This window comes from Symphalangus syndactylus, chromosome 1, assembly GCF_028878055.3.
Source record: "Symphalangus syndactylus isolate Jambi chromosome 1, NHGRI_mSymSyn1-v2.1_pri, whole genome shotgun sequence".
In the NCBI taxonomy this organism is placed as follows: Eukaryota; Metazoa; Chordata; class Mammalia; order Primates; family Hylobatidae; genus Symphalangus; species Symphalangus syndactylus.
Genome location: NC_072423.2, coordinates 116,794,043 through 117,082,400, shown reverse-complemented (window position 1 = coordinate 117,082,400; position 288,358 = coordinate 116,794,043). Strand labels below are relative to the sequence as shown.

Sequence of the window (288,358 nt, the reverse complement as noted above, 5' to 3'; positions counted from 1 at the left end):
TGAAGCCACCTGAATGAAAATTTTGTCTTAGGCTTTCATTTACCCATTGGCCCGTTGTTGTAGGCGTTGGGCAATGTGTGGAGAAGAGATCAGAGAAATGAGCTGGGTCAGAAGCTATCTTGAATTTGGATGGATGGTCTCTAAATACTTCCTCACCAACACTCTGCCCAGAGGGAATGGATTTGCTTCAAGTTAGCCAGAAGTCCTCCCGTCTCAGGTTGAAGGTCCATACATTTCTTGCAATGATCAACAGTTCTTACCTTTGCTTGATTGGTATCATCAAATTCAGGGCTGCTTTTACTTTTCATCCCCTACCCTATCACACTAAGAGCCCGCTTTTTGCAGAAGTAGTGTGTGTGAGTTAACACCTCATGGAGCAATGTCTGACTAATGGAAACAGAAGCTGATGGATAAATGCTACCCTCTTCCATTCCTCAGGCACACCAGTTCCAAAGCACATTCTATATGGCTCCTAGGAAAGTCTGAACAGGCCCCAGTTGCCCACAACAATGACCACTTCAGGAATATGTCTTCGTACTAGTTTCCCTTCCTATCCATTCTTCCTCCCCTGTTTCCTATGCCTGTCCTCTGGAGTAACTTCCCAAATTAAGCCACCTGAATACAAACTTTTCTCTTAGGTTTCTTTCTTTCTTTCTTTTTTTTTTTTTTTTCCAGACAGCAGCTCTTCTTTAAGAGTGTGGTTTGAGGTTTTGGCTGGTTTTTGTTTTCTTTCATCAAAAATGTCATTTTTTTTTTCTGTCCTCATTTTCCCTGTTGTTTGTATTTGGTTTAAGAAGGAGAAGCAGACATGCTGATGCCTCCATGTTTTAATTATTATTGTTTTAAAAATCTTGGCCAACTTGTACCTCTCTGAATTCTCTATCTGTAAGGAAGCAAATCAAGTCCTGTGCTTTCTAGAGTGCCATGCCTTAAACCAGCCTGCAATGTTTTCTTCCTCTTCTGTGGTGTCTTTATGAAGTCCCTGAGCATAAAAAGGCAACATTCCTAAGCAATTCAAGTCATTGCTAAATCACTACATTTGGGAGTCATGTATTCCTTTCTCTGTATCTGTCTTTCTCATACACAAATGAAAATAGAATGCACATTAGCACACTAACGGCAAATGGAAACGCAGTCAGCCATTTTCGTTTGTAGCCTTCCCTTGAGTATCATCCAAGGTCAAAGACATAGCTGTCTTGAAGGTGTTTTTTTTGTTTGTTTTTTTGTTGTTGTTTGTTTGTTTTTAATTAAATCAGGCTTTGACCTTTCAAAACATTTGAATTATTTTCACCTAGGCATTTGCATTGGGAGGCATAAATGGCTTTTTTATAGGCCAGAGCAGACTTCGCCCTAGTCATGCTCTGACCTGTCTCTGGGAAGCATATTTTCTGGCCAGCTGCACCTTACTCTGGTACCTACCCTCACCATAGCATTTGTGAACCAACTCCTGGCCTAGGTTTCAGCCCTTCTAAGGGTAGAAAGCAAGGACTGGGACTCTTGTGAACATCCACTACCATGGGATGAAGGGAAAAGTCTTTGCCTCAGTGAGTAGGAAATGGCTTAGTTTGGGACTTCTTAGGTGAGGAGTGATCATGAGCTCTTCAGCTACCCAGTTTGGAAACCAGTGAACCCATGTGTCTGGGGTATACTGAGATCCCAGGACATAAAGAGACAACTGTCTGAGTCTTTTGTTTTATGTTTTAATAAGTGGGGAAGACTAAGGAGGCCTGCCGTCTTGGGCAGTGGTTGCTCTTGTCATGCAGTGCACAGAAAACTCTTAGAAGAGATGATTCTCCACCTACATCTCATCAGCTTTGTGCCTGTCCTTGCCTCTTCTGTACCTCATGGAAAGCAGGGTGGATAAGAAGCTACAGCTGGGACCTTTTCTGCAGCCCTGTCAGCCCCTTCCTGCATGTAGATTGAGGCCTGTGTCAATACTTAGTTTTTGCCCTGTGTGGGAATATATTCCTTAGGTCTCCAGCACACCTGAGATTCTCTACAAGGGTCAGGGATATGTATTTGGGTGTCACTGCCTCTATGGAGGTGAAATCCACACTCAACCTCCTTGGGGCTGGTGGGCATGGTGATTAGGGGTGGGAGTCTGGGTTAAACTGCCTGGGTTAGAATCTTGGCTCCACCACTTGCTTCCTGTGCAATGTGTAAATTACTTCCTCCTATGTCTGTTTCCTTTTCAGTAAGGTGAGAATAACATTAATAATGCCACCTCATAGGATTGCTGTAAGTTAAATGAGATAATCTACGCATAAAGCACAATGACTGGCATGTAGTAAGTGTTCCATAAATTTTAGTTGTTTTTATTATTGTTGTCAATCATCATGATTATCTGAGTGCAGAGTAATTGTGTGTGTGTGAGAGAGCGAGAGAGAGAGAGAGAGAGAGAAACTGATTATTGTTTAAACTCAACATGGGGGCTAAGGCAGCATTTCAAGGTACCTTGTTGAGGCAGGATAGAAGCCAACGGAGACTTTTGTAGAGAAATGAGGCTTGAGATGTTAGGAAATGTTGGAGAAGCAGAGAGCTGCACACTCAGACCAATATGTTGCCAAAAACTTCAACATTCCCCCGTTTGTATGATTTATAAGGAAAATGAAGTCTTTGTTTTCACTGCTATCTCCCCTACATGCTCTACACACCTGCCTTTGCAGTCTGAGAGCTGTGTGTGTGCATGCATGTGTGTGCACACCCTTGAGGAGTGGGACTGGAAGCAGTGAATGGATGGTTGTGAACAACCCTATCAAATCTCCAATAGAGACTCTCCCCAAAGCTGATGGACAGAGAACAAAAGGACAACAATAATGGGGGGTGGGGTGGAGCCAAGTTGTACTTGGACTTTGGTTTTGTGACCAATTGTAAACTGGAAACATCATAGACTTCATTCATTCCACCTCCCCAGCAGGAACAGATTGAGGGTATTGGTCTCAGCCCGTTGCAGATGTCTCCTCAGCATCTCAAATGGCAGTGGGCTCAAATTACCTGTGTAATTTTCTTTTCTTTTCTTTTCTTTTTTTTCCTTTCTTTCTTTCTTCCTTCTTTTCTTTCTTTCTTCTTTCTTTTTCTTTTCTTTTCTTTTCTTTTTTTTCTTTTCTCTTCTTTTCTCTTCTTTTCTTTTCTTTTCTTTTCTTTCTTTTTGGCAGGGTCTTGCTCTGTTGTGATCATGACTTACTGCAGCCTCAACCTCCCAGGCCCAAGCAATCCTCCCACCTCAGCCTACCAAGTAGCTGAGATTACAGGTGTGCACCACTACACCTGGCTAATTTGGTTAATTTTTTGTAGAGATAAGGGTCTCACTGTGTTGTCCAGGCTGGTCTTGAACTCCTGGGCTCAAGCAATCCTCTGGTCTCAGCTTCCCAAAGTGCTGGGATTACAGGCATGAGTCACCATGTTTGGCCTTACTTTCAAGCAGGAAACTTTTCCTGAGGAAAGCAGTAAAAAGGTGGAGAAAGGGATTGTGCCATTATGGAGGAAGGTGGGCTGGTATTGAGTCTGAATTATCCAATATTGGTCTCCACCTTGATCATCTTCACTTCCCTTCTCCAGGGCACTTGTCCCTGCCACTGTCCTCTATGTAAGGTGCTGCCTTGCTGGGTTTTGGGGGACAAATTTCTACCCTCACTGTGACTACTGGGTGTTAGGTGTCCTCAATAGATTGCCACAGAGGTGTGGCTGCCCCCACCTGACTAACGTCCAACACTGAGGCCCATGGACTTCTCCTTGGATTATTATCCACCTCCCACATTTTCTCTTAATCAATTCCCATTCACTTATTGGGTCCCAGCCAAATAACCTTTGTAATTAAAGCCTCCCTGCCCCCCAGACTAGTGAAGGCCTCTTTGGTCTCCTATCACTCTGCATTCTCTTTCATGGCATTTATCACAATAGTAATTAGTCAATTATTTGTGTCATGCATAGTCTGATTACTCCATAAGGCCATAAGTGTCATGAGGGTAGGGACTCTGTTGATCCCTGAGGTGTCCTGAAGACCTAAACACAGTGCCTGGTTCATAACACCTGTTCAATGAATACATGTTCACTAAATAACTGAAAGAACCCTTTTGGGATTATCCTCCAAAGCAGGGTTTTGATATGAGATATGAAGGTCTCACTATGTTGCCCAGGTTGGTCTTGAACTCCTTGGCTCAAGCAATCCTCCTGTCTCGTCCAGGAGTTGCAGTTTTAGAAACACATGTGCACTGTTTTCATCTGCCTGTAAGACAAGCATGGAGGGGTGGTTTTAACTACTGAAATCACCAATTGGTATTAATTAAATCAAATTAAATATCAGACTGATAGTCCATATCAGCAATATACCCATCAACCAGCTCACCCATTATGCTTTAAAATTCTGCCTAAAACTTCCTAGGAATGACGGTTACATGAAGTCACAATGATGCACAATGGAACCATGAAAACACACGGTTTTTTATTAGCCACAACGGGGAGCATACAGATGAAAAATACTCCTGAGGCTGGAATTTAGTGTTTTCCAGGCTTTGTCAGCCATCCTGCAAATGCCAGAAACACAGAAAAAGATGTATGTACCGTAGCCTCCCAGTTGGTGTTTCTGTCTTCATTCTCTTCCTCAATCGTACTCATAGTCTTTCCTCATTAATTCCCCGGTTGTATTAATGGAGGGGTGGTTTCCTACTGCTGCTGTAACAACTTACCACAAACCTGATGGCTCAAAACAACAGAAATTTATTCTCTCATAGCTCTAAAAACCAAAAAGTTCAAAATCAGTTTCACTGGGCCAAAATCAAGATATCAGAAAGGCCGTGCTCCTTCCAGAGGCTCTAGGAGAGAATCTGTTTTCTTGCCTTTTCGTTTCTAGATGTGCTCACATTCTTTGACTCATGGTGCCCCTCTATTTTCAAAGCCAGCAATGGTCAATCAAATCTTTCTCATGCCACATCACTATGACTTTGGCTCTTCTGCCTCCCTCTTCCACATTTAAAAGAAACTTGTGATTACATTGGGACTAGCCAGTTAACCAAAGGTAATTTCCTTATTTTAAGGTAAATTAATTGGCAATCTTAATTCCATTTGCAACTCCAATTCCCCTTTGCCATATAACATAATATATCCATAGGTTTCAGGGATCAGCACGTGGACATCTTTGGGTGACTATTATTTTGCCTACCACACCAACTTAAGCCTCACTTATTCTGAAAATAAAAAATAAAATTACTAAACTTAAAATTTTAAAAAAATCCATGGATGTGTTAAATGAAATATTAAACACAGTTGAAGCTAGAGTAAGTTAATTTGAAAACATATTTGAAGAAATTATATCTGTAAATTCTGGATAAAGAAGTAAAAAATCATATACATCACATGAGGGTCAAGAAAAAGTAATGAATATCTAATAAGGGTTCCAGAAGGAGGTAATAGAGTGAACTGAAGAGAGGTAATGTTCCTTGAGAGAATAGTTGAGACTAACCCTCAAATTCAGGAAATCCAATGAATCCCAAGCATAAATCAGAAGAATGCATCATCTAGACATATCAAAGTGTAGATAATCTGCTTTCTCTCTTTTAAGATATTTTTCTTTTTCTTTTTTTGATGTTCTACAAAATTAAGGAACAACAATTAGACTGACACCTAACTTCTCAGCAGCAATAATGGAAGCCAGAAGAAAGTGGAAAGCTCTGTGTATTCAGAAAGAAAATAACTGTCAACCTAGAACTATATGCTCAGAAAAAAACTGCCTTTCAATAATGAGAGATAAATAGGCATTTATATATAAGAGAATATATTCTATCTCTCATTGAAAGAAGTTTGAAGAGATATTCTTAAGGAAGATGAGAATTGATTCCAGAAGGTAGGTCTGAGGTACAAGACAGAATGATGAGTAAATAAATTGATAAATGTGTAGGTAAATATAAGTAATCATTGGTGTATGCAATAATAATAATATCTAATTTATTGAGTTAAAAAACAAAACAAGAGAACTGAGGTGGGAAGAAGAGGTCATCTATGGATGATAGTTAAATTATTTTTAAATTGCTTGAAAGATGAGGCAGCTCAAACCTGAAATTTCAGGTTCTCAGCTGCACCTGCTACTGCCTCTAGGTGGCACAGAAGCCCAACTCCTCCATTTCCCAGGTTGCCCTCACTCCTCACCTGGTCTCCTCAGCAACAAATGCTACTGACTTAGTTTCATGACCTCATGCCTTGATATTTTCTCCTCTGGGTCTGCTTAAAAATACCATTCCCAAGGACAGAAAGCTGTTGGTTCTCTTTGCTTGGTAACTATGAGGATAGAATTCTTATACCCTAGGGGAAACTGTGGATGTCAAACTTCAAGGCAGGTCAGGAACGAACTTTGCATGGCCAGAAAGAGTATACCAAGGAGGTTCCAGAGAATAGGCCACTTCTTTTCCTATGTTTGTAAAACCAATAGCACCTGGTTTGTGAAGTAGCCAGTGAGCTCACACTCACTTTCAAACACTCACTGGCTTGATTGCTGGGCCCTATCCCTGCTCCTCTTCCCACCAAAGAGGCCTCTTCTGGACTCAAAAGACCATTTTCCTGGCCATGGTGCTGCTGTCACTACATTCTCCTTCTCATGATCTGCTCCCTCTGTGCACATCCACTGTCCTGACTGCTGCTGGAAGGAGTCTCTTGGCTGCTACCCAGTGTGAGACTCCTTGAGGGATAGATAGTCATTCTTCAAGCCACAGTTGCCTTTGCCCAACATTCCCATTGTCACACTCCCCAGGGGGACACATTTTACTTCCAGGTGGGCTCTCTGTTCTTGCGGGGAGTAAAGGGGCTTGGTCCCTCCAAGCAGGCCAGACACTTTGTCCCACTTCTTGTCTCTGTGGTAAGCTAGGATGGCCATCATTTTCTTTCTATTTTTCCTTTTCTCTGTGGGCATCAATGTCAGTAGGTTGGGTTGGATCTGCTCCTTGCAGCCAGCCATTACAGATTTGATGAGGAGGAGGCAGGAGGTTTCTTTAAGCCCTGTGGCTAAACTCAATTTTACCAGGGAGCCCTGTGCTGATGAAGCCAGCAGCAGATTCTGGCCCTTATTAAAGTGATGCTACTTCCAATTTGTGTGTCAGATCCAGGATCCTAGAGGGAGAGGAGCAGAGGATGGCAGCATGGGGAGTAAATGCTACCAAACCCGTTCAGAGTTCAGGCTTTGAAGTCAGAAATCCTGGCCCCTTCCCTGTGAGGTGTACAGCTATGAGCAAGATATTTAACTTCTCTACGTGTCAGTTTCTCCTGACTTTGAAAGCAAACACTAGTGTTGTTGTAAGGGTTAAATGAGTATGTAAAATGCTCAGTACTTTGTATGACTCATTATTAGGATTCCCAAAATCAGATTTTGTAAAGTTTTAGCCAATATTTACAGCAATCAGTCTTCTATGAATCAGTCTACATGGGCTTATCTTTTCCTCCCACTATGACTGAGAAAATTTAAGTTCTGAATCCAGATACACTGATGATAAGTAAAACAGGAGTTCAGAAAGTAATGGGGTGAGACTTTTACTAGACTCGGATACACTAGCAGAATTTCAAGGAGTAGGAAGAAGAAGAGGGGGCATTCCAGGCAGCAGAAACATTGTGTGCAAAGGTGTGGAGGCAGGAACGGCTGCTCAGAGCCATGAACAGACCTCTCTGGCTCAGGAGAAGGGCTAAGGGAGTGACAGGATTGAATGGCAAGCATGGGGCTGGCTTATGCAGAGGTCTGAAAACCAGGCAGCAGAGTGCAAGCCCTCTGCAAGGGCTACACAACAAGCAATAGCAGGTTCCTTAGTGAGGAAAAGATGAAGAGTAGATGCTGCTGGTGCCTTGTCCATGTCTCCTTGTCCTACTGGACTTCAAAGTTCTCTGGTTGCAGGAGTGTGCCGGCCCACAGATGTTCCAGAGAGCTAATACCCACACATGATTCTCAACTAGCAAGGATGGGGTTTGGTGATAAATACCCCAGCTTCCTCACTCCATTGGAGGGACCATTTTGAGGCATGTCTCAGAGTCTCTCTGGGGTCCCCAACAGAATGGGGCCCTCGTTGCCTACAGTTGTTACCTACTGTTTACCACTCCTTTGATTGGCTTCTCTCCCTTCCCCATCTCACTTCCCCACTTCTTTACTCACTTCCTGGAATCATCTCTCAAATGAACAGCTTGCATCCAAATGCTTGTCTTGAGTCTGCTTTGGGGGAACCCAAATTAAGACAATGAATGTGCATTTGGAAACAATTTGCCTGATGGTGTTTATAGGAGGGGCGGGAAGACCTGCTTGTATAGAATGGTTTGGATTTGTCCCAACAGATGGTCTCCTGTTGACTGTCCTCTTTGTATCAAGAAAACCATGAAAAGTAAACTCCAAGTATTTATTTTATGAGGAAGTACAATAAGACAACAACAGAGTGGGTTCCAGTTCCAAACCAAGAAATATGTGTGAGGTGTTGCTGGGAAGGCCCCAGAATCTCTCTCTCTCTGCCTCCCTTTCCTGTTCAGAGAAAATTAGTCCATCTGGTATTTATGCCATGCCATGAGCCCTGCACTGGGGCTCAGTGTATAAATCCTTGTCTCTAAGGGTTCATGATCCCACAGTCTAGACTGATGCCAGCAACTTACTCATGGCAAAAGCTCTGCCAGGCCAGAAGTCGTTGTAGACTCTTGAGGCCTTCGGCGTTCTGAGGTGAAAAGTCAGTGGCACAGGCTTCTCAGGGCATCCCATTGTGGAGGGAGGAAAATGCAAATACAACAGAATTTACTTCATTTCTCTTTGGTGGGATTGGCCTCCTGCCCCACTGCATCAGAGGCTCTTTCTGGTACCCAGAGAGCCACTTGCTGAAGTGTTGGGGATGAGAGATGGCCCACAACATGCTGGCCACATGGGTTTCTGAGCAGCTCAGCCAGAAGGTAGCAAGAAGGAGGCAGCCAGTGGAAATTTTCAGGAGGAGCAGAGGGAGTGGGGAAAGGGAAAGACAAGGCTTCCAAAGAAATTTGTACTTTGTATATCAAACTCCTCTTCTTGCATCCAGGAGGTATGAATCTCCCCTTGGCAGTCTCAGATGAGCACCTGGTTTCACCTGTGAGAATGAGAATCTGTGGTGCACACATGATAACTGCACTTATCACATGGGTTCCAGGTAGGAGGAAAAGTGTGCACTTCTCATGTCACTGCAAATGGAGGCTGCTTCTTCCTAAGTCTTCTAACCCCCTCTTCTCATTTCTCAGTCCGTCCCAGGCCAGGGCAAGTGCTCTCCTTGTGTGGCCAGAGCACATTGCATGTCCTTCCATTCCAGCTTTTTGTCACTCTATAACTGCCTGTCCATGCTCCCCACTCATCCAAGTCCCTTTGAAAGCAGAAACTGCACCAGTCAGCTATTGCTGCAATAATGCTGCATAACAAATCACCCCCCTGAAGTTCAGTGCTTAAAACAATCATTTTTTTTTTGTCTCAGTTTTGCAGGGCAGCTAGGCTTGGCTTCAAACTGTAAGTCAAATCCAGGTCTGTTCCACATGTCTCCCATCCTCCTCAGACCAGTGGCTACCTGGAGCATGGTCTTCTCACAGTGAATAGCAGGAGCTAAAGAGGAGCCCACCCATGCAGGCACTCCTGAAGCCTCTGCTCACATCACATCCACTCACATCCTGTTGACCAAGCAGGTCTCATGGCCGTGCCCCAAGTCAGGGAGTCAATGAAGTACCTTATACTCAAGATAGAAGGGAGGGGAGTGAGGATGAGCTAAACAAAATCCAACCCCTCACAGGGGCCATGGAGTGTGTATTTTGGAAGCCCCAGTATTTCACATGAGACCTGCCACATGGTAGGTATTTAGTAAATAATGAATGAATGAGTGAATGAATGAAGACAAGCAAGAGTTGTGTTTTTTTTGCCACAGGTAATAAAGATGTGGTAGCTCACAGAATCCTCTCACAGAGAGATAGTATTAAATGAAAATAAGAGCTTAGTCTAAAGAGTGGATTCCCGCTCCTCCTATAGTGACTATGGCTTTGCCAAGCTATTTGAGCTTCAATGGGAACAATACTTGCTTTATCAGGTTATTGTGAAAATTAAGTGAGACTTCTATGTAAAACACTTAGCTCCATGTCTGCAATTTCATAAGCACTTGTAAATATTAGCTATTATTATTATTACTGCTACTATCTTGTGTTCTGCCAGTCAAGGGAAAAAATAAACTAAGATACTGTCAATTAAATGGAGGAGCTCCTGGTCTGGGCATTAACAGTTCCAACCTAACTCAGGTTTTACAAGAGTCTTAATTGGCTCTTTAACAATCTAGACCTGGGAATTGTGGTAGGGGAAGAAGAATATGCATAATAATGGATGATGTGCAAGGGCCTAGATTCTCTCTCTCCCATTTCTGGATATGGAGGGGTGGGCAGCCAGGGAACAGTTTGCCTAAGGACATCATGGGCATACCCTCTGCCCCAATGCCTGGTGCTAAACTGCAGGGGGCAACAGCGTGAGTCTCTTGGGGCAGCTTGGTTAGAGACTATCCATCTCTGGAGTAGATGTGAAGATAGGGTGATGGTCCTCATCATGCGCCAGGTGCAAGTGGGCAGGATGACATTTCTGAGCCCCTGGCTGGGCTCCACCCGTGTTTTCAAGTGGTGGGGACACCCTGTGCCTGTGGCAAATCCTGCTGGAAAGGTGTCATCCAGAAGAAGGTAAGGAACAAAGACCAGGGATAAGCTCCCTTCCTAGTATGGTAGAATTAGGTGGATCCTGGATGGCAGCTAGGCAGGGCAGACTGGGCTGCTGCTGTATCCATAGAAGACCCTGCTCCTCAACCAGGTTGGTGTGGCATGTGTGGATAGAGGGTAAAGCCAGGTGAACTGGGGTGGAGGTGATAAGCAGGTGGCTTCCTTCTGCCACACCCCCAGGGATGCAGGGTAATGCAGGCAATGAACATGATTCTGCCTCTGCCCCTTATGAGCTATATGAAGGGGCAATATTTTTTTCCTTTCCCTGGGTCCAGTGCCCTCATCTGTTAGCAGGGGAGCTTGGGCCCCATTCTTTTACTCAACAACTATTACCTGAATACCCATGATGAGCCAGTTGCTGTTGTAACACCCTGGAGATACACCTGTGAAGAGAACAAAGGTTATCAATAAATATTAGATTTGACTCAATATAACAGAAACCCCAAGGAACAGTGTCTTAAACAAGGTAGCGATTTATTTATTTTTGTCACATACAGCAAGCCCGGAGACCTGCAGATCAGAGCTGGTGTGGTGACTCCACAGCCACCAGGGACCCAGGCATATTTTATTTCTCTAGTATGATATTCTTTTTTAAAAAATATAATTTCAACTTTTATTTTAGATTCTGGGGGTATATGTGCAGGTTTGTTATATGGGTATATGGTATGATGCGAAAGTTTGGAGTACAATTGAACCTGTCACCCAGGAAGCGAGCATAGTACCCAACAGTTAGTTTTTGAATCCTTGGCCCCATTTTCCTTCCCCAGTCTAGTATTCCCCAGTGTCTATTGTTGCCCTCTTTATGTCCATGAGTACCCAATGTTTAGCTCCCTTATAAATGAAAACATCTGGTATTTGGTTTTTCATTCCTGCATTAATTCACTCAGGATAATGGCCTCCAGCTGCATCCATGCTGCTGCAAAGGACATGATTTCATTTTTTTTATGGCTACATAGCGTTCCATGTTGTATATGCACCATATTTTCTTTATCTAATGCATCTTTGATGGGCACTTAGTTAATTCCATGTCTTTGCCATTGTGAATAGTGCTGTGATGAATGTATAAGTGCATGTGCCTTTTTGGAAGAACGATTTATTTTCTTTTGGAGATATACCCAGTAATGGGATTGCTGATTCAAATGGTAGTTCTGAGTTCTTTGAAACATCTCCAAACTGCTTTCTACCGTGGCTGCACTGATTTACATTTCTACCAACAGTATATAAACATTCTCATTTCTCCACAGGCTGGCCAATGTCTGTTGTTTTTTGACTTTCAAATAATAGCCATTCTGACTGGTGTGGGGTGGTAACTCATCATGGTTTTGATTTGCATTTCTCTGATGATTAGTGATGTTGGGCATTTTTCATATGTTTGTTGGCCACTTCTGTCTTCTTTCGATAAGTTCATGTCCTTTGCCCACTTTTTAATGGAGTTATTTGTTCTTTGCTTGTTGAATTGTTTAAGTTCCTTATAGATTCTGAATATTAGACCTTTGTCAGATGCATAGCTTGTGAATATTTTCTCCCTTTCTGTAGGTTGTCTGTTTACTCTGTTGATAGTTTATTTTGCTGTGCAGAAGCTATTCAGTTTAATTAGGTCCCATTTGTCAATTATTGTTTTTGTTGCAATTGCATTTGAGGACTTAGTCATTTAAATTCTTTCCCAAGGCCAATGTCCAGAATGGTGCTTTTTAGGTTTTCTTCTAGGATTTTTATAGTTTGAGGTTTTACAGTTAAATCTTTAATCCATTTTGGGTTAAACTTTTTTTTAAATTCTTACTTTTATTTTTTATAGTTCAGCTGGTTTCACATCAATTGAGTTAAATTTTATATATGGTGAATGGTAGGGCTCCAGTTTCATTCTTCTGCATATGGCCAGTCAGTTATCCCAGCACCATTAATTGAATATAGAGTCTTTTCTCCATTGCTTATTTTTGTCAGCTTTGTCAAAGATCAGATAGCTGTAGGTGTGTGGCTTTATTTCTGGGTTCTCCATTCTGTTCCATTGGTATATGTGTCTGTTTTTGTACCAGTACCATGAGCATGATGACAGCATCAAGTTCACACATAACAATACTAACCTTAAATGTAAATGGACTAAATTCCTAAATTAAAAGACACAGACTGGCAAATTGGATAAGCAGACAAGACCCATCCATGTGCTGTATTCAGGAGACCTATCTTATGTGGAAAGCAAAAAAAAGCAGAGGTTGCAATCCTAGTCTCTGACAAAACAGACTTTAAACCAACAAAGACCAAAAAAGGAAAAGAAGGGCATTACATAATGGTAAAGGGAAGAATTCAACAAGAAGAGCTAACTATTCTAAATATATATGCACCCAATACAGGAGCACCCAGATTCATAAAACAAGTTCTTAGAGACCTACAAAAAGACTTAGACTCCCACACAATAATAGAGGGAGACTTTAACACCCCACTGTCAGTATTAGACAGATCAACAAGACAGAAAATTAACAAAGATATTCAGGACTTGAACTCTGCTCTGGATCAAGCATACTTAGTAGACATATACAGAACTCTCTACCCCAAATCAACAGAATATACATTCTTCTCAGTGCCACATGGCACTTATTCTAAAGTCAACCATGTAATTGGAAGTAAAACACTCCTCAGCAAATGCAAAAGAACTGAAACCATAACAAACAGTCTCTCTGACCAGAGTGCAATCAAATAAAAACTCAGAGTTAAGAAACTCACTCAAAACCATACAATTTCATGGAAATTGAACAATCTGCTCCTGAATGACTACTGGGTAAATAATAAAATTAAGATGGAAATCGAGAAGTTCTTTGAAACCAATAAGAACAAAGAGAATGTCCCAGAATCTCCAGGACACAGCTAAAGCAGTGTTAAAAGGGAAATTTATAGCACTAATTTCTCACATCAGAAAGCTAGAAAATCTCATATTGACACCCTAACATCACAATTAAAAGAGCTAGAGAGGCAAGAGCAAACTAATCCAAAAGCTAGCAGAAGACAATAACTAAGATCAGAGAAGAATTGAAGGAGAGAGAGACATGAAAAACCTTCCAAAAAATCAGTGAATCCAGGAGCTGTTTTTTTGAAAAAATTAACAAAATAGATAGACTGCTAGCTAGACTAATGAAGAAAAGAGAGAAGAATCAAATCAAATAGACACAATAAAAAAGGGATATCAGCATGGACCTCACAGAAATACAAACCACCATCAGAGAATACTATAAGCACCTCTATGCAAATACACTAGAAAATTTAGAAGAAATGGATAAATTCCTGGATGCATACACCCTACCAAGACTAAACCAGGAAGAAGTTGAATCCCTGAATAGACCAATAATAACAAGCTCTAAAACTGAGACAGTAATTAGTAGCCTACCAAACAAAAAAAGCCCAGGACCGGAGAGATTCACAGCTGAATTCTACCAGAAATACAAACAGGAGCTGGTACCATTCCTTCTGAAACTATTCCAAACAATTGAAAAGAAGGGACTCCTCCCTAACTCATTTTATGAAGCCAGCATCATCCTGAAACTAAAACCAGGAAGAAACACAAGAAAAAAAGAAAACTTCAGGCCAATATCCCTGATGAACATTGATGTGAAAATCCTAAATAAAATACTGGCAAACCAAATCCAGCAGCACATCAAAAAACTTATCCATCACAATTAAGCTAGCTTCATCCCTGGGATGCAAAGCTGGTTCAACATATGCAAATCAATAAATATAACCCATCACATAAACAGAACCAAAGACAAAAACCACATGATTATCTCAATAGATGCAGAGAGGGCCTTTGATAAAATTCAACATCCCTTCGTGTTAAAAACTCTCAATAAACTAGGTATTGATGGAACATATCTCAAAATAATAAGAGCTATTTATGACAAACCCACAGCCAATATCATATTGAATGGGCAAAAGCTAGAATAATTCCCTTTGAAAACCAGTACAAGACAAGGATGCCCTCTCTCACCACTCCTATTCAACGTAGTATTGGAAGTTCTGGCCAGGGCAAACAGGCAAGAGAAAGAAATAAAGAGTATTCAAATAGGAAGCGAGGATGTCAAGTTCTCTGTTTGCAGACGACATGATTTTATATTTAGAAAACCCCATCATGTCAGGCCCAAAACTTCTTGAACTGATAAGTAACTTCAGCAAAGTCTCAGGATACAAAATCAACATGCAAAAGTCACAAGCATTCCTTTACACCAACGATAGACAAGCAGAGAGCCAAATCATGAATGAACTACCACTCACAATTGCTTTAAAGAAAATAAAATACCTAGGAATACTGCTAACAAGGGATGTGAAGGACCTCTTCAAGGAGAACTACAAACCACTGCTCAAGGAAATAAGAGAGGACACAAACAAATGGAAAAACATTCCATGCTCATGGATAGGAAGGATTAATATTGTGAAAATGGCCATACTGCCCAAAGTAATTTATAGATTCAATGTTATTCCCATCAAACTCCAATTAACATTCTTCACAGAATTAGAAAAAACTGTTTTAAATTTCATATGGAATCAAAGAAGACCTCGTATAGCCAGCACAATCCTAAGCAAAAAGAACAAAGCTGGTGGCATCACGCTACCTGACTTGAAACTATACTGCGAGGCTACAGTAACCAAAACAGCATGGTACTGGTACCAAAACAGCCATATAGACCAATGGAGCAGAACATAGACCTCAGAAGTAACACCACACATCTACAGCCATCTGATCTTTGACAAACCCAACAAAAACAAGCAATGGGGAAAGACTCTCCTATTCAGTAAATGGTGTTGGGAAAACTGGCTAGCCATATGCAAAAAAACTGAAACTAGACCTCTTCTTTACACCTTATACAAAAGTTAACTCAAGATGGATTAAAGACTTACGTGTAAAACCCAAAACCATAGAAACTCTAGAAGAAAACCTAGGCAATACTATTCAGGACACAGACATGGGCAAAGACTTCATGACAAAAATGCCAAAAGCAACTGCAACAAAAGCTAAAATTGACAAATGGGATCTAATTAAACTAAAAAGCTTCTGCACAGCAAAAGAAACTGTCATCAGAGTGAACAGGCAACTTACAGAAGGGGAGAAAAATTTTGCAATCTGCCCATCTGACAAAGGTCTAATATCCAGAATTTACAAGGAACTTAAACATATTTACAAGAAAAAAACTAACAACTCCATCAAAAAGTGGGCAAAGGATATGAACAGACACTTCTCAAAAGAAAACATTTACATGGCCAACAAACATGAAAAAAAGCTCAACATCATCAATCATCAGAGAAATGCAAATCAAAACCACAATGAGATACCATCTCACACCAGTCAGAATGGTGATTATTAAAAAGTCAGGAAACAATAGATACTGATGAGGTTGTGAAGAAATAGAAATGCTTTTACACCATTGGTGGAAACGTAAATTAGTTTTGTGGAAGACAGTATGGCGATTCCTCAAGGATCCAGAACGAGAAATACATTTGACCCAGCAATCCCGTTACTGAGTACATACCCAAAGGGATATAAATCATTCTGCTATAAAGACACATGCACATGTATATTTATTGCAGCACTATTTACAATAGCAAAGACATGGAACCAACCCAAATGCCCATCAATGATAGACTGGATAAAGAAAATGTGGTACATATACACCATGGAATACTATGCAGCCATAAAAAGGAATGAGATCATGTCCTCTGCAGGGACATGGATGAAACTGGAAGCCATCATCCTCAGCAAACTAACACCGAAACAAAAAACCAAACGCCGCATGTTCTCACTCATAAGTGGGAGTTGAACATTGTGAACACATGGACACAGTGAAGGGAACAACATACACAAGGGCCTGTTGTGGGGTTGGGTGTAAGGAGAGGGACTTAGAGGATGGGTTTACAGGTGCAGCAAACCACCATGGCACACATATACTTATGTAACAAACCTGCACGTTCTACACCTGTATCCATATTTTTTTTAAGAAGAAATAAAGAAAAAAAAAGAAAGAGGGCTGCAGTCATCCTAGCCATCATTCCATTATGACATTTAGATGGAGAAGAAAGACAATCTCTTCCTGTGTGACTGCTGATCTTGCTTCAAGTTCACTGGTCCTTTCTTCTGCTATCTCAAATCTGTTATTGAGCCTTTCTAGTGAAATTTTCGTTTCTAATTTATCTTGTCATTTTTTGTTCTTTGACCAGTGGGCAATTTAGAATTGTGTTTTTTAATTTCCACATACTTGGGGATTTCCCAGATATCTTTCTGTTGTTAATTTTCAGTTTAATTCAAACTGGTCAGAAAAATTTATCTGTATTAAGTAAATCCTTTTATATTCATTGAGATTTTTAATAGTCCAAAATACAGCCTATCTTGGAGAATGTTCTATGTGTACTTGAAAGGCATATTCTACTGTTGTAGGATGGCATGGTCTGCCAATATCAATTAAGTCATGTTGTTTGGTAGTATGTTTCAAGTCTTCCCTGGCCTCACGGATTCTGAGAAAAGAGTGTTTCCCAACATAGTTGTGGGACTCTGAAGCAAAGTCTCCCAACATAATTGTGAATTTGTCTGTTTCTCTTCTTACTTCTGTCTTTTCTTGATTTACATATTTTGAAACTCTGTTATTAGACGGATATATATGTAGGATTTTCATTATTTCTTGATGATTCATCATGATTTCTTGATTTGAACCTTTTATAATTTCAAATTTTCCCAGTTTATCTCTGGTATTACTTTAATTGTTAGTACTGAATCCTACTCTGTCTGATATTAACATGGTTATCTAGCTTTCTTATCATTATTAGGGTTTGTATGATATCACATTTCCATCCTTTAACTTTTAACCCATCTGTGTATGTGTTTTTAAATTCTTATAGATAGCACATAGATAAGCTTTGCTTTTTAAATTCTGGTCTAACAATTTCTACCTTTTAACTGGAGCGCTTAGCCAATTTACATTCAATGTAATTATCCATATAGTTAGATTTAAGCTACCATCCTGCTGTTAGTTTTCTATTTGTCCCATCTGTTCTTCATTCTATTTTTTCTCTTTTTCTGACTTCTTATGGACTGAGTATTTTTTTAATGTTCTATTATACTGCCACTATTGGCTTATTAGTTATACCTATTGGTTTTTGTGTTTTTAAAAAATTTGTTTGAGTTCACAAAATATACTTTTAATTTATTCCAGTGTATACTGAAATCCTATTAAATCACTCTATGCATAGTGTGGAAGAACCTTACCACTGCATACCTCCTTTTTCCCCATGTATCTTTTGTGATATTATTGTCATACATCTTGTTTACACCTATGCTATAAACCATACAATATATTATTAGCATTTTACTCTATACAGTCAATAAAAATGAGAAAAAAACTACTCATATTTATCCATGTATTTACTATTTCTAACATTCTTTATTCCTTTGGGTAGAGGGATGATATGAGTTTCCATCTCATATCATTTATTTCTGCCTGAAGAGCTACCCCAACATACTTTTGTAATGCAAGTTTGCTGGTGACAAATTAACTTCTTTGTTCTCTAAGAAAAAATGCTTTATTTTCCTTTATTTTTGAAAGATTGGGGCATGGGCTATAGAATTCAAGGTTGATGGAGTTTTTTTCCTTTTCAGTATTTTAACCATATTACTCTATTTTCTTTTGGTTTGCATAGCTTCAAAACAGAAGTCTGTGAAGTTCATAGCTCTGTTCCTCTCAACATAATGTGTTTTTCTATTCTGGTTGTTTTAAGATTTTCTTTCAATCATGGGTTTTCAGAAACTTGGTTGTAATGTGTCTTGGCGTGGTTTTATTTGTGTTTATCCTCCTTGGCATTCATTCAATTTCTTGGATCTATGGGTTTACAATTTTCATTAAATATGGAAAATTTGGCTATATCTTCAATTTTCTTCTGTCTATGCAATCTCCTTCTGGGATTACTGTATACATATGTTAGATTGCTTGATATTGTCCCATAAGTTGCAATTTTATACTCTATTTATTTATTTTGGCTCTTTCTCCTTCTGTGCTTCATTTTGAATATTTTATATCACTGTGTCTTCAAGATCAGTAAACATTTTTTCTTCAGTCTAATCTGCCACTAATCTCTTCCAGTGAATTTTTTATTTCAGATATTTTATTGTTTATCTCTAGAAGTTTTATTTGATTTTTTTGTATCTTTCATTTCAATCCTTATTGTGTTTCTGCTTTCTTTTGAATCCTTGAAAATCTTATTAAAGATCTTGTCTGCTAATCCCGCAAACTCTATCTCCTCATGCCTGTTTCCACTGTCTGAATTTTCTCCTGGTTTTGGGCAACATTGCTATGTTTCTTCATATATCTAATAAGTTTTGACTGGATGATGTATATTGTGAATTTTACATTATTGAGTGCTGGATTTTCTTGTGTACCTTTAAGAGGTGTTGAACTTTTTATGGCATGCAGTTATTTGCAGATTAGCTTGATCCTTCTGAGGTTTGTTTTTAATCTTTTAAACTTTCTTAGGGTGGGTCATGAATAGCTTTAATTCTAAGTTTGTTTAGCCCATTGCTAAGATATTATTCACCTGAGGTCTCCACTGAAGGCCTGAGTCTGAGAGCTCTTTTACTCTAGCTAGTAAGAATTTGGTTGTCTCTCAGCCACGTGTGAGCTCTGCAAACTGTTCAGCTTACAGCTCCCTGCTTGCTCTTTTCTCAGCTCTGTGGATCTTCACTCTATGCTTATATGATTTAGTGTTCAGTAACAGATTCAGGGGATCTTGTGCAATTTTCTGGAGCTATTTCTTTAAGCAGCTTCTTCCTTTCCAGTACTCTGTCTTGCAAATTCTAGCCCCTTCAGCATTTCTGAACTGCAATTTCATTTCTTCAACTCCGAAAGAGTTTGCTCTACTTGAGATCACCTTTCCCGCAGAGAGTGCCTCCAGACAGAACGTCAGGGTGGTAACAAGCTCATTTTGTTCTGTCTTTTTCGGTGTTGCCCAATGTCTGAAAACTCTTGCCTTATATATTTGGTTTGTTTTTTTTAGTTAACAGTGAGAAGTCTAGTCCCAGTTACTCCATCATGGCTAGAAATAAAATCACCTAATAATCTTTCAATATCCATATCACTTAGCATAATTCTACTTATACAGTTCAAATATTTTTGAATAAAATATTAAACACTTCTTTGCTGAATTATTACTCATAAAATATTCATGCATTTGTGTTTTCATGACATTGTACTAAGCACCGTGGAAGTTTGCATTTTATGGAACAATCTCTTCCTAAAAATTTCATCTGATTAAAATGTAAGATAGATTAAAATGTATTCACAAGTAGCATAAAATAAAATTAACTGTGCATACAAGTGTGGTTTTAAATGCACTTAAAACAAGTCACACTTTCACAGCCATTTAAATCAGCATGATGGGGTCTCACAGGAGGTGAGGGTAGGGAATAGAAGCCAGCCATGTCGCTGGCAGACGCGAAATGGAGTCAAGAATTGTTATTCATTTCCATAGATGGTCACTTAGTGGATCTGGAAAACAAAAACAAAAACTGCTCCAGAAGAATCAATCTACTGTATTAAGTATTTCTTCACAGATTCTGTGAGGGAATAACTTTGTTCTGAGGGAACTACTGTAAATACAGCATCACACCATTCAAAAGGAAATTTGCTTACATATTCTTGGAACATTTGGAAGGTTTTTCCTTTTTGCTTTGTAAGAGTAAACAGACACTATGTGAATTTTTAAAAAAACCTTTTCAAAACCTAGCTGGGTGTGGTGGCACATGCCTGCGGTCCCAGATAGGAGGGTGAGGTGGAGAACTGCTTGAGCCTAGGAGTTTGAGGAGGCAGTGAGCTATGATCGTGCCACTGCACTCCAGTCTGGGGGACAGAGTGAGACCCTGTCTCTAAAAGATGAAAGAAAACCTTTTCAAAAACTCTTTTCTATTGAAGGCAATCAGGTGTAAATTTTTCTTTCTCTGAAACTCTAAACAACTCCTTAATGTCACCTGGGCCTAACCATATCTCCACCCTCAACTCTCCTCACTCTCCCTCTCACCCCTCACTTGCCTCAGGGCTTTTGCACATGCTTGGGAAGCTCTACCTCTCCCATCCTCCCCTCCCTTTCTTACTTGGATAGCTCCTTCTAATTTTTTATGTTTCAACTTAACTGCCTCAAAGAGGCAATTTAATAATACCCAATTTAATAATACTGTTCCTTTCATTCTCCCCTCAAAGACTATTCTATTCCTTCAGATAATGAATACTGGTTCTTCCTAGCCTGTTTGTTCTCAGATCTATGGCCTCACCCCTTCCCTGGCCAGCTCTGTATCTCTGGTGAGTGACCCCCTGTGATCAGACTTGCTTTCCCAGACTACCTTGCTTTCTGACTTCTGCAGCGGCTAAACCTTTGGGAAGTACTGATGGACATAAAAAAGGCAGGAGGAAGAGAGAAGGTCAAGTTTTTCTTCCTTCTCTTATAGTTTGGATTTTACCTGCCCAAAGGCTGAAGATCCCCTTGTGTCTTCCACTCACATCAGGCACCCCCTTTTCCATGGTCCCAGTCTCCCTTGGCAGCTCCTGTCTTGGTTCCGGTTCCCCTCAGATGGTACCGGGACCTGCACTCCGATAACATCACCTCTTCTCTTTGTACCTTTGTTGAAGGACTTCCTGCTGTGAACCTCTGGGTTCCTCCACTATCCCAGACTTTCTTGGCACTTTCGTCACCCAGATAAGTAACAAATTCCCTGCATTCAATTCCCCCTGCTCTACATATTCAGTTTCTCCCTTTCTAGTTGAATCCTGACTGATACAGTATGAAATTGTAGATCATCAGCCAGTGTTACTTTCAATCTAATGTCTGAATACCCACCCCTGCCCACACACACATTCCATGAGAACAAGAACAATATCTATTTTCTTCACTACAGAATCTCTAACACCCAGCACAGTGCTTGGCTTTGGGTTGTTGCCCAATTAATATTTATAGAATAAATGCTTGAAAGGGAAGGTGGAAGGGATGAAGTCAAATTTACCATCAGTCCCAGGTGACCTGAGTATGCTCCCCCCTGCAGCTTCTGTCCTGTGGATGGGGTTAGTGGATCATAGAGAGCAGTCCTTCATGGTTATGCAAAGAAGTTTTCCTGTGAGGAGACCAGAATGCTCAGCTTTGCTGCTATTATTATTTTCTCTTTTCTTTTTCTTTTTTTCAAATTCAACTTTAGTGGAAAGAAAACTTTCTCATTTCCCATTTCAGCTCACTGAATTATTCATCAAAAACGTTCTGCTGGTATTTCCTCCTCTGTCAGAGTTCTGCCGTTCCAGAAACACTGCCCTGGAGTTGCAATCAGAGCAATTAGCAGCCCATTACGGGATGCGCCTGTCCATGCCCTCAGGTTCCCGACCTGGGGCTGTGCTGATGGAGAGCCAGCACTACCATGGAGTCTGATGCATGCAGGCTGGCCTGAGCTCCTAGCGCCATTAATTGATGGGGAGCCCAGCAGGATCCTCATCTTCCTTTGCCAGGATCAGCTAATCAAGTAACCATCACGCTAACAGCTCAGGACTTTAGCTAACACCACCCTTTTATCTGACAAGCTGATTCCATTGGGCCTCAGTTTCCTTAGCTCTAGAAAGGGAAGGACAGCCCTTGACTGCCTGCCTCACAGCACCATTGTGGCTGTATGGGCCCACCTTGACTCTCAGCTCTGTCCACTGCTGGGGTTCCAAAAAGCTATGCAAATTGGTCAAATGTGCCTCTAGAAATCGATTTGCCTCTAAGGATGATTTCTCTCTAGAGGGTGTTTCAGTTTTGTTACAAGCTTGTCCCTGTTACACAACTTCCATCCCTAGAAGGGAGGATCGATTTCTGTGTTCCTCCTGGCGTCACTCATCTGCATCTGTCCTCAAACCCATCCTCAAGGACCCATGTCTGTGTCCTACTTGGAGCACTGAAAGATGAAAGAGCTTCACAGTAGCTCTTTGGGTAAAATAAGAGAGAGCATCCTCCCTACTATCATAGGTCTCTCTGGCTTTGTCACCTTGGGGCTCTGGGGTGCCACCTCAGCGTCTGGAGCGCTGGTCTTAAGCTATATCTCTGGGCTGTAACTCAGCCCTTCTTCTCTGGGTTCTGCCATGCGGGGCAGGACTCTGCAAACCAGGGCTCTCCTTTGCCAGTGGCTCCCTGACAGGCTCTGCCATTAGGGGGTGCTGGAGAGAATGGAAGCTGGAGGAGGAAGCAGGGACCGGCTCCACCCTGTCTGCTTTTTGCTTCTGTGAGCAGCACCCAGCAAGACTTCTTCTCCCTGGCAGCAGCAGCTCTTTCCAAAAGCAGCTGGTGAATCCACATTGCAGTTTTTCCATTTTTCATGTTGCAGAATGAGATGCATCACCCACTCCCTGGCCAGAGACATCGCACAAGCTGCCCAGCATCCCCTCCTCAGAGCTCTGGGTCTCATGAGCTGGGAAACATGAACACCAGCTGACTGCCTTTCCAACCTCACCCCCAGTTATCTTCCAGGTCCTTCCTTAAAACTTCCAAATCTTTTAACAATTCTAACCTCTTCCTTTGGTGTCTCCAGCCCCAGAGATGGTGGCTGCTGCCTACAGCTGCTGCCTTTGTTCTAACTTAAAGTACACTTTTAAATCTTTCCGATTCCACAGCTAACAATTCTTTGCATTAAATTCTGTCTGTTCAAATAACTAGAAGTTTCTGACTCCTCCCAGGTTCCCAATTGATTGAGAAATAAGAGCTTGGAGCAGAGGCAGGGATGGAAGATAGCAGGAAGTGATGGTGGCTGGCAGAGCCTGGGGGCACAGAGGATGCAGGACTGAGTGCGAGAAGAGGAGCATACTGTAGACCTATGGGTTTCGATGGCCAGCTGTGCTGTGTGTGAGCCACAACTGAGACGCCTTCCAGGGACTGCCAGAAGCACCTGCAGGGAGGGTGAATCAGGCTCTTGAAAGCACAGCATGAGCTTGGGAGCTCTGAGCTCTGAGCTCAGAGGGCTGGGAATACTTGGCTAAAGAGGCTTAGTAGCCAGGAAGCCCTTCACACTGCAGCCTGTGTCTGAGAAAGTGAGGGGGCAACTGAATGAGTGTGCCCATCACTCTAGATGGTAAATGGAGAGAGGAAGGGATGCTTTCTCTAAGGGGGTCCTGGCTGGACTCATCTCCCCCACAACCCTCAACACAGACACTCTCCTGCCTGCCTCCTATCCTAGGGTTTGGCAGGACAGACAGTCTAGGCGATCCCCTGTGACCAACCCCAAGCCCATGCTTCCTTCAAGGTCAAGTTTAGATGCTGCTGCATCCATGAGACTTCTAGGATAACCCTCTCCCCACAACCATCTCTCCTCGCACCACATTGATAGTAGTGACTGCCAGTACCACTCACTGGGCCAGAGGAACAGTTCTCAGAGAGATAGACACTTTTCCTACCCTCAGTGAGGTGTCAGTGGGAAAGAAAGATAAAAAACTCAGCAGTGACTATCTATCTATCTATCATTTATCTATCTAAACTAATGGTACCTAGTAGGTGTTTGATAGGTAATTATTAAGTAAATAATGGATGAATGAATAGGTGGATAGTAATGAATGGATGGATGAATAGATGAATGGATGGATGGATAGACAGACACGCACCTCCCCTAAGATGGAGAGGCAGGTAGTCTGGGGCAGAGCCATCTGTCACTGAGTCTTCCTCGAGTTCTTGATACCAGCATACTGTCTGACATGTCTATCCTTGTCAGGATATCCTGATTGCAGTAGGATAATGAGCAAAGGTGTAGAGGAAGGAAAAGCTAGAACATATAAATGATCTGGAGCCAATGAACTCTCCCGCCTCCTGCTGCCTGCTCCTGGTATCTGAAACTCACCCTGCAGGTATTTCCCTTGGTTCAACACTGCACATTTGGCCAGTCCTCTTCTGGCCCAGCTTCACCAGGAGCTCTAACATCCAAGCAGATCCTGGACCAAGCAGCTGGTCCAGAGCTTTCTTTCCTAATGGGAGGAAGCTTGAACCACAGAAGTCCTGGGGCTGTGAGGCAGGCCCAGAGGAAGAAGTAAGGTGGAAGAGGAAGAGAGTCCACTGGGACAGATCTCCCTAATCTCCCAAAACCACTTTGTATAAAAACCACTCTGTAGCAACAGAAGTAAAAAAAGCTGTACAGTACCGGTGGCTTTGCTTTGAAGCTCCACTCAGACAGGGGCCATGAGTCAGGAGGAGCAGACAGAGGCCAGAGTTAGCCCACGGAACTTTTACTAGGGCAGGCATGCTCTTGTGATCAATACCTGTGGAGAGGAGAAGAAGGAAGCAGGGCCAGGTAGAGGAAGGAGGTTTCCGGGGCTGGGGGGTTTCTGAAGCTGGGTGGGCTTGCATAATGTTCTAACTTGGGGGGTCTGCAGGACTTGTGTGTCCCGGTGTTGATTAGTCATTGGATGCAACTGTTCCTGAGGGGCGGTGTGGCCTTGGATGAGGCTGTGTTCTTCACCTGAGGTGTCTCCAGGAGGGCTGGTGTCTCAGGGCAGCTCCAGGCAGCACTCCCAGCAGGACAGCTGGGGGAATAAGCCTTCATCTCTACAGGGATTCTGGGGGCACCTTGAAGAAATGCTCATTGTCGTATCCTGGAGGATGCAGCCCGTGCTCCTTCCTCTTATTATCCAGCCTCAGTGGTCCTCCTCTGGCCTCTCTGCTCCTCTCCTCCCCCACTCGCCCCCCTGCTGCCTCCGCAGCCCCATGCCCTATAGCCCCGCATTGCATTATCGGTTGGCTGCTGCTGTCAGAGTCTCCGGGAAGATAATCTATCCGGAAAAGTGCGTGCGAATTACTAAATCAATAAACACTGCTAACCTCTTGATTCACTGCTTCTCTGCAGAGAGCCCCTCAGCCCTGCAGCATTTCGCTTTAATAGGAGGAAAGCGAATGTGCTTAGTGGGCACAACCCACAGGCTGAGAAGGGAGGGGCAGCCACACTCGCCTAGGTGCCCACGATTAGGAGGCACCCCTCCTCCACCTCTGTCTTTAAGTTTCAGTCTTCACAGAGGTAAGCAGCAAGAAAGCACGGGTCCTGCTGTGTGCTTGGACTCACCTTCTAACCCTCAGCCCTATGTAGACGTCACCTTAAAAGACCCACCCCAGGTTCCATCAGTGTAACATCTTGCCCTCACCAAGTCAGGGCAAAGGGTGTAAACTCTAATTTGCTTAAGGTAGGAAGTATTGTCTGCTCATCCAAAGCAATTTTAAAGAAGAAGAAAACTTTACAACATGCAAATTCAAATCGTAAAAGGCTGTTTTAATGATTACTTAATAGCCACAGCTAAAACCTGCACAGTGCTCATTGCTTATTCCATGCAGAACATCATTTTAGGCTCTCTGCATAGATTAACTCACTTAATACAACCACTCTGGTTATTATTATTACTGTTATCCCCATTTTACAAATGACATTTTATTCTCTGTTTTAGAGACCCCAGAGAGGTTAAACAACCAGCTCAATATCACACAGCTAGAACATGGAAGAGTCAGAATTTGAACCAGGGCCCATGCTCGAATAGGTCAGTTCCATTCAACACACATTTGTGGCAGAATAACTTAGCAGTATTAATTTTTTCCTCCCTCCTCTCTTAAAGAAGGTAACAGAGTACTTTATATTTCCTCCCCTGAGAGATTTCCAGGGCAGTAAGGAGTAATTGCTCCAAGATAACCATTTCTTCTGCTTTTTGTGCAAGGCTGCACTATTCTGGAGATATGAAACCCATGCTTCCTTACGGCCTACCTTGGCGAATGCTAAAACTTGGAAACAAAAGCTGGAGGTGGGGGTGTCGTTAAGTGTGGAGATTGCAGTGAGTTCTGCCCTGCAGCCAGCACTTGGTCTCTTTACCAGGGGGCTGCCCTTGGAGCCCCGTGTTGCCAGTGCATACCAATAGCTAGAAGTGTCCCCTGAGCAACATTTGATCGAGGACTGATGGAAGAGTCCCTTGTCTCTGATGGGGACATGCTAAGGTGTGGCCTACACACCAGCCCTCCATGCCCTCACACCCTCACCTGACCTGCTTTTCCATGCACCTCCTGGATTTTCCAGGGAACACTTGCAAATAAGGCATATTCACACAAATCCTCATCTCTCGGTCTCTCCTGGAGAACCCTGCGTAAGACACCATACTCAGGGCTAATGGGCTAGAGAGGAAACAGTGTCATCAGGGTCCAGTGGTAGCTTCGTCTTGGCGGAGAGGCAGTCACTGTCCAGGCCGCAGCCCAGGGCAGGGAGGGAGAAGGGAGGAAGTACTCCAACCACCCTTCTGTGCACTGGTCTTCTGCCTGTGCCTCCGGTTGGCTGGGTCCTCAGCTCAGAACTGGCATTAGTTCACTTCTGCCACATTCCACTGGCCCAAGAAAGTCACAGGCCTGTTCAGACTCAAGGGGTAGGAACATAAACACCAGGGAGTGGTGCCAACTTAGGGCCATTTTTATAGTCTGCCACACTATCCATGCCAGCGTAACCCTTGGAAGAGTTTTCTGCTCTCCAGTTTCAAAACTGCTGGGTTACCTAGCATCAGTGAACCAAGGGCACCCAGCTACTAAGTGGAATCTCGGGAAATAGAGCCCAGGCAGTCAGATTCCACAGCCAGGGTTCTGAACCCATCACTCGCTGCTGTCTTCCTGCATGAGCACAAGGCCTAGGGCATGTAGGGTACAGTCAGTGTACAGTGGTTTTAAATTAGCCACCACAGATATGGAAGAAACATCTTATTTATTCTCTAAGAAATAAATGAAACTGGACTCTGAGCGCTTATGGAGTTGAAGGAGAATTCTATTCCCTTCTCCCCGAAAGCATGCCATGGTCCTGGTGTCTGGTGAGAACACAGCATTCTTTGAGGAGCTTTCTATCATCGGCTCACTCTGTGATGCCTAGCAAACAAGTCTGCTGAGGCCACTGGAACCTGACCTGGTGGTGGGGCCTCTGGACCTTATAGACTGGACCTTGGGGGCTATAATGGTACCTCACAGTCCTTCCCCTCTGAGGCTGTGCAGTTTCCTTGGGGCAATGCTGGAGACCTGAGAAGTCCCCCATCCTTATGTGTCCACCATCCTCTGCTCCCTTTGCAGACTGTGGGCTTTCTCTCTTCCTTTGCAAAAGTTTTTCAAAATAGGAAATAAAAATCAGTGGAATTTGCCCATCTAGTTTTAGATACTCTCAACTGTCATGGTGTATTGGTTGTAATATTCTTCCTGATGTGGAAGCATTCATTAGGATATCATGGGGGAGGGCAGATGTTAATATTGGGAGGGACAAGAGCATATGCCCCTCAATGCCATGCTAGTGGCCTTTCATATCCTTTCCCAATGACCTGGAGGAAGGGGCGGGGGGTAAGAAGAAACACGTCACCTGACTTGTAGGTCCGTCTTGCTTCCTGCTGTTCACTGGAGAATTGTCTGGCAGATACATGCCCTTTGTTTATGAGCTGACTCTCTTTTATAAACTACCTCAAGTTCCACCAATCACAAGGGCGTTAACCCTTCTAAAGTCTTCCATTCCTACCCAGAAAGTTAGCCAAATACCATAAAGTCAGGGAGTGTCTCCATAAGTTCCCTCACTGTGCCAACATTGATGGGCTGGACCAAGTAGATGCAGGTGTTCGGGAAGAGTTGCAGTGGAATTGCTTCATGGTGTCCATTGGACAGGGGAGAAGAAAAGGTCACGAGGATATCTCATTCTGACCTCAGCATCCCCTTTCCCTAGTGTTCTGAAAACAATGCAGCCTCTAGCAGAGGTCTGCATCTTGACCCAATGGCTGCCAACCAGGCTGAGTCTCCATTGCCTCCTGGGCCCTGTGACAAAGAAGTGATGGCAGCCCCACTGGCTCACCCTTCAGTAACTTCTGGGAACACAGTAAGAGGAAAGGGAATAAACTGAGAAGCTCAGATGGCCATGAACATGCCTTGCATTTTTCCAGGGAACCCATTTCTCCATGGTCCCCAATGCCACCAACTGCTGGCTCATTAAAGGGAGGCGTCATCTCTTTCTGGAGTAGGTCATTCTCAACTTGCCCCCAGACGCATTCCTTGCCCTTCATGGCCCTGTTCTTTGTCCTAGAGGCTGACTCCAAGCTCTCTTGCTGGACTTCTAGCTGGGTTTGACCCATGGGAGATGCAGGCAGGAGACTGGGGTAGTGAGGAGTGGTGAGGGTGGTCATTCCCCCTGCCTGCCTCCTGCCTGCTCTGCTCCACCGCAGCCCCTCCTCTCATCAGGCTCAGATCACCCTCTTTCCTCCCCTTTGTCCTTTCAGCCCCAGGGATGGCAACAGCTTCCTGATGGTGCTGGTCTTTGGGTGCTTCAACATCCCCATCTGTCCCCTTAACCCTGCCCACCCTTCTGGAAGTATCCTCTTCATTAAATCCTTTATTTAAACCATCCAGGGTGAATTCTGCTCCCTGTCCAGCCTGACTGGTACAATATGAGGTGCCTCTCTCCTCTGAAGAGGAAGCAGGCAACATCTGTGAGGGCCTGGGCTGCTGGTAACAGGTGCACAAGGAGGGAGAGGGTCCACTTCTCTCCACAAGATCCACGATTACCCTGGGCCTCTCCTGAGCTCCGGTAGAGCCACCACTTTTTCCTCACCTGCAGTGATCCAGGGCTTAATCTGGGCTTAATACAAAGGGCTGCAGGCTGGGCATGGTAGCTCACACCTGTAATCCCAGCACTTTGGCAGGCCGAGGAGAAGGGAGGATCATTTGAGTCCAGGAGTTCAAGATCAGCCTAGGCAATCTTGGTTAAAGGTGTCCTGGGGTCAAGAGTTCTGCTTCTCTGTCCTGCTGGCTGTGTGGCTTGGGGCCAGTTCCACCACCCCCATGAGCCTGTTTTCTTCCAAGACTCTCCCAAGGATGCAGCAGGCAGGAGATATGACCTGGTGGGCTCAAAGGAGACAGGTCCAGGTGCCAAAGAGGAGGACTGCAGGCCTACAGAGGGGTGGGGAAAAACTGATAGGCAGAGCTGGAGGCCGGCAACTTATTCACAGCAGCCAGCCAGCACAATGGAGCACCTGGTGGGTGCTGGGCATGTTGGCAGGGGTGAAGGGTCCTGAGGGCTCATAGTTCAGTCACAGGGAGTAGTGCCCTACCCTACCTCCCAAACAAGTAAGAGTCATGGTGCCTGATCCATGTGCTCAGTGCCCAGTGCAGATGCAAAATGGTTGGGTGTCTCAACGGAAGTGCCACAAAGGGGTTATATTCAAGATGGGTTTTTCACCGGGGTGAGAAGTTGGTGAGGACATTTCAGGCAGAGGGAACTGCATTTGCAAAGCCCGGCTGGGATGAAGCAGCACAGTAGAGTAGACAAAGGCTGGCCATTCAGAGCTTCTGAAATGTTGGCGCCAGACAGTCTGGTGGGGGTCGGGGTAGAGAGGAGAAGCAATGTGGCCATTGCAGGGTCTCTCAGGTCAGGTTCCCCAGAAGTGAGCCTGAGACAGGGATTCTTGTGCAGGTGCCTGGTTGAGGGAGTGCTCACTGGAGAAGGCAGCGAGGGAGGAGGCTGGGGTGGGGGAAGGAACAGAACTAAGATGTTCTCTTGGGCGGGGTCTATCTGCAGTCCCATTCCCACTGCAGGACCTCTGGAGCAGGCATTAATCTGGGCTTAAGACAAAGGGCTGCAGGCTGGGCATGGTAGCTCACACCTATAATCCCAGTACTTTGGGAGGCTGAGGAGGAGGGAAGATCACTTGAGTCCAGGAGTTCAAGATCAGCATTGGCAACATGGTGAGACCCTGTCTCTACAAAAATAAAATTAAAAATCTAGCTGAGCATGGTGGTGCATGTCTGTAGTCCCATCTACTCGGGAGGCTGAGGCGAGAGGATTGATTGAGCCCCAGAGGTCGAGGCTGCAGTAAGCCATGATCGAGCCACTGCACTCCAGCTTGGGTGAGAGAGTGAGACCCTATCTAAAAAATAAAAATAAAAGAAGTGTGTGTGGTGGGGGTCAGGGTTGGGGCCTGTGGCTGCAGGGACTGGGGTCAGCAAGACTCCTGGGTTAGATGGTTCCTGTATCCACGCAGCTGTGGCAGCAGCCACACTCACTGCGGCTAGGGTGCAGGGGCCTGCAAACAAAGGGGATCTGGGCTAAACTTGGGAAGCCTTCACCATCTGCCTTCACATCCAGGCTCCTCCTGTGGACCTCTTGCTCTGGATCCCTCAGGAGACAACAAAGCTGGCCTGATCTGCCAGTCAGCAGGGGGCTCAGCTCCTGAGGCCTGTCAGCATTCCAGATGAACAGAGAGACGCTATTCCCAGATTGGGGCAGTTGGAAGTGGTGAGCGCGGCCCCACAGGGAGAGAAGTCAGGGGAGGTGTCTGACCTCCTGAGAGCAGTGAGGTCTGATGGAGGCTGGAAGAACATGCCCATCAGAGGCATTTCTGGGTGACTTGGGGCCCCTGCCTGCCCTGGTAGGATGGAGGACTGCCTGGCCTCATGCTGCTCCATTCCATAATGGCTGGAAGGGCACATGGGGGCCTCAGAGGGCATTACCCCGCACCTCTGCCGTGTGGCCTCTGGCTCAAGGTTACCTTGTAATTGCAGATGCTTGGGCCTGAAGTCAGCATACTCCACCTGCAAAAGAATCAGCAAGATCTTCCCACTCTGCTTCCTGCCACGTCCACTCCCTCAGTCCCCATATCAGCCTCTCTCACCAGATTCTGCCAGAGCATCAGGCTGATCAGGGAGATGATGCAGCCTAGAGGAAAGAGCTGGGATTTTGGAGTTGGAAGGGCTGGGACTCCAATGTTGATTGTGCCCTTGGACACGGTGCTTTCCTCATTTACAGACTGAGTCTAAAGGACAGAGTGACCCTTTTTTGAGTTCTTGTCGTGGCCCAAGCCCTTTACATGAATCCTCATGGAATCCACATGCACTACATTACAGGTGAGGAGACTTGGCCCAGAGAAGGCATGGCATGAAATAGGGGCCTGGTTTCTTGTCTCTCCCGCTCAATGCCCCCTGGGCACCTTAGATCATTCTCTTTCTACAAAACCTGCAACTATGACTACATAAAATTAGCACCCATGGATGCCAGCTCCTACCTATCTGTCCAGCATGATCTCTTGACATCCCTGCCCTCACTTTCTATTCTCTGGACCCAGAGGTGGTCTCTCCGACCTCTAGTCTTTTGCTTCCCCTTGGAATGCCCCAATCCCTGCTTAACTAACTCCCACTTGACGTTTAACTTCAGTTCCACTGAACCTTCACCACCCAGCCCATCCCAGCCTGTGGCTCTGGGGAGGTCCCTCAGCATCCTGGGCTCACCTCTGCCACCTCCACAGTACACTAGCCAGTCACAGTCCACTTGTCCAGCTTTCCTGAAGCTTCCTGAAGCCATGGCTGTCCTTCATCACTCTCTAGGTGCCATCCTTGGAACCCATACAGGGCCTATCACTAGGGAGTGAGCAACACAGCAAGTCCCCACAAGCAACCCTGAAATGGAGAGAATGCTCCATTCTGGGATGGCCAGTTCTGTGGGCCACACCACTGACCCAGACTCCACCTGACTCCGAGTCCTCCTTGCTCTCTGAATATCTTAGGTTAAATTTTGAAAACACCAACTCCTTTAATTATACCTTCCCAAAGTTTTCGTTGTTGACATCTGAGCTTTGCAAAAGTGCTTTTTAAATAGTTGTGGTGTTTTTCCTTTCTTCTTCTTCTTCTTCTTTTATTTTTTTGCTGCTGCTGTTATTATTTTAGGTAATTTTTGCCCCAGTCAGTGCACCTAGAGAGCTTTTGACAAGACTCTGCAAGAATAAAATTGTTTTGCAAAGAAAAAGGTGGGAGAGGAGGAGGAGGAAGAGGAAAGAGAGGGAAGAGAGAAGGGAGAGAAGGAGGGAGAGAAGGAGGGAGAGAGGGAAGAGTCATGAGCTGCTGCATCTTTAAGGCTCTCAGAAATTGTCAGTCCAGTTTCCTTATTTGGCGAATGAGGAAACCGAGGCCCCCAAACCGGAAAAAAACAGCCAGTTTTTCTTGCCATCAGCTAATGACAGACCCAGTGCCCAACCCAGCCATGATGCACAGGGCACTGCAGCAGCTGACAGATGCACAGAGTGAGTTGATAGAGTGAGCTGGAGTCACTCGGCCCTTGAGTCCACCCCTCCCTCTGAAGCTTGCTGCTGGGGAGGATGGGAGGTGAGGTCACCATGTTCCCCCATAAACAGGTCAGGGTCTGCAGTCCCCCCATCTGCATGCAGCAGGAAGCTGACTCCTCTCCCTCTGTCCAGCCTTCCAGCACATGTACCCCATCGCCAAGAAGGGCTCGCCCTGTGGCACAAAGCCGAAGTATACCTGCTGTCAGAGGAAATAAATAAGTAAGGTTAAGAACAAAGACCTCTCAAGTTTCAGCCAAGGTGTGGGCTATAATGGGGGCTGTCTTATGCCAGGAGGTAATGGCTGTAAATCAGACCGCACTGGATGGAAATTCTGCTGTTTTGAAGTCCATTTGGTCTTATTGCTTGTTCAGCTTCTTAATGCATTAATGATAAAACATCAGAGTGAATATGTATTCCAAAAAAATTGCAATTAATCAATACTGCACTTACTCCATTTGGCTGCAACTAAGTGGTAAACAGGACTTAGGCCGGCTCCCTGAGCACAGGCTCTTCTCTGTCTCAAGGCCTTTCCCGGCAGAGTGAGGATCTGAGGGGGTGTCAACTCCTAAGAAGGAAGCAGCTGGCCCAGGGGTCCTGTGGCCAGGTATCCAGGTACATGCACATGCCTTCTAGGGAGAACCAGCATTGTGGGCTGGTGCTACGAAAAACCAGGCAGTGCCTCGTCCACACAGCTGCTTACTCTCTCTGGTCTTAGGTTAATGCCTGCAATTTTCCCTCGTGTCTGTGAAAATATGACATTAGCCCCACACCTTAGTGGAGCTGAGAACAATGGGTGCCATTGTAAGAATGCAGCAGGTTAACAAGTGTTCCATGCTCATGCGGATGCTGGTCATGCATTAGTTATTATCATTTCCATTCACTCTCACCTCTTAGCCTCTTGGGATCCCAAAAGCATTGTCTTCAGCAAGTACTGCCTGCCTGGTTTCAAGAAAAGCTCAGAGCAAGGCTTCAAGTCTGAGTCTTAGACCATGATTTTGCAGATAAGGAAATTGAAGCCCACAGAGGTCAAGACCCAAAGTCACACAGCTGGCTAGAGGCAGAGCTTAGTCTTCCCATCCCTGAACTCTGACTTCTGACCATGCCTGACCTAAGTGATCTGCAATGGCGAAGAGTGAGGTCCCCATGCATAGGATATTCTGCAAATATTTGTTCAAGGTGGATTTAAGGGTGAGGCTGAGCTCTGTGGTGGGAATGAAGAAGAAGATCATTAACAGCACTGGCGTTCACCTCTTACTCAGCTAAACCAAAGCCCTCACTTAGGGGGACCTACACCCTGGGAGGCAGTTTAGAGAACCTCTGGTGTTTCCCAAGCATTTCTTCAGCAAATTCTTACTGAGTGACCACCTGAGTCAGCCACTAGGCAGTAGAGCATGTCCCTGGGGAACATAGCTTTCCTCCCCACAGGCAATGTATCAGAAGATTCATTTCAAAAACATGCTGCTTGGCATCTTTGCTTCCTAAAAATTCTGGTAAATATAATTTGCTCCATTCTATTCCATCTCAAGCACCTCTTATTGCCTGGCTCCCATGATCTGCCACTTTTCTGGCCTTAACCCCTGGACGACAGCTCTCCATCACATAAACAAGGGCATATTATACAACAGCACATTCACTGGTCCAACTTTTCTCAGCTCAGAGGTGTTCTGGAAAATACAGTGAGGTCAGCAGCCCAGGGGCATGCCAGTGAAAGGGGGAGACACTGGATAGGTGCTCAATAAAGCCTTCTTGCTCAGTGTCCTTCGAATGGCTTAAGACTGGACTCATGTCCCCTTTGAGCCAGGCCCTCTCCATTCCTTATTCTTTATGTGATGTGCTATATTAGCTTAGTTCTGTCTTCACCATTATTCCCAATGGATCTCTCTCCAACCAAGAGGCTTTCATCTCCATTTCCACTGCTGTCCACAATGGGCGGGCGGGCAGGGGCAGTGAGGGTGTCACAGAATCAAATTCCCTAGTGCCACCAGCTGCGGAGAAGGGAGGGTGGGGGGGGTGACTGGTTAGACTGGTGGGTGTTTCATACCAAGCCCTGCTGTGCCCACTGAGTTGGCTACAGCCCCATGTGTTTGCCATGGCCCAGCTCCTCATCTGGCTGAAGAGATGAACTCTTCCCATCGGCCTGATGAGAAGACTCAGGGCTCAGTGTCTGGGTGCTGGCCTCAGGCCTCAGCAGCATTTTCTTCTCCCAGATGTGGCCATCTTCCTACCAGGGTGAGCCACACAGCTCAGTAGCAGGGCTAAGTCTCACCGTGCTGTGGGGCCCAGCTCACAGAGCCAAATCCATTTGCAAAGGACGGGCTGTCAGAGCTGCTGTTTGTCTTCTCAAGGCTGTGCAGCATCCTGCATTAGAGTCTCGGCAGCCTTCCAGGGGAGTTTTGCTTTTAACTGTATTATAGTGGTTGGGCAACTTGGGAAATCTGAATTCCATTGACACATTTACAATCCTCTTGCCTCTCAGATCATGAAGAAAATCCATCTCATAGACACAAAGTCTTTCTGAGCTCTGGGCCTCTTAAAGGATAAAAACACTCTCTTATTGGATGGGAAAGTAGAGAATTTCTGGGCAAAATGGCACCCAACAGTGAAGATTTGGGTTCCTTTTCCTCTTGGCTTTTCACTGAGAGAGCAACTCTCTGGAGTAGACAGTCTCTTGCAACTGCTCTTTGTTTACTTCAGTCACCACCATCAGAGTGATTTTCTCCACAGAGCCCATGAGCTTTATAAGGGCTACAAAAATGTCCCAAGGGCCAGGGAAAAACATGTTGGCAAAACAATGCTAAAATAAAACTTTATTTGAAATTAATATATTGATAATTAAACAGCTACAAAATTTAACATTTTGTTAGCTAGTCAACTGCAATTCAACTCATGTCCTATTTTCACATGTAAATTCTGTTTGCATAAAGGATGGGCATGTTGTATATCATGTGAGATGAGTCCCTGAAAAGTCAGGAGGCTGTATTAGTCAATGTCCATTGAGGAAAACAGAATGGTCCAGGCCAAGTATTTGAGATGAGGGGATTTAATATGGGAAGGGCAAAGGGTCAGAAGAGTTAGCTGCAAAGGAAACAGGAGAAGGTGTGGCAACCGAGAGTTTAGCTACAACTGGAAGCCACCACAACCCCTCGGGCTGGAAGGGTCAAAGGAGAAGGGGATACTCCCAAACTTGGGTTCTAGGAGCCACCAGATAGGACTTGGAAGGGCAGGACACAGTGGGAGGCCTGTTGACGGAAGGAGCTGGACCCATGGAGAACATTCAGCCATTGCCAGAAACACCACATGGAGCAGGGGTAGTGGGGAGAAGTACCCTGGCTTCTCCCTCTCTCTCCTCTCCCAATCTCTCCCCAGAGCCTTTCGATAGCCACACCTATCTGCAAGCCAGTGAGCAAGAGCTCTAGGATACTCATTCGCAGGGCTCACCCCTCTATGATGCAGAGAAGAATTGGAAAAAGGATACGGCAGGGATATGAGAGCAAACCAGCAAGTGGCCCTGCCCATAGCTTAGGAGGGACATTGACAAGCAGAAGTGTGCTTGTAAGAGAGTGACAAAGGTTGTGAGGGACTCAGGTGCCAATCTTATAAAGAAGAGGCGGGAATCATGAATTGTTGGCTGAACACAGACTTTCTAAGTTCAACCTAGGGAAGACTTCCTTTCAGAGTGTCCTGAGAAGAAGATGGTTGCCTTAGGAGGCAGGGAGGGATGAAGGCTAGGAAGGGGAGCCGGGTCAGATGATCTCACAGACCCATTCATTCCCTGAGATTGTGATCCTGCACTCCACCACCATGATGCTGAGAGCTGGTCCATGTGGCACTGGCTAGACTAAAATGCTGACACATATATTGATGAGAGGTTTGCTGCAAAAATGACCCATAGCAAACAGCACTGATAACTCAGTAGCTTATAGCAACCACTGATTTTGTACCCATCATGTGCTGGTTGGCTGTGGTTTGGCTGGTCTTGGCTGGACTCAGCCAAGTTTGGATGAGAGGGGCTCACTCAGGGCATCAGGTTGTGACCAAGACTGTCCCACAGGTAGAGTGAGCTGTCCCAGCTTTCTGCTGGGGCTCAAGCTGGCTTCAGGAATGTGCTTTTCTTGTGGCAGAGAGTGAAAATGCCAAGAGGACTGGCAGGAACGTGCTATGCTGCCTAGGGCCTCAGCTCAGAATGACACACTCTAACTTCCATCCTCTTTCCATTAGCCAAAGCAAGCCATATGGCCAAAGCCAAAGTTAAGGGCAGAGGATCTGCCCACGGGAAAGTCATATCAAGGGATAGGAGGGTAGCAACGATTTCAGACAAGTAATACAATCTACCATGGATACAAAGAATATTTTAATAGTAATGTGGCAGTATAGCAGAGTCGTTAAAGGGTTTGAGCAAACTGGCAAGGGTTTGAGCTCCAGCTCTGCTACTTCTAGACACAATGGCCTCGGGCAAACTCTCTGGGCCTCGTTTTCCTCATCCAGAAAATGGGAAGCCTAGTATGCAGACCCTCCAGTGTGGCTGTGAGGGAGCGCTGGGCTGACAGATATGAAATGCTGAGCTGGGTGTCTGGCATCTAGGAACAGCCTAATAGATGCTGGCTGGTACATTGTTAGGAAGAATCTATTGAAAATTGTGCCTTCTGGAGACAAGGCATGCAGCAAAGGTGAGGGGAGAAACATTTCAGGGAAATAATTTGAAAATCTCTGCATGGTAGGCTTATGAAAAAAGGAAATACCTCAGTAACTGAGTCATCCCCTGAGCTCTGGGAACAGAAAGCCTGCAGGCTGGCACTGTTCTCCACTGCAGAGTTGACAGCTTGTTGGAGGAGGAGTGGCACAAGGTGGGGAGGGGGGCAGATTTCCTCTCCCGACAACTTGCTCTGGTTCACCCACAGCCCCATGCACATAAAGGTCCAGTTTCTGGAAGCAGCCTTAGAAATACTGTGGAATTTCTGGGTCCCAGGATCTGCCACTTTGCAATTTGAGAATTTAAATATATGTAGATGCTTAGTCTTTTCTTTTACAGAAAGATACAAATTCCTCCAAAAATACATCGTCCTCAATCATTTTTTATTCTTGTGCCTACCCAAATCAAGCCCTAAGCTGTTGAAAGAGAGAAAGTAAATAATAGGGAAAGAGACAAGCAAAAACCAGACTGAAGTCCCAAAAACCAGGTGAAAATCCCACCAGTTATGAGATAGACTTGACTGGGGGCCAGGAGGGCAGGCGTGGGTTTCCCGGGTCTCTATGTGACACGGTGGTTAGAACATGTCTTTTGGAGTCAGATTGCCTCAGTTCAAACCCCATCTCTGCTGGCCCCCAGATATGTGACTGGGTAAACAAGCCCTTATGGATCGGAATCCTCATCAGTTAAAATCAGATGATGTTAGCTTCTTTCTCACAGGTAATTGCAAAGTTTGCAGGAGATACTAGTAGCTCTTGAAGCACTTGCTATGTGATGGCCACATGCATTGCTTTTCTTTGTGAATGATCAACACAGTTGATAAGCACTCCATTAGCCAAGGTCAAGAATTTTATTTCCACATGGCAAACAGAGTGTTTGCTTTGAGAAGAGATCAGGAGGGATGAGGGAGGCATGCTGAACAAAATACAACTGCTGGCCAAATTCAGCCCGTGGAACCAGTCTGCTTGTCCTCAGCTTTGGAGGCTCAGCAATTAGACTTGTTAATATAACTGTCTTAGTTTGAATTCCCCAAAGCTAACCCTGAGATGAGGATTCATCTGGAAGCAATTCATTTGAAAAAGATTTATTAGCAATTGTTCCCTGGAAAAACTGGTAGGCAAGTGGGAAAGTAGGACCAAGAAGCAGGAGTGTGACATCCCGCCTGGAGGGTAACTTTGGCTGTTTCCCCCAGGTGAGCTCTGGAGATAGGGCAGGTGACACCTCAGAGTGTCTGGGGGTGGGAGAAGCTGGGGATTGATCAATCATTGGTCACAGGTGGCCCCAGGAAGAGGCGCATCCCAGGCATTTCCAGCTCTCCATGCACACAGGCCATCAGCAGCCTGAGAGCTGTCCTCAGTTGCTGGCTGTTAAGGAGAAAGCACAAGAGGTGTCTATGGGCACGAAAATGGTGAAGGGGATCCAAGGAGCTTGGGCAGAGCAAAGCAGCAACTGGTACAACACCCAAAGGTGATAGGTGCCGGGACTGACTTGCAGGAAGCAAACTACCAACAGATGCCCACGTTTCCAGGGAGAGACAGAACTAGCCAGCACTTCTGGTTCTCATATCCAAGGATCCTCAGCCCATGTTCTCCAGGGAAGAAAACCTCTGTTATAAACGGGGATCACAGGGTAACGAGGCACCCACCGCCAGAAGCTTGGTTGGATTTCATAATGGCTGAGTCGTGGAGCTTCAGTGGTGATAAGAGGACAGGACTGTTTGTGGGTCAGGACTCCACGTTGCCCTGCCAGAGCTGGAAGCAACAGCATCACGGGCAGCCTTCTGGTACAATAAGAGACATGCTGCCCTTGGAAGTCAGGTGGAGCCACATTCCAACCCTGTCTCTTTCATGTTTGAGCTGCGTAAACTTGGGCCTCTCTAAGCCTCATCATCTAAGATCTGCCTGGAATGCCTGTCATCCCAGCCCTTGTAGGGTCGATTCAGAATCAGTGTCTTATGCCTCCTCCTTAAAGAGCCACAGGATTCCTGCTCTATGTGAGGGAGATGTTACTCAGAAAAGAGTACATGACAATTATTATTGCTCGTGTCTTCCCCTTGGCTGGCCTCCCTGTATTTCGTCGCTCCTCTTTCCCTTTCTTTTTGAGAAAAGGGAGTTTGTTTCAAACTCCCTGAAGCCCGCCCCCGTTTCTCCCCACCTGGGTTGCTGCCCCCTCTTTTTGTCCTTCCCTCTCATGTAGCCACCACCCTCTGTCTTCATTCCCCTAAGCACTGCTAACAGGATGCTGTTGTGTGTCATGGAATCTGATTGAGGCTGGGGAGTAATGAAGGGGGGTATGACAGAGCCCAGAACAGGAAGCAGCTTTCTCTGCAGTCCTGGAGATGACTGTACTGGAAGGCTGCCGGGCTCTCCCCACCCCTGGGGAACATCTACTCATCCTTCTTCTCCCCAGGCCTCCCCTCCCTCAATGCTGCTGGACCCCTCTTGCATGACGGCCCTCTCTCGAGCACACCCTCCCCAAACCTCCCCCAGTGCTGGCTGCCCAAAGACAGGTCTCAGTGCCTGTGGCCCCATCAGGTGGCCAGCACAGCTCTTCATGGTCTTGACCCCCTTTTCCTCTGGTCTAGGCACAGGAACCTCATTTTTCTCAACCATAAATAAACAAGAGGAAAGAAAAACAGAAGGCTTCCCCATTTTTTTTTTTTTTTAACAAAAATGCAGCCAAGCCTAAGAGGCTAAGAGGGACTTTGTATTTTTCCAAGACGTCTGGATCAAACGGCAGCTTGGTTTTCACAAGAGCATCCCTTCCAGACGCTTATTGTTGCTCCCAACCCCACAAGCCTCTGGTTCCTTCTTCTCTTGTTCCCCCTGCGTTCCCCGCCCCCAACACACACTGCCTCTAGCTCTTGAATTCCTCCAATCACAGCAAGTCTTGGCTGCAGCCCTCCTGCCTCTTTAAGGTGACTTGGCATTTCTCTGTGTGGATCCATTTTTGCATGCTTTATGGTTTAACTGGCAGAGGGATGTCTTATTTCCTGATCTCTGAGCTGTCTCAGGCAGTCTCTGCCCACACCCCATAGCACACCATGGGTGCCCTCAGACCTCGTCCACAGCAATCAGCACCTATGCCCTCTCCCACTGCCTGGCTGCTTTCAGATGTTACCCTTAGGTTTTACCCCATCCCATCACCTGCAAGGCTCTGGAATTCTTTGAAATATTTTAAAACATTTTTATTACAATGAGAATGCATGTTTATTGCAGAAGAAAAATTGAAAACGTGGGTAAGCAAACACAAATGGCAGTCTTAATCTACCGTGTAGAAATAGTATCTTTCAAGATTTTGATAAACATTCTCCCAGATTTTATTTTCTATGAGTATGCATGCATTATCAGTCAAGACTCTCTTGGTTACAGGTGACAGAAAAAACTCCGATGCCTCAGTACAGGCTGAATTGTCCCTTCCCACCTCCCCTCCAATTCATACGTTGAAATCCTAACTCCCAGTGCCTCAGAATGTGACTGTATCTGGAGATGGGGGTCAGTAAAGAGGCAATTAAATTAAAATGAGGTCATCTGGGTGGGCCCTAATCCAGTGCGACTGGTGTCCTTATAAGAAGAGACTAGGACATAGATTTAGACAAAGGGAAGATTATGCAAAGAAAGAAGGAAAAGGCGGCTGTCTCCAAGACAAAGAGAGAGGCCTCACGGGACACCAACCCTGCTGACACCTTGAGCTTGGATTTCCAGCCTCCAGAACTGTGAGACAGTAAATTTCTGTTGTTTAAGCCCCCCAGTCTGTAGTACTTTGTCATGGCAGACCTAGCATGCGAATATACCCCTCAAATGAGCCACAGCCCAAAGGGGAATTTGTTTGATGGATCATACACTGCAGGAACAACTGAGGTGCAGCTGGGCCACGTGGAACAACTGGAATCAGGGATTTGAAAGCCACTAGGAGCTCACCCCTATCTTCCATCTGTGCTTCTCTGACTTTGTCCTCCCAGAACCAGCTTCCTGTACATGGCAGGGAATGGCTCCCCCATTTGCAACTTACAGCTTCATCACCTAGGAGGGACTGGCCTTTTGTCCCACTGCTAGTTTACAAAATCCTAAAGAGGGATTTTGATTGGCTGGCCTAAGTCATTGCCCAGCCCAAGACCAATAATAGACACAGCAGCTAATTTGTTTAGCAACTACTCTGTGCTAAGCACTCCATTCATTCTACTAAATAATTTGCTAAACATGTGGGGTTATTATTATTATGATTACCCCTTTACAGATGAGGAAGCTGAGTCATGAAGTAGTCAGGGAACTTGTCCCAGGGCACACAGGGTGTGAGCAATATCCCTGAGTCCAATGTGGGGTGGCCAATGAGCACAGCTAGCAGGTCCTGCTTTTTTTGTTTTTGTTTTTGTTTGAGACAGGGTCTCCTTCTGTCTCATCCAGGCTGGAGAGCAGTGGTGCAATCATGGTTCAACCTCCCAGGCTCAAGCCATCCTCCCACCTCAGTGTCCTGAGTAGCTGGGACTACAGGCGCATGCCACCACACCTGCTAATTTTTTGTAGTTTTAGTAGAGATGGAGTTCACCACATTGCCCAGACTGGTCTTGAATCTCTGGGCTCAAGCGATCCTCCCACCTTGGCCTGCCCAGCGTAGCAAGTCCTTTCTAAACCAATGAATCAGTGCCAGTCTCCTATAGTCCCTGTAAATCTTGCCACACCCTTCAAGTATCATCCACTATGCAGCCACCTTGCTGGACAAAGGGTGCCCTCTGAGATCCTGAGAAAAGGCCACAATGACTTCTGGCTGGCAACTCCATCATGCCTTTTATTCGAAGGCTGCAGTGGCCAACACGAAGTGAGGCCAGCAGGGTAGTAAACAAACCCTAAATTGGGAGCCTGGGAACTCAGAGAGCCTGATCAGCATCCTGCCCTAAGCAGGCCTGCCCTGTGCTCCAACCTAATGGGATCTCTGTGTTCTCCTTGGGCTTTCCAGGCAGGAGAGGAACTTGGCAGGCAGTCTGTAGGGTGAGTGATTCTTTTGTTTTCTACCTCTGCTTTCTCCTCTCCTTCTTTCTCCTATAACTTGTGGACTGAGACACATGCTTGAAGGCAGGTGTCCACTCTCATCCAGTCCAAGAGGTAGGCACTCCCAGGGCCCCTCAGCCCACCCTACCAGGGATGGCACTTCGTCTTAGGCCACCCAGGCTTTCTCCTTGGGCTGGCTGGAGCAGGGAGCATGGCTAGAACCTTGGGAAACTGCACAGTGACCCAGCATCTCAGGGATTCACTGGGCCTTTTCATGGAGATCACTCCACCCAGGATACCACCTGTGTGAAGACTTGCCATATTCATATATTTTTTTTTTTACAACACTTAGTTTTAGAAGAAGAAACAAGACCCAATGAAGTTTAAGAGCTATTCAAGTTTGTACAGAATGGTAGGGCCATCTTTCCAGCATGTCCATGCTGCTTTCTGGTCCTGCTAGTTGAACTCTATCCCCATGGACACCATTCAGATCTTGTTGCTTGAGGAGCCAGGTGGGGACTGTGCTGGGGCAAGAGAGGCATCACCTGGAGTGAAAAATGGAAGTGGACACCAAGAAACTCAGTAGTCAAGATAAATAACATTTTCGTGCAATAGTTTTAAAAAAGCATATTGGCCAACTGTGGCCCACGGGCGGGCTGTCTGTTTCTATAAATGCAGTTTTATCAGGGCACCGTGGGCTCATCCATCCTGCAGCACTTTGCTGCTATAACAATAGAGTCTGCCAAAGACAGAGTGAGTTTCCCTGAGGCATCTCTTACTTTGGTGCTGAATTAGTCAGGGTTCTCCAGAGAAACAGAACCAACAGGATGTGTATATATATATAGAGAGAGAGAGATTTATTTTAAGGAATTGGCTCGTGTGATAGTGGAGGATTGGCAAGTCCAAAATCTGCAGGGTAGGCCAGCAGGCTGGAGACCCAGGGAAGAGCTACAGTTCAAGTCCAAAGGTGGTCTGCTGGCAGAATTCCCCTTCTGATGGGAGGCCAGTCTTTTTCTATTAAGGTCTTCAACTGATTGGATGAGGCCCACTCACATTATGGAGGGTAACCTGCTTCATTCAAAGTCTACTGATTTAAATGTTAAACTCATCTAAAAAAAAAAATACCTTCACAGAACATATCGAATAACGAATATAGTTTAACAAAATATCTGGGTACTGTGGTCTTACCAAATAGGCACCTTCTATTATTATTGAATTTCGGATTGCCATCTTATTTTCTATATGTATACATTATTTTTCTTTACAGCAAGAGAAGAAAGCCCTGCATTCGGAAAGAAGAGACTGTATTTTACATGTCTTCCCATGCGCCTGCGTTTTCTAGCATAGTACTTAGCACAAAACAGACACTAAATGTTTGTTGTTTGATGGGAAACTATTAATTTGGCTACTTTTTTGGCTTCTGATTTATTTATTTATTCGATCAGAAACTCACAGAAACTTGTGAGGAAACTTTGGTTACTTTTCAAAATCCAAGTACAAAATAGTTGAGGTACGAATATCAGAAAAACAGTCCTTTCAAGAATACCTTCTCTTGTTCTTCCAACTTGTGCCTTAAAAATCAGCCTCCAGTACTTGACCTTTGAGAGAGCTCTGTGTGAGAGGAATCAAAGCCCTGTCAGTCCTTCTCTGTGGAATGCAGGAACTATTCCTTTTGCAGTTTCTTCCCTCTAAAACTTAATCCGAATAATAATGAAAGTGATTTATCAGATTAAGACACAACTTAATCCTGTCGGAACAATTTGATGTTATCATGTTTAATTTCAAATTTAATTATTTTGGTATTTAATTACAAAACAGTTAATTACTTTATTGTAATTATGTATCGTTTTAAAGTAGAAAGAGGCCAAAAAATCCCTGATAATGGGCTACCCTGAGGCATAGCCATTTTTCGTTTATCTCCGACATGTATCAGCCCTGTTTCTTGATTTTCCTGTAGCTTAAGCTTCTCTTTGACGTACTCTTTAGTTTCTCACTTCCTATTTGTTTTTGGTCTCTTCTTTACTCTCCTAGAACCAATATCCAAAGCACATTTTCGCTGCTTACACTGATTTCCACTACTAGGCCCCTCAAAGCCTTTTTGGTTGAAAATGTCACCTTAAACAGCATCACTCTACCTGCTTCCACCTTCTGAGAGCGAGGAACTTGTGTGTGGTACTTTAAGTCGGGAGTTGCAAACTTCAGTGTTTTGAGTGTCATCCTGTCAGTAGGCATCCTATGCCAGCATGGGCCAGGACGGCAGTCAGCACGGGTGCCGGTCACAGCTCTGCACCACAGCCACTGGGTTTGCTAACTTTACCCCTTTGGGAATGAAGGTCCTGGGGACGGTGCCAGTCTGGCTGATGGATGGGTTCTCCCAGAGCTCAGGGAGCTGGCTGTTTACTCACAGGCATGGGACTATTTTGACATCTCCACCACTGGTAGAACTTTACCAGAACACACTGGTTCAGCCCCATCCCTGCCCACAGGAACCAGGCAGGTTAGGAAAATGGGTGAAGCAGGTGAGTGTTCCATGGGGGGGTGGGGATGACAGGGAAAGGAGAATGTGCCCCACACCAAAAAAGTATCCTGGTGATGATCAGAGCAGGAAGTTTTTCCAAGAGAAAGCAAAAATCCAGATTTTTTAAAGGAGAAAATTTCAGATTTTAAAATGTTTGAAGCCAACTCAAGTTTTTGTTCAAACACCTGTGGCTCAACTGGAATACAGCCAGGGCTGGAGCTGGCCCTTGGGAGTCGCCTCCGCCAACTTTAAGCCAATGACTCTCCCTTCACCACTGCGGCTCTGTCCTCCTACCTTCTGTTTAGTGAGGATGGGCTCTGGCTTCTGTTTAGGATGTAGAAGGCTGGGGAAACATCACTTCCACCCTTACGATAAGAAAAAACTGACCATTGTGCAAATTCACAACTTTTCTTGAACCTGTGGGAGAGCTGAGGCCACAGGGTAAACAACTCAAAATCTAAAGAAAGACAAGTACCTGTAAGGAAAGAGGGGACATCAGCACTTGCTTACCTAGAACAGATGTCACCAGATGCCACACTAGTCAGTGAGAAGAGTTCACCTAAAATTTTTAATGACTTGCTAAAGGCTAAGTGGGGTTAGTGTGAAAATATGGCGCCCCTGGGTGCCACAGACACAGGTGCTGTGTTGAAATTCTAACCCCGGCCGGGTGCGGTGGCTCACACCTGTAATCCCAGCACTTTGGGAGGCCAAGGAGGGCGGATCACGAGGTCATGAGATCGAGACCATCCTGGCTAACACGGTGAAACCCCGTCTCTACTAAAAATACAAAAAAAAAATTAGCCAGATGTGGTGGTGGGCACCTGTAGTCCCAGCTACTGGGGAGGCTGAGGCAAGAGAATGGCATGACCCGGGAGGCAGAGCTTGGGGTGAGCAGAGATCACGCCACTGCACTCCAGCATGGGTGACAGAGTGAGACTCCATTTCAAAAAAAAAAAAAAAAGAAAGAAACTCTAACCCCTAAGGTGATGGTATTTGGAGGCGGGGCTTTGGGGAAGTGCTTAGGTCATGAGGGCAGAGCCTCCATAAATGTGACTAGTGCCTTTATTAAAGAAACCCCAGAGAGAGCTGGCTTCCTCTTCTGCCACATAAGAACACAGTGAGAAGGCAGCCGTCTCTGAGGAAAGCCAGCCTTCACCAGACAATGAATCTGCCAGCACTTTGATCTTGGACTTCCCAGCCTTCAGAACTGTGAGAAATAAATTTCTGTTGTTTATAAGTCGTGCAGTTTATGGTATTTTGTTATAGCAACCCAAAGAGACTGAGACACAAGAGAATTTGCACATACTAGCAGGCTTTTCTTCCCTGATCTCACCAAGCACTCATAAGAAAGATTTGGAGCACAGCAAGAGTCCTGAGAAAGCGTCTCTCATGGTGCAGCCCTTGGGCAGGGGAACAGGAGCAGCCACTGCAGGAACAGTAAGAGGTCCTTCCTCCCTGTGGAATGATGATAAGCTGCTAAGAGAAGGGCAGCAGACTCCACTGCCTTTAGAGCACCCATTGCAGCTGGAGGAAAAGAACAGAAAAAAATCTCCACCCCTGAGAAAGAGGCAGAAATACATCCTGGGCCCAAACTAGTAAAGGTCTCCTACAGCTGGGGGCAGTGCAGAGTCATTTAGAAGGCCTCATTCCTGAGACACCGGCATGTTGCCTGCCTGACAGGTTGAATCAGAACAAAGAACGCTCCTTCTCTCACCCATATACTGTGAGTGGGTCAACAAGTGTCAGGTAACAAGGGACACCATCTATTGCTAGGACAGGGGCAGGAGCATTGCTGGGAGAGACAGCCTCTCAGAGGTGCAGGTGCAATAATACCTGAAGCTAAGATTAAAGCAGACACTGAGAAAAACCCTCTGGAAACAATTTGCATGTCTTACAACTGAGGAATAGATTAAGAAACTGTGGTCCATTGTACAACGGAATACAAAACAGCAAGATGACGGACTGAACTACTGATACACTCAATGACACAGATGAATCGTACATGTGTTGTGTTAATTCCTACATACTGTAGGAGTCCACATACATGACATTTGTGCAAAGGCAGAACTATAAGGACAGAAAACAGATCACTGGTTGCCAGAAGCTGGGAGTGGGGCAAAGATTAAACACCAAAGGAGAAAAGAGAAATTGTGGGGTGAAAGAATTGTTCTTTATGTTGACTGTGATTATGGTTCCAAGACTATGCTTTTCTCAAGACTTGCAGAACCATACACTAAAAAGGGAGAATTTTACTCTGGGTAAATTATACCCTAACAAAATAATTGGGAAAAAATGAGGGTCATTAAATTATCAGGTCAACCATCAGTCCATATCTCTTGACCATTTTTTATTTTAAGTTGGTTTAGTTGTCCTAAGAGAAGTAAAAATCAACAGCAAAGGATGAGCACATGAATCGGTCAGGCTCCTTTTAACTGTAAACTACAGTAACTCAACTCTATCTACCTTAGGACCAAGAGTAATTTGATGAGAGGACTGTCTGTATCTCTCACAGACTGGCAGCCTAGGCACCTGGAACAGCGGGAAGCAGGAATCCACTTCTGGTCCTGTGTACATCACTCTCACTGCACACTGGTTTCTTCTAAATGGAGGTGAACATGGCTCTCAGCAGCCCCCCTGCCTCACATTTCACAGCTTCACCAATAAGGAGGAACTATGTCTTGTACTCTAACTCCAGTTCAAAAGATCCCAGGGAACACTCTGACTGGCCCAACTGAAGCCAATCAACAGTGGCCAAAAGGAAGTGATCCTGTGATTAACTTCCATTCCACATGGTTGGAGGGCTAAATAGACAAAATATTAATTGTCTATTGCAGCTCAGCATAATTTTAATGCAAGAAATGTTTTTTTCTTCTCCAAAAGATGCTGAAGTTCTCCTTCTGGCTTTAGGTCATTTTAGTTTTGTTTAACAAGCAACTATTGTGAATCTGCTCTGGAGTGAGAGGTGGAGGAACCAAGAAGAGTGCGACAAAGTCCTTCCTTTCAAAAACCCACATTACAGTCAAATAGGGGAGACAGATACATAAGTAGCTCATTGCAAAGTCCTGTGATAAGTGCTCTGAAAGCATAGCTGGAGAGGAACCACCTAACCAAGTCTGGGTCACAGACAAGGTCTCCTGTAAGAACTGATTTGGGACAGTCTTGAAAGTTGAGTTAGAAGGGGAAGGGCCTTCCAAACAGAAGTGTAAAGTCCAAATGAGGACAGGGGCATTGCTCTCACAATTAATCAATTGACTGCAAATCCCTCCATGGGAGAGGTCACGTCTTTATGATAAAGATACAAATACTTTACTTTTTTTTTTCAGCACTTTATCATTTTCAGAACACTTATCTAACAGAAACAGTACCACAAATAGGGAAATAAGAACAAAACAAACTTCTGAGAAAAAGATGAGTAGATTTTCTTCAACAGTGCTCAGCCCACGCACGCCCCACTGCAGTCCCAGGAATAGGACTGGCCTGCAGGTAGGTTAATTGCTCCAAGATTGGGGCTTTGCAGGCGGGTGTGGTGGAATCTGAAAATGACCAGGAACTTCCAAGTTGCTAAGCAATGCCTCACGGGGCCTAGACTGGGCAGGGAAGGTCGGTGCAGACCTGTGAGAAAAGCGAGCATCAAGGAATTTGAGTTCTAATGAGGTTAAAGAACCAAACATGGGAATGAGGGCACAAGGAGTTGGAGGGAAAGAGGGTGAAGTCTGAGATGGAAAGATTTCTGAGATTGTGTAGTTCTAGCAGGTGGCATGCTCCACAGGATGTGGCCGTGCCAGTGGTTTGCTGAAGAGGTCGTGGGGAAGATAGTTATTGGAGGTGAAGAGGTCAAGGACCTTTGAGACAAGATGTTGGATGTCATTGAGGTCATCAAGGTTTATAGATAAGCCTAGAGTGGAGAGCAAAGCCAAGAGGCAGGTGCCAAAGCCTTCAGGGAAGAAAGGAAATGACCAGGAGGCTATGAAAGGTGGCCATCGGGAGGGGAGAAGGAGGTAGAGATGGATGACAAGAGCTTCAAGAAGAAGGCCTTTGCATGGGCATGGAAGAGCTAGGTCTGTGAGCAACTGCAGAGTCGGTGGGAGATGGCCATCGCTCCACTGGCAAGATGCTCCTAAGCAAGACAGAAGAGCTGGAGATAAATGAGCAGCCCACACTCAGGAAGTAAGTGACACAGCATCGGCCAGCATTGAAGGTGCCAGCATAGCAAATATTTACCGAACACCAGATTCTGCCTGAATGTAAAGATCAGCTCAGTGTTCACCAAAGTGTAGCACTGCATCACTTTTCATGAGTGAGATGGTCATTTTCTCAGTTTAAGACTAACAGTCTAAGACTAACATCTTCTTCTACTGTGTATTAGAAAAAATATATGCCACTTTGGGAGGCCAAGGCGAGTGGATCACCTGAGGTCAGGAGTTCGAGACCAGCCTGGCTGGCTAACATGGTGAAACCCCGTTTCTACTAAAAATACAAAAATTAGTCAGGCATGGTGGCAGGTGCCTGTAATCCCAGCTACTCGGGAGGCTGAGGCAGGAGAATCACTTGAATCTAGGAGGCAGAGGTTGCAGTGAGCCGAGATCACACCATTGCACTCCAGCCTGGGCAACAGAGTGAGACTCCCGCTCAAAAAAAAAAAAAAAGAAAAAAGAAAAAAGAAAAAAATATATATATATATGCAATCTTCATGTTTACCCGGAGAATTCATAGATATTATCGCTTAGAATGAGGCTAAGGTTTAAAATAGGGCCAATTTAAGGAAAAATATCAACTAAATAATAAGACAGATGGTACACAGGTAAGGAGGAAAGTGTGAAGGTGGTATGCAAATACCCAAAACGTGAGAAACACTGGCTCATCCCATTTACTTTTCACAACAACTTGGTGAGTTAGATATAGCTGTCATTCCCATCTGTGTATCAGGGCTTCAAGGCTTGGGGCGTGGAGTAACCTTCTTAACTACCAGGAAATAGTGCAGCTAAGGAAGCTGCAGCTCTGCCTTACAGCCCCGAGTCTAATCACCACGATATGCTGCAGCTCCAATTCACACGAAGGAAGTCCCAGGTTCTCTGTGCTGCTCAGGCCTCCACCAGTCTTGGTCCTGGGTATTCTGAAGACACACGGTCACCCACTGTATTTTTTACTGAAGTATTTTAGATGTCGGTTCAGCCCAGTTTCTTCTAGAAAATTTAAAAAAACAACAAAACATCCCCACAGCATCTGACCCTTCATGTGCAACCTCAGGCTCTTTCCACAGTCTCCCCCATGCCCAGCCTCTGCCGTGATGGGCTCTGGGAAGCACAGCCCCTTTGGAAAGTTCTGGCTGCTTTCCCAGCTCCCAGACTCAGATGATGAGCCATGCCGCCGGACACGGGATCTGGCTTCCCAGAAGACAGGCGATGCAGCCCAGAAACACAGGAGAGTTGACTCCCTCACCCCTGACCAGTGGGGAACAAGAGGTAGGAGAGATCCAGGGATAAATCCCCACTCCATTCCTCCATGATGGGCTGTTTCGAGGCATGGCATTTCTGTAAATCTGTTCAGAGACATCCCCCATGGCAGAATGACCAGCTGAGCCTCTTCCTGAAGCAGGGCTGGCTCAGCAAGACAGCACCTTGCATTCCCCTCACCCTTTCCCTGTGTTCCTTCCTTCACTCTCACTCTTGCTGCCCTAGGATCGTACCTTCCCCTTACATGGCGCCTCGTGCTCTCTATTCAAGGGAGCCTGGGCTATGTGAAACCAAGCAGGGATTTCCAACCTCTCCCGCCACCCCCAATCTCAACCATAGTGATTTTAAAAGCCAACTGCAAAAGTGCAGTGGGCTACTCTTTCACTTCACAGGACTTCCAGAGGAGTAAAGTGACCTGCAGGCAGGGGCTGGGAGGTGGAGCCTGCTTGCGTAGAGGGTGCCGTAGCAGCCACTGTGCCTCTGTAGGCCCCTCAGCATTCGGGTGGGGCCTCCGGCGAGGCAGACCACATCATCAAACGTGCAGAGACGGCAGGTGGACACGAGTGAATAGGGTGAGAACAGCAGCCATGAGGCTGTGCAGCCTCACCCCCGCCGGGTGCTGGCTCTCCCTGCCCCTGCTTGATGGGCTGTGGGCTGGCAGCAAGTCCCTGGGATATTCCCCTTAGGTGGAGGAGGGGAAGCACCTTGTGGAGAGAGACCTTTGAACTGGACAGTGATCGAATTCCTGGATTAGACTAACATTTTTATTGGATTAGACTGGGCTTTGCTGGAGTGGACTGAATTTAGTGTTCCTGCTGCCAAGTGGGAATGAGAGCTCATTAAAGAAAGTACATGCAATTATTATTATTTTTTAAGTGCAGTTGGACTCTCCCAGGCCCCACTTTAATTTGGCCAGGAGCCCTGTCCTTGAGTGTGAACCCTGAAGAGAGCCAACCAGACTCTGGCACTTGGACAAATAGGGTTTGTTTTCTGTGGCTGGAATCACAAGGCTTCGGGTGAACCAGGATGTAGTCCAGCGGTCTAGGGCAGAACCTGTCTACACAAGAGGCCCACCTGTGCACCCCCGACCACAGAGATAATGGAAATAAAACATCAGCACTTCAAGTACACTTTTAAGATTCGATTTACTATTTGTATTCATTGTGAACATAGCTCCAGTATCAGTTTGCTGGTTTTTGTATGAGCTGGATGTATGTGTGTGTGTAATGGTTAAGAGCTCAAGCTCTCTGATCAGATAGACCTGATTTGAGAACCAGCTCTGTCACCAGTAATGTAAGCTTGAGCAAGTTCTCAACCTTTCTAAGGCTCAGCTTATCATCTGAAAAGTGAGCTAATCCATACCAACCTCATTGGACCATCGTAAGAAGCCAGACCCAGCTTCACTCACCATCTCCAGCATTCCTGCCATGCTCACAGCCCACTTCCTGCTGGCTACTCTGCGCTCCCACCCTGCCCCAACCTGGATCCAGTCTCTGCCCAGATCTGTACTCTTGGGGAGGTGGACACTGTGGACTTCACTGGGCTCCTAGCCCACTGGTCTCCGGTTGGGTTTGGCCCATGGCAGGTGCCGGCAGGGCTGAGGCAGCGGGAGGAGGGAGATGGGAGAATCTCTCCCTGCTCCCCCCTTGCTCTGGTGCCCTGACTGTGTCCATGGCTGTGCCCCTTTTGTGGCTCTGGCTGTCAGTGGACTCTGATTCCCTCCTTTGACTCTTCAGGCCTAAGGTGGCCCAGCATCACTCTGAGGTCACTCTCTGGGGACCTCAGCATTCCTTAGGGCCCCCATTTGCCCTGTCCCAGAGATCTGCAAATGATCCCTTCATAAGTATGGTCCATGGGGACCTTCAGGGAGAATTATTTCTCCTACCTAACCTGGGGTGATGCGCTCCTGGATTAGTATTTAACTGGTAACTTTCTTAAACAAACTCTCATTTTAAGAATCTAAACTATTTGTTTGACAGGAATTTCATCTCTGCATGTAATTATGGACTTATCCTGGTTTTAATCTTTCCTAATACACATTAAAATAAACAAATACTTTTTAAAGTAAAAGTGTTCACCACATTCCACCTAAAATCATCACTGGTATCCCCATGGCTGGTGACACCCCAGGAAAGGACTGAGTCACTGTATGTGAAGCTCTCAGCTCAGGGACACACGCTTTTTTGTCTGAGTACTGTCCTTAAAATAAGGACCCAAGTTGTCACATGGCGGCAATCCAGACATATGGCAAACCCACACCACGGAGAAACGCGTTTCTTCTTAAACTACCTATACTTTTCACATAAAACACAACATATTCTCCTGTTGATAATAAAAGATGAGTGCCTCCTACTTCACCAGCACCTTCTTCTCCCCACTGCAGAAAGGTCAAGAAATGATCTACAATGGCCCAAAGCCCCGCCCCATGCAAACATCAAGTCTTTCTGAAGTCCATCTTCAAATTACAAGCATTTTAAAAATAAACTTGGTGGATTCTTGCTGAGATTTTCAGACCAAGAGGCTGAATAGCTAAGACAGAACATACCACTCTTTGTTAAAAAAGAATATACCCGGAAAGCTGGGTTCAACTTCTTAACTAGGTTGAGCTGCGTTCTCCTTCCTCCTGCCCCAGCCCCACCCGCCCCACACGCATGCACACTCCCACTCACACCCACATCCTCACACCCCACACACATTCATACCCACACACAGCCCCTGCCTGCTCCCCGGTCACAGGGGCAGGGTGGCAGGTCCATTTCTGTGCCCTCTAGCACCAGGGAACTTGCTGCTTTCTGCACAAATTGCCTCTGGAACAAAGCAAGCTGGCCTGTGAGAGGATTTTGCCACATCTGCTGGAGCAGTGTTGCTTAGGATCAAGCAAGACTGATGACAAAACTTATTTTTAAAAATTCTTCTTGCTATTTAAGTCACAGCAGACGATGAGCTGCACTGAGCTGTGCAGAGGGGTGCCCCATCGGGTGGGGAGCAACTTTGGCTTCATTCTAGGAATGGGGGAGGGAAAATGACTTTAAGAAAAGAAACACACTTTGGTCATCCAGAATCTTTTTTTTTTTTTTTTTTTTTTAGTTTGAGGCAAGCCTGTCTTCTGTACAAATACCAAATACCAGAACCTGCTAATCCCTGATGGGGTGAAGACAGCTATGTGGGTGTGATAAGCCAGGAAAACCTGGGCAACTCCTACAACCCTGAGATCAGCTAGGCCTCTCTGGCCCTACCAGATCCAGCTAAGGGGACTGCAGACCCGTAAGGCTACAGTGAAGTTCAAGTTCCATGCCCTCTGCAGATTTCTGCAAATTCCCAGCCCTTAGCCTCCTCCTAGTCCTCTCTGCCCTGGGAATCCAGGGTGCTGCCCCCTTTACCCCCTCAGCAGCCCAGATGTAAACTATCAACGCTTTCACTGATTTCCACAAAAAAATCCACTCTACCCAGGCACAGCTCTTCCCTGACATAGCATTCTCAATTTACCTCTCACAGAAAGGGCAGAAGGCAAAGGGGTGTTTTGCAAAAAAGGCCTCTGCCATTTATTTCAGTTGGGAACATTTAATCCATTCCAGTACTCCAAAAGACAGTCCAATTTTTCACATAAATAAAATCCTTATAAGAAAAATCTCTAGTTATATATGAGGTGAAAAGTACAGATTTCTTATTTTAAACACCAGTCAGTTATTTCAGTAACCGAAGCAGCACCAAAAACATTCTGAATCAAAGTTTCTCATGCACTGTGAGTTTCTCCAGCAAAGTCCAGCATTCAAGCACCTTCTCTTTAAAGGCAAAACACAGCAAAGGAACAAAAACAAAAAAAAACCACCACCAAAGATGCTATTATGGGGCCTCTCCTGAGTGTAGAAGTGAAAGACGAAGTTACAAGGAATCACAATGGCCAACTTTTGTAACTTGCCTGTCAGGGTTTGCTGAGAAAAACCAAGAGGGCAAGATATAGGAATGGGAAGAACAGCTTCCCCACAACGGCTGGCACTTACCTGGGCCAGGCATGGTGCTCAGCCTTGTTTTAAAATTTAATTCTATTTCTATCAAATTTAATACATACACATGTTTTAAAAAGTCAAATACTACTATAAGGCTAGTAAAGAAACGTAGTGTTCCCCTCCCCATACCTTCCCCACCCCAAGTCCCAACTCAGCAAATACTTTTCATATTTACCTCCACTTTTCTGAGTAAAAGACATACTATTGAATCTTGACTTTTCCATTTTAGACATAATATCCTGTCTTCCTGCTATGGTTGCTGAGGGTTTTAGAAAGGACACCTTTACCTCATCTACTTTCCCTTCTACATCCTCCCCATGTAATCATGTCACAGGTTTTGTTAAATCATTATTCAATGAACATGTTATTCTCATTAAGTAAACATTAGTCAAGCTGCTCCAGAAAAGTGTTGCATTTTCTTTTGCATGTGACTTTTTGTTTTCCCTGGAATTATTGACTTTGCTTCCACTTGCATAATTTATGTAGCCATCACTAATTCTCCCTACAAACTCTACAGAAGAGATGTAAAATTCCCCTGGGTATACTGAAATATATCCATCCCATCTGTACCTTGGAGATGTCCTTCCAGAAGCTGTCCTTCCTCCTGTTCCAATCTGAGCTGGTGACCTGTCATCCTCGTTACCCAGTGGTCATCCAGGGGCTTCACTTACCAAACCCTGAATTCCCTTTGCCTCTTTTCTGTGTTGAATCCCTTTTCTGGATCCTATGGCATCCTCTTTCTTTGTTAATTCCTTTATTTTGGGGTATCTATACTAGCTTCCAGAGATCACCCTTGGTTGCTTAGCTGGATATAGAGTTCTAGGCTGGAAATGTTTTCCTCAGCATTTGAAAGTCTTGTTCCTTTATTTTCTATATTCTGACGCTAAGATGATTAATGCCACTCTGAAATTTCTCAAAAGAAGACATGCAAATGGCAAACAGGTATATGAAAAGGTGTTCAATACCATTGATTATTGGAGAAATGCAAATCAAAACTACAATGAGATATTATCTCATACCAGCTAAAATAGCTTTTATCCAAAAGTTAGGCAATAACAAATGCTAGCGAGGATGTGGAGAAAAGGAAGCCCTCATACATTGCTAGCAAGAATGTAAATTAGTACAACCACTACGGAGAAGAGTTTGGAGGTTCCTCAAAAAACTAAAAATAGAGTTACCATATGATCCAGCAATCTCACTCCTAGGTATATACCCAAAAGAAAGGAGATCAGTATATCAAAGAGCTATCCGTCTCATGTTTATTGCAGTACTATTCACAATAGTCAATATTTGGAAGCAAACCAAGTGTCCATCAACAGATGAATGGATAAAGAAAATGTGGTACATATACACAGTGGAGTGCTATTCAGCCATAAAAAAAAAAAGAATGAGATCCTGTCATTTACAACAACATGGATGAAACTGGAGGTCATTATGTTAAGTGCAATAAACCAGGCACAGAAAGACAAACGTCTCATGTTCTTACTTATTTGTGGGAGCTAAAAATTAAAATAATTGAACTCGTGGAGATAGAGAGTAGAAGGATGGTTACCAGAGACTGGGAAAGGTATGGGAGGGAGAGTGGGGATGGTTAAGGGGTATAAAAAATAATTGGAAAGAATGAATAAGACCTAGTATTTGACAGCACAACAAGATGACTATAGTCAAACATAATTTAATTGTACATTTTAAAATAACTAAGAGTATGAGTGGATTATTTGTAACACAAAGGAAAAATGCTTGAGGTGATGGATCCCCCATTCTCCATGATGTGATTATTATGCATTGCATGCCTGTATCAAAATATCTCATGTGACCCATAAATATATACACCTACCTTGTACCCACTAAAATAAAAATAAAATAAAAAATAAAGATACAGGAAAAGGGCCGGGCACGGTGGCTCACGCTTGTAATCCCAGCACTTTGGAAGGCCGAGGCGGGCGGATCACGAGGTCAGGAGATTGAGACCACAGTGAAACCCCGTCTCTACTAAAAATACAAAAAATTAGCCGCGCGTGGTGGCGGGCGCCTGTAGTCCCAGCTACTTGGAGAGGCTGAGGCAGGAGAATGGCGTGAACCTGGGAGGCGGAGCTTGCAGTGAGCCGAGACTGCGCCACTGCACTCCAGCCTGGGCGACAGAGCGAGACTCCGTCTCAAAAAAAAAAAAAAAGATACAGGGAAAGAAGAACATTCATTATGCTGAGCACTTTTTGGGCCTGTTCAGCCTGGTAAATCATATCCTTTTGTGCTGAAATATTTCAGAATATTGTTCTCTTTGATAATTTTCTCTCCTCCATTTTCTTTAGTTTCTCTGGAGTATTGGGCCTCTAATATGAATCTAATGTTTTTTATCACACTTTTTGAGACTTTACCCACTTTAGCCCCATCCTTTTTATTGCATTTTATTTCTGTTTTTATGTTCCTTTCATTTTCAACATCTGTACTGTCCCCTAAATAGCCTTGTCTTATGGATGCAGGGCCTTCGCTCCCTTCAAGGGTGGGGCAACATGATCTCTGTTTACTCTAATTTCCTTTTCTCCTCTTGTCTTGATATTTGCTTTCCATGGTGAAGATTTTCCTTGTAATCATTGCCTTTTCATTTATATTAGGAAGGTGGCATCCAAGGTTGGTTGGAAGCTCATTAAGTAGAATGATCTTGCCAATAGGGTCTTTGCTGAGGATGATCAGGCAGGAGACCTGCTGCTGTTCCTTTGGAAGATTCTGCCAAAATTCAGTATTTCTGCTCTTTCCTCTGGTTTCTGGCCTGGGGAATGTAATGCATTCTGGGAGCCTACTGGGGAAATAGGACTGAGGTGGGGGTAAAGTTGCAAAATTTCGTTTAACCTTGTTTCTGTCCAGGGCCTCACCTCCACCCCAGCTGTGCCTGGCAGCTCTGGGTTGGAAGCCAGCCTGGATCAGTTTCTTCGGAGGGCAAAACTTCAGGCTTCTGCTGGGGCAAGGAAGGCCTTGAGCTCAGGTTGTGTCGGGCAGGGATTTAACGACTCTTCACACAGATGTATCAAACCTTCTTCCTTCAGCTCCTCCAATTACCCCAACTTTCAGAGGTTCCTGGTCCTTGAATTCTTGAGTGTTTCTAAGTGTCTGCAGCATGAATGAACTTGTTTCTTGTTGCCATTCCCATCTGCAGGCTTCCAACAGTGAAGAAAGATGAGTGTTAATTAGGTTTTATTCCTTCTCTTAGTCCTCATGGTGCATACCTTCTTATTACTTGAACACAAGTCCTGGTAAGTAGGTTCCCTGCATTCTGTTGGACCTGTTCTCACAACCCTAGGATGTAGGTACTATTATTAACCCCAAGTAGAGGGGAGGAAATGGAGTCTGAAAGTGGTAGGTAATCTATGTTAGGGCACACTGCTGTGGTTTGAACCCAGGGAGCTTGACCACCCTTTCCCTGACCACCATGTTAGGCAGTCTCATAGGGGGTGCAAAACCAGAAGATGGGGGTCAAGGTGCTAGAGAAGAGTGATCCTGGAAGCTCCTCTGATTGTCTGCTATTGGCTTAAATCCTCTGTTGGCTTAAATCCTCTCATGGTGAAAATTTGTTACACAGACGTTTTTGAGAATGCGGAGCACTGCTATTGTAGGTGAGCTGTGATTCCCAAGCAGCACAGACTTTGTGGCTAGGCCAGGCACCTCACAAGGTGTCTGAGCTTAGACATGACCTGAAGAAGAAAGCGTTCTGAAATCAGGGGTTTTCAAACGTACCACATATTAGAATCACCTGGGGAGCCTTTCACAATCCAGATGTTTGGGAGCCCTGCCTCCCCAAATCAATTAAATTAGAATCCTTAGGAACGGGACTTTGGAATCTATATTTTGTAAAGCTTCCCAAGTGATTCCAACGTGCAGCCAAGTTTAGAACCGGGGCTGTAGACCAGCAGTTTGCAAACTGTAACACGCACCTGAATTACCTGAGAATCTTGTTGCAATGCAGATTCTGATTCACTAGGTACTATGGTCTGAATGTTTGTGTCCTCCCAAAAGTCACATATCGGAACTTAGTCTCCAGTGTGATGGTCTTGAGAGGTGGGGCCTTCGGGAGGTGATTTGGTCAAGAGGATAGGGCCCTCATGAATGGGATTAGTGCCCTTATAAAAGAGGCTTGAGGGAGCCCTTTGCCTCTTCTACCACATGAGGACAAAGCAAGAAGGTACCGTCCATGAGGAATGGGCCCTCACTAAACCAGACACTGAATTTGCCAGCACCTTGATCTTGCACTTCCCGGCCTCCAGGACTGTCAGCAATAAGTTTCTGTTGTTTATAAATTACCTAGTGTAAGGTATTTTGTTATAGCAGCCTGAACAGACTAAGTCACTAGGTCTATCCGGCTCCCAGGTGATGCTGCAGGTCCAGGACCACACTGCAGATAAAACTGCAGGAAGTTATTTCCTAGGAGGCAGCATCTAAGGTTGGCATTGAGGTGTGAATTTCAAGCTAACGGTTAACTTTTTTTTTCATAATTACTATAAAAATTCATGTATTGCAAGAAGGGATATAAATTCTATAACAGAGTTCTTCTAAAAAATGTAAGGAGAATATTCATTAGCAAAGGCTTTTATGCTTTTAAAAAGTAGATGTTACTGAAGATTTCATAAGGGAGGTGATGCTGGTTTCCACCTCACATTAAGTTTATAACCTAAACAACCAGCTGAGCACCCCAGGCATCCCTGACCTCAGGACATCCAGAGGCCACTGCACCTCTCTGTGGCTTTATGTCCACTCAGCTCTTCCAGCCACTTTTTCCTGCTGAGTCCCCTTCAAGAGCAACACAAAATCCCTCCCCTTGAATAAAAAAAGAATAACCTACTCTCTCCCTTAGAAGCACCACCTTGATGTTCCAAACACAGATCAATGCCTGTTCTCAAACAAAAGCAGTACTGTTTCTTAAAGGAACTGTGATAATTTAAATATTCCTACTTCATTAGACCATGAGAAGAAATCCAGGTTTACAAAAATAATTATGTTTTTGTGCATTTCTATATGATGGCTAAAGAATTCTAGATGCACCCCAAAGGGTCCAAACATCAGGGAATTTCTAAGGCTATAAAATAACCTTTATTTATTTATCTCACTTTTCTTCCATCCGCGCCTGACTTCTCATACTCTCTTTGCTTTTCTCCACCAGCAGACACGGGCATCACATATCAGAGAGAAAGAACAGTTCCAGAGGAAATCTGTATTGTCCTTATTTCATAAATTGGGTTTAATAATTCATCTGAAAGAGAATTTTTAGCAACATGGTTTGCATAGAAAAAGAGAGCATGCCTTCCCTAAATAGACATCTGTTACTCTTGCTGCAACGCTGAGTGGGGAGAAAAAAGGCCAGTCGGGTCCAAGTGCACCTTCCAGATTCACTAAGGACATCATGGTCTCCAGTCCCTTAGGCAAAAGTGATTTTAGAGCACGCCGTGCAAGGAAAGGAATTTAAACCACACCCGAAAAGTCTCCTCTTTGTCACTGCAGAAATTCACCTAGAGGTCATTGTGACAAACATGCCTATTCCTAAAACATCTGCGGATTATATGTCCATTCATTTCCTGGTCATAAAATGCCACTTGCCTAGACCCCCACTGTTGCCTCAAATACCAAACCAATGTTGTCTTGTGGGGCAGACGGTGGCAGATTTGGGGTCTGCAGGTCTCCACATGCACATACAAAGCTGTTCAGAATGTCAAGAAAATCAGTCATTCACACAGCTGCGCTGCTCATGCGTGACAGGCTGACTTTAAATATATGTCATTCCAACTTGCTGACATAGGGGGAGGGGAAGCTGGTAGAATGAAAGGGGAAAAAAATTAACAGAAACCCTGATTGTCCAGGTTTGCTGCCTTGAATATTTCTGCAGTAGCTCTGCGGCAAGCAGCACCATCAACGTTTTCAGACCTGACAATGGGAAAGTTGCCAGGGAGTCAAAGACCCAGCCAAAGAGGCAATTAATACCTCCTTTTTTATTTTAGAGACAGCATCTATCTCTCTGCCTTGAAAAAAAAAAAAAAAAATGGCTTGAGAATTCTTTCCTAGTTCCTTTTTCCAAAGTGCCCTTATTTTACCACGTCCTTTGCTGAGTCTTGTGCAGTCCTGGGAGATCTGAATAAACTGAATTTCCCAAATGTTTCAAGTATCTGCAATCATATAAAGTCTTTCTCTTGAAACTTGGCATAGTCTAATGAAATAACTGAGGTATTCTTTTTCCTTGAAGGCTGTATTTTGTTTATTAAGAAAGATTGCCTGGAGCAATAACACCCAGAATTGAAAAAGAAAACGGGCACACTTATTCTACTTGGAGGTGAGTGGACTGAGCCCACCTTTCTAGATAATAGTTTGACCCCTTTAAAAGTGTGATGATCTTTGACCGGGCAATCCCATTTGTCCCAAGGAAATAGTGTGTATAAAAAATTGCTGCATTCTGGTGTCCATCATCTATAATAGCAAAAGTTGGGGAGCAACCTAAATGTCAAAAAATAAGGCTAGTGACAAGGTAAGTCATGGCAAATTTGTATAATGAAATATGGTGTAGTCATTAAAAACATTTGTAGTAGAATATTTGATATGGGGAAATGTTCGTGATGCATTATTAAATATAAAAATTATAAAACACCATGTACATTATGATACTGTTTTAAATTTCTTTTAATCAATTTTATGATAGCATATGCTTAGAAAAAAAATCACTAGATTTTCAACAACGTACAGTATTGCGGGGTGGAAAGCTGAGATTATGGGGAACTTGTAGTTTCTTCTTTGTTTTTTCCTGTATTTTCCTAATATAATGCATCACTTAAAGTCAGGGAAAAAAAATCAGAAGTGTTATCAAAGTTTATGTTTTGTCACATTTAAAAGATGCTACGAATCAGTTTAACATGCCGGTGCCCTTTATTTGATAAAGTACCATGTGTGAGATCCCACTTTGCCACGCCAAAGTCAATGACTCTGATGTTTTCCGTGCCGCTGAGTCACACGGTGGGCTACCTCTGGGTTTTCGATGAACTGAATTGTTATTTTAGAAGGAGAGAGGCGGAAAGGATTCATTATTCAATGCGTTTCAAACCGGAGTCGGGGGGAGGGGGGGCGAGCCTGCGTTTAAAAAATAACGCGTAATGGGGTTAAGAAGCGGATTCTGGAGCCAGACTGTCTGAGTTCAAAGGCTCCTAATAGCTGGGCGCCTTAACCTCTCTGTGCCTCACTTCCTCGTCCGGAAATTGAAGCTAATAAGAGCACCGACTTCCCCGGGCGGCGGTTGAGGGCTACCTATGTGGATCTCAGCACAGCGAAGAGCGGAGCCTTAACAGGGGGAGCATGCTGGGTGCGCGCTCTGCAGAGCAGCCCAGCATCTCCTGCCGACCTCGCTGCCCGCTCCGCCCCGGCGCAGGGCGCCCAAGCCCACAGGCAACGCCAGCGCGCTCCCAACCGCTGGAGACAGAAACAATGCGCGCGCACACGGCCCACGTGCACGCGCGCACGCCCACGCGGCACACAGGCGCGCACGTGCACACGCGCGCCTGCACAGCTCTGCTGCTCTGCTCGGGCCCCTCAGGCCCATCTTAAAGTGTTTCGTGCTCTAACTTGCCAAACACCTGGCAGCCGGCAGAATGGAAAGGAAAATAAATGAACTGCGACGAAATAAAGCAGGCCTTTCCGCAGTCGGCCACCTCCAACAGCCACTTGGTTCCCAGCGCTTTCTCGTTACCCGGCTTGGGCAAAGCCAGGGAAGAAGGGGATAGGATATAGGGATGGGTTAGCAAAGCGGGAGCAACAGACCAAAGTAACCTCGTATTGCCCCCCACCCCTCACCCCCTGGGGACACCGGCCTGGCTTCCGTGGGACCAGCGTCGCCATCCTTGTCCCCTGTACGAGACCCTCCGCTGGGCCGAAGGCCGGGCTTGTGTTTGGGAAGATGGGTGCCAGGGCCCGTGCTCAGCGACCTTCCAGAGCAACTCATCAAATGATGCTGGCTTTCTTCCCAGCCAGTCCCCAGTCACACCCACAGGGGACAGCAGTGGTAGCCCGGGACTCTATTTCCTGCCTACCCCTGGACAGCAAAGCCACCCGCAGGCGCCTTCACCTTGTTCCAGGTCTCACCCGGATGATTCAAGAAGGCTCTTTGGGAAAAAAAATTGAATTCACCATTGAGAACACACATAAGAAACCAATGATCATTTTTGGTTTTTATGATGGAAACAGGCACAAAAATCACAATTTTATATAGGTTCAAGACTGCTTCAGCAACCCAGAGCTCTTTAAAGTAAAAATAAAAATAATCTTTAAGGTTTTTTTCTTGTGTATCTTATGGAATGTATATTAGAGTCCTGAATGCTAAAACTCCATTGAAATTTTATTTGGTTGGTGCAAAAGTAATTGCGGTTTTTGCCTTTTTTTTTTTTTAAATTAAATTACTTTTGCACCAACCTAAGTAGTCTTCATTATCAAGTGAATTTCACCAATTGAACAGACTTTGAAAGAAATAGACGCAAAAGGAAAATCAGCAAACACGAATATTAAAAGTCTACTATTTAGTAGCTACCGATCCTGTTTGAAATCAATTCCTCTCTTTTTCTTCATACTGTCTCCTGGCCTCCCATATACTAGAGTATTATAGATAAGGTGGTCTCCCTCTAGAGCTGATTTGACCCCACTCCTCTTTTGGCAAAACTTTTATTTGCATTTCCCTTGTTCTCCCAACAGGTCTGTATATTAACAACATGCCTCGTTTTTGGCACAACAGCCTCATTAATTATGTCAGCAGAGAGCTGGCACTAGGGCTCCTCAGTGCCTGGTAATTCCCATTTCCTCACTGCTGGCTTTGCTGCCTCTGAACCACCAACCATCAGCAGCCCTCATTTTCCCTCTGCCTTCCCAGCCCCCCTCCTCACCTCCATGCTCCACGCCCCACCTCCTTGCCCACTTCCCAATACTGCAAAGAACAGAACATGAGGTCCCAGAAGAATGACACAGCAGAACTCTACTGGTTTTATTAATATGATTATTACTTGGCCTGAAAGTGGTAGATTTCCTGGATCCATATCCCAAGTCCTTCTGGCCCTCTTTGATAAGCTTTTAATGTTGATGATGATAACAATGGTTATCATTTATTGAGTCTTTACTATGCACCAGCCCCTGTGCTTAAAAAAAAAAAAAAAAAAAGATTACCTCATGTAATCTCTAAAACAACTCTAGAGGCAGCTATCATCATTAATACCATTTGACAGATTAGAAAATTGAGGCTCAGAGACTTAAGGTCACAGGACCAGAACTGGAAGAGCTAAGGTTGGACTTAAATGTGTCTACTGTCACCACTGCACGTCAGGACATTAGGTGGTCTCTTCTCTCACAACATGAAGCAATGCTAGCAAAAAGTGGCTAGGCGCTCAAGAGGTGTGAAACTTGGAAGTTACTTTAAAATGTTAAATGGCAGATAGTGCAGTGGCCTTACAAAAAATCAGAAAAGCCATCTTTACGAGTGTCAATTTGTCAAAACAAATTATTGTCAAAACAAGCACAACAAAGAAAAACTGATTATGTTTTGTTTTGCTTTGTTTTCAGTTTCTCAAGCTTGCAGTAAAATGCTGAGATTCTGACCAGTAATTTCCCCTTCAGACCTAGCCTGCCTTGCCCAATGACTAGGTAAGTAGGGCACAAACAGTTGTATTCTCATATATTACACCTAATTTTACACCATTGGCCAGACTACCACTTAACCTTCCCAACTGTGTTTGGTATCTGGGTCGACATCCCAGGGAAAGCCTTTTAAAGAACTCAGGGATCACCTCCCACCCCGGAAGACCTGCAGTGGCTGCCATATGGAGACAACTCCGTGGTCATTAGCAGTCCCTTGACTAATATGAGTTCTCAGCCATTTTTCAAAACATTTTGAAGTGTCGATTTTATACCAGGCACTGGACCCAGGCACTGTGGATAAATAAGTGTGGTCTCTATTCTAATTTTACTTAAAAATTAATGTTTTTAAATAAATTTGAACAGCTGACTCATGGGACAGAGAGAAACCAGGGATGCAGGACAATTCATATCACATTTAAGAAAGCTAACAGCAGAAAGGATCCAAATGCATTCTGAAAAAAGAAGAGACATTAAGGACCGGATTTTTTCATTGTTTACCAAAGATGAAGAGATCTTCTCAGGAATGCATAGGACAGGTTTCTTGTCCATGCCACAGGGCAAGGCAAATGGTTTATCATAGCAGCTAAATTACATCATTTTCTAAAGTTACCAAAAGAGTACATGCTTGATATGAAAAATTCAAGCCCTATAGAAATATTAAAAGGTAGTAGCCCTTTCACAGTATTAAAAGCAATAGACCTTTCACAGTCTCCCCAGCTACAACTTCACTCTAGGGATAACTACTGTGAACAGTTTAGTGTTGAATCAAAGGAGTCTAGGCTTCTTTCCTGAACACGACAGAAAAAAAATATCCTAAGGAACATGACCCAGAGGAAAACTGAGTTCACAGAACTTATGGAGTCTCACCTACTAGGTTTCAAGACCCTTCCTAGTGGGGTAGCTTATTCATGCCTGATCCTTGACCTCTGCTATCTGCAATGTAAAAAAAAAAAAAAAAAAAAAGCCTAAGATGGATAACATTTGCATGTGATTATCCAGGACTCAATGACAGTCAACAGGCAAACTACCATTCCATCCTCTGGGTAAGGCATTCCAGGTTCTGGTTAGAGGCCAAATGTGCTCATCTGGCTGCCGCCACAGTCAAGCCTTAGCCAACGTTATTGTCTTTATGTTAAATTAACTCATCACATTAGTGATGTACAGAATCTTGGGTAATGGAACAGGTACAATTTAAGGCAAGAGGAAGAAAGTCAGGCTGATGAATCAATACCTCAGGTGAGGCACTGGAATAGGGGCTCTGGGCAGCTGGGGCTCTGGGCGGCTGGTGTTCTGGAGGGAGTCTAAAAAGGAAAAAATGGGAACATGGCTCAAGAGATGGGCTAGGTTTAGACCATAACTTCCCTCACTTTTCACTTTTCCTTGGAGCACATCAGTATAATATGAAGCTAGATTTGGGTTAGTTTCCATCAGTTTACATCAGCACAGATTTAACAAAGGACTTCACACATTCTGCTCCAGAAAGTTGACCTTGAAGGCTAGAGGGAGGAGGAATAGCCACAGCTGCCACCAGCCCCACTGATAGCCATTCTGCCCTGCATGGTCCATCATAGAAGGAGACTACATGCCCCAGCCTCCCTTGTCCAGTGTGGCCACCTAACCCTATTCTGCTGCAAGGTAATTCGTGCAAGGGATGTGTGCAGCATCCCTGGAATGTCCTTTATTTTAGGCTGGCTTCCCCAGAAAGAGATACTAACACAAAAACTTGAGTACAAGTTGTTTGTCTAGGAGGTGATTCCAGGAAGTATTAGTAGGAGAGTGGGGGAAATGTGTTAGCGTGAGTCTTCTGAGAAGTAGTTGCCAAGATGGGATTACACATGAAAGGATTGTATTAGGGTAACTGTCAATGTGAGGGAGAATGGAGAGGGAGCCACATGAGGCTGAGAGAGCTGTCATACCTCCAGCCAAGTCTGACCCTGAGTGAAAGAGGTGGGGAAAGAATGTCTTAGACTGCCAGGCTGTCTATGGAAGGGTCAGCAAAGCCATCATGGAACCCTGGAGCCAAAGCCAGTGTTAGAGAAGCCCCACATCTCCTAGGAACGGCCTGCATTCGAGTGTCCCTGCTGTGCTCAGTCACTGACTGGGAGCAGCCCTTGGGAAGCATGTCCTTGGGCTTCCTAGTGCAGCAATTGCCAGGCCATTGGTTACCAATACTCCCTCTAATTGGAGGCAGGACTGCTAAGCACATTCTCATGGGCACTACAGGAAATGAGGTAGGAGAGGGAAGCAGGCATCAGAGTGCACTGCTGAGCAGGTGACCACTGCGGGCAGCTGAGGTGCAGTCCTCGTTGACCTCTAGGAGACTAGCATCTTCCCCACTTGAAGGGCACAGAAGGTGAGAAATAAACTCCCAATCTCTGGAAACCACTGATTTGTTGGCCTTCCCTATTGCCGCTAGAGTCTTAATTAGCACAGGGGTTCAATACCAAGCGTGAATGTGTTAGAGACACCTTTTTTTTTTTTTTTTTTTGAGACAGAGTTTTGCTCCTTGTTGCCCAGGCTAGAGTGCAGTGGCACAATCTTGGCTCACTGCAACCTCTGTCTCCCGGGTTCAAATGATTCTTCTGCCTCAGCCTCCTCAGTAGCTGGGATTGCAGGCGAGCGCCACCACGCCCTGCTAATTTTTGTGTTTTTAGTAGAAACAGGGTTTCACCATGTTGGCCAGGCTGGTCTTGAACTCCTGACCTCAGGTGATCCACCTGCCTCGGCCTCCCAAAGTGCTGGGATTACAGGGCTGAGCCACCATGCCCGGCCTAGAGATACCTTTTAAACTTCATTTTGATAAGGCATTTCCACTTGCTCTTCCCAGGAACATTTTCGCCAAAGCTGCTAACAAACTAAATGTATAACTGATCTAAATTATGTTTCTCCACACTCCTCTCCCACCTCCTGCTTCCTTACCTGCTACAGAATCAGAAATGTGTGTTAGCCCCCAAAGTGAGGAACACAGAGCAAGGGATTCTGTGTAAAACCATGCGGAAGAATCCATCCCCTCTCCTCTCCCCCTTCCCATAAGGACATACCACCAAGTCTCTGATTATAACCATTTCTCTTCTTTACAACTCTACATAAAAACTTATGCCCCTCCCCTCAAAAAAAAAAAAAAAAGACTAGATGGAAATACACCAAAGCAATAACTGGCTTTAATAAGGTGGTTGAATTACAAATATTTTTCTTTTATTTCTTTTAATGATTTTCCATAATGAAATGTGATTTTTACCTTTTAAATTTAAATGTTTATATTAAACTATTTTTTTCTACTTTATGCTTAAAATTTTTCATAATAAAAATTATGTTTTAAAATTTCAGAGCAATTCTACCTCTTATCCTTCTGTATTATTTCAGCTCAGACTGCTTTAACAAAATGCCATAGATCAGACAGCTTTTAAACCACAGAAATTTCTTTCTTTTTTTTTTTTTTTTTTGAGACAGAGTCTCACTCTGTTGCCCAGGCTGGAGTGCAGTGGCGCAATCTCGGCTCGCTGCAAGCTCTGCCTCCCGGGTTCACGCCATTCTCCTGCCTCAGCCTCCCGGGTAGCTGGGATTACAGGCGCCCGCCACAATGCCTGGCTAATTTTTTGTGTTTTTAGTAGAGACAGGGTTTCACTGTACAGCCAGGATGGTCTCAATCTCCTGACCTGGTGATCCACCTGCCTTGGCCTCCCAAAGTGCTGGGATTACAGGCGTGAGCCACTGCACCTGGCCCAGAAATTTATTTCTCACAGCTCTGGAAGCTGGGAAGTCCAAGATCAAGGTGCCAGCAGACTTGGTGTCTGGTGAGGGCCTGCTTCCTGGTCCCCAGGTGGCCATCTTCTAGCTGTAACCTCATATGGCAACAGGGGTGAGGGAGTTCTCTGAAGTATCTTTTATAAGGGCACTAATCTCATTTATGAAGGCCTCATCCTCAAGATCTAATCACCTAACAAAGGCCCCACCTCCTAATACCATCATATTGGGTGTTAGGATTTCAACATATGAATTTGAGGAAGACACAAGCATTCAGTCTATAACACCTTCCCACCTTTGCTACCTTAATATCCTCTGCTCTCTGGCCTTCCCTTCACCCCCTCATTCTTCCTGATGCCAAAACACAAACATACCATCTTCTCTAAATCCTTGGTGGTTGTTAGTTCACTTGTGATCTTGGGGCAGATGGCAAACCTTGTTTTTTCCTGGCTGAGCGGTTCATTGAATCTAAGGGATGATGATGGAAGGGTCTCTCCTAAGGGTATGCTGGCAAATGAAATCTGGTCTGAGTTTACATTCCTCTAATTATGTCACTTTCTGTAGCAGAAACTAACTAGCTGGTCATCAAAACGATCCTCTTTTCCCTGGGAATACCACAGGACCACATTCCCCCAGGTTCCCTTGCAGTTCACCATGTCCATGTGACAACTACCACCAACAGAATGTGAGTGGAAGTGTCTGTGCCACTTTCAGAGTCCAAGATGGAAGGAGCAGGAGCATGGATCCCCAGTCGCCATTTGGAGGGAAGCTGCCCACCCAGTAGGAATACCTAGTCTGGACTTTACTTAGCAGAGAAATGACCTTCAACTGTATTAAGCCACAAAAATGCTGGGGCTTGTTTGTTACAGCAGTGAGCCTACACTAACCAATACACTGTTAATCTTTCATGTCTGCTAGACGTGCTTCGTAATGGTGCTCTGAATTCATGTAATTAGAAGTAAATTTTGACTGCAGAGACCAAGGAAGCTTCCCTTTTGGAGGACTTGCAACCTGAGCAATTTTGTAATCATACTACAATAGGGAGGTATTGCCCTTGATGTTTCCCATGAAATCTCATAGCATTTTCCAGATAACTGAATCTTTCCTCAATGGAAGCAGTTTTAGACAGGGAGCCTAGATTCTCTGCCCCTAATTATCAGCAGAATGATGCATGAATCACCCAACCCCTACAAGCCTCAGAAAGTATACAATCATTTTAGAGATGGACAATAACAACGGTTGTAACAACTAACTGTGGCTGAGTTACAGGTAGGGTTAATCCATTAATAGACTAACTCATTTAATCTGCACAGGCACCAGTGATGTGGGTAATATTATCATCATTTTGAAAATAAGAGAAACTGAGGCACGGGGAGATTAAAACATTGCCCAAGGCCACAGCTAGTAAATATCATAATGAAATGTAATGGGCAATGTAACTCTAGGGTCAGAAAGTAAATTCTCTGGATTCTAAAATGCTGAGATTTGCACCAGGATGATTTTTTTCTGTGATCGTGATGTGCTTGGTGCTGGTTTTGTGACATATCTGAACTTGGCCATTTTCTCATGCCATGACTGTGTTCCTATGCTGCTGTTGACATCCAACCTTCTCCCATTGATGGCTCTTGCTCTGGAAATATACAGCCTTGCAAGGGAAAAGATGATCTCCCTCTTCCTTGATCTACTTAATCTGATTAGACACAAATTGTAATATGCCTTGATTCAGAGAACTTCCTTTTGCCAAATGAAGTCCCCTGAGATCTCTCACACACAAAACTGGATTTATGAACAGAAGATTCTTTCAGTCCTCTGTGATTTTCTTTATTGAAACCATGCAATGCCAACTCTCAAGCAAAAGACAGCCAGTGGTGAAATCTTGGTTTCCTACAAATTCAGGGAATTCAGAGAACATCAAAGGTCATATGTTTCAAATACAGAGTAAATCACTTTGACTTTACTCACCGGAATAACAATTAGAAAATGACAACCGGATGAGCCCTGGGCTTTAATAGGACACCTGGCTTAGAATTGAAATACTAATCAAATTATTTGTTATGACTATTTTCAGTAATTTAGCATTTCACTTATAAAATGTCTCATCCACTCTGAATTTCTCCAATTGTAGTACATGGTGCATCATCCTGGACCATGACCATGATGAAGATAAAAATATCTACCACTTATTAAGCACTCAATATGTTCCCAACACTGTGCCAAACAAAGAAACTCTAATTACCTTTTCATCCCCATTCTGTAGATAAGGAAACTGATGTTTAGAGAGGTTAAGTTACCTATCCAAGGTGTGGTAGGCAAAATAATGGCTCCCCAATGATGTCCATGTCCTAATCCCCAGAACCTGTGAATGTTACCCTGCAAAGCAAAAGGGGCATGGCAAATGTGATTAAGTTAAGAATCTTGAGATGGGAAGATTATCTGGATTATCTAGTGGAACCAATGTTATCACAAGGGTCTTTTTAAGAGAAAGAAGGAGGCAGGAGAGGCCTAGAAGATGTGACAATGATAAGAGTGGTACAGTGCCGCAAGTCAGGGAATATGGGCAGCTTTTCTGAAACTGGAGAAGGAAAGGAAATGGGTTCTACCCTAGAGCCTCCAGAAGGAACACAGCCCTGTCAAACCACTTTAGATGATGACTTCCGGAACTGTAAGATGTTAAATTTGTGTTTTTAAAGCTATGAAATTTGTCATAATTTGTTACAGAAGCCATAGGAAACTGCTCCAAAAGGTCCCATGGATGTTGAGTGGTAAAGGCAGGATGTCAACTCTGCTCCCTGTGATGTAAATACCATACTCTTTATTTCTAGGTTAAATGGCCTTGGAGTTTAAATATTTGACTTAAAAACTATGATTTATACATTATAGAAAACATATTATGAAGCAAAATATGAAACTTGAAATATGCTTAAAAGATATGAGATGTCAAAAAAATGAGATATCAGAAAAAACAACAACAACAACAATAACAAAGGGACGGAATAGAGGGCAGAGAACCAGGCTCTTCTCTACATGGTAAATTGGTATAATGATGAGGTATAATGATGAAGGTGGTACCACCAAAGCCATGGGGAAAGGATGGATTGCTTAGTTGATGGTGGTGGGAAATTGGATCACACTATGTGTAAGAAAGTAAAACTGGAGCCCTGCCTTACCCCCCCTCTGCAGGGAAACTCAGGGTTGATTAAAGTCCTAGTTGTGAAAGGGAATACAATAGAAGAAAATATATGAGAATATCTTTGCAACCAGGAGATGGGCAGAAAAAGATAAAATCAAAAAGTTTAGTGGATTCAACTACATTAAGTGAAAGGTTTTCTGTTCAACAGGCAGATATGATAAACAGGTATCAGCCTGGGGAAAAATAGTTGGAATTATTTAAAAAGATAAAGAAGCCATTTTTATACTTTACAAAGAACTCTTGCAAATTAACAAGAAAAAGACAGAAATCCCAAATAGAAACTAGGCAAAAGATATGCATAGTCAATTCACAAATGAGATTCTCAAACCCACTAATAACCAGATAAATACAATAAAAACAATGGACATAACATAGCTCACCCATAAGAAGAGAGGAAAAATCGAAAGATAATGAGTAATAAGGTTTGATAAGGTTGTGGGGAGGTAGGTTTGCACACTACTGGTGGGGGGGAATGTGGGATGGTCATTCAGGAAACCTATCTGGTATATGCCCTGGGACCAATGACCCCCCGCCTCCTAGATAAATATCCTAAAGACCTGCTCACTCAGGTCTGTAAGGGGCATGTATAAAGGTGTTCACCTGTGTGTCGTTTGGGTGGTAGAGCATTAGAGGCCATCCAGGGGCCCATCCCTGGGGCAGTGAATCAGTGTGGATGGACCCACAGCATGCTCTGCAGCAGTCAGGGCCACACTGGCTGCACAGTGATGTGGACACATCTTAAACAGGATGTTGAGTGAAAAAAGAAAGAAACTGAGCAAGGTCCCTTACCCAATGCCATATGCGCAAGTTAAAACACAAAATGGCACTACATAGTCCACAAGGAAACACACATTTAAGGACTTTTATCGAACCCATTGAAGTGGGTGTCTGTGGGAAGAGAATAAAAGGGATCAGGAATAAAAATGAAAATAAATAAAGTGAACCAGAGTGATGACTCCTACAGAGCAATGATGCTAATATGATATATAACCTAAGCTCTTTCTGCACCTGAAATAATCGTTTAAAAAAGGGAGGACCCATTTTTGCAAGAAGCCACACCAAACTACAGGAGCAGGTTCCCAAGGGTAGCTACTTTTCATTGTCGTGTTGGGTAGAAAATATGAAATGTGAATGTCATTTGATTCTCTAAAATACTTTGAGAGTGAGGAAGAATAAAACAGGGTGACTTGTGCCTGGAGAAGACCTCTTAAAGTAAATCCACTTAAAATGAGGACCAAATGTCATTTCAAGTAGTAAAAAAAAAAAAAAGAATGGAGTATTCTTAAGCTTGAAAAGTGAAACTAAAAACTATGAAGGTGGGTTTTATCTCATATTTTACAAAATTATATTTTCAGTGTAACTCTGGTCTGCTGTATTTCTAGTGCTCAGAGCCAACAATTGTGCAGTAAATATTTGTTAAGTGAATGAATGAACAATGATGGCCAGTTCTTAGAACCAAGAATGAATCAAGGGTTACTTTTGTCCCCATAACTTCCTATCCTATTTTTTTCGACTTTTAACTGGTTTAACTCCAGTTAATGCCACCATCCTCAGCTTAGTGACAAAAGGAGAAGGTGAGGTTAACAGAGCCTGGAGACCGCTGTCACCTGGGAATGCTGAAACCACAGCAAGCCTGACCAATAGGACCTGAAGCCACAGAGGAGATGCATGGGCTGCTGAAGGCTCAGCTGAAGAATTTTAGTTTTTTTTAACTTTGCATGTAATTTTTGCAATTCTCCAACTTCACAATTATTATCTTTATGAAATCCTGCCTCTTTGCAGATATTGTGATTTCTCTTTACAAGAGGCACAGACAAGGGCATTTCAAAGGGACCCAATTTTGTACATGATCATTCAGAGGTGACTATTTCATTATGTTTACTTCTGCTCACCATGGTCACCCTAATTCTCTGAGGACTCTGAAAATACTCAGATTGCAAAAATGCTCTTGACTACCCTCACTCTGCAGACAAGAAAACTGAGGCTCACAGATGTTACATGGCTTGCCCAAAGTCCCATTGCTTGAAAGTGCCAAACTACAGAAAGCACAATGGGAGGAAGATCAGGAGAGACAGGCCATATTCAAAGCCCTGCAAACGGTATGAAGGGATGGGTAAAGCTGGCAAGCAAGTGCTTTCTGTGTGCTCACTCTATTATTAATAAGTTTGTGATAATATAATAATAGTTAAGGCAAGTAAAATGTAGCTTCTTAGTCATATGCTGAGCCATCCTTTCTCTTGGTCCCTTTATCCTGTAAGTAGCAAAGAAACCTAACCGTGTCAATAGGTGATATTTCAGTCCCTCTGAATCTAAGCAGCCTCCTTTGAGTTTCCACTGCTCCTCCCTTCTCCGCTCCAAGAGGGCTGCTGGATGCACGAGGAGTTTACTGTGTGCAGGTGGCAGAGGGGGAGGGAGAGGGGGACTGGCCTCTGTAGACCTGGCATCCCCTGTCCACCTGGCCACTGCCTGTCCTGCTGGTATCAGCCAAGGCTGTGGCTGCTGAGGCTTGGGATCTACACTCTCTTGGTTTATTCCAAGGGCCTGGTGGTTCTCCTGCTGCTTTGCCAGGGCTGCAGCCCTGGGGCTCAGTTCCCAGCCCCAGTGTCCAGACTTCTAGCTCCCATGGCAGTGATCCCTTCTAGCCAAACCTCAGCCCTCTAGGGCATGTAATACCACAAGGGCTCTGAGAAGCTAGGAGTTCTCTGAAAAGACCACATGGCACTACTGCCTTCCTCAGTGGTATGTCCCACATGGGTGCTGGGTAAGAAACATTCTCCTAGATTCCTGCTGGAGTCAATATTCAACCAGAAAACAGAAACTCCTTGGTGATCTAAAACAGAGGGGTTCTAGTACTAGTCAGTGGTGACACAGATGACGGAAGAGCCAAGAGGCCAAGCAGGGTGGGGTAAGACACCCAGGATTAGCAGTGGCTGCCACCACCCTCAGGCTAGAGTGACAAAAGGAGAAAATGAGGTTAGCAGAGCCTGGCGACTGGTGTCACCTGGGAATGCTGAAACCACAGCAGACCTGACCAATAGGACCTGAAGCCACGGAGGAGATGCATTGGCTGCTGAAGGCCCAGCTGAAGCAGAGAGGCAAGGGGAAAACCCCGGCCTGTCCCTTCCTCTGGCAGCCAGCCTTCCCCGCAGGGCCTCCCATGAGCAGAACATAGCTGACAGGGGAGACTGGGAAACAGAGCTGGCAGCAGATGCCCAGATCCAGAGCTGGGCAGGGCAGGGGAGGGATGGGTCTGAGGGCAATGGGCCCAGGGCCAGCACAGCCCCCAGAGGGAAACACAAGCCCCTCCTCTCATTCTGCCTGCATAACACACCATCTTCCCACCAAGGCTTTTGCCTAGAGAAAAGAGAATAAGAGCTCTGTACTTCCCCATCTGCTCCCCGCTCTGCCTCCTGCTTCCTGTAATCCACAGGCAGCTTCCCACTCCTCTGTGTCATACTCTGTGCCTAATACAACCTTAGGGGACTTATCTCCCAAGTCGTACTCTTGAGTGGCCTAAAAGGAGTTAAAAGGTATTTTTTCTCCCTAATGCCCAGGTTTTCAGACAATTGTCTTAATATGAACAAGCTGGCTTTGAGTCTCAAGTTGATCAATGACATATTTTTCTCCTTCCTTGGGGTAATAAACCTCTTGGTTCACTTCAGCCTTAGCAATGGAAGGCTCCAAAGGACATGATAAAGGAGGAAGTGAAAATACATCAGCTAATAGCCCCAGAAATAGTAAACCCATTACACTCCCACTTATGAAACGGTTCCTGTGTGACAGCAACTGTGCCAGGAGCCAGGATTGCTCTCACTCAAGCAACTCTATCATGGGGTTTCTAGCTTTGGTTCCATTTTATAGATTTGGTGCCATTGAGGCTCTGAAGGATGAGTTGCCCCTCCAGAATCTTAAGAAATAGAATGAGATCTGAATCCAGATCAATTTTGAATCTTCATTTCCAGCTGCTGCTTCTTCTCCCTCCTCCGCTGGTTTCCCAGTTCTTAATTCTTGTTCACAATCTCATTCGTACCCTCTTTCCTCTACCATTCCCTCTTTAGGCTTTTGGAAACTTTGATTCAAGAAATAGAGCAGTTGGTAATCATCTCTGATGATCAGTCCCAGCTTGGCATTTTCATTTGTAAGTATAAACATTATTATTACAAAGTCTTTATTAAGCATCAGTCTGCACATGTGTCTTCACCTGGGTCCTCCCCACCCCAAAAGCAGACCCTGAGAGGGGGACTTGGGTGCAGATGGGTTTCCCTGGGAGCCATAGTGAGGAAGAGTGAGACAGGGAGGGAGGGAAAGCCACTGGAAAATTGCCATATTGAGGTCATCACTAACAGCAGCTTGGGATAGACCTCTTGGGAGCATAGAGGATGCTCCCAAGGCCAGAAGCTTCTCCCATAGCCAGAAGCATTCATCCACCAGCTCCTACCCCCCATGAATTGAAACTCTCCTACACCTCCAGGCTGAGCATGTATGGTGGGTGCCGTAGATAACCCCAGACTCCCCCGCAGAGATGAAGGCTTATTTCCACAGCTGCCCTTCCAGGAGTGCTGCCTGAGAATGCCCCGAGATGCCAGCCCTCCCAGAGATGCCTCTGTGATGAACACTGCCTCATCCAAGGCCACGCTTCCTTCCAGGGGGAAGCCCACATGCTGCTCAACACTGGCAATATAGAAGCCTGGCCTGTCGCTCTAAGTTGGGCAACTGCAGGGCCTCCCCAGCTCCAGAGCTCCTAAGGGGCCAGCTCAGGCCTTTATGGGACTGCATCACAGCTCAATTTCTTCCTCTTCCCACACCTGCCTCCATAACTGCCCTTCCTCAGGGTTGACACCCAGAGCACTTCCTAATAAGCACCCTGCATGCTACTCTGCTTCCCAGAGAACCACACCAGCCACAGGTGTGGAGGCCACATACCTACCCTCAAGGTAGGGGAAGCCCTGGAGAAGGAAGCAGAGAACATGTGGCTGGCAGAGAGAGGCCAGGAGCACCAAGTGGCGTGAGGACTCAAGGCTCACCCAGGACTGTCCACCATGCCTGTGTCTGCACTCAGGGCTGGGAGGGTGTAAGGAAGTGGCCAAGAGGCAAATGATACAGCTTGAATCAGAGCTGATTCCAAAACCACTAAACAAATCTAGATCTAACCCTATTGAAGCTGAATAGTAATAATTATACACTGTCATTATTTTTTAGCACCTCAATGTGCCCAGGTGAAATGAGGTTAATGGGAAGGAAAAGGAAAATTATGATTTCAAGAACAGTCATGATGAGAACAGACATACGCCAGTGAACAAAAGCCTGTGCCTTTTGTGAGCCTGACAGCCGCCTTCAGTCCTGCTGGTCTGACCCCTGTAGTGACATCAGGAAGAGTCCAGAAAGCATCAGCATTCCACTCCCACTTTCCCAGTGCAGCCAGGAAAAGGCCTAGTCACCAAGGAGGGCCTGCTTCCAGTTCTTTTTTTTCCCAAGTCACTCACTGAGAGGAGCCGAGGCCCATAATCAGAGGAAGCAAAAATGCTTCTCCCCTTATTGTGAAGGGAATCCTGCCAGGGGATGCAGAGTGGCTCCAGGAGGAAAATTATGCTGAGCTGAGGCTTAGCCATGGAGGAAGGCCCAAGGGCATCATCTGTGAACGTGTACGGAGTCACCTAGGCTTTTATATGTGTACGATGCTTGGTGTTTTGTTGTTGTTAGGGGGTTTTATAATTACCCAGATTACCTTGTTTCAGCCTATTTAGCAATTCATTTAAAGGAGCTCTCCTAATACGTGAAAGGCCAGAAAAGACAGCAGATTAGAAATTCCAATAGGGGGCCCGGTATGGTGGCTCACACCTGTAATCCCAGCATATTGGGAGGCCAAGGATGAAGGATCACTAGAGGTCTGGAGTTCAAGATCTGCCTGGCCAACATGGTGAAACCCTGTCTCTACTAAAAATACAAAAACATTAGCTGGGCGTGGTGGTGCACGCCTGTAGGCCCAGCTACTTGGGAGGCTGAGGTGGGAGAATTGCTTGAACCCGGAAGGCAGAGGCTGTAGTGAGCTGAGATGGCACCACTGCACTCCAGCCTGGGTGACAGAGCAAGACTCCATCTCAAAAAAGAAAAGAAAAATCTAATAGGGGACACAGGAATTTTCTTTTATTTGCCTAAGAACAAAAGACAAGGAAACATTATAATAATCAAAATAATCCCAGCAAAGGTAGTGGAAAAATGGACTGGACCAAGATGATATTGAAGGACCTTCCCAATAACTGAACTGCATTCAAGGTACTTAGTCTCTTGAATGTGAGCCAGTGGCCCCTCCATGGTAAATGTAAAGTCTGGGGGTCTGTGAATCCAGAGATGCTCCAGATTACATGTGGGGAAAGAGAGAGTCGCTTAATAAGGCAACAAAGGTGAATAATTGTACAAAATATCTAGTGGCATCTTCAGTCATGGTCGTTTGGCATGGAGCCAAGCAGAGTGGGATTTTCAATCCTTTCTTCTCTTCTAAATGGAAATTAAGCTAACAGTATTCAAGGGAAGAAATGTTCACAGACTCTGAGGACCTAACGTGGCAAAAGTTAGACTCAGAATTTCCCACAGCCAAGTTTGTGGTAGTGGAAGCTTCTGGTAAAGTAGGCCTTGGGTTTTACAAAGTCAGGTACCCCTTACTAGAGGAAAGCAACATTGGGAATTATCCAGATCATCCAGAAGACAAAGGCAAAACTATGTGGTTGTCACATCACTGCTGATGACCTTTAATGGATTCTCCAATTTACCTATCTGGGAGAGGCTGTGCATGGATTAGTCAAGCCACACAATCACTACCTAACCCTCCTTCATGGAAGGAACTGAGCCTCCCTTTAAATGATTGTGAATTTCTGAAGGGCAAGGCCTGGGTCACTTGCCTTCAGCACACAGGCCATGCTCAGAATCTGTTAGCTGAAAGGATAAAGGGAAGTGGAGGCTGCTGGGAATACTCAACCTCCCCCACTCTTCCTCTTGCCACCTTGCTTTCATCTTGCTCCCTACTCACAGACGTCTCCGGGGCCTTGTTCCTCAAAACCATATTACCTACCATTGGGATTTGGTTTGTGTCACAATTTTTCAGATAATCATATCCAAGAGATCTCCAAAGTAAAAGGTTAGTGGCAAACAAAGATGTGGAATAAATTGCACCCATATTCCAAAAGAAGAAATCCAAATCCTAAGCAATTTGAATACAAATTCAGGAGGCTAAGCAGGGGACTGTGGAGCAGAGGGGGATCCATAATGCTGGTTTTGTAAAATTTAATAAAACGTATAATTGACCTTCATTAGATTTATTCACATTACAAAAAGAAAGCATTTGCTAATGAGAAAAAGCTTTATTCCCCAAATTTCAGATCACGAATTCATTTTCCCTCTTCCTTGCTGGTTTGGCACATTTTTAAATGGCTTGGTTAAAACAATTATTAATCCTAAATTAAACATCCATGACGATTAATCTCCTAAGAGCCAAGAAAAGTTGCTCCTGCTTTCTACCTCATTTTCTCCCTGACCAAAGAGTTATTTTCTCTCCCCGATGCTGCTTGTGAGCTGTATTAAAGCAGAAGAAATATACTCTAGGTTAAAGGGACAAAAATAAATAAAAATAAAATGGAGACAGTGAAAACATTTGTTAACTGGGCCACAGGCATTTTTAGGTTTCCTCCTGTGGACTTCCCATTAAGGATTATATTTAAATATGAAGAAACAAGTTTTATTATTAGCTGTGTAACTCATCTGTAAAATATGAAAAATAATTATAGCTCATAAATTGTTTTGAGGTTTAAATTAGTTAACCTATGTAAAGTGTATATGATAGTGCAGAGCTCCAAAGCCTGGTTCCCCGTCAGCTGTTATCATTAATTCTCCCCACTAAGTTCTCACGAGGCACTTAAGCTACTATTTTGGCACTCCTTCAAATAACACTTTAAAAAAATATCTATTCAACATTCAGTTTGTAGAGGCTCTGATAAACTAATTTTCTATTAATAAACACCATATTTTTCTATGTTTAAAATTAAAGTAACTATTCACATTGGTTATATGCAATTTTCTGGACCAGAAAAATTGGGCAGCATTGGGCATGGTTTAAATATTTAGATAATAAACCATTCCTGCCAGTATACATTTTTCTGTTTCAAAATCTCAGTAACAATAGCTGCTAAATTCACCCAGAGCAGCTGGCTAGACTTGTAGTCAGTGGTCCTGCTGCTAACATTCCACCTCTCACAAATAAATGACAAAAATGCACAACAGAGTGCAGCCAGTCTTGGCAGTGTATTTCTTCTCAAGGTCCTGCCTTCCTTGGCAGGAATGGGGCCAACTACTTTTTGTCAATTGTAACAAACCTCAATAGAGTTGAGGGAGGGAGGGTACTTTATTTCGGCTTGAGAACAATCTTCCTCCCCAACTCCCCAACTCCCACCCCAAAGTAAGCCCAGTTTACATTTTACCAGTCACACCAGATGTCATGTTTGGAAACCTGGGTTAAGGGGCAGCATGTTTTCTGAGATATGTTTAAGTGTTCCTTCCTCACTGGACATCTAAGCAGTTGCCCTGGTGGCCCACTCTTTAACTTAGCTTTATGTGACCCCCAAACCAACTCCAACCTGATTAACACTCTTTTCAAATTCTCCATTTGATTGAGCCTTATTCTTTTTGCAGAACCTTCACGTTATTTCACACAGGGCCAAAGCCACCAGTAGAAAGCAAAGAGAGGAAGGCAGAGGCTGATAGGGCCAGAGTGCAGGAGCGCAGGATTTCTGGATGCAGATTTCACTCTGAGCTAGAAATGATTTGCCCTTTGGGTTCCAGTAAAATCTGTGCCATTTATCCGCCAGCCTCTCAGAGGTTGCAAACTAGAGCATCTCCCTGCGGGTAGTCACCTTGACCGTGAAATGGGCAATTTCTATCCTTGTCTCATTTCGTCCTCATAGCAGCTTTGTTTCAGTTGCACCCTCCACTGAAAGAAACCCAAGTAGAGTGATTTAACCAAAATAAAGGTTTTCTTTTCCTCACGTGATGAAAAATTCTAGACATGTAGCAGCCCAGGGCTGGTACAGCTGCTTAGGAATCATCAAGAACCCAAGACTGTGCACCACCATCCCTGAGCAGGTGGCTCCCAACCTCCTTGTTGAAAGATGAATGCCCTCCCCCAAAACAGCATTTGTGTTCCAGGCGAGAAGAAAGAGAAGGGCAGAGAGTAAAATGCCTGCACCAGTTGGGTCTGTCTCTATTTATAAGAAGCCACACCAGCAAGCTTCTGGTCAGATCCCATTGGCAGGGGCTGATCATGCGATCACCGCTGGCAACAAAGGAGCCTGGGGAGTGGAGCATCTTAACTGGAACCACTGCCTTTCCAAACAAGGTCGGGGGCTTGTGGATAAGAATGAAGGGAGAATGGATGTAGAGGGGGAGCAGTGTCTACTATGGTACTATTATTCCTTTTTTACTGATGAGGAAACAGATTTGAAAGAGTTTCAAGACTTCTTCCAGGCATGCAGCTGGTCAGTGGCAGAGCCAGACTTCCCATTCAGGAGCTCTGTCCATACACAGTGTAGTATGGGGTGATGCAGTGAATAGGAGAAAAAAAAAAAAAAAACCTTGGTGTTTCTCCTTCACCATGATATAGACACAGCCTAAAAGTGAATGAGAGGAAAGACAGACCTTGCATGGCCCTGAGAAACCTCTTACAGTTACTTGCCAGTGAAGTGGATATATTTCTGCTTTCAGCTGTTTTACCAATGGAAAAAATTTCAAGTGACTTACTCCAGCTATTAGTCAGTGGTGGCCCCAGAAGCAGCACCAGACTTTTGATGAGTTGAAGAGAGACAGGCACTTCTTGGAGACATGACCCTGCTCCATGAAAGATACTGATACTTTTTGACTCTGTGTTCCCACCCAAATCTCATGCCAAATTGTAATTCCCAGTGTTCGGGGAGGGACCTGGTGGGAGGTGATTGGCTCATGGGGGTAGATTTCCTGCTTGCTATTCTCGTGATAGTGAGTGAGTTCTCACATATCTGGTTGTTTAAAAGTGTGTAGCACTTTCCCCTTCACTCTCTCTGTCTCTTGCCACCATGTGAAGATGTGCTTGCTTCCCCTTCGCCTCTCAGCCATGACTGCAAGTTTCCTGAGGCGTTCCCAGCCATGCCTCCTGTACAGCCCGCAGAACTGTGCATCAATTAAACCACTTTTCTTCCATAAATTACCCAGTCTCAGGTAGTTCTTTCTAGCAGTGTGAGAAGGGACTAATACAGATACCCTAGAAAAAACAAAGAAGAAGAAAGCCTCTGGAGTCAATAAATATCTCCATTATTTTTCTTAAATAAGATTGACACAAGAATTGAAAATTACTTCCAGGGGCTGCTGGACTTAGGTCTATGACCTTCAAAGAGGTAGGAGGTGCCCTGGCAGAATAGGCTAGAGAGCTATTTGGTTCCTCCTTCAGCAGCTCTAGGATGCCACAAATATCTGTTTGCTTTCACAGCCACATGAGCTGCACAGTGACTAAATCAGCCCCAGCACAAACCTCAGCCCTGAATTTTCTTCTTTTTTTTTTTTTTTTTCTTTTTGAGAAAGGGTCTCACTCCATCGCCCAGGCTGGAGTACAATGCTGCAATCACGGCTCACTGCAACCTCAAACTCCTGGGTTCAAGTGATCCTCGAGCCTTAGCATCCCAAGTAGCTGGAACTTCAGGCGTGCAACACCACACCCAGCAATTTTTTTTTTTTTTTTAAGTAGTAGATTCAGAGTCTCACTATATTTCCCAAGCTGATCTCAAACTCCTGGCCTCAAGTGATCCTCCTGCCTTGGCCTCCCAAAGTGCTGTAATTACAGGCCTGAGCCATCACACCCAGCCAGCCCTGAATTTCTAATTTGGTTCTGTCTTCTGATCCAGCTTTACTCTCCTTCTTGGCCATCTAGGCTCACCAGTTCATTGCAAAGTCTCCCGTTAGTCTTGTACTGTATATTTGGCTAGCCCAGTTCTGGTCAGCAGAGTCCCACATTCCAAACACAGCTCTACAGAGGTTATCACCTCATAAAGGTAGATCCATGGCCAAAACTACTGCACTCCTCTGATGTAGCTACTCCCATTCCATAGCTCTTGTCCATGAGTGTCCCAGCTACCTTCAAGCCCTTGCCTAGGTGAGGCCCTCTGCTAAACCTGACCTTTCTTCCTACCACAGTCTCCACCAGATGAATCCCTTCTCATCCTTCAGTCTCCACTTAGCTACCTCTGGCTCTCTAGAAGGGGGTTGGGATCCCCTCCAAAGGACTCTTATAGTGCCCAGTTCTGTCCAAACTCAGAACCAGCCACACTGTGATTAGCGGATTTCTAGTGCAATCATGTCATTTTTCATCCAAACTAGAACACTTGAGAAAGAAATGTGCTATTTTTCATTCAAACTGGAACACATGGACAATGAGTGTAAACAAAAACGTGCTCAACCCCAGTGTTATCAGAGATGTTAAAATATGAAGAAGAAAGGGTGTATCTTAGAATCAGTAAAATATGGCATTTAACTTTTCAATATTCTGTTTGGACAAGTGAAACCATGCTTTTACATGGCCTTTGCGAGTATCCTGTTGTTATTGTTTGTTTATTTTGTTTTTTCTTAAATTACAGGACCTAGAATCAGTGAGATTTGGAGAAGCAACCACTTTGGTGCACTGCCTTGTAGGAGTAGAAATTGGTTCAGTGCATCTGGATGATATTGGACACTGTGCATCAAAAGCCTTAAAGTCATTCATGTCCTTTGACTCAACAATTCTCTCTGGACTATCTGAAACAATAAAAGTCCTGCAAAAATAATTGTCCATGTTCATCATAGCATTAGTAAAAAACCAGGAAGTACTTAAAATATTCAACCTATGAAGCTGGTTACATTACTCTCTCTCTTTTTTTTTTTTTTTTTCCAGACAGAGTCTTGCTCTGTTGCCCAGGCTGGAGTGCAGTCGTGCAATCTTGGCTTAATGCAACCGCTCAAATTTAAGTGATTCTCAAGCCTCAGCCTCCTGCTAGCTGGGACTACAGGCATGCACCAGCATGCCTGGCTAATTTTTGTATTTTTAGTAGAGATGGGGTATTGCCATGTTGGCCAGGCTGCTCTCGAACTCCTGACCTCAACTGATCCTCCCACCTCAGCCTCCCAAAGTGCTGACATTACAAGCATAAGCCACTGTGCTCAGCCCAGTACAACTCTTTTGATACAAGGAGCTATTCAAAAATTGTGTCATGAAAGTTGGTTTAATGGCATGTTGTCAAGTAGGAAAAGATTTTAAAAATAATTTATACATAATTCACTTTAATTTTTAAACTGTAAAAGTAAAACTATAGATTTTTTTCTGTATATGTCAGAAAAGACTAGAGGGATATATACACCAAAATGTTTATAATAATTTTTTCCTTTATGCTTTTCAACATTTCCCAGTGGTAAACATAAATAACTTAAAATGACAAAACAACTCTAATATGTACTTTTAAGTAAAAAAAAAACAAAAAACATTTTGGATGGTGTTTCTGTGTTTCTATAATTCATCTGACTCTCAGAAAAGAGAGGTATTTTTGAAACAGTCCCTCATAGGCTGGGCACTGATTTGGGGTAACAAAGCCTATAGTGTCTTGTCTTGCCAAACATTCTCTTTCTGTCATACAAAGAGCCAATGTTTTATATAAGATCATATTTTTATAGTTTTCTAAAGAAATTTTTAAGAGAAAGAATATGTTTTCATTTTGTCTTTTTTTAATGGAGCTGTACAAAATTGGCTTCAGAGCCACCTTTCATAAACATGTACTGTTATGGGCTGAATATTTGTGTCTCCCCAAACTTCGTGTGTTGAAATCCTAACCCCAAAGTTGATGGTATTAGGAGACAGGGTCTTTGGGAGGTAATTAGTCATAGGGGTGGAGCCCTCTTGAATGGGATTAGTGCCCTTATGAAAAAGACCCAGAAGAGCTCTCACACTTCTTTCCACCATGTGAAGATACAAGAAGTCGCAGTCTGCAACCCAGAAAAAAGCCTTCACCAGAACCGGCTATGCTGGCATCCTGATCTCAGATTCCAGCCTCCAGAACTGTGAGAAATAAATTCCTGTTGTTTATAAACCACTCAGCTTTAGTATTCTATTATAGCAGCCCAATTGACTAAGGCCCACAGAAAACTTGTATGTGTCTTCTAGCAGAAAAGCTGAGTCCCTCCAGGTCTTAGGGCCTAAGATTCCAGCTGCCCTGTAGGATGATGCTGTCATACCACGGTTAGTTGCAGCAATGAGAAGAACTTTTCCAGTGCAGATCCCAATGCCTTAGCATCAAGCTTCCTGAACATCAGAGGATCTGTGCTAAGCAACAGATCAAAATTTAGGATGGGTGTTTCCCTGTGCAGGTTATTTCTGTTGCCTTTCACCCGCACCCTTCTATATGCTGTTCTGTAAGTTCAGGGCTGGAAGACCATAAACTATATTCCCAGAATCCCTGCTGGCAGGCTCTCTGTTAGGCTCGGCCAATGGAGACATTGGCTGAAGATCAATGGGAGGAGAAGAGAAGCCATCTGCTTCTGGCTCCCATATTGTGACAGTAGCTGGTGGTGCTATGGTGGCAGTAGGATTCCAGATTCAGCAGTGGAGTCAAGGCAGCCCTTTTCCAAAGTTACAGGCTTGGTCTAAGAATAATCTTCTGCGTCAGCATCTTCCCAGCACAGCAGCAGGTGTGGGCTCATGGGCAGAGCCCATACTGATCTTTGGATAGCACTCCTTCTCCTTATTGCTCTTCCAGCCCTTCCAGGGCCTTTGTATTCAATTTTCTGTACTAAATTCTCTCTGCTTAATATACCTAGATGGTTTTCTATTTTCCTGATTGGGCCATGAGTGATACACCATTAATAGCTTGGATGACCAAATTCAAGGTATTTATATTTTAACATTCTGGAAATTGATACTTTACCTCCAATACCCTTCCAAGAAATTGGAAACCCCAGTTGGAGAATCTTTAACCTCCTCCATGTTTCAAATGCTCGTTGCCTTTGGGATGGGAGCAAAGTAATGCCATGGCAACTGCTGGGTGCATAAGGGCCTGGGGGCCATAAAGGGTCTGAGTGGCTGTGTCCAGGTTGTGGCCATCCATAGTGAGGATTCCCCCTCCCCATACCTGAAACCCGGAAAAAGGACTGGACAGAAGAAACACCATTGATAACCAATAGAAATATGCCTTAGCGATAGCTAGCGGCTGCCACTGGAACTTTCTTTGTATTGGGCTTGGGAGAATGGCATATCCTGGAGGAGGGGGAGAGGAAGTGCTTACAGAGAAAAACATAGAAGCTGAGAGGATTTGACTAGCTCAGGGGAACAGCTACATGGAATACTCTGAAAGCCTGGTCCCCCTAACAAGGAAAGTTAGCTAAACAAATCCTCTGTGTCTGTATAATTTGGGGTCTCAGAGTGGAATTCTTTCTAAAGGCATTGTTTAAAATACCATCAAAGTCCATTTTGTATCTATGATACAGAAAACTAGCAAAGCAGTATTTAAATGGGATAAATACCCATTTCTCTCTCTCTCTCTCTCTCACACACACACAGACACACACACACACACACACTCCACTGGCTTCTGCTGGACTCTATCCTCCCTTCTCTCAGATTAACAGAAGAAACCCCAAGCTGGAGAGACTGGCCCATTCCCTTCATTTTTCCTCCTGCCCAGAAGACAGTGTGGGGCTCCCCCAGTATGTGGGGCAGAAAAGAAGAGACTGGGAAAAGAGTTATGATCCAATATTGGGATAACTGAGGGCCAGTTTCAGGTCCCAGTCATTTCTATAACCCAGCAGAATAGCATGTAGTCAGCACCCAATAAATGTTTATTGAATCAAATTCAGTCTGCGCTTCTGTGCATCTTCTCTGCAAGTCTACCAACTGGAAAGCACTTTGCAATTTTGTTTCTGAGCCAATATACACACCATCATTTCTTTTAGCAACCTTCTGGGACTTGGATTAGCTTTGAAAAATCCACTAGCATTAGGGAGTCCTATGAAAGGGTGTGAGGATAAAGAAAGACAGTGATCGATATATTTTTGCTGACTGATGTGCAGCTCGAATGTTGATGAACAGTACCAAGTGGGCAGGTCTCATCAGACATACAACGGCAACGAAGTGGCTCACTTCTTGGGTGAGACTAACTTGAAATTGCTCTAGAAGAAAGAGGGTAGGAGATGAGCTTCCCCTTCCGAGAAGTAAATTGGCAGGGCTGACTAATTAAAGTTAAAAGCAAATGTCTGAGTCACACTTCCTGGCTTTCTGGCTCCCTCCTTTTGGTCTCCCACTTATTTCTGAAACATGTGCTACTCCACTGGAAAACACTGCGGATAACACATTTGACACTAATGTAGACACTAATGATTTTAAGTTTCTCCAACCAAATCGGAGGATTTGTCTGTGATACAAATAAATATGTGCTTTGGGCTGTGATTTTGGAGTTCCACACATTTGTTTTCTCCTTTTTTCTCTAAAGCACAAAGGTTTTCATAAATGCAGGGTGTGTGTATTAGGAGAGAGGACAATGTGGGAACTTACTGAGCCCTGAGTTATTAACATCCTGTGGGAATATGAATGTCACTGTCACTTTCCTCACAGGTAAATGGAATGGAAACTTTCAATTCTTGGTCTCACAGCACACATTTCAGAAGGAGCCTCCTTATGGTTTTGTAATTGATTTTCAAATTGTTTTTTAAGTAAAATAATGCTTCAAGTCTGGCAGTAAAAATCATCGTTTTCTTCCCTCCGCATTCCCAACCCCCATGTCCACTCCCCAGAGACAACCACTTAGTTCAGTGTTTATCCTGAGTACTCACCCTGTTATTTCTAACTAACATGCTTATGCTTCAATTTCTTGGTTTATAAGTGTTAGAAATGATCTATTAACTTTCTATTAGGTTATATGAGAATTTAGCCCTCTTACTGATCACTGTCCCCCTCCGCCCCGCCACCACCTTGCCATTTTACCTGTTCTTCTAATATGCTATTTCAGAAATTAAATAAGTAGCCAGTGGTTATATTATTTATGACTATGTAAATATCAATCACTGCCGACGCAGGGAGGTACTTTCATCTTTTCATTGCTTGTATAAATTTTTATTTTTCCTGGTGTTAATCATTGCCTTGGTCTTTTCCATTTACTTCGTTTTTTATGTACTTTTTTTTTCTCTATATATTTCAGTGGATCTGTAAAGCCTATGAACAACATTTTCTAAATGGCTAAGCATGTCAGATGCACTATCAATACTGGTGACTTCCTAGCAACCTCTCTTCTATAGCTCTCCATCCTTCTCCTTTATTCTGGACTGGGTATGGACTACATTCCTGATTTCCCACTATAATTCTTTTGGACTATTTCTCTGGCTTGGAGAAATAGTATCTTCTTTTTTTCCCCTGTTTTCTCTCCTCTTTTGCTTAAGCACATCCTCCAGTAGCTTCCCAATAATCACTTGCTTGAGAAGCAAATTTTTTCAGCTTGTACCCATCTAAAAATATTTGCTTTCAAATTTGATTGATAGGTTAGAAATAGTAGTTCCTTGATTCAAAATTATTTCTCCTCATTCTTTAAAATGCATTGTTCCATTGTCATAGGCTCCCATTGTGCTCTTGAGAAGTTTAATGGCATTATGCATCCCAATCCTTCATGTGGAACCATTTTTTGTCCCTCCCTGGAGGCTTTTAGAATCTTTTTTAAAATCCCTGATGTGCCTTGATGTGGATCTTTTTCCCATTTCCTGAATTGGATGATTATTGTGCCTAAAGTCTGGAAATTTTTAATGTAATATTTCTTTAATAGTTCCTTTCCTGCTCTTGTCTCTCATTTCCCTTTATGGAATTCTGGATTGATTATCTCATTTTCTTATCTCCTCTGCCTTTTAATCCCTATTTTTGACTTTTTGTTCTATTCTCTAGGAGAGTTCTTACACTTTATCTTCTAATTCTGCTATGTAATTTTTGAAAATTTTAGTTACATTTTTAATTTTCAAGGCTGCTTTTCTATTTTCTGTTGCTCCTTTTCGGTGACATACTGTCCTCGTGTTTTTTGGCTGAAATACATCTTCTTTTCTCTCTGAGGCGATTAACTTAATGCATATGAACATTTGTGCGGTGGGGGGCTGGGTCTAGGGGTATCTCTCTCCACTCTGAGTATGCGGAGAGCTTGGGAACTAGTCAGCCTCAGCAGGGGTGATCGGACTGCATGCAAGCCGAGTCTCCAGCCCAGTGCCAGGATCAGAAGACTTTCTTCTGAGGTTATGCAGGTTCTTCAGAGGAACCGTCCCATTTCCTAGCTTTCTGCCTGGAGTAGAGGTGCCCAGATCCCCATACTTAGGAACAAAATAAGGAAACAACAGAGGGCGCTGCTCAGGGCGCAGACTTTCTTGTCACCTGCCTGCTGTGCACTCCACACCTCTAATCAGAAATGTCTGAAGGGGAAAGAAATCTCTCATTTCCTGTGGATGGTGGGTGGGACCTAGGGTTCATCCACTGTCTATATAAATGAAGCTAATGTTTTACCCTTTGTTTTCCCTACAACTTCTGCAGTTTTGGTGTTTTAAGGCCCTAGACTTTTCCAGAATTCTTTAGGGTGAGCTGTCTCATTCTTTCTGGACACTTGAGCTGAGACTGTCCCTATGTGCAAAATCAGAGACCACACCCCCAAATGCTATTTCCAAAGATTTTTAGAAATCTCTCATCTGTGTCTTTTTGCTTCTTGTCCTTGATGTTAGAATGAATCTAATTTTATTATTTTGCTGTCATTTTAGGAGAGTTTCAGGAGGGAGCAAAGATAAAGATTTATTTAAACTATTTGCAAAACATATCCAATAAAAGTCTAGTATCCAGAATACATAAAAGCTCTTACAGCTCAACAGTACAAAGACAACCCAATTAAGAAGTTGGCAAAGGATCTGAATAGGTATTTATTCAGAGAAGATATACAAATGGTCTATAAACACATAAGAAGATGCACTATTATCATTAGTCACCAGGGAAATGCAAATCAAAGCCACAATGGGATACTACTTCACACCCATTAGGATGGAAATAAGTATATGTATATACATACACACACACACACACACACACATTTGAATAACAACTGTTAACAAGGATGTAGAAAAATTGGAACCCTCATATATCACTGGTGGAAATGTAAAATGGTGCAGCATTTCCCCCAGCAGAAAAAAAGAATCTAGGCTATTAACCACCCATCCATCTACTCAGTCATGCCTTCACTTTTCAAAAGGTGTTTATTGAGCACCTACTATTTGCCTTACTACTACAAGGGATTCAGTTAGAAACAAAAACAGACCCAGTCCCTGTCCTCATATAGTTTTCGGCTAAGATGGGGAGATGAACACTAATCAAATAGGTGCACAAATATAGGATTATAGCCATGATAAGTGCTGCAAAGGAAAAGCTCTGGACTTCTGCAGGAAAGTGTAATAGCAGGGCTCGATTGGGCTTTGTGGGAACTGGGAAGGCTTCCCTGAGAAAATGACCTTTGAACTGAATTGTGAAATGCAAGTAGGAGCTCATAGAGGTGATGAGAGAGTGGGAGGCAGAGGAGAATGTTCTAGACAGGAACAAAGACCTCAAGAAAAGAGTGCACGTATCAGCCTGGGCAACATGGCGAAACCCTGTCTCTACAAAAAACACAAAAAACTAGCTGGGCGTGGTGGCACAGGCTTGTAGTCCCAGCTACCTGGGAGGCTAAAGTGGGAGGATTGTCTGAGTTTGAGAAGTTGAGGCTGCAGTGAGCTGTGATTGTGCCAGTGCACTCCAGCCTGGGCGACAGAAGGAGATCCTATCTTAAAAAAAAAGAAAAAAAAAAAGAGAGAGAGAGAAAGAAAAGAGTGCATGTGGCGTGTTTGAGGAACTCACAGCAGACATGGTAGCTGGCACAGCTCAGGAAAGAGTGAGCTGAGGCTGAACCAGTGACCCAGGGACAGAAGGGTCCTTGAGGCCACAGCCGCGAGTTTGGTCTTTTTCTGGAAGGTAATGACAGGTCATGGAATTGTTTTAAGCAAAGGAGAAAGAGGATCCAATTTTTTGTTTAGAAAACTACTTGGGCTTCTGAATGCAGGAAAGATTGTAGAGAGAAACCATCAATGAGAAGCAACTGTTAGAGTGGCCCACGTGAGCAAAGCCAGGGCTGGGCAGAAGCCTGGGTGGAGTTGCAGAGAAGTGATATTTAGGACGTAAGTGTTAATAGGTTTTGGCAGTGGCTCCGACGTGAGCGGGGAGGGCGAGGGAGGTGTCCAGAGTAAGTGTTGGTGCCATTTGGGCAATCTGTGGAGGGAGGTTTGTGGAGGAGGGTGGGGAGAGCATGCCAACAGTTGGCATTTGCTTCCTGTGCAGCTGTCACATGTCTTAACAAGGGCCAGGTAATGCTGGCTTAAACAAGAAATTAAAAGACAGGCAGAGACCTCAACCAAAATCTACTCTCCACAAATGAAGTCAGTAAACAGGCTGACAGCTCACCGCGTGCCAGGCTCCATGCTGGAGGCTGAGAGGGAGTTAAGGAGTGGGGCTGGACACTCCAGCTGAACCAACAAGAGGAAACCCGAATAAGAACAGGAGAGCAGACCGCCATGAGCTGCCATAAATCAGCACAGGAGACTCCCCAGAGAGGAGTAGGAAGCACCAGCCTCCCGGGTTTCTGACTGGCTGTGGAAATGAGAATATCTCAGCAGGCGTGCACCTTCCTGCCTCATCCAGAGCCCTGTGGGCACACTTCCATCACTGCCCCTCGACTGTACAAAGCAGCCAAGGCCAGTCTTTCTCTTATCCCCACACCCCACAGACAGCCGGCCCCTACCCCTCCTGTGGGCCTCTCTCCCTTCCTCCCTTCCCCTTTCATTCTCTCTTTCCTCATCATCAGCCATCTAGAAGCAGAGGACTTCATTCCTGTGTCCAAGGGGGGGCAAGGACTCAGCAAATGTGAAACTCAAAGCACATCTGAAGAGCAACTATTCCAGCGGCTGTTTACAGAGGAGAAGAGCCCCAGGGTGGGTAAAGAAGCCCTCCCTCAGCATGCCCAGACAACCCAACCCTCCGCATCCACCCCGGGGCCTTCGCTCTAAGGTCACCAAAGACCTCATGACCACCTCACAGTTCCCGCTGGCTTCCTGACGTCCTAACTCCCTGTCTACTCCTCTGTTACATGAAAGACAAACCCTCAGGCCAATACCCAACTTCTGCTGGCCTTGGCCCCTTCTCTCTTCCCTCATGCACTTTCCTTGGGCAATGTGCTACAAAGAGCAGAGCTCAACCCTTCTAGTCCAGTGACCCTCTCCTCAGGCATAGTCTCCATTCCTTACCTGAGCTCATTGGGTTGGACTGAGGATTAAATAAGATAGCATGTGTTAAAGCACATGGCAAGTACTCAAAAAAGTGATGACAATTTTAACATCTCTTAAACTAAACTAGTTATCTTTTCTCCACCTCCAGATATAAATGGAACTAACAAACTTCAGTGATTTCAGACTTCGTTTCCCTTGGAAATAACTCCCAAAGTTATGCCTCTATCTGTTCCGAATGCTTTCAGACTATGTAATAGAAAACCCAATTTACAGGGCATTTATTAGATACTGAGCTGTTTTTACTCACAGCACTTCTGACACCAAATGTGTGGGGTTTTCCCTATACCAAACAATTCTCCAGCTCTCTGGGCATCAGCTGGGTGTTCCTACAATTCAACTCTGACTCTACCCGGAGTTAGCATCTGACTCTGCAGGTTTAAGTGCTCAGTCCCACAAGGCTACCCTCATTTCAGATACCATTCACAAGTATTGGGTCCTCAGGGTATCCACACTCTCTCCAACGTGGCTACAAGCTGAGGATTAGCGAACCACCCCCTCAGGTTTGATAATTTGTTAGAATGACTCACAAAATTCAGGCAAACAACTTGTTTACCATTACTGGTTTATTATGAAGGCTACAACCCAAGAACAGCCAAATGGAAGCGATGCATGGGCAAGGTGTGGGAGGAACACAGAGCTTCCATGCTCTCTCTGGGAGTGCCACCCTCCTAGCACCCCAATGTGTTCACCAACCTGGAAGCTTCCCAAACCCCACTGTTTGGGTTTTTTTAATGGAAGTTTCATTACATAGTCATGATTGATTAAATCATTGACCATTAGTGATTAATTCAATCTCCAGCCCTCCCTGGATGTGGCAGTTGGGGAATGGAAGGAGCAGAAAGTCCCAACCCTCTAATGATGTCTTGGTCTTTCTGGTGACCAGCTTCATCCTGAAGTTATCTAACAGCCCCCAGCCACCAGTTCTCTCATTAGCATACTAAAGACTTATCACTGCAGAGAGTCCAGTGGTTTCAGGAGCTATGCGCCAGGAAGCAGGGCAAAGACAAAATATGTTTATTAAGATGCCACAAATACAATTAATTTTTTTCCAGTATAACAAGATCTGAGAGAAGTGATTGTAATAATCAGTTCAGTTACTTAACAAGGTCATAGTTCAATTACTTAACAAGGGCCCAGGTTCTGTCCTTCTGTTCTGCTATTCTTAGCAGATTGGCCTTTCTCCCTTGGTTGGAAAATGGTTCCCCTCATGGGCACAACATGGCTGCCACAGCTCCAGGACTCATATCTGTATCCAAAGAAAGGTAAACAAAGGAAAGGATAGTGCAAATGGCATCTGTCCTTTCAGGAGAAAAATCAATATCCTCCCCCAATACCTTCCTATGTCTCTATAATACACAGAAAGGGTCAGGCGATCATACCTATAAGTAAGCAATAGATCATTCAATCAATTGATAGGTAGATGTACACATATCATGTATACAAAAAATATATGTATTTATCTTTACATGAATATGTATGTATATACACACACTCAAGGTCAGATGAGTTGACACTTCCACTTCATTTTTTAAGAAAAAATAAAATTTTATTTTAAGAAAAAAGAAACAAATACTTTTATTTAAAAAAATAATATTTTTCCATTTTGCTGAGAGCCTGTCTGTTCTAAGATTTTATGAGCATTACCTTGAATCCTGACAAACTACCAATATAAACTTTATTGTCCCATTTCAGAGCTAGGGACTAAACCCACCATTGATTGGTTGTCTTGGTAGAGCAGGGCTGGGCCATACATCTTGCTGATTTCAAAGGCAGAGGAATGCAGACCGAGGACAAGGATTCCCCAGAGCAGAATATGTAACCCTGGGAAAGCCCCTGAAACTCCACCGAGAACTCACGCCACCCAGGGGTAGGAAAATGCAAATTGTAGGGCTGCTGATGGGGACCCAGAGCAAGAATCTTCCTTCCCAGTGTTTCTGGGTTGGCCTCTCTAAGGCTTCTCCAGAGTCAGCCAAAACTCTTGGAGTTTTTAAAGTTCTCCATCATAGAGTATGTCTCATCTCAGGCACATCAGAAGCCTTTTTCTCTGGCAGGAGCTAACTGCTCCCCTGCCAACCAGAACCATTAAGCTAAGACCTGAGTCCACTCTAAGTACCACATAACCCATGTACTGAGAGAGAGGCTCTAAGCTTGACATCAGAGTGCCAGGTGTGATGCCGAGTTGGATCCTGGACTGGGGAAAATAAATGTTGCTGTAAAGGATAATATTGAGGCAATTAGCAAAATCTCAATATGGGCTATATGTGAAATAAGAGAGTTGGAGAAACGTTAAATTTCCTAAATTTTATCCTTGAATTGTGGTTAAGAGAATATCCTTTTTCCTAGGAGATACACATAAAGTATTAGAGACTTGAGATCTTGGTCTCTACAATTTACTCTCAAATGTTCAGCAAAAATAAAAATAGGAATAAGTATGAATAATAATGATAAATATAAAAAAATTAATAAGTATGCATAGTAAAAATATATCAATATGAAACATAAAAATGAGAATAATAATGTTCATATTTTATATGGCTCAACTTTATATTACTGAAAGACAGACAGAAAGAGCATGCATGCATGCGTGCACACATGCGAGCACCCCCCGCCACACACACACACACACACAGCAAAATGTAAGCAATAGGTGGCTCCATGTGAAAGATATGTTGGAGTCCAGTGAAATATTCTTGCAACTTTTCAGTAGGTCTAAGCTTTTTTGTCTAAATACAGCAAAAGAGTTAATTTATTTTAAAAGGCCATAGGTAGAATGTACGTGCTGTTTTGATGTAGTAGGCGTACTGAAATATGCAGTACAAATAGGATAAAGTGGTAGCAATACTTTTCAAGCTCTGCACTAGTGTTGCCTCCCCTTCTCCACAAAGCATATCTCCAAACAGATGCTTGGATCTTGCCCAGATAATTTCAAAATCACTCACAAACTTCCTAAAACCTGCAAGTCTCAGTAGTATTGCTAATGGGCTCATCTGCTAGAAGCTACATTTCTAGGTTCTTGACATTTAACTTATGACTTTGCCTCTTTCTCGGTTTGCTTTGAAAGACTCTAAATGGTTTTCCAAATTTGACAGAGTCCAATTGGCCTTTCAAGGAAGATTCTAACGTAAAGCTCCATGGGCTTGCACTTTGCATCTGCAAGTTCCATTATGTTTGCCCAAACTTCATTCCTAAGGGTTGCTCCACCTACTACTACCATTAATATTAAATGGATTGGCAAAGGACCTCGGAGTAAGTGCTTCTAGAAATTGGCACATCAGGTAGGTCCTCCTCAAGAGTGCATCCTCCTGAGCCTGCTGAACCCATGACACCCAGAAGGGGTTACTTCTGAAAGACATACCGGAGTCCAGTGAAATATTCTTGCAACTTTTCAGTAGTTCTGAGTCTTTTTTCTAAATACAGCAAAAGAGTTAATTTTTGAAAGGCCCTAAGGTGGAGTGTGCATGCTGTTTTGATGTAGTAGGTAAACTGAAATATGCAGTACAAATAAGATAAAGTGGTAGCAATAATTTTAGAGCTCTAAGACCCATCAGCCCACTTGAAACAGAAGCCACGGTTCCCAGGAGCTGTGGCCACCTCTCTGCATGGAACGGCCCAGGGCGGGTGAGGTCACCAGAACCCAAAAAGAAAGAGTCATTTAGAGCAAGCTGCTTTGAGAGAAGTTGTGACCTTCTGGAAGGGTCTAAGCCAGCCAGGGGCACCCTCACTGAGAGATGGCCAGGGAATAAAAACCCTGACCTCACACACCTGCCGCTCTCTCATCTCCAGCAAAGTCTCTTCTGCCCAACCCAACTAGAAGCCAGAGGGTCTAGAACTCATGGGGGAAATGATACACTGGCCAGCCCCCAATAGCAGAGTATGTGGGCAAGGCTGGAGTGTGAGTCTGGAAGAGCAACTGGAACATATTGGGCATATTCCATTTCCTTATCTGTAAAACAGAAATAATAAAAATAATACCTACCTCACAGGGTTGTTAGGATTAAATGAGACAAACTTAAGTGGGCTGGCCTAATTCAGTGACTGTTGTTTTTATTATATTCCAGGAAGGAAGCCTTTAGGGGAGGGCTCTGCCAGGAGGGATCTCAGTGCCTTTGCTTGGCTTCTCCAGTAAGGAGAGAGTGAAGAGCCCACTCATGTTGCCAGTTGGAAGACTCCTAGTTCTTCATTTCAAAACTTTCTACAAAGCTACAGTAATCAAGACAGTGTAGTATTGGCAGAAGGACAGACACAGCTCAGTGAAATAGAATTAAGAGTTGAGAAATAAACCCTTACATTTTGGTGGATTGATTTTAGACAAAGATGTCAAGATAATTCAAAGGGGAAAAGAATTGTCTTTCAACAAATGGTGCTGGGACAACTTGACGTCCACATGTAAATCATGTTTGGGCTCTTATGTCATAGACAAAAGTTAATCCCAAATGAATCTAAGAGCTAAAATTATAAACTCTAAGCAGAAAACATGAGTGTAAATCTTCTTGACCTTGGATTAGGCAAAGATTTATTAGATATAACACCAAAACAAAAATTAACTCGAGAAAAAATAGACTAATTTGACTCTATCGAAATTAAAAGCTTTTGTGCTTCAAAGAACACCATCAAGAACCTGAGAAGACAACTCCAGAATGAGAGGATGTTTTGGAAAATTATATATCAAATAGGAGACGTGTATCCAGAATTTACAAATAACTATTATAACTCAACAATCAAACGACAAATAATCCACTTTAAAAGTGGGCAAAAGATTTGAACAGATGTTTCTCCAAAGAAGATATACACATAGCCAATTTTAAAAGCACATGAAAATATGCTCAACATCTTTCAGTTATCAAGGAAATGCAAATCAAAACCACAATGAGATACCACTTCATGTCTTATAGGATGGCTATAACAAAAAAGATGGACAATGTCAAGTGTTGGCAATGATGTAGAGAAATTGGAACCCCCATATACTGCTGGAGGGCATGTAAAATGGTGCAACCTCTGTGGAAAACAGTTTGACAATTCCTCGCAAAGTTTAATAAAGAGTTGACCCATCAATTCCACTCCTGGATATATACCCAAGAGAACTGAAAACATATGTTCACACAAAGACTTGTACACAAATGTTCATGGCGTCATTATTCATAATAGCCAAAAAGTATAAACAACCCAAATGTCCATCAACTGACAAGTTAATAAACAAAATGTGGTCTGTTCATACAGTGGAATATTATTTGGCCATAAAAAGGAACAAAGTATTAACACATGGTACAACATGGATGAATCCTGAAAACATTACGCTAAGTGAAAGAGGTCAGATACAAAAGGCCACATATCGTATTATTTCCTTTATATGAAATGTCAAGAAAAGGGAAATTTACAGAAATGGAAAGTAGACTAATGGTTGCCACAGGATGGAGGAGGAGCAAATGGGGAGTGACTGCTAATGGGTACAGGGTTTCTTTTTGGGGGTGATGAAAATGTTCTACAATTAACCAACATTTTGGTGAATTTTATGATATGCAAATTATATCTCGATGAAAATATATTTCAAAAACTCAATGGACAAGTTGATCTAGGGGAAGAAATAATTAATAGATAGAAAGATAAAGCTGACATAATCACCCAGAAATTGCACAGAGAGATAAAGAGATGAAAAATATGAAAGAAAATTAAGAGAGATGAACAAAAGAGTGAGAAGAACCAATATATTTTCCAGAAGGAGAATGCAAGAGAGACTAGGGAAGAATTATATTCAAAGAGGTAAGAAATTAGAGGGCCAGGTGCCGTGGCTCACCCCTGTAATCTCAGCACTTTGGGAGGCCGAGGCGGGCAGATCACAAGGTCAGGAGATCGAGACCATCCTGGCTAACACGGTGAAACCCTGTCTCTACCAAAAATACAAAAAAATCAGGGTATGGCGGCGTGCACCTGTAGTCCCAGCTACTCGGGAGGCTGAGGCAGGAGAATGGCGTGAACCTGGGAAGCGGAGCTTGCAGTGAGCCGAGATCGCGCCACTGCACTCCAGCCTGGGCGACAGAGCGAGACTCCGTCTCAAAAAAAAAGAAAAAGAAATTAGAGAACATGAGTTCTTAGATTGAAGGAGAATTTTAAATCTCAAATAGATTAAATGAAAACAAATGCACATCTTGTTACAATGTGATGAAACAGAGCACATTAAATACAAATAGAGTATCTTAAAAGCTACCGGAGATAAAAGGAAGATTATATCAACATGATGGCTATTCTTTTGGAAGTAGGCTTCTTAGGAGCAACTACAGATGCCCAAAGACACAGAAATACTTTCCAAATGCTGACGGAAAATAACTCTCCAACTACAATTCTATCCCAGCTAAACTATTACTCAAGTGCCAGAAAAACCACAGATGCATGCTGACAGGACAATGAAAGCATATACTTTCAGCAGGAAAAAAAAAAAAGAATCTGAAATAGTGGAATAGAAGAACAATTGAGGAGCAAAGAAATTGACTAAATGTTGGTAAATGTAGACAAGTGTTTCTAAACTTGACCTGTTTGTGATCGCTTTGGAGTAATGGGCTGCTCCACTCAACTCACACTTGCAATAGAAATTTGGGTGTCATTTTCATTGTTTTTATTTGAGGCCCATATCTGTTATGACATCTAAATTTTTCCAAAGGACATTAGTTTCTTTCTTCCTCATTTCTGGGCAGAGCGTCTCCTCAGCAGACCCTACATCCCATGGAGGTGGAAATTGTGACACCTTACTCACCTCTGCATCCTCTATCCCAGGACCTGGAACTTGGTACCTGCTCCATACATTTTTGTTGAATGAACAAATGAACTCGATCAATATGTAAAATCCTGAGTTTATTTGTTTGTTTTTTAAATCAACTGTTGTCTTCTTCACGTTTCTTGTTCTGCCGTCGAATGCACACTGTCCTCACTTTAGATGGGCTCTGACATCTCACACCAGGCTGCCCTTCTGGGGGAATGCCTTTCTCACTTTGCCCAAGCACTGACTCCCCAAGCCTGGCTGCCCCTCTCTGTGGGCATCATCCCAACCCAGGTCTCCCAACCTGCCTGGGGTTTGATGCTTCTCTTTGGACTGTCATGGCCTCCCCTGGAATGAATGTCTACCTTGCTCTGCCTCAGCTAATGGTTTAGGACTGAACTGTTTAGGAAGGGAAGGAAAAAATAGGAAAAGAAGGGAATAAATGGGGAAAGTAAAAGAAGAAGAGGACAGGCTGGGTTTTCTTTTTCTAGTCAATCTTGTTTCCTTCACGAGAACTTTTTCTTTTTTGCTTGAATCACAATGTATTGTATTCATGCAGTTCCCTCTATTTGGAATCGCCCCTGCCTTTGTTTTTTGAAATTCTACTCATTCTTCAACACAGAGGACAAGTGTCTCTCTGTGGAGCCTTCTCTGATCTCTCTCTCACACACACACACACACACACACACACACTCACATATACATTCATGCACATACATGCACTCATATACACATGCACCCAAACGGAAAACCATTCACTAGTTCTCCTGGGTTCCTACATCACTATGGACAAGTTTCTCTTACAACACTTAAGAAATTGCATTATGGGGCCGGGCACAGTGGCTCACCCCTGTAATCCCAGCACTTTGGGAGGCCGAGGCGGGCGGATCACGAGGTCAGGAGATCGAAACCATCCTGGCTATCACGGTGAAACCCCGTCTCTGCTAAAAAATACAAAAAATTAGCCAGGCGTGGTGGCGGGCGCCTGTAGTCCCAGCTACTCAGGAGGCTGAGGCAGGAGAATGGCGTGAACTCGGGAGGCGGAGCTTGCAGTGAGCCGAGATAGCGCCACTGCATTCCAGCCTGGGCAACAGTGCGAGACTCTGTCTCAAAAAAAAAAAAAAGTTGCATTATGGTTGATTATTTATAGTCTGCCGGCCCTCATTAGACTGTGAGTTTTTAAAGGCTGGAGTCTTCCTTTGCTAACACCTAGCACAAAGACAGCATATCGTGAACACTCAAAAAATGTGTGCCAAATAAACTACCCAGTTGATTTGGCATTTATGGTCAATCTTAGTGTTGGAGAGTTGATGGGGTTTTCTGTACTCCTTGGGGGTAGTATTCTGTGTCTTACAACTTAAACTTATCTGAGTGGTTTATTTCTGGACTTGTTCTATAGGACAGTGGGGGGCTGATTTAGCCCCATCTCATGGCAACTACTGACACCACCAGAAACTCACCCACAGCATTCTCAGTGTGAACTCCAGCACTCAGCAGCAAGCTAATTACTGTGCTTATCAGTTAAAAAAAAAAACAAAACAACAACAACAATAACAAAAAAAAAACACTGCATTTTCGGCCTGTTAGCTTATAAATAAATTAACATGACAAGATTTTCAATTCAGAAAACAATGCCAAAATATAAAGAAAAGCGTTTTTAAAAAAACAACTCAAGTGTAATTAAAGAGGAAGAATCCAATACATCCTACGGGAATCTTTCTAACCCTGAATTCCCATGGTAGCAAAGATCCCCCCAGTATTCAACACTGGAGCTAATTTAAACCTCTATCCTGTAATTTTAAATTCAGAAACTTGGGTTGCCCTGGCATTCATCATTTACCAGGCACAGTGAACTTGGTGTCTACCAACACGTGTATTTAGTTTCACAGTTAAATGTACACACCAGAAGCAACCCCCCACCCCTTGCATTCCTGTTTCTCTCTCCTTTCTTTTCCTTTCCCTCTCCCTTTCTCAGACTGTGCTGAGCTGGGTGGATCTGGCTCCGTTCCAAGTTCCACTGAACATCTGGAACAATTTTTCTATTGTTCTTGATCTGAGTTTGAAAAACCACAAATAACTTTGCTAAGCACTATTTCTCCTTCATTTTCAATACCTAGATTTTAGGCCGGGCATAGTGGCTCATGTCTGTGATCCCAGCACTTTGGGAAGCCGAGGCTGGTGGATCACTTGAGGTCAGGAGTTTGAGACCAGCCTGGCCAACATGGTGAAACCCCATCTCTACTAAAAATACAAAAATTACCCAGGCATGGTAGCACATGCCTGTAATCCCAGCTACTCAGGAGGCTGCGGCCCAAGAATGGCTTGAACTCGGAAGGGGGAGGCTGCAGTGAGCCGAGATTGTGCCGCTGCACTCCAGCCTGGGTGAGAGCAGGACTCCGCCTCAAAAAAAAAAAAAAAAAAAAAAAAAAAAACAAAAAAACACCGACTTAGATTTCAGATGTATTTATTTCTCATGCTTCTGACTCATCTATAACTTGCTCATCAAAGTTGGTTTTCTTTTTCTTTTTCAATTTTTTAATGAGCCATTTGCTACCTGAAATTACTAGGCAATCTTTGCAGTCATTGTCAGCATCTTCCAATCTTTTTTTCTTCCAGGAAGGCAGATCATGGACAGAATAAAGGACTAGGCATTAGGAACCAACAGCACCCCCACCTCCCCAAAATGTGCACCCAAGAAAAGTTGACTGTCAGTTCAAAATTCATAAGCCACCTGGTCACTAAACCTTCGGCTTAGCAGAGTGGCCCTCCTGGACATGAAGCAGAGGACTATTAATGTTTTGTAGCAATGTATGCAGAGAAACTAGCGTGATTAAAGAAAAGGATTTTTGTAAATGAAATGAAAGGGTACATCACAAACATTCTCACAGAATCACTTTTTTAAAAAATGTTTTTTGTTGTGGGAAATATTCATAAAACAAAACTTCCATTTTAAACATTTTCAAGTGTACAACTTGATTTGTTAGGGTATAAATTAATGCCTCACATTGCTGTGCAGCCATCACCACCATCCATCTCTCCAGAACCTTTTCATCGTTCCAAACTGGAACTCTATACCCATTAAGCAATAACTCCCTATTACCTCCTCCTGACCCATGGTAACCACCATACTACTTTGTCTCTCTGTGAATTTGACTGTTCTAAGTACTTCATAAGAGTGGAATCATACCATATTTGTCTTTTTGTGTCTGGCTTATTTCACTTAGCAAAATACTTTCAAGATTCGTCCATGTTTTAGATCAGAACTTTATTCCTTTTTAAGGCTGAATAATATTCCATTGTATATAGGTATCACTTTATTATTATTATTATACTTTAAGTTCTGGGGTACATGTGTAGAACATGCAGGTTTGTTACATAGGTATACACATGCCATGGTGGTTTGCTGCACCCATCAACCAGTCATCTACATTAGATATTTCTCCTAGTGCTGTCCCTCTCCTAGCCCCTCACCTTGCAACAGGCCCCAGTGTATGACTTTCCCCTCCCTGTGTCCATGTGTTCTCACTGTTCAGCTCCCACTTATGAGTGAGAACATGCGGTGTTTGGTTTTCTGTTCCTGTGTTAGTTTGCTAAGAATGATGGTTTCCAGGTTCATCTATGTCCCTGCAAAGGACATGAACTCATCCTTTTTATAGCTACATAGTATTCCATGGTGTATATGTGCCACATTTTCTTTATCCAGTCTACCATTGATGGACATTTAAGTTGGTTCCAAGTCTTTGCTATTGCGAATAGTGCTGCAATAAATATATGTGTGCATGAGTCTTTATAGTAGAATGATTTATAATCCTTTGGGTATATACCCAGTAATGGAATTGCTGGGTCAAATGGTATTTCTAGTTCTAGTCCTTGAGGAATTGCCACACTGTCTTCCACAATGGTTGAACTAATTTACACCCCCACCAACAGTGTAAAAGCATTCCTATTTCTCCATATCCTCTCCAGCATCTGTTGTTTCCTGACTTTTTAATAATTGCCATTCTAACTGGCGTGAGATGGTATCTCATTGTGGTTTTGATTTGCATTTCTCTAATGACCAGTGATTATGAGCTTTTTTTCATATGTTTATTGGCCACATAAATGTCTTCTTTTGAGAAGCGTCTGTTCATATCCTTTGCCCACTTTTTGATGCGGTTGTTTGTTTTTTTCTTGTAAATTTGTTTAAGTTCTTTGTAGATTCTGGATATTAGTCCTTGGTCAGATGGATAGATTGCAAAAAATTTACTCCCATTCTGTAGGTTGCCTGTTCACTCTGATGATAGTTTCTTTTGCTGTGCAGAAGCTCTTTAGTTTAATTAGATCCCATTTGTCAATTTTGGCTTTTGTTGCAATTGCTTTTGGTGTTTTAGTCATGAAGTCTTTGCCAAGCCTATGTCCTGAATAGTACTGCCTAAGTTTTACTCTAGGGATGTTATGGTTTTAGGTCTTACATTTAAGTCTTTAATCCATCTTGAGTTAATTTTTGTATAAGGTGTAAGGAAAGGATCCAGTTTCAGTTTTCTGCATATGGCTAGCCAGTTTTCCCAACACCATTTATTAAATAGGGAATCCTTTCCCCATTTCTTGTTTTTGTCAGGTTTGTCAAAGATCAGATGGTTGTAGATGTGTGGCATTATTTCTGAGGCCTCTGTTCTGTTCCATTGGTCTATATATCTGTTTTGGTACCAGTATCATGCTATTTTGGTTACTGTAGCCTTGTAGTATAGTTTGAAGTCAGGTAGTGTGATGCCTCCAGCTTTGTTCTTTTTGCTTAGGATTGTCTGGCTATATGGGCTCTTTTTTGGTTCCATATGAAATTTATAGTTCTTTCTTTTTTTTTTTGAGACGGAGTCTCGCTGTGTCGCCCAGGCTGGAGTGCAGTGGCGCAGTCTCGGCTCACTGCAAGCTCCGCCTCCCAGGTTCACGCCATTCTCCTGCCTCAGCCTGTCCGAGTAGCTGGGACTACAGGCACCTGCCACCACGCCCAGCTAATTTTTTTGTATTTTTGGTAGAGACGGGGTTTCGCCATGGTCTCGATCTCCTGACCTCGTGATCCACGCGCCTTGGCCTCCCAAAGTGCTGGGATTACAAGTGTGAGCCACCGCGCCTGGCCAGTTTTTTCTAATTCTGTGAAGAAAGTCAGTGGTAGCTTGATGGGGATGGCATTGAATCTATAAATTACTTTGAGCAGTATGGCCATTTTCACAATATTGATTCTTCCTATCCATGAACATGGAATGTTTTTCCATTTGTTTGTGTCCTCTCTCATTTCCTTGGGCAGTGGTTTGTAGTTCTCCTTGAGGAGGTCCTTCACATCCCTTGTAAGTTGTATTCCTAGGTATTTTATTCTCTTTGTAGCAATTGTGAATGGGAGTTCACTCATGATTTGGCTCTCTGTATGTCTATTACTGGTGTATAGGAATGCTTGTGAATTTTGCACATTGATTTTATATCCTGAGACTTTGCTGAAGTTGCTTATCAGCTTAAGGAGATTTGGGGCTGAGATGATGGGATTTTCTACATATACAATCATGTCATCTGCAAACAGAGACAATCTGACTTTCTCTCTTCCTATTTGAATATGCTTTATTTCTTTCTCTTGCCTGATTGCCCTGGCTAGAACTTCCAATACTATGTTGAATAGGAGCGGTGAGAGAGGGTATCCTTGTCTTGTGCCAGTTTTCAAAGGGAATGCTTCCAGCTTTTGGCCATTCAGTACGATACTAGCTTTGGGTTTGTCATAAATAGCTCTTATTATTTTGAGATATGTTCCATCAATACCTAGTTTATTGAGAGTTTTTAGCATTAAGGGGTGTTGAATTTTGTCGAAGGCCTTTTCTGCATCTATTGAGATAATCATGCAGTTTTTGTCATTGGTTCTGTTTATGTGATGTATTACATTTATTGATTTGCATATGTTGAACCAGCCCTGCATCCCAGGGATGAAGCCGACTTAATCGTGGTGGATAAGCTTTTTGATGTGCTGCTGGATTTGGTTTGCCAGTATTTTCTTGAGGATTTTTGCATCGATGTTCATCAGGGATATTGGCCTGAAATTTTATTTTTTTCTTGTGTCTCTGCCAGGTTTTGGTATCAGGATGATGCTGGCCTCATAAAATGCGTTAGGGAGGAGTCCCTCTTTTTCTATTGTTTTGAATAGTTTCAGAAGGAAAGGTACCAGCTCCTTTTTGTACCTCTGGTAGAATTCGGCTGTGAATTAGTCTGGCCCTGGGCTTTTTTTGGTTGTTAGGGTATAAATTACTGCCTCAATTTCAGAACTTGTTACTGTTCTATTCAGGGATTCTTCTTCTTCCTGGTTTAGTCTTGGCGGGCGGGGCAGAAGGGTGTATATGTTCAGGAATTTATCCATTTATTCTAGATTTTCTAGTTTATTTGCATAAAGGTGTTTATAGTATTATTTGATGGTAGTTTGTACTTTTTTGGGATCAGTGGTGATATCCCTTTTACCATTTTTGTTGTGTCTATTTGATTCTTCTCTCTTTTCTTCATTAGTCTGGCTAGAGGTCTACCTATTTTGTTAATCTTTTCAAAAAACCAGCTCCTGGATTCCTTGATTTTTTAAAGGGCTTTTCATGTCTCTATCTCCTTCAGTTCTGCTCTGATCTTAGTTGTTTCTTGTCTTCTGCTAGCTTTTGAATTTGCTTGCTCTTGCTTCTCTAGCTCTTTTAATTGTGATGTTAGGGTGTCAATTTCAGATCTTTCCCACTTTCTCCTGTGGGCATTTAGTATTATAAATTTCCCTCTAAACACTGCTTTAGCTGTGTCCCAGAGATTCTGGTATGTTGTGTCTTTATTCTCATTGGTTTCAAAGAACTTATTTATTTCTGCCTTAATTTCATTATTTACCCAGTAGTCATTCAGGAGCAGGTTGTTCAGTTTCCACGTAGTTGTGCGGTTTTGAGTGAGTTTCTTAATCCTGAGTTCTAATTTGATTGCACTGTGGTCTGAGAGACTATTTTTTATTATTTCCATTCTTTTCCATTTGCTGAGGAGTGTTTTACTTCCAATTACATGGGCAATTTTAGAATAAGAGCAATGTGGTGCTGAGAACAATGTATATTCCGTTGATCTGGGGTGGAGAGTTCTGTAGATGTCTATTAGGTCTGCTTGGTCCAGAGCTGAGTTCAAGTCCTGGATATCCTTGTTAATTTTCTGTCTTGTTGATCTAATATTGACAGTGGGGTGTTAAAGTCTCCCACTATTATTGTGTGGGAGTCTAAGTCTCTTTGTAGGTCTCTAAGAACTTGCTTTGTGAATCTCGGTGCTCCTGTATTGGGTGCATATATATTTAGGATGGTTAGCTCTTCTTGTTGCATTGATCCCTTTACCATTATGTAATGCCCTTCTTTGTCTTTTTTGATTTTTGTTGATTTAAAGTCTTTTATCAGAAACTAAGATTGCAATCTCTGCTTTTTTATTTTTTCTTCCCATTTGCTTGGCAAATATTCCTGCATCCCTTTATTTTGAGTCTATGTGTGTCTTTGCACATGAGATGGGTATCCTGAATACAGCACACCGATGGGTCTTGATGCTTTATCCAATTTGCCAATCTGTGTCTTTTAATTGGGGCATTTAGCCCGTTTACATTTAAGGTTAATATTATTATGTGTGAATTTGATCCTGTCATTATGATGCTAGCTGGTTATTGTGCCTGTTAGTTGATGCAGTTTCTTCATAATGTCGATGGTCTTTATGATTTGGTATGTTTTTGCAGTGGCTGGTACTGGTTGTTCCTTTCCATGTTTAGTGCTTCCTTCAGGAGCTCCTGTAAGGCAGACCTAGTTGTGACAAAAATCTCTCAGCATTTGCTTGTCTATAAAGGATTTTATTTCTCCTTTGCTTATGATGCTTAGTTTGGCTGGATATGAAATTCTGGGTTGAAAATTCTTTTCTTTAAGAATGTTGAATATTGGCCCCCACTCTCTTCTGGCTTATAGGGTTTCTGCCGAGAGATCAACTGTTAGTCTGGTGGGCTTCCCTTTGTGGGTAACTCAGCCTTTTTCTCTGGCTGCCCTTAACATTTTTCCTTCATTTCAACCTTGGTGAATCTGACAATTATGTTTCTTGGGGCTGCTCTTCTCAAGGAGTATCTTTGTGGTGTTCTCTGCATTTCCTGAATTTGAATGTTAGCCTGTCTTGCTAGGTTGGGGAATTTCTCCTGGATAATATCCTGAAGAGTGTTTTCCAACTTGGTTCCATTTCCCTGTCACTTTCAGGTACACCAGTCAAACATAGGTTGGTCTTTTCACATAGTCCTATATTTCTTGGAGGCTTTATTCATTTCTTTTCATTCTTTTTTCTCTAATCTTGTCTTCATGCTTTATTTCATTAAGTTGATCTTCAATCTCTGATATTCTTTCTTCTGCTTGATCAATTTGGCTATTGATACTTGTGTATGCTTCACAAAGTTCTCGTGCTGTCTTTTTCAGCTCCATCAGGTCATTTATGTTCTTCTCTAAACTGATCATTCTAGTTAGCAATTCCTCTAACCTTTTTTCAAGGTTTTTAGCTTCCTTGCATTGGGTTAGAACATGCCCCTTTAGCTCAGAGGAGTTTGTTATTAACGCACCTTCTGAAGCCTACTTCTGTCAATTCATCAAACTCATTCTGTGTCCAGTTTTGTTCCCTTGCTGGTGAGAAGTTGTGATCCTTTGGAGGAGAAGAGGCGTTCTGGTTCGTGGAATTTTCAGCCTTTTTGCACTGGTTTTTCCTCATCTTCATGGATTTACCTACCTTTCTTCTTTGACGTTGGTGTCCTTTGGATGGGGTTTTTGTGTGGACAGCCTTTTTGTTGATGTTGATGCTATTCCTTTCAGTTTGTTAGTTTTCCTTCTAACAATCAAGACTCTCTGCTGCAAGTCTGCTGGAGTTTGCTGGAGGTCCACTCCAGACCCTGTTTGCCTGGGTATCACCAGTGTAGGCTGCGGAACAGCAAAAATTGCTGCCTATTCCTTCCTCTGAATGCTTCATCCAAGAGGGGCACCCACCAGATGCCAGCTGGAGCTCTCCTGCATGAGGTGTCTATCAACCCCTGCTGGGAGATGTCTCTCAGTCAGGAGGCACGGGGGTCAGGGACCCACTTGAGGAGGCAGTTTGTCCCTTAGCAGAGCTCGAGCGTTGTGCTGGGAGATCCACTGCTCCCTTCAGAGCTGGCAGGTGGGAATGTTTAAATCTGCTGAGGCTGCACCCACAGCTGCCCCTTCCCCCAGGTGCTCTGTCCCAGGGAGATGGGAGTTTTATCTATAAGCTCCTGACTGGGGCTGCTGCCCTTCTTTCAGAGATGCCCTGCCCAAAAAGGAGCAATCTAGACAGGCAGTCTGGCTACAGCGGCTTTGTGGAGCTGAACATCCCGGTGGCTTTGTTTACACTCTGAGAGGAAAACTGCCTACACAAGCCACAGTAATGACAGGCACCCCTCCCCCTGCCAAGCTCAAGCATCCCAGGTCAACTTCAGACTGCTGTGCTGTCAGTGAGAATTTCAAGCCAGTGGATCTTAGCTTGCTGGGCTGTGTGGAGGTGGGTCTGCTGAACTAGACCACTTGGATCCCTGGCTTCAGCCACTTTTCCAGGGGAGTGAATGGTTCTATCTTGCGGCGTTCCAGGTGCCACTGGGGTATGAAAAAAAAAACTGCAGCTAGCTCAGTATCTGCCCAAACGGCTGCCCAGTTTTGTGCTTGAAACCCAGGCCCCTGGTGGTGTAGGCACCTGAGGGAATCTCCTGGTCTGCAGGTTGCCAAGACCATGGGAAAAGCGTAGCATCTGGGCCAGAGTGCACTGTTCCTCATGGCACAGTCCCTCATGGCTTCCATTGGCTAGGGGAGGGAATTCCCTAACCTCTAGTGCTTCCCAGGTGAGGTGACACCCCACCCTGCTTCTGCTCGCCCTCCATGGGCTGCACCCACTGTCTAACCAGTCTCAGTGAGATGAGGCGGGTACCTCAGTTGGAAATGGAGAAATTTCCCACCTTCCAGGTTGATCTCTCTGGGAGCTGTGGACCGGAGCTGTTCCTATTCGGCCACCTTGCCAGCCACCTCTATGTATCACGTTTTGTTAATCATTCATCTGTGGACATTTGATTTGTTTCTACCTTTTGAATATTATCAATAATGCTGCTATGAAAATTAGTGTACAAATATCTGATCAAGTCCCTGCTTTCAATTATTTGGGGTATATATACCTGGGAGTGGAATTGTTGGGTCATATGATAATTCTATGCTTAACTTTTTGAGAAACCACAAAAGTGTTTCCCACTTTTTGAGGAACCACAAAATTGATGGTGTAATCACGAAGGAGTTGGTTCCTGGAGTCTGTGTCTGAGAGGTCTTGGAGGTGAAGGTGTGAGAAGGTATCGGGGTGGTGAGAGAGAGACCCAAAGGGCTGGACACAGGATGACCTTGTAAAGTGCAGCCTTTGTGTGGCTTTATTTATAATTTACAATTTAATATTTACACTTTTACTCCTTTCTGATTTCCACAAAACGCAGCTGTACCATTTTACATTCCCACTAGCCATGCTGACTGATATTTTTTTAATAGTCTAGATTATTAACACAATTGTAATACACCCAACAGGAATCTAAGAGGATGATCTATTTGGACAGGAGAAGAGACCAGGGCCAGGTAGCTACTGCATCTCCTTTGTATGCAGAACATCCATCAATCAATAAAGAAACAGCCCTAGAAGTGAATTTAGGATTTGATGTTTCAGAAAACTTTAGAAAAACTAAGGAACTCATTATATTCTCAGCAAGTATGAATTCATGGGGATCCAGAACCCTCTTTCTAATGTAGTCTCTTGTTAGACAGTCACTCGTGGCCAAACACACAGATGTTCCAGCCAAACTATGTTGTATTTTTAATATACTTACATATTCAGTAATCATGTCCCAGCTAAAGACCCCGGTTAGTGCACTCTGCTCCCAGTGACCTAAGTCACCTGGTGGTTTTTTGTATTGAGTTAGGAAGCATCTCATTATTCAAACTGCAAGTAGCCCTTGGCCTCACTTAGAGGCTCAACTCCAAGTTTCCACATTACTCCTCACTGTGGAAGGGGCAATATTAAGGCTGCGTCCTCCAGGAGTCTGGGCAAGGCCCACATGATCTCTGATCTCTGACAGGGACCCTCCTCTGTGAGACCAGTTGACAAGTGGGAGGAGCTTAATGAACTTCCTGGTAAAGCTTCACTTGGGTTTGCTAGGCAACCTTCACACAAAGGCTGTGCTTTACAAGGTCGTCCTGTGTCCAGCCCTTTAGGTCTCTCCCGCAACACCACTGATACCTTCTCACACCTTCACCTCCAAGATCCCCTAGACACAGACCCCAGGAACTAACCGCTTTCTGATTAGGGGCAGAAAGTGTCTAGGAAGTGTCCTGTGACACAGACAGCCCCGGGAGGGATCCCGCACAGCCAAACAGTATATGAATCTGGAATAAGCTCCAGCCACCACACATGGTGTCAGGTGTCCCTTATTTGTATACCCTTTGGCTGTGCTGGTCACCCTTACAGGGCCTGCCAAAAAAATGATCGATACCCCTCCTCAGGAATGCTCTAGTTTTGAATCATTTTTATTGTGGGAGAGGTGGGCAGGTTGTATAACTGCAGACAGATGAGCCTTCCAAGGGTGGCCCATTTCGAAGGCATTGAGTGGAGGGCCAAGAAAACAAAGAGGCAATTTCCTATAGCCACATCAGAGAAATGTTGGGCAGGTTGCATCTAAACAGTTGCAAAGAGCTTGGGAAACACCAGGCCACAGAGAAACCACAGCCATGAATAATTACACCCCGCAGTCTCAGTGTAAGGAGGGTTCCCACCATCTCAGGACAGAGCTCCTAGCTCAGCGTGTGGTCTCCAAGCCAGGCCAGAATGTTGGGAAAGGGAGGGTGACTGGAAGCTAGATAGAACCCTGGGGAAGGGGCACTGTCTAGTCGGGAACAGAAGAGCATCACAAGTACCAGGAGGCACTGGCAACAAGACAACGGGAAGAAATGCCCAAGAGATGCTGCAGGGCACACGTGGTATATTGGAAAGGGCATCGTTTGGGGGTTGGCCAAACATGGGTTCAAATTCCAGCTCCACTACTGCCTTATTTTGAGATTCCCCCAGACACAGACTGAGACAAGGAGTTGGATGCCGACTTGGGAGATGACCCCAAGAAACATCAGTCAGGAGTGGAAAGTGAGGGGAGGCTTAAGTTAGAGTGAATTATGAAGCAGTTACCACTCCAGGAAGTGAGGCTCAGAGATGTTCCCACTCCCAGCCAGAGGCAAGAACTGGGATATGTGTCCTCCAACACCCTTCCATCATCGGTTGAGGACATTCACTCTCTGGCACTTCAACTTGTCCTATGTCCCTTGGAAAGGCAGGGGAACCCTAAGGCAGAAAGTTCGGGGGATTTCCCTTAGCATTTTTCAATGTGGAAAGGTGAATGGTGAGGGAATACCCATGGGCCCTGACAGAATCTGCCATACCCACTTACTAGCCCCGTGACCTTGGGCAGCCCAATATCATGCCTGTAAGCCCTGCTCTCCTGATGGGTGAAGTACAGATAAAAACCTACATCCTTCTGAGGAAAGTGGGTCCTGTTCAATGGAGGGCCCTCGGTTCTGCCAACAACCTATAGGCTTGGTGTGGCTCCTTGGCTCTAAAGGCAGCAGCTCTGTAGGGTGAAGGAGAATTGAGAGCTTCTGGAGCAATCCAGAGGGATGGGGTGTAGAAACAGAGACAATGGGAAGAGAAGAGAGGGGAGGGGAGGCCAGAGAGACCGCAAGGACATGTGATTCCCAGAACCCGGAGGTCTGCAAAACTTGAGATGTTGGTGGGAGTGGCTCTCTTTGGACATCTGTGAAAGGGCTGTGTTCTCAGACCAGGCTGATTCAAGTACAAATAAGAACAGTAGGTCTGGATAGATGAGCCAAGAACAGAGAAACCTAAAGGTCCCTAGGAATTAGTGGAGATTCTGAGGAGGACTTTGGACCTCTCTAGTCTGCAGAGTTCATGGAAGTCCAATTACCCCAAAAGCAGCCTCTGAAATGAGAACTTGGGTGCACGTGTGTTTTTTGCGGAAGGGAATCCCGGGAAGGGAGTGTGTTAGTGCGTGGATCTCCACGGTGGGCAACTAGGGCTCCACCCTTCGAGGGATCCTCTTAGGAACTGTGCAGAATGCACCTCAGAACTGTCCCACAGGGACAGAAGGCCGGATGTCTATCTGCAGAGCCCCTGGTTGACAGCTGTCCCTGGAGGTGCAAACACTCAGGCTGAGCAAACTCCTGTGGTGCAAGACAAAGCCTCCTGTAAAGAGAAAGAGGATGCAGGCACTGGAGGAGGCAGCTGTCAGCATGTAGGGACTGTCCCTGGGCAGCGTGGGACACCAAGATGGGCCTGGGGAACTGCAGCATCAGCTCCACCCACCTAGAGCACTGGGACAAGATTGTCTCAGCAGCACATGGGGCACAAAAATAATGATTCCTCCAAATAGCAAAGGTGCTTGGGGGCTGGTGGCTTTCGTGACAGTGGAGCTACAGCCCCAGGTGAAGCCCAAGGAGTTCAAATATTTTAGAAGGCAGGCTGGCCAGGACTGCATGGAAGCTCATCTGTGCATGGGAAGGGGCTGCAGCTGCCATTCCCCAGCCACCACCCCCCGCCCCCCACCAAAGAGGGGCAGGGGAGGCCAGCAAGGATTTCTAGTCCTTTCCTCCAGTTATTTCAAAAGAAAACAAACAGCCGGCTGCAGTGGCTCATGCCTGTAATCCCAGCACTTTGGGAGGCCGAGGCGGGTGGAACACGAGGTCAGGAGATCGAGACCATCCTGGCCAACATGGTGAAACCCCATCTCCACTAAATATACAAAAAATTAGCCAGGCATGGTAGCGGGCGCCTGTAGTCCCAGCTACTCGGGAGGCTGAGGCAGGAGAATGGCGTAAACCCAGGAGGCGGAGCTTGCAGTGAGCCGAGATCGCACCACTGTACTCCAGCCTGGGCGACAGAGCGAGACTCCATCTCAAAAAAAAAGAAAAGAAAAGAAACATTGAATTCAGGGGAAAATATTAGAACTGCGAAGGACTATATCCTTTAGGATTAAGTTAGTCTGTTAGTAACAAAAGACTCAAAGCCTCGTGGCTTAGACAAGATAAAAGATTATTCTTCTCTCTCTCTAGTAAAAGGCTGGAGCTTCTAGTTGGGGGCTAAGGAACAAAATCTTCAGGGACCCAGGCTCCTTCTGGCTCCCTGCAGTGCCACCAGGTGTGGTCTTCCCCTCGAGGTCCAAGCTGGTGACTCTCACACCCCATCCTAGCCATAAGACCAAGGAAGGGATCAAGAGGAAGGAGGGGCGAAGCGCAGCACCCACTGTTTTATAGGACGATTTCCAGAAGTCCCCATTCTGTAATTCCAGTTACACCCCATTAGCCCGATCTGAATGCATGGCCACACCCATCTTCAGAAGTGGTTGGGAAGTATAGTCTGTTTCCTGTGTGACCGTGTGCCCACCTAGAAATTCTGTTACTGAGAGAGAAGGGGAAAATGGATGTCAGGTTCTATCAGCCACCTCTGCAGCAGCAACCTTGCTAATCACCTTACAGGTAAGGATGCTGAGCCAAAGGCCATCAAGTTTATATTGGGAACATAGATTGTATCCTACATACTGCATGTTCTAAGCAATACAATACAATTCAGCCCTCTCCAGTGTCCCCCACCCCACACAATGGGCTAACCCTTGCAGCAGACACTATGCCCCACCCCATATCCCCTCAGCCACCTGAGTTCATCTGCAGCTGTGGGGGACAGTTCCTGCATGATGGCTGCCATCTTCTCTACCTGAAACTTTCTCCAGCGCCATGAGAGCTTGCTGTGCCACAAGCAGGCACAACTGAAGTTTGGAGGCATTGATATGCCTGGAGCAACCCTCAAAAGGGTATGCTGAGAGTCCATGGGTGTATGTTCCAGCCACCCCAGCCTGCACTGGGACAATTCTAAGTGTGTTCAGCATGGTTTCTCAGACAGGCCCCAGCAGAACTGAGCCCCAGTTCTCCAGTTACCACATCCATTCTTGTATTTTCTCCTTCCCTGTCCCACTCACCCTACTCCCTTACCCCTCCCAATAAACTCCCTGAACACAGGTGCTTATTTCAGGGTCTGCCTTGAGAAAAAACCCAAACAAAGATACCTTTGGATGCCTTCCCTATAATCATCCACATAGTTAGTGGCTAAATTAGAGTTGGAACTTAGATCCCTAGACTTTTAGACCAGATGTTCTTTCCATAGTTCTGGAACAAGAATGCGGGGGAATTTTTAAGAACCAGTACCTTGTCAACAAATTACAGTCCTGAAATTGTTGCTCTGGTTTCTGAATCAAATCATTGGCCCACAAAGAATGAATGGCGCGGATTAAAACGCAATAAAGATTCAGTCCACGTATTAAAGATAATAGCCAGGACTGGTTTTGTTAATGAATGGAGCCTGCGCCTCCTCCTGCCCCAGCAATTCTGGGAATGGTTGTTTGATTTGGTTTATTGGTTTCTTTCTTTATGAGAATGCTGTGCACAGTGGTAGGAGCTGCTACATTCAGAGGGCAAAAGCTCCACCCATAAACACAAAAGACTATGCTCTCTGACAAAAGGCCAGGGGAGTGAGAAACCCTTTAGGGAGCTGTCAAAGTCATCTATAACCTAAAGGTCATCTGTTGACCCTGTGGCATAGGAGGGGACCCCACAGCCTTCCACAGTAAAACCCTGCCATCCATTTCCTGTCAAATACGTGTGCAAGTAAACTGAGGCAAATGACTGAGAGGTTGCCAGGAATCCAGGGATGGGATTCCTGCCTGGGAAAGGAGCAGAAGGGGGTAACACTCAAGCTGGGCCAGATGGAAAGCCTGGTAGAGTATGGCCTTGAGATCTGGCCCCGCCCCATCCCAAGCCACTGCCCCTGAGCCCCTGTAGCCCTGGTTCTAGGTTGCTGCCTGTGAGCACAGGCTCACACACTGTCCGCATTCAGAATTGGTGTCTCCAGCATTAATAATAGTAGTAATAGTTTTATTATAAGCACAATAATAACAGCAGTATCAACTGTTTCTGTTCTTTTTGGCTCAGTGTGTACATAAGAACAGCTTTCCAGTTAATATTCCCTTTAAGCCTGATAACAATCCTTATTTTACAGATGTAAAAACTGAGCGTCAGCAAGGCCAAGTGACTTGGCCAAAGCCATGTAGCTAATCGAACCAGCCCATCTGCACCCCATGCCATGCTGTCTCCTGGTTGGCTTTATGTGGCCACCAGCTATTATAGTGTCCAGGCCCCAACACAATCTTCATTTTGACTCTTGCCAATGAAGACCTGGTTCCTGATTCCCTGCCTACCGCCTCACCACCACTCCTCTCCAGCAATGTTAGATACTCTGAGAGATGGTTCAGAACGGTCTTGCCTGTCACAAGACCGAGCTGTACAGGTGAAACAAGGCAAGGCCCTTCATTCCTTGGAATGCAGAGGTTCTGAAGATGTAGCATACCTGGGCTGAGGCAGGGGGGTGAGATGGGAACTGGAGTCCTCTCATTCTTTGCCTCTTCCAGGAAAGCCTGCTTGCTGCTCCAAAAGTACATTGGGCAAAACAGTGGGAAACCAGGTCCAGGATTGCAAAGTGGCTTTGAAGGACCCAAGACCCTTCAAGCAAGCAGCTGTCCACGCTCATCAAATGGGCAGGGAGGGCTTCTACACTGGGTGGTTCTAGCTGTCCTTTTTCAGGGGCACACTGAGCAATACTTTAACCCTGCATAAAGATTTCTCAGAACACCCAAAGGAAGACTCGTCGGTAAAATTAGGGCTGATGAATGAGAAGAAAGAAAGAACAAAAATGGGGGAGGAACGATTCTAAAATGATCTGGGATTCATTTCTTGGAGACAGCAGACTCCTTAAATTTTTATACATGGCAATGTGGTGATTAAGTGCTGCTGCCACCAGTAGCTTACAGGAATGAGCAGAGAGACAGAGCTGGGGACAGCGGGTGGTGCATCTGACCGGGTGTGAGTGATGGAGGCCGTACCTGGTGAGCGGCCTTGCACCACGATGGGACCGACTTCCACTGGTCTGAACTCGAAGGACATCTCCGTGCTCCTTTGTGCTCTCTCCTGCATTCCAAATCATGGGTCATAAATCTTCTGGCTCCTGCCTATTTTCTATTTAAAGTGTGTGTGGTGGTGGGAGGGTGGATAGTGTACTGCATCTTGGCTGTTTCTTAATAAAATGGGCAGGTTGGTGAATGTTCATGCATATGAAGGACCAGAGGAGTGACTGGAGCCAGGGTTTTCCTAATGCTATTAAAAGCCCAGTGAACAGAGGGCTGTCTGCCAGCAGTGTCCAGAAAACGGACACAGTAGCTAATGAGCCAGTGATGGATGGGGGCTGACTCTGGCAGCTGAGTGCAGTCCCAGAGGGGCCAGTGGCCGGAAGACGTGACTTTCCTGCAAAAGCAACAGGTATGGGCTTCCCAGATCACAATGCAGAACATGCAGAAGTAAAGGTTTCTTGGTTTCTTTGTAGCAGAACTAAGCGTGGCCCTACACAGGGATGACATTCAGATTTTATGTACCAGTAACAAGAGGCCAAGCTCCAATGCACAAGCACTTTGCAAGTCCTGCTTGTGGAACATTTGCTGATGACTCATTGGTCAGTGTCATGTGGTCAAGCCCATATTCCAGGGGTGGAGAAATAAATGCCACTTCTTTATGGACGAGAAGTGGTAAAGTCACATTGCAAAGGGGCACAGTACAGTGTAGAATTGTTTTTAGCCATATTTGCAAACAATCTACCACATAGCAGGTCTTGCCTCCAAGATTTTGAAGCATTCTCAGATTATTTTTGTCTCACTGCAGTTCATCACTCACTTTGGTTCAGATTTATGTTTTGAAAGGTCACTCTAAGTGAAATTAATGGCAGCAATGTTACAAGGGAGGGGAGTGAGGACTTGCAAAAACTCTGTGGTAAGGCACCTGCACTACCTGTGAAGCGGTATAGTGTTATCTGAATGTGGACTTTGATTAGTTGTAAGTACATATTGTAAACTCTGGGGCAAACAATAAGAACTTAAAAAAATAAGTATAATTGATATGCTAAGAGAAGAGATAAAATAGAATCACATAAAATGCTCAGTTAACATCAGAGAAGGCAGAAAAAGAGGGGTAGATTTTTTTAAAGCACCAAAGAACAAGAACAACACATAGAAAACAGTTACAAATGCAATAGTTATTAATCCAGTTATGTCAGCAATTGAAGGTCAGACTGACAAAGTGGATTAAAAAAACAAGACACAACTATACGGTGTTTATAAGAAATCCACTATAAGTGTTTTGGAAGATCACTCTAGAGCCTTCACTCCTGTGCTCAACAGCCTTTGATGTCTTCCATAACCCCACAGGTCCAAGCTTGCTAGCATGACACTTAGTGTATCTCACAACCTGGCCTTCACCTGCATTCTCAGCTCCACTCACCTATACCCCAGAACCCTAACTAATCACCACATATGTCTTCATGCCTCCACGCATTTTCATCTTCTCTTTCCACCTGGAAATCCTTGCCTTTTCTTTGTTTGGTAAGTATCCATGGACTCATGACATGTAAGAATTTAATTGACAAAAAATGTCTTGCTGAAAGAGAGAGAAAAAGAGAAAATTTTAGGCACTGTCAGTGATACTAAGCTGAATGGGATTCTAGTATCAAAAGTGTACTTTCTGTCATATGTAAGTTTTCACCTTTTGTGCCAGCTTTGGACCCTCCCTCTTCCAGTTATGCATCATTCTGTTGTGCCACTCATCCTTCAAGCCCAGCAGACACATGCCTCCCGCCCCCTGAAGACTTTCTGTATGTCCAGGCTGAGTTTGTTCTTCTGTCCTCTCTGTTCTTATGACAATTTGTGTCTCTAGCTGTTCTAGCACTGCCCCATCCAATGGTAATCATCTTTTTCAAGTAGACTGAGAGATCTCTGGAAAGAGAAAGGATATATTTTCAGCTCGGGATTCCCTTGATTTCCCTACCCCTCTCCATGTCCAGTAGCTGGAACCTAGCAGGGGGTCATGGCAGGATGGAGGGATGGATGGAGGGATCTTATTCAGATAACCCAAAAGCAGACCCAACGTAAGGACTTGGGTGCAGGTAGTTTCTCTAAGAGGTGATTTCAGGAAGCAGAAATGAGTGGGGAAAGTAAGAGAACGAAGGGAGAAAAGTGAATAAAGAGTATATTAATAAATGGGTTGTCATGGGAGAAAACAGAGGAGCTCAGGCCCACTGGGGACTCCCTGAGGATGGACCATATTGAATGGTCTCAGAGAGGTCTCTGAGCAGAATAAGGAGCTGGGACATTTCTGTACCTCTTCCCATCTCTCATTGGTTGGTGTAACTGCCCTGCTATCATTCACTTCAGGTTTCTCCTGCTTGCAGCCAAGACACTTCATGTGGCATGGAAGCCCTCAGGCAGGGAATCAACAGCATCTGCTGCAGATGTAAATGTACCAGAAGAGTGGGCCATCGGTAATACTGAACTGTAGAGTGAAAAGATTTTCCCAAGTTCTTTCCAACCCAGACATATTGCTTTCATTGCAGATGGTCAGCACTTATTTACTTACTTGCGATCTGAAGTTCCATACTCTGCCCATGTCATAGTTAGTATAGACATCAAGTCAACAGAATGACGTGTACAACACAGAATCACGTTCTCAAGCACCATCATACAGATGCAAAAGAGCTCAAACATGGGTGTCCAGGAAGGAAGTGCCATTTTGTTGCAACAAAGCTGTATGGTTTTGCTGATTTTCCTCTTAGATTCAGTGGTCTTTCCAGCTGTGTGGAAGATATATAAGAGGGAGAGAAAGAACAATTTGGGGTGGCGGGGGAAGAGTGGAGAAAGAGCTGACTGAGAGCTGATAATAGAATTGCTGGGTTGAGGCATTTTCTATTGTTTTGTTTTTCTTTTGCATTTTAGGATACAAGAGAATGGGGATTGAAGTGTTACTTGGAATGGATTCTTTTAGCTCAGAAAGAAATTCAGAGTCACTTTGACTTGATATTGTTCTTTTTAGTAACTGGAAACCTCTACTCATCTGGGGGCCCCTAGACAGGGAAAATTTGCCTATTGTGGGTTCAAAGGCACCAATCCCAGAGAATACCACCAGTTTGCTAAGTCACAAACACTTTTCAGGTCACTGGAACATAATATTAAGATACTGGACAGGACTTCAGCAGAGCACATCTGAACCACATATGACTTCCTTCAGAAGAGAGTTGTTCTCACCTAAACAGCACTTGGAAGAAAGCAGAGCCTGAGATGGGGATTCTCAGTTGGGGATGCCCTCAGAGAAGAATGAAGGAGCAGGGGAAGGAGCTCAACAAGGGTGTGGTCTTAGCTGGAGACCAGTCTCAGCCTGTTCCCAAGGGAGCTCTGAAGCGTGAATTGTACCCCAGAGTTGTCCCACCCTGAGGCAAAGGAGTTGACTTCTGTAATTCTGTGCCAGTCACTGGTCAGTTTTGTGGATGTTACGGTGACTTGTAACCTGGGGCAGGGAGGTGGCTCCTGTTCCCTGGGCTGAGGCCAGGGCTGGGGAGCAGCAGCTATGAGCTGTAAAGGAATCTGAGTAGGGTACCAACAGTGTCCACTGCTGAAGGAAATACCAAAGTTCAGGCTGTCTTCATCCACGTTAATAGCTGACATCAATAAACACGTTTAAAAGCAATGTGAATTAAGATTTCTTGGGTGATTCTTTAACATGACCAATCCCCAGCTTGTTGTGAAAGAGGGGCTCCTTAACTGGCTTATCTCAATTTCCTGTGAGTAAATATAAGCTCCTCTAGATATTTGCCATCCATTAGATTCTGATATTTTAATTATTTTAATCAATAACTAAACTATTTGGTTCCGGTGAGCTTTGCCATGTTGAACCGTGTATGTTTCTGAGCTAATGCTTTTGTGTGCCTGGGTCTCAACTCAACTGAGAGCCAAACCCAGAAAAAAAATGTTAGTTTGCCAAATTCAAATGGAACCAAATCCATATTCTTTCAACTGGAATGTGAATCAAAAGCCTAAACCAGAAGCAAATGTATACACTTTCTGAAACTACTGAAACAAAGAAAAGCCTGAATGTCAAAATACTCTCAAAACTGAAAGTGATGTTTTTGGTGCAATTTCATTTGGTTTGAGTCACTTGTGGACATTTGTCCCTGATCAGCAGCTGAATCAGTTCTGTCACCATGTTCTCATCTCAGTTCTATTCATTCTGCATTCACTCAAAAATCTCATCATTTACCTTTTCAATGCGCCCCTTAAAGGTGAAGGAGGGAGAGCGGGGAGGGGCTAGTTTTAGAACTGGTGGAACATATAGAGAGGAAAAGAGTTGATGAGAAGAAATTACTCTTGTTTAGCTGGAAACTTGCCTGGTTGCTTTTCCTGCATATTAAAGAACAAAATTAACTCCTCAGCTGATGATTCCCTTTCCTGCCTCTCTTATCATCATCCTTTGTTCCTGTAAGAAAATCACGCTGAAGTACATTTTGGCATTGCCCTAGACAAGTTAAATTCCAGGCATCATTCTAGAAGACTGCGGCGGAACAGAGCACAGTTATCTTCTGCAACTTGGGTTGACAGTAGTTTCAGGGCCCCACTGATCATTTCCAGGCAGGTGAGATGGGAACTGAAACTGGCTTCATTTTCCTGAGAACACCCAGGCTGCCCGGAGGCTGCAACTGGCAATGAGTGTCTCCCTGGGCTACAAAGGGACATGGGGCCTGCTGTTCATTTTGGGGTCTGGCAGGATCACATTGATTATTTTCTAATGCCATTTAAAGATGAGCTTCCCCCTCTTTTCTTTGAAATATTTGCTTACATACATTTTCTCACTTTTCTTTCCGTCTTCCCACCCTTCCCACGTACACACACAGAAATAGCTCACTTCTCCAGAGTGGGAGGCTGGGGCTCCAAGCTCTCCCCGTGTGGGGCTGCAGAAGCCTGTGGTCTCTGGCAAGCAGCCGGGCTGGGAGAGGGGGTTCTGGCCTCGAACCAAGGACGTAATTATCGACATGCTTAGCATCCAGGGACTCTTCTCCTGCGAGGGCTCTGCTAATAACATAATCCGCCACACAGGTCTTTTGCTGAATTCATTTTGCAGAGAGAGAGAGAGAGCACTAGAGAGAGATAATAGGGTCCAAAGATAGCCCTTCTCAGATAGTCTTTGAGAAAGTTGCTGAAAATGTAAGCCCTTGGACCCAGTGTAAAGTTTGTAAGGAGCAAGTTGATTTCTGAATCCAGACTTAAGGACCTGCACACACAGCATCCATTTATGCCACAAAAAATCTCACCTTGCCAAAGCAGATAAAATATTTAACTCTATAATTAAGCAAACTCAGTTAATTCTAAAGCCCTGGCCAGAGACTTATGCTCAGAGATGAAGGATGTGCTAAATGGCATCTGAAGTCCAGTAACTCCATGGAAGACATTTGGGGATGGCAAGTGTGTTTATGACATTACTGTGAGCATCACCAGTGCAGGTGCACATGTTCACAAATCCAGTTAAAAAGTTCACAAAGTCCATGATAAAGTGAATGACATGGGTGAGGGGTGCAGGGCATGGTGAATGCAGAATGGTGCTAGGTAAAGGAAGCGCCTGCTGTGCCATGCAGGTAAGTTTAGCTACAGGTAGAAACAAGCTGGGGTTGCCAAAAGCTGGCACTTTTTTTCCCAGAAAAACCCAAAATCCAAAATTTTACATGAAATCTCTGATTTTTAAACACTGTGTCCAAATACTTTTTGAGTGTCGTATAGGCCAAATAATGTACCAGTTGTGAGCCAGATCTGACCCAAAGCCTTTTGACAATTTCCACAGGTGAATGAAAGCTTCCTAGAGAAATTTCTGCTGTTTATGAACTTTGCAGACCTTCGTAGTTATTGTCCACATCACTCCAGGGAGAGCTGGGGAATGCATTTACATTGTCTGCCATTAGAATTCTCCAACAATACTGCTGGATTCAAAGAAACTGAGGGAAGCAAGACCTGCAATGGGAGGCTGTTTCTCCAGCAGCCCAGCATGATGCAGAAGCCTGCTTTGGCTGAGCTAAGGATACTGCAAGCTGACTCGCTCAGGCAACTGCTCTACCTCGTGGGATGGGCTCAGGGGACAGGCCTCCACCCACACCCACTCACCACCGACAGCTGCTCAGGGAGCCCCAGCTGTGTAAACCTTTTGCCAAAGGATTCTGAGGAGAACCCCAATATCAAGCAGATTAACACCACGCTGCTTTGGTTAAAGCACGAGTGGAGGATCCAGGCCAGCCCCAGAGAGCCCCTCCCTCTGCCCTGTAGACACGTTCCCTGAGCCTCAGAACCTCACCCAACAGGCAGAGAGCTGAGCAAACTTGGCCCAGCTGCCCAATCCTTTTGAAAGCCCACAGTCTTCCCCTGAGGTCTCTATGAATTCCTGAAGCCCACTTTCTCAGTACCCCTCAGGGCTGCCTCTGTTTTGCTCCACCCCTACTCATCGCTGTGTGTTTTAGTAAACTCCACTGAAGACAGGAGGGTGGTCACATAGCATAGAACACACCTTCCTCTGCCTTCCAGATGTCCTCCTTATTCCTCTGCTATCAGGAGCAAAGCTAATCCATTCCCAGGTGGCACATAGCAGCACAGAAGCCATCTGCTGCTTGCATCCACCCTGGGGGCCTCATCTGCTCACCACGGCTACTTTTCCAAGGACTACTCTCAGGGTCAACTTACGGGCCCGGTCCAGTTGCTCAGGACCTCTTGCTTTGAAGACTCCTGCACTTGGTTAATGCTCTGCTGTCAGCATCTGGGAATTCATAACAACTTTTGAATAAGGGACTCCTTATTTTCCTTACATTGGGCCCTGCCAATTATGTAGTCAATCCTGGCTGTACTTACTTAAACCACACAGTGCCCTAAGAGGAATTTTAGTGCATAGCAAATATCTACATCTCTCTGGACCTAAATTTCTTCACCTATAAAATGGCAATATCAATTTCAAAAGATAGTTGTGAGGTTCAGCTATGACCACAAGTGGAAGAATGTTGGCAAGAGGCCAGGTAGACAGCAGGAGCTTGTAATCTCTAGTTCCTTGTAGCACGGGGGCAGGGGAGAAAGGAGCTATGAAGGAGAAGGACATATGCATGCACAGGCCACATGCAGGTGGCCTACTCTACAGTGGGAAGGGCTCTGAGCTACAGAACCCTTGATGAGATTCCCTATTAATAATAACACCATTTATTGAAAACATATCATGTTCCAGGCACTTTTCATTCCCTACAGTTCATCCTCAGAGCATCCTGAAAAACTGCAACATGTCCTCATTTTATAGGTGGGAAACTGAGTCATGGGGGGTTTCTTACTTGGCCAGAGAGCTGGTGGCAGAAGAGGAATCCAGACCCTGTTCGGCCTGGCTGCAAACCCCCTGCTCTTTCTGCTCTGCCATGCATCGGGAATGAAAGTCTTCTCTCCGAGCCGGAGAAACCATGCCGCTGACCCTGTCATGAATAAGCTCAGAGCCTTGTCCCAGGAGGTTCACAGCAAATATTTGACCAATTAATAGCAGGAAGCATCAAAGGGAGAGTAGCGAGGTGACCACACAATTTAACATCTAAATCGAGACACTTCTGAGATTGGACATGATCAGGCAACAGGGACTATACCGGCTACACCAGGGCATCTGCTCACCCTAAAGACAACTGCATGAACTGACATTCTCATTGCTCTCAGTATTTATTTCTATACTGCTTAAGCTCCTAAAAAGACATTCAATATGCCATTTTTGTTCAATTTTTTTTTAGGTTCTTCTCTGGGCTGGTCTCTTTTCTGGTCAATTCCTGTGTTCTGCACGTACTGCAGAGGATTTTCTGCCCACTGGGAAGGCTCTGTGTCTATGTTGGCCTTCATTCAGCCCATTCATGAAGCTCCCCATGACAAACACGAGAGCCCATACTGCGCTCTGTGGCTTGGCATCGGAATGTGTCAGTATTGGACGGTGCCCCTTGTGTCCCTAAGCTGCATACAAGCTGGTGTGTTGCTCTAGTGTAAAGCACACAGTTGGTCCTCCTTAGAAGCCAAATAATCCACTTGTCTGGTATTCACCACTCCCCAGGAAAAGAAATGGGTGAAAGAGGCACCTGGTCAGGTCCATTGCAGGGAGGCAGGAAGGCACAGAACTCATCACCTGCCCTAGGCCAGAGACGGGGATTCTCAGAGAAGTCCCAGTTTCTTTTCTGTTTCTCTCCCACAAATTTTATTTTAAAAATTTTCAAATATAGAGAAAAGTTGCAATACTAGGACAATGAACACCCATATGCTCTTCATTCAGAATCGCTAATTTTTAACATTTAGAACATTTGGTCCCTTTCATTCACTCTCTCCATGTATATATGAACTGTGTGTGTGTGTGTGTGTGTGTATGTGTGTGTGTGTGTAGGCAGAGTTAAAAAGAGTATGGGAGGTTTATTGGGAGGTAGCACCTTTGATATCAATACAAGACAGAAGCAGCAGGATTGAGCAGGGAGAGCCTCAGCTTGTCGTGCAAGGGTGCCAGAGTTTTGGCCAATGCAGAGAGGAGTTCCACAGTGGATTGTCCATTGAAGAGATCTGTGTTGGGCAAAATGGTCTGGCCCTGCTACCCTCACCATGCCCAGTCAACAGCTGGGAGTGGCCTGGAAAGCCCATGGCTTTAACTGAGGCAGAGACTTAAGGCATTCATAGCTGGGAGTCATTGCCCACCATGCTCCTTCCAGCTGACTGGCAAGTCCTTTCCTGAAGAGACACCCAATCTCTATAATCTCTTGGTTGCCACAAAAGGTACCTTTTCCGTTTTTCCCTTTGTAATTAAAAGCTTCCAGTTTCTTAAGGTACTTGATTGAGGGAGAGCTGCAGTCTTCTCATTGCCACAACTGTCACCTGAAGATGTAACAAGAAAAAAAGATGCCTTTCCTTCTTCTGCCTTTTGAGGATGGAAGGAAAGGGAAGGGGGCTCTGCGGGTTATAGTGGCCCCATTAAAGGCTTGGGGGACACATGGGCTGCTTTTCTTCCTTTGTGCTGATTGTCACAGAACCAAACACAACTATACCAGAATCTTGGTGACATCTGCAGCTTTCCCTCTTTGCATGTAGCCCCGAATGTCCCTGATGCATGCAGCAGATGTGACCAGTGCCCATCCATGCAACATGGGGCTCACATGGACATGACAGGTCCCTACTCACTGAAGAGTCACAATGCTGGCTGGTCACATCCTTTTGGTCATGGCAGCATGCTCCATGCATGTGCACAGAAAGCTAGAAGTGTTGGAGAGTTAATGGCCCTGGAAGCAGCCTTCCACTAAACACAGATGGGGAGGTGGTGGATACATGTCCAGCTTCCTTGTCAGCTCGGGTGGGAAAGCTCTGAGGTTTGTTCTGCACAGATTCCCATAGGTCCCAGTCAGACTGAGCCCCAGTAGCGCTCAGTGGTGAACTGCTGATAAAAGCCTCCTGCAGCCAGGTACAGTGCCTCATACTTGTAATCCCAGCACTTTGGGAGGCTGAGGTGGGAGGATCGCTTGAGCCCAGAGTTTGACACCAGCCTGGGCAACGTAGGGGGACCCTATCTCTACAAAAAATAAAATGTTAAAAAATAGGCTGGGTGTGGTGGTGCCCCCTGGTAGTCCCAGCTTCTTGGGAAGCTGAGGTGGGAGGGCACTTGAGTTCAGGAGTTCAAGGATGCAGTGCGCTATGATAGCACCACCGCACTCCAGCCAACCCAGAGAGTAGTTGGGTTCTTTGAGTTCCTTCTCTTCCCTGAATAACTTCTCCAACCACTAGAGTAGCTTCCTAGGGTCTCCTCCCAAATTAGCCACTTGCACTTGAATTCTTTTCTCAGAATCAGCCTCTGAGAGAATGCAACTTAAAACAACATGTACACATTGGCCTTTTTGCTGCCCTGCAAAAGTGAATTGTTGTATTGTATGTTAAGCAGGAGCTAAAAGCTAGTATGTGAGACTAGCAGGCCATGTGGCTCCTCATCTCTCCAAGGCCTTCTCACCACTATTTAATGGTTTGAAGGAGACACTTAGCATTTGTAAGTTTTACTCTATTACATCCTATGGGAGCTTTGCCACAGTGGGATATGCAAATTTAGGGAATCTCAAAGGTTTGGGGTCATCTCTTTCTGGAATATCATCTCTTTCATGATTGCCACCATCATTTTCCTCCATGCCATTCATTCAAAAAATCATTTAGTGAGCACCTACTAATACCAGGCACTGCCTTGAGAACTGCAAACATAATAATGAGCAAGATCCAAGTGATGCCCTCAGGGAGTTCCTCAGTCTAGGTCTACTTGCAGCCTGCTTGTAAACAATATCAATATTTACTTACTTTTTCTTCTTTTGAAGATGGGGGTTCAGTGATTAGGATTTTAGATTGATGCTGCAAGAGAAGAAGACACTGCCTGACTTGATTGGCACACTGCTTTATACAATCAGATCAGCAAAACTTGCTTCAGCCCCATGGGTCCAGACAATGTCCAGAGCAGCGGTGGAAAATCTGAGAGACTGATCTTCATGCCAGGCTTATTTCAGGAGAGAAAAGATCATGGGGGGGTGACAGAGCTCTTTTTTTTTTTTTTTTTTTTTGGTTGTTGTTGTTGTTGTTGTTGAGACAGAGTTTCACTCTTTTTGCCCAGGCTGGAGTGCAATGGCGTGATCTCGGCTCACCGCAACCTCCGTCTCCTGGGTTCAAGTGATTCTCCTGCCTCAGCTTCCTGAGTAGCTGGGATTATAGTCATGTGCCATCACGCCCAGCTAATTTTGTATTTTTAGTAGAGATGGGGTTTCTCCATGTTGGTCAGGCTGGTCTCGAACTCTTGACCTCAGGTGATCCACCTGCCTTGGTCTGGACCGACACAGCTCTTTAGACAGTGCTAAGACCAGTGGATGACCACAGGGATATTGTTAGGTATACCCAGTTCTGTTTAATGTAGGTCTGAAAGGTTCAGCAGCTGGAGACACAGTTATTTAGGGGAAAGTGTCTTTGTCTTGGTTGGGTTCCCCTTCTATGTGGGCTCAGGGTTCTGCCAGAGAGAAAGGGGTCCCCAGGCCCTTGACCACCCCCATCCCCATCAATTTCATGTCATACATCTGCCTAACAGGGATGTGGTACAGTTTGCACACATAGTCTCTCCAAATCTGTCTCTAAATGACTGTGCTTTGGGGAGCACACACACAGGAAATTGATCTGTGAGCAGCAGAACCGCACAGTCACTGAGAGCATAGGCTCTGGAGTTGGGCAGATGCTGACTGGAATCCTTGTTACTTACCAATGGGGTGACCTCAGACAAGTTACTTAGCATCTCTGGGTCTCACTTCCTTCAGTTCTAAAAGAGTAATAATTATCACTGTTGCCATCATCATACTATGTCATGGAGGAGGAGTAGATGGATTAAACATCACAAAGGTAGAACCAATAGAATTTGCTGGCATGTTGGATGTAGAGTGAAAGAGAAAAGGAGGACAAAAGGATGATAACAAAGATGAGCTGAGCTATTTCTACTGATGTGCCAGGCATTGTTACAAGCCCTTTTGCATGCATTACCACGTTTAATCTTCACATCATCACTAGGAGGTAAATACTCAGATTATTCTTATGGCAGGCTCCATCAGAGCCCAACCATGTCCCTGTAGCCCATCGGAAGGCCACCTGCAGACAGTCCTCCAACATGTAGACCAATGCCTGAGGACTTCTGGTCCCGGGCCAGGCCCAAGCACAAGACAAGTCAGAGTGACCCTAAACCAAGAAAGGCAAGGAGAGTGTAGAATGTAGCTGAGATTCATCCTACTCATGGGCCAGTCATAGTAATAAATCCTGGGGTAATTATCCCCATCCTCTCTCACAGAGTCCCCAGTGGAATTTACCACTGTTGACAATCAGGATCTATTTTGAGCTGTTTCTCTGTTTTACTCTCCCTACTCTCTCCTCCTGAGATCACCTCCCAAATAAAATATTTTTGCCCAAATCTTTGTCTCCAGGTTTGTTATAGGGGGAACCCAAACTACGACCTCCCCATTTTTAAGATGCGGGCACAGAGGCACTGAAGAACCTCAAGATTGCACAGCTATGATTGTAGCCCAGATAGTTTGGCTGTAGAGCCTGAGCTCTTAATGTCTAGTACAGAGGTTCTCAAACTTCATTGTGGACTAGATTCACTAACAGGCATGTTAAAACCCAGATGGCTGGACCCCACCCCCAGAGTTTCTATAATAATTCAGCAGGGCGAGATGAGGCACTAGAATTTGCATTTCTACTGGTTTCCAGTAATGCTGCTGCTGGTCCAAGCACCACACTTTGAGAACCACTATTCTAGTGCTGTTGAAGATGTTTGTTAGAATGGATCCATCTCATCAGAAGGATAGTGCCTGTTCCCATTCAGGTCTCCTATCCCAGGGGAACTGGGCCTTCGTGTGGCTACTATACTTTGTAATATGTTGACATATACTATCTATGCACTCCAACCTGTATTTTCTGAGTATCCACTATTTCCAGCATTGTGCAAGATGCTGTAGGGACACATAAATGCATGAGAAGAAATGTCTGCCTTGGAAAATGTGGGTTCAGTCTAGGGTGGAGCTTTCAAGTTCAGGCCCAAACTATGACACCAGGCAGATGACTTTAAAAAGAGTAGAGCATTTGATGCTTGAATTAGTCTCAGAATGGAGAGGCCAAGACCGAAAAACTCACTAAATCAATCATCAGAGGAAGTGGGAAGTCAAGCCTTGGCAAGGTGACCACAGGGCAGAGGTGAGCTGAGGATGTGTCTTTTGATTATGTGATCCCTATTTTATCTGCAGTTAATTAATACAGCTCTTGGGGCTGCATCGGAATGAGACTGCCATCAGAAAGCCTGAACCTACTGCAGTTTTGATTCCTGACATTGGAACTTGTTACTCTACAGTCTTTATTGTGCTGGCAAAAGGAGATTAATTCACAGGATGAAAAGAAACCATATTAATGAAAGGGACAATATAAATTTGTATTCAGCAAGGCAAATCAGCAGTGCTCTGTAACTACATGAGCAGGAGGCAAAGAATGGCATGTTAAATTACTCCTGTCTTGGGCTGTCAATTTAAAACACCTTTTGTGCATTCTTTTCTTTGACCAAATACATGTGCATTTCACACACAGTGTGAAGGCAATACATGCTAACCTGCAGCACCAGCCCCTCCCCCAATATAAAGAGTTCAGTAGCAAAGGCTTGTAAGTTTAACTAGAGAAATTGCTTTTATTGGAAGCATTTTTCATGTATAAATGTAAGGTAGCTATTAATGTATGTGTTGTGCGTGTGTGTGTTTATGTGCACGACTTAGTTGCAATTAAAAAAATAAAGACTGCAGTGGTTTGAATCATAATGATTTGCAACTAAAAATCCATTAGCCCTGTCTATGGATGATGCTAAATATACCAAATGTCAGGATGTGGCAGGCTGGAAGGGCAGCCTTAAAATAGTCTCTTTGAAAATGGCCCCTCCGGGTGGCTTTTCTCCACAGATCTATCTCCTTGACACACATTCCTTGGGAGGTAAATCTAAGAAGCAGGGTGCAGGGCAGATTCCATGGAGGGAGAAACAAACCTGATTGTTTCACAGTGTAAATAAAATGTCAGGGGTGCCAGGCCAGGGGTCCCCACACCCCATTTGGGGTTGCTTTCCAATCTCTCAGGCTTTGGATGCTGGTCTGGCCAACACTGACACCCTCAATCCCTGGAACTATTTGAAATGGTTAGAGGTGGGGGTAGGACTTCTAGTTCCCATAGACACAGTTTTCTGGGGGGTCTAGCTCTTGCTGCCACTTTGCTGCCTGTGCAGCAGACCCTGAGTGCCAGGGTAATCACTCCACCTAGGAGCAACTCATATCCAAAGAGCTGTTGCATGAATACCCTGGCTCCCTCGCCCTCGGGCAGGACAGATCTAAGGTGTGTATTTCACACTTATTCTTAGTATTGCTCAATGGGATTAAGTTCCAGGTACTCACAGAAGTAACCTGCTTTATTCCACATTCTTTACTGACTGCCTCCTCTTCCCTGTCTCACTTCACTACTCCACTCCTGGTGTTTCCTGGGATCATCTCCCAAATAAACTATTTGTACTCAATTCCTTATCTCAGGGTTGGCTTCTGAGGGAACCCAGTAAGACAAATGTATTACTTCCATTATGCTTATGCAGAGTCCTTATTTTTCCAGAATACAGATAAAAACCATAAGGGAGAGTGCCAGATATTTGCGTTTCTTTTTTTTTTTTTTTTTTTTTTTTTGAGACGGAGTCTCGCTCTGTCACCCAGGCTGGAGTGCAGTGGCGCGATCTCGGCTCACTGCAAGCTCCGCCTCCCAGGTTCACGCCATTCTCCTGCCTCAGCCTCTCCCAGTAGCTGGGACTACGGGCGCCCGCCACCACGCCCAGCTAATTTTTTGTATTTTTAGTAGAGACGGGGTTTCACCGTGGTCTCGATCTCCTGACCTCGTGATCTGCCCGCCTCGGCCTGCCAAAGTGCTGGGATTACAAGCGTGAGCCACCGCGCCCGGCCTTGCGTTTCTGATATGCTAGAATTATGTATCATGACCTCAAGGTAGAAGCTGGGAACTAAATCGATGGAGAGAAAAAAGATTGAGTGGATACAGGAGAACAACAGTGCAGGCCTCTAAATAGCACTTCTATGTTTTCTTTAGGTTACAAAGAGTCAGCTTGGAACTTCTGCATCTCGGGAACTCTAGTATGTCAAACTAGACCACCAGGAAGTTTTTTTGTTTTTATTTTTGTTTTGAGACAGAGTCTCACTCTTTTGTCCAGGCTGGAGTGCAGTCGTATGATCTCGGCTCACTGCAACCTCTGCCTCCTGGGTTCAAGCGATTCTCCTGCCTCAGCCTCCTGAGTAGCTGAGATTACAGGTGCCCACCACCGTGCCTCGCTAATTTTTGTATTTTTAGCAGAGACAGGGTTTCACCTTGTTGACCAGGCTGGTCTCTAACTCCTGACCTCAAGTGATCTGCCTGCCATGGCCTTCCAAAGTGCTGGGATTACAGGCGTGAGCCATGGAGCCCAGCCTTCATGAAGTATTTTATATGGTCTTTTGTGTGGAGTTGAGGAGAATGAAGACTTTGGGACTGTGGATCAAGATGAAGATGCAGGCTTGGGAAGAACAGAGGCTGCCCAGCTCAGCCTCCCTGTCGTGCAGAGCCCTTGTGTCAGGGCCTGGGCTTTATCTCCCTGTTAAAATTCTGCCTCAAAACACGAGACTATATGACTAGCAACCCTTTGCCACCCCGAACACATTCCTACTCTCTCTACTCAAAGTGCGATCTGTGATTCGGCAGATCTGAGAGGGCGGCATCAGTGTCACCTGGGAGCTTGTCAGAAATGCAGATTCTTAGCACAGTCTGCAGACCTACTACTCAGGATTTGCATCTCAATCGGTCCCCAGGTGCTTCACCTGCACACCTGGCGTTTAGAAGTGTTTGCCTCTGAAAAGAGGATTAAAGTGGGAACTCAATGATTGAAGGACTGGGCTATTGCTTTTAATCAGGTGGGCATATGGCTTTGATAAAAATGTAAACACCACTATAGGGAAAGGAATAGATAGTTTAGAATATGGTTGAAAGCTATAAAGTGTAAAGATAGAACTAAAAATTTAAAAAGATATGATTTGTGTAAAGGCAGGGTGAGGGCATCGTTCATGTAGAGGAGCCAAAATATATTAAGTCAAGAAATAGAGGTATAAGCATGTTATTTAGAAAAATGTAGAAAACCGCCAGAAAAAAAATAGAAGCAGAATCATTTTAAAGCTATTGGCTCCAGGGAGCAGCTCTAGTGGAGAGGTGGTGGGCAGGAAAGAAAGCTTTTATTTTTTATTTTAGGCTTCCTGTACTGTTTGAATTTTTATTGGCATGTACATGCATTAATTCCCCTGTTATTTATAAAATTAAGTTTTAAAAAAGAAAGAAGAGAACTAGATTAAAGCCAAACAAGGTTACAAGGGCAAGAAAGGTTTTTGTTTTTGTTTTTAAGAATGTAAGAGTTTGGACATATTTATAGGCAGAGGATAGTAAAAAAGGATAGAAAAATATTAGATAGAAGAAAAGAAATGGCAAATAGACATTGATTCTTGGCTTGCATCTGTGCCTCTGCCTGACCTTGACTGGAACCTACATTTTCTGAATCCTAGAACATCACTACATAATTTCTCTGTTAAAATATATTATTATATTTTTAAATTACAAAAGCTACTCCCGTTCTGCTCCCCTCCTCAGAGGTAAGCTAGATTATCAGCTGAGTGTGTTCCATTTCTCTATGAGTCAGCTAATGCCACAGAACAAAGCTTCACTGGCACACAGCAAGGGGTATTGATTGCTTACATGTCTAGTGTGGTCTGTACTCATTTTGACTGGGTTTGCCCACAAATCTGAGGGTCACCTGACTAATCTAGGGTGACAATCTAGGGTAGACTCAGCTGGGACAGCTGGGGAGACTGGACTCTCCTCTATCTCTCTCCCCCTCCAGCAGGCTGGGCTGGCATGTTCTCAGAGTAACAGCAAAGGCACAACAGCAAGCAAACCCCATTGCATCAGTGTCTTTCAAGCCTCTACTTGCATCAGCCTCACCAAATCGAATCTCTCATCCTATTGATTCAAAGCAAATTGCTTAGCTAAGCCCAGAGTCCGAAGAAGAGGGCAAAAGAAAGGTACATAGCAGAGTATGAATACAGGAAGGAGTGAAGAATTGGGGCCATCGCTGCAATCAATGACACTTCTAGATCAGGGAGTTGGCAAGTTACGGATCACAGGCAGAATCTGGCCCATCGCCTGATTTTGAAAATCAAGTTTTATTGGAACACATCCATGTTCATTCATTTATTTGTTGCCTGTGGGTGCTTTTACACTATAATGTCAGAGTTAAGTAGTTGCAACAGAGGTGATATGGCCTGCAGGGCCTTAAATGTTTACTATCTTGTGCTTTACAGAAAAATGCGCTTTTTGTTCTAGATCTTTTCCCAAGCCTTTATATACATGTATATTTATACACATATCTTGCTAACTGTTGGCTTTTTAAATTTTTACATAAAGAATAATATGTTTTACATTTTATTCTATAATTTCATTTTCTACTTTAAAATATACCTTGAGGAGATCTTTCTGTCTCAGTACAAATAGATCTAACTCATTCTTTTTTGTAACTTGATCCCAAGCACAAGCCCACGGGTGGGGGGGACCAAAACAGACCAAAATGAGACAACAACCCCATATAAAAAGATGAATGGGCGGCTTCACACACACACGGATGAAATTTTAGACAGGCAAATTTCACGTGGTCATTTCTGTTTCTTTTTAAATACAGGTTTGTGGGGTGGCATTTTGTTTTTTCCAGCTATAAAAAAAAAGGCCCAAAAGTGCATGTGTGAGGGGGAAAGGCAGAAATTAAGCAATAAAGTAGTTTTCCCTGGAGGGACATGAGCAGGAGAAAACAGGAGGCAGTGCTGGGAGAATGTACTTTGCTCACCACTAGGCTTCTTATTATTCTTATTATTGGTCCACAAAAGTTATATTCACATTCTAGCTTTGATGCATCTTTCCTGGGATCATATGGGCTGAAAGACCTCTGTGAACTGTAGGGTAGACCAGGGGCTCAGCGCAGCACAGCACAACCCAGCCCTCAGGGCTCTGTGCTCTTCTAGCCGTGGATGGTTCTAGTAAGGAATGGATGCCCAGCAGCCCCTGGGTCCCTCAGCACCAGTGTACCTTCCCTCCTCTCTCTGGGATTGTGTAAGAAAACGGGCCCTATTTTTAGGACAGGAAGAGTAGAGGGAGGGCCTGCAGCAAGATTCCATGACTGGCTTCCCTTGTCTGGGAAGGAGAATTAAGCTGAGTGACAACAGGCTGCTTCTTGCTACTCCTCCCCGCAACTCACCACTCTCCCAAACTCAGGTCCTCTAAGGGGATGTGTCCCTGACCTTTGGTCCCCAAATCCACATTGTGCTTTGAGATCAAGAGGAAACAGAATGCACCAGTGCCACCCAAGACTCCCAAGAGATTCTCTGCCTCACCCAGTCCCTAAATCACCCAGTATAAGATATTCCACTTGACTCCACCTAGGCTGGGGCCAGAAAGGGAAAGGGATGGGCTAGGCAGGGTGTCCTCACCCACAGTCTTTTCCTCCACCTCTGATTTGGGGCAAATATCCTCAAATCATTTAACAAGCAGTTGACAAAACACCCATGATGACTGATTGTTGAACAGGCCAACACCTTCAAGTCCTGCCCCTCACCTGTGGGTACAAGTGTGCAAAGGGACAAGAGGCCAATGGTGGGGCCTGGTTGGGCTCAGGGTGAAGATGGGATGGGGATTCCTAGGGGGTGGCAAGAAATCAAGTGAGGCCAGGGTGTCACAGCCACCCATGAGCAGAGAGCAGGAACTGGATATAGCACCATCTTTCCCTCCCCATCCCAGAGGCTGTGCTTCCAGTTTTGCAGCCCTGGGACCTTCTTTCTTGCTTCAAGGGAGCTTTATGTAAGTGAGGGGGAGGTCTAGGGGAAGATCCCCCGGAGTGAGACACCCACAGTGTGGGTGACACAGGATCCTTCTGGCACCCTATTCTGCAGCCCCAGACACAGAGATGGGGAAAAATGCCTGGAGTGACAGAGCCTTCCCCCAACCCTTAGCCCCAGCAGGCTGCAGACCCAGCAGCAGCCTCCACCAACTCCACACCAACCTCTTACCTTCCACCCTGCACTCTGCAAAGGGCAGATTGGTGGGCTTCCTCCACTCAGAGATGGGGGAAGGAGGAACTTCATTCCGAAGAAAACCTAAGGAACTTCTCTCCCCCAGGAGCCCTCCCCTCTCACTGTGGGTTCTGAGGAAACTCTCAGGGGAAGAGTTTAAAACATACGATTTAAAATATCATTTCAAGTTGTTTGTTGCTGGTGCACAAAAACATAATTCATTTTGGTATATTAACTTTGTATTCTGTAGCTTTACTAAATTCACTTCTTAGTTCAATAGTTACTTTATAGATTCCATAAATTTTCTGCCTAAAAATCATGTTATGTGTAAATATAAACATTTTTACTTCTTTCTTTGCAATATTTACACTTTTATTTCTTTTTTTGCTTCATGGCAATGGCTAGCATCACCAGTACAAGACTGAATGGAAGTGATAAAGGTGGGCATCCTTGCCTTATTCCCAATCTTAGAAGGAAAAGGTTCACAATGTTATCATTAAGCAGGATGTTAGCTATTAGTTGTTGACAGATTCATCTTACCAGATTGAGAAATATCTTTATATTCATAGGTTGCTGTGAGTTGTTATTATTAATAGATGTTGGCTGGGCACGGTGGCTCACGCCTGTAATCCCAGCACTTTAGGAGGCCAAGGCAGGCGGATCACAAGATCAGGAGATCGAGACCATCCTGGCTAACATGGTGAAACCCTGTCTCTACTAAAAATACAAAAAATTAGCCAGGCGTGGTGGCAGGCGCCTGTAGTCCCAGTTGCTCTGGAGGCTGAGGCAGGAGAATGGCATGAACCTAGGAGGCAGAGCTTGCAGTGAGCCAAGATCACGCCACTGCACTCCAGCCTGGGTGACAGAGCAAGACTCTGTCTCAAAAAAAAAAATAGATGTTAACTATTTTCAAATGCTTTATCTGTATCTACTCAGATGATTATATGGGCTTTCCCATTTATTTCCTTAATGTGGTAAATTATATTGATTGATTTTTTTAATGTTAAACCAACCTTGCATTCCTCAGATAAACAATACGTGGTCATGATATATTATTATTTTAATACAATGTTGGACCTAATTTGCTAATATTTTATTTAGGATGTTTGAATCTATATTTACAAGGGATATTGATCTATAATTTTTTGTAGTGTCTATGTCAGATTTTGGTATTAGTGTTGTATTAGCCTCATAAAATAAGTTGGACAGTATCACCTTCTTCCTTATTTTGTGAAAGAGTTTGTATAAAATTGGTATTATTTCTTACATGTTTAATAGAATTTACCAATAAAACCAGCTGAGCACAGAATTTTATGTGTCAGAGTTTTTTTATGATAAATTCAATTTCTCCATAGTTATAGGACTATTCAGATTTTCTGTTTCATTTTGTGTTTATTTTGATAACTAGTATTTGTCAAATAATTTGAAGGAATTTATCTGTTTTATTTAATTTATCAAATATGTTGGCATAAAATCATTTATATTATAATATTCTTTTGTTGTACTTTCAATGTCTATAGGATCTGTAGCAATAGCCTTTCTTTCATTCCTGATATTGGTAATTTGTGTTTCTCTCTTTCTCTTTTATAGTTATAGATCTCTCTAGCTGGTTGATCTTTGTAAATAATAAACTTTTGGCCTAGTTAATTTATGCCATTCTTTGTCAATTTCTACTTCAGTGATTTCTGCTCTTTTAAATTTTAAAACATACTACTTAATAGATTTCAGGAAGAAAAAGCTACTAGTATTCACTACCAACAACATGTACAAGAGTACACAATTCTACCTTACCCTCTTCAATTGATGATATTTGTCAACATGTAACACTTAAAAATGATTGAACGGTTTAAGACTGATATCTCAAGGTTTTAATTTTCATTTTTCTAATTTCTGTTGAGATTACTGACATGTTTACTGGCCATGTCTTTTCTGTAGACTATTCACATTATTTTTCATTTTTAATTGGGCTGCGTTGAGGGGGGCTGGAGTCTTAATTAGATATTCTCAATATCAATTATTTGTTATATATGTTGCAAGTTGTTTCAGGTCAATAGCATGTGATTTAGTTTTCTTTCTCACCTCCCTTTATCATGCTGTAGTTTTTTAAGGTAGATTTTTTTTTAGTATTTTGTATTTTGTGTCTTGCTTACTCTTGCCTAATTAACTCTTAAAGCTATAAACATTCTAATTCATAGCTCCTTACTTGTCTAACAATTGCTCCTTAATTACCTAGAATATTTTATTTATGAACAAAACTTTATTTCTCTCCAAATGGATAGCAAATTATCTTAACCATGTTTACTAAGTAGTCCATACCTTTGTCACTAAATTAAACGTATCATCTTTTTCTTATACAAAATTCTAATTCATACGAATTTGTATCTGAACTCCCTTTTCTGATTTGATTACTTTGTTTATTCCTGGGCTAATACCACACTTTTAATTACAAAAGCTTTACGGTATGTTTTGGCATTTGGGATGCTTCATTTTTTTTCTTCTTCAAAGATATCTCCTGACTCTTCTTACTTATTTTCCGTTCCAGATTAATTTTCAAATCAGCTTGTCAATTTCCAAGGCAAATCCTGTTGGGGTTTTGTTTGAATTTATATGAAGCTTATAGACTAATTCATTGAAAATAAACATCTCTATTACACTAGATCTTCCTATCCAATAACATAGTATGTCACTTTATTAATTCACATCTTTTAAATATTTCAGTGAAGTTTTATAAACTACATATAGATTTTATACAACATTTTTTGGATTTATTTCAAATAATTTTATTGCTTATATTGTTATTTTAAGTGAGATTTTTCAAAATTTCACTCTTTACTATTGCTGGTGTAAAGGAATACTACTGATATTTTTGCTGTTATTCTATGTGACAAATTTGCTGGACGCTCTTATTAACTTGAATAAATTTGAAAGAAGACAGTGTAAGCAAAATAACTGAAAAAATAACTTCCAATACCCATAAATATGATCTTAACAGAAAGTAGTTTCTTGAGATGGAAACTACTCCTGCTGAAGATGCTGTGAATATTGTTGAAATGACAACAAAGGATTTAGAATATTACATAAAATTAGTTGATAAAGCAGCAAGAGGGTTTGAGAGGACTGACTCCAAGTTTGAAAGAAATTCTGCAGTATCACATGCTACAGAGAAATCTTTTGTGAGAGGAAGAGTGAATTGATGTGGCAAACTTCATTGTTGTCTTATTTGAAGAAATTGCCACAGCCACCCCAACCTTCAGCAACCACCATGATCAGTCAGCAGCCATCAACGCTGAGGCAAGACCTTCCACCAGCAAAAAGATGATGACTCACTGAAGGCTCAGATGGCTGTTAGCATTTTTTTTTTTTTAGCAATAGTGTTTTTAAATTAACGTATGCACATTGTTTTTTAGATATAATACTATTGCACACTTAATAATCTACATATAATGTAAGCATAACTTTCATATGCACTGGGAAACCAAAAAATTTGTGTGACCCACTTTATTGCAATAGTTGCTTTATTGTGGTGGTCTGGAACAAACCCACAATATCTCCAACGTATGCCTGTATTAGTTTTTCTCTGCTGTGTAATAAATTATCACAAACTTAGTGGTTTAAAACCACACAAATGTAACATCATCTCACAATTTCTGTGGGTTAGGAGTCCAAGCATTGTTCTACTGGTTCCTTTGCTCAAGGTGTACAATCAAGGTGCCGGCCAGGGCTGAAGTCCCTCTGGAGCTTGGTGTCCTCTTTCAGTATCATTCAGCTCGTTAGGCAGAACTCAGTTCCTTGCAGCAGCAGAACTCATAGTGGCTTCTATCTTTGAGGTCAGAAGGAAAGCGTCTGCTTCAGCTTGAGTCAAGGAGACCTCTGCCTCTGACCTCTAGACCTAGATATGATTAGTTCAAGCTCACCCAAGAGAATCTCCTTTTTGATAAACTCAGAGTCAACTGATTAGGGACCTTAATTACATCTTTGCTATACAGTGGAACCTATAGGATTGTGGGAGTTTTATTCCATCATGTTTATAAGTCCTACTCACACTCAAGGGGAGAGAATTATATGGTGTATTATACCAGGGGGTGGAAATAATATTTGCTGTCCCTATTCTGTCTCCTCATGTCCTCATTCTGGCTCCCTCTCCTGCCGCTTCCAAAGTTTCTCTGCCAAAGGTCACTTGAACTCCTAATAACCACACATCAGCATTCCTTTGACCAGGAGGGAAATACAGCTTTTGTCCCTATTCCTTCAAGGGTAGGTTTGTTTTTTGTTTGTTTTTATTTAGAATTTCACTCTTTTTCTGCTCCCCCCACACCCCCCCGCCTTTTTTTTAGACAGAGTCTCACTTTGTCACCCAGACTGAAGTACAGTGGTGTGATCTCAGCTCACTACAACCTCCACCTCCCTGGTTCAAACGATTCTTGTCTCAGACTCCCAAGTAGCTGGGATTACAGGTGTGCATCACCTCACCCAGCTAATTTTCGTATTTTTAGTAGAGAACGGGTTTCAACATGTTGGCCAAGCTGGTCTGGAACTCCTGGGTTCAAGTGATCTGCCTGCCTCAGCCTCCTAAGGTGGTGGGATTACAGTCATGAGCTACAGTGTGTGGCCTGCCCCACCTTTTTCTGCAAGCTTTGGATTGCTAATCTTATTCTAACTCTTTATTGTCAGCTTTCCCAAGTCATTTTGTTTTAGGTATATCTATTATAAACAATACATATCTAGTTTTGATTTTTTAAGCCAATTAATTTTGAAATGAGTGACTTTCAGGTGAATTTAAGCCATTCACAATTGTTTTGATTACTGATATGTTTGGAGTTCATCTTGTTTTCTCTTTACCATACATTTTTATTCTTTCTGTTTTCCTATTCTTTTATTGACTTGATTGCATTTTCTTTGTTCCATCTTTTCTCCTGTAATAATATGGAAGAAAAAAACCCTGTTTTTTTAGTGAGTGTTCTTAAATCATAATACACAATTAAATTTGTATTTGTCTACTAATTGTTAGAAAGATTCACTGTCTATATCCTCACTCTAAGAAGACAATAATGTTGCCATGGTTTCACTTTCTGACCCTCATTCTCATCCTCTGGTTTACCTCCTCTATTGATACCACCCAGGAGACTAGCACTAGCTAATTTTTTTATTTTATTTTTTTTTTTTGAGATGGAGTCTTGCTGTGTCACCCAGGCTGGAGAGCAGTGGCGCGATCCCGGCTCACTGCAATCTCTGCCTTGTGGGTTCAAGTTATTCTCCTGCCTCAGCCTCCCGAGTAGCTGGGATTACAAGCACCCACCACGACGCCCGGCATTTTTAGTAGAGACGGGATTTCATCATGTTGGCCAGGCTGGTCTCCAACTCCTGACATCAGAAAATCCACCCGCTTTGGCCTCCCAAAGTGTTGGGATTACAGGTGTGAGTCACCATGCCCAGCCGCCCCAGATAATTATTAGTGTCTTTCTCTCCCTGGCTTTTTTTTTCAACCAGTTGTTATTTATACCCAGCAATAAATTTTACTAGGGAATTTTAGTCACCACTGCTTTTTGGATCCTATTTCTTTTTCTTTGATTTTATTTTCTTCATGTAAGAAAACAGCTTTCAGGACTTTTTTCACAGAGCACCTGAGGCTGGTAAACTGCATCTCCAAAAATGTCATCATTTCAATCACACACTTACTTGAGAGTTTGGCAATCTATGTTTAGAATCTTCCAAACCACACCACCTCACCCTGCTGACTAAAATTCTGTGAGTTTAATTGATGTTACTCTTCACAGTGTGTTTCCTGAAAAGTGCTCCCATTCTCACATCAGTGTTGATCCCTTCAAAGGCTCTCAGAAAACACTTTTCATTTGAGTAGGAAATGGATTTTGAACATATGCAAAGAATGCTGACATCCTCCCACCCTTTCTACTGCTACTTCCACCTGCACATCTTCAGGACTGAAAAGGAAAAGGAGGAGACATTTTTCAGTCTAAATGGGCTCTCATTTTTACAGCCACATAACTCTACGTGCTTAAGGCCAAGTTTTCACATCAAGCAAATTAGGGGTAATTTTTTGCTTTATAAAAGTTATTCTTTGTTTGCAAAAGGATTCAATGCAATTTTCTTTTTAATATGCAAGTTCTCTAGTACATTTCAAATACGATTCCATTTCCAACAATTCCTTTGGCTTTTTTTAAAAAAAGGAATACATCATTGTATAAAACCTGTAAAACAGGTATGCCTAAAATTTCCTCTTTATAGGTTTTTATGTCTTTGAAGCTCAAGGATGAAATCCTATAAATTCATACAAGATATTAGAGGACCTGCTTATGGTTTCTGGACAGGGAATCTCCCACTGAGTTGTTCAGATGAAAGAAAGCAAAATAGAGGAAAATCAGAAGCTACCCGGAGACTTTATAATCTATATTCATTCTCTATTTTTGATAATGTCATTTTTGGGGACAGATATTGTCGTCATTACAGTTTTGCAAAACAATAGCTATGACAGATAATTTAACTTGAACTTCTGGAGCCATCTTCCTTCCTAAAGGTTTTCAGGTGAGTAATCCTTTTGTGCCCACTTGACAACCCAGGAAATCAAGGTCTCAAAGGCTGAGGAGCCGCCCAGGGTGACAGATTTATCTAAGTGACCACTGTGGAACACATAGCCAAGGGCCTGACATCTCTTTGGTGCTCAATAAATAATTGCTAACCAAAGAAGCTGAGTCTTTTTTCCAGCCAGTTTTGTAGACTTTTCACTTGTTGTGCTGCCTCCCAGCTCATCAGGAAGTACTCATTAGCACAAACTACTAGTGAGGGACTAACTGCAATGGCAGGTCGGAAGGTTGGCCTCCTGTTGATGTTATTTGTGCATAAAAATGCAACCCACACACACAACTTCTCGATGTGCCCAGGCTGGTCAGTTAACTTAAATGTCTTTCCCGGGAGTGGTATGGGGGTGACTTTTCACATATGACCAGACAGCGCTGGCTTCATGACAGCATGCAACCTGTTTTGTTGTGCTCAGAGGGGCTTCGTGCTTGGTTTGATGCTCTGCTTTCTCTGCTTTAAAATTCTTAATAAGTTTTAAACAAAGGGCTCTGCCTTTTGGTTTTGCCCTGGACCCCATACATGATGTAGCCAACCCTGTGGACAGAGACCAATCTTGGAAAAAAGAAATTAAGCCATTTTATATGAGTGATACTTACATGGGTAAGATTTTCAAATGTCATATGAAGAAAACATTTATTACAAAATATGGAATATTCTCTGTAGTAAGAGAAGAGGGTGAATATTTGTCACAAGGCAACATTCCAGAACCTTTTATCGTCCCACTTTGAATGTGAAAGATCTTTTGGAGTTCTCTAGTCCACCTGCTCTGATTACGGACAGCAGACCTCCAGAAGTGGCCCAACAAGTCCATGCCCATGCAACCTGGCTAGGGGCGAATCCCAGGGCTCCTGTGTTCTCATGCTGCCCATATTGCATCACGGTCTCAGTATCAGAAAGCAGTAGGTCAAAGAATACAGTTTCTGTCCTTTTGATGGGATAGGCATAGAGATTTTAAAAAATGATTTTAATAATTGTACTTTATCTTTGCAATAGTACAGCAATATTAGTGAAAGCTAAAACTATCCAAACAGCCAAAGAAATTTGAAGAAAAAAAAAAAGAAGTCAGTTTTCATTTGGCCCACATATTTGTGTTTGAGAATGCAAGTCAATGAGACTGGCAAGGCCCACACAATCTCGCTAAGGGCAGATCCCAGGGCTCCTGGGTCTTAATGCTGCCCCTATTGTATCATGGTCTCAGTAACAGAGAGCAGCAGGTCAAAGCATATATCAGAATTTCATTGCTTTTTAAGACTGAATAATATTCAATTTATGTACATACTACATTTTGTTTATGCACTTTTCTGTTGATGGACATTTGAGTTGTGAAAAATGCTGCTATGAGCACCCATGTACAAGTATGTGATTGTTTGAGTCCTTGCTTTCAATTCTTTTGAATATATGCTTAAAGGTGGAATTGCTGCTATTCACTGAGGGCAATCTTCAGTGACCACAAGTGGGCAGATGAAGAGACGACACTTCCTGAGCAAAGCGTTGATATTCCTTGGCTATTTTTGTTCCTATCATCATATGGTGGCAAAAAAATATACCTTCTAATTGATGCAGCAGGAAACCTGAGTGAAATAGATTCAAGTTGCCCAAAGTAAACAAAAATAAAATTGGGATCGGGTAGGGATGAAGAAGGAACTCTTGACAGTGAGCCATCATAAGCTGCATGGAAACAAACAGTTTAGTCATACAGGATAAATACTTCTAAAAAATCAAACCATAAGCTTTTTTTTTGCATAACTTTTATTGTGATAAAGTATACATAACTTTTTTTTTCTTTTTACCATTTTAACCATTGTTAAGTTTACAGTTCAGTGGCATCACAACATTCACAGTGTTGTACAGCTATCACCACTAACCATTTCTGGAACTATTTTTTATCATTCCAAACTGAAACTCTGTACACATTAAAAAATAACCTCTCTCCAGTTAGTGGGCATTTGTCTATTCTAGGTATTTTACGTAAGTGGAATCATACAATATTTGTCCTTTTGTGTCTGGCTTAATTCACTTAGCATACTGTTTTTAAGGTTCATCCATGTTGTAGCATATGTTAGAATTTCATTGCTTTTTAAAAACTGAATAATGTTCAATTTATATACATACTACATTTTGCTTATCCATTCTTCTGTTGATGGACATTTGAGTTGTGAATAATCCTGCTATGAACACAGAAATACAAGTATCTAATTGTTTGAGTCTTTGCTTTCAATTATTTTGAGCATATGCCTAGACGTGGAATTGCTGCATCATCTGGTAGTTCTCTGTTTAATTTTTTTGAGGAACCACCACAGAGTATTGTTTTCCACGGCAGCTGCACCATTTTACATTTCCACCAGCGATGCACAAGGGTTCCAGTTTCTCTACATCCTTGCCACCACTTATTATTTTTCTGTCTTTGGTTGTTATTGTTGTTTTTGATAATAGCCATTTTAATGGGTGTGAAGTGGTATCTCATTGTGATTTTGATTTGTATTTCCCTAATGACTAGTGCTGTTGAGCACCTTTTTGTTTGTTTATTGGCCATGTGTATAACTTCTTTAGTAAAATGTCTATCCAAGTCCTTTGCCAATTTTTAATCGTATATATTTATGGAGTATGAAATGTTGTTATGATATAGGTACACAATGTGGAATGATTAAATCAAGCAAATTAACATGTCTATCACCTCAAATACTTAATTTTTTTGTGGTACGAACATTTGAAATTTACTGTTGGCAACTTTGAAATATACATCATTATTAGCTATAGTCACCATGTTATGCAATGGATCTCAAAAAACTTATTCCCCCTGTCAACTGAAACTTTGTAACCCTTTGAGCAACATCTCCCAATTCCCCTCACCCTTCACCCTCTGGTAACCTCCATTCTACTCTCTGCTTCTATGAGTCTGATTAATTTAGATTCCACATATAAGTGAGAAAATGTGGTTTTGTCCTTCTGTGCCTGGCTTATTTCACTTAGCATAATGCCTTTCAGGTTCATCCGTGTTGTCATAAATGACAGAATTTTCTTTTCTTTAAAGGGTGAATATTATTCCATTGTGAATATACATCACATTTTCTTTATCCGTTCATCCATTGATAGATACTTAGATTTATTCCATATCTTAGCTATTGTGAATATTGTGGCTGAAATGAACATGAGAGTGCAGCTATCTCTTTGACATACTAATTTCAAATCCTTTGGATACATACCCAGAAGTACGACTGCTGGATCATATGGTAATTCTATTTTTAGATTTTCAAGAAAACTCCATAGAGTTTTTCATAACAGCTGTACTAATTTACATTCCCACCAACAGTGTACAAGTGTACCTTTTCTCCACCTTCTCAACACTTCTCTTCAGTTTTTTTTATAATAACTGTTCTGACAGTTTTGCGATGATATCTCATTGTGGTTTTAATTTGCATTATCCTAATGACTGGTGATATTAAACATTTTTTCATATATATGATGGTCATTTGTATATCTTCTTTTGAGAAACGTCTATTCAGATCCTTTGCCTATTTTTAAAATCAAGTTATTTGTTTTCTTGCTATTGAATTGAGTTCCTGATTTATTTTGAATATTAACCTCTTAATAGACATATGGCTTGCAAATATTTTCTCCCAATCCATAGGTGTCTCCTCATACAGTTGTTTCTGTTGCTACGCAGAAGCTTTTTGGTTTGATGTAATCCTAGTTGTTTATTTTTGCTTGTGTTGCCTGTTCTACGTCAAACCTAAAAAATCATTGCCCAGACTAATGTTGTGTAGCTTTCCCACTATGTACTCTTGAAGTAATTTTATAGTTTCAGATCTTAAGTTTTTAAACAATTTTGAGTTAACTTGTGTCTATAGTATGAGAGAGGAGTCCTGCTTTATTCTTTTGCATGTGGATATACAGTTTCCTCAACACCATTATTGAAGAGACATCCTTGTCCCATTGTGTATTCTTGGCACCTTTGTTGAAAACCAGTTGACCATATTGACTATAGTCACTCTGTTGTGCTATCAAATAGTAGTCTTACTGATGCTTTCTATTTGTTTGTACCCATTAACCATACCCACCTCCCCTCCAGCGCCCTCACTACCATTCCTAGCCTCTGGTAACCAACCTTCCACTCTCTATGTCCATGAGTTCAACTGTTTTGATTTTTAGATCCCACAAACAAGTAAGAACATGTGATGTTTGTCTTTCTCTGCCTGGTTTATTTCATTTAATATAATGATCTCTAGTTTCATCCATGCTGTTGCAAATGACTGGATCTCATTCTTTTTATGGCTGAATAGTACTCTATTGTGTATATGTACCACATTTTCTTTATCCATTCATCTGTTGATGGACACTTAGGTTGCTTCCAAACCTTAGCTATTGTAAACAGTGCTGCAACAAACATAGGAGTGTAGATATCTCTTAGATATACTGATTTCCTTTGTTTTGGGTATATACTCAGCAGTGGGGTTCTGTAATCATATGGTAGCTCTACCATACATGCATGAGTTCATTTCTGACTTTCTATTTTATTCCATTGGTCAGTGTGTCTATTTTTATGCCAGTATCTTTTTATTTTAATTACTATAGCTTTGTAATACAGTTTGAAAACAGGCAGTACGATGCCTCCAGTTTCATTCTTTTTGTTCAAGATTGTTTTGGCTATTCAGGGATTTTTTCATATGGTTCTATATTAATTTTAGGATTTTTTTCCTATTCTTGTGAAAAAATGACATTGGAATTTTGATATAGATGGCCTTGAATCTGTAGATTGCTTTGGGTAGTATGGACATTTTAACAATATTAATTCTCCCAATCCACGAACATGGAATTTATTTCCATTTATCTGTGTCTTATTCCATTTATTTCATCAGAGTTTAATAGTTTTCAGTGTACAGATCTTTCACCTTCTTGGTTAGAATTCTCCCTAAGTATTTTTTGCAGCTATTATAAATGAATTAGTTTCTTAATTTCTTTTTCAGATAATTCATTGTTAATATGTAGAAGCACTACTGATTTTGTGTATTGATTTTGTATCCTGTGACTTTATTCATTTATTAGTTCTAACAGTTGTTTAGTTGAGTCTTTGGAGGTTTCTATATATAAGATAATGTTGTCAGTAAACAGAGACAGTTTGACTTCATCCTTTCCTATTTGGATACCTTTTATTTCTTTTTCTTTCCTTTTTTTTAATTTTTATTTTTATTTTAAGTTCCAGGATACATGTGCAGGATGTCCAGGTTTGTTATAATTGTAAATATGTTCCATAGTGGTTTGTTGCACCTATCAACCCATCACCTAGGTATTAAGCCCAGCAAGCATTGGCTATTTTTCCTGATGCTCTCACACTTCCCACTTCACCCTCTGACAGGCCCCAGTGTGTGTTGTTCCCCTCCCTGTGTCAATGTGTTTTCATTGTTCAACTCCCACTTACAAGTGAGAACATGCTGTGTTTGGTTTTCTGTTCCTGTGTTAGTTTGCTGAGGATAATGACTTCCAGTTCCATCCATGTCCCTGCAAAGGACATGATCTCATTCCTTTTTATGGCTGCATAGTATTCCATGGTGGTATCTGTACCACATTTTCTTTAACCAGCCTATCACTGATGGGCATTTGGGGTAATTCCATGTCTTTGCTATTGTGAATAGTACTGCAATGAACATACACATGCATGTATCTTTGTAATAGAATGATTTATATTCCTTTGGGTATATACCCAGTAATGAGATCGCTGGGTCAAAGGGTACTTCTGGTTCTAGATCTTTGAGAAATTGCCACACCATCTTCCACAATGGTTAAACTAATTTACATTCTCACCAACAGTGTAAAAGTGTTCCTTTTTCTCCGCAACCTTGCCAGCATCTGTTGTTTCTTGACTTTTTAATAATTACCGTTCTGACTGGCACTAGATGGTATCTCATTGTGGTTTTCATTTGCATTTTTCTAATGATCAGTGATGTTGAGATTTTTTTCATATGTTTGTTGGCTGCATGAATGTCTTCTTTTGAGAAGTGTCTGTTCATGTCCTTTGCCCACTTTTTGATGGAGTTGTTTTTTTCTTATAAATTTGTTTAAGTTCCTTGTAGATTCTGGATATTAGACCTTTGTCAGGTGGATAGATTGCAAAAATTTTCCCCCACTCTATAGGTTGCCTGTCTGCTCTGATGATAGTTTCTTTTGCTGTGCAGAAGCTCTTTGGTTTAATGAGATCCCATTTGTCAACTTTTGCTTTTGCTGCAATTGCTTTTGGCAATTTTGTCATGAAATCTTTGCCTGTGCCTATGTCCTGAATGGTACTGCCTAGATTTTCTTCTAGGGTTTTTATAGTTTTGGGTTTTACATTTAAGTCTTTGATCCATCTTGAGTTATTTTTCATATAAGGTGTAAGAAAGGAGTCCAGTCTCAATTTTCTGCATATTGAATACCTTTTCTTTCTCTTGCCTAATTTCTCTGCCTAGGACTTCCAGTACTATTTTGAATAGAAGTGCTGAAAGTGGGTGCTACAGTTTGGATATGGTTTGTCCCTGCCAAAACTCATGTTGAATTCTGATCCCCAATATTGCAGTGTTAGGAGGTAGGGCCTAGTGGGAGGTGTTTGAGTCATGAGAATGAATCCCTCATGAATTGATTAATGCCCTCCTGTAGGGGTAAATGAATTCTCACTCTCTTGGGAATTGGCTAGTTTTCCATGACAGCAAGTTGTTAAAAAAGAGTCTGGTATCCTTGATTTTTCTCTCTTGCTTTCTTCCTCGCCATGTGATATCTTTGCACATGTCTGCTTGCCTTCCACTTTCTGTCATGAATGGAAGCAGCATATGGCCCTTATCAGAAGCTGAGCAGATGCTGGCACCATGCTTCTTGTACTTTCCAGCCTGCAGAACCATGAGCTAAATAAACCTGTTTTCTTTATAAATTACCCAGCCTCAGGTATTTTGTTATAGCGATACAAAACAGACTAAGCCAGTGGGAATGCTTGTGTTGTTCCTGATCTTAAAGGAAAAGCTCAACTTTTTATCATTGAGTATAATGTTAGCTGTTGGCTTGTCATATATGGACTTTATTGTGTTAAGGCACATTCCTTTTATAATCTGTTGAGTTTTTATCATAAAAGGATATTGAAACTTTTTAAGTTGTTTTTCTGTATCTAATAAGATGATCACATGATTATTGTCCTTCATTCTGTTAATGTGATGTATTGCATTTATTGATTTCCATATGTCAAATCATCCTTGCATCCCAGGGAAATCTTCCACTTGATCATGGTGAATGATCCTTCCATTGAGCTGTTGAATTCAGTTTGTTTGTTTTGTTTTGGATTTTTTGTTGTAGTTGTTGTTGTTTTTGAGACAGAGTCTCACTCTGTCTCCAGGCTGGAATGCAGTGGCATGATCTCAGCTCACTGCAACCTCCGACTCCCTGGTTCAAGCGATTCTCCTGCCTCAGCCTCCCGAGTAGCTGGGATTACAGGCACGTGCCACCACCCCCAGCTATATTTTGTATTTTTAGTAGAGATGGGGTTTTACCATGTTGGCCAGGTTGGTCTCCATCTCCTGACCTCGTGATCCTCCCACTTCAGCCTCCCAAAGTGCTGGGATTATAGGCATGAGCCATTGTGCCCAGCTGCTAGTACTTTTTTAATGATGTTTGTATCTATGTTCATCAGGGATAGTGGCCTATAATTTTCTTTTCTTGCAATGCCTTTGTCCTGATTTGTAATTAGAATCATGCTGACCTCATAAAACGAGTTTGGAGAGTTTGGAAGTGCTCCCTCTCCTTCAATCTTTTGGGAAGAGTTTGAGAAGGATTGGCATTAGTTCTTCTTTAAATATTTGTTAGAATTCATCTGTAAAGCCATCAGGTCCAGGGCCTTTCTTTGATGGAGGATGTTTTATTAATGATTAAATCTCCCTACTTTTATTGGTCTGTTCAGATTTTAAATTTCTTCATAATTCAGTCTTGGTATCAGTTATAATGTCTCCTCTTTCCTTTCTGATTTCGAGTCTTCTCTCTCTTTTTTTAAGTTGGTGTAATAAAGGGTTTGTTGACTTTTTAAATCTTTTCAAAAAATCAGTTCTCAGTTTTGTTGATTTTTTTCTGTTGTTTTTCTAGACCTTTTATTTATTTCTGCTCTGATCTTTATTATTTACTTCCTTCTGCTAACTTTGGGCATAGTTTTTTATTTTTTCTATAGTTCTTTAAGGTGTAATATTAGGTTATTTTAGATCTTTCCTCTTTTCTGATATAGTTGTGTATTGCTATGAATTTCCCTCTTGGGATTGATTTGCTGCAACCCTTAAGTTTAGGTATATTGTGTTGTCATTTTTGTTTGTCTCAAGATTTTTTTGATTTCTCCTTTGATTTCTTCTATCACCTATTGGTTGCTGAGGAGCATGTGTTTATGTGAAAATTCACATATTTGTGAATTTTCCAAGATCTCTCCTATTATTGATTTCTAGTTTAATACCAATGTGATCAGAAAAGATACCTGATATGATTTCAATACTTTCAAATTGTCTCTGACTTGCTTTGTGGGCTAATATAGGGTCTATCCTGAAGAATGTTCCATGCCTGCTTGTGAAGAATGTGTATTCTGTTGCTTTTGGATTGAATGTTCTATATATGTCTGCTAGATACATTGGGTTTTAAATGTAGTTCAACTCCAGTGTTTTCTTATAATTTTCTGTCTGGATTATCTGCTCATTATTGAAAGTGGGGTATTAAAGTTCTCTATTATTATTGCATTACAATCTATCTCTCCCTTCAGATCCTTTAAGATTTGCTGTATGTCTTCGGATGTTGGATGCATATACACACAATTGTTATATCGTCTTGGTGAATCGACCCTTTTAGCATTATATAATGCCATTTTTGCCTCTTTTTGAAGTTTTTGACTTAACATCTATTTTGAATGATAAAAGTATAGCTACTCCTGCTGTCTTTTCGTTTGCGTTTGTGTGGAATATCATTTTCCATCCCTTCACTTTCAGTCTGTGGGTGTCTTAAAAGTGCAGGGAGTCTCTTGTAGGCAGCATATAGTTGACTCTTATTTGTTTATTCATTAAGTCATGAATTCAGTCTTTTGTTGGGAGACTTTAATCCTTTTGCATTCAAAGTAATTATTCATAGGTAAGGATGTACCACTACCACTTTGCAATTTTTTTTCTGGTTGCTTTGTAGATACTTTCATTCTTCCTTTCTTGCAGTGGTTTGATTGCTTCTGTGGTGGTATGCTTTGAATCCTTTTTATGTTTTGTGCATGTACTACAGATTTTTACTTTGGTTTCCATGGAGCTTTCAAAAAAACATCTTTAACAGGCAATTTTTCAAGCTGATAGCAATTTAATGTTGATTTCAACAACTCTACACTTTTATTCACCCGCCCATTTTGTGCTTGTTTGTTTTTTACTTTTATTTTAGGTTCAGGGGTTCATGCATAGGTTTGTTATACAGGTAAATTTGTATCATGGGGGTTTGATATACAGATTATTTCATCACCCAGTTACTAAACCAGTATCCAATAGTTATTTTTTCTGCTCCTCTCCCTCCTCTCACCTTCCACCCTCTTCCACTAGTAAGCCCCAGCGTCTGTTGTTTCCCTCTTTGTGTCCATGTGTTCTCATCATTTAGCTCCCACTTATAATTGAGAACACGCAGTGTTTGGTTTTATGTTCCTCATTTTATGTTTCTGATGTCAAAATTTACATCATTTTATAATCTGTGTCCCTTAAAAATTTATTTTAGCTATAGTTGTTTTTAATGGTTTTGTCTTTTGAGACAAAACCTTCATACTGAAAATAAAATTGCTCTATATACCATCATTGCAATATTAGAGTATTCTGAATATAGCTGAATATTAGAGTATTCTGAATATGACTGTGTACTACTTATGTCATTGAGTTTTGCGGTTTCATATGCTTTATATTATTAATTAGCAGCCTTTCCTATCAGATTAAAAAACTCCCTTCAGCAGTTCCTATAAGACAGGTCTGGTGATGATAAACTCTCATAGCCTTTGTTTGTCTGGGGAAGTTTTTATTTCTCCCTGGTTTTTGAAGGACAGATTTGCTAGGCACAGTATTATTGGTTGATAGGTTGTTCTGTTTTCCCTGCAACACTTTGTATGTATCATCCCACTTTCTCCTACCCTGCAAGATTTCTGCTGAGAAGCCCATTGTATTGTTACTCACTTGTATGTAATAAGTTTTTAAAAATCTTTTGCTTCTCTTAGAATTTTTTCTTTGTCTTTGATTTTTGACAGTTTGATTATTATGTGTCTTGATGAATTCTTCTTTAGCTGAATTTGATTGGTGACCTCTGCACTTCTGGTACCTGGAGGCTGTCATGTTTCCCCAGATTTGGTAAGTTTTCAGGCATTATTCTTTAAATATGCTTTCTGGCCCTTTTCCTCTCTCATTTCATTCTTTATTCCTATTATGTAAATGTTATTTCTCTGGATGGTGTCTCAGAATTTCCATAGGCTTTCTTTATTCCCTTTCATTTTTTTCCTTTTTCTCCTTTGATGTATAATTTCAAATGTTCTCTCTCCAAGCTCACCAGTTCTTTCTTCTGCTTGATTGAGTCTGCTGCCAAAACTTTCTACTTATTTCTTTGGTTCAGTCACTGTATTCTTCATCCCTAGGATTTCTATTTGTTTAATGTTTCTGTTTCTTTGTCAAAGTTCTCAATTTGTTCACATATTGCTGTCAAAATTGCATGTAATTTCCTATCTATATATTCTTACAGTTTGCTGAACTTCCTTAAAAATGATTATTCTGAATTCTTTGTCAGTCATTTCATAGATCTTCATTAGTTCAGGATCCATTATTGGAACTTTATTAATTTCTTTTGACAGTGGCATGATTCTCTGATTCTTTGTAATTCTGTGTCCTTGCACTGGTATATGTGCATTTGAGGAAACAGCCACCTCTTTTGGCCTTTATAGGTGTTCCCTGGCAAGGATAGACTTTTGTTACTTAGTCTAGCCTGGAATTCTGGAAGGGCTAGCTGATAACAACCCAGGCAGGCAGAATTTGCTGCCAAGTTCTCTAGTTGGCTGGGCTACTACGTTTGCTCTGAGGTGGAGTGGAGCTGGTGGCTGGGCTCTGCTGCCCAGCAAGGCCACTGCCTTGGCCCTGTAAGCAGGCTGAGTTGCTTGCTGAGCTCTGTGATCACTTCTGATTGGGCACAGTCACAGGGTGTATTTCCTGGCTGGGTGGTGCCACTGTTGGAGTTCCATATTTAGACAAGGGTATAGGCTGAGCTCAAAGATTAGGTGAAGTCACAGCTCCAGAGAGATGGGTCCAGAGGCTATGCTCCAAAGATATGGATAGTGGCAGGTGTCTCCCTGCCTGGGAAGTACGTTGGGGTGAGGCTGAGCAGAGCTGCTGTTTGTACTAGCAGGTTGAGCAGAACTAGCCCTTTTGCTCTGCAGAAATCCACTGTGGGTGGCATCTTTCTGCCTGGACCAGGCTTTGGGGTGTCTGCCTATTTTAAATTATATTGTTTTGTTGCTGTTGTTATTGTTGAATTTTAAGAGCTATTTTTATAGTCTGGCTATTAATTCCTTATCTCATATATGATTGACAAACGTATTCTCCTATTCTTTGGATTGTCTTTTTATTCTCTTAATAGCGTCCCATGATGCAAAACAGTTTTTAATTTCAATACAGTCCAATTCTTTTGTTACTTATACTTTCAGTATTATAGTCAATAAATCAGTGCCAAATCCAACATCATGGAACCATAAACTTTTTATTGAACAAAATGAATTTTGGAATTTCATCAATTACCAGCAAAAAAAACCTTAAAATATTCATGAATGTCCAAGTTCTACATTATAGGTAGACTGAAATTGAAGGGATGGGAAAAGACATACCATTCAAATATTAATTTTAAAAAGCAGAAGTGCTTTTTAAAGTACTTTTTAAAGCTAATGCTAGATAAAAGACTTCAGAGCAAAAAAATTTATTAGAGACAAGGATGGGCATTATAAATGGTAAAAAGATCAACCTACTAAAAAGATGTAACAATCTGAAATGTTTAAGCACCAAACCACAGAGCCTCCAAATATACAAAGGAAAACCTGTAGAACTGAAAGAAGAAATAGACAAATCTACAATTATAGTTGGAAATTTCAATACTCCCCTCTTAGCAACTAATAGAACTACTACACAGAAAATTGTTAAGGACATAGACAAACTCAACAAAATCATTAACCAACAGGAGCTAATTGACATAGGTGGGACACTCCACCCAACAATAGCAGAATATACATATTTCTCAAGAGCCCATGGAACAGACCATATCTTGGGTCATTAAAAAAAACTCAGCAAACTTAACTGAATCATACAGAGTATATTCTCTCACCATAATAGAATAAAACTAGAAATCAACAGAAGAAAGATAACAGAAAAATCTCCAAACATTTGGAATGTAAACAACACACTTCTAAATAAATCAAGGGTTCAAGAGAAAGCCTCTGAAAAAATTTTAAATATAATAAAACTGAATGAAAGTTAAAACACATGTCAAAATTTGTGAGACACAGTTAAAGCAGTGCCAAGAGGGAAATTTATAGCACTAGATGCTTACATTAGAAAAGAAGAAAAGTCTCAAACCAGTAATGTAAATTCTTATTTCAAGAAGCTAGAAGTGTGCAGCAAAATAAACACAAAGCAACAAGAGGAAGAAAAAAAATAAAGAGAGCAAAAATCAATTAAATTGAAAATAAGACTATAATAGAGAAAAATCAATGAAACCAAAAGATGGTTCTTCAACAAAATCAATAAAATGGATAAATCCCTAGCAAGACTGACAAAAGTAAGGTCAGGTGTGGTGGCTCGTGCCTATAATCTCAGCACTTTGGGAGGCAGAGGCAGGAGGATCACTTGAGCCCAGGAGTTGAAGACCAGTCTGGGCAAAACAGGGAGACCCTGTCTCTATGAAAATTAGCAAGGCATGGTGGTGCATTCCTGTAGTCCCAGCTACTTGGGAGCTGAAGTGAGCCCAGGAAGTCAAGGCTGCAATGTGCTAAGATTATGCCACTGCATTCCAGCCTGGGCAACAGAGGGAGACCCTGTCTCAAAAAACAAAAAACAAAAACAACAACAACAAAAAAAACCTGATGAAAATAAGGCACAAATCACCAGTATCAGGAATGAAACTGGTGTATCACCAAAGGTCCTGCAGTCATTATAAGGGAAATCTACAAACAGCTTCATGTTCAACCCATTAGAAGAAATACAAAAACTTACAAAATTGAACCAATTTCTTGAAAACCATAAATTGCCAAAACTCAACCAAGATGTAATAGATAATCTGAACAGTCCAGTAACTATTACAGAAATTAAATTTGTAATTTATAACCTCATTAAAAAATGTCCAAGGTCAAATGATTTTATTAAAGGATTCTACCAAACATTTAAATAATTGATAGCAATTTTACACAATCTCTTCCATAACATATAAGAGGAGGGAACACTTCCCAATTCATTTTATAAGGCTCTGATACTGAAACCAAACATAGTAAAAAAGAAACAAGTAAAGTTCATGTCAATTATCTCTTATGAACTTAAATGCAAAAATCCTTAACAAAATTGAGTCCAAGTATGTATAAGAAGAATTCTATATCATAACCAAGTGGGATTTATTCCAGGTGGGCAAGGCTGGCTCAACATTTGAAAATCAGTGATATCAATTCACCATATCATAGGATCATGCCATTCGATGCAGAAAAAGCATTTGACAAAATCTTACACACATTTATTATAAAAACTCAAAGCAAGTTAGGAATAGATGAAATTACCTCAATTAGATTTTTAAAAAATCTATTAAAACCCTGCAGCTAATATATTTAACGGTGAAAGACTGATTGCTTTTCCCCTAAGATCAGGAATAAGGCAAATATATCTGCTCTCACTACTCATCCAACATGGTATTGAAAGTTCTAGCCACTTTGAAATAAGACAAGAAAAAAAAAATGAAAGACATACAGATTGGAAAGGAAGAAATAAAACTGCCACGATTTGCAGATAACATGATTGTTTACCCAGAAAATTCCTAGAAGCGATAAGCAAATTCAGCATGGTTGAAGTATACCAAATCAACACGAAAATAGACCCACACAAATATGCCTGCTGATATTTTAAAAAATAAATCTGCAAAAGCAATTCAATGGATGAAAAATAACCTTTCCAACCAATAATGCTATAACAATTGGGTATCCACAGGCAAAAACTGTACCTCAACCTAAACTTCACATCTCAGAGACAAATTAACTGAAAATGGATCACAGATACAACGTAAAATGTAAAACTAAACCTACTTTTAAAATTAAAGAAAATCTTCCAGATTTAGGGCTGGGCGAAAGTTCTTACACTTGACACCAAAAGCAAGATACATAAAATGAAAGATTGGTAAATTGAGTCTCCTCAAAATTGGAAAGTTTTCCTCTGCAAAAGCCCATGAGAAGAGAATGAAAAGACAAACTAGAGACTGGAACAAAATATTTGCAAACCATATATCTCACAAAGGACTTTTCCTAGGATATATAAAGAACTCTTCAAAATGCCACAGTAAAAAATAAAAACAAACCTCTAATTAGAATATGGGCAAAACATGGGAACAGACATTCCACGAGAAAAGAAATAAAGAAAAACAAAAGGGTATACAGATGGCAAATCAGCACATAAAAATATGCTATCATTACCTTAGCCACCAGGAAAATGCAATTTAAAACCACAATGAGATATTACTTACCTATCTGAATGACTAAAATAAAAAAATAGTGACACCACCAAATGCTGCCAAGTATGAAGAAAAAAACTGATCACACCTACATTGCTGCTGGGATTGTAAAATGGCACAGGCAATCTGGAAAAGAGTATGGCAGTTCTTACAAAACTAAATATGTGCTTACCATATAACCCAGCAATTGCCCTCTTGGGCGTTTATCCCAGAGAAAACTTATGTTCCCACAAAAACCTATACATGAATGTTCATAGCAGCTTTATTTGCAACGGCCAAAATCTGGAAACAACCCTGCAATAAGTCCTTCAATGAGAGAACGGTTAAATAATCTACTGTTGTGGTACCTCCATCCCATGAATACTACCCACTGATAAAAAAGAATCATCTATCGATAATACATAATAATTGGATACATTTCAGGGGAATTATGCTGAGTCAATAAAGACAATCCAAAAATACTACATTATTGTATAATTTCATCTATACAACATTCTTGAAACGACAAAATTGGAAAAAATTGAAAGTAGATTAGTAGTAGTCAGGGACTGCCACTGACCCTCCAGGTAGGTGTGGTTATAGAAGGCAAAAAGAGGGATCCTGTGATAAGTTCGGTTCCGCATCTTGATTGTGGTGGTAGTTGAATTTACACGTGTGATAAAATTGTATAGAATTAATTACACACACACAGAGGTTGGAGGAGAGAGAAATGAGTACAAGTAAAACGGGAAATCTCAGTAAGATGGGTGGGGTTATATCAATGCTAGTATCCTGGTTGTGATATTGCACCATAGTTTTGGGAATTTTTACCACTGGGGGAAACTGGGTAAAGGGTGGGTGCACAGGATCTCTGTGTATTATTATTATTTTTTTACAACTGCACGTGAATCTATGATTATCTCAAAACACTTAAATATATATTTTTTAATGTGTGAATACTACTGGGCTATATATTTAAAAAAATAAAGTACAATCCTCTTAAGAACGCAAAGGCCAAGGGGCAGAAGGCTATTTCTTAAATTTTAAGAAACCACCTAGTTCACAGGTGCCACCTCCTCACTTTGCTGTCAGCGACGTGATGTGCTCTGCAGTGCTGGAATTGAGAGTTCAAGAGAGAGATACCGGTCCTGGCCTCTCGGTGTTCAGGTGTGTGTATAGGTGGGCGTTGGTGTGAGAACAAGCGAGAGAAAGCGGGAGCAACAGCGAGAGCTATGCCTCCCTTGGTGTCAGGGAGGGTGGCCGGCTGATGAAAGTGCTGTGCAGAAAGCCAGGGAAGAGCTTAAAGAGGGTGCTGGCGCCTCGGGAACGCCCTCCCGCTGCACCCTACAGGAGGTCGTGGGCGGTGGCTTAACAGCCCCGGTGCAGAGCTTGAACCCCACCGTCCAGAAGGAAAGGTGAGTGGGGGACCCGGGCGGGAGGTGAGGCCTGCCAGCAGCGGCCCTCAGGCGTGCTGGGCAGCACAGCTAGCAGAGGCGGCGCCTGGTCTTGGATGCTGCAGCGGAGACGCCAAGGAGACTGAATGCAGGGAGCGAGGCGTAGCGGCCGCGGAGGGTGGGGCCGCCCGGAAATCCAGGCGGCGCCAGCCTTGTAGCATCTGCAGGCCGGGGGCGCGCACACGAGGGGCACGTGGGTGTGGAGGAACCGGCGCGGCGGGGCCTCTTTCCTGCAGCGCCGCGGCGGTCGAGTGCCGGCGCTGGAGGAACGGCGAGTGGGGTGCCTGCCCCGCGCAGGCGGTACCCGCCGCCCCAGCTCCGCACACAGCAGGCACAGCCAGGGACCGGGACCGTGGCCCAGCGCCTGGAGGCGCTCTCCACGCGCATCTTTCCTGATGCCGGGGCGGGAAGCCGAGTGGCTTTGTCCGGAGATGCCAGGGGATGTGGGCAGGGGACGAAGAGGTTTCCCAACTGGGCAAACCCTGGCTTGGGGGAAAGACTGAGGTGGTCATTGAGCCGTGGGAGCGCCCTGGGGCTTCGAGGGAACGGCAGCCAGCCCGGGAGACTGTTGTTGGGCACCCGCGGGGGCCGGCCGCTTCCACGTGGGTGGACTCCGAGCTGAGGGCAGCGGTAGGGTCGCGGATCGCTGACCTGTGCGCTCCCCTACTCCCCGCACAAGGACACCTGCACAGGGACCGAGGCTTCCACCCGCTCCTGGCTGGGTTGGCGCCGGGAGCGCGCAGGGGAGGGAAGGCGGCGGAGTGCTGGGTTTGCCGGGTGAGGTGGGTGAGGTGTGGCCGCGGGGGAGGGGGCGAAGGCACTAGAAGGCTGCGGTCGCGCTGTCGCTGCTGTTCCCACCGTCGGCGCGGGGCGCGGAGGGGCGGAGAGGTGTCTGCCAGTCGCTCTGCGGTCTAGGGGTGAAAGGAAAAGGGTCCATGTAAAGGAGAAAGGGCAGGCAGAGACTCTTGCTGGTTCCAGCAGGCGCGGAAGGATGTGGCCGCGGGGACCTGGAGTTTAGAGGGCAACGCCGGGTGTCATAATGCCGGAGATGACCACGGGCGCAGCGGCGATTCCAGTTGGGTAGAGCTGCAGAGAACGTGGCCCGAGAAAGGGAGCTTCCTTAAACTGGACTTATCCTGTGTTGTCCTAAACCTAGCATTTACCCTCTCCCATCCCGCTCCCACAACCTCCAGGGTCCTAGCGGAGTCATTTAAGCGCTCAGTACTACCATCTTCATTTTAGGTAAAAATCAAGACTAATTCTGCACTTTATTAACCTCCTCGTACCCAAGTCACCACGGGGCAGCTTTTCACAGCCCTAAGGCGTGGTCACTCCAAGCCCACAGCGAGTTGCTTGTGTCCTCGGCTTCTGCTCCGCAAATCTCGGACGATGCCACCGGAGGACGCTGAAGGCAAAGGCTGGTGGGGCCAGGCGCCGGCGAGACAGCCGCGCTAGCACAGCTTCCGCGGGAGCCGAGTGCTGCCGGGCCTCGCGACCCCCTCACGAGGGCAAACGGCTCGGCCCTCCGGGGACACTTGGTTAGTGTCACTCTCTCCCTACCGGGTGTCGCGCATTTTCTCAACAGAACGTGACCCCGTAGACGGATGAACTCGGAATCGGGAAAACCCGCCTGCCCTTGTCTAGTCTCTCTGCCCCCCACACCTCTGCCCTTCACTGCGGACTGCGCCGTGTGCGCTCCGGGACCGCCCCGGCACCTTCGCCCACAGCTCCTCATTCCCAAGGCAGCCGGATGAGGACCTTTCCGAGTTACCTGTCTCACGTCAGCAGCCACACCGAGGCGGTCCCCCTCGCACCGCTCCCCAAGGGTAGAGCCCCTGAAAGTCCGAGGCTCCTGTGCCACGCACCCTCCCCCCTGCGGGGCGACCCCGCGTGTGCGTGTGTGTGTCACGCGTTTAATCGCACAGAGTAATTCCCAGACGTGCAAGACAAAGCATTTCAGGCAAAGATGGTCCAGAGTTCAAGTTGGAAAGCACATCTCGAGGCGCTGAATCTGTTCTCGCCGTCTGCCTTGGTCTCTGGGGCGTCGCATCCAGGAGAAGGGTTTTAACTCCCTGCCAGATCCGCTCGGAATTAGCTCTTCTGGCAGTGCAGCAACAAGTGGTCCCGCCGCCTCCCTTGTGCACTCAGAGGGACTACACCCTCCTCCTTTCCCAGCCCCTAGTCCTAGCGGGAGTAGGTAATGGCGGGGAAAGGGGGAGGGGACAAGAGCGGGGAGAAGGAAGTACTTATTTTTTAATTGTGAAATTGTCTGTCTGCGTGCTGTGCTCTGAGATTCTCGTCTCAATCAACTTCAATTTTAACGTGGCCGTAACGTTAAGACCTAGAAATGAAAACGTACCCACCTTTCTTATTACAAAGGTCGTTTGTTGTTGTTGTTGTTTGTTTTTTAAAAACACCAAGTATCCCCCCCACGGACTTATACTTTATGAGATTTCTCCAACCTTGGTGGTTTGGAGAAATGAGGTGGGGGGGGGGAGGACCAAGGACAGCAAGACGTCCACTACGAAAATAAGATACTTACTAATTTAATAGAGCCGTTCCTTTCTACATAGGATGCTCCCCCACCCCCCACCAATTTACAATAGGTAAACTTTGAGCTTCCTCAAAGTTTCTCTATCTAGCGTTTATGCCCGAAGCTTTACGAATAAACTCCCTTTCCAGGTAAACCTGTTCAACCCTTGTCCTATGCCCAGCGAAGCCCAGGTACGATGGTCAAGGACCCCCGGCTTCCACATTGTCTGAGTCACGTTCCAGTTGGAAAGGCCATCTTGGGCGAGGGACGTGTTGCCCGACTGGTCTAAATAAGGAAATAAAGTGGAGTACCAAAGAATCAAGGGCCTCTGTTCCTCCCCATCCCGCCGCCACCACCACCGGTCCCCGGGCTCTGCTGAGCGCTGCGGCGGTCTTGGCTGGAAACTGCGTCCCCGCCCAAATCGAGCGCAAAACTCCCTTGGACAGAAGTTTGAAAGAATCCAGTGTAGAAACAGACTTCTCCGTCCAATTTGGTTTTAATCAGTAATCATATAAGTATACCCACATAACCACCTAAGTGGAGAGCAGACGCCGAGATTCACGGTCCCCACGTGTTGCTGGAGTTGGCGCAGACGCGTGTGCGGGCATAGCGGCGGACGTGACACCGCATTTTCTCCGAATTCCTTCCATCTAGGGTGGTGCCGCCCCGAGAGGGGGCCGTGGGGAGGTGGGGTAATAGGCTGCGGAATCCACTTGCTCTGGGGGACCTTAGGGTTCAGAGCAGAGCGCAACTCCGGGGGGCTCTCGCACAGCCCCATTCTCCCACACCAGAAAAGCAATGATCGTTATGGATGATTAATAGCCGGGCTTCTCCTGACCATGCGGCGCGTCCCTGCCGGCACCACTTGGTTGTTTTAATTTGACCTTTATTAGCAACGTGCTCCCAGAGGCTGCGAATTGGATTCGCACCACGATAACTGCCCTCTCCCATTCCACCGGGCCGGCTTCCTGGGAAGGATCGGAGGCTGCAGCTCTCGCGACGCCTCCTCCTTCTGCGCAGGGAGCAGGCCTGAGTTCCTCCACGTAATGACCTGGGAGCCCTCAGGCATCCCGGGGCCTGGTCGGAGGGTCTTCGGGCCCTGGAGCTGGGCGGTGTCTGCAGTGCACCGCCGTGAGTTTCTCTCGGGTACAATGTGCTGGTGTGCAGAGAGGAGGAAAGGAAAAAAAAAAAACCAACACCACTCTTAAGTGGCACTGGCATCTATGAAGTGGTGGTGGTCTACACTGAGCGTGCCCTTGCCTGGAGGTGTAGGGGGCGGTTACTGCAGCGGAGGGGAGGGTACTGCGGCCAAGGGCAGGGCGGGAGGACAGTCAAGGCCGGCTGGCCGCGTGGGAGCCTTTCCTCTCCGGGTTCAGCGGCCGGAATCACCAGCACTGCGGCTAAAGGGGCTGGAAGGCTCTCCTGCACCCCGCGTGCTCCTCCGCCTTCTCTGTGTCCCCCGGCTTTTCCAGGAGGAAGATGGGGTGCCCATCGCGAATGGGGCGCGCCGGGCCGCCTGGCCGGGCGGTCACGTGTCCCCCCTCCCCCGCCACTGCGGCGGGAGTTCCAATCAGAGCGCGCCAGGGGGCTCCTCCCGGGCAGGAACCACCCGGCTCGGCGGCGGAGGGTGGGCCGCCGTCACCTGACCGCCCGCCCCCGCCCCCCGCGAGTAAGGGGCGGTGGTAGCGTCTGCTCGGTTACAAATGGCCCCTCCCGCCCGGCTCGCCCGCTCGCTCGGGCTCAGCGCGGACCCGCCTGGGCGTGCTCCTCCCGCCGGCTCCAGGCGTCCCACCGCCCTGCCCGGCGCCAGCCCGCGGTCCCAGCCACTCCTGAGGGCGCGCCGGGCACCTAGCGCGTAGGCTTGCCCACGGAGGTCGCCACGAAGTCTGGACCGCCGAGGCGTGTGGCTCGTCTACCGGCAGGTGAGCGTGCACCGCGGGCGTGGGATGCTGTGGGGACAGTGCGGGGGACGTGTGGGGTCCTCGGATGCGAACGCGAATCCGTGCGATGCGCAGGTCAAGTTTGCAGAGAGAGTCCGAGGTGTCTGTCTCCTTGGCCTCCTCTTGATGCTCCCGCGGGTTGGGGGCTCGGACCAAAGCTTCGATTTGGGGGAAGGGCTTCAGTACATTCTTGCCTTGAGATACTTGACAAAGGTTGAAAAGACACATCAGGTGGGAGCTTGTAGCTGCTGCTGATGGGGTGAGACAGGTGCAGTCGAGTGTGCATGGATATCTGTTTGGCTCCTGGGTAAGGGTCAGCTCGAGATGGGGAGAAGCCTCTGCGATGGGTCATTCTGTCCCCAAGAGCCACTTAGATTCCGGAGAGTGAAATTGAGTGGCTCTGAGGGTGTCACCAGATGTTATGGCAGCAAACCAGTGACCCCCAGTATTTCTGATATGACCCTGTAGTAGCAGGAGTGTAGATGGTTCAGTACAGAGTGTGTGAGGTTTTAAGGCACCCAGAAAAGATTCCTTTTACCTTATAACTTCTTGACAGAAATTAGTATTAAAAGTGCTGAATCATGCAAAAAGATTAGAAAAATAATTTACTTAATGTTTTGGTAAAGTTTTCCAAAGCTAATAATATCTGCATTTTTGGACCAATGCCTTAAATTTAAGATGTAGGCACTAGGTATTTAAAATCATATTTTAAGACTGTGCCCTTGGCTTTATGACTATCGGTTGCTTTTCTTTCTTTATGATTAGTTGTATCCATTCATTACTTCTTACCACTTTCACTACCCTCAAAACAAAACCCCAGAAAAAAACCCAAGACATGGAATTTTTATTTTTATTTTATTTATTTATTTATTTTTAGTGTGTTCATGATTGTAAAGGGAGTGGGGGTATCAGTCCTGGGAAATAAAAAAATCCTCCTCTGATGAATGCAGTGATGGCCAATTTGATCAATTTGATTTGTCATATGCCACTGAAGGGAATGTCAAGCTGATAACATGCAGACTGGAGAGAAAATGAAACAGGAGTTGCCCATTGAGGAAGACATAAGCCCTAATCTGATTGCACTCAGTGAAGGGGCTGGAGGGTAGTCCTTCCACATTGGAACCTGAGTCCTTGGTGGAGGTGCAGTTTTTGATGCAAGTTCTGAGGTCAGACACCATGTAACATAAAGATGAATTTTTAAAAAAATCAGAGTCAGGATTAGTAAAATGGGTGTGTCCAGCGACAGCCTTTGCCCATTTACTCTTGGCTGCACTGTCTGAAATGCTCAGTGGCCTGCTGACTCATAAGGGAACAAGCATGGCTTAGCAAGATTGGATTTTACTTGTAGACTCTAAAGAACTGTACTTGTTAAAAAAAAAAAAAAAAAAAGATTTTTGAAAAAGCATCATCAGAGACATCCATAATAGAGAAGCTAGTCTCTCTTTCTCACATCTCTTCTTCCAGGAGGTTTCTCCCTGATTCCTTGACTTGTCACCTTTATTTCAATACCTGTCATCCATGCTTGTGCAAAGCACATTTGGTTTGACACAAAGGTTTTAATCTGAATCTTAACATGAGAAACAGTGGGACTTTTAGCAACATGATTATTTCAAAGGTATTTTTGAAGGATACTGAAAAACTGGAATATGAACGATTAATTGAGTTTTCTTTACAGCACAGACTCCCTTAACATTGCATGCAAGACCAGGGAGCCCCACCCTGTTTCTGAGCATCTGCGTGAAAGACCAGGAAAGGAATTCGACAATTGCAGTGGTGCAGGGAGAGGCAGCTTCTAGGCTTGTGCATTACCTTTATTTAAATAATTACTAACAATTTTGGAGGGTAGGCTTTAATCCATAGGCAGGTCTTGAAAAGCACAGTGTTATTTCTTTTCACCTGTCAGCTTGTTAAAATGTCCATTTAACTTTGAGAGGTTGATTTTGATAGAAAAGGGATACAGATCGAGAGCTTCCAAATTTTAAGATCCTAGGGCTAAAAGGCATGATTGATTGGAAGGACACATATTAAAGCATACAGTGAAGCCAAAAAGAGTTATTTTTGCTTTGATATTCTTAATAAATTTTTTTAATAAAACTAAGTTTTTTAGAAAGAGGAGGGCTCCTTTTTAGGCAGTGCATGGAATAAATCAGCTTGTCCGGTAGACCAGCACCTGACATCTCAGTTTGTAACAGAGATGCATAATTGGAGCAAGAAACAGATGAATGAGCTTACCTTTTAGTGCTTGGTCCTTCAAACAGAACCCAGTCATTTCACATCAGATTAGAGGAAGGCCATTTCTGCAACAAGACAAGGAGATTTCAAATCTTGTTTCGAATCTATGGGAAAGAAAATGTTTTGAGCTGCTCTGAAGCAAGAGGCATTATAAATTTACAGTTCATTATTATAGTTACGCTTATCCGCATCGTCTACTGCAGATAGCGGGTCTGACCAAGAAGAAAAGAGATACAAAGACTTTTTTTCTTTCCTTTTTTTAAGACAAAATTTTCAAAAGGATCCCTACTTGGTTACCTTCCATTTTTTAAGGTAAATATATCATTTACGGAAGAGAAAATGATACGTTTTCCCTTGATGGCTAGAGTGAAGTAATGCATTTTCAGACCTGAATGTCGTGACCAGTTAGCAGTATCTCAACAGTTCTTCCAGTCTAATGTGATACTCTAGGTGAAAATCGCAGGTTCTGTTCTGAACTCATAATCTTAAGCTGCTGAAACTACCTTCTGCTTTTTTCCTGTTTTTTTTTTTTTTTTTTTTTTCTTATATTATCTTTCCCCTCTTTTAAATCCACAAACTACACCTACAAATCCTAGCACCTAGAAGGCTTTAAGAGTCACCAGGAGCACACAATCAGGTAAATTGTCTGTGATTGCGGGTCATTCTAAAATCAAAATAGATTTCAGCAGCGGCTTCAAGAATCAAATTGGTCGGACGTCTCTGGTGCTTTGCTCAGATGCCGGCACCCTAGCAGCCTGCTTTCAAAGAGGGTCTTTTCCTGATATGCAGTGATTATTCTGTGGAAATTAGCTCTACCCACTTGCACAGTTAATTGCAATATGAGAAGGTTCCAGAACAGTACCTCCTTGAGTTCCACAGTAAATATGCATACATCATTGTGTGACGAGCATTCCAGAACACCCACCTCCCAGCGAAGTAAATGTGCTGGCTGAATAAACACCTGGGCTGCTTTAGCCCACAAATGGCAACAAGTCTCATGTTTTACCACAAATGTACACTAAGCCTTTTTGGGACACTGCAGAGCCTTGTAGCATGGAAAGGGGCAACTGATGTCTGATTTCTTGTAGAGTTGGCCTCCAATAATCTCTCTTTTTCCATTTGAGGATGTCAGGTTATGAGTTGCGAGGAATTTGAAGAAAATTGTTTGCTCATCCGCTTATTACAGGGAATTGTAGAGTTAGTAATATCTTTGGCGTTAAGTATTTAAAAATTAATGATATTTTTGGGTGTGTGAGTGTTGGATTGAGGCAATAGAGAGTATCCTTTAGAAAAACCATTTGGAAATTGCTGCTCCTTTAAAATTATGTGACATTAAACACTTGTACATGCATCTCTGCAAAATTCAAGAAATGTGCTTTGGTGTGCGCATTGTGCCACATACACATGCATCCTACACAAACTGGAATTGCTATTTAAAACTGTTAAACTCTTCATTTTGAGGAGACTTAACTTGGGTAGTGGGGAGGGTTTTTATTTGTTTCTTTCTTGGTAGAAGTGGGCTCTGAATCTGTCGTGCTTAGGTATCTTAGTAGGTAGGACCATCAAGAAAAGACAGTGAATGAATAGTTCTTCTAAGTAGATAAAGTACATTTTTTTTTTCAGTGTGTCATCGTTTAGGTTGCTAATTTAAAAGTATTTCAGCTCTGGATTTTAGAACTAAAAATATCATGAGAAATAGTTTTCGTTCAGATGTAGCTCAAGATGCATCTCTCCCTTGTTCAAATTACTATGTATCCTCTTTGCTTCTCATGGAATTTGGAAACTATCCCAACTGCTAATGATCTAAACATTTTGGTCTTACAGGTGTTCTTTTGATCACAATGGATAGTGACTCTTCTGCCTGAGAGTGGTTCAAAATGTAAGTTCAGTAAACTAAATAATTAAATATTAGTAATTCTGAACATCTGTGCAGAGCAGTTCCTCCTATTTTTCATTCCTCCTGCCTAAGGACTCTAGCTTCATAAATAAGAATCTAGAAGGAAGTGCTACACCCTTGAGTAGGGGGTGGGGGTAGCCTAACCTAGATGAACGTTTATTCACTACCCAGCAGTGTAACTTTATATGACTGCAATCACAGCCATTGATTCCTGCGCACCCCTACTGCCCCCATGTTATTTTCATGGTAATAGAATACGAACCTTTGGTGCTTGGGTAATGCTGAATTGACACTTCCCCAGATGTCATACGTTTCTGTGTGGCCCTGCCTGTTCTAATCTTCTCTTGGTTCAAGCAGATGGCTTCTGATATGTAGAAACATCCAGGCCCAGAAACAGAGGTTTTTGTTTTGTTTTATTTTGTTTTGTTTTTGGGGTGGGAGGTGGCCAGATGAAATCCTGTGGCTACTGTCAAGCTACCTTTCTTACCTAATGTACATTAATCAAAATGCTATAACCCAGCTGATGACGTTTATGCTGTTAGGATCTGGTACACATAAATTATAAAATGGAAAGTGTTAAAGTGTACGGGAAGCCATTGCTGTTTCACACAGAGTTTTAATGGTGAGAGATTTTACAGATTTCCCAGGGCTGGATCCACCTTTTCCATTTCAAGGATATCAAGTACTTCCAAGTATGGCTGTTTAAAGAGTGAACTCTCAGTCTCTGAAAGGAACCTAGTGCTGATTTGGACCCCTCCCTACCTCTTTAGAAATCTCAACATGTGATTTAGGATATTTTTGAGAACTTCTTAGGCATTCAATAGATTTCATCAGTGGTCAGGCTATAGAAAGCTGATTTTTATTAGGAAAAATATCTCCTACCTTCTCTTATCCCTTGTTTTTCTGCCTTCCTGTCTGTGCTCCCTTTCCCAAAACATAGATTTTCATGTAATTCAGTTCACTAAATATCACTTCCATTTTTGCTCCTCTGCAGAGTTTATTGCTAGAGCTGCTGATAGACTTTCAGCGCAAATAGTATATTGATCACTTGAAATCTCATTTGAGCTTGACTGAATATACATAATGGGGTGTCAATCGGGGAAAAATTCATAATAAATGGCAGGTGACTTATATTCATGAGAAAAAAAGTCTTGGGCAGCACACAAAATACCATGTTTACTGTAGCATGACAGACTGATTTTGCTCGTCTCCATCATATTCATTTGGTAGGTGTTTAATAGCAAAGGCAAGGTTAGAATACCAAGATCCTGGAAACATTTTTTGTTTATTTGGGAAGCATTTTTGTACACTCTATACAGTATAAGCATCTTCTAGAACTGCAGCCAGCAAGTAAGATCTTTTCTACCTGAGAAATTCAGAAATTGCAAACAAATCTGTTTAAGTTGGTGTGTATTTAAAATCAGCTACTGATTTATGCAGTCCATATTTTTTAAATTTTTACCATGTGTGTATCAGTGCATACACTCACTGTATGCAAATATCATTTTCAGTGTGTATATGGGAGAGCACAGTATATTTAGAGAAAAGTCTGCTTTACATAAATTATTTTTAAGAACAACTGAGCAGAGGAGTAGCCATGCGTTAGGAAAGCCAAATCTTTTTTCTTTTTTTAAGTTTCCCATTGAATGATAAGGAATTTCTCTTTTAAAGTTTTATATGTAATTCTTTAAAATCAATTTTCCTGATAGAGCAGTCATTATGATGGTAGATATGTCTGGGAAAGTGATATTTTGGGTTACTTTATACAGCTGACTTGATAGCTGACTTCGTTGTGGCTGATTGTTTGGAAACATGGGGGTATCTATCATATTAGCTATAACCCTGCTTCATGCCAGTACAGTGTGGGGTACATCATGTTTTTCCAGTCTGCTAGGTGGGGTGCAACTCACCTTTCATCAGGAATTCATCTCCTGTAAATGAATGAAATCAACTGGCTCTTTGCTAACAGGGTTCTAATTTTCTTTTTCTTATAGTCAAAAAAATTAATAATAATCGTACCCTGGACAAACGCCTCCTTCAGTCCTTGTGCAATATCTCAAGATTTTAAAAAGTGTTTTATGTTAGAGTTTTCACTTTTTTAGCCTCAGGTCAAATATGATAGCCAGAGGAATCTGCTTACCACAGAGAGTATGCAAAATAGGACAAATGACATTATTAAGATATAAAAGACATGACATCAAGCCCTGATCATACATACTGTTTTTCCATAGCAAGATTTTTTGCCGTTTTCATCTATTTTACTAAAATGCTTCCAATTTGCTTTTTAAGGTTTTTGATTAGCAGTAAGAGAGAATGTAAATATGCTGAGAAATGGGATTATCTGAGAACTAACCAGTTGCAGAGGTTTAACAATATGTAATTACACGAGTGCTACGTATTTTAGTAATATCTTCTAGAAGTAAAATCTTATATCCATATATTTCCTTATATATGTACCAATAGTTCTGTACCAATTAGAAACTATTTGTAGAATGTGGCTTTTTGCACGAAGAGGCAATCAAATTATTTGATAGCTTAAGCTTGGGAAATTATGCTTTTGAGATTTAAGCAGAAGCTAGGTGATACAAGAACTTTAAACTCAGGAATTAGCTGTTTGAATATGCTTCATTAATTTTAACCTACAGAGAAATGTATGTCTGCAAATGTTAAAACTGGGACTTACTGGATGTCACCAATAAATGGGAAAGATTAAATCCCAGGGAAAAGAAAATTGGAAAGAAAAAAAATTTCCAGAGAAATTTGATTCTGAAAACTGCATTTATAGGCCTTGCTGTTGTCTTAAATTTTGAATAGTTTTACTAATTTATTTTGATTAACTGAAAGGAGAAAAAATAATACGAACTAAGAAGTTACATGAACTATTTTCTGTTGAAAAGATATTAACATCTTTTGGAAATACCATATCCAGCTTGGTAATATAAATACTCAGTTTTAATAGATTGCCTTCTCACCAGTCCTTAACATCTTACGGTGAGAATTTTTTTTTTTTTTTCCTGGAGACAGAGTCTCGTTCTGTCGCCCTGGCTGGAGTTCAGCGGTGTGATCTTGGCTCACTGCAACCTCCGCCTCCTGGGTTCAAGCAATTCTCCTGCCTCAGCCTCCTGAGTAGCTGGGACTACAGGCATGTGCCACCAGGCCAGCTAATTTTTATATTTTTAGTAGAGATGGGGTTTTGCCATGTTGATCAGGCTGGGCTCGAACTTCTGGCCTTGAACTCCTGGCCTAAGGCGATCCACTCACCTTGGCTGGGATTACAGGCATGAGCCACTATATCCAGCCCTTACAGTGAGAATATTTAAAGACAAATAGAACAAGTTAAAGTACATATCTTTTATATATATCTTATCAGTAGAATTAAAAACAACATCCATATACTCGCCAGGTTCTTGGTAAGACTTTTAAATCACTTAAAAAATACTAAGCATAAATTTGGAAAATAGAGTTGAATTTTATAGCTATTTCACAGAAATGGACATTACATTAAATAATTCCTAGGGTTTGATTTTTATATATGCCAAAGCAAGACTAGGAAATGACTGAAACTCCTGTATTTTTGGGTTTTTTGCAACTGCTGTCATTTTCAGAAACCAAAGAGTCAGAGCTCTCTTCCACTAGATGCGGCGTATTTAAAGTTATGTTCATTTAATACAAGCACAGCAGTGGAACTACTTTTTCTTCCAACAGTGATTTAAATAAGAACTAGGCGATGCCATGGATTAAGGATAATAGGCTTTTAAAAAATTGTGTTGTTTTTCACTTTAATGAAAAACATCTGGGTAAAGAAAAATTGCAATGAACTAATTCAGTTATTTGCAAAGTAGTAATTTGGCATATATTACTTTTAATAGTTTAGATTTATATTTAATATAAAGTTTATATTCAGGTTTAATTGCTTGCTAAGACAAAATCAACAAGATGATTTGCTTACGCCCTGTTATATTAAGTTAGTTTCACTAAGGGAAATATTATAACTCAGAAAAAACCTTTAGTGCACCTCCATGTGCCTTTTAAGAATGTATATCCTCTAAAAGAGGAGAATAACTTAGGGGTCATGGCCAGCCAGGTAACTTATTAGATTATGTTTATTGATTATATTAATATGCATATTACACATATACTTATATAAGTATAACATACTTATTCCAAGTATATTGTAATGTTATATTTAATTGTACTTAAATGTATATGCCATTTCAAATGAGCCTAAACCATTCTTGTTTCACTAGAAAACCAATACTTAGATGTGATCTCATGCCCTATGACATTAAAGAAGACAGGCTTGACTATTTCCCCTGCTTAGTTTTTGTTTGACATACATGCTGTGGCAAAAGTTATTTTCTTAATGATAGGCAGATCCGCCATGATTGTGTAGGAATTTGGTGGAAAAGTAATGGGTGGTAGTTTTTTGTTGGTTTTGGTTTTGGGGTGTGCATGTGAGTACATTTGAAGGAGTGAAATTCTAATTTTTAAAAATCAGAAAATCCAGTGGAAACAGTTGATCCTACTTTCCAGTTCAATTTCTTTCTCCACCTTGCTGTGGTCCTGGCCCCCTTCAGATTGTGCTTTGGTCACACTGACATGTGACAACTGGACATGCAAACCCAGTGTCTGATGGACCTGATTTTGTTTCATCCAAGCAGAGGGAGTGCCCATTCTATGAATTCTGTCCCTGAGGATTTGAATAGCCAGTGTTATTTTCCATTAAGGTAGCTACACTCTCTTCATAATTACTGTTTTGTTGATATGCTCTTGTTATACCACTGCAGACACTTGTGCTTTTTCACAAGTTCTTCAAAATCATTTCTCTCTTATTAAAAACAAAAGATTGCAGAATTCAAAATAAGCCTTAAAAATATGAAACCTACTACAGAGCCACATTGTCAGACTCTCTCACTCTAATATAACCCCTGGAAATAATTTTTGGGAGCATGAAGTTTAAGCTCAGCAGAAGCTCTAGCTACATCATGAAGGCTCTAGCCTTCATTAAACCCCTTAGGGAGATGTTCCTTAGCCCAGTATTTATAGAGCTGGGATGTTGGGCTGCTGTTTCTTTTTCTTTGGAGATATTAGTAAATGCAGGAAAATCTGTTATATTAAAGCAGCTCCTTTCTTTTTTCTTTCTTTCTTTTTTCTTTCTTTTTCTTTCTTTTCTTCTTTCTTTCTGTCTGTTTTTTTTTTTGTCTTTTTCTTCTTCCTCTTCCTCCTCTTCCTCCTCTTTCTTCCTCTTCCTCCTCCTCCTTCTTCACTTCTTTTCTTTTCTTTTTTTTTTTTTGGTAATAGCCCAGGGATGCCACTAATGGTGGCCACAATTACTAAATATTCTTAATTTTTCTAGATCTAAACATGAGGCTGACAAGGTTCCTTATAGAGCCTGTATCTTGAACAGCATTGTCCAATGGAGTTTTTTGCACAATGGAATTTTCTTCACCTTCTGCAGTGAAGAAAACATTCTATATCTCTTCTCTCCAATGAGTGCCACTAGCCACTTTTAGCTGCTGAGCACTTGAAATGTGGCCAGTGTGACTGAGAAACTGAATTTCTTTATCTTATTTAATTTTAATTAAAATTTAAACTTAAAAAGTCATACATATCCAGTGGCTCTACTGTGTTGGATAGGGTAGCCTTAGAAAATCATGAAAATGAGTCACTTTGCTGTGAAGTCCTCTTTGTGGACTGTGTATAAGCCATGGCAGCACATACTCCAGAAACTGGAGACTGGTCAGTGCTGACCATGGTGTGCTCTCAACCTGGTGGGCACTGCACAGCTGCCCTGCAAATCATGGTGGTTCTTGTTGGATTTTTGCATTTACATTTTTTTTTTTTTTTTTTTTTGAGACGGAATCTTGCCCTGTCACCCAGGCTGGAGTGCAATGGCACGATCTCAGCTCGCTGCAACCTCCACCTCCTGGGTTCAAGCGATTCTCTTGCCTCAGCCTCCTGAGTAGCTGGGACTACAGGTGCACGCCGCCACACTCGGCTAATTTTTGTATTTTTAGTAGAGACGGGGTTTTACCATGTTGGCCAGGATGGTCTCGATCTCTTGACCTCGTGATCCACCCGCCTCGGCCTCCCACAGCGCTGGGATTACAGGCATGAGCCACCATGCCCAGCCACATTTTAAAATAGAATTGAATCCTCCTAGTCTGGACACAGTGCAATTGTGCAAGCACAATTGTTGCTGCTCTCAGACTCAGTCCCCAGTTGGACAGTCTCAGTTGTCCCAGAGCCTCTCCAGGTCTTGACTAGTTTGTCTGGCTTTGAGGGCACATCCAAAGTGCTTGTAGAGTTCTGGCTTTGGGAGAAGGGGTTTAGAGACAAAAGTCTGGATTCGCCCTTCCAGAGAAGTACCCACTACTGTTTTATCTTCTCTTTGTCACCACGTACCTTGGTGTCGCACACAGTAAAACTTTGCCATCTGACTTGCATTTTGACCCCTGTGTTTGAAAGAAATTTACCTTGAGTGTGTTTAAAAAGCAAGTACTACTAACCTCAGTCGAGCAAGACCAGTTAAGAAGTTGTGACAATTCATTTACCCACAGACATAGATCTCTCACTCAAACTAGGTAAATCTTTCCTCATAAATTATAGTGAGTCTTCCAACTTCAAGTTGACCAGGAAGCTTTCAGAGCCCGTTGAGGAACACATGAGTCCCCAGGTGAGTGGACTTACTCATAGGGGAGCATTTTTTCTGCTCACACCATTGTAGGACCTTAAAAATGGGTGTGTGGGGAGGAGAAGACAGTGAAGGATGCTTTGCAGCTGTGACCATTCCCTTTTCCTGCCCAGGGTGACCCCATGCTACTTGACGCACACAGGAGCCTGAGACCTGTGTGGGGAGAGACAGACACTGAACTAGGAGACTGAGGGGGGTAAGGCAGGTCACTGTCCTCCAGAGGCCCACAGCTTACGCCCCACCATTTTCCCCCTAGAACCAGGATCCTCCAAACTAGTCATGCCTCAGAATCACCCAGGAGATACTTTAGGAAAAAAAGTATTATTAAACAAATTCCTGTCCCTACCTCCATTTGTAGAATTAAAACATTAACATTTCTCTCAGTCCTCTGAAATCTGTCTTTATGGTTATGATGATCTTTGGGCTTTTCCAGCATGCTGATGTCAGGGTACCACCCCAGACTGACTCAGTCTCAGGGAAGGACCTAAACACTGGTGGATGTTGAAGTCCCCTAGATATCATTTTGTCCCCTAGATATTTTTTTTGTTTCTTGTTTTTTGAGACAGGGTCTCGCCCTGTCACCTGGGCTGCAATATAGTTGTGTGATCACAGATCACTGCAGCCTTGACCTCCCAGGCTCAGGCGACCCTCCCCTCACCCTCCCAAGTAGCTGGGACTACAGGCATGTGTCAACATGCCTGGCTGATTTTTTAATATTTTGTAGAAATGGGGACCCACTATGTTGCCCAGGCTGGTCTCGAACTTCTGGGCTCAAGTGATCCTCCCTCCTTGGCCTCCCAAAGTGTTGGGATTACAGGTATGAGCCACCATGCCCCGCCCCCCCAGGTACTTCTGATGCAGCCTGCATCTGGCTGTATCGACAGAGGGGTTTTAGGGTATGCAATGAGCGTTAGGCTGGGATGTCCACTGCCCCACCCTCCTCACTTGTACGCATTTGCTGTGTAACTGCTATGCATCAGGCCCTCCTGGCATGGTGCTGTGTTTCAGTCCCTAGCTGGTCCTATGCTTCTTCCTTGCCTCCTTTGCAGCCTCACCACTTCTGCTCTGCCCCCTGGGCAAATGACCCTGAGGCCTGTGTCCAGCAGTGACCCCTCCAGATCCAGCTCTGCAGTTCCCACTGGGCATTTCCGTCAGCACGGGTGAACCTGAGTCATTCCGCCTGCCATGCTTCTCCCTGCTAGTTGGGGTACAAATCTCAGTGTTCCTCTGCTGTTCTTCCTCCCACAGTCCAGTTTGGTCCTGAGTCCTGCCACCTCCACCCCCGTGGTCCCCTGCAATGCCTGGCTTCTCTGGTCACTCTGATGCTGGCCTCATTCAGGCCTGCACCGTCTCATACATGGGCTGTTTCACAATGCTCTCAGTTGGCTTCTGCCTCCTCAGATTGTGTCTTTGTCCGGTCATCCTTCCCCAGCTGCTGAAGCATAGGTTGGCTCACAGAATGTGTGCCACTGAAAACGTGGGAGGGCTTCTTCGCGAAGACAGGGCAGTGCACATCTCCCCCACCTGCCCACACCTGCCTTCCCAGCCTCCACGTCGTCCTGCCACACTGGGCCTGCTCGCTGGCCCCTCTGCGCCCTGTATCCTGGGCTTCACCGTGTGGTCTGGCTGCCCGTCTGCCTTCCTCCTGTGGTTTGCTGATCTGTCTCTCCCTTCAGTTCTGGTTTATAGGTCACCCTACAAGCTTCCTCTAATGGCTTTGGCCAAACCTCTCATTCCCCAGGCGTCCCCACCTTCTGCACCTCTAGTCTTTGGCCCTCTTTTCTCATCTTTCCTGGCTCATGTGCGCGTGCTCACAGGGACAGCTCCCACTCCAATTCCCCTGCAGGCCGGAATCACAGTCGGCCCCTCCCCTGTGCAGGCCTTTGCACAGGCTCTCTGGGCACCACATGCTCTCGCAGAGGCCGCCTGTGGCATGTTTTTTGGGTGCTCCTGACGAGATGCACTGGACAGTGCCAGAGGCCTTTGGATTTTCTGAGTGTGAGTGGGTGGAGCCTTCCTCTCGGGCCCCCAGCCTACTTCTGCTGCTCCTCTCACTGGCCCTGCCCAATACCCACACACGTGCACATGCACACACATGCACACATGCATCGTCCTCCCCGGTGAGCTCTGTCCTTCCTGCTGTCACCTCTTCCCTTCCTCACCCACACCTGCATTCTCAGAGCAGCCTCCCAGTGCTTTGGTGATACTTTTGGAAAACAATTTCCTCCTCCACCTCCTTCTTCTATGGGGGAATGATAACTTTGAGACACGGCTGGTAAGTATCTGTACTGGAGGGGGAAAGGATGCCAGTAACTATCGCCCATCGTCTCCCCATCTCTGCCGTCTCCAGCGCAGCCAACCTGCCTGGACGCCTCATGAAGCGCAATCCAGCTAGTCTAGTGTCTCCAGTTTCAGCCGTCCTGGCTGTACCTTGTGAGCCCCATTCTTGGGCTGCTGCTTTGAGGGTGGCCTCTAACAGCTAAACCACACCCTCAAGCCATCCCCCACTTCCCAGGAGATCCCTCAGGGAATATGGGAGGACCAGGCCCCTGCTCTAGACAAGTATGGGGAGACAGAGGCCATGGCCTTTGCTCTCCTGTTTCCTTGGGGAGAAAGGGTGGGCGCCAGTTGGCAGAGGAGCCTTTGAGGAAGTTGACCCAGAGTGCTGAGGGCCAGGATGGAGCAGCTTCCAAAGCTCGATCTTGGTGACGGAGGAGGAGGAAGGCATTAGAGGCTGAGAGACCCCTATGTGGATGTGTGCAGAGGTCCGAGGGAGGGTGCGAAGGCAGGGCTTATTCAAGGAACTGCAAGAATGTCAAGCATTTTAGTGTGGGGTAGAAATGGAGAGAAGGCAGGCAGAGACCAGAGTGCCAGTGCTTGGGCCTGCCTTGCCCTGCACAGACTCTTCAACTCTATCCTCAGCGCTGCAGTCCCCAGCTGGGCTGCCTTCAGCTGCCATCCTCATTCTGCCTCTGTCTGGGAACTTTCTTTGCTTGGTGCCCCTACACACACACTCCAGGCTGGCTGGGCTGGGGCATGGCTCCTCCATGGCTTTCATTGGCAGCCTGTGTTGCAGGTCCTGAAGTCAGGTGTGGGGACTGCTGAGGCTCATCCCTGCAGGGCTGGCACACCGACAGGCTTTCCCATCATCCGTCAGCCTCCAGTGAGAAGGGAGAACTAATCCCATAGGGAAACAACAGCAAAGCCCCAATGGACTGTGACCATGAGGATGAGCAATAGCTTGTCCAAACTTGTCCGTCGGCCAAGAGACCCTTTGGCAGCTTTGGGAGGAAGAGCATGGCCGGTCTCCCTTCCCCAGGGGCTGCCGCAGCCCCTTGCAGTGCCAGGAGCACACCGGGTCCTGGACTGAACAAACCGCCTTCCCAGGCCCTGTTTCTTGGCAGCCCCGCGGGCCCCAAAGCCTGACAGGAGGTGGGTGACTCTTGGTGGCCCCCCTGTGAGCACCTCCTCACAAACATGGCCGGCACCTCCCGGAAGAACAACTCTTCTCCGCTTTGCTCTCAGTTTCTAGGCTGACAATTAGGCTACTGAAAAAGGACAATTCACAACAGGCCCACACAGAGAAGGCCTTTCATGTGCAAGAATGGCCCCGTCGTCCACATTAGCACCATTATGTCTTTATTTATAGGAGGTACTGTACTTGAGAATGGTCAGGCAGCATTGCTTTAAGAAGGGTGTTTGGTCATTCGATTTGAAGCACACTGAGTGGATTCATTGTCCCCAGGCCGCACAGGGCCTGGCCCAGCAGCCTGGGGTTCGGTCCAAGTGTGCTGAGTGGGTGGTGGAGCTGACAGGGCCTGCAGGGTTGCTCTGGCTGGCAGAGCCTCTGTGGTTGAGTCCGTGGGTGGCAGGGTCGGGGGAGGCGAGGAAGCTGTCTCATGGTGGTAGTCCGGCCCAGCCCAGCCTGAGATCCCTTTACAGAATGACACAGCAGTCCATGCGGGCGGTGGGGAGCCATTCTCACCGACTCACGCAAATCCAAGAGAAGCCTGGGTTCATTAATGATTTAAGGTTTTACAGTATTGGAAATGGCAGCCCCACACGGGAAGGACCCTGGGTTTTTGTAACCCTGGCTGTTGGCATGAATGCTGCATCAACCTGGGAGGACTTCCCACAAACAGTCTCTGAACTTCTCACACAGACACCTTGGCCTGAAGAAATTGTCTTCAGAGAGACCTGGTGTGGTTTTGGAGAGAGTGCAACCTGCAGCAGGAGCCTTCGTTCATGTGGTCCCATCTACCCCTCAACCCTGCCCTGCTCCACCACCTCAGGTCACTTCTTCCAGACTCCTTGGTCTGCAGTCCCTGCTGTGTTCCAAGGCACCAGAAGGCATGCAGAGGATGGTCAGAGTCTGGGGTCCCCTTCAGTTGAGGATCACACCGTGCAGCTGGCTCAGGCTCTAGGGATATCATTTGGATTGGGAATGCCTGGGTGTGGGCTCTCCATTCCTCCTACTGGCTGATGGAGCACTCAAGCCTACATTCAGGGTTACAGAAAACCATCGTCCTTCCCATGTGGGGCTCTTGTTTCTAATACTGTAACCTTAAATCATTAATGAACCCAAGCTTTTCTTGGAATGTGTGAAGTTGGTGAGAACAGCTTCCCACTGCCCAGATGGGCTGCTGTGTCATTCTGCAAAGGGTTCTCAGTCTAGGATGGGGCTGGTCTCTAAGCATCATGATCTAGGACATAAAGAGGATTGTTGGCCTCTCCACCCCTACTATTTGTTATTACTGCTGCTATTAACTATCACTTTGTTGCATTTCCTGAGCTCAGCACTTGACTTGGATGTTTTCATTTTATCTTCATAACCACCTATGCATTAGGTACTGTTACCACCATTTTGTAGATTAAGAAACTGGCTCAGAGAGGGCAAGCCAATTGCTCAAGGTCATACATCTAGAAAGAGGTAGAGCCAGGCCATGTTGCCTCGGAGGCCCAGACTCCAAGCTGCCTCAGCCCAGGCTTCTGGGTCCTTCTCACTGCCTCTTTCAGGTGTTTCTGAGTCATGAGCCATGGAAGAAGAAAAAGAAGGAACAAATCACAGGCTCGGGTATGCTCCAGGGGCCTCATTTTCTAGCTGCCTCCTCCCAGCTGGGCCTCCAGGCTTCCGTAATTCTGTAATATGGCTCCCTAGGGCCCACTTTCCTTTGCCTCCCTACATATCAGTAAGTCATTTCCTCAACTTTTTTTTTCCTTAGGGTTTTTAACCCTATTAGAAGAAAAAGTTTCCTTCACAGTGATTTATGTCTGCCTCTGCAGATCATTTTTAAAAGTGTTTCAGAGACTCAGAATTATTTTTGTTTGAGTATTAGATTTCTGTCTCTGCAAAATGTATAACCGTATGCTGTCAACCCTGGATATTGGCTTTGGTAGAGTAGCCACCCTGAATTTTTTAACCTAGATATTAATCAAGCATGCTGTCTCAGGACAACACAAACCTTAACTGGAGAAATGCTGAGAGAATAGGGAACAGGTTGAGGCTCAGGGATACACAATATCTGTCATCCCAGTTACCTCCATAAACCCACATTAGTAAGGAGTGAAACCGAGGCAGATGGACACAGGCTTCAGGGGAGGAGGAGAAGGGAGGCAGGACAAGTGGCTGAAACCTTCAACACAGGGCTGAGCCCTCAGGCCTCTTTATGAGAGTGGTGGAGCGCAGGATTGGATGCAGATGGCCTGGGTTCACATCCTGGCTGTGCCACTTGCTCACTGCTGTGTACCTTTGAGCAAGTAAGTTGACCTCTCTGTGCATCAGTTTTTGAGTCTGTAAAGTAACAGTACCGTCTTACAGGCTAGTTTCGAGGACTGAATGAGTGGATGTATACAGTACCCTGAGAAAAGTGCCTGGCACATGTTAGGTGCTCAGTGTTGCTGGAGACAAGAGACTGGTTTCAGAACAAATGGCTGGGGCTGTTTTTCATTCAGTGAATAACAGTAGTAATCCCTCTGTTTTATATAAGCAGAGAGGGTTGACAGGTCTGGTGAGGTGCCCACCTAAAATCAGAAAAGGTCCTTTCCAGCCACATCACAGGATTCAGGGAGATTATGTGATTTATTGTTTATTTAATTTATTTATGCCACGCTGAGTTCCACGCAGGGTCTGAGCTGTCTTCCGTCTGCTTTCTCTCCGTGTTCTGTTGCTTCTTGCTGAATGAGATTAGGGCAGGAATTGGCCCCAGTTCTGGAAGCTGGACTAGTCCTATCAGAGCAATCCCATTCTTTGTGTGTTTGCCTGTACTTGATGCATTGCTGTTGCCTTTGATTCCCTCTGCCTGGCGGGGGTGAGGGGTGGGGAGAGGGATTTGTCCACCTGCCATTGTGTATATCTGTGTCTTTTTGAAAGGCACCTGCTAACATGACTCTTTTTTTCTTTTAAGAAAGCCTCTCTTGTGCTGAAAAACTAAGGCCTTATCCAGTGGCAAAGTCCTCTGTAGGCCAGCCCGGTAGTGACAGCCGAGTCAGGCTATTACAGGCATTTCTGCCACATCTAAATTCCACAAAGAAGACATCAGATGGTGGCCCGAGGGTGCGTGTCATTATATACAACAGGGGATGTGGTTTAAGGACCTCATCCACCCCTCCCTGCCCCAGCTGCTCCCTTGTGGGACATTCTTACCCTCACGGTGGCCAGGATGTGGGTACATTTCAGGGGTCTGAAAATCTCTCCTGTAGTTGCCAGGCACCAGGAACTCCAGGCAGCCAGTGTGTAAGCCCAACCCTGCTGTCATCCCTGGCTCCTTCATCTCCCTCCCGCCCACATCCACTCTTTCTTCAGAGTCACCATCCAAGCACAAGATGATCCCATGCTGGTCATTCAGTGCTCCAAACTCCTGAGGGAGAACACTCTGAAATCGGTAGACATCATGTTTGATTGGGACAGTAACTTGCTGGGTCACCTCTTTCCTGTCACTTTGCCTCTTCTGCAAAATAGAACTGCCACCCACCATCCTCACTATAGTGCCACAAATGTCAAGTTTATGTAAATGCAAACTGCATTCAGGTCTATTCTGTTTTCCTTTCAAACACAGACACTTTAATGGCTTAAACCACTCTGACCCTGTAACTCTACAGGGTAGCGTTAGTTTTTTATAATTATCATCTTGTGACTGCTCATGAGAGACTCACAAAGCACTTGTGGTCCAACTGGACTGCCTCCATAACATGAGGATCACACACAGTCGATAACGATTAGTGCCAAGCCAAGAAAATGAGCATCCAATGACATCTGGACCAGGAGGAAAGCACAGGGCACTGGGCTGGAAGATGAGCTGTCCCAAGTGGCCCACTCCACCCGAGTGATGCCCTCCAGTTGACAGTCCCAGGCCTCCCCCCAGATAGTTGATTGCTCTTGCTCTCCATCCCAAAATCCCTGCCCAAGTTCATCATAAAGTGAATGGACCGACTCCTCTGCCGGGTGGAGTGATTCTGTCTTAGTCTCTTTGTTTTAAGATTGTGGATCAATGCTCCAGGAACTTTATATCTTGTACTGTTGGGTGAAAAATAAAGAGGGAAACTCTAGCTCAGGGGCCATTAGCCAGTACCGAGAAGGAAAATGGAGCTTGTCCTGCAGTCAGGTGAACAAGACAGTGATTTTGGTCTGAGTAGAACCACATGCAGTTGAGACGAAAAGCTCAAAATGTTTAAACAGCTGTAAATCCTATGAGCAGTGAAAATGTCCCCAACATCCTAGGAGGTTTGTTTTTGTTGTTGTTTAAACTGTAATCACTACAATAAACATTTTTCTATAGAGGATGAAAAATCTAAATTTGAACACTGTTGTCTGTATTCTATGTAATGGCTATGAGAATGGTGAGATTTTTGTTTTCTCTTAGGAATGGGAAATTCATCTATATTCCCCTTAAATTTTAAAAAATATATTAAAGAGGAAATTGTGTTCTCCCAATGAATAGTAACCTAGTAGAAATTATTTTTCCTATTAAAAATTATTGACATAAGATGTGGTAAAGTGTTTTCTTTTTTTCCTCCCACTGAGATGAACTTTTCCATATTTAAAATGGCATCTCAAGACAGCTGGGGAGTGATTTTTATACTAGAAATAAGGGATGACTGCGTAGTCCTACCTGGTTCAATTTATACCGTCTTCAAAATTCTGTTATTTCTTCTGCTAATATTTTGTTCTGTGGAACGCTTGCTGTGCTCCTATAGTGCCTAATAGGAAGCTTGATATACACTTTTAGCAAACCCACATTAGTTACTTTCTAAATGAATTTGAGCCCCTTCCCTTGAATGTAGACACTTCAATATGGATGCAAATGTTTCATGATAGAAATTTGATGATTATATTACAAATTCCAGTCGTACTTGAAGGGAAGCAGTTTGGTTGGATGTTGAACACAGGAATAAAATTCCACAGCTTCCCAAGGTCTAAGTTAGAACGTTAGTTGCCCCCAAAAGAGGGATTTATTTTTAAAGGGAAAATTTGTTTTTAAAAATCAGCAAGCTAATCAACCACGGCAGATTTTGAATCCCAGTCCTGACCGGGAAGCAGGAAAAAGAATTCTCAAATGTACTATTAAGAGGTGGCTGTGTATGTGGAGAATACAAATTGATTTTAACATTAGAATAAACACAGCATAATTTGAAATGCCAACCGAAAATACATATATTGTTTCCCCCCACCTATTATATATTTGTTGAGTGAACCTTGTCATTGCGCCTTTCGAAGGCAGTGGTGGCGCGTGTGCCTCGTCCACACATTCACAACAGATCCTCGCTGGCTGCCATGTTCGTTTGTGAAAAATAAAGGAATCTGAAGGTGATTCGTCCCATCGTGGGCCTGATAAATTAAAAATTTGCATATGTCTGACAGTAGTTTTGCAGTTCTAGGAAAGCAAATAAGAAAGTGGAAAGCATTTAAATTAAGTGTTGCCTCTAACAAAGCTTTTAGAAATGGACAAATATAAATGATATTGATTGATTTCAATTGATTTTTTAAAAATGTTTTATTCTGTGGAGTTTGGGAAGTGACCCAAAGCTTTGGGGAAGCTTGTGAGCGGCCAGAGTGCTGGTGGCTTTCTGTTTTTATAAAACCTCTAGCAAATAAGAACGTAAATGCTTCCTGAACATTCTCTGTTTTCAGGAGACCCGCATGAGAAAACAGCACCCGTAAGTGGGGACAATGAAGCAATCTGCTTTGTCTGCTTATAGGGACTTTAAATGGACGCTCCAGCTATAAAATACCAACAATCTCAGCAGGCCTCCTCTCCTCACTTCACAAAATTAATTTTTAGGACAGTGTCTTCTAGGGACTCAATCTTTGTGTGTTGTCTGCACCACAGATCTGCTCTTGCCTAATTTTCTTAAGCTGACCGATACTTTCCTGGAAACGATTGAGGAAAATGGTGTGGTCCTGGGTATTCATGGTACTGCCCACAAGGGCTCACTGGCCTGTAGGCTCCATGCCAGCCACCAGCCCATCATTTCTCAGTGAAAAGAACCTTTCAGCTCGGTTACCTCCTGGAGAGAGCTGATTTTCCAGCAGTCAGGCTTGATCTGGGTAAATAATTAGAGAGCTGGAGAGCGAAGACATCACCCTGGTGCTGTCTGTGATTCTGCTAATGTAGCCAGACCCTGTGATTCCGTCGCTGCTGCAATCTTAAGGCAGCCTTTCTCTAAAGCGCGGAGGGAGGGCGGGAGAGAGAGAGAGAAACAGCAACAAAGCCAGTTGCTTGCATTTGTCTTGAAAGAACTAATGACATTTTTCATTCTTTTGGTAAAACCAAGAAAACAGCTGCAGCTCTTTATCTGCATATAAGAAGGTGAATTGCAATATGCCTTCCTCTACCACCACCCTCACCTACCAAGACATGCATGCCCCAATGCAATTACTTTGGCCTATTGATTTATTTTTAAAACTGTATTGCCTCTAGTTTACTGGAATTTGCAGAGCTCTGGATTGTACAGGCAGATCACATTTCTCATAAAGCAGACCCTGAAGTGGTTGGTTAATAGCTTGTTCTTGAACTTTTGCAGCTGCTCATTAAAAGCCAATTAAAAAAGAAAAAGCATACTGGCTGTTGTAAAGTATATGTGTCTCTCTATAAATATCCATTATTCTAAAACTTTATCACATTTTATCCCATCCTTCTGCATGGTGCCCACGGACAAAGAAGAGCAAGAGTAAAGTATTGGGCAAACTATTCTGAGGTTCTAGTGAGATTCCCAATTTTTCTCTCATTTGTGTTCTCAGTTGTAACATCAATAGATAATATGCCATTAATTCTTACTGATTGAGAATCATGGTAAGAAGTCCCATCTGATTTATTGAAAGATAGCATTGTACAAATGGCGTTTCATTACTTTTGAAAAGCATATATAATTTTGAATGAATAAGAAGAAATAGAAAAAGGTAATTAAAATAATTAAGATTCACAACAGGTATGTTTAGCATGATTATATATTAACTACAAAGTTCCCTTAACAAATAATTGCTGGACCTAGAACTGGAAGACATATTGAAGAAACAAAGGCCATTAGCTTAGGGGGCCTTCCCAGACAAGTGTGGAAGACCCTGATTATCAGGAAAGCTGGAAGTCAACTCTTCCCCCACCTAGGCTGGCCTACACAGATTTATTCATCACAGACTCAAAATCAGTGAGTTCTTAATATAGAGTTGAATGAATACACACTTTTCCAGCAAATATTAGTTGAATCTTCCATAGATGTGTGATGTGGGATGCTTCAGTCACCAACATATCAGGACTTGCTGGATGTCAGTGTAGGACAAACCTAGATGGTCTCGGCCCATCTAGGGTTAAATGACCCTTGAGCCAAGGAGTACGGCACAGTCACACTTTGTATTTCTCCCGCTAAGAGTGTATTCAGACTATATGTCCAAACTCTATTTTTTTTAATTTTTTTACCCATTTCATAAAACAGTTTGTCTTCAAACTAAAAGCAGTGATAGTTGATTGATGTTAAACATAAGACCTCTGAATGGACTGAAGGGAGTCCTTTTCTCCCTCTCTTCCTTCCCTCCCTCCCTCTCTCCTTCCCTCCTTCCTTCCCCCCTTCCTTCCTTCTCCCTCCCTTCTCCCTCCTTCCCTCCCTATACCCAAGGGGCTTTTAAAGGCTCTTCTGTGGCTGGGCTGAGGAAGATGTTTGGGGACTAGCCGCCAGGAGAGTGCATGCGTCAAGAAAGATCATGGGGTGTCGGGTATTGGGGGGCCCAGGAGACTGCCAGGCACATTCTGGTCTGGCATAGGAGGATTGGGAATTTTTTTTTGGAGAATCATGGGGCATGACTGTCCCCCTATCATGGGACAATGTCAGGACTGTGGTATTTTAGGTGTCATAAAAGGAACCTTTGGAGAAAAACAACATGTAGGAACCCTTTCTCGTAATGCCACTTGCAGGTTACAGCTTTCAAAGCAAAGCTAGACTCCGGCCCTGCCCGGGGTAGGAAGTCTTTGTCTGCCTGCGCGCCCGAGCGCTCCCGGCTTGGGATTGATTTTTGGCCCCCGCTGCAGCAAGTTGGGGGCTGGTGAGGAGTGTAGCGGTGACTGGGGGCGGAGTGCGGACTCGCATCCGCTGTACCAGGAGCCCACTGCCACCTCGGGATTTTTTTTTTTAACTTGGAATTTTCATATGACAAAAAAGAAAGAGGTTTCTCCTCAATCTAACGGAGCCATTAACATCTATTAATAACGCCGACAGGGTAAGTAACGGAGTCGCGCTCCTCGGGGTGATCACCGGGCTGCGTGGTCCTCGGCCGGCCTCCGGCATCCGCTGCCCCTGTGCGCTCCGGGCCGGATGCGCACGGGCGGCGCGAGGACCAAGCCCGGCTGCCGGCCGCCTGCTCCTCCCCTTCCCTAAGGTAAGGGGTCGTTTTTACACTCACCAGAGCTCCTGCGGGCTGAGCTCGCCCCCTCCCCCGACTTCTTTGCGGGGCATTTTCTCTTGCGGGTGTATTACGTGTCATTTCTCACGGGGCATTGCCTGCCGCTTTCCTGCAACTGTCCTTTCGGATTTGGTGATCTGGTCCCGCACAGAGGCTCTCCTAGGAGGTGGTGCCCATGCATATTCATTCTGTGTAGTAACCGGCTGGCCGTCTTGCCATTGCAGGCTGATTTATTGATTTATGTAGGAAGTGTGTTTTATTTTAGTAATTAGGGAACCCTGAATTCATGGGAACCGTCTGCACTTCGCAGGCATGTTCATTGCTGGGCATGAAAGACAAAGGTTGTCGTGCACCCCGCTACATTTTCTAGCTAGTGACCATTGACTTTGTTGTTTTGTGGAAGGCTAATTAGGAATGGAATATTTTTTTTTCCCAGAGGAATCGCTGAAATAAATATTTGTGTTTATAAAGCACATAGCTTTTTTTTTTTTTAAATAACATTTGACAGGTAAATACTACTGAGGTGTATTGTAAAGATTGGACAGTGAGGTGTGTTGTTTCAGTTTAGGGATGATTCTGGGATTGATGTTATGTCTGTGGGATAGTCACTGGTATGCTCCCATCAAGGTACATGAAAATAAATGCTGTCTTTTCATTACAAAGAATACCACAGTGAACAGGGAGACATCCCTTCAACTGTGTTTTCTATATCGTTATTTTATTCTTCAACTTTGGTTTTCTTCTTCCATATCCCTCTATCCATCCATACCCAACCCCATCATTAAAAAAAAAAAATCATCTCCACAGACTCTGTTATTTTTCAGGAACTCTATTATGCCTGTAAACTTGACCTGGATTGTGTTACTAATTTGGTAGGTTATTTTGTCATACAGGAAATCACAGCCTATGGGTCGATATGTGCATATGAACCCCTCAGCTAAATTATCTAAATTGTTTTTAAAAGATATTTTTAGGCCAGTGAACACTTAGCAAAAATATCTTTACAGATCTCGATAAACCTATTTTTAGTGTCAGTACTTTAAAAGCTTGCTCAACCCAACCGGTTCTAATCGATGTAAAATGTGCTTCTAACAAAAGATATTTATATTGTTGTTGATGAAATTATTCTAAATTTCCTTTATGGAAATAACTGATCTAACAACAATAGAAATTTTACTGTGTGAAATACTACTCTGATTTTTAACTCTAGAAAATGTATGCATTTATTATATTTTTAGAGGAAGGAGCTATGTAAGAATGGATAACTAAAGTACAGTAACATTTGTTCTGGGTTCCTGTTTTCTGTAAACTTGCATATTCTACTTGATATACTTCTATCACTTTTAACAAAGCCACTTAATTTTTCATATACTTTGAATTTATATTATATATTAAATAGATGAATATAATATGCATATATACACATATGATTTAATCTATGGATAGAAATGACAGCCATTAGGATGAGAATAATGAAGCATCTGCCTCTATGAGAAAGAGCGCAAGAGAGAAACCACCCCAGATCGATAACTTGTAAGTAACCGGCATGAAAAAGGGCCAAAAAGCTTTTCTTTTCCTTCAGTTCTTAAATACGCTTTTCCTGGTGGTATCATATTCATGTTGGAGTGATTAAGTAAAAACAAGAAGACAGAACATTTAGTTGTTTTTATTTTGTACATTTACTATAAAAAATTTTGAAATGCCTTTATCGTCTGCTGAAAAGTAATCGTAGAATTGACATTATTGCAGATGGTGTGAGAATAGATTTTTAAGAGTAATGATAGTAGATATGAGTTGGAATGTAATTGTTAAGCTTAAGGAAAAAAATCTAGCATGTAGATACGGAGTGTGTTTGGTGTCTTTGTGCCTGTTTTATAGAAGGCACGTTACCTTTGTCTTCGAACTACAGCACTGATGTATCACATGTGGAAGGAATGTGTAACGACTTAACACAGCAATAATACATTTAGCCTAGTAAGCAGTACATAGATCTTTCTGAGGTCTTGAGGATAGTAGAAACTTACCACAGAGAATATAAGGAATGAAAGAATTAAAGTGATGCTGGGCTGACTGCATCCTGAGCAAAGAGATATTGTGCCTTGAAATGTGAATTTTTGAGTGAGCAGACAGTACGCACTCCCCTGCCCCACCTTTAGTGGCACTGTGTCTACATGGCCTTTTGTTTACTGTAGGTAAGAGTTGGCACTAAATCCCTGGGGATGATTATGGTGTGTATATATACAGTCTTTTACTGATGGTCTGAATTCTTTCGTGGTCCTACAAAATACATTCATGTAAACACATTCGTTAAATAGTAACCCAGGAGAGCATGTGTTCGTGAAGTCCATTTTAAATTCATGTAAAAGACTATAATGGAATTTTGAAAACACCACTACAAACCATTACCCTTCAGATCACTAGCTGAGACTTTTTTAACCTAGAAAGTGACCTTTTGTCTACCAGAAACTCTTGACCATTAAAAAGCATTTTTGTTTGTTTGTTTAGGCTTCTGTTCTGAGGAAAAATAGCAAAGTGGACTATCTCTCAGTATCAGAAACATTTGAGACAAACCTCCTATTTGAGGTTTGACTTTGAGGTCAAACTGTTGGTTCAAGGATTCTCTAACAAAAATACTTTCCTCATTTTGATGAATAATTAAAAGGTAGCTGTTTAATAGAAAAGCCTATACCCAAGCAATGGTATTGTTTCATGGTCTGTTGTGGTTGAATCAAGAAGCAGGGGAAAGTCCCTTCTACTTTGTAGATGCTGGTGATCATTCCTTGTTTATCAAGGGTGAGGTTGGGAATGAAATTACTGTGGAGTGTTAGAAATTATATGTGTAGGTATTTACTGATACACAAATCTATGCATTGTATTTTTAAATGTGGCCAAAAGTAAGATGGAATTCTTCTAGTGGCTGTGTGTGGGCCTGGAGCATTCTTGTTACCCCACTAGGATGTCTTGAATTTCCCTGAGAAATTAGATGGAATGAAAAGACCTGCCCACGCTGGTAGAGTGGACCTCCATTTGTAGCCAGTATTTGACATCTAGCCACCTTTTAGTCAAAACTGTCTGTGGTCTCACTTTAACATTATTATTTGGGGATCAGGATGATTCTCTCCCCAAAAGAACTATGTCTTCTATGTACTTGAAAAGGGCCTGATTTGGGTAGTGTTTCGCAAAACTCTGTTCCAGAGAGACCGTAAAATACCTTAGTGGTTTCTTCTTTATGTAATTTACATATTTTAAGCACTTTATTTCAGGTCAGTGGCCTATTTTGCTACTCTAGATGATTGACCAATGTTAACAAACCCGACATATCTTGGAAAGAATAAATTAAGAACTGCTCCAGGAAGCCCCAAAGGCCCTCAGTAACTAGTTTCTAACAGATTCAAGGAAAAATCCTCTTACCCTTTCTTCAAATTTTATCCCAAATACAGTGCCCTACTGGTTGATAATCAATAATGACTCATGAGGGACTTGACTTGCAATGAGGTTTCATTGTCTCTCCCCTACACAGGATTTCTCCCTGACAGTCTCCAGGCGACCGAGGAGTAAAACAAATGCTTTTCCTCTGTGCTTCAAGGATTACAACATGAAAATCAAAGTGTACAATAGCATCAAGGTATTATTTAATTATTAGACAGCTTATGGTTTTTGAAATTAAGTGGTAATAGTAGCATCGTGGAATATCTAAATATGCATGGCAAACACTGGATGCTAGATGTGGTTACGCAGCCCAAAGATAAACTTTTGTGATATATTCTCATGCATATATTATAGCATAACCTTCACACCATTGCAGAACTGTCATATGCACCTAAGTAAAATGTGGATGGGTAGGAAAATAAGAATGTGTGCCAATCTGGTCTGAGTGCTAAATTAGGCTTGGAAATTGACCAGTCTGCCTTTTACTTAACTCCAAAATCCTTAAGACAGGGACCTGATGGGGAAGCTAGTTATATGGAACAGATACACTAGTTACACACTGTAGTCACCTCTTTTGCAGATCCCCTTCTCCTGTCCTGAAGAATTTCCCTTCTTCCAAGCAAGCTAGAGGTAGTAGGAGAAACAAGAGCAAGGGAGGCAAGCAGTGTTGTTGAGGTCCTTCCTCCACTGTATCGCGTCTGAGCATGTAACCTGGTGTTGCCAGGGATGTAGAAGGGGAGTTCGCTGTGTGTTGGCACAGCATGAGTAACCCAGCAGCCAGGAAAGTGGTGGAAGGGAAGCAGTAACTGAGAAATCATTTCCTCTGGGCTGTGGGAGTTAAAGGGCCATGTGAGACCCCTCCTGTTATGCCTCCACCACCAGCTACCTGGAGGGTTGGATTTCTCTTCCTAGTTCAGCAGACATGCTCCCTGACTCCTTCCTGGAAGATACCATTGTGGTTGCAGGCCCAACATTCTTAGGATGTTGCTCTTGGTCACAATGACAGTCCAGTAGAACTGGAATCAGGTTGAGCTGTATGAAATTGCCAGTGAATTCGGCCATTTCTGACCTATAAAAATGAGAGTTATTCATCTCCCTATTTCTTATCTTGCTCTACTTCTTTGCAGAGCAACCAGATCATGTAATTCCCCTGCCTAAAAATTCCCACTGGCTTCTCAGGGCACTCAGAATAAAATCCAGGCTCTTTACCTTGGCTTCCTCAGAGGTCCTCCAGGAGCTGGCCCCTGCCTGCCCTTCTCCATCTCCCTGCTCTCCTTCAGGACACTGTTCCTCCCAGGCTGTTTTCCCAGTTATTCCTAGAACTCACCAGCTGTTTTGTGCCTCAAGATCTTTGCATTTGCCCCTTGCACTCCACAGCTGGCTCATTCTCACAATTTAAGCCTCAATTCAAACTTGATCTGCTCAGAGAGGTTGTTCCTGGTCCTTATATCTAAAGGAAGCCTTCCACATAACCCCATTAGCCCATTTTATTTTCTTCCAAGTACCTTATTCCTAACTAAGATACTCTGTTTTTGTTTTATAAAGACGAGGTCTCGCTGTGTCGCTCAGGCTGGCCTGTCTTGAACTCCTGGCCTCAAGCAATCCTCCCTCCTCACCTTCCCCAGTAGCTGGGATTACGGATGCAAGCCACTGTGCCCAGTTGAAATTCCCTTTTTTATTGGCTTACTTCTTAATGGTTGTTCCCTTTGTGACAGTGGAGGAAGGAGCCAGCACGTTGCCTGTCTTGTTCTCTGCTGTGTCCCCGCCGACCTGGAGCACAGTAGGTGCTTAGTAAGCATTTGTCGAGTGAACATATTGGACACCTTTGTGCACCACTGCAGCCTCTCAGCTTGTAGTCATTGCAGAACCTAGTTATAAGCAGCTTCCGGAAGCTTCTGGCAGCTTCCCTCAGGCACAACCAGGGGTGCCCTCCCAGGAGGAATTATTCCTGCCTCTCACTTCCTGCCCTGTGCTAGCCATCACCCTGGAGTAGGACCCTCTCCAGTGAGGGCTGGCAGAGATCTACTTTCCCCATTCATCTTCTACTGATAGTTCTGAAACCCATTTGTTTAGGTTCCCCAGATTGTCCTTGTAAGATCCAGTCCAGTCACCCAGAGTGGCAGCCAACCCAGTCTTGCCTTCTGTACTTCCGTGACCTCCTCCCCCATCCCATTCTCCTGTCCCCAGTCCTGCTAAACTGCCTGCCTGCCAGCCACTGTTGTAGGCAGTGCTCTTGGGGGAACCCAGACTAACAAATGGGATGAGCACCATTGCAGAGGCAAAGAAGGTACAATAGGTTTCATGATCTTTTTCTTAAAATATCTTATTCAATAAATTGCTATACTATCCAGTCTATCTGGTAACAGCTAAAAGTTAATAAGAACTTACAGTTTTAAGTCAAAACATTTAATCCTCATGGCAACCCCATGAGGTATCGTTCCCATTGAACAGATGAGGAAACCGAGGCACAGTGACACTGAGTAACTGGCTCAAGGTCCCACAGCAGTCAGGGCAGAGCTAAGTGCAGGCAAGCTAAGTGCAGGCGAGCCATGACCACTGACTCTCTTAACCTCCTTATATGACCACACTCTCCTGGCTTTTGTTACCCACAGCCTCAGTCCCTCCTTCTGATCCCTCTATCTCTGCTGTTTTTCTTTGCCTGAATCCTTAAGTGTCTCAAAGTGGCATGCATATCCAAAACACTGGGAGACCATGATCTAGCGTAATAATTCATTTTTCCCCATTGACTACAAGAGTTAACTTGTGACAGGACAAGCAGGAGCCTACACAAAGCCGACCCCAGCATTCTGACCAGCTGTGTGGTCCCTCTTTCACCCTAAGGATTCCAGTTCTGTAGTTCAGCACAGTAGTGAGGGCTTTGGTGATGGAGTATCTGCACTGCCCTGTCCAGCCTTGGGAGCTGGGACGAGCCCCTTCACCATTCCTTCAGCCCCATTTCCTCTTCTCTCCTCACAGTACCCACCTCACAGCATTCTAGGGATTGAACATGACAAGGTTTGTGAAGTCCTGAAGACACTCAGCTGCTGGCAAGCACTCAGTAGACGGTGGCCAAGATTGCTCTTTTTGTGGTAGTTATGGGGTGAAGACAGGACTTGAGGTGGGCTGCCTCCAGGGGAGGGGCCCATCTTCTCTATTGTACCTTTGAAAACACTATCTGGTTTCTCCCTGCCTCTAAGCCAGAGAAGATGGAAGTGCTAGATGGCAAGGAGACACCATTATTTTTCCTTTCCTCCCCTCCCTAAACTCCCTGCTACTCTGTCTAGACCTGCCATGGGTTCTGCCTTTTGTTCTAGGCATCTGGAACCCTAGGCATGATCCCCTGTCTTCTCACGGCCTATGTCATGTCTGCGAGACAGGTGGTCTTGCAGGGGGAAGCATAGGTGCAGTCTGTCTGTGAGGTCCTGGTGCCTGCTTGGGCAGCCCCCATGGGACTGGCCCCTGTGAGGAGGCTGGTTGAGGTCTGCGCATCATCCCACACTATTGGAGGCAGAGTCTCCAGAGGCACTTCCAGAGCAGATGCCAGGCTATCAGGCCAAAGGCAGAGGGAAGCTGGGGCCTGACTGGTACTCTCCAGGCCATCTGATTCCTCTGTAGGGACCCTGTTACCCACTGTGGGTAGGCTTCCCAGCCAGAGTCAGGCTCATCTCCCCCATCTGTGAAGGGGTGAAATCAGCACAAACTGGTGACAAATGCACTTAAACGTTTCCTTCCCAGTCCACGCACATGCAGGTAGATGTGCTTTCTGCACACTTTCTGATTAGAGGTGATGTAGTGTACTACATGTACATACTACATACATACTACATAGTATACTATACTACATGTAGTATTGTAGTTTTTGATTGTTTTTTATATTGAGGGTGTTGCCCACCCAGGGACATGGGAACTGGAGGGTGTGCATTAGCTTCGAGCAGAACTGAAGTGGCTTCTTCTGCCACTTGGCCCCCTGAGTAGCAGGTGAGCCACCTGGAGGCCAGTGGTTATGATAGATTGGCACACATCACACTTCCTTTCAGCGTTCATTTATGAGGACTACCAATCTCCTTCAATGCATGGGACTCTTCACTTGACAGATATTCACTGTCCAGACACAGGGCGCTGATGCATTAGAGAAGGAGTATTTCAGGGTAGCTTTAAATGATATCCTGTTGCTGCTGTTTATAAAACCAAGGAATAATACATCAGGCAAAATTGATATTGAAAATAAAATATCTTTTCTTGCCAGTCCCTTCCTATGGAAAAGGTAGAACCTTTGAATAGGCAATGGATAGATTGTTTTGGTATCTCTTATTACTTTGGATTTCTAATGTAAAACCAAGTCATGCTTTGAGAAACTAATTTTCCAACTTTGTGCTCAACTCTAATGGAAGGTAGCAGGGTCGTTATTGAGCAAAAGTGACCAGAACAACCATTTTTCTTCTTCTATGTCTTCTATTATCATGCCCAGAAAAGAACACTTTAAAATAACATTGTTTTTCCATTTGAGTCTCTTTAAATCCTATTGATTCAAATAGCCCATTACCCATTATTGTAGAGGACTCTGTTGACTACCTTCTCAGGGCGTTTTCTTTAATATCATCTTTAAATCTTGCTTATGATTTTGTTGTTCTCTTACTCATCAGCATGTCAAGTCAGGTGTCCCCAAAGCAAGGCTTTTATCTTTCTCCTTTGGCGGCGGCATGTCCATCATTGTACAGGGCTGTATGTGTTTCTGCTGACAGCTAGAGGACAAAGCCAGCAACATCTTTTGAGTAAAAATCTGCATGTAGTCTAAAGATCTTTTGTAGATCCGCCTTTATAGTTCCTTTTCTAGGCTTCATAGTTCCAGTTTATTTGTAACTCCATCTTCGTCTTACTTGAGGAAATGTCACTGTGTTTTCAAGCCCACAGGAGAACTAGGTCAAGGTTTTTAGATCTTTTGCTTTGTTTGTTTTTTCTTTTAATCATATTTTCTTGTTTCTAAAAACTTAAAAGTGAAAAGGAGAAGCAAGAATATGGAAAAGTAAAACCGTTAATTGGTCCTCAGATTAGAAGTGCAAAATTACCAATAACATAACATATCTGTGTAAATATACAGAACTGGGACTGCCATACATAATTTATTCAAATGCTTTCTTCATTATTCCCTGTTCACTTTCAAAAGAAGGAAGTGAATTGGCCTTGTGCACTGTTCAGAGTCACTTTGCATATGAAATGGTTGACTTTTTCACCCCTCTTCCATTTGATTCTTTGTCCATGTACAGTACCATTCTAAAATCTATCAATTCCTCTTGGTCATCATTTAAAATTCATATTGATATCAGTATAATGTGAATGAAATGCTTTACAAATTTGCATTACGATGGGAAGACACAAAGTAGGCTGGCTTAGGTTACCCTATGCAGACTACATGGGTACCTCTGTTGGCTTGATTCCCAGGGTTGTGGTTTAAATCTGGACCAGGAAGAGTTACCAGATGAGGAGATTATGGTCAATCAAGAAACACTTCACTGGGAGATGATGGATAAATGGAGAGACAGTGGAGGAGAGCGTCATATGGAGCTCCTAGTGCTGTGATCACCCAGAGATCCAGGAGTTCCTAAATGGAGGTGAGGTACATTGGAGACCAGCTGGGAATGAATTTTTAAAAATTTTGAGACAGGGTCCCACTCTCTTGCCCAGGTTGCAGTGCAGTGGTGCAATCATGGCTCACTGCAGCCTCGACCTCCCCAAGCTCAGGTGATCCTCCCACTTCAGCCTCCCAAGTAGCTGAGACTACGAGGCAGGGCTTTGCCCCAGGCTGGTCTTGAACTCCTGGGCTCAAGTGACACTCCTGCTTCAGCCTCCCAAAATGCTGGGATTACAGGCACGAGCCACTGTGTCCAACCAGGGCTGATTATTATACGTTCAGATCCCCAGGCCACCCCTTCACACACCCGAGGTTATCATTCAGTAGGTCTGAAGGTGGGCTTGGTGTTCTGTATTCTAACGACTCTGGTGACTGACGAGCAGCCTGATTTGGTTTCTTAGCTTCGGTTTCCACATCCCTAAAAAGAGGGTAATAACATCTATTTCACAGAGTTGTTGGCAGGAACTGAAAGAATGTGTGGGAAAAGGCCCTGGGAACCGTGAAGTGAGACAGACTAGGACGTGCTGAATTAGTAGGTTTAATTCTCAGCCTCCTTCTAAAGGAGTCTCTACTCTCCACCCCAGACTGAGGCCCAGGCCCTGACCATGGGTCTCAAGATGCCGAAAAATATTTTATTCCCAGTAGGATCCCGTTTTCAGTCTTCCTCTTCCCACAACAAAATGCAAGGAAAGGCCTTCTAGCTCCCTAACTCTGTTCTCGTTCTTAGATCTCAGCGCAAAAGGTGCTTCTTCAAGGGAACCTTCTTTGTGTTGTTGTTTAAAGCAGTCCAGTAAGAAAGACAAAGTTCCCTATGGCCAAGAGATTGTCTGTTCTCTCTTGTATCCCCAAAACCCTAGCTGTGTCTGGCACACAAAAATATGTGCATGATCAATACAGGGAGGAGGGAGGAAGGAAGAAATCAAGGAATCAGGTACTCTAAATAGGATTCAGCTTTGTGCCTTATTTTGTAACTTGTCAATCAACCCAAAATAAGGAGGCAGGGAAGTTCATCCACGTATTCCCACTGCCACCATCTCCCTGAAGCTTTAGCCATTCTACTGTTGAACTCATTATCTTTTCTCTAGGTCCACTCCTGTGTCCCCATCTCCGTTAACAGCACAGCCAGCCATCAGGCTGTCCAAGTCACAGATCTTGGCATCATCCTTGAGTTTTCCCTCTCCCCCACTGCCTGAGGCCCGTCTATTCTGCTTCTATCACTTCTCTGGTTCCATGCATAGACTCTGCAAGTTTGGGTTCAGAACTACATGGTGATGGGGCCATTTACACCTGGTAATTCAGACAATCACTCTCAGGCCTTTCCCACAGGCCTTGCCTGTTCAGCCTTTGTCATCCCATTCCAGGTCTCAGCTTCCCACGGGGTCTCCCTGCCTGCAGCCACAGATGTGATGATCTCTACCTTGCATTCTTCTAACACAGTTCTCAAAGATGGGGTGAAGGTGGAAACCTGGTCCTTGAGAGCTGTAGGTGACCCAGGGACAGGGGCTGTGTAGTTTAATGTAGAGTTTTTAATATTGTCATTTTATATTTGGAAATGGGAAAAGAACACAGGCAAGCTGGTAGGCTTGTGCAGCAGAAACCAAAGGACACTACCCCAACTCCCCTAGTGCACGCACACGTGTGTGTGTGTGTGTGTGTGTGTGTGTGTGTGTGTGTATGTGTGTTTGTGGTGGGGGTGCATTTCAGAATCTCTCGGGGGAGGGCGTGTGACTTTTTGGGTTACTTTTATAGTAAGGGAGCATGGATTTAAAATGGCCGAACAGTACTGCATTAATGGCTCTCAGTTGCTCCAGCAAGGGCTTGCCGTTTCTAGGGGAAAGGAAAAGGGATGCTGCACAGCCTCAAAACCTGCTACCCAGCCCACCTCAGCTGCACCCTACATACAGGGCATTGCCATTGAGCATGCATCTCAGATCTGAAAGCTGAGTCTCCAGTGGGCAGTGAGAAAGAACTGGTGCACCCCCATGTTCCTGGCATGGTTGTCCAGTTCTGCAGCTGGCATTCCTAGCCCAGTCCAGGTGGGCACCCCCACTCAGCCTGCCTTTGCTGCAGAAACTCCCTCCACTCACGTGACCATTCAGCCACTCCAGAGTACTCACCTCTTCTAAAGAGGGTCTTAAGCTGGATTTTGCCAGAGGTGGGAGGCAGGCTGCCAAGGCACGAAATCTGCTGGCTATCCCCAGTCCACACCTCTGGCCAAGATTCCCAGATCCCCGTCAGTATTGTGACTTCTTCCTCTCCAATATCACCAAGCCCTGTAATTCTTTATCATAGGATGTTGTAGGTCTCATGGTACAGGTAATTTCTGTTATTCATGCCTGTCTTCCTCACTCAAATCTGATCTCCTTAAGGATAGGAATCTTGGCAAATCCAGCTTTGTGTCTTTAGCACCCAGCACGGTGAGTGGTACACTAAATAAAGACTAGGTGGATGGGTGGATGGGTGGGTAGGTGGATGGATGGATGGATGGGAAAGGAAGAAAAGAATCATTCCTGGTAATTCATGAGATGAATAATGACAGCATTTGCAGTTTTCATGAAAGACAGAGGCCAGGGATACTTCTCTCCTGAAAAGCTCCTTTTGAATATAAATGTAACCACCACAGCCCAGATTGTAAATTGTGAAAAGATCAAAAGCTTTGAAGCCCACCTTTTTTTTTTTTGGTACAGTCTTGCTCTGTCGCCCAGGCTGGAGTGCAGTGGTGCAATCTCAGCTCACTGCAACCTCTGCCTCCCAGGTTCAAGCCATTCTCGTGTCTCAGCTTCCCAAGTAGCTGGGATTACAGGTATGTACCACCATGCCCGGCTAATTTTTGTTTTGTTTTGTTTTGTTTTTGAGATAGAGTCTCACTCTGTCGCCCAGGCTGGAGTGCAGTGGCACGATCTCAGCTCACTGTAGCCTCTGCCTCCTGGGTTCAAGCGATTCTCCCACCTCAGCCTCTCGAGTAGCTGGGATTATAGACGCCCACCATTATGCCCGGCTAATTTTTGTGTTTTTAGTAAAGGCCAGGTTTCACCATGTTGGCCAGGCTGGCCTCGAATGAAGACCTGCACAGTTACTGTCTGTGGGAAATCAGCTCACGTAACTGGACCTTTTCATCAGTGCGCCTTTCCTGTCCTGTCCCTGGAATTGCGAGGTGTCCCCCATGTCTGCTTGTCCTTGCTTTCCCACACTTTTCTTGAGATCGCTGCCCTTTTTCTAGGGGTGTGTGAAGTAGGCTCCCCAAGCCCATGGCGGCTCCTGGGTGGGGTCGGATCTCAGCCTGACCTGATGTCTGAGCAAGGGTGAGGCCAGCACAATGGACAGACACAATGTGGCTGTGGGCTGTAGGGTGCACCTTGTTTGGTGGGTATAGGAAGCTTTTAGGGTACTGGCTTTCAGCCACTCTGCCTCAATAATTAAATAGTCCCTCCTCCCCCAGTGTCTCATGGTGAGGTTGCAGGGATAAGAGGGAATTCGCTTTTTGGCCTTCTTTAATATTATCCCTTTAAGGAACATTAGACATTATGATAGAAAAACCAAAAATCAAAGATGACATTCTATTTCAGATCTTTTTTAAAAGAGGGAAGGTATGACTATAAAATCCCACTCAGTAAATGTACTTATAGCTACAGGAATTTAATATTCTTTTTATTTGAAGGTAAACTTCAATTTCTCGTTATTTAAATTCGGAAATCTTAGGCTGTCGCCAACATTTCAGACAATTTACTGTTTTACAAAATAATATTAATGATAATAAGACAACAGTAAGATGATCCTGAATGATTCTCTAACTGTATGTTACATTAAAAAAAATTGTTTAGAGGCTGGCGTGGTGGCTCACACCTGTAATCCCAGCACTTTGGGAGGCTAACACAGGCTAAGCCCAGGAGTTTGAGACATGCCTGAGCAACATGGAGAAACCCCATCTCTACAAAAAATACAAAAAAACTAGCCGGGCGTAGTGGTGCACACCTGTAGTTCCAGCTACTCAGGAGGTTGAGGTGGGAGGATTGCTTGAGCCCAGGAGGTCAAGCCATGATCATGCCACTGCACTCCAACCTGAGTGACAGAGCGAGACCCTGCCTCAAATAATAATAATAATAACAATAGTAATAATAGTTTAGGAACAAGGTTTTTTTTTTTCTTTCATGGAGAAACTTCTCTTGTAAAATTCTAAAATGATTCTGAAGGCTTTTTTCTCTTTCTCTGTTGTCTTTCATTTTCCATTCAGACTGCAGAGGCCATTCCTTTTAGGCTTTTAGTCAGCAGTTTCAATATTCTTCAAATCCAGTATCCAGCTTTTGTGTCTTGGGGTTGGAGTCAAAGGCTCTGTTGTGATGTTTTTCTGTTCTACAGCAATCACCATGCCCTTTGGAGAGTGAAGTGCCTTAGTGAATGCCTCATTTCTATAACATCACCACTTTTTACAAGAGCTATGTGGCACACATTCATTTTTTACTATGTGTTTTTCTCTAATTCTAAAAGGAATATATGTTCATTTTAGACAATTTGGAAAATACAGAAAACTGTGAAGGAAAGAGAAGCACCAACCATAGTCATACCCCTTAGGGATATGACTGATAATCCCTTCACCTAATTCCCCTAGTCTTGGTCCGTACAGATATGAGCCATAAATTCGAGGTCAACCCTACATACAGATTTATATCCTGTTTTCTTCCCACTTTTCCTTTTATTTTGAGCGTGTTCTCATATTAAGCATCCTCTGAACACAAATGTTAATAGATAAATAATATTCTACCATGTGGAGCTACCTGAATTTATTTAATTGTTCACCTACTGCTGAATGTTTAAGTTGTTTCTGTTTATCACGAGAATGAATAGCGGTTGTGCATTGTTAGTAAATCTTCATGCCTGTCTCTAGCTATGCGCATCTGCTCCTGTAACTTTTTTATTTGAGGTCTATTGTGCGAGCAATAAAACACACAGACCGTTAGTGTACGTACTTACATATGGACACACCTATGTGATATGCCACATCAAAGGCTCCTTTTACATTTCCCTATACATTAATTTTGCATTCGTTTATGGGTATTCAAATACAAGCAGTTGCGGGGGACTTTTTATGTATGATCTCATTTTATGCTTGTGGGCACCCTCTGATGGAGATATAGCTGTCCCACCTTTCCAGTTGAGAATTTTAAGACTCTCAGTCACCTGAATAGGCTGCCCAAGGTCATATAGCAAGTCAGGGTGAAGTCAGAATTAGATTCGAGTTTTGCCTGCACCCAGAACTTTAATTCTGCATATTTTCTCTTAGATAATTAAAAATAAAAGCTGCCAATATCCTTTGATAGGACAGGAAACCATTGGATTTCATTTTGTTTGTTTTTCCCTTTACGACTACACTTGGGGATCAGTAACTGACCACATACCTTCTCCTGTTTGTAGCTTATGTAGAGAATTGGCATTGCTGCTTTCTGGTTTTGGTCATGCATTTTGCTTAGGGCTGGAATGCACCGTTGGCTGTCATCGAGTTACAAGCCCTCACCTACCCACTCACACCCCTCCCACAGACTCAGGCTTTCCCCAGTTCTGTTACCAGAGAGGAACACTTCTGAGCACAGAAGCTGATGACAGCCACTTAGCAAGTTGTTTTGGGCTCTGTTGCCAAAGCACAGGGAGAGACAACCTCAGTTAAGGTGCACAATTTAGATTGGAGGCATGGGAGAAACTTCTGGTCCATTTTTCCAGCTTGCCTAATTTACAAAAATGACACTGAGTCCAGTTGCTTGCCTGGGGAGACAGGCCATTAAGAGCAAGCCTGAGACTGGAACCCCAGGATGTCTGCCTCCCAGCATCTCATCGGGTCAGTGGACACATGTTTAGGGTAGAGGGCCCGGGCCTGTCAGATGTCACCACTCCTCTTGAGGACACAACCTGATTAAAGGCAGTCAGGTTGAATGGCATCCCAAGTGCATTCCCACTGATGGGAAATTTAACAAGATGGAAAAAATTGTCTTACCCAGAACTCCTCAGTGTATGTGGTTAGGAGGACTTCTAGGGCAAGGCATTTGGGGTAGGATGGGGTGAAGACTCACCAGCCCCTCAAGGAGCAGGCTAGATTAGGTAATCCGTGAACTGGCATGCAAGGTGTGTGAGGCCAATTAACCCCTGGGCTCTGGTTCACTGCATGGGTTGTGCAAGTTTGGGGTCACCGTTGCATGGCGATAGGGCCGTCTGCACCCAGTAATTCAGACAGAGCAGCAGGGTTTGAGGCCTGGTTTAAGTATGAGCAAGTTGCCCTCCTTCTAAACCAGCCCCCTCATTCCAGCCCAGTGCCCGTGTGTGCCCCGGAGGCTGTGTTTTCTTTGGGTCCTTTCGTCCTCTCTGGGAAGTAGAGCCAGGTGTTAGGAGGCTGGTCACCGAACCGCCTGTGCCTCTCAGCTATTTCCTGTCTTCTCGGTGGGGCTGATGGGAATGATGATAACACCACCTTGGGGAAATGGAGAGAATTAAATGTGTTAGTGGCTACAGAGCATGTACAGTGGTGCCCAGCCCAGTAAATTGTAACTATTGGCTTTTATTTTCTTCTCGACTGTTTCTGACCCTTAATTCTTCTACATTCCATTTTTTCCTTGTTTCTCTCTCTGATGCCTTTCACACTATTAGACTTCTCTGCCAGTGTTTCTGATAGAAGACTTAAACCGTGATGCCCTGTGAAATTTGTATTATTTTACTTATGGTTAAGCTTCCTCCCATTTTTTCATGTTTTTCCATAATATTTTGCATTTTTCTGTTATAGGACTTAAAGCCTTGGTTCAAGAGTTGCAGTCTCTCACTAGACAATGCTCCTGCATGGCAGGACCTGCTGAATCCCCAGTGCTTAGCCAAGATTCTGGCCTAGAGCAAGTGCTAGCAAATGCTTATTGAGTCAATAATTTTCCTTACAAATAACCCTTAGAAAGACAAGGTCACTGATCGCTGGTGGATGTCCTCAGGTCATCCACGGAGACACTTCTTTGCAGCATCATGTTATCACTGTCAGTGGCCACCCCTTCCTTCTTTCCCCTGGATGGGCTTACTTCTGAAGTCCTTTTCTTTTCTTTCTTTCTTTCTTTTTTTTCTGAGACTGGGTCTCATTCTGTCACCCAGGCAGGAGTGACATGGCGCAAACATGGCTCACTGCAGCCTCTACCTACCCTGGCACATTTTATCCTCCTAGCTCAGCCTCCTGAGTAGCTGAGTCTATAGGCACGTGTCGCCGTGCCCTGCTAATTTTTATGTTTTTGGTAGAGATGGAGTTTCACCATGTTGCCCAGGCTGGTCTCGAACTCTTGACTTCAAGCAATCCACCTGCCTTGGCCTCCCAAAGTGTTGGGATTATAGGCGTGAGCCACTGTGCCTGGCCTGAAGTCCTTTTCTTAGCATAAGTGACTTTCCTCTGCTGCAGATGAAAAAAATAATGTTTTTCTTCCATCTCTTCTATTCCTTTGCTGTAAAGGCAAAAAGAAGAGAAGATGCCAGGAGCAAAACCTGCGCTAAAGACGTCTGTTTTCTCTTTCTAGCCTGGAACTTGGAGGTAGTAAGAAACCAGCCTGTGTTTTTTTCCCCTTCTGGTTTGTAGCATCTCTGAGAAGTGGACAGAAAGTCAGCATTCCTTATTTGTTGAACTGGCTGCTAGAATAAAGGATATGAGGCACCATGGGGTCAGTGGAACTTGCCTACCTCAGCACCTTAGAGCTCATGCCGGCTCATCTTCTCTTGCCCTTCTGGTGTGAGTCGGTCATCTGGGAAATTCTGATTTCATAGCTGGGCTACTGGTAGAATTGAATGCTGTCACAGATTAAAGAAGAAGGTGTTTAGTCATCTCAATAAATGTATGAAAAGCTTTTGATAGAAATTTGACACCTATTCGCAATTTTTAAAAAAGTTATTTCCAATGTGATGAGAGGGCCTAATAAAGGGCATCTACCAAAAACATACAGTGTACATCCCGAATGGTGAAACACGCAGAAATACGGCAAAGGTGCCCAACTTCACTACTTCTTTTTAGCATCGTGTACTGGGAGTCCCAGCCACTATGACACCACAGGGAAAAGAAATAAGGGGCATAAAGATTAGAAAGGGAAGAAATTTCATGTTTTTCAAACCATACGGTAGTCTACTTAGAAAACCCAATATAATCTAAATGATTAGAACCATTCTGTTAATTTTAAAAGTTTAATGGATACCAGTTTGATAGCACTGAGTACTTGCAACTTCTTAGTAGAAAATGAAATGAAAAGATTTTATTCTAAAAACTAAGAAACTCAAAAATAAATCTAATAACAAATATAAGATGTGTATAGAGATAACTTTAAAATTTTTTGAAAGCCAAGAGAGACTGACTAAATAAATGGCAATATAAATGAATACTGTAAAAATGGCAGGCTTCCCCAGATTAATATGTTAATTCAGTACAATTTCAACAAACACATCAAAAAAGTTTTTCACAGGACTTAACAAGCTAATCCTAAGGTTCTTGTAGAAGACTAACGGGCCAAGAAAAACCAAGACAAAGAATAAAGAAGATAGTCTTGCCCAATGAAATAGGTTTTTTTTCATAAAGATATTTTTTAATATGGTATTTTTCAGAGATCAGCATGTGATATTTGGTTTTTCTAGTCTGACCCTCTGGCCTAGGGGCACATCGGAGTTATATTTCAGAGGTGGCATTGTCAATCAGTGGGAGAAGGGAGCCAAGTCAGTTTACTGTGGTAGGATGACTGATTTTTTATATAGGGGAATATAAAAGTAGATAGCTTTCTCATATCCCACAACAAAAATAAATTCCAGATGGATCTAAGACCTAAATGTGAAAGACAAAGTTTTAAAATGTTTACAAGAAAAACAGGCAAATATTTTTATGACCTCAGGGAGGGAAAGATTTCTTACACAAGACACACACAAAAAGCACAAAGATAAAAGGAAAAAAAATTAATAATTTTCATAACATAAAAGTTGAAACTTATGAATGACAGTAGAAACCATTTTTAAGAGGTGGAAATACAAGACCTTCACTGGGAGAAGATAGTTGCAACATGTAACAAAAAACTAATTCAGGCTACTCAAAGACCTCCCAGGATTCAGTAAGAAAATCACTAACAAACAGTCCAGGTGCAGTGGCTCACGCCTGTAATCCCAGCACTTTGGGAGGCTGAGGCGGGTGGATCACCTGAGGTCAGGAGTTCAAGACCAGCCTGGCCAACATGGTGAAACCCCGTCTATATTAAAAAATACAAAAAATTAGCTGGGCATGGTGGCAGGTGCCTGTAATCCCAGCTACTCGGGAGGCTAAGACAGGAGAATTTCTTGAACCTGGGAAGTGGAGGTTGCAGTGAGCTGACATGGTGCCATTGTACTCCAGCCTGGGCAATAGGAGTGAAACTCCATCTCAAAAAAAAAAAAAAGAAAAAATCACTAACAAACCAGTAGAGAGATGCAAAAGTGTAGACAAAAGCTCTTTGTAGAAAAGGAAAACTGAATAATCCATAAACATGAAAAGATGCTCAATTAGTAATCAGGAAAATACACATTAAAGCCTCCAAAAGCAACCATTTCACAGCCGACAGATTAGTTAACATGTTGACATCTGACAAAACTGAGAGGAAGCACTGAAGTAGAACCTCATACCTGGATGGCAGGCTTTTAAATTCAGACGGAGCTGCAGCGTCTAGCAAATCTGAAGACTACCCACTACCCAGCAACTCCATTTTGGCTTTCTACTCTGGAGAAACTCCTCTATTTGCACAAGAAGATGCACCAAGATGTCAATCACAGCACCTGTGACAGGAAAAAAAAAATGGAAAACAACCTGAATATCCATCCTTAGGAGATGAAGACATACTTCATGGCACCTCTAATCAATGCAATTCGGAGTGTCTGTTAAAATGATAGGGATCAATATGGGTAAACCCCAAAATTGTAGTGGTGACTGCAATGATGCCATTTATAAAAGAAACTTTTGTATGTATGTGGGGTTTAACTATATGCAATACATATGTGTAGGTAAAATATGTAGGTAAAAAGGTGGATATTGGCCGATTCCTGTCATTCAGCCTAATACATATGTAATATAAATATTAAAAAGGAAGGGAAGGTTACCTTCCAACTTGACAATAGAGACTGCTTTTGGAGAGGGAGGGAGAGGAATGAAGTCAGTTAAAACCTACAAAGGGAGTTTCAAATGTGTCTGTAAAGTTTGATTTAGCACAGAAAACTGGAGCATGTGGCAAAACGTGAACATTTGTGGAAGCTGAGTTGTGGGTACTTGGGTATTTTTTACTTTATTCTGTGTACCTTTCTCTGTGTTTAAAATATTCATAAGTCACAAAGAAAACAAAAGGTATTCAGTGACAGAGTGCATGCAGATGTGGTTTCATGTAAGTTCTTGTTCTCCTTTTGTGCTTCATTCTCAGACAAAAGGCAAGGTCAGTGCAGTCACTGCTGGCCTGACCACTGAATGCAATAACAGCCAAAGGAGGAAGGGGACTTCTGGTGTCTCCTGGAAGAATGAGGGACTATCTTTCCCAGAAGCCCCTAGAAAACTTCTGCTGTAGTCCCACTGGTCCAGGGTAGGTTATATGTCCAATCCTAAACCTAACCGCGGGGCCAGGAGAATGCCAGCAGTGATGGCTGAGGCCTGTATTCCCAAGCCAATCATGCACAAGGGGATAGGATCACTCTTAGATGTGATAGGTCCTTGGGAGAAGCTGTAGGTGAAGATCGGGTGAGTTGTGTAGGGGGTAGGGATGGATACATAAGAAAGCTAGCTTTCTGTTAGAGGAGAGGAGAAATGGATGCTGAGTAGGAAACCAACCCAACAGTGTCCACCAAAGGAAAGACTGTCAGAGGTGAGATCCAAGTGTAAGGGACTGTGTGCTTTAAGTGGAAACCTATGTCATCAGATTGCTTTCTTAAATAATTGAATGAATTTACGTTTCCACCAGTGATGTTGAGCCATACCCAGCCTGACCCACCAGCAGTGGGATTTCTCACCTATCAGATTGGTAAAAATTAAAAAGAGTGACAGCGATAGCGTATCGTTGCTGTGACTTGTGTTTCCCTGACAACCCCTAAGGTTGGGCATCCTTCCTTGTGTTTGTTGGCTATTTGAATGTGCTCTTCTGTGGACTATCAATTCATGAATCTTGCCAAAATAAGAATTTTTGTCAAGCTTTTAGACTGCATAGGATTTGAATATGTTTTAAAGGCATTCTCTGAGCTGGGAGGTGAAAAGTGATTATCCATATCTGGAAGCATCTTGGTGTGTTGGTAATAAGAATTATTCAACAACCAAGATACCCAAGATTCTTATCCTCGGTACTCTGCCCTGGTCACTTGTCACATTAGGGAACCGAGGCCCAAAGAAGGAAGGCAGCCTGCCTATATGTAAAATGAAAGGGCTGCACCGTTATTTGTAAGGGGCTTTCCAGCTGTGGTACTTCATGCTACTGCTTTGGACAGGATTGAAGAACTCTGTCTGCCCTTGACTCTCTGGAAGTCCAAGTCTTCCCCTCCTACCTTGTAGTGATCCTTCACTGTATAAGGTGATCTCTGTGACTAGAGCCCACCATTCTGGGCAAATTGGAGTCCTTGACTCAATCTGTAGTGCTCAACTGGGTTTTTGTTCCATCTTGGATTTCTTAGTCAGGAAAAAAAGCTTTTGTCCATTTCAGCCTCCTCTCCTTGCTCCAAGTTGTTCCATATGTAGGGTACAGGTGGGAGATTCTGGTTCTGGAGGTAGAAGAGAACTTTATTTATATTTTCAAAGTAGCCATATAAAAGCAAAGCCTGACTTTAGGGCCAGTGTTTGATGTCAAAGCAGCAAGGCAACAAACTTTCATTAAGTTACCTCCAATGTTTACTTGCGAATTTTGGAAGAAGCCTGTCAGTGTTTGAGGATTGTGAAAATCCACTTGGCATCATCTTCATTGACATCTGGACAGGCAAAACGCAGGTTATGAAAGTCAGCTGGCTGGCACGTGCAGGGTGAGTGTTTGGGCGTGGATATGATGAGGGGATTTTGCTGGGTTAGGAAGCTAACTACAGTGCTCCTGAGTACCTAGAAATGGGCAGTAGAGAGCACAGCACCAGCTGCCCTCTTCTCCCCACATCGCTATGTGTCCAGGGCACATTAAATGATGGGCCAGTCCTACCAAGGGTAACTCCTGCCTTCTTGCCTCCCACAGCCCCTAGACACAGCCCTGCTTTTGGTATAGGGACTTCATGGAGTTGAGCCCTTTCTGCAGCATGGAGAAAACCTTCTTCAGAGTTCCTGCCTGTTACCTTCCTACAGACTAGAACATGCAGAGAATTCCAGTAATTTCCAACCCATAAACCTCACCACCCTGTAGCCAACATGCAAACCTCCCTTCTTAGTGTCACCGAAGCATGCCACTCAGAATGGCAGATGGCAGGTCATTCCAACCAATAGGCGTGGGTTTCTGGGCCAGAAACTGAAGAATATGCTGCCTTTTCCTTAATGGCTATAAGGACAGGGGAAACCAGAGAAGTCATTTTTGTGGTATTTCATGAGTATGCACGGTGCTTTTATTTTCCTCGTTTTAACATAATAGGACTTGTTGCTTTATGTTTTCATATATTCTTCTTGAGAAATCAAAGTCATTATTTGTATACAGTGGTTTCCATTGAAACGTTATCCAGCACACATTTCTAGACATCTGTAGTTTCTCAAGGCGGTGTTCAGTTATGATACCCATAAAAAGTGAGACCCCTTTAACTTGGTTCTCTCCAAAGCTTAAACTCATATTGTTCAGTATAACAGATGTCCACAGAGTATGCACCATGTCCAGATAGCTGTGCTCAGCACTGGATTGATTCTGATCAATCAGAAGATGATTCTGTTCCATTATTAATGATTTAGAATTTGATATCTTCATATAGAAGAACAAAGATTATATTTTAACCTATCTTAGCAGATACATTATTTTTGGGTATTTTCTGTTTTCACATTGGTAATCTTTTTTTTTCTTTTCAAATCCAGTCATGCTTTAAAAAAGTAAGGAAGGAGGCCAGGCGTGGTGGCTCACGCCTGTAATCCCAACACTTTGGGAGGCCAAGGCAGGCGGATCACGAGATCAGGAAATTGAGACCATCCTGGCTAACACGGTGAAGCCCTGTCTCTACTGAAACCCCGTCTCTACTAAAAATACAAAAAATTAGCTGGGCGTGGTGGTGGGTACCTGTAGTCCCAGCTGCTCTGGAGGCTGAGGCAGGAGAATGGCGTGGACCCAGGAGGCGGAGCTTGCAGTGAGCTGAGATCATGCCACTGCACTCCAGCCTGGGCGACAAAGTAAGACTCCGTCTCAAAAAAAAAATAAAAATAAAAAAAATAAGGAGACTCTGTGTCCTACTTAAAACCAACTCTAGTTTCCTCACTGCCTGCAGGATAGAATGAAAATGCCTTAGTTTGTGTGGTGCTTCCCAGGCAGGCAACTTCTTCCTTTGGGTCTAAGCACTTTGGACTTGTCACCCTTCCCAGTCACACTGTGCTTCTGTGCACGCCACAAGCTGATTGCTGTGCTGGGAATGTCCCTCCAGCCCCAGCTGCACAGGCTGACCAGTTCCCTCACCCATCACTACCCCGCCCCAAGGGCCAGGCCCCCACCGAAACCTTTCTGCACCCATATTAAGCATTCCTCCACAACCTCCTGCAACGTGTTCAGACCCTCATGAGAGCACCCTAGGTTGATGTTCTCTGCTCACCTTCTTTTTTTCTCACTGGTCTGTGAGCTGTTTGAAGTTAGAAGACATCATTACTTTCATCTGTCTTTCCAGCATGTAGTAAAAAAAATAAAGCCTCTAAAACAAATCACTAGAACATACAGGCTTATGTCTGTACCTCAGTGATGAACTTCAGGCTATCAAGTGATCATTCATTTGTTCATTCATTCTTCAGCAGAGGGACTGTGTCCTTGCTTTCTGCTAGCACTGGATGTTAGATGAGGTGCTGGGAACCCCAGACAATCTTAGAGCCTCTACTTGGCAAAGATGGAATTGAAGGTTAACAGACATTTTATGAGACTTGGTTTTGGAGTCACATTAGTTTAGGGATGATTATTTTTTAAACTTCTAATCTCCCCAGAATTGAACTTAATGAGCTATCCCCTGTCACTCAGAACTTGTTTGGAGGAACTAGAAAACCATGCAGATTCTCAGCATTTTTTATTCACAATTTTAAAGGCAAATCTGGATGTGGCATTATACCAAGGTGTTTTTAGCTTTCCTAAATGTCCTAATTGACATCAGATTTTTATGAAAACATTCAAAAACCTATGATTATTATTACTCTGACCACTATTTATAGAGTGCTGAGCAGAAAAAGAATCACCAAAGCTTTTCTATTTAGTCATCTTCTAGACAAACCATATGAAAAAATAGGGAAGTGCTTCATTCGCAGAGGTTCCTTGGCCCTCAGCCAACTGTGAAGTCCCCAGTCACAGCCACCCTGAGCCTCTCTGTGGGAAGGGACTTTCAGCCCAGGAAAGAATGAGTTCCTGCTGGTGACCTGCCAGGTGCAGGTGGTTGAGTCCACTCTACACATCTGGTTGGGGGTTTCCAAGGTGCTGGCTGGTGGAGCCCTTATGCATGCGAGGGGGTGAATGGTGGAGATTTCTGGACCGCTGCCCAGGAAGCCTCCCAGGTAGCAAATTAACATCAGCCATATTGTGCCGGCCACTTTTTTCTCTCTGGCGTTTAAACTCTAGATCTCCATAAGTCAGGCACACACAAGATAACCCAGCGTGGTAAAGGAAAAATACAGACCATTCGACTAGAACAGTTCTATTCTCATACATTTGATAATGGACTTAACATGTAAGTATACATGCACCCACTTTATGAATAAATATGCATAAGTCTGTGTTATGATTAGTCTCTTTTTACCATTGAGGTCATGTGCTCAAACAAGTTTAGAGCCTCCTTTGTTAGCCAGTCGCCATTAATATAGAACAGAAAAGATTAATTTTTGGTGGAATGGATGAAAATATTAAGAGGTTTCAAACTAAGTATCAATTTTATAATCAATTTTAGAGACTCCTTTGTTAGCCAGTCACCATTAATATAGAACAGAGAAGATTAATTTTTGGTGGAATGGATGAAAATGTTAAGAGGCTTCAAACTAAGTATCAATTTTATAGTCAAGTATGATAATCTTCCTTGCAGCATTGTATGGTATGTTTGTGTGAACTTGGTAGCCCTTGGGTTATTTCCTGCAGAAGTCTAAGGGTGTGAGATGTAACATTTTCCATATATTGTTAGCCTCTGTATGTGCATAATAGAATGAAGAACCTTCTAAAGGGGGCACAACACAGCTAGTGTTATCATTCTGTATCCAAAAATGGCAGAGGGAGAAAGTCAAGGGGACCACCATTAATATTTTGCTGTTTCAGTATTCTTCCTATAAGTATTTGCATACATTTTTGTTTACTAAATTATGATTATATTGAACAATGTTTTATAATCCAGTTTTTTTTACTGTATATTTTTCCTTGTCAAAGGGTGAGAATAAGACAATAGATTCATGATTGTGAAGGTCATTTTTGGTGGTTCGACCTCTTAGTTCTGAGACTCAGCCCCTGGAAAGTTTGCCCTTGTTGCTTGCACTTGTTTGTAAATCCAAAAACCCAACTGCTTTGCAGGCAGAACTACAGCCTCCACATGCACCATGATTCAGGTAGACCAGGAGTGCCTTCTCCTTTCTGTACTAAAAACACCTGAGAAAACCACATTGAGAAGAGAAGACTTTGAAAGATGCATAGACTTGACCTGAACCTGGAAGTTCTCCCAGCCAGGCAGGACCTTAGGATCCCCAGGCTGAGCTGTAACTAGCTGTGCAGAGCAGTGACCTACTTCTTCCAATTCCAAATTCTCCATCAAAAGAATTCTGACTGCTTCAGAGAAAATTCTTGTCCCTCTACCCCAACCCCAGACATAGGCACTAGGTAATATTGACACATGAAATAAACTTCCATGGGTATTCTTTGATTCCAACAAAACTAAGAACAAACATCTTGGATATGAAAATAAAGCATGAAGGTACTTAGTAACTGCCACCAGTATTAATAGGACACGATTAATGGGAACCACTAAGGGCCATGGCATAGACGAAGTAGGCTGCCCACCCTGAGCAGTTCCCTGGCAGTCACCGAAATTCACCCCCTTTCCCACTCCAGCAGGCTCATCGGAATGCAAGGGATGTGATTATATGGATAGACTTGGCAATGATATTTTTAGAAGCCAATCTTATTCTTAAAATTTTAACACTTTATTAACTCATTAGTTTCAAGTTACTGTGTGATACAGCACTGTGCCTAAAAAATCTGGCTGTGAATGATATCTTCTGATTACTGGTGTCCACTGCTGATTCTCTGTAACCAGTAAAACCTGCTCCATCTCCACAGGGGAGGGCTTAGGACCTGGAGAAACCTTGTTAGATTTCTGCAACCTAGCTGGGATCCAAAAGCATTGTTAGCATCCACATTTTTTATATACCGTTCAGTTAATAGCATGGACATGTTCGTGGAAAGCTTCAGATGCCCATCCCTCTGTTAAGCATCAGGTTCCCCGGATCAAAGGGGTAGGAGCGTCTTATGCAGTCTTCAGAATGGTCTCTGGGTTCCACCTTTATTAACCAAGGGAGGCTTGTGGCGGGGCTCGAGGAGGTGAGCCAGCCACCACACAAGCAGTTTTATACCCTGTGTGACTTCCTTAGTTATCTGTGGAATGCAGTTTGGCAGGAAGGTTCTGGCTTGCAAATAATTCAAGTTTTATCAGTTATCTCTAGTGGCCAGTCCCTCCATTTTAATCACTTTAGAGCAACCCAAGAGGTCTTTGGTGAATGGTCATTTCAGTTCTTTGTAAATACTTCTGAATTGGAACATTTCTGTATGAACAGCCCAGATAAACAAAGGGCCCAGTGTATTGGGTTTTGTTGGTATTTTTACCAAGTTTGTTGAGCCAGCCTTCATACAAGTCCATTCTTGGAATTCTAAACATGACTAATGGCAGACATCTGAATGCTACCTATAAGCACGAAGCTTTTGTAATCCACTTTCTTTAGCACCTGACCCTAGGCTTGTGGTCCAAAAGCTGTTGATGAGGAAATTGCTTTCTGGGTTTGGCCTGGGGGATTTTCGTTGTCACAGTAGGGTGTGCAGAAGTGAGTTGCTGCCTGAGATCAGTGTTAGGAGGTTTGAGGTTGCATCTGATTGATTAGTAATGTCTTCCATGGGCATAGGTGGGAGTGATGACCTGCTGTCCATCTGTCACCCCAGAGCCAACCTACCAATATAAGCTCTTATCCCACCAACACTTGAAGCCAGCCACTGGGGACTTCACAGCACCTTGGTGAGGGGTCCTATTAGCGAGGGACTTACCTGAGATTACCAAAAATGAACCTCTGACCTCTGAGCAATGTCTGGCCAAAGCATTTCTTCTTTCCGAAATGGAAGATGCCTTTTCTACCTTGGAGTCTGTTTGCTTGGGTTTTCAAGGTCATTTCAGTAGTGCAAAAACTCTGCAGTTCTGTGAAATGTCTTCCAGATCCAAGCACTGAGTTGATTGGTGTTCTGTAGGCAGAACTGTCGGGTTTGATCAGGGCTTCCCCCACAAACCTTTCTCCGTCAAAGATAAGAACTTTAATACAGATTAAACCCCACAGCAGCAAATTCCAGGAGACTCTCTAGGTTCATCACTTGTATTAGAACATGATGGCATCAAAGTATTGATCGGGGCTTAGAGATGTTAAACAGAGATCTTCTGGTAATAGTTTTTATAAGAGGATTTGATTTGGGGATAAAATTGATGATTTTGGCCAACTTGTGTCTTTGCACTAACTTCTTTAAAACTAGAGTAAATAAGTAGATATTTTTATTTTATTTCCTTGTAATGAATATTTTTATATATCATTATATAAAGTCCCTTTTGGCTTTTGTCAGATTTTTCCTGCTTTTAAAGGAATTTTATCTATAATTTCATTCAACGTTATTTTTCAGTCTTCACATTTTAAGGATGACTTAACTCTTACAGGTTGGAATGCTTAATCCAATTTCAAATATCAACTTTAGTCCACTCAGAAATCAACGTATCATTAAACCACTGAGATTCACATGTGAAAATGCAAGGGCTAACAGTGGAAGGGCGTCTGTCTGCATGTGCACTCTGTGGACCACGCTAAGTGGAGATTACCAGAGTGTAGAGAAGAGAGCATTTGGTGGGGACATTGGCACGCTCTAGGCATTTTTACATTTCTGTGACATCCGCACTGCCGCCTGTCACAGAGGGGCAGTCAGTCAGCGCGAGGTGCTGCAGAACAGGCCATCCTGAGCAGAAAGCCAAAGTGGGCCCATTTGTTTCTTGGGACTCTCAAAGGGCACAGCCCCCACCTTTAGAAGTAAGTCGCTTGACTTGCTGGAACAATGGTATGCAAAGAACCTCGCTGTTCAATCGGTGCAGTGCGATGCCAGGGGCTCAGCTGACTTAAGCACTGTTGAGCTGCAGCCCTGACACCACTGTCTGTCTTCTGTCCCTCTCTGCCGGCCTCTCCCCAAGCTGAGCGCAGTGTCCTGCACCTGGTGAGGCCTCAATACATTTTTGTTGAATTGAAATGGGTCCTTCATTGCTGGTCCTTATATCCCTACCCCGGGGTGGGACCATCACAAAAGGCCTTCCATGGTGCCATTGACGGCTCTGAATCAGTCATTAACACATCCTCAGACATCTCCAGTATTGATGTGGCTGCTCACTCCACCCCTCGCCAGTCAGCACATCTGCACTGTCACTGGTACAAAGGACAGAGCCAAGGGGGCCCTGGTGGGAGCCTGATATAATTCCCCAACAAACCCTTCACTGTCTGCACAACGCTGCTGATGCAACAAGCTCCACGCATCTGCGGCTGTGGAAATGTGTTTCGTCTTGAGCTTTAAGTCAGTGTTAATACATTTTTATTAATAAGCCACTGCAGGGTGTGGGATATGAAATCAGCTTTAGAACTGTATGGTATCTTATGGCGTTGCCTGGCTGATTCCCACCTTCACTTTACAGAGAAGCAAATGGAGGCGTGATCCAAAATGAAATTTGATTTTTTTAAAGGGGTGAAGACTGTCTTTTCTGAATTTCGAAGAAACCAAATAAAGGCAAACTGGACCCCGATGATAACACATTTAAAATCAATTGTTGAGCTCTTCTTTGCTCCAGGTAATAAGAGGAGGAGGGGGAAGATTCAGGTTTGTGGGGGATGCCAGCCCATGTCAAGGGTCAGAGAAGCTGCATGTCAGGTCTCAGCACAGATCGAAGAAGAGGCCGGGAGAGGAGGAGGGGCAGGAGCTGGAGAGAGGCCCATCAAGGAAAATGGCACGGCCTCCCCTTCCCCCGGACTTAGCTCTGAGTTTCACTGATGGGAACCCTTCGGGTTAATTTATCAGTGGGTTCCTAATCCCTCCCTACCCCAAGACAGCAAAGGAATTGGTGACCACAGAACACCCACAGAGGGAGAAACTGGAGACCTCTGTTTATCCAAATGAGTTTAGTCTGCAATTAAATGTTTTCAGGCCAAAACTTCTGCCTTGTGGTTCAGGGTAACTGGGGCCCCGTGGGGGCTCCCTGTTTAAGATGGACTTCAAGCAGCCACCATTCCTCCACTGTCCCTTGGACCTGCATCACACATCCAGAGCAGTATCTGCCCAGCAAGGAGCCAATTCTCTATGGCCAGGTGCTCTAGAGACAGACAAGAAGTCTAGAGAGCAACTGCCTTGCAGCCCCACCAACCTGGCAAAAAACTAAGAACAAATTTCCTCTTTTACCATCTACTCCATCCCACTTTAATCAGTTCCCCAGCCACGAAGCCCTCCACCATGCTGGGAGACATTTAGGCGTTTTGCAGACCCATCCTGTCTAGGTCCTATGCCAGTTCTCTGCCCTCACCCCTACCTGCCTGAGGGGCCCTGCTGGTCCCTGGCTTATCCCCCTGCAAGGCCAAGACCACCAGCCTCCCTGGCACTGGTGCAGCTGCCACTGTGTGGCCTGGCGGGAGGGGAGAGGCTGTGCGTTCTTTGACTCAGACCACACTCCTCTAGCACAGCCAAGATCAGCCTGGCACATTTAAACCCAGATCAGCAGTGCAGCTGTTAAAAACAAGGGACTAGTAACAGATAAATGGAGAAGGAGACACCAGATACAGATCCTGCCTCTCCGCAGGCACCACCCACTGAGCACCTCTGCCCACTGCTGCCCTCCCAACAGGTGGAGGATACCTATCTTCCTTTCTTCCCCAACTGGAGGAATGACCAGCCTCTGAGACACTAGCTTCCCCCAGCCCAGAAGCCTGCCCTTCGAGTACTCACTTTCTGCACCAGCTCTGGCAGTATGAAGTTATATGCCCTCCAAGAAATACCCCACTCCTGATACGAGGGCTGGCCTTGTCTTCATTCCCTTACTAGCACAGCACCACCGGCATACAGCACGTTGCTATATGAAGGACCTTTTGGCACAAGAACTCTCCCATCAATCTCACTGACTGTCACTTTCCAATCTCCCCCTTCTAAGGTTGACTTAGCTCTTGGGTGGCCAGTGTATTCCCCAAGTCTGGGTCATTTGACAGAATAGCGTATGCGTGCATGCGGTATCCAGAGTCCAGGCCTCCTGTAAGGAACTTCAGCCAGTGCAGGGCTTGGTTTGCCACCCTTCCCAGGGTCCTCAGGCTTTCCACTCTTAACCGTGTGGCCAGTTTCCTCAACGAGGAAATACACCTGTCCATGCACACAGCTGAATCCCTGCACTAGAGCCAGCAGTAGTGGTCCACAGCATAGCCCCAGCCATGTTCCTATAAAGGGAAAAAATGCAACTCACGGCCCAGATAAGATCTTAAATTAATAAAAAGGCACCTGCTGTCATACGCTGGTTTTTTTAAATCACATAGATTAAAATATTCCTAATTCCAGCAGCCTTTTCTTTACGGGTGTTGACCTGATTCTAGAGCCTGACCCCAGGCTCTTCTTCATCCTGGCCGCACTAGAGGTGAACTTTCTTCTGCCTGTTGAGAAATGCTCTCAGAGAGGCCATGCCCCTTATTACACAGTGAATAGGAGGCAAAGTCAGGATTGAATGCACGACACTGATTTTCTTCCACAGTTGGGCAGATGTTTTTCAAAATAAGGAAATTATTTGCCCCAAAGATCCTTCCACTGACATCCAACCTTGGAGCCATTTGGAAGCCGAGAGGTGACCTGGTGAAATGTCTGAAAAGAGAAGCTCGAAGTCCAGCCAAGCTTGGTTTGAAGCCTGACTCCAGGTTTTACCAGTTGTGGGACTACTGGCAAGTTTTTTTAACTTTTCTAGCCCATTTTCTGCTTTGTGCCTTATCTGTACAAGTGAGACAGTAATACCTCCTCTTGGGGATCATGGCAATTAGAGATAGTAAAGATAAGGCACCTGGCAGTGCATGGCACGTGTAGGTGCTCTCGATGGTAGCCACCTCTCCCACCCCTGCGTTTTAATATTTGGATCTGGACTTATATGAATATTTTGGTTCAGTGTAATGCTTTTGTGTGAGTGAAAGTACAAGTTAATAAGTCAAGGCTAAGGGAATCTAAACCAAAATTGAGTGTCCGGACACAAGACTCACCTTCATATAGAAGCTGACCTGTTTTAACTCTCCTGACAGGGATTCAGGTCCTTGCACCACCACTACCCTCACCTGCAGAACAACCCCAGAACTCTGTTTGCTTATTTTTTTACCTCCTTGGAATAAGCTCACATTTGCTCCATGACACTCACCAGCAAGAAATTCGTTGTGTTTTTCTAAATTAAACACATGAGCATTTGTTTCTTATTAAATAATATAATAAAGAGGACCTTCAATGAGAGGGCTCACAAAACATCATGACTGGGCAAAGTAAAAAAATTAAAAACACATGTGACTTCATGCCTCTGCTGACATGTCGTCTTGAGAGGATAACATCCATCTTGATGAGACCGTACAAGTCCTGGAGGGCAGACCAGAACCTCTGAGAAGGACCCTCATGGTCACTGCAGGGTTGTGTACCATCTCAAGGTGATAATCCAGAAATGTACACAGCATCCCTGGCTGCCATGCTGTCCTTCCCTGCCTGGTCAGGCCCCAGGACCTGCCCACTAGCTCCTGTGGCAACAGCCTATAGAGTTCAGTCTCCAGCTCCCCAGAGCTTCTCCAAGAGTGCCAGGGAGCAGAGCCCAAGCCTCCTCCAATTACAGATCCCTTCTCCCAGGCTCCACTTTGCCTGTCCAAGCCTTTGAGATGCTGCCTCCCTTACCTAGCTAGCTCTTTCCCTGTTGGACTGGAAGACATAACCAATAGAAACCTCTTAACCTGTCTCTGGATGCCAAAGCCCCTGGTTTTCTTGCTTCCCAGCTTGCCCCCAGGAGAGGGGAAAAAGAAACCCCTCTCATGCTTTAATAATTTTCCTGCTGGCCAAGATGAGGCAGCCAAGTTAATACTTTAATTCAGGCATCCTGCCACATGGGTTTGCCACATCTGCCCTGTGAGATTGTAAGTCTCCAGAGGGCAGGGACAAGGTCTTACTTTCTTTTCTTCATATCAGCTCATCACATTTTATCAGGTTTCACACGCCTCATTGACCGGTAGCCCCGGTGTCTGCATATGCCCATGCACAGGAACCTTCACATTGTGTCCCTGTAAGAATCACTCCCATTTTCCCAGCGAAGCCTCACATCCCTGGGAGAAAGGTACACAGTAGGCAGCAGAGAGTGGATTTAGACGTGACAGTGGCCCAGGGTCCAGCTTGGAGCCGTCTGACCCCAACCCTAGAGTAAGTGAAGGGGACCCTCAATGCCGAGGATCAAAGCTGGGGTGCTGAGAGTTTTAAGGGCAAATCCAAGATTTTGTAGATTGAAGCTGTTGAGGAGCCCAGGAAAACGATCCAGTGTTTCCCATGGTCATGTCCAGCTCCCTGCTGTCGCGTTCCCTAGATGTGGGAGATGGTGAGCATGGGGGTGAGGTCCCACATGAACGGGGGCCTGGACACCAGGCAGGAACAAAGAGCATTGGCAAGGAAAGGCAATTTGATTACCAGACAGTTCTGTTTAAACAGGATGGGGTAGGCTATCAAGCGGGGCAAAAATCAGTGCCCGGAAGGAAGAAGGGATTTAAAAATAAAAGAAGTGACATTAAATCCAGAGAAGTAACCCTGCCTTCCTTTTTCAGTAAAGTGTTGCTTTTAAAAATCTGGATCTAACACAGAGAAGGCAAATGGATCCTTCTCTACATAGCACTTAGGGCAGCTACTGCGGATTGATTGAGCTTGGCATCTGAGATGAAATTTGAGGCCTAATCAACGCTCAGCAAGAGTCTTATAACTGATTATTAATGTCTGCCAAGGGCACGAAAAGGAGGAGGACTTAATCAAGTACTATGCATTTGCCATCTTTCCTAACCAGTATTTTTCAAATTCTCCCATCAGTTCCCAGCTACCCCAAAATATTTTCATTTAAAAAAAAAAAAAAAGGAAAGCATAGCTGGCTCTACTAAAGCTGCAGTTAATTAACCTGGCCATTCATTTAATCATTTATTCATTGACTCAAAAACTTATTGCAGGTTTGGGCACTGTGGCTCATGTCTATAAACCCAGTACTTTGGGAGGCCCTGGCAGAAGGCTCACTTGAGCCCAGGAGGTCAAGACCAGCCTGGGCAACAGAGTGAGACCCCATCTCTACAAAAAATAAAAAAAAAATAGCCAGGCATGGTGGTGCACACCTGTATTCTCAGGTACTCGGAAGGCTAAGGCAGGAGGAGCACTTGAGCTCAGGAGGTCAGGGTTGCAGTGAGCCATGATGATGCCACTGCCCTTCAGCCTGGGCAATAGTGTGAGACCCTGTCTCAAAAAAATAGTTATTGCATGTTGCCTGTACAAAAAATGCCAGGTGACTGTGTTGGAGAATGCTGAAAAGAAAATACTTGCTGCTTCAAACACCTTACCATCTAAATCAAGAGATAGAATATGAAATATAATTGATTACAACACAAGAAACCACTAATTATAATACAAGACAATCTAAAATAAGCATGAGATTGAGTTTCTCAGTGCTGTAGATATTTGTTCAGTACCTGATGGGTACTTTTAAAGTGTTGTTTGCTTTTGTTCTTTGTTTTGTAAAGTTTTGAAAGCATATAGTCCTTTTCCCTCAAATGGCACAAAAGGTAATATTTTTGGTAAAGGAAGAAGGCAGGAAGAGTTTCTGACAGGTCAAGAAAATTAAGTAAATATATAGGCCTTTGACAAAGGCTGCAAATAGAACCACAGAGTGCATCATTTCTTTCTTTGAATGATACTTTATTGTCATTTTTGACATATGGGTGGTTTTTCTGAAATTGGGTTGTTTTGAGACAGTATTCTGTGAACTATAACCTGGGGATAGACTCTCTACATTCTTTTGGCTAATCATCTCATTTTTTTAAACAAGTAGTATTTACCCAATTGCAGTAACCTAAGATAGAATACCCTCTGGTTGTTTAAGAATTAATGAGATGAGCTAAACATTCCATTGAAAAGCATGTGTTTATGTTAGAAAACCAATGAAGTAAATTGATTTTCTTCATTAGAAAGTTACTTTATGAAGTAAATTGTGGTCTTTTATCACTTTTCCTCTCTTCGGTCTCTGGAAAAGAAGCCAAGCGGATTGATTCAGCCAAGAGTCCAGCCAGGGCTGGGAATAGCCTTTTTGGAATATATCTTGCATTTCCCTCCTTTGTACGTGCAATCTGTAGTGTGAGGTAAAAGTTTGGTGGTTTTATTTTGCATAGACCCCCTACGGTCGTGGCGGTGGGGTTCCTGTGAGACGGTTGCACACCTCAGAGTGCTCTGTGGAGACTCTGTGGACAAATAGCAGGGAATGGGGGTTTCTAGGGCTCAGGACCCTGGGCTTCCACTCCCAGCCCTTATTGTGAGCCTCAGGGTCCCTGCCAGACCCTTCATGGAGCTATGGCTTGAAAATGGAGGCATCAGGACCAACTTGCAGGTAGCGAGGGGGAAGGTGTGTGGCTGAGGAGGGAATAGGCGGTGAGCATGCCTGATAGCCTCTTTCTTGCTGGGAAGCCGGGAATATTAATAGCTTCATCACATTAATCTAAAAATAAGGTCTATAAAGTCCTGACACTCCCTGAAGACAGGCCCTGCTTCCTTAATCCTCCCAGATCTTTCCAGGTCAGAGCAGCACAGCGCCCTTCCCCTGGAGGCAAGAGGACCAGTTTCCCCAGGCTGCCGGCGCGGGCCTCCCATCCGTGGCTGGGAGAGGCCAGGCTTCTGAGTTGGGTTCTCAGTTTCCTTTGCTTTTAAAATGGCCTCCTGTGCTCCTATTTCCTGTGTGGCCCCACAGGCGTCCTTATTTTGAGCTCTCTTTTGGTCTGTATTCTTAAGCCCCACAGCACCTGATGATGCCACGTTGTTTTAACTGCCAGACTTTGGCCTCTTGTCTGTCACTTGACCCTCATCTCAGCGTTGGGGTGTGCAGGGCACAGGGGAGAAGCCACCTGCCTGCCGCCTAGGAGACCCAAATGGAGACATGGCTTGCACCGAGGTCCTTCTGTTTCCTGTATATTTTCTGCCCTAACCCCCACCCGGCCCCCACAACCCATCATGCCATGAGTCCCAGCCACCGACCCTCAACCTGTCCCTGGTGGACACTCCTTTTGCTGCCTTGCTTTCGGGAGCCCAAGTCTTGTGAATTCTACCTTTAAAAGTCTCTCAGTGCTGACCAGTCCTTTTCACCCCCATCGCCCTCACCCTCCTCTCTTCACCCCCAGAGTCAACCTTCCACACTAGGGCCAGTCACTTCCCCCACAGAAGGCATTTTATGACAGCCCCCTCCAAAGGGGATCAGGCCGGCCACTCCACAGCTTCCAGTGTCCACCCCACCGGGTGCTGACAGTCCTCAGATGTGCCACACACCGGCCTATCGTAGGCCAGCACTGGCCATCCTGGATACCTGAAGGCCCTCCCCATCCCTCTCCTATTCCCTCCCCTCTCCCCCGGCCCCAGACTTGAAAATTTGGGAAGCGACCTTACATGGTCAATTATTAAAGGAGAGGTAGGAAATCGAGTTGCTTTTTCATCACATTTTGCTTTGCCATTTCTGAAGAGTTCTGTTGTGGTGTCCCCGGAAGGGCCCTGGGTCAGGCACAGCCCCAGTGCCAGGGGCTTCGTGAAGGCTGGCCAGCATCCCCAGTGTCCCAGCTCAGCCCAACGTGTCTGTTGTTCCATCCTAATTCTGTACACTCCTCCTTGCTTCTGTCCCACTGCCAGCATGCCCTCTCCAGGGGCATTGTGGGTCCAGTTCTAAGGCATGGCTGTCCTTCTGGGGAGGAGGTCCTCATTCATTTAAAGGGAGTGAAATGGGAGCTCAGAAGTCAGAGGAAGCTATTCGTTCCCAGGGACGTATTTTAAGGCAGGCAGGTGTGTTGTTTTTGTTGTTTTTAAGTGAGACAAATGTGCTTTTCAAAAGACTCCGTGTGTGTGCTTACACCCCTGAGTCTGCTTGAACATCTAACACCTACCAGCTCCCTGACAAGAACATTTGTGGCAGATAAAAGGCATTAAAAAGTCCTAAGAGTGAAGCAGGATGAGTCACAGAGAGAGTGAGCCTGCCAGAGCCTTTGAGAGTTTGAGAGCAGCGGGTTGCAAAGCTTGAGTGTCGGTTCCTCGTTTGCTCCGCCTTGTGCCAAGCCAGGGCTCACGGGTGGGTGTGATCCCCTCCCTTCCTCGGGCCCCTACACCTACACACCTCCCACCACCTGCAGAGCTCTCTGGCCCACGGCACGCCCTGCTGGGCTCACCTGGTGCCTGAGGGTTTTGCTTGCCAGCTGGGGCTGTGGGAACCAGCCGTGGGCTGCTTTTGCCCTACACGAGGAGACGATGAGACTGAGCTGAGAGTCACTGTTTGTCACCCTGCAGCATTCATCACAGCACAAGAAAGCAGCAGGGCGGTGTCCCCTTCTCCCCCAACACTCCCCCCCTCCCCACCCCCGGCTGGAGAGATGAGAAAAGTGCTTGCAAAACAGCTGAGAACATTTGCAACAGAGGCTCACGGGGAAGAGTGGGCTCAAAGCACCAGTGGCAGGCAGCACCTATTCTCATCTACACACAGCTCCTCCAGTCCCTAGCGCCAGGCGATCACCTCGCCCAGCTGCACCCTCCTTGACTTTCAGTATTGGGTGCCTCTTTACACCCAAAAGGAGGGAAGAGGACATGCCCAGTCCTTTGTGGAGCTGGGTATCGTTGTGGCAGAAGTTGAGAATTTTTGCAGAGCCTGCTGCTTTTTGAGGTCTTTCTGTAGTTCTCAGAGCAGATTTAAGAAATGTGGGTTCACCAGTGAGATTGGAAGGAGAAGGGGATGCCATCATTTGTGGGGGAGGCAAATGCCTAGAGATTTGGTGGGAGATGTATTTGGAGATTAATGAGTATGAGTGACTTGATGGGGGTTGGCGCAGTTGGGGAGTCTTGGAACCTGCTGACCCAAGGTGCCTGGGAGGGCTACTGTTGTCTGTGTGTATCCACTCCTCATAAAAGCCCATCGCCAGTTCTTCCAGGGGCTTAATTCAAGGGAAGTTCTGAACCACAGGCTTGTCTTTCCCTCAAGTCTAGTGGGTACCCATGGCTCAGAGCTGTACAGACACACCTGGGGCCATTGAGAGGACAGAAACTTCACAGACCTTCAGTTACGTGTGCCCCATTCTTACTGAAGCAAAAGCTGTTGAGGCGATGGGCCCAGCCAAGGCCTTGATCTGGAAGTGCTTTGGGGTGTACCCTACATGTGTTAAGGGGCATACCTGGTGTACCTGGCAGCTGTGTTCCCCGTGCTATTTTGTATTCTGAGGTCAGGCTCCTCTGAAGAACCACTAACTGCCTTTGGATGGGTTTTAGGACATTTAGTCATGGGTCAGACTGTTGAGCCTCCATGGTTGTGAGAATTCCAGGGCTCTAGGCTGGGTCCTGCGTGCGTCAGGCTGTGGTTCTGAAATTTAATCAAACATGGTAAGCAGCTCCCTTTACCCTTTTGAGTCACAGTGCTGACTATTGCAAAGAAATGTACAAATAAAAATGTGTTTGCATTTTATTTATGCAGAAGCAGGAGATGGCAAGTTTTAAATTCTATTTTCAATCAAACCTGGAAAAAAATGTTAAGATTTGAGTAACGAGTTGGAACCTTGCCTCTCTCTTTTTCACTTCAATATAGGTCTGTTTCTTCCTGATTACTGGACTCAATAAGAGAACGAAATGTATGTAGTCAGCAAATAGAGTTCATGTTACCTGTTAGACCATAATAGCCCCACCGGACATGCAGAAATGGAACTTGATTATTAGAAAACTTGAAAGAAAGAATCAAAAAGGGAGGAAAAGAAAGAAAAGCAAAGAAACTAGCCACAGATCTGCCTCATCAAACAGCCAATCAGTGTGCCCAGCAGCATAAAAACAGCACATCCTGCAGCCAGCTGGCAACAGAGGGGGAAGCAGCCTCCTCTACCTGGTTGTTCATTTGACAGGAGCCTCGGGAACTGCATTCATTATTTGGGTCTTAAACAGGGGTGTCATTTGTAGAAAGGGTTTTATTTTTTAACTACTTTTTCAGGTATGGTGTTCTTACCACCATACTGCGGTTTATCCAGGAAGTTAATTGCTTTATTCTTTTTTTTTTTTTTTTTGAGACGGAGTCTCGCTCTGTCGCCCAGGCTGGAGTGCAGTGGCGCTATCTCGGCTCACTGCAAGCTCCGCCTCCCGGGTTCACGCCATTCTCCTGCCTCAGCCTCTCCGAGTAGCTGGGACTACAGGCACCCGCCACCACGCCCGGCTAATTTTTTGTATTTTTAGTAGAGACGGGGTTTCACCGTGGTCTCGATCTCCTGACCTCGTGATCCGCCCGCCTCGGCCTCCCAAAGTGCTGGGATTACAAGCGTGAGCCACCGTGCCCGGCCGCTTTATTCTTTTACATTGACTTTGAGAGGATTTTATATCTGAGAAAAGTGACATTTTGGTTTTCTAATTTAGAAGCACAAAGGAAGTTGAGAGAGATAGTGTATGAGCCTGATTCACACTTTGGGGAAAATTGCTCTGGTTAAATTATACACTCTTGGAACTGGGAGCAAAGATAACATTATTAGACTTAGGCGTTAAATATGATTAATGGGACAACAGGGATAACGTCGATGCCCCTTTGTGTGTACAGCCGGCTTGCATTTCATCCCTGAAAACTTGTGTGGTTGAAAGGCTTGAGTACACACCAGAGAAGGTGTGCTCAACTTACAATTCTGACTTCTCCGGCAGTCACAAGCAGTAATAGTAACCCTTTGCCTACAGTTTCATAGCACGCTGTTTTAGCAAAGGAGGACCCTTCCCCCAAGAAACACACTAGTAGAAATGCCAGCCCTTAGGGGAGGAGGGTCACTGTGAGATGAATTCACAATGTATACGTATCCCAAAACACTATGTTGTGCATCATCAATATGTACACTTTTTACTTATCAACAAAAAATAAATAATGAGGAAAAAATCATGCTGGCAGCTTTTAAAAGGATAGCCAGTTTGGCTTGGCGTGTTAAGCTGATAGGTTGCTTCCTGTTGGATCCCACTCACCCCTGGGTTGAGGCAGGGGCTGGTAGCTCATGTGCTAGCACACGCTTCCAGAACACATTTTGACAATGCTTTTGAGTAGTCTTACCCCTCAGTGGGACTACCCGGAGTTCTTACTCAGCTGACAGAGAAAGCCACATGTAAAACTCAATCATTTTGGAATAATGATGGAAGGACAAGGGTAATCTATGGCTGTCACCTTCTACTCCTCTGGGGAATATGTGATGTCTTTGTCTCCTCAAAGAAGAATAAAAGGTGGGGGCAGGACTTCCCCGGGGGTTAGTGTGGTGGCAGGTGCCACCCCATAAACTTTCTATATTATTAAGGAGCTTCTGCAGCAATCCGAAAGGCAAAACAAAGTTGAAAGTAATTTATCTTCTTATCCACATCAAGATCAGGGTAATATTTGTGTGTGTTTTTATATACTTGAAGTAAAAATTAGAATAGTCAATTAACCCTATTGCGAATTTTAATACTTTCATTTAAAAATACTTTCTTAACTCTTTTCTTTGAAAAGCATCACAAATTACTGCTTACTTTTAGATTCTTTCCTAGATTTTAATGTACCTTCTAGGCATTAAAACAGGAATATATCTGATCTCCATCTGACATTTAGAAATTACATTTACTGGTATAACTTTCATTCTTTGTTATTACTGTTACTGCTCTAATTGCCAGCACCCATTGTTCATTCACTGTGGTGTGAAAAACAAAATTGATGAAAGTTTATTTTTCTCTCCATATCCACACCTGCCCTCTCTATCTGCCAGTTCTATCAGCAAAACACTTTGGGTAGGTCTTGTTTGTTTGTTTTAATCCCTTCAAACTGCTGGTTCCTGCCCAGTAACTCCCGAGCTGGCTCTCAGGTGCTTCTCTGCCAAAATATGCTGACTGCATCCCTGAAAATTGATCGTGTGTTAAGAACTGCTGAGAGGCTCAGCTACATCTGGGGCCAAGTCATCACTGCCAGGTCCATGGCAAGGGAGAGCCCTCCCGACAGGCAGCGCTGCCCTGGACACAGGAGGTCTGAGACAGGGAATATGCGCATGGGAGGTGGTAAGAGAATTAGAAGGTGCAGAGATGGGGGATATGAGGAGATGGGTAGCAGTGGGGACAAAGTGGGAACAGAAGCAGGGAGATGTGTGGAAACTGGTGGAAAAAAAGAAGCAACAAACCAGAAAAACAGCTGATAGGATGTTGATAATATCGCAGGAATGTTTTTAAAGGCCTGTTTTCCAAAAATGAATATGGGGGAAACTGAGAAATGAGGATACCAGATAAGTTCCACCTGCAGAGGCCTGGAAAGGTTGGCAGATCCATGTGGGCAGTCACAGGTGCTGAGAAAGAGGGGCGGTTTTGCAAGATGTGGGAAGCTGAGTGGGATCCAACTCCTGGAATTGGGGGTGACAGCCCAGAGAGTGCTGGCTGAATGAATATTCGGCTGAATCTGCTTTTTTAGCTGACCTGTTGGAATGCCTAAAGCCCAACTGCCAAGCACTCGCTCTGCACATTATCTTGAGTCCCCTTTGTGATGGTAGTGCCCCCTGCCTCTGGCTCCCCAGGCACTGACTTTCCTCTAGGGAGACAGGCAGGGAGTAGGTGGGTACAGGACAGCTGTGGTATGGGATAGGGTACCTCGGGGCTGCAGGAGGACTAAGGGAGAGGCATCACCAGCCTTCCAGGTTAGGCAGTGCTGTTCAAGCCAACACTGGAGGAGGGGGAGAGGGAGCTGCAGCACGAGCTCTTAGTTGTATAAAATTGAAAGTGGGTAGGCTGAGGAGGGGTGGAATCGCAGAATCTAAGAGAATTCAAAAGAGGGTAGCAGCCCATCTTTCCCAAGTGGCATAGTCTGTTTTTTTTTAATCCAACTATTTTTTAAATTGTACTGGGCATATGGTACCTTCCAAGACCAAGAGACAGCCAGATGGAGTTGAGAGGGATCATGAAACCTGTTTTGTTCTAACAACTCTAGGGCTGCAAATATTGTTCAGCCTCCACTCCCTCAGGCTGCAGGAGCTCATAGTGGTGTGAATTCCCAAGGGTTCGTGTGGGCACCACTGTGTCCCCTTGGGCAAGCCACTGGTCTCTCCATGCAGTTGCATCCTTTAACACCCAAATAGAAATTATCCATTCCTTGGTCATAGTAGAATGAAATGAAAGCACCATGGAAAGGGGAAGGCTGTCCACCACTGAGGGAATTCCTGGAAACGGCACACTCTTGGTTCGTGGCTCAGAGATGAGCTCCAATGAGCATTCACCATTACTGTCACTACGGTCCCACATTTGCAGTGACCCCGGGGTGCAAAGTACCTGCACCGCAGGCACTGTCTCTCCCCAACCTCATAATGCAGGTCAGTCAATAAGTTCCCTGCAGTCAGATCTGGGGCTGGGGGGTGGGGGGATGCATTGTCATGGCTGCCAACAAAGAGGAATGAGAGAAGGAGGAGTAGAAGGATTCGTAGAAAGATGGATGGAGGGATGGATAAGTGTAGGGGAGGCAATCTTAGTTTCCTCATCTTAGTTTCTGCAGCTGGAGCCCTGTAAATTAAACTGGCAAATGACAGTTTCACAAGATAAAAACGAGACATTTATTAACATACGTATTGTTGGTGTACACATGGGTGCACCTAGTGATAAGTAACCACAGGGATGGTCAGAACTTGGGTTTATAAAACATCTTAGGCTAAAGGAAAAGGGGCTTATGGATTCTGGGCTGGGAACACCAGACTAAAGAGGAAAGGTAAGAATAAGCCTTTAATTACTTGAACGCCCAGCAGCAGTGGTAAGGTCTCTATATGAGGGCATATAAAGTAAACTAGAAGTCCCAAGGAAGGTGTAATGACTGCCAGCTGGGAGCTGACCTTGCAGGATGAGGAGGAACTGAGGATACAGATAGTCCTGCATGGAGATGCCTGCCCATCCCTGTGGGAAACTGCAAATGGTTCCTTTTGGTTTGTGTATAGTTTACTTTGAAGTGGGGGTGGGGTGTGGAGCTGGCATAAATAAAGTAGAAAATGTAGGTCAGGACCTTATTATGAACATCCCTAAATACCAGTCTAAGAAACATGGACTTTTTTCTGTTGAATGTGGAGTAATTGTGTACATACTTTGGAATACTGTGCTGCAATTAGCATATGTACCAACATGAATCGACTTCTGAGACCTGTCGTTTAATGAAAAATGTGAGTTGCAAAAAATATGCCCAGTATGATATCATCAGCGAAAAAATACTCTACAAAACAGTTCTATGTGTTTGCATGTTTTCTATAGGTCTGAAAGGACCCACACCAGACTGCTAACAGCAGTTACCTTTGGGACGAAAAGAAAGAACTAGGGTTTGGGAGTGAGGAGTATTGAAGGGGGATGTCAGCATTTTTTGAAATCTTTTAGTTTTATTTTAACAAGGAAATGTTATCTTGCCATTAAACTGTAATTTTAAAATTCAAAAGATAATAGAGTCATTGGCTTAATTCCTGTTCTAAAATTTTCAATTAGAGCTTGCACATTCTGAGAATTGGAAGATAGTCTCAAACCAAACAAAATCCAGGGATTAAAAAAAAAAAAGCCCCCCACCTCCCTGACTCAGAGCCTGCAGAGAGAAGGAACTCTTTGGACCGCTTTTCTCCCAGGCCTGAATGGCCTTATTTGTTTGGTTCATTGATAATCAATTTCAGGTGATGAGGGATGCTCTTGACCCACGTTGACCTTGCAGCAGCATTCTGCATTCCTGCCCATGACTGGATTCCACCCTGTGGCGGTGGCTGGCTCCGGGCAGCGGTGGTGAGTATGTTTTTCTCTTTCCTGGCACCAGGATCATTTTCTTGGAGAGTCTCTGTGGACATTGGCAAATAGTTTTGGCCTTCCTCCAAGAGATTGGGTTTATACCAGTCTAAATGAGGCAGGCATTTAATCAGTCACCCAGGGAACAGGCTTGAGGCCCTCTGGTGTCTTCTTTATAATTAATTTTTAACATTTGTTTTCAGTATAAAATTTGGGCCTTTATCCTCTTTGAAATAAAAACATAGCATGCATATTAGACTGTATTGGCACTAAACTTCACACACCATTCTTTTATTCCCTTCCAACTATTAACTCCTATTAAGCAAGACAGAGGGATAATAAGATCCCCCTGCACTCCCCTGCCTTGCTGGCTTGTGTGATGCTTCATCCTCTGTAATTGCCTTCGGTGGCCAGGCTCTTTCCTATCATTAGTGTGCATCAGAGGCTCCTTGTCAGGGCCCCGGCCACCTCCCAAGCTGCCATGCACCCCTTTTGCCATGCAGCCCTTTAATGCTACGGCCTTTCCTCAGCCCAGCCACTGGGAGGCCCTGGTCGACTAAAGTTCTTTTTAACAAGACACAGGGGGTATTTCTGGATTTTTAACCCTGGAACTTACACTTGAACTGCTGCAGATGATTTCCTGTTTGTTCATTTGATTGACTTGCTCTTACGTCCTGAGAGCCCAGGCCTGGGTCAAGGGAACCCGAAACATCACAGTGGTTCTCGAACCTAGATCTATATAAACAACACTGAGAATGCTGACTACAAGCGCAGATTCTGAGGCCTCTCCTCAGACCTACTGAGTTGGAATCTTTAGGACAAATGGAAAATTAACTGGCAACTTTTTGTTAAGCTGTGTAATTATTTGCAAGTCACTAAATAAAGTGATCATTTTTCACTTTCTTTCAGAGAAGTTTCAGCACAAACTTATCTTTAACCTTCAATACCCTGGACTTTCTCTTAGGGCTGCTATGTACCCTTTGTGCAAACTAGAAACAGGAACCCTTCTTTCTGGACAGTAGCGGGCCACACAGAAGGCAAGACTAGGCCTGTGGGGCTCAGGATGGATTTCAGCCCCATTTGCCTCCTTGGCCAGGAGTCTTTGTGCAGTTAACAACCTACACGGTTGCACATGGCAACCCTGCTTCCTCTGTGCTCTGATGAACAAAATAGCTCCCCTTGAGTACCTATATGTGTAAGCACAGGGTCAGCTTTTTCTTACATATTTATTATCTGTAATGCCAACAGCAACTCTTAAGGATTTATGTTGAGAAAGCTGAGGCTCAGAAAATTTGAAAATTTCCCTAAGATAACACAGTCAGAAAGAAGCAGAAGATTAAGACCCATACCACGCTCTGATGTGGCAAGCAGTTGGCTGGATAGGAAATTATTTATAGTCAGTGCCTTACTTCTTCAACAAGACCATGGATAATTCCTGGTCCTCCTTCCCTCTGAGAAAACCATTCACTCCGGAGCCCACGAAAAGGTCCCTCAGGCCAAGCGTGAGCTGCCTGTCTCTGCTGCTGAGTGAGCAGAAGCCTCAGGCCTCCTGATGGTGAATGAGTAAGTGTTCAGGAAGCACGAGGAGACCTGGGTGAAGGGCATGTGACGTGGTAAAGCATTAACGATTCTGTGTTTATTATTAGCAAAAGTTTCACTTTTTCCAGCCAGCCACCATGATTAAAAGTCCAGTTTCTCTTTTCATTTTGTGTAAGAATGTGAGCAAAGGGCTGAAAGTCAGAGAAGGATCACGAACTCCTTACTAAAGTTTTCTTGTCCTCTGGATTATCAGCTGTTTCCTGTCTTCTGGAGTAAGGAGCTGCCCTGAGCAGAGCGCCAAATTGGCTGCTGAGTGAGGTGCGTGCTAGTTGCCACTTCTTCTCGGCACCTGTGCCATCAGCCACGGCTGTGTTAGGAACCCCCTGGAACTCAGTGGCTTCCACAGCACTCAAGTGTTATCCCAGGGCTGCAGGGCAGCTGGGGCTCAGCTGGCCCAGGGTTGGCTCGGCTGGGCCCCTGTGCTTCAGGCTGGGCCCTGTCCCTCCCCAAAAGTCTGTGGGTCAGCTGAGTGGTTCTGCTTCTCATGGCTCTCATCCCCCATGGACGGCAGGGTAGCAAGACAAGCTCTGCTCGTAACAGCGGCAGAAGAGCATGAAGGCAAGTGAAAGCACTTGAGGTCCCTTAAGACCTAGGCCCCAGACTGGTACACCATCCATCTGCCGAATTCTGTTGGCCAAAGCAAGTTCCGTGGCCAACCTAACGATGGAGCACAGAAGTAGGGTCCTCTCCCCTCTTTAGCAGGAGGAAGTGCAAAGGCACGTGACAGAAGACAGAGGTAAGGGTAAGAATTAGGGCCAGCAGTTCCCCCAGCACAGCCCCATAACCTCCAGAGGCTTGTTTGGTGGAAACTTCCCCTCCTTGCAGGCAGCTGGAGAGCCTGGGGCCCCCTCCTCTGTACACTGTCCTTACCAGTATTTTTCACAGGGCACAGAATTCACCCACCAGGTTGCTCACATTTTCAGAGAAAATCTGTCCCACATCAAGTGTTTCTCATTCAATTCTCAAAAGCTCTTCTACGCTTTTTCCAAAAATGCCTCCCTCACACTGAGATCACAACCTCAGTTTTGCTCCCTTTCTTCATTTCTAATAAAATCTGAACTATGCAGATTGCCTTTCTCATAACCATGGTAGCTCGTTGTTGGGCCTTCCTTGAGTGGCGTTGGTCCTTCTCAGAGACAGAGGACAGGGGTCCCTAGCTGCCCTTGTGGGCGCATCATTAACTCTGGGAAGGGGCCACTGGCTTCACCATGATGCTTCCTTACCCCCCTCACCGAGAGAGCAGCATCATCTCCAGGACTGTACCATCCCAGGCCTAATGGCAGTTTTTTGAGGGGTCATCTAATCTGTTGGCTCCTAAAACTAGGTGGACATTAAAATCAGCTGGGAAGTTGAATACAAATTCAGATGCCTGGGCCTGGACAACAGCAGGATGGGGCTGGAGGGTGAGCTCAGTTGGGAGCTACTATCACTTTGCCTGCCGACCCATCTCCACTTGGAGTGACAGACTACTCCACAAGCTAAGCCTCTTACTATCTGTTACCCAAATCAGTAAGACATGGTGGCATTACCAGTGTTATACAAATGTCTTTTTTTTTTTTTTTTTTTTTTGAGATGGGATCCCATTCTGTCACCCAGGCTGGAGTGCAGTGGCTTGATCTCAGCTCACTGCAACCTCTGCCTCCCAGGTTCAAGCAATTCTCCTGCCTCAGCCTCTCGAGTGGCTGGGATTACAGGCACTCACCACCATGCCTGTCTAATTTTTGTATTTTTCATAGAGACAGGGATTTACCATGTTGGCCAGGCTAGTGTCAAACTCCTGACCTCAAGTGATCCACCCACCTCAGTCTCCCAAAGTGCTGAGATTACAGGCATGAGCCACCACTCCCAGCCCGAATGTCTTCTTATTAAAGCAGGAGGTTCATATTCCTGCAGAATCTGTAGCCTTGTTGTTGTGTGACCACAGGTAATGGGAGACAGCTTGCATCCTTTGGCCCTAAGAGTCCTCTTTGATTCTTTCAAGAGGCCCAGTTGAATAAATAAGTTCAGCATAGACAGATCAGTCACCCTGAACTTTACATTACCTGCTTTAGGATTTAGGTTCTTCAGATCACCCACTAGGGTTCAAAACTGAGCAATCTCTCCAAGTGACATCCTACCTAAGGCAGACTGTGAGGGGAGGGTGAGTCCCTCACCTCTGTCATCTGTGTGGCTATTTAAATAATTCTTTTGAAAGGGCACTGTGACCAGCAATTACAGACCCAGCTTTTAGACTCAACTCACTTCTTACTCTGACCTTCCTTCCTCAAGTCATTTTCCCCCTCTGGACCTCAGTGTCTTCATCTGGAAAATGAGATGATTGAATTAGGTCATCTAGAATCTTGCCACTCAAAATGTAATCAATGGGGCTTGTTAGAACCACAGAATTTGAGGCTACACCCTAGACTTGCTGAATCAGAATCTGCAGGTGATTCATGTGCACATTGAATTTTGAGAAGCACTATTCTATAAGATACCTTCCAGGAGCCTCAAATTCTGTGCCTTTGAAACCTTGGTTACTCTCCTGTACCTTTCCTGTCATTCTCCTCAGGTTCCTTTTGTGAAAGCCTGTCTTAAAAGCCATCTGGTCCCTGGGCCTTCCATCATCAGCACTGCTGCTGATTCATTGTGCCGCCTTCTAGGTAAAGAGGCCTCATGTTCTTTCATGCCAAGGATGAGGGGCCAGGAAATCCAGGGCAACTTAAAAGCCCTGAAAAGTCAGGAAGAAAACGGTAGTTAAAATTCTGAGCAAGCCTCATGTAAGTCTGGGTCACTAGACACGTCAGGATCACAAAATAGATTGAACGTTCCAAGAGTAGGGAGGAGCAGAAAGCAAGTTAGAGAAGCAAAACCAACAGCAAGGAAAATATTATAGAAGCATGCAGGAAACCTATTTTCCATTACTGCTTGTCAAAAACATAGGCTGATATACACCCAGGCCAAAAAGATTATAAATTTCCCTTGTTCTTTTCCTTCACTGTTTTGAAGAGGAGTTTCCCATGGAGTTGGAGCTGTGTTGATTGGCAATTTATTTGTGAATTGTTTCATGAAACCAAGGCTTCTCTTATCAGTTTTCTGTTGTTCACTACAATGAACCGTGGTTTAGTGGAAACTTCCTTTTCCCCAAGCCAACCTCCCCACCCCTCCCCACCCCACTGCACCTCCTTCAAAGGATATCACCACCTAAATAACAGGCTCCTAAAGCTAATGGAAGATATACTTTTCCTGTGCTCTTCCAGAGCCTTCTGGTTTTTTTCCTGCCTCTTGTGATAGCACATCAGCAACTATTTATTCTCATATATTATTCTCAGGGGACATGGACAGTTGATGCATAAAACAAAAGAGTTATTCTTCACTCGCATCTCAGGGCTTAGTCTGGGAACCAAGGGCCCTGCAGAACTCTGAGACGTTGGATTAGGGGCAAACCGATATAGTCATGACAGAAAACAAGCAAAATGTCTACTCTGTCTGTGAACCATTGCAGTAAGCAGTTTATTGAACAGGTCCTGGGTGGGCCAAGCTCTTTGTAAGGAGAATTAAATGAGATAGTCTGCAGTCATTTTGCTGCAGGTAAGGAGACAGGTGAAGTAATTGCTCAAGGTCCCAGGCCAAGCAAGTAGGGGTGAGGGTCCAAACCTAGGCCTCCTGGCTCCAAAGCTCATGCTCTGAGCCCCTGTCTCATCCATTCTGGCTGTGAAATGCCCCTTCCCCATCAGCCTGTTTTTCCGGCATATGTTTTTGTTTTCAAACTGGAAATTATTTCTACTTAGTGTTCAAGACCCAAGTAGCAGTCTTCTCTTCTGGGAAGCCTTCCCTGACTCCCAGTTACCCTCATTCCACTCCTGGCAGGGCCAGCAGCAGCTCCTTTTTTAAATGTAATGAGCACTCCTCTCATAGTGTCTTAAAGTCAATGTGAATTCTCCAGTGGTCTGTCTTTCTCATTATTAGACTCTGAGAACCTCAAGTCCGAGTCAGCCCTGACTAGCCATCTGTGTCCGTCCAAGTACCCAGCACAGTGCCTGGCTGGAATGTCCATGTCTTTTCTTCCATAAGATGAAGAATGTGCAGGTTCTTTGTGTTAAAACAATCCAAATAAATGATACAGAAAAGACTAGCATGGCCCCGTCACAAGGATGAAACACAAATTCGTGAAGCATTCCATATTAAAAAATAAAAATAAAAAAAAATCCAAATAGAAGGCATGTGTGTGCATGCATATGTGAATGGATATTTCTCTACACATGTGCTATGTTCTATTGCAACCTTGCACTTTAACATGTATAACTTATAAAAGGAGATGGGGCTAAGGCTATTTCAGTGACTCATGGAAGCAAGACGGCAGGGGCTTGCCCTCTGTGGCAGGGAAAACCTCTGTCAAAACTCAGAGCCCTCTGACACCCAGATTAACATTTCGTAAGATGTCCAGGGTTTGTTTCTCTCCATCAAAACCTTGACTTTAGCCATTATTCATGCAAAACTGCTCTGAACAGGGATCAGCAGACCATGGCATGTTCAAAAAGGTGAGCAGACGTTCGCTTTTCCTTGTGGCTTCCCTGTGACAGATAGCTCTGTCCTGAGACTCAGAAAGGGAGAGAATGGACTCAGAGTTCAGTGACCATGTGAAATGCACAGATCGCCCCCCAGGTTGGGCTTCTGGGCAGTTTGTATAGCATAGGGGTTAAGAATGTAAGAGCCTGGCTTGCACTGGATAGCCAAGTGTCTTTGAGTGATTGAAGCCAGTGAGGTGAGTTGTTTCCTCATTCTGTGATGTGAGAGTAATAGTACCTTCCTCAAGGGCTGCTGATAGTATTAAGGAAGTTAGTAGATGTGAGGCATTTGGACAGCAGCTGACACATTGTTAGTGCTGTGGTTGTTGGGTTCTTGCTAGTCTGCCTGTTAATAGACTGGAGGCTCCCAGAAGGCAGGTCCCTCCCCATCATCAGTTTTTTGTTTTTGTTTTGCTATAGACTCCAGCGTAATACATCAGGCCTTGGCCTTGGTGGGCAGGTTGGAACAAATCGTGAGCTGATGGAGAAGTAGAGGCACAGGTTGGCTCTGTGGAATTTAGTAAGCTCCATTTTGTAATCAATGGTTGTTTCTTAGAACTGTCCACAAGCCCTATAACCACGGCAGGTCCCAGCTAAGATTCTCAGCTGAACCAGTGAAAAGCAGTCATCCTCCAAACACCAGAATCAAGATGGGGGATAACATGATCCGTGACCTTTTAGCTACATGATATCTACTTCTACTAAAAATACAAAAAATTAGCCGGGCGTGGTGGCGGGTGCCTGTAGTCCCAGCTACTCAGAGAGGCTGAGGCAGGAGAATGGCATGAACCCGGGAGGTGGAGCTTGCAGTGAGCCGAGATCACGCCACTGCACTCCAGCCTGGGCGACAGAGCGAGACTCCGTCTCAAAAAAAAAAAAAAAAAAAAACTAGTGGATGCAGATGGATGTTAAGGACACCTGCTCTTTTAAAAGTCCCACTGTCTCTCTCTTGCTGTTATTACTAGAGTTGTGGCTACGTCATTGCATCTTCTGCAGTTTTCAGGAAAGGGTTAGTGTGACAGAATGGGCCTTGCAGAAGGAAGAAAGCAAGGCAGGCGGGAGAAGGCTGGGCTCTGATGGCACAGAGTTAAACTCAGGCCTCTGCACTCATCCTATGAGCAGATCTTGTCCCTGTGGTCACAGGTACCAGCTGGGCCTGGCCAACTCGGTGTTTGGCCTGGACCAATACCTCCCCTTGGTTTGCTTCTCCCCTTGGCTGCCTAAACACAGGTAAGACAGTGATGTGCCCTTGCACTGGCACAAAGGGGACAACAGAGTCCTCAGAAGGAGGGTAGGGTGAGCGTCCCTGCAGGAGTGGGATTCCCTTTGGATCTGACCGCCCGTCAGGTCTCTGCCAGAGGTGACAGCCTTGGAATGGTTGTGGCTTCACCCAGCACATGGAGACACCACTTGGTACATTTGGGAAGTGAAGCCAGCCATGAGCCAGAAGGGCAACTTGGTTTGTCTCAGCAGGAACCCACAGCTGCCATCATGAGATGGGAGCCCTGAGAAAGGGTCCTCCTCGCTCATGTGCCGGAGAACTTCCCGACTGATTTGGGTCAAGATCCCCCTGCTGAGATGGCTGCCCTGCAGCTTGCTGTTGGGTGGGGCAGGGAATTGTTGCCACTTCGGGTGAACAACGAGATTCTCAAACCAGAGAGTCCATATCGTGTGTCCCATCCATCTCCGCCTCAGTGCGTTCATGAGCTTGGTGCTGCTCTCAGTACCTTGGGTGGAGAGGAGGGTATGAAGAGAGGGATAAGATATTTGGATGGTTGATTAGCGTCTTAGTTTGGATTCCCCCAGCAGTATAAGTTGCGTGTCTGGGAGGTAAGCCTAGGCAGCACTGGTTAGGGGAGAGGGGAAGTGAGACAGGGAAGGAAGGAGGCCAGGACAGCAGAATTCACTGGAGCGTAGGTCACTGCAGCCCCTGAGGGGTGAGGGAGCTGGGTGGGGCATTCACGCACCAGTTCCCGTGGTCACTGGGTCTAGGCTACTCCTGGACTTTTAATGTATAGGCACTTCCAGCCTGCCCCCCTGAGGCCAAGGCAGCCTCAGGCCAAGAGTCCAAGTGTGCACAAAGCCCTTGGTGGACCCAGCAGGTGCCAAGAGGACATGGGCTGGGCAGCCCCTGCTACAGTTGGCTGGGGGAAGGGGTGTTTGCTTTTGTCTTTAAAGCAGATTAAGATTTAATCCATTGTACAAGAGGGAAAACCAAAAGTGGGAAGCAGCCCAAGTGACCACAGACAGATGAATGGATCAACAAAATGCGGCCTATTTGTACAATGGAATATTATTCACGAGGAAGGAAATTCTGACACATGCTACATAGATGAACCTTGAAGACCTTATGTTAAATGAAATAGGCCAGTCGCTAAAGAACAAATATATAATTCCACTCATATGAGGCACCTAGAGTAGTCAAATCCAGAGGCAGAAAGTAGAACAGTGGTTACTAACAGCTGTGGGGAGGGGAGTGGGAAGCTATTGTTTACGGGGTACAGTTTGGGAAGATGAAAATGTTACGGAGTTGGATGGTGGTGGCTACACAACAATGTGAATGCACTCAGTGCCACGAACTGTACATGCAGAAATTGTTACAGTAGTAATTCTTATGTAATATGTATATGTGTGTATATATGTGTGTGTGTGTATGTATGTGTGTGTGTGTATATATATATATAAAATACTTACCACAATAAAAGTAAAGAGAAAAAGGGAAACGAAGGCCCATCATCTGAGTAACTTCTCCACAGCTACCCAGTGGTTCCCTGGAGAGGCCATGAAGAGCCTGTGTAGAGGTGTCTGCTGTCCCTGTAGGTGCTAGGACTCCTCACCTGGCTTCATCACCTCCTCGCCAGCTGAGGACTCCACAGCAGGGACAGAGCACGTGTTTCTGGGTATTATAGCTCAGACTAATTTGAGTCAAGAATGACACTTCCTGGTGTGTCAGAGAATAGGCCCCTTTGAATGACTCACCTGGCTCTGAATTCCATCGCTAGTTTTTGTCATGAGGAAAGTGAAGCCGGCGCCTTGAGGACCCACTCTGCATAGGAATGATGCTCTGCACCAGAGGCAGAGGGATTAGATCAAAACCTCTGCCCCTTCGTTAATGTACTACAGGCAGGTGGGCATGTGGACAGATAAGTGACATTTAGGCAGAAACCTGAAGGACAGGTTACTGAGGCTGCCAGGTAGAGGGGGACTGAGGGAGAGCTGGGGAAGGGTGAACCATCCTCATGGGAGGGATGAAAGGTTGGAGTGGTAGAGAATGTCATGATCAACTTTTCTTTTTAAAAAATCCCTTGTGCTGCAATGGGGAGAGCGGATTAGACTGGGGGAGGTTAAGGAGAGGCAGCCAGTTGGGAAGTGACTACAACCTTCCAGGTAAGATGTTCACAGGGTGGCTTGCACCTGAGCACAGAAGTGATGTCGCTGGTCTCACGTGAAGGTCTCCCAGGAGGGTCAGGATATAGAAACACTTCAGCATCTTTGGAGAAAAACATCTATAAATCATAATCTACATTTAAGTAGAATTTGCAATGTATTTAATCAGCTGTCATGAGGCCAGATTTATATAGAAAACTGAAACCAGAAATTGGAAACCTCATTTTGGGTGGTTTGGAGGCCAACAGAGGTGGGGTTGCCTCTCACTGCACCTTCTCTGGTGCACAGGGCATTGAGAGACTCCAGGAGGGGCTTTGCCATCTTTTATTCATTTATGTCCCTGTTGTAAAACAGAGGTCATACTCTGTATGCTTTCTGTTTGTATCTCATTCTGCTAGATGCTGAGAGATAAAGAGATACAGGAAATAAGGAATTGTGTCTCCAGAGACCTTCAGTCCGGCTGGGGGGGTCAGACAAGGGCTGGTTAAATGGGTGTCTTTTGTAGCTGTTCAAGGCAGCCAAAAGTAGGGCATGATTAATTGTTTAATGATAAATGGGACAGAAAATACAGGACTGTAGGAAGCCTCAGGGAGAGCCCCCTAGGGTTTTCCAAGCCAGATCTGGACTCCAGAAGGATGCCTAAGATTGGGACAGATCAGAGAGGCTTGGGTGGGCTCCAGTGACTCACTGGAGCTGCAGAGGAAGATTCATTCCTACAGGTGTGAGGAGGCTGCAGGCTGCCCTACGGCTGGAAAGGGACATCTCCACTGCATGCCAGGGCCAGGGGCTTGTGCAAACTGGGAAGCCAAGCAGTTTTGAGCTGGTGGATGATATGTTCAAATAGTGTTTTTAAGACGATTTATTGGCCACAGTAGGTAGCATGACTAGAATGAGAGACTGCAGTGGAGAAGCCATCAAGGAGGCTGATAAGAGAATATCGTGAGAGAATCAAGAGATGGGGTGTGGACGGGGAGGGCATGGAGAGACAGATGTGCCCCACATTGTAAACCAGCCAGGTGAGCTGCAGGCTGCTCATCAGGTTTCAGTGCCTGCATTGGGTTGGACCAGGGGGTCTAAGGACTTGACCCCAGCTGCACAATTCTGAGGCTGTCTGACAAGGAGTGGGGGGTGAGCTGATGGCAGGCAGAAATTGGTGTCAGGGTGAAGGAGGGGGTAAGGGGTGATGGCCCTGGAAGGTGGTCAGGGGAGCGACTTGAGTTATTTCAGTCATTCTGACGTGATGTGTTGGGGGGCATGCAAGGGGAACTGTCCATCAGATCCAACAGGAAGAGGATGAAGGGGAAAGAAATGGCCATTGGATGTATCTTTTAGAAGCCCATTGGGGCCTTCAAGAGTGTGAGGTGTGTAGGGTAGCAGAGTTGTGTGTCCGTGGTCAGGGGCCCAGGAGGAGACAGATGGCACACCCACCTGGGTAATTTGAGGAGAGTTTAATAAAGGGATCATGTACAGGGGTGTAAGCATGGCAGCCAGCCTGCAGGGACCAGAGGAGGGAGCTATAACCAGAACCTGAGAGAGGTCTGTGTAGAGAGGGGCCCTGCAGAATGAGCCTAGGGTCCCAGTGTCCTGACCCCGCTCCCCTCTTGCCAGCAGTTAAGAGGGCCATTGATGAAGTCCCTCCCTACCGTGTGTCAGCCTCCTGGAGCTCAGGGCCCGGTGACAAAGGGAGGAGAGCGGATTGGGGAGGGGCAAGCAGAAGACACCACAACCAAGCTGCAGGGTGAGGGAGACAGGGATGATGTGGCCCAGACACAGCGGCAGGTTAATGGAGATGGTGGAAGCAGAAAGCGGTGAGTCCTGGGCAGCCCAGCAGGTGATGGTTGGAGGCTAGGAGCACAGCTGTGGTGCCTGTGATGGGAGGTGGGGGGAGGGGAGTGGGGGGTGACTGGAGAGCAGCTGAGATGGGAAAGGGGTGGGTTTGAGTCACAGGATATGTCACTGGTCAGTCCTCCTTCCAGCAGAAAAAAAAAAAGAAAAAGAAAACTCATAATTGAAGAGAATAGGAGAAATATACTTGAGATACCCATGAAGACCAAGTTATAATGATGAAGAGTACACAGTGAGCTCCCAGGAACTGATGAGCCTTTCTGTCCTATGATTTGCTTTTTTGAAATCAACAGGAATGAGAATTTGCAAACTCTCCCTCCCCTTAGTTTATTTTCTCTGAAAGTCTGCCCCAACTGGTGCATGAGAATAATTTCCTTAAACAAGTGGCCTGGTAGGAATCCATTCTTCAGAATCTGCATGTTAGCAAGGTTTGCCCTGGAGCAGGGCCCCTCAAGCTTTCCTGTGCACTCGTGGGGATCTTGTTCAGTGTCTGTGCCAATTCAGCAGGTCTGGGGAGCCCAAGATCTGCATTTCTAACCAGCTCTCCAGTGAAGAGCTGTGGGTCTCTGGAGCCACTGTGAGTAGTGAGGTCCTAGGAGACTTTTTCTAATGATTAGGATAAAACAAACAGCCTAGATGGTTGCAGGTATAAGAACCAGATGGTAAACATCTACATGAAAAAAACACACCGCGTAGCAACGAGCTTGCTTCTATCCTGCCGCATCGCCCTCTGCTGCCCTTCTGAATAAATAAAGCCCTGCTTCTCCAGGAGATGTTCTCTGCTGGTACACACTGGGTGCCACTTAAAAGCAGGTGCTGCTGGAGGCAAAACCTTTCATGCACATTGTAAATTACCTGAAAAGAGCAGTGGCATCATAAATAGCTTGGCCTTGTTCTTTGCTGATTTCCTTCCTCTTGAAATAGTGCTCTAGTTCACACTACATGGTTTTTTACCACCACCCCTCTGTCCCTGCCCCTCACACACTAGAAGTGGTTTCCTTCAACTTCTTGGAGTGATTTGAGTTCATAGACGGAGGCAGACATTTCATGAACTCCCGTAAATGCCTCCTTAACACTGCTAAGTGCAAGGCTGGTGTCCCCGTCCTTCTGTCTGTTGCCAGTAAATTTTTTAAAAGGCAGGTCCCTAGCGTCCATTGCGCTCATTAACTGAAGAGGCCTGTTACGGTTTTACTGGATTTGAAGATTACAGCGCGTTTGAGGATAGGGATTTCTCAGACCCTCCTCACTCTGGGCCCTCCCTAAGTAAAAGGCGATGGGAGGACAACCAGCAAGCATCTGGTTTCACAACTCCCAAGGGTCAGAAACTGGGACCTGCCTTTCACTGAGTACCTATTATTCTTATTATTATTTAGTTCTAATCTTGGGGTGACAAGTTGAGAGCTAGAGGTGTACTTATTGTCATGAGGTAGTTTATATTGCACACTAAGGTCTATGAGGTGGATAAACCTAACTGCCTCCCTCCAGCCCCAGCTCACCCCCACCCCCTTCCACTGCCTGTTCTTAAACTTCTTTTTTAAAAAGCAGATTGAAGCATTTGTTAGCCCACGTGATCTAGAAATACCTGGGTTCAGCCATCATTTTCTTCTCTCTTTCCTGATCGTATTCTTCATACCCTCTCAAACCCACCAAGCAAAACAAGTTCACCTGTAATCTCTGGCTCATGCTAGATTGTGGAGACTTAATTTACTCCAAGTGGAATCACCCCTTCACTTTAGAGAGCCCAGGGGGAAGCATGCTGTCGTGTCCTAATAAGAGCAAGCACCAGTGAGCAGTTACTGTGTGCTGGAGGCTATACCAAGCCCTCTATGTGCCGTAGCTCATTGCCATGTCAGATGCCTCTGTGAGATGGGGGTACAGTCACTTCCCCATTTCACAGAGAAAAAGACTGGGACATGCATGGATCCATACATCTGACTCGGGGTAGTCAGTTGGGTCTAGTGGCATTAGGCCTGCCCAGCTCCAGAACCCAAACTGCTAACTCTGCTCTCCAGCGCTAGAGCCTGCTTGAGCTGTTTGCACCCTAGCCAGATATACTCATTGAAAGCCTCAGTCCTATGGGGGTTTGGAAGTTCAGGTGACCCAGATTTGAACCGCTCCTTAATTAAAACACCTTAGTTTAACATGGTCCCAATGTGGAACTAGTTATTTAGTACCTTCCTCTGAGTGTTTCACAAACATCTGTATCCAGGGCTTTTGTTAAGGCACAGCTTTTTACCGAAAAGTCCCATTCCTGCCTCAGGTCCCTGTGCACCTTTCAGGGACCCTAAGGAATCTGTGTTTAGGCACTCAGCTGGTGCCCAGCCGCAGCACTGTTCCCGGGAGCCTCGGCAGCAGTCGCTTGTCTCAGGAGGGTCTGGATCTGGTGCATTCGTTTCTGTCTGATTGAGTTAGGCACCTCATATATAAAACTGCCAGACCCTGCCTGGGGTGTCTCTGAAAGCTGGGGTATTTCATTAGGTTGAGCAAATTTACAGTTCAACCAAAGTCTGTTGTGCACCTTCTAAGAGCAAGCCACAGACAGGGTGAAGTGGAAAGGCCAGATGGATATATAAAGCACAAGCCCTGTGTCTAGGGCCTTAAGGACACTGGCAGTGACAACATATGTCCCTAAAGCACAGCATGGTGGCTTTATAATGTGCCATGGAAGGCTGAGGAAGGAAAGAGAGATTGCTGATTGCTGGCCAGCAGGGAACTGGAGAGGCCTCTTGGAGGGTGGCATTTGAGATGAGATTGGAATGAGGCAGTAGGAGTCAGGCAAATCTTTGAGGAAGTGAGGCACGGCAGGTGGAGGCAGGGAAGCCCCCCCGTTAGGATTTTGAAGAGTGTCTGTCGGTGTCTGAGGGCCTGAAGCGGTGTTGCCATGTGTGCTTGGGAAGAACCAGGTCTAGATCCTCTACTTTTAGCCTACATCTAGAGTCTTCCTCCACCCAGAGCTTTGGAGACATTCTCATTTAATTCTAACCCCCATCCCTCAGGGGTATAGACTTTATCATCTCCATGTCATAGGTGAAGAAACTGGGGCCTGGAGAGGCTACAGGACTCGCTCAGGGCCACACAGCTAAAAAGTGGTAAAGTGAGGGGTGAAGCTCCGGCAGGCCCTCTCAAGTGGCCACGTTCTTTACCCAAGATTTCTGCCTCATTGTAGTTAACCCTTCTCGTGGAGAACCAAGACTAATCTGCAAAACCACAAGGCTTGAAAAGCACTGGGAGCTGCCCCTTCACCATGAATGAATTCAGGTGTCTTCAGGCCAGATCAGCCTCTGAACCTACACCTACATGGTATAGAAGATGGAGATGCCTCCAGAACCTTCTACACAGGCCCCTACTTGGTGGCATGGGCCTCCAGGGTGGAACAGCCACACCACAGGGGCAAGTGAGTGCTCAGAACCTTCTGCCTCTGGCCAGCCAGCAGCTCACTGGCCAGCCACATGCATGCATGTGTGCAGAGCCCCACCAGGGAGTGTCACGCCAGGGAGCTCCTGTCTCTTCTGGGCACCCTGAGGCAAAGGGAGACAAGGCATAGCAAATTAAAACAGTTGAAGGCACATCACTTGTGCCTCTTTAAGGCAAGCCATAAATACATAATTCTCAAACCTGCTATTCTGATTCCAGGTAATATGTTTTAACCATGGTCTGTGGGCTCTGGAAAGCAGCTGTGAGGAGCAGAGCAATAAATTGGATTGTAAAAGCACAGGATAGAAAAATGATTGCAGCATTTTTACAATTACCGGTTTTCCTCAGTCCACAGAAGAAAGAGTGCTTTCTCTTTGTACTTCTGCAATAAAAGATGTATCCAGGTTAAGTCTGTGTCACTATTGTGTCATCATAATCTAGCATGTATTGATTGTTCGCCACTCACCAAGACACACGGCCTCCCAATTAACCCTCATGCCCACCCGACCAGGCAGGCTCTTCTATCATGTTTCTGCTTTTCACGCAAGTCAGCTGAGACAGAGGGGCCAAAGCTGAGACAGGGTTCAAAGCCACAGGGCTGGTAACTGTGGCAGCCAGGACCCCAACCCAAGGCATCAGACTCCAGAGCATGCTCCTCCCAAGAGGAAAAGTTTTGCTTTTCATTACGTTACTGTGAGGAAAAGGAAAATAGGTCAATTTTCATTCTTCAAATCACATTTTCAACAGGGATTCAGTCTCTGGGCCCTCGGAAACTCGAGCACATGGTCTCTCTAACTGGAGCAGCCAGGTCCCCCCTTTGTACTGGGGGCTGGCAGGACCAATGCTTTGTGTGCAAGCATGCTGCTGCTTTCATTATCTTCCTGCACATTATTAAGAATCCTGCACATTATAAAAGTGAACTTAGATCCGTTGTACCAAGTACAAGCCACTTTCTATTTTTTGCTCTTCTACTTAAATTTTCAAAGATTCTAAAATAGCAGTTGCCATTTTTTACCACCTTCTCTTCTGAAATATTTAATTCTTCCTTGGGCGGTTTAACATTGTGTTGCTCAAGGATTAACTTCCATTTTTTGAAGAGAGTCTATTAGCCAAGGCAGGCAGAAAATGGATTTCACCAAGTGGCAGAGAAGAAGGCCGACAGTGCAAGCGGAGAGAGACAGGGAAGCCTTGGTTTTGCGTTTATAAAGCCACTTGCCCATCAGCAAACCTGGGACCAACTGCCTTTATTAAATGCATACTGATTTTTAAAAAGCAAAGTTTCCCTGCAAAGACTAATTTTAAGGGGATTAATGCTCAATGAATAATGCATTGGGGAAGAACTACTACAGCAATACGTAATGGGGAGAGGAAGAATCAAAGGTGGTGAGGTACACATGTCACCTTCCAGATGCAAAGCAAGTTGGAGAGGGATGGTGGGTCTAAGGCCGATTGGAACATGTGGGCATCTCCCAACTCACCAGCTGGAATGGGAACAGCCAGGATCATGGGCTGCTGCTGTTTCTCTAATTATCTGTTTCTTTTTTTTCTTTTTTCCTTCAGAGACAGGGTCTTGCTCTATTGCCCAGCCTGGAGTGCAGTGGTGCCATCATAGCTCACTACAGCCTCAAACTCCTGGGCTGAGGTGATTCTCCCACTTCAGCTTCCTGAGTAGCTAGGACTACAGGTGTACACCACTATGCTCAGCTAATACTTTTTTTTTGTAGAGATGGGGTCTCTGTATGTGGCCCGGACTGGTCTCAAACTCCTCATCTCAAGCAATCCTCCTGCTTCAGCCTCCCAAAGTGCTGGGATTAACAGGCGTGTTTCTTAATAACTGCCAGAGAAGAGGGGAGGGAAGAAATCATGAGAAAGATGAAAGCCTTGGTGATTTTAGCCTTTTTATGTGAAGGTCCTAATCCAAGCCTTTTTTCTCCCTGCTAGATGACGAAGTCAGATGATGCTGATCATAGATAATTCTGTAAGAGCTCTTGTTTTGGTCAGTTTCTGGCCTCCATTTTCCTCTCCCCTTGGGCTAGGCCCAAAAAGTTTGAAGTTTATTCCTCTCCAGAGACAGCTTTTTCCAACAGCTTCTTGCGGACAGCCGCAATGGGTTACTGCTGTCCTCCACGTGTCTTTGTCTTCTTTCCTGCTCTGTTCAGCCAACAGGACCTCATGTAATCTGTGAGGTATGCAGTTTTTTGCTTCTTTGACCCAAAGTATCAGAATTCACTCGTAGTGGTAGTGGAAGAAAGGGACAGTTTCGTCCGGGCGCGGTGGCTCTCGCCTGCAATCCCAGCACTTTGGGAGGCCGAGATGGGCAGATCACGAGGTCAGGAGATCGAGATCATCCTGGCTAACATGCTGAAAGCCTGTCTCTACTGAAAATACAAAAAAATTAGCCAGGTGTGGTAGGCGCCTGTAGTCCCAGCTACTCCGGAGGCTGAGGCAGGAGAATGGCATGAACCCAGGAGGCGGAGCTTGCAGTGAGCTGAGATCGCGCCACTGCACTCCAGCCTGGGCGACACAGTGAGACTCCATCTCAAAAAAAAAAGAAAAAAAAAAGGGACAGTTTCTTCCCTTAATCCTAACTCAAAAATTTCTAAGCCATGATGTTAGTTATGAGATCAATGTGGGAAAATGTAATTCTTGACCAATGAACTGCAAGGCTGATTCCTAAATCCAGATTGGGTAGTGATGAATTGTTAACTCTTGCCAACTTTTTTTTTCTTGAAAAATAAAAGGGGCTTCTAAAAATTTAAAAGAAATTATTAGGATCCCATCTTTAGCACATTTCTGCCTTGCTACTGGCTCCTTGGGAGACACAGAGGACACTGCCGGTTTTCTACTTTGCTTCAGGATCACTTTCTAACACAGAGGTACAGGAGCCCCCTGGATCTGGGGAGCTGTGAGTGCGCAGGGCTTCCTGAGATGCTTCACAACAGGTTTCACCTGTAAAGGTGGGCACCCACCCCTCCTGGGAAGGCAGGCCCTCTGGCTCCCACATTCTCAACACTCTTTCATCCCCAGGTTTGCAATAATTACAGGGCCAGGCACAGGGTGGAGGGGGTGTGTGGAGAATGCCTCCCAACCTATAGTGCCTAGGGCTAAGGGGGCTCACACCTTGCTGCACATTAGAATTACCTGGGGGAGGGAGGGCCTTTTAGAAACCCTCTTCCAGACTCACCCTAGACTAAATAAATCAAATCTCTGGGGCAAGGGATGCAGGCATCAATACTTGGTCGAACAGCCCACATGAATCCATTGTGCAGCCACGTTCGAGAACCACTGATCTCAACAGACCTCCCAAGGCAGCATTGGGAAGAGATCGATTCAGAATGATACCTGCCTGCATCCTAGTCCCCTTGTATTTAGCAGGCTCTACAGGTCACTGTTTTCCATACTTTTCCGATTGCTTTTTACTTTGTTTTTGACACATTTACTTTGCAGCTTCATTTTCCCCCTACAGTCAGTCAGGCACAAGCTTTAATAGTCATGTTTCTCACCAAGAAGGCAGTTTAAAGCTTTAAGCAGTATATGAGCTTATACTCTTTGTCTGACTTAGTAAATCTACTGTCTTTTAAGCAATGGTAACGAAGACTTCACGATTCCCTTGTAGTTGTTTTGTTGTATTTCACCAGATTTTTTTTCTAAAAGCAAGGATGTGTTTTGGCTGTAAAAGATTATTGTAATTCTTTTAAAATTAAGGATGCCATTGACTTTGGGGCCAGAAAATTCCTTTATTCTAGAATTCTTCCACCAGTGATTACAGTAGGTCTTTTAAAAAATTCTACTGATTTTTAAAAAAATTTACATTTAAGGACAACAGGTATAAAGTTGAAGTACTATGTGAAGCAGGAAGAACAAAATGAAACAGCTGTCATGGCAATCAGCCACTCCTTTTTTTTTTTTTTATAAGACTGTAATAAATAATGTGTTTATGTCCCCACCAGTATGCTTTCTAGAACACATAAGTATGGTATAATGGGAGGCAGAAATCTCTGCTTCAGCTTCTGACTCATCCACTATCTAAACGTGAAATGTTAGGTATAATACTATTTCATTTATTAAGACTGTTTCTATTCTGCCTGCCTCACAGGGCTATTATGTGGTTCCAAAGAGATATAGGTGAAGGCACCTTAAAAAGCCTAACACACTATGTGATAGATGTAAATCTTAAAATGTTAATTAAGGTTGCACTGTCTGCTGTGGCCTTTTTGTACATGGATGGGTACAAGTCTGCCCTAAAATAGGCACCATAAAGACATGATTTAGCAGAAGAACAGAGGTTAAAAGGGAAATTAATAATATAACCAATAACTTTTCAGTGCTGTTTCCCTAATGGCAATTTACATTATGACTTGTAGAGGGTAATTAATTGGTTGAAACACCCCAACATTCATGACAATGCTTTAAAAATGCCTTGCACCATACATCATAGCAGAAAGGCCAGGGGAGTTGGGAAGAGCGAGGGATTCTCAAATAGGTAGGTATTTACTTAATATACTCTGTTTGAATTTTTCAAGTTATTTTAAAGTTCACTGAAATTGTTTAATTGTAGTATGTTTTATATGTAACATATTTTCTCCACCCTGAGGTTAACATTCAATGTTTTTTGTCAGAGACACCTTGGAAAGCAGAGAAGTGCTACAGCTGGGAAGCACAGTGGTGCGCCAAGGCCTGGTCACTGTTGTAACTCACTCACTGTTGTGTGTTTATGCCACAAGACTTACCACTGTTCAGGATAGTAGAATGAAGACATGGGGTAGTCCCTTATATTTACCTTTTTAAGGATAAACATGTATCATACTTTTAAAAAATCATCAAGGTAGAAGGCCTTCTTTTGGAATGATGGAGGTATAAATGAGTGAATAACATGTTCAACAACATGTTCATACACAACAACATATGTTGAGTATGTTTATACTCACCATAACGCCCTTGAGAGCCATTCAGGTTGTTGTGTGTATCGATACTTTGTTCTGTCTTTGTGAAGTAGTGTTCCATAGTATGGATGTATCACAGATTGTTTAATCATTTTCCTATTGAGGGATATTTTGGTTGTTTCCGGTTAAGGACTATTTCAAGTAAAGCTGCTATGAACGATTATATACAAGTTTTCATGTGAACATAAATCATACTTTTTCAGGAACAAATGCCCAGAGTACAATTGCTGGATCACGTAGCAAGTGTATGTTTAGTTTCTGAAGAAATTGCCAAACTGTTTTCCAGAGTGGCTGTACCATTTTACACTCCCACAGGCAATATATGAGAGAGGTGGTTTCTCCCCGTGCTCTCCAGTATTTTGTGCTGTCACTGTTTTTTGTTATCTATACTAAGAAGTGTGTAGTGATATCTCATTGTGGTCTCAATTTGCATTTCCCTAATGGACAGTTCTGTTGAATATTTTTTCATGTGCTTGTTACCTGTATATCCTTTGCAGTGGAATGTCTGTTCATGTCTTTTGCCCATTTTCTAATTGAATTATTTGTTATTTTAATATTGAGTTGTTTGTATATTCTAGATAATAATCCTTTGTAGAATATGTGATTTCCAAATATTTTCTCCCAGTCTATATATTGTCTATTCAACCTCTTAATAGTCTTTCGCAGAGCAAAAGGTTTTAATTTTGTTAAAGTTGAATTATCAATTTTTTTTCTTTTATAGTGTCATGTTATACCTAAGGATTCTTGGCCTACCCCCATATTCTGAAGATTTTCTCATGGTTTTTTTCTAAGTTTTATAGTTTTATATTTAAGTTCATCACCCATTTTGAGTTAATTTTTATATGAGGTGAGATTTAAGTTGAGGTTCATTTTGGGTCTATGAATGTTCAGTTGCTCCAGTGCCATTTGTCGAAATGCTACCCTTCCTCTAATGAATTTCTTTTGCACCTTTGTCAAAAATCAATTGGGAAATAATTTGTGTCTTTCCTTCAACCAATACCACACAGTCCTGAGTACTATAGCTATATCATAAGTCTTGAAATCAGGTAGATTGATTCATCTCACTTGATTCTTTTTCAAAATTGAGCTATCTAGTTCTTTTGCTTTTACATATACATTTTAAAATAATCTTGTCTGTATCTACAAAATACAGGGATTTTGTTAAGAATTGCATTAAGGCCAGGCACGGTGGCTCACACCTGTAATCCCAGCACTCTGGGAGGCCGAGGTGGGTGGATCACCTGAGGTTGGGAGTTTGAGACCAGCCTGAGCAACATGGAGAAACCCCGTCTCTACTAAAAATGCAAAATTAGCCCGGTGTGGTGGCGCATGCCTGTAATCCCAGCTACTCAGGAGGCTGAGGCAGGAGAATCATTTGAACCTGGGAAGCGGAGGTTGTGGTGAGCCAAGATCGCACTGTTGCACTCCAGCCTGAGCAACAAGAGTGAAACTCCATCTCAAAAAAAAAAAAAAAAAAAGAATTGCATTAAACCTGTATCATTTTGGGCAGAATTGACATCTTTACTATGTTGAGTTTTCAAATCCATGAACACAATATGCCTCTCCATTTATTTAGATTTTGTATTTCTTTCATTAGCATTTTGTGGTTTTCAGCATTCAAGTTCTGTGCAAGTTTTGTTAGATTTACATGTGTAAGACGAATAAAACAATTTTTTCCCTCTACTCCCACACCACTCCACATAATACTCCTGACAGCAGCTGTGTAGAGGTAGTTCCCCACACTGCATGCAGTTCTTCAGAGGACACCACCTGGGCGTCCTATAATTCAATTCAATTGTGACACTATCTACCTGGAGATAACATCAGAACCCGCAGTTGAAGGGCTCAGTCCCGCAAGATTCCCCCACCTTCAGATGCCAATCACAGGTAGTAGGTTGTCGTCTATACTTCTGATTGACCAGCTCTAAATCTGGGCTCCCACACCCTCTTATTGGCTCTATTAATTTGCTAGAGTGGCTCACAGAACTCAGGGAAACACTTGACTTACACTTACTGGCTTATTAAAAAAGGATACAGATGGACAACCAGATGAAGGGGTACATAGGGTGAGGTCTGGAAGGGTCCTGAGCACAGGAACTTCTATTACATGGAATTGGGGTGCCCTACCCTCCTGGCACACAGATGTGTTTGCCAACCTGGAACGCCTCTGAATGCCATAGTTGAGAGATTTTTATGGATGCTTCATCACATAGGCATGATGAATTCTTAACTCTCCAGCACCTCTCTGCTCTATGGAGACTGGTGGGGGTGACTAAAAGCTCCAAGCTTAAATTAGACGGGCATGGTGGCACGTGCCTGTAATTCCAGCTACTAGGGGGAGCTGAGGCAGGAGGATCGCTTGAACCTGGGAGTCAGAGGTTGTAGTGAGCCGAGATCGTGCCACTGCACTCCAGCCTGGGCGACAAAGCAAGACTCCGTCTTAAACAAAACAAAACAAAACAAAAACCTCCAAGCTTATAATTAAGGCTTGGTTGTGTTTATGGTTCTGGTGACCAGTCCCCACCTAGGAGCCCACCAAGAGTCACCTTATTAGAATAAAAGATGCATCTGTTATCAGGAACTTCCAAGAGATTTAGAAGCTCTGTGTTAGGAACCTGGGTCAAAGAACAAATTTTAGAACAGAAGATTCCCCTAGTACCCCATCTATAAGGATATTAGGATCTCTGTCTTAAGAACAAGGACAGAGACCAAATATTAGAACAAAAGATCCTCCTAGCACCCCTACTGCTCAGGAAATTACAAGGGTTTTTAGGAGGTCTGTGCCAGGAACTGGGAGGGCAGAGACATACATACATACATACATACATACATACATACATACATACATACATCTTCACAACATGTAAGTATTTTATTTTTAGTGATTATAAATGGTATTTTTTAATTTGGCATTTACGTATTCATTGCTAGCATATAGAAATACAATTGATTTTTTACACGTTTGCTATGTTTATCTTGTATTCTGTAACCTCTCTGAACTTCCTTATGAATTCTAGGAGTTTTCTGGGTTTTCTTTATTTTGCTTTTAGATTCCTTGAGACTTTCTGCATAATTTCATGTTCTCTAGATATACGGACAGCTTTATTTCTTCCCTTTTGTTCTTCATGCCTTTTATTTCTTCCTCTTGCTTTATTACACTGGCTAGAACTTCCAGTACTATGTTGAATAAGAAAGGTGAAGGCAGACATCCTTGCCTTGTCTCATTTTATGGGGTAAGCATTCAGTTTTACACCATGAAGTATATTAATTGTAGAACATTTGGTAGGTGCTTTTTATCAAGTTGAAGAAGTTCTATATTTATATTTTTCTTAGAGTTTTTATCATGAACAGGTACTGAATTTTGTCAAATACTTTTTCTGCATAAATTGATATGATCATGTAATTTTATTCTTTAGCCTGTTATATTGATAGAGTTTTGAATATTGAACCAGCTTGCTTCCCTGGAATAAACCCCATTTGGCCATGGTGTGTAATTCACTTTCTAATACTGCTGAATTTTATTTACTAATGTTTTGTTAAGGAGTTTTGTATCTATTTTTATGAGGCATATTTTGGTCTATAGTTTTCTTTTGTGTACTATCCCTGTCTGGTTTTGATATGAGAGTAATATTGTCTTCATAAGTTGAGAACTGTTTCTTCCTCTTCTATTTACTGGAAGGCAATGTGTTGAACTGGGGTTCATTCTCCTTTGGCGGAATTCTCCTAGGAAAACATCTGGACCAGGAGATTTCCATTTCAGGAGATTTTAAATTACAAATTCAGGCCAGGCGCAGTGGCTCACGCCTATAATTCCAGCACTTTGGGAGGCCGAGGTGGGCGGATCACGAGGTCAGGAGATCGAGACCATCCTGGCTAACACAGTGAAACCCCATCTCTACTAAAAATACAAAAAAAAAAAAAAAAAAAATTAGCCAGGCGTGGTGGCGGGCGCCTGTAGTCCCAGCTACTCGGGAGGCTGAGGCGGGAGAATGGCGTGAACCTGGCAGGCAGAGCTTGCAGTGTGGAGATTGCACCACTGCACTCCAGCCTGGGCGACAGAGCAAGACTCCATCTCAAAAAATAAAATAAAAAATAAATTACAAATTCTATTTCCCTAATAGTTAAAGGGCTATTCCAATTATCTATTTCATGTTGGGAGAGTTTGGTGTTTTTTGAGGAATTGGTTCATTTTATCTAACTTATCAAATTTATGTGTGTAGAGTTGTTCATAGTAATTACTATCCTTTTGATGTCTATACAGTCCATAAAATCTCCTGTGCTTTCTTGATATTGATAATTTCTGTTTTCTTTCATTTTTGCTTTATCACTCTAGAAATTTGTCAATTTTCTTGATTCTTTTCTAAGAACCGATTTCTGTTTCATTCATTTTCTGTACTTTTCTATTTTCAATTTCACTGGTTTCTGCTTGTTACTGTTTCCTTTCTTTGCTTGCTTTGGGTTTATTTTGCTTTTTTTCTAGGTTCTTGAGGTAGGAGTTTAGATTATTATTATTTGGGACTCTTCTTCTTTTCTAATATAAGCATTAATGATGCCCCTTTCCTAGCTCTTTGGCTATTGAGATAATTTTTAGTTTGGGGGCACCTTTTATTCAACCTTTTTGTCTGTGCCCTGTTGCATTTCCAGGTCAATGGCTTCTTCACCTCCAGGTCTGGAACAGATGAGGCAAAAAGAAAAGCTAGTAAAGTCATCACTGTCATTCTTTGGGGCCCAGGGTCCCCCGCTAGACTTATTGCATCTCTCCTCTTTTCATATCTGTATCTCTGTGATGTGAAGATACAGATATAGATACAGCTATATCTAGGCATCTTACTAAACAATTTAATAATTCTAACCACTTTCAAGTGGATGAACTTGGATTTTGGAGGATAATAATCACAAACTTTGAAAAATACTATGTTTTCTCTTTCTTTCCAATATTTGTACCTCACTTCATTTTCTGGCCACTGCCTTTCCCAAGACCACTGGTGTAATGTGGAAGTAATCACAATGATGGCCATTTATCCATCTCTTACTTCTTGCATTTCAGTGTTAAATAGAATTGCTTTATAGGTTTCTGTAGGAACTGATGTTTTGAGTCATCAAATGTTGGTACTGAATTTATCAAGATGATTGTGTGGTTTTTCTATTGATTAGTTGAATCATAGTAATGGATTCTTCTAATGTTGAGTCATCCTTGCATTCCTAGGATCAATTCTTCTAGATCATGTTGTGTTACTCTTTAAAGACACTACTGATTTTGAGTTAGGAAATTATATTAGGATTTTTGCTTATGTATGCATTAATAAGATTGTGCTTAGAACCCCTCCTGCACACCAAACCAATAGCCTCTTTCAGAGGGGTCATTTGTTCTTCCTATGGTCACTCTATTAAATTAATATCAAATTTCCTTTTAAATACTAAATTTCTTCCTATTAAATGCCTTGCCTGGCTTTTGCAGGCATTTTGAGTTGTTGAACTCTGGTCTGTACTTTGCTATTTTAGTGCCATACTATCCACTTTTGGTATCTAGGTTATGCTAGCTTTGTAGAATAAATTGAGACGTTCTATATATTTTCTATGTTCTATGCAGTCTAGCACAGGAATTAATATGTACTTTACACTTTAAAGGTTGTTAAAAGTAAAAAAAAAAAAAAAAATGTAGTGAGTAGTAAAACCATCTGGGCCTGGGACCTGGCTGGTGGGGGGTGGGATCTTTGACTATCTTTTCAACTTTTTTTCCTATAGTTTCTGATCTTTTCAGGTTTTCTACCTCTTTTTTAATCATTTTAGTAGTTCATATATGTCTAGAAAATTTTTATTTCCACATTTATTCTTCCAAAATTATTTTAAATGTACTGGTATTTGCATATGTACTGTCTAATAATTTGAAATCAAATTCATATCTGTAGTTATACCCTCTGTATTACTGCTAAGTTTGTTTTGTTTACTCTTTTTCATACTGGTCTTTTATTGATCTTAACATCTTTTGGGTTTTAATGATCAAACCGACTTGTTTGTTTTCTATTTCATCATCCTACTTTTTCTTTATTGAATTCCTTTCTTCTTTTTTTTTTTAAAGAACCTTATTATTGTTTAGCACATTTTCAATCTTTGTTATTTTGCATTTTAAACTTTGACTCTGTCTTTGATGCGTCCTGTAAATTTTGAGCTGAGTGCTCTGATTATTACTCATCGCTATATGGTCTCTAATTTCAGCTTTGATTTTCTTTTATAAATTACTCTTGGGTTAGAGCCCCAAGAGATCTGTAGTATTTCTCTTTTGAGGGTTTTATTAAGATTTTATTTCTGGCTGAATACTGAGTCAGATTTTTTAAGTGTTCTATAGAAATTTAAACATGTATTTTATGTTTGTTGAAAACCAAGCTTACATATGAAAATTATCTAGCTCAATGATTGTGTATTCAAATTATCTATACCCTTACCTATTTTTTCATCTGCTTGGTCTGTCAATGTCTGAGAAAGATGTGCCAAAGTTCCTCACCATGATTACGGGTTAACAGTTTCTGCTTGCATTTCTAACACTTGTTACACAGTTCCATGCTGTGTTGTTCAGTGGAGAAAGGTTTGTGGCTACTATTATCTTCTAGATTGCATCTTTAATCCATATAAAATATTCTCTTGCTTTTGGCCTTGAATTCTATTTTTGTCTGACATTAATACTGTGTTTTTTGCTTTCTTTTTGACAACATTTAGTTGGTTTATCTCCAGTCATTCTATGTCATTGTAAAATAACAAACAGCTTGGTTCTGTACATTTCCCATCTGAAAGTCTGCTAACAGGAGACTCTAAACGGTATTTATTATAGATATTGGTATATTTGGACTTATCCCTGTCATTCATTTTCATTTTCTACTTAATATGCTTCTTGTTTCTCTACCTGCCTCCTTTTTCTTTATTGCTATATTCATAATGTTTTCTTTTTCATCCTTCTGTGCTTTGGAAGTTTTATATACTATTCTTCTTATTTTTTAAATTTTTTCTTTTATTTATTTATTGAGACAGGGTCTTGCTGTGTTACCCAGGCTGGAGTGCAGTGGTGCGATTATGGCTCACTGCAGCCTCAACCTCCCAAGTAGCTAGGACTACAGGTGCACACCACCATACTTTTTTTTTTTTTTTTTAGAGACAGGATCTCACTGTGTTGCCCAGACTGGTCTTGAACTCCTGGGCTCAAAGTGATCCTCCTGCCTCAGCCTCCCAAAGTGCTGGGATTACAAGCTTGAACCACTGCACCCGGCTGACTCTTTAGTTATTTAAAGCAGAGTATTTAATCCTTATCATTGATGGGAAACTATAATTTTAATCAAAACTTGTAATCTACCCTCCCCCACCAAGACAAAATCTTTAGCACATTTTTACATGTTTTTAACTTCCAAGGATTTGTCACCTCCTGATTGTCCTTTTTTCACAATAACCTGTTGTTGTTTTACCAATGCACTGTATCTTTGGAGAGAGAGAAAGAGTCTGCGTGTGTAGTGTATAAGTTCTGTTATCTGCATTGGAGTCTAGTTGTATTTATCCTCAACTGTCTCTATTGTGCAAATGATTTCCTCAAATATCTGATGATTCTTGCCTGTCCATTCATATTTTAAATACACAAACGTGTGAACTGATTGTCATGTGTTTCCTCAGCAGTCATGAGCCTTGGTTTCCACTGCAGATCTCACGTCTGGAGGGAAGGGATGACTAAGAGCCACATGTCAGTAGCAGGTTTCCCTTTGGGGGGCCTGGGAAGTGAGCAGCCCGCTGCTGGGACCTCCATGGGGTGTCATAGGGAAGCTTCATCCTGTGGAGCAGTTTCCCAGAGCTCACTTCTGAACAGAGTTGTGTTTCTCTTTTCCTCACCTTATCCTTGACGCTGTCTACTGAGGTACCTTGTGCCCTCTGACTGATGTTCTAGACTCAGTATCCCGGAGAACAGTCCCTACACATTCTAGACCAATTCCCAGCCTTAAGGGCTACACTCATGGGTCAAGCTGGGTCAAGCTTGGTCACACACACTGCCTCCAGCCTTCCACACAGCTGGGGAAGGGGCAGGAAGGATTGGTTCCTGTGTGTAGACTATCTTTTAACTTAGTCTGCCCTTCCTCCACATTTGGAGTTTTTTCAGCCTACCATTGTGAAGACTCTCTTACCTCTGCTGAGCCTACCACTAGGCCCGTGCAGGGTAGCAGTTCACTACTGTAACTTTCCCATCAACCTGCCCCACCTGCTTTCTGTCTTCTAGAAGTTCATCAATGTACCTGGGATGCTAATAGGGCCCACCTTTCTGTGCTATTAAGGATTTATTTTCTTTCTTGGTGAAGGGAAGAAAACATTTATGCTTGGTCTGCTATCTTGAACCAAAAGTCTAGAAGGGGGTTTAGGATGTTACAAACATAGCTTTTTGAGTGAAAAAACAAATCACTAAAATATTTTTTCTATAAATAATTCTAAAAGAGACATCTCTTTTCCTTTAAATGTTAGACAAACACTACTACATTCCTATATTTTATTTGACTAAGATTAGAATGAAGTAGTGGGCACTATTGTCCCTACAGAGGCTGAGTGTTGGGGCTAAGCCTGTATTGGCAGCATTGGTCATATACACTGTCTGCCTGTATTAAAATGTAACTACTATTAGCAAATGAAATTAAATACTTCAGTTGCCTAGTAACTAATCCAATCTGAGAAAGAAGCAAAAATAGAATACATAAATTTAGAAATTTTAGGCCACGTGCCAAACAAAATATTCTTGCTATATCCTTTTGATCATCTGCGATTTGAATGGAAGAAAGAGTATTTTGGTGTCAAGGCAACATTTGTGTTGACATTTCTTGGAAAAAGTGAATACTGCTTGATAACTGAACATACATGAGAAATCATCTGGCTTCCCAGGGACCTCTGGCCACACTATCCCTCAAAATCACCAAATGGAAGAAGCTCTGACTAGTAGCAATTTATTTTTCTGACTTAATTAAAAAGCCAAAGGGCATTATGTGATGTCAGCCACATTGTACTGTTAGAAGAAAAGTATAAACCATCTCTTTTACCCATTTTCATGAAAATAAAAATATCAAGCAGCTTTTCAACAAGACACAAAAAAATTAAGAAACAATTTAATGTTTTGTGTACATGAAGTAATTACCGGGGGGCCATATATTACAGTTCAAAGAAATACCATGATATTGACATTAAATGTGATGTCAGTTACTTCAAATATTACTTTTTTCTGTCTCCATTAAAAAGTGAAAAAATGTATTTACAGATGACATATTTCAAAATAGTAAGTAAAAAAGAAAATGAAAAAATTGTGCCCCTCCAAATAAAAAGAATGTAAAACTTAAAGAAGACTTATAAGACTAGTACAATGAATTTCATATACTCTGGACCCAGATTGATTACTTTATAACTTCTCTCCCTGTCTCCCTTTCTCTCTGTCTCTCTTACACACACACACAAATGTGTGCGTGTACATATATACACATTCTCCCCTAAACCATTTGGGAATTAGTTTGTCTTTAAATATTTCATTATGCATTTCCTGAGAACATAACCAAGCACAATTATACAATTCAGGAAATTTAACATTGATATAATATTGTATCAGTAAAATTGTATTAGTATTGTATTGATACAGTATCACTATCCATATTCACATTTTGCCACTAGTCCCAATAATGTCCTTTACAGACATTTCTTTTTCCCTTGATCCAGGATTCAGTCCAGTAGCGTGCATTGCATTTGGTTATGTTTCTTTGATCTTCATAATGTGAAACAGTCCCTCCAGCCTTTCCTGTCTTTCATGACATTGACATTTTTGAAGAAAACCAAGAATGGCTCTTATTTTGGGTTTTTGTGGCATTTCTTCATGATTAGATAGAAGACACATTTTCAGTCATTAATCGCAATCTTCTTTTGAATAATCTAAGTCCTTAAGAGGACCATCAGGTAGAAGATGGTTAGCAAACATCAGAGCCTGTCAGTCCAAAGCGTAGCTGGGTCAGGTGTGGCTCTTGGCTGGGGGTGGCTGGCAACCTTGCCAGCCCAGGCCCATGTGCCGAGGGCGGTGGCCCCGGCTCTCTGGTGTATCACCACTTGGCACACAGTAGGCACTTCCTAACAAAGTACGCAGGGACTCATTCCAAAATAGGAAAGCAATCATTTGAGCATGAAACCTATTTTTTCCACTCTCTCTTAGAAATATAAAAGCTCATAAAAGAAGAGGCCACAAACATTAGCAAAAATATTTGGGCTATCTAAATGTTCTTCTTTTACTATTAGCAAGTTAAGTATATATATATGTACTTACCAGCTCTCTTCAGCTTCCATAATACCTTCTCAACTGCTTCCCCTCTCCTCTGCTTTGTGCAAAGACCAAGGGAAGAGTGGGCAGCTCTTTGGAACAAAGATGTTGCTTCTCAGTCTTTTATATTATATATATATATATATACACATAAATACTTTAAGTTCTAGGGTACATGTGCACAATGTGCAGGTTTGATACATAGGTATACATGTGCTATGTTGGTTTGCTGCACCCATCAACTCATCATTTACATTAGGTATTTCTCCTAATGCTATCCCTCCCCCAGCCCCCCAACCTCGACAGGCCCCGGTGTGTGATGTTTCCCGCCCTGTGTCCAAGTGATCTCATTGTTCAGTTCCCACCTATGAGTGAGAATATGTGGTGGTTGGTTTTCTGTCCTTGTGATAGTTTGCTGAGAATGATGGTTTCCAGCTTCATCCATGTCGCTGCAAAGGACATGAACTCATCCTTTTTTATGGCTGCATAGTATTCCATGGTGTATATGTGCCACATTTTCTTAATCCAGTCTACCATTGATGGACATTTGGGTTGGTTCCAAGTCTTTGCTATTGTGAAAAGTTTTTAAACTGATACCAACTTGAACTGTTTAAAGACAGTTGATAATTTGAAGGGTGAGAATTATGAGTAAACATCACTGGCAATGGAAATAAGTTAGTAAAATAGGCTAAAAAGGGAAGTTCACATTCAGGCCAGTGAGCTAAATGTATATAACCTGCCCATCTTAAAGTCAGGTTTTGCCCCCACATCCACGTTTTCAATGATGGATTAGGTTAGGGAAGGTTTTTGTGGGAACTGTGTGTGTATGTAAGAGCTTATGTTTACATGTGGTTGGATTTGGAAGAGGAAATATTCAAAGACCTGTTTCTTGTTCTCAGGACGTAAGAGTTCCATGTCTAAGTGTCCCAGGGCCACAGATTTTTCACTGGCATGGCCTATTATCACCCACATCCACAGGCATGTGCACATTATAAATTCTGGACAGTGTCAAACAGTTCTTTTTGGCCTCTGTGTGCAACCTCTTTGGTGTCCAACTTCATTCCTTTCTGCAGCTCTTTCCTTCTCTTCCTCCATTCTCATCTTTCTGCAGTTTTTGCCAATCTCAAAAGTGCAGGCCGGAAACATTATAGCAGTCGCCCCAGGGCTGTGATGTCAAGTTCTTTGGACTTCTCACCATAATGCTTTGTGCATCCTTCTGATTTGCAACTCTTATTTTTTTATGGCTTGAACCTGAGTCATCGTTCTGAGCTTAAGTTCTTACCGGCTCTCTTCAGCTTCCATAATACCTTCTCAACTGCTTCCCCTCTCTGCTTTGTGCAAAGACCAAGGGAAGAGTGGGCAGCTCTTTGGAACAAAGATGTTGCTTCTCAGTCTTTTATTTATTCAAAAAGCATTTATTGAGCATCTACTATGTGCCAGGCACTGTTCTTGGCATTAGAGGTAGAGGTGAACAGGTCAGATGAGCTCCCCACCCTCATGGAGTTTACATTCCAGTGGGAATCATGTGGTAGACTGGGATGTAAATACAGGAAGTTCATAGTTTCCGATGGAGATAAGCATTAATGATGACAATCAAATGGGTTAACATGAAAGACAGCAGGAAATGGTTAGGGCACTGACCCTGGCTCCCAGTCTGTCCTCTCAGAGAGGATGCCCTCTCTAACTATGGGTTTTGCTCTGGTACTCCTCTGCACAAGCTGCTCATCTGTTCCCTCTTTTCCCTTGGGCTGGATCCAGGGTAAGTATGGGGGGAGATGCCAGCAAGACCCTAGGAGCTCCTTAGGAAATGCTAAATTACTTGGAGTCAAGACAGGGTGTGTACCTCTCACAGGCATAACCTGGGGGTCAAGGAACTGAATGATCCCATTCGATAATCTGAGAACTTACTTCCTAAAGAAAAAGACTTAGTTCGTTTAAGGGGAAGCTAATAGAGCATGATTTGTTTAACCTAATTTTTATGTGGAAAAAAATCAGAACTATGGTACAACAAATTTAGATTAGATAACATCTTGCTTATACTTTCTAGATGTGATGTGACAGTACTGTACTGTGTAGTTAACTCAGTGATTTCTGTAACTCTTAGTAATTACCATTTCAATTACATCTGCCCCTAAAATCGGGCCATATGCAAGTCTCTCGCATATTATTTATCTTTCAAAACGAAAAGGTAACAGACTGAAATTATGACTTTAAACAGTGTAGGCATTATTTTTCCCACATCTTTTCAAAAGGTCACATCTTTGGGCTAAGGTTTAAATTTTGGAATGCATCTAGCTAGCTTGGGTTGGGCATGAGAGGAAGGAACAGCTGTATCTGTTCAGGGGTTAATTGGTAACAATCCTCTAAGCCATTGAAATGAATTCTTTTCCTCAGGCTGATGCCAGAGATAGTTGTATTATGAATTTAGCTGTGAGCAATTTTACATTGTATAGTACATAAAAGAGCATACACATTGTCCAATAAAAGACACGTGCTCTCACCAAAACTTAACCTAAGGGACTCATTTGGGGAGTGAGAGAGCAAGGCAGTTCTCATGCCTTTGGTAGGACAGAACCACTGCATCCAGCCAGGCCAACCTCACTTATATGTGGTGCTTCTCCATAGTCTGAAAAGGGCTTCCTTAGTCCTGCCATAGCACAAAGCTCAGATTCTCTTTGACCTTCACCCTGTCCTGCAATCCATGGGCTATGTGGGCAGCCCCGGGCCAGGGGAGCACTGGTTGGAGGGCTTTGATGCCCCCACCTTGCTTTGAAGGGGACACAGGGCACTGCTCTCCTTTCCTCTGCTATCTCCGGATTCCAAAACTCCTGAAAATGACAGATGCCCAATGGTAGAGCTGAAATGAACACCGTTTTTGCATTTTCAGTTGAGGTGGCCCATGAGGGACAACAGAGGCCTCCCTGGAGAGACTGTGGCCCACATAACCCTCACTAAGGTCAACAAAGCAAGGCCAGAAGGTCAAACTTCCTGCCTTCGGGGATTTGTAGCCCTTTAACCTCTGGAGAGAGAAAGTTCAAAAAAGAGGTCCCTTGAATGGCCCAGTGCACAGATTTTATCACAGTACAACACAACACACGGACCGAGATTTCTCTACCCTTCCCACACCTGAGCAGCACCAGTCTGCAACGTCGTAAGGTTCCTAAGCAAAGAAAGCATAAAACTGGCAAAACCTGAGTGTCCCTGTGATTCCCTGGTGAACTTAATAGCCCTTCCACCTCTACCCCATGGGTCCGCCACCATTTTTCCTTCTTCTGAATCCTAAATGCGGCCAGCTATGGCCTAGAAAGTGTGGACCACTCACATGGTGCCTTACCCCAAGAGCAGCCTCCTAATCCAGAGAGAGACAGACCCAAACGAGGAGGAGAAAATAAACAATCTTCCATCTGCAAGAGCCTTTTTTTTTTTTTTAGCACAATGTGAAAGTAACCTAAAAGATAAAAGTAAAAACTTGAGATTCCAAAGAAAATGAACTGTAGTGGAAAGCATGATATATACACAATTGCACTCCATGACTGTCAAAATGCAGCAGGGAGAATCATTGTCCCTTGGTAATTATGCGCATCCATTAGCATGGCATCCATTCTTTGTCAGAAGCGTTTGGTGACAGTCTCTCCAGAGAAGCACACAGCTCGCGTGGCCTGCAGTTAGATGGCCAGGACGCACCTCCCCCAGGGAAATGCTGCTGCTAACACCATATTAAAGGCAGAGTTTGTTGGGTTTTGTTTTTTTAATCTCAGATGCCAGTGCAGGGCACAAGATGTTTATTATAATTTTATAGACACCTCTAACAAAAGCTTCACTCAGGAAGGAAAATTAAATGTTAAGATTTCGGGGATGGTGGGGGTAGGGTGGTAAGCTGCAGAAGGTTGGAAAAGAGAGGAGAAGTGTCATTTCCTTTCCTTTAGGAAAGAGAAAGACGGGGCAAGCCATAAACATAGCTTCATTCCCAAGCTGGCAATTCTTACACTTAATATGTTTTGTCAGGCAAGTCTTCAATACAGATTAAAATGAAATGTCAAGTAATTTCCACCTCTCGGCCGCTCATGTCTGTGAACAATGGAGAGTGTTTTGATGAATGTCAGTTAATGGCACTTACGCTCTTGTAGATTTCATCCTCGCAGCAAGGTCTAAGAAATGGGGGGGTTAGGGGGCTGTGTGTGGAGGGGAGGGATTGGGAAGATTGGTCCATAATCCCCTTCTTACTAATTTGATTCATACTGATGGAAATTGAAAGTGAACCAAAAACAAAATCAGGATGCCCAGAGAAGACGACTCTTTGTTGTTAATTAGGCTCAAAGCAGAAAACATGATTTCTAAGAGCTGGGTCCACTAGGAGAAGGATTTCTTTGCATTTAGATTTTGCCAGGCAGCTTCTACTCCAGTGGAAGGGGCCGGCTGCATTGCTGGGGTGTAAGTCTTTGGTTCAACTGGGAAGTTTGCAGCAAGTCTCTCAATAGTCACACTTTCCAGTCAGTTCCATCCTGACACAAACCCGAAGCTGCAAAACCCACAGGCTGAGCCTTGTTATCTCATTTCCCCGCACATCACTGCCTTTGCAATTTTGCATTTTGAACTCCCAGTGTGGGGTAATTTTGAAGAGTAGGATAAAAACTGAAGCGCCAGCAGAATTCTATCACCCAGGGATTTAAATCCTCACCTTCCTCACAACTGGCATGTGCAGTGTACTTATTTCTCTTATCCTGTTCTTAAGCTTGATTGGGAGGATTTGGTTTTCGCTTATTCTCTTACTGCCTGGAATAGGAGCTTTAACTGGAAATTGCTGACTAATTTTACGGTTGTGTAGGTAACAGGGAACACTTCTGTCTGGTAATCATTGTGAACAACATCTCTCTGTATTCAAAGTCTAGTGAGTTACATTGGTATTCCCTTCACAATCGCAGTGACCAGCCCATTGACTCAGCTTTGGTGCTTACGTGTTTCTTGTTGGTTTGCTTTTTGGAATCACTGCTTACCAAATTTTGTAGTATCAAACCCAGCCTTTTTAGATGTTGAATCAAAGAAATTCCTGGGAGGTATGGAAAAATTATTTTCCAGAAATGGAAGTCCCAAGAGCAAGGGGAATAAAACTAAGGTGTGTTGGGCTCCTCTGTTCTCCTATGTACCCCATGGTCATTCCCTCTCCCCCACCTCATCTGCGGAAAAACCCTCTGAAGGGGTTGCTGTCCCTATCTCACCCAAAGGAAACTGAGCTCACTGGCTTGCTCAAGACCCTGCATGGCTAGGGAGGCCAGAGCAAGGCAGGCTGATGGGTCTGTCTGACCCAAAGTCCAGCTCTCTCACTGAAGCCTTATCTTTTGGAAAGCTTCCAACAGTAACTCAGGAATTGAGCTTACTTGCTAAAAAAAAAAAAAAAAAAAAAAAAAAGATTGATGAAACAACCTTCTGGTTATACTTGTACACTGATGCTGAATCCTGTTTTAAATGTTTTAACCTTGCACATTCTGGTCAGTGATTCGTCTCAAAGCAAAAAACATGATTTCCGAGAACTGAGTCCACTTGGCAGAGGATCACTTTGCATTAAAGGAATCATACATTTTCTCATGTACGTTTCAGAGGCCGTGTGAGTTTTCACCTTCCTGGATAATCAGGAATGTCCATTTTGCTGCCAGTTCTAGGCTTTTCAAAACTAAAGTTTTAAAGAGGTGCTTCTAAAACATGAATGAAATGGAATGGCATGAATCGGTCTCCCGTCTTCATCGGGGGCATTTGGAAAAGCAGTGAAGAGTAGGCAACCTGCCTGCCTGTGAGGAAAGGAAGGGCCACACTCCCTGAAGATGCCTGGGAACAGGAGGACTGTGGCTCAAGCACAAGCCAAATGCTCGTGACTGACCCAGAAGCCCACGACCACTCCCCGCCATCACAATCCAGAGGCACACTGTTGTCTCGGCATCTGGGGAATGAGCACCAGCCTCCCGGGCTTGTCATCACTATCACTGGGAGAATGGTGGAGGCAGGGGAAGCACATGAGTGAGGCCGAGTCTCCATTTCCTCACCCATTAAGTGGGGACAATGACGCCCACCTTTCAGGGTTGCTGCAAGGCTTGGGGAGGGGGTTTGTGGAGCACCAGGCATGGTCAGGCTTGGTGAAAGATGGCTACTGCAACAGAGGGGTTGCAGAAGATTCCAGCTAAGCCAGCTATCTCTAGCCTTCCTCAGCCAACCTGAACTCAGTTACTGCTGCTTTTTCATAGTCTGTCTTTGAGAACAATTCAAGTCTTCTTGCATTTGGAGGGAGTATATAGGTGGGAGTTTAAGGTGCCAGGGAGGTGAATATTGAGTCTTCAGCCCCCTCCTGGAAAGACTAGTTCAGAAAAGCAGCTTTGTCAGGCCAGAAAGCTGCAGGGCGTCTCCTCAGGTTCTTTCCTCTGGGACCTTCTCAGGATCAGAGGGATTCTTCAATTTCTAAATCAAAGTAAAATCTCTGGCAAAACACCAAAATAGAGCAGAGTGTCTCTGTCAGCCAGTTTTGCTTCCTGAAGAACCGTTTCCGCAGGCAGAAACACCAGTGGTCACTAGAGGAGCAGGAGGGTTGCAGCCCAGGAGCCCTGCCTCAGCCTAGACCCTCCACCAAGCGGAAGGCAGGGGATTTTCTGCTTCCCAGGGCAGCAGGGGCATTCCTACAAAAGGATTACAAGATTTTGCAATTTACATTGGTGAAAACCTGAAGAATGTGCATAGGAATGGATTTAAGGATGTTGGACCAAAGATGGAGTTGAGAGATCCTGAATTTTATATGTCAGCTGAGCAGCTGGAAGTGGCTCCAAGAGATAGTTTGGTTGGTTAGCTGAAAGTGAGACTCAATGGTTCTACATTCCATGTGGTTTCCAAAACTTCCTTGGCATCATGTAACAGGATGGAATCAAAGGCTTAGAAGGCTGGGATGTGGGAATCAATTTATCATGTGAGCCCTGCACACCCACATTCACACTCTGTCCCTGGAGCAGGCTCAGAGGATACTCCCTTCAGTAAGGCCTTGAGCAGCCTGTCAGTGACTTTTCACATCCCCATTGGCCTGGGAGATCACTGCGGTGGTTGAGCTCCATAGGCTGGACACATTGGTGGGGGTGCTGCCATTGAGATGGGCTCTCTGATTTCAGTGGAGGTGGTAAGATCACTTTGTGTCAGAGACCAGAGATAGGCACTTAACTGCCAGGGACAGAGTGGGCACAGTTACCTAATGGGCATCAAAATTGTTTTTCAATATTGCCATCCAGCTCTTCTACCAACGTGAGTTGTGTGAGGTTTCCTCTCTCCATTATTTTTCTTTGCTTTTACTACAACTACCTAAACACTGTATACCCTATCTTGGCTATTAATTAACTGATACCTCTATTTCGATCCTTTAAAATTTTTCTTCCACATCCTGGAGAAAACCTCTTCCAAGGACATAGTGGGTGCCACAAATACATTATCATTTGGCATAATGGACCCTGAGGCCAGGGGCGTAATTTAGAATGAATGTGCCAAGCGTGTGCCACTCCTTCAGGACAGAGCTGGCGATGGGAACTCCCCACTTTGGTATCTGGGCTTATTTCTGTGGTATTAGAGGCACCTCTTGGTGAGCTGCCAATTACTGTGACTGTTGATTGAGCCCAAGGATTATCTTTTATTCCCTCTACCAGCCAAGGAGAATGTCATCCCATTTTACAGATGGAGAAACTGTCATCTAATCATTAGGTGTGTGTTGCTGAGCTTTCTCCTTCTATCCCACGTACCCAGAGTGTCCCTGCAAGAGCCTCTTTCAGACCTCCTAGAGTGCAGTATGCTCATCTTAACGCCCCTGCCAACTTAGTTTGAATCAATGTTGTGGAGGAGCTGACTTGCTCATCTTCACTTTGCTAGTCTGGACCCTTCATAGGAGTCAAGAAAATAAAAAGCATTAGTTTCAAAGGAAAGCTAAAGATGTTTGCTAAATATGTATGGTCCCTACCAACCTGTAGTTTCATAAAGGTTAATTGGCTGCTTTAAGCTCCACTGCCTCAGTTTCCCCCATCTGCAAGATGGGGACAAAACCGTCTTGTCACATCCCATTTTATTGCCTCTCAAGGACAAGGAGAACTGAAGTGCAGCCATATCGTCAGCTGAGAAGATGGGCTTTGCTAAAGATTTTCTCATTTCACCCCTGTCTCTTCAGCTTCACTTAAAAGTCCCCCTTCTCCTGCCCCCAGGTCTGTAGCTATTGCCTTAACCCTCAGGAGTAGGGAACAAAGGAAGCACATCAGCTAAGTTGTGGACTTGGTGCTTGTCTAAAGAGTATCCCATCCTTTTTTTTTTTCTGTCTAGTGATATAGAATGGGAGGGAGCAGGGGGGAGGGAAGGATGGTGTCACAAACACACACAGTCTGAGAGCACCCAGCCCTAAAACAGAAAACTCTTCATCCTCTCAACACCTATGCTTCAAAGATTCATAAAATCATGTCACTAGAAGCATCGCGTGAAGTGAACTAAGAGGCACTTGAGGGTGCATGATAATGTTAGCTGTGCCTTGTCACTTTGTTAAAGAATGTGCAAGTGCAGAGAGAATCCAGCAGTGAGTGCCCAGGCAGGCAGAACTCTTCACCCACCACACCCTCCCCCCCCTCCCCTCAACCACCCACCCCCACCCACAGTTTTTTAGCCCAGGGTTAAGATGGCAGGTCCATTATATACTGGACCATCTTTCATGGTCCCTATGAAGTTCAACTGAGTCCCAAGTTTGCTTTTGCTGAGTCTGAAAAGGCTTGCCTTGAAGTTAAGGTGACAAGAGAGTGACTGATTCCTGAAAATTTCTTGCAGAATGAAGGATGAGGTTGGACTTCTCAGTTTGTGTCCATAACAAGGATGGAGAGGCTCAGCAGCACCAACAGGTCAGTAGGTAGGTTTTTTCTGTGCCATATAATTGGGTTCTGAGTTGCTGCAGCCATGGCCTTGGGCCAGGCACGTGATGGTCTGCTTTTGAGGCTCAAGGGTATTGTTATTTCCATCTGAGCAATAAGAAAACAAGCCCAGAGTGAGCACTGGACAGCGTTACAAGGCTGTAGAACACAGCAAAGTCAGGGGAGTAGTCAGCTCTGGGGCATGGAGACATGACTCATGTCCCTGCCCCTCTCCACCCTCTCCCTGGGATTCACTTCCCATGGGGAAGGAGTCCTTGCTCTTGTCTGTGCTTCAGACACTGTCTCAGAATATGGTCTTTCAGTGTCAACATTAAAATTTAATACTTAGGGTTATGGAAGTGTTTTACTTTGAGCCAAGTCTCAGCGACATTTATCTATGCATTCCTCGTTCAGTTATGTCAGTAAATAATTGCACAAATAATTTTTTAAAAAGTGTTACCAAGAAAGCTGCATGGACCCCTTGAATTCTGTCCCCTGCCTTGGTCTCTTCCACTTTCCTGTTCTTCCTGTTTGTGCATCTGAATAAGCCCCTTCCCCAGGCATGTGAGCACATCCATTTGCAGGAAAGCTGCCCCTACCCCCAGGACTGGAGGCTTTTTTGAGGTGTGGTACAAAGAGCCAGAGTTCCAGAATTCACCACCCCAGCTCACCTGTGTCTCCCTCAGGGGCGAACAGAGGTGGATCCTTGAGCTGCTCCAATAATGACATTCTGGAAGAGTCACGTCAACCTCTGTGCCTCAGCCTAGAGTCTGGGGAGAGGAGCCCCCCATGAGGCGACTGCTCGCAGCCCCCAGAAGTTGGTTAAGAACTATAGGGTGATTTGGATTTGTAAGTTGTCCTTCAATTTTGCTAGTGATTTCTGTAAATAATGGCCAGGAGATCTGACAGGTCTGGAGGTGAGACTGAAGTGAGTCATTGCCGGTGTCAGCATGTGTGTGCCAGTGTCTCCCAGCTCAGGCTGCAGAGGAGTGTAAGAGAGGGTGACTCATTCATTCTCAGAAGCCTGTTCTTGGTTACCTTTCCCTGAGTATTTTGTGGTGGTGTTGAGGTAACTCATTTTGTTCAGAAGCAGAACTTCCCCTTACTGCTACTCTACGAAACCATGTTTCATTAAAGGGTTTTCTTCCTCCAAAACTCTATTAGCTGATGCATTTTTTTAAGAGAGAGTTTCTTGGGAGAACTACTGGAAAGAAGAGAATACAAACATATTGTTTTAGTCCTGTTCTTGCTCTGCTATAAAGAACTACATGAGACTGGGTAATTTATAAAGAAAAGAGGTTTAAATGGCTCACGGTCTCACAGTCTGTATAGGAAGCGTGGCTGGGAAGGCCTCAGGAAACTTACAATCATGGCGGAAGGGGAAGCAGCCTACGAAATTTCACAGAGCTCCAAGGCCAGGAATTGTGGGGAGGAAGCAGGACTTTCAAAAAGAAAAATTAGGTCTCTGCTGCTAACCAGAAATGCCCAGCCAGGCCTTTGAGGTCTCAATGCCAGTCAAGTTTTCAAACAAATATACTTTCCAAATATACATTTTGTCTGACAAGAAAGCATTTTAAGTTGTGGCAACAGAAATGCGAGAGCTGAGGCAAAAGAGGTGGGCATGCAGGAGGAAGTGAGAACAGCTTACCTGCTCCTGTGGGCAGGGCCCAAAGGCCCCCTCCAGGGCCCCCTCTGTCAGGGCTGGCAGTCTCAGGCTTGCTAGGATGGTTTGCCCCCAGGGTCCTGGGCAGGCAGCAGGATAAGCGAGGTCAGTAACCCCATGAGTACTGACCACAAGGTCAGGGCGTTTGAGAGAAAATGGAGACAGGATTGTCTCGTTCACTTATTAGTAGGCATTTGTCATATACCAGGTAAGGAAATAATCCTCCCATTGTCAATATAGCTTAATCCTTGTGTTGTCTATATGTCTTTCGAGGCTTGCAGGGGAGGGAAGTGCTTTGTCAGAAGAAATCCCTTTTTGGAGATAAATGCAGATGCACCTCCTTTTACACAATGGGCATGACCCTTAAAATGAAGTGTGTCTCACACATGATATTCAGGGCAGCAAGGAAACTTGCCTTTTCACATAGTCCTCCTAGAGCTTTTGAGGACATCACTCCTTAGGTGGGTTTTGTGTAAATTGAGTTTCCGTAAAGGTTTTTCAGCAATTTGCTTGGTTTCCAAAATAGCAACAAATACTATTCAGTAAAGGCAAGGAGGTGACAATCCTTAGTGCCTCAAGTCCTAGCCATCTCTGATGATCAATACTCATGGGATCTTCACTTCCTTGTTATTACTGCCTTCCCAACTGCCCTCTACCAGCCTGGTAACTGAGATGACCACAATTTTTAAGAAAAGAAAAAAATCCAACCACCTTAAAGCATTTAAAATTCAAATAAGAATTAGAAAGCAGAGTTCTGAGAACAAGGTCAAAAGAAGGTCTCTTTCAGTTGTATGAAAGTGTCACAGTTAAATCCTCGTGAATAGAGGAACCCAAGCACTTCCATCCCTCAGACAGGTTGAGAGTATGGAGCATAACTCTAGAACCACCCAAAAAATAGGATTTAGACAACTTCAATTTGGCCAAAAAAAAAAAAAAATGCAACTAACTGAGGCATGAAATTCACACTGTGGAAAAGAAGAAATCATAAATTCCCTCCCTGATGCTAAGTCGCGTTCAGGCAAAAGCGAATTTTCTGACAGTGAATCAACCACTAAAAAAAGCTGCTTGCAGCACAGGGCACAGAGCAGACTTCTCAAACACTGGTGCTTATTATTCTGCTTCCAGCCTTTATTTCTCCTACCCCTCCCCTCTGAAAGCCTCGCTCAAATACAGCAATCCATCCACAGAAGAGCTACGCCTTTCCAAGATTAATTACAAGCAGGGGCCACGTGTCTGGGCTGGATGTGTGATTGATCCTGCAGGAGGAAATGCAATGGGAAGCTAATGAGAAGCTAATGCTGCCTTTTATCCAGTAAGCAAAGTTCAGAGATGTTTACATTCTGCTAGTTAAGCAAGACCTAAGATGAATGGACTGTCTTCTCAGCATGAATTCTCGCCAAGGCAACACATGCATGTGTCTCAGAGGACCTCACCTGGGCCACAGAGGCCAGAGGGTCAGAACTCCTAATTTTGCAAATAGCTTGATTCCATCATGTTTTAATTAGCAAACTGATTGTATTCAAGAGATTGGTGAATGAAAAGTAGATTAAGATCAGTGCAGCAGAACTGGGATATATAGGGTTAGAATTGGGATGTATAGACCAGTGGGAGGTGTGGAGACTAGATAGGGGTCCTTGCAGCTAATTCTGTAATTGGCAGGCAAGAGAGTACTCTTAGCACACCCGATGAAATGTGCTAAGATGCTGGAATTTCCTAATTTTTACAGAAAAGAAGTCTTGTTTTTTGCTATATCCTCCCCCCAGGAGAAAAATTAAAAACTGAGTACTAGATTCATCAAAACAATCAGAGGAGGAGGAAAATATTTCATGTGGCATAGCTATACCTTGGAAAAAATAAATGACAAAGAGAGTTGGTAATTCAGGAGGTCCACCCCCGACTCTGATGCCCAGCAGCTGAAATGGCATCACACCAAAGATGTGTTGTGTAGCCCTATAGCCTGGAAAGCCCCTGGTCTCTATGGCCACTTTCTAGCTATGACTTTGGGTAAGCTAATTGTCATTTCCAAGCTTCCAATTCCTTAAGTGGGAAATTGGTAAAACAGTACTATTTCAATTAAAGAAGATAATGGGCCTGGTACCGTGGCCCACACCTGTAATCCCAGCACTTTGGGAGGCCGAGGTGGGTGGATCACGAGGTCAGGAGATCGAGACCATCCTGGCTAACATGGTGAAACCCCGTCTCTACTAAAAATACAAAACATTAGCTGGATGTGGTGGTGGGTGCCTGTAGTCCCAGCTACTCTGGAGGCTGAGGCAAGAGAATGGCATGTACCTGGGAGGCGGAGCTTTCAGTGAACCGAGATCGCGCCACTGCACTCCAGCCTCGGCGACAGAGCGAGACTCCGTCTCAAAAAAAAAGATAATGAACGTGAAGCATCCAGGCTGGTAACAGGAACATAGTACATGCTCAAGTCATGATAAGACTATTTGTTAGACGTTCCAGTAGCACCTGGGAAAAGCAGGAGGGAAAGGGCAGTGTTCAGTGGCTGGGTTGGCAAGGGAAGCATACTGCTCTTTTGTGTAGCAAAATACTTTTCACACAGAGGGCAAAAATCCTGTCCTGACACTTCTGACACCAAATAGGTTTAATGTCCTCCCCTCACAGTTACCATAATGATGTCTAGGCACTCACATCAGGATGCATATTCAGCTCTGTCCAAACATGGGACTTTCAAGTCTATACATGCACACCATCATCTAAAAACCACTCATAAGTCTTAGCAAGAATTAGACTAGACTAAGACAAAAAGGACTGTATGGAGCTGAAGGCTATTTGGAGCAAGAAATCAGCCAGGGTGAACTGTGGTTTAACAGCAGTGAGCACCGCCTCATCTCTAGAGTCTGTGTTGGAAACCAGGCCCCATGCTGGCAGCTTTCCCTCCCCAGTCCCACATAACTCTCACAACATCTACATGAAGGCTGTGGGGAGATGAGGAAGCAGATGGATGGAGAATTGGAGAGGGAAACCCAGGTGCTTTGCAGGGGCTCCATAACCATAATGGCCATTATTTATGGGGCACTTACAGTGTTCCCAGCGGCATGCCATGCACCTCACATGTACTTTATTTAATCCTCACAATAACCCTGCTGTGTAAAACCAAGTCTCACCATTGCTAATGTGGGGATTGTAAGAGTCTCACAGGTCAAGTTACTTGCCCAAAGTCACACAGCAGCAGGCCTAGGACTCAGGCCCTGGGGAACCTAATCACACTCCCAGTGCTTATACCCCCAGAATGCATCCTCACATCCACCAAAGGCTACCAGGGTAACATAGAGACCAGCGGGAGGCATGGAGACTAGATAGGGGTCCTTGCAGCCAGATTTCTGTAATTCGCAGGCAAGAGAGTACAGTTCACGTCTGAAGACCCTAAAAGATATGCCCATGTGGAATTTTACCATGTGCTCTGCCTGTGTACTATGCAAATGGCAGTGAGTTTTGACAAATTTCCCAGTCTATGCTAATATCAGCTTACATTTACCCACTACCTGCTATATGTGTACCAGCACTGTTCTGAGTGACTGACATGTATTAACGCAGAATCCTTACAACAATCCTGTGTGGCCGGTGCTATGGTTATGCCTATTTTACAGATGAGCAAAATGAGGCCAGAGAGGTAAAGCAACATGCTTAGTGTCACAGAGGTAGAAGTGGTCCAGCTGGGATTTGAACCTGAGCAAATGTGCCTATAAGGCCCACCCATGCTCTTACCCGCACAGGGACACGAACTAGAAGAGCAACACACTGTGGGGCCTGGAGATTCGGCTCCTCCGTGTGTCAGGTGAATACCTGACACAGGCAACTGCAGGAAGGGATATGCCTCATCTAACAATTCATGTTAACGATTCCACTAAGCCTTAATGAGGACAGCACCAAAGACAAGTGACAGGTATGCTTTCCATTCAACCATCCTCAAGCCCTTCACGTCCTTTGTGGTAACTGTGAGGGTGGAACGTTAAACCTATTTGGTGTCAGGACAGGACAGGATTTTCCAGCCATGGAAAAGAGATGTTTAGCTGATCTTCCTGTTTTAACCCTTTTCACTTAGCACATTCAGCTGACGCTGGGTGGGGCTGCCAGAAACAGTTTGGAGGCATGCTGAGTGCCGTGACATCCTTGTCTGAAAGACATGGCCGCTGGCTGGCGTCCAACACTGTGGTTGACTTTCAAACCATTTAATTGAAATCATTTTTTTAAAAGGAGGGGTAGGTGCCAGAGTAGGAGAAAGATCTTGGCAAAACCTTATATGCACTTTTTCCACCATTGGATTGACCAGACAGGGCCACAAAACTGATACAACAGGATTAGCAAAATTGCATTGTTGGACATAGGCACAGCGTGACAGGTGCTACAGCAAAGGCATTTGGCAGGATTAACCTGCCAAGGATAAAGATGTAGCAGACAAGGGGCTGAATTAATGGACTGGCATGACTGAAGCAGGGAAATCTATTTGCATGCGATATTAACTGTGCTAATAAACTCCAGGCTGAGCTCGGCAGGCCGGGCAGCCTCTTTGAACCAGGGGTTTTATTTTTCACCTAGAAGGCTTCTGCCAAGATAGGCTAAAACAAACATGCTTTACAGGTTGCCTTTTGGTTTTTTTGCCATCATCTTAAAGTAGACATGCTGTCTTAAAGGCCTACAACAACATGTGTGCTTTACTAAACCATGTAGAATGATCCTAATACCTCAGAATTTGGAAGCCAAAATGTCCTCCATTTAGAGGGTGATTGTCTATGAAAAAGCAGTGAAGAAATATAGATACAGCACACTCTGGAAAACACCTGTTTGGGATAGGTTGTTTTGTCTGAGTTTTATATTCTGATTTCCTGAAAGTCAGGGTGGGTCTGGAGTGAGCAGGCAAGATGCCCAAGATACAGAGTCTCAGGAAGCACCCATGGTCTAGCTCAGATGAGAGCAGGATCAGCACGGAGGGTGCCTCTCTCCTCTCGCCCTGGCCCCATCCTGGCAACAGCATAACATCCACCCATTCAAAACCATGAGTGGACTTGAATACACTTCACACTGACACTAACTGCACTGCTGAGTGTTGGGAGGTGGTCCAGGAAGTGTTGTAAGAGACTGAGGAAGGGAGCCAGTAAAGGTTATCCATCAGGTTACTGCTGCTGGCACATGCGGACCTCTGTGAGCTGGTGTAGGACACATCTCAGGGTTATCCCACCCAGGGGGCCAGAGAGCCGGGTGTATACCCACTAACTCCTGTCCGTCACTGGTTGATGCTCCTTGGGAATGTTAACTCCTTGGCACTCAGCCGGCCCACATGCAGCCTGAAGACCCCCACTCTGGCAGGGGTCTGGACTGGGAGTTTGGGTGGCCATGGAGATGCAGAAATGCACTTAATATGGCAAAATATTGGAACTTTCTGGACATTCTGATGATTCATAGGGGACACAAAGAACAGATTTTTACTATCATGGTGTCCTTACACCCCCTGCTTTGCAGGAACTCCTCATGGAATGGAAGCACATCCAGGCTGAAGGCCCCTGTGTTCCAGGTGCTGTGTGAGTGCTGACCTGCCAGGTGACTCCACGATGGCTTCCGTCCTCAGGGTCACCATCAACTAAGACAGACTGAAGATGTAAGTAGTAATGGAAGGACACAAAAGGTACAAGAGTCAGAGGCCAGGCCAAGAGTGCAAGCTGAGCAAGGGGCAAGGAAGGCCTCCTTGATGGCTAGCTCCAGAACTGGGACTGCAGAACGAGGAATTTTCTGGATAGAAAGGGGTGTGGGCCTTCCATTCAGGTTCAGATCCACAGAAGCATGCACACGTGGTATGCTGGGGCACCACTGCACCACCGGGGAGGGTCATGCTGGAAAAGAGGCTGCAGGATCTGGGACTCACTCTATCCTGGGGCAATGGGGAGTTTAGGAGAGGGTGAGTCAGATCAGCGTGAAGTTAGCCTAGAGTCAGGAAGATGAGTTAAGAGGTCTGACAGTCTATTGAAGTAAAATTATTCATTACAGAATAGCACCATGTATGTTTCTAAAATACTTGGTGCCGTATTTATTCTCCTGAGGGATTCATCTGAGCACTTAGAAAAGAATATCTTGGCCATTGAGTCTTGGTTGAAATCGTTCGTTCATCCAACCAGTATTCATCAAGCATCTCCCACATGGCCAACGCTGGGAATCCAGTGGTGAAGTTGGAGGAGACTTCACTCACATGCCATGAGAAGTACAAGGAAGAGGACCAGATACCTGTAGAGCATGTTACAGAGGAGTCAGGTCTGGTCTGGGGTTGGAGGTCCAGGAAGTGACTGGAGTTGAAGCTTGAAGGAGTTGGTATTCAACATGCAGAACTGGGAAAAAGGCATTCCAGGCAGAGGAAGCAGCTTGTGTGAGGGCCCTGGGGTGGGAGGGAGCATGGTTCATTTGAGAAGTTAAGAAAGCACAGAGAGTAAGGAGGAGAATAGGGAGGGTTAGGGGAAGAGGGGGTAGGGCCTGTGCCAGGCCTGGCCCTGCCCTTTAAGGTGCCAAGTCCTTGCAAGCATTTGAAGTTAAAACATGATGGCCATTTATTGATGATTTATTGATCTCTCTGTATCCGCTTGGGTACTGGTGGATTCTCGACAGAACCACAAAGTGGAGTTGGCTGCAGATGAGTCTGTTCATGGCCTCAGCTTCTCACCTATTCCTGAGTCATCTTTTGCCCCTCAGACACAGAGATGGGATAGCGCCAGGATGTGGGTTTGTGTTGTCTAATTTCTTGGAGTTTGTACAGGTTTCACCTGGTGCCAGCGTGACCTTCCCATGTACCCTCTTGGTCAGCAACTTTTTACAAGGAGTTAATCCCACTTTCTGGAACTTGCTGATTCTCAAAGTGAGTGGTTATTGGTCCTCAAGACAGTCCACAGAAATTTCAGCCCCATGGGAAAGAAAAAATTCCAGGTTTCTACCTGATGCTTGGAAAGCCAGCCATGTTAACTTAGTCAACACCAATGCTCATCAAATACACACATTTATCTAGTGTTCCCAACCTAGATTCTCGGCCTGGGATTCCGTGGGCCAGAGGCCCCAGTGTAGAGATTATAGCCTAATGTCCCAGCAGAGAATCTTTGATTGCAGATAGGAAAAATCCAGACATTTCTGAACTCCAAGACCACGGTGATTTACGTGGCTTGGTGATAAGCTATGATTGATAAATTACTCAAAGTTTCTGCTTCCCCCAACTCTGGCAAGAACTTTGGCAGAACTTCTATGCCATATCCAGTACTAGGAAGTTGCCAAGTTTATGTCCTTAAAATAAAGTGGGTTCCAAGATAGATGGCAGAAAGTGGGAAATGTGATTTTTCTTGATTGGGTAACTAAGAACCACACAGCATGCGGGAGCCATTTTGGGCCAAAGAGCTGTTCATTTAAAGTGTTTATTGACACCTGGAAATAGGGTTTAAACTTCAAATGCTATTTTCACATCAAGTTTATGCTATATAATTTCATAATGGTGATAAAATCCAGGCAGCCACCAAAAGGAGAGTTCCCAAGTGATCTTACTACTGGGTTTCCCTAGTACAGACATTCAGGATCCTGGACCAGCTGAAGCCAGGGGAGGAAGCGCTGGCGCTGAAGCCAGCACCATCAGCTGGTGGGTCACTGGCTGACGGAAAGGCAGGCACCGTGATGGTTAAGTGTGTCCATGTTGGCTACCTGATTTCTTTTCAGCCAGTCTCGGCTTTGGTTGGTTTGTTTGACTGCCTCAAATCCTCGGTGGTCACCCTTATTTTTTTATCTGGAATGCGTTCCCCACTCTGTAGAGGACTGAGTCAGGGAGATTGCTGTGCATCCTTGAAGGGTTCCATTTTGACCCTGATCATCCTCAGTAGACATGGAAGCTACTCCAAGCATGGCCTTGGAGGTTTGGGGACCCTGGACAGCATACAAATTGAGAGGTGAGGGAAGCCGAGGGAAAGAAATTACTCAGAATATGTAGTAAGAACCATGTCTGGTTTCTGTGTTTGGCAACACAATAATGGGATTCCTTGCATTTCTCCCAGAAAAGCATTGGTGGGGAAAAAACTTTGTTCTGGGAGGTGTGGTGATCATCAAATACTATGAAGGCCCACATTGGACATACTTAAGCTGTGGAGGGCTGTGTTTCCCTTTAAGCATTTATTGAAGGCAGATCCGCTTCCCAGAGAAATACCAACGCACAGGTAAGTTTGTGTTCAGGACCCAGGACTCCTTGGATCCATGGATACCCACCCATGACCCCTATGGGATGAGGAAGTTCACAAAAGGCACAACGAAAAAAGTCTCTCAGGTGGGGCTAGGGAGGGCAGTGAAATGTTGGCATATGCTTGCTTCCCCATTCTCACTTCTGGCTGTTCTCTGTCCTCTCTCCACCTCCTTCTCCAGCGGCAGCAGCACAAAGGCATCTCTACGCCCATCGGCCTGCCCGAGAGACCTCCCCGGCATGGTGTGGTGGGGCAGCTGGTGTTGTGAATCAGGCCGTTGCCAATCAGAGAACGGCTACTTCACAACACCAGGGCCACACCACACTACAGGCAGCATTCCGGCTCCAGAACCCGCAAGGGCGCCCTCTGGCGAGGCAGCTACACTCGCCGCAGAGGACCCTCGGCTCCAAAACCCAGGCACGCGGCTTTCCAGTTCTGGGCTGGCTGCTGCAGCTCCCCTACAGACACTGGCCTCCTGAGGCTGCTGTTTATCCACCAACACAAATGCTCCACTTTTAAAGAAAAAGACACTCCTGGTAACATTAGCTTCCTACAGAGAAAATGGTGCTACCAGGTTTCCCACTGTGAAAATGAAGTTATGGGCCATCAGGAGGGTTAAGCGCCACTCAACTGAACATTGAGGTGCCAAAGCACACAGTGGTTGCAGAGCTGGGACTTTTGTTTTGATACTTGGTGATGGTAGCTTTGAATAGGGCAAGGTAGAGGGAAGGGAGGACCTAGTAATAGGACGGTGGCCTCCTGGAGAGAGGAAGGCGCTTTGTAGCCACATATACAGGTAATGCATCTACTTCCTAGATGGTCCCAGGGTCCCTGGAAAGCAAACGCCTTTCTTGGCCGGGGAGAGTTCTACAGCTGTCCATCAGCGCATGTCCCAGTGACCTGAGGGCTGGAGGAGAACCAAGCACGGGATTGTTCCTAGGGCACTGATCTGCCAGACACTCCATCAAAGGTAATACTTCCCATCACCTGTGCTGACAGATGGGCTTCCTTTCCCGAGGTCCTTACAGCCGTGGACCCAGCAGAGCTGGAAAACTAATCTAGGTCTCTAGAGTTGGAGTAGTATTTTGTGCCTAACTTAAATCTTATATGTGACATCACCATTTTTCAGAGCTCAAGCAAGAGTTTTCAAGATAGAGTGGCTGGGTTGGCTAGTGTCCTTTCCAAAACGCTAATAAAAAGGAGGATGTTCCTCTCTCTAGCTTTCTACAGGACAAAGATCCAGAGCCACTCTGATTAACTCAGGCCCAGTCTATAGTCTGTTTGCATAGGGTCCTTGCTGCTCTGAAAACCAGAGAGATGGATAAAAACAAGCACCATGCAAACCCTGCATAGCACCCAGGTTTCATAGAGCCTGAGTTAACCAGAGCCACCTGCATCTGTATCACCTTACAATTCTGGAGGGTGAGTCTACTTCTGTAAAGTTCTATCCCTCACTCCATCCCTATATCGTTAAGGGCATCTCTGAAATTTGTACTAAATTATGTTTAGGGACAAATATCTTCAAAGTAAAATAGTCCCAGTTTTCAGAAAGGGCTTCTTGCCGTCTCCTAAGAATTCATCCAGTTACCAACTCCCCTACCACCAACAGAGTCCAAGCTAGAGCCACTCATGGTGTGGTCCACGGGCAGCAGCTTCAGCATGTTGGAAAAGCAAGATCCCAGGGACCACCATGCACCTGCTCCATCAGAATCTCCAGTGGCCAACTCAGGGAGCATAGCCAGACCTAATCTCTATAAGGAATGTTTTTAAAAATTAGACGGGGGTGTGGTGGCACACACCTGTAGTCTCATCAGCTACTCAGACAGCTGAGGTGGGAGGACCTTTTGAGCCCAGGAGTTTGAGGCTGCAGTGAGCAGAGATTGTGCCACTGTACTCCACCTTGGGTAACAGCAAGACCCTGTTTCAAAAAAAAAAAAAAAAAAAATCTCCAGTGGGGACAGCAAGCTGGGCAGGAACTATGTTACAGGCACTCCAGGGGATGCTTCAAAACCACTTCCACCCCTTTTGGGTCTCCCCACAACCTCTCCAGCTTCCATTTCACCCTTATCTCTTCCACATGTTATAACCAGAATGATCTTTTCAAAATGCACCCCTAAATCATGCAGATGCCTCTCATTCCTGGCCTTATAACTGCTTAAAGGGTTGTCCTCACGCTAACTTCAGTGGGACCCGTCAATGACATCCACTCCCCTCCCCATCCTTCTCCCTTTTTATAAGATCCCTCTGGCCCCTGCCCCAGGGCCTTCGTTCAGCTCTACCCTATCTAGAAGGCTCCCAGCTGCCTCCAAACTCCCATCATTGATGCCTGACCATCCTCCAAGTTTCAGACAGAGCTAACTCCCACTACCCAGAAGGCCAGGTCAGGTAACAGCTCTCCTATGCACTCAGCACGCTGAATTCCATCCCTTCAGAGCATTCATCTCATTTTGTCATTACTCATTCATTAGTGGGGATCTTTGCTGAATCTGTGTCTTTCCCACTGGCCATAAGCTCCTTGAGGGCAGGGATATTCAGCTTCATTCACTGCTGTACCCTCCAGCCTAGTTCAGTGTCTGGCACTGAGTAGACGCTGAATAAATCTGTTCAATGAATTGATGAGCACAGCCCAAGCCCAGTGTCCTTCAAGGTCAGACACTCTTGCTATTTGTTGAAGCCCTGGGTCTTTGTTTCCTTTCAGTGGCATCATCATTAATAGCAGCAGGCAATTACAGAGTAGAAACTGTGCCAGGCACTGCCCTGAGCCCTCCATGTACATTTAGCCATGTACTCGGTGCCTCCATTTCCTCCTCATAAGCAGGCAGGTCATGTAACCACCCTATCAGGTGAGTACCAAGACCACACCATCCCTATTGTTGGTGATTGGTGTTACTGCTGTTTAAACTCAAGCACTCTGGCCCCAGAGTCCATGTGCTGAGCCACTGCTCCCTGCTGCTGAGGAGCCAGCGTGAAGGGGACAAAGCTGATGACGGAAGTCCAGGGCCGTTCCCAGGGACTGAGCAAAGCCTTCTCTATTCTCAGAGGCTTCCACTCTGGTTCCTTAAACCAGGTAGACCAGGCAGTGTTCTCTCCCTTTGTGCATTTGTAGATTCTAACCTTGTTTAAAGCACTTCATAATGGAACCTGATTAAAATATAAAATGGGGTCAAGTCCAGAGAGAGAATGAGAGAACCATTTAAGATCCAGAGGATGCTCTACTTAATTTTGGTATTGAGCTGCTGAATTCATTTGAAGTTTGCACAGTGACCTTCAGAGGTTAAGACTGCAAAGGCAAATTGTGCTCCCCACCCACCTCACCCCACCCCTGCCCAGAACTCTTTCCTCAAGGCTAGCCTAGGGGAGCACAACCTTAGGCTGCCTCCCCTGCATGCTTAGATCCAGCCGGAGCCCCCCCCCAGCTGGGCCACAGACCTCCATCCACATTGTGGCTTCTTTTCCAAAGTGCATTCACCTCATTGAGAACAGCCTCTCCCCTCCTGAACATTCCAGATCTTCCACTCAGGCTGACTTAATGCCACCTGGCCAGAAAAAAAAACAGTGTCCATTCCCCCTTTTCTAAAACCTTGATTTTGGGATCATTTGAACCTCTGAGTTTAGAATCACTGTATTTTAACTTCCTTGGGATCCTACCTTTGCAGCTAGCCACATTCCAAATTATAAGACTCTCTCTGGAAGCCTGTTGTAGACAACCAAAAGCCCTGCTGATGTAGGGAGCTCGCCAGACACACACTTTTATACTCACCACCTTGTCTTAAGCTGGTTACCATCTGCTGACCACAGTCAGCTCTTCTGGGAAAAGCTGGGTTTGGAAAAGGAGTTCCCCGAATGTATTTAATATCAAATGGAGCAATGGTTCTCAAAGTGTGCTCCCTGGAGCAGCAGCGGCACCAGCATCTCCTGGGAACGCTTTAGACACGCACATCCTCCAGCCCCACCCACCCCTGCTGAGTTAGAAGCTCTGGGGTGAGGCCAGTGCACTCAAGTTTGAGAACTACCAAAATAGATTAAAAGATGGGGGAGAAAACCCCTCAAGTATCAAAGGTTAGAAGGCCACAATAGTGAAGCATCTGTCCCTACCATTTGTAGAATGTGGAAAGTTTAGGGTGTTTACTACTGTATGTTGAACAATGATTCTCTTAAAACTTCTGTGAATTGTAAAAGTAAATTCCTAGGAATGCTGGGCAGTGATAACCTGAATCTCCCATTTTCACCTGCGTACACATGCCCAGAACATCCTTTTCTCCTTCACAACAGGGAAGTTGGAAGGTAAAAGTTATTTTTCTACTAATATAAAGTCTTAGATTTTTATTTACTAAATTCTTAACACAGTACATGGCACAGTTACCTTTTAAAGGCTTTCCATTTCTTTAATCTGAGCCCACAGCAACCCCATTTTAAGGAGAGGAACTAGAGCCAGAGAGATTTAGGAATCAGCCTGTACCTCAGGGATGAGAGACGTTACTTGCTGGAGCAGAGATTTGAGCTCGGCAATACTCCCAGACCCACACTTGCCCTTGCTTTTGATTTTCTAACTCCCTAATGAACAAGTGGGGATCACAAAAGTCAGCTGTGCCCAGCCTAGAGCACCTGTTTCTGTCTGCGCAATGAAAAGCCATTTGATTGGCAGTCAACTTGGAGAAACCTTGACCCTAAAAGATAATGCCATAAAGACCAAACACACTGGGCGGTCATATCATTTCAACTTGACAAATTTGTCGTACTTTTTTCTCGAGGCGGACTTCTTTTTTTGCTAGTGGCAGGGGTAGATTTCCTTGTTTTGCTGGTAATTACCGCCGTTTACCTTAGACTTCATAGGTGGTTTTTAATGTATTCCTTGTGAAAGCCATAGCCAAAGACCTTTTCAACCCCAAGCATCTGTCTCTTAGTAGGTACTGGCTTCAGGCAAGTGGCTTCTCTCATTAAGAAAATATAGTCATTTGAGTGTTTGTCATTGCTACCAGGGAAGTGTTGCTATGTACTCCATCACACCAACTGCACTGAGACTATCAGGAAAGCTTTGGGTGCCCTCCCCAGGAAAACTGCACATCACTCTGCTGCCATTTCAGGAAAAGTTTACGGGTCTCAAGGACAGAGTTGAGGTCAAAAAATTTCACCTTCATGTTAATTTTTATGGATTTTTTAAGGGTGGGGGGAGGCGAAAAGATTCATTTCACCATTCCCTTTGTCTTCTTAAAACTCAGAAGAAACCTCACAGACCAATGAGAGAGTTTGAAATAGCTATTTTAAGAGGCATAGCAGAAAAGAATTTTGATAGAAAAGTAGAGCAAAATAAGCAGTAAAACCTCATCCCTAACATTCTCCAGCTGCCTGACATCCTGGTTCAGTTCCAGAGACTTGGACCACTGCTCCCTAGTTCCAGGGGGTGGCACAGGAGCCAAAAACGAGACCTGAGGCTCGGGCCCAGTGGAAGATGAAACTTGGGAGCAGCCTCAGCTCCGGGAATCCTCACTTCCTGACACAGCAGGTTTGGGTGCCGCAGAGCCCAAGGCTAGACGCCTGCCAGCAGTCCATCACTCACGGTCTCAGATGAGTGACATCAAGGTGGAGCCCACTGAGGTGAAGAAAGGAGCTGTGAGGGACACCTGCAGCCTGCTGCAGAAATGTCTGCCCCCCCCCCCCCCCCGCCTTGTCCCACTGCAGCTCCATCTCACAGTTGGAGAAGCGGAAGCAAAGCAACCTGTCCTGGACCACGCAGCCTGGTCCTGTTTCCAGAGCCAGAGGTCTTTGTGCTCTGAAACAAAGACAGTGACCCCATTAACCCACTGGCACTTACTGTGTGCCAGGCACTCGGCCTGTGTTGTCTCGTTGCGGCACAGAGCAGCCCTGGGAATGGAAGCAGTGTCATCATTCCCATTTTTCAGGTGAGGCACAGGCTCAGAAAGGTCAAGAAACTTGCTCGCGGTCTCACAGCTGGTGAGTAGGTTGTCAGACTCCAAAGATGTGTGCTGCTAACCCTGCCCAAAGGGACTTCATCCTCCTCCCTCCTTCCCAGGCAGTTCTCCCAACCACCCGCCAACAGGCAACGTAGGTGTGATTGCCTTCAAAGTGTTCTACTTGCCTTCAAGCTTGAAGCACTGGAGACTGAGGGAAGAGAGCACTGGAAGTGGAGGAAGAAAAAAGAGCTGTTCCCTCCGAGGTTGTTCCCTCGTGCCTGACTCGACTGCAAGAAGCAGGGTGTATATGTGTGTGTGCATAATTGACTTTGTGACCATGAAACTGAGTTAATACTCTTCTGTCTTTGCCTGTTTCTTCTTGTACATCACCTAGAAGAATACCCATTAATGTTTAGAGGCAGAGCACAATAGAAAATAGCACTGTTCAAGGATCAAAAATTTAAAAAGACTGCTGACATACAGCATAGAATGTGAAAGTCCCTGATAATTTTATCCCTAGGGATAACCACTTGCCACTTTTTTACAATTTGAATTTTTTATGATTATAAAAGTCATACACATTTAAGAATACTTCAAAACAAAATAAAAATAAATGCTTCATTGCTCAGGTTACCTTGGTACATGCAAGGTCTGAGACCACATCCACCAATGCAGTTTGCTGCGTGGATTACCAGATCTCCCCACCATTGACCTCGATTTTTTTACTCGGAGAGCAAACAGAATGGGCAAGGGCTGACCTGAAATCCTTTTGAAACACAAGCTGGATCCTAGGGCTTTGACCTCCACTGCTCACTGCCACACGGGATCCGTCTCTGTGCCCCACTCTGCCCCAGCCCCACTGGCCTTCCTGCTGCTGCTCACACAGGCCTACTCCTAAGGCCTTTGCATACTCTGTTCCCTGCAGAGGCCTCTTCCTCTGAACAAATGTGGGACCCATCTCTGCCAAGGCTGGGAAGCAAACAGCCCCCACTTTGCCTTGCCAGCCTGTGTTTGCACCATTCCTGTGGTGGCCTCTCCCAGCTGCTTTCACGTGGGATTTGAGCTCTGGGAAGCTGGAAGTTCGTGGAGTCCACTTCCCTCATTTTGCATATATGGACGATAAAGCCCACAGGCAAGGGCTCTGACAATAGGAAAAATTCCTTCCATTTGGCATTGTGATGCAGAGGCTGTCACAGACAAGCCTGGGAATTTGGGATACATCTTGCTGAGCCTAGAGACAGCAAAGAGCTTCTAGGCTGCCTTCCCTGAGCCCCAGGCCAGGCTCCTCCAGGACACACTTGCATGGCACCGTGTTGTTTAAAACACTGCACACTAATGACTATGCAAAGGATTAACTGAGTTTTCAATATTCTTGTTTTCTACCAAGTGATAAGCTTCAGAAGGACGAGGTATGAGTCCGTTTTGCTCTTTTGCCTTTCCCAGCACATGGCACAATGCCCAGCACATAGTGTTTTGAGAGACAGCTGACTGGCTGTCTCATACAAGGCCCTGCTCTGTTGGGCACAAGGGCTGCTTAACACATTCCTATGCTACAAGAGACAGTGCTCCTCTCCTCCAGGAGCCACAAATAAATTCAGATACTAATGCCAAAAAGACAGCATCAGCTTGGGGAAAGAGTGCCTTTAAGGCACTGTCTCTCTATGGAGGCAGTGTGGAATGATAGGGATGATCTAGGACCTAGAAGAGAGACCTTAGGTCTTACTTGCAGCCAAAAGCCTTCAAACCTGAGCTAGCCAGAACAGTTATGTCAGAATTCTCACCCATGACAAGAAGCCTGGAGGGAGTCCAGGGTTGATGCATTGGCTTAAGGTGTCATCAAAAGCTTAGACTTTACCCTTCTACTGCACCACCCTTATTACCTTGTGGTCACAAGAGGACTACTGCTGTTCGAGTCATCACTTCCACATTCCAGCAGGAAGAAAGGAGAGGTAGAGGGCCAGAAGTATCCCCTTCTTTTATCAGGAGGCATTAGCTTTCCCAGAAACTTCCATGTCCACCCAGCAGACTTCCACTTACATCTTACTAGGCAGAATTCCTATCACTTGGCCACCCCAGCAGTCAGGGAAGCTGGAAAGGTGAGCATTCAGCTATAGAGAGTGGAGACACAAGCAGCAAGGGAAGAACAGGTCAGTAATTGCTGTAGAGTTTCCTGCCCAGCAGCATCTGCCAAAACTAGGTAAATTATTTTTTAACATAATAGTATTTTTGTGGATTTTCTTATTGCAAAAGCAATGCATATACATTGTTACTTTGAAAAATAAAGATTTAAAATCCTCAAGCCCATTACTCAGAAGTGATGACTGTTATTCTTGGTTTATTAGCTTTCTAAATCTTTGTATTTTTTTTAACGTGGGTGGAACCACAATATGGTTTGCTCTGAAATTAGCCTTTGCACTTGGCATTGTGAAAAATCTTTCCAAATCATTAAGTGTTCCCTGCAGAATTACATTTTATGTATTTGTGTTTCATTGAATAAGGTACATAATTTGTTTATTCAGTCTCTTGGTGTTGGGCATGTTTATAAAAGTAAAATGTGAGAAACCAAAACTAGTGATTCTCCTTGTAGCTCAATCTTTGACCCAGATTTTCCCCTTCTAGGAATGTCTTGGAGTATTTGTGGATGTGTACATCTTTAGAGCTTTTGAAACTTCCCACCAAATCGCCTTTCTAGATGAACAGTTCCAATGTACGATCCCAAGAAATGAGACTGCCCATTTCCACCCCCTAAAATTTTCACCAACACTTAAAAAAAAGACTGGGGAACAGGAATGGTAACCTAGCCCAGCCCTCTTGTTTCCCAGATGAGAGAACAAAGGGAAGCACTTGCACAGGACACACGGCATGGCCAGCCCTGGGACCCAGGTGGCAAGATGGAAGGCCAGGCCCCTCCGGGGTTCTCAAGGAGAGACGGACAAGGTCAGAAGACTTCAGGGGCATGATGCCTTGTAGACCGTGGGTGTGTGCAGTCCCTGGTCTGGCAGTCCCTGGGTGGACAGATTTGCTTATGACTAGCATCGTATTTCAACCCAAGTTGTGTGACCCTAAGCTTCTCACTTAACTGTTTCTGGGATCAGTAAAAAGAGGAAATAGGGCCCAGAACCAGGTCCTGTTGTCAGCCATCATGTCTGTTAGGGACTGAATTGTGTCCTCCTAAAACTTATGTGTTGAAGCTCTAACCTCCAATGTGACTGTATTTGGAGATGGGACCTTTAAGGAGATAATAGAGGTTAAATTAGGTCATAAGGGTGGGACCCTAATCCAATAAGACTGGTATTCCCCTAAGAGGAGGAGACTCCAAAAAGGTGAGTTACCAGAGGAAAGATGATGTGAGGAGGTGGCTTTCTACAACCCAAAAAGAGAGGCCTCAGGAGAAACCCAACAGTCCAAGCTACGTTGATCTTGGGCTTCTAGACTCCAGAACTGTGAGAAATACCTTCCTGTTGTTTTAGCCAACAAGTCTGTGGTATTATGGCAACCGTGGAACACTCATACAGTGACCCAACAGGTGTAGCAATCACTGCTACTTCTACTGAATCCCAAGCCACAAGTGTCAGATACCCTAAAACTGGAGTCAGATTCTTTCCATAATCCTTGAATATGCATGTGGCAGATGCTATGGGTGCCCCACCCAGGGCTGTGATGGACATTTCCCTGCATGCTGACTGCATCCACGCCACCCCTCCCCAGCTATATATACTTGAAGCTCTTGCTGGTGCCCTGGGAGCCGCTCAGCCTACATACAGGCCATAGGTGCTAAGTGCCTGGGAGCCAACGCCCGTGAGGCCTTATTCCACCAGTGAGGAATGGAAGTCAGAATTGTCCCAACATTCTGCACAGCTCCTCAGATGGTGTCCAGCAGGATGGAACCCCAGTTGCCCATGTGGACTGGTTCATTGATGCCCTTTATTGGCTCATATTCCTCTCCTCTCTTACACGTCCCTCCCCTGCAAACCCATTCCAGGACCGCTTCCTGGAATGTCCTCTCAGGTAAACTACTTGCCACAGCATTTGCCTTTGAGGGAACCCAAACTAAAGCATGTGAAAAAGCTGTGGGGGGAGGAGGAGTTGTTGTTTTAATAGATCATATTTTTAGAGCAAAACTGAGTGGAAGGTACAGATTTCCTATGAAGTCCCTCCCCCATACCTGCATAGCCTCCCCTGTTATCAGTGTCCCCCACCAGAGTGGTACATTGGTTATAATTGATGAGCCCACCTTAGCACATCATTATCACATAAAAGTCCATAGTTCACATTAGGGTTCACTCTTGATGTTGTATATTCTATAGGTTTTGACAAACTTAATGACATGTGTCTTCCACTACAGTATCATACAGAATAGTTTCACTGCCCTAACTATTCTCTGTGCTCCACCTATTCATCTCTCCCTTACCCCTATAACCCCTGGCAACCACTGATCTTTTTACTTTTGATGTTGTATATTCTGCAGGTTTTGACAAACATATAATGACATGTGTCTTCCACTATAGTATCATACAGAATTGTTTCACTGCCCTAAATATTGTCTGTGCTCCACCTATTCATCTCTCCCTTTCTCCTAACCCCTGGCAACCATTCATCTTTTTACTTAATTTTGCCTTTTCCAGAATGCCACATAGTTGGAATTATACAGTATGCAGCCTTTTCAGATTGGCTTATTTAACTTAGTAATATGCATTTAAGGTCCTTCCATGTTTTCTGTGGGTTGAGAGCTCTAAATGACCTTAGGTTTTGCAATGACTTTTTAGATATGACACCAGAGTCATGATCCTGGAAAGAAAGAATTGGTAAGCTGGGCCAGGCATGGTGGCTAATGCCTATAATCCCAGCACTCTGGGAGGCCGAGGCAGGTGGATCACCTGAGGTCAGGAGTTTGAGACCAGCCTGACCAATATGGTGAAACCACATCTCTACTAAAAATACAAAAACTAGCTGGGCATGGTGGTGTGCACCTGTATTCCCAGCTACTGGGGAGGCTGAGACAGGAGAATTGCTTGAACCCGGGAGGCAAAGGTTGCAGTGAGCTGAGATCATGCTACTGCCCTCCAGCCTGGGTAACAGAGTGAGACTTTGTCTCAATAAATACATAAATAAGGAATTGGTAAGCTAGACTTTACTAAAATTAAAATTTTCTCCTCTGTGAAAGACACTGTGAAGAGAATGAAATGACAAGCCACAGACTGGGAGGAAATATCTCAAAAGACATATCTGATAAAGGACTGTTCTGGGAAATACGTGAAGAACTCCTGAAACTCAACAATGATAAACAACCCAATTTAAAAATGAGCCAAAGACCTGAACAGATACCTCACCAAAGAATATATACAGGTGGCAAATAAGCATAGGGAAAGATGCCCCACATCATATGTCATGAGGGAAATGCACATTAAAACAACAGTGAAGTACTGCTACACCCCTATTAGAATAATCCAAGTCCAGAACACTGACAACACGAAACCGTGGTGAGGATTGGAGCAACAGGAACTCTCATTCACTGCTGGTAGGAATGCAAAATGAGACAGTCACTTTGGAAGATGTTTTGGCAGTTTCCTATAAAACTAAACACATTCTTTCCATATGACCCGGCAATAACACTTCTTGTTTTTTTACTCAAGGGAGTTGAAAACGTATGTCCACACAAAAACCTGCAGATTGATGTTTATATTATAGCAGCTTTATTCTTAATGGCTAAAACTTGGAAGCAACCAAGCTGTCCTTCAGTAGGTGAACAGATAAATAAGCCATGGTAATCCAAACGATGGAATATTATTCAGTAATAAAAAGAAAGCTCTGTTTTTAACCCAAGACAGACGAGGTGCATATACACACACACCACCCAAATAGAACATTTGCTCAGGGGGCAATGAGCAGCCCCTGAAGCTGCAGAGCCCAAGTCCTTATTATGGGGATGATGGCAGTTGAAGCAATGGTCTCTGCCACAGGACGTCAAAGCAGGAGCCTTCAAGTTAGATGTAGCTGGGTCCCAATCCCAGCACTCATACTCACTAGCAGGAAAATCTTAGGGGATAACTAGCTAAGTCTGCATTTCATCAACTGGGGGAGTGGAAATAACACCAACTTCACACGATAAGTGAGAGGCCTGAGAACAAGATAATATAGTGTCAAGATAAAACTGTGTGCTCAGTGGAAGGCAGCCATGGAGCTGTGCAGCTCAGATCTCCCTACCAGGAAGGACTTGCTGTTCAGCCACAAAGAGCACAGTGAGCTGGGCAGCCTCCTGCTGCAGAGCCTTCAAAGTATGCCTCAGCTTTTGAGCAGAGGCCGTACTGTTTCCGGGCAGCCCCCAGCTAAAGACAGAGGACAGCAGAGTACTAGGGCCTGGCCAATTCTATCCAACATAGGGCTTCTCTAAGGGGAAACCTGTATGCAGGAGCTCTGTGTTGAACTGGCTGAGACCATCGGGTCACACTGCAGGCTGAGGTTCTCCTGCCGAATCCTGCCTCCTCTCCTTTTTCTCTCACAGGCATCCCACCCCTCCTGCCCCCATGCAAACCTCTCTCACTCCTGTTTCTCTCTCAGCTGGGTTCACTGAAAGAGGATGCTAACACATCTTTCCCTTCCTCCCTTGTTTCTATACCTACTGCACAAACTAGCAGCAACAGAGACAGGTTTTCATCGGGTTTCATTTGACAATCTCTAGATATTTAATCCTGGTGGGATCCTCCAAAGGAATCAGGATCATTCAGGGCTCTTCCATGCAACCAAGAGAGATCCCAGTTAATTGGATAAGAAAAGGCATAAGAATTCATTGGAATACTATGGGATACTTGGAAAACTTAAGGAAAAGCTGAAGAACCAGGGTAAGAACCAGATGGCTCACAATCTCTGAGAATTAGTAATCCCTTTTATTTCAGACTACCACTGTTGACAGCAATAAGCTCCAGTCAAATTTTTGTCCTTGTAACATCCCACTCAGGGCTCAGATTCCAAGGAGAAGGTGTCTAATTGAACCAGGAGGTGGTGGGGTACTCTGAGAAGCAACTATTCTTCCACTGATGGACAGACCCACTGACCTTGTATCCAAAGCAAGATCAGGGCACCTGCCATCAGAAGGTGGATGGACCTGCCAGGCGGCTAACTACCCACAGCATCCAACAGAATCTAATGGGAGAAGAAAAAGTGTCCACCCTTCTCCAATTCCTGCCAAGAGCTCAAATGTATCTCCAATTCATTTCCACCTAACCACCATCTATTCCTACCCTAAGAGTTCAATTTGAGTTTCTTGGGTT

The 288,358-nt window shown here is 44.1% G+C and overlaps 1 long non-coding RNA gene and 1 pseudogene across 6 annotated transcripts; both read left to right on the top strand.

The window, feature by feature from the left end:
- The first annotated feature begins 160,836 nt into the window (after positions 1-160,836).
- LOC129483471 (uncharacterized) lies at positions 160,837-283,658 on the top strand. 6 transcript variants are annotated; one of them, XR_010114099.1, is made up of 6 exons: positions 160,837-161,168; positions 165,243-165,297; positions 187,417-187,521; positions 265,226-265,296; positions 268,094-268,280; positions 272,450-283,658. It is a non-coding gene; the product is annotated as an uncharacterized lncRNA (long non-coding RNA). The 6 variants fall into 6 exon arrangements; XR_008658063.2 differs by lacking the exons at positions 187,417-187,521; positions 268,094-268,280 and adding an exon at positions 226,265-226,370 and having other exon boundaries at positions 160,840-161,168; positions 265,226-265,304; XR_008658060.2 differs by lacking the exons at positions 187,417-187,521; positions 268,094-268,280 and adding an exon at positions 226,265-226,370 and having other exon boundaries at positions 160,842-161,168.
- LOC129461435 (uncharacterized) lies at positions 232,035-232,134 on the top strand (annotated as a pseudogene).
- Positions 283,659-288,358: the final 4,700 nt, after the last annotated feature.